We start from the raw sequence: 288,358 nt of genomic DNA on the forward strand, positions 1-288,358 counted from the left end.
TCTGGGAAAGTTTACCCTGAAACTTTTTGTTCTTTCTTCTGGTTCTGATTTAAAGATTTGCTCAGTAAGGATAGGGTCACTGTGACCTGTTTTCCTTTACTGTAGAAGAATGGAGAGGGTCTCCCCCTCCCCTTATCCTATTCTCCTTCTTTAGATTTATAGATATCACTTCAGTTGCAATCATTAACTAAGGGAATGGGAATTGGAGCTTCTGTGCCTCGATTTCCCGGTTCTTTGTCTAGCTTTCATGCTCAGATTGTAAGCCCGCCTCCCAGCCAATAGTGAGAAAGGTCAGAGGTAGGCAGGAATTCTCTTATATTAGGTATAATTATGGGTGCTTTGCCCCTTGTAAAGCACCTCCTTTGCTGGTTCTGCTCTGTGCTAGCAGAGGACGCCCAATTCTCGAGAATTGAATAAAATTTATTTCTGTTCCCACCCTGAGATGGCTCCTTATTAACTTTTAATTGGTGAGGATCTTTCATCCCACACACCCCTTTTAAAAAAAAAATCTCTTTAGGAAACAGACCTAGTAGTGGTACTCCTGGATCAAAGGATATGCACAGTTTTATAGCCCTTTGGGCATCCCCATTACATTTTAAAACTCTCTTCATCTTCACTCATCCTCTTCCTTCCCCCAAGTCTCAAGACTACGAGATGGACATCTTCCTTCCCACCGTTAACCACTTTACCTGTATTATCCTTGGTCTCATCCACTCCCCCTCATTGATCTTTAATCTCTTCCTATTGGCTTTTTTATCCCTCTAACTACAAATGTGTGCAGATCTCCCCATCCCCCCGCGCCCCCCCACCCCTTTGCTTGACCTTGCTTACCTGCATTTCTACAACTGCAATATGTAGCTTATTCTTCTTTCTTTCTCTTTTAACAAACCACTGCTAGTCCATTTTAAAAGTTTTTTCTATATAAAAGGTATAACTTTATAAAGTATTATTTCCCTGTCTGCAAAAGAAACTTTATTAAAACAACAATAACAAAAATAAGAAAACACTTAACTGTACACATGATGTGACCAAATCTTCTTAAAAGTATTCCTCTTACTAGGAACCCTTTGTTTTTAACTCTTGGTATGGTAAGAATTTAGTATGACCACAACTTAAAAGTTCTTTTGAGATTTTGTGGCTGTGATGGCTTTTTTGAATGGAAGTTTATGTTTCCATCCTGTTCCCAAGGACCACAATAATTTCTGAAAGGAAATGATAGTGAAGATTTCTGCAGTATAATCGTAGCTCTTTTTTTTTTCAAACTTATGATTTGCTATAGGATATATCCTCCTATATTTCCCCTCCCTTTCATTACCATACCTTAAGGAGTCTATAACTTTTGACTCTCCATCATTCACTCCTCAACATCCTATTTGTCTCCTCTTCCCACTACTACACTGAAGCTATTTGTTCTACTTACCAATGACCCCCAATGCACTAAGTTTTTCTTCTTATTAATTTCTGTAACATTTGACACTGTTGATCCCATGTTCTTCATATTCTTTCCTAGCTCAGATTCCAAGAAACTGATTACTCACTCTTGGTCCCTTTTCCAGATTCTTCTTCCTTCTTCCTCTTGAATGTAGATACTCCCCAAGAATGGCTTTCCTCCATTGTTTCCTTTTCTATCTCCAGAATCTCTCTTTTGACAATCAAATCTGCTCTCTCCTATAGGTTCAGTTATTACTCCTCTACAGATAACTTTTTTCTTTTAAATTTATTCATTTTTAGTTTATAACATTCAGTTCCACAAGTTTTTGAGTTCCAGATTTCCTCCCCTTCCTCTCCTTCCCCCTCCCCAGCCAAGATGGCAAGTAATCCGATATAGGTTCTATATATACCTTCACATTAAACATATTTCACAATAGTCAAGTTGTAAAGAATTATAACCAATGGAATGAATCACGAGAAAGAAGAAACAAGAAAGAAAGAAAGGAAGAAAGAAAGAGAGAAAGGAGGAAGGAAGGTTCTATCATAGGTTCTACATATACCTTCACATTAAACGTATTTTCACAATAGTCAAATGTAACAATGTTGCTCGCCGCTACTGTGGCTGTGTAAGGCCAATAACACCAGTACACAAGAGGGCTGCTAGCACAAGTTCTTTGATCTGCTTTCTAAGGAAAGCACTTTAAAGGGTTTACAATCTCACTTTAATCAAACATACACACATCATTCACTTAGTTCAGGGGAAAAAGCCAGCACCCTGAACTTCAGAGCAAATACAAATAGAAATTAGATACAGAAAATATCAACAGATGAAATAACACAAACCGATAGACAGGCTTCTAGCTTTCTGTCCAATATCTCAGTACATAGTTACCAAGGAAGCACCAACATCTGGGTTTTCAAGCTGGGGGCTCCCTAACAGCAGCTACCCAGAATCTCAGTTGGTCAAATCACAGGACACTCTTCCAGTGAGTGACAGCCCCCAGCAAAACGTTAACCTCTGAGTTTATATACCCTGTTCACGGTCAAAGGGTGTTACAACCATGCAACTCAAACTTACGCGAACTAGGCTTTCCCTTGAATAAGCAGGTCATCAAAGACTCTTGATTTATCAAAGAAACAAAGGCCAGACCTGAGGGCTCCAAAAGAGAAAACAGTAAAAAAGTCCCACCTTGATTACCACAAGAAAGAAGAAAGAAGGAAGGAAGGAAGGGAGGGAGGGAGGGAGGGAGTGGAGAAGGAAGGAAAGAAAGATCAAAAGAAAGAAAGGAAGGAAAGAAGAAAGAAAAAAGAGAGCAAATAGTTTGCCTCAATCTGCATTCAGACTCCATAATTCTTTCTCTGGATGTGCATAGGTTTTTCCATCACGAGTCTTTTGGAGTTGTCTTAGAACCTTGCATTGACGAGAGGAGCCAAGTCTATCAAAGTTAAGTCATCACAGATATAATGTGTTCATAATTGTGTAGTGTTCTCCTGGTTCTGCTCCCCTCACTCAGCATCAATTCATAGAAGTCTTTCCAGGTTATTATAAAGTCCATCTGTTCCTCATATCTTACAGCACAATAGTATTCCATTATATTCATATACCACAACTTGTTTAGCCATTCTCCAATTGATGAGTATCCCCCTGTTTTCCAATTCTTTGCTACCACAAAAAGAGCTGCTACAAATATTTTTATGTATTTGGTTCCTTTTCCCATTTGTATGATCTCTTTGGGATACAGCCCTAGCAGTGGTATTGCTGGGTCAAAGGGTATGCACATTTTTATAGCCCTTTGGGCATAGTTCCAAATTATTCTCCAGAATGGTTGGATCAATTCACAACTCCACCAACAATGCAATAGTGTTCCAATTTTCCCACATCTTCTCCAGCATTTATAATTTTCTGACAGATAACTCCTTAAATTAATATTGCCAGATGTTACCTCGCCCCAGATCTCCAGATTCACATTTCCAACAGTTTATTGAAAATCTCCTCTTAGATGTCCCATTGACAGCTCAAATACAAGTCCAAAACAATTCTTTATTTCCCCCAGAAAACTCAATTCCCTAAATCCATGTTATTTATGTTTGAGGTACTGTGAGGTACTTGAGTCACAGACAAAACAAAGACCAGTCCCTGCTCTCAAGGAGTTTGTGTTGTACTAGAGATATATACAAGCATTTAAATAGATAAATGCATTTATGATAATTTGAGAAGATAGTGAGCCCTAAGATCTAGGTGCATGGGGAAGAGCTTGCCATAGGAAATGGCCCATGAAGGAAGCTAGGGACTTGTATTCATAAATTACTCAACTAAGTTGGAGGAAATCCCACAATTGTCCCGACTGAGCACTTGTTGCTGCTGCTCAGAAGTTTTAGTCATGCCCTCCTCTTTGTGACCTCTTTAGGGGTTTTCTTGGCAAAGGGCAAAGACACTAGAATGGCTTGCCACTTCCTTCTCTAGCTCATTTTACAGATGAAGAAATGGAGGCAAACAAGATTAAGTGACTTGCCCTCTTCACAGAGCTAGTAAGTGCCTGAGGTCAAATTTGAACTCATGTCTTCCTGATTCCAGGTCTAGCACTCTCACATTGCTGTCCAATTTGGTATATATTACATAATTATATTATCCAATATTAACTATGTCTTCACTGAAGTAAGGCAGTCCTTTTATTCCTCCTTAAATTTATTTCTAATCTCCTTCCCCCATAGAGTCTATTATGATCCTTTTCTTTCCTCAAGTCCCCTATACTTCCTACTTCCTCTCTCAGTTGAAGACCTTGTTCCTCTATTGAAGTGTAACCCCAGTCCCAAAGCCCATTGGTATGGGACTGTTTCCTTGTTGGTGGAGATGAATGACCTAGTCTGGGTGAGGGGTGGGGCAGACTCCAGCCTTCCTCATTCCCCTCTGGGACTCTTCAAGCTTTTATTTCTCTTTACAACCCCTCAAAAGCTTCAGGTCTTTTTTGAACATTGAGTCATTTCTGGCATTTCTGGCTTCCAACTTTGAGAGGGAAGGTGGAAGAGGCCAGCCTCACTTCAAGTTACTGAAGAAAATGACTCTGGGAAGACATGGAAGGAACTCGCAGTCTCCATTATATCCCTATTCCATGCTGGCTACTCTAGAGACTGGGGAGTTTCCCCTTGAGTGAGATCAAGGACTCTCTTGGTTGAGCTAATTTATCTAGTTCCCAATGACAGAGCTCCTTCACTCTGTATTTCCTGGTAAATATTCTCCTACTTACACCTTCTCTGGTTTCTGTTTTACTATAACATGAATGAATGTGTTTCTTTACTATTTGTCTTCTCTTCCCACTACCACACTGAAGCTATTTATTCTAGTTACCAATGACCCCCAATGTACAAAACTTTTTCTTCTTATTAACTTCTGTAACATTCGACACTGTCAATCCCACATAATTCTAGCCCAGTAGGCCCTGTCCTTTAGGAGAGTAAAACAGCCTTTGGTCCCAATTTTCTGCTTCCCTTCCTGGAAGGAATGAAAGTTTCCCTTGGAGAAAGGTGTGGGAAGAAGAGGCTAGAGATGTCTGTTTTACCTCCTTTTGGGCCACATAATGATAGTCCTTGCCCCTGGTATGCTTCTCTACACTAGGAGTCCTTTCCCTACAGGAAAAAAAATTGGGATCATTTCCTCATCTGTAAAATGAGAGGGTTAGACTGGATGGTCCCTAAGTCTTTTCCCGATCTCCTCTTCCCATTCTCTTCATCTTAAAATCCCCTGACATCCTCTCCCACTCTCCTTTTCCTAAGTCTCTAACAAAAAGGTATTACTACTTCTTACCAAAGCCAATCTGTCTACATTGGATGCACTGGATCCGATCCCCTCCTTCTAATCTTCAACTTCTCCCTAAGAACTGATTCCTTTCCTTCTACCTCCAAGTATGCCCAAGTTTCCCCAATCATTAAAAAACCTTCACTAGATGCTACCATCCCTTCAAATTATAATTCTTTATCTCTCCTCCTCCTCAGCCTACCTGCTTGAAAAAGTTTGTCTACACTTTCTCTCCTCTCACTCAATCTTGTGAAATATGGTTTGTGAACTCATGACTCAACTAGAACTGCTCCTTTCTAAAGTTTCCGATAATTTCTTAATTTCCCAATATGGTGATCTTTGGTTAGTTCTAATTCTTTTTGACCTTTCAGCTGTTTGACACTGGTGACCACCATTTTCTCCTGAATACTTTCTCCTCTCTACTATTTTGTTACATTATACTCTCCAGTTTTATATTCTAGCTATCTGATTGCTCCTTCTCAGTCTTCTTGTTGGTTCATCACCCACACAATGTCCCCTAAAAATGGATGTTCTGAACCCTCTTCTGTTTTCCTTCTATAGTCTTGGTAATTTTATCAGCTCGCATCAGTTTAAATATCATTTACATGCAGATGACTCCCAGATCTATATATCCAGCCTCAGTCACTCTCCCAAACTTAAGTCCCAAATCACCAATTGCCTAGTAGACGTTTCAAACTAGATGTTCCAGACACATCTTGAACTCAGCATATATTAAACTAAACTGATCACCTTTCCCCACTAAATCCTGCCATCCTCCCAAACTTAGCTATTTCTTTCAAAAGCATCATCATTCTTCCAAAATCTCAGTTTTGTTACGTCAGCATGTCCTGGACTCCTCACTCTCCCTCACCCCACATATCCACTTAGTTGCCAAATCTAGTTTCAAAACATTTCTCACATCCAACCTCTTCTCACCATTTACTCAGCAACCACCCTAATTCAGGCCCTTGTCACCTCTCACCTAGATTCTTACAATAGCTTCTTAAACTGGCCATCTTGTCTTAAGTCCCTCTCCACTTTAATCCATCACTGTTTCCAAAAGTAATTTTCCTTAAGTGCAAGTTTGACCATGTGACTATCCTCAACTAACTCCAGTGGCTTTCTATTGCCTCTAGGATAAAAAAGAAACTCTTCTTTTTAGTTTTTTCTTTGATTTTTTTTTTCCTCAATTACATGTAAACAAAATTAATTCTTTTTTTAAAAAATTTTGAATTCCAAATTCTCTCTCTCCCACCCTCTCTGATATAGATCATACACACTTGTAATCATGCAAAAAATATTTCCATATTAGCCATATTGCAAAAAGAAAATGTAGACCAAAACAAAACAAAAACAAAAACAAGCTAAGAGTAATAAAGCAAAAAAGTATGCTTCGATCTGCATTCAGACTCCATCAGTTCTTTCTCTGGAGGTGAATAGCATTTTTCATCAGAAATCCTCTTGTATTGTCTTGGGTCATTGCATTGGTGAGAACAGAAGCTAAAGATTCTAAGAGGTAACACTGAGGTAGAAGTATGTTCCATAAATGGGGGACAGTCTGTTAAGCAAGCAGGACAGAGATAGAAAAGAGACAGAGAGAGACAGAGACAGAACTCTCTAATCACATCTTTCTCCACAGGGAAAACTAACTATATCAATTTAGAAAAAAAGATGGAGAGGGTAAGTGAAGAACCATAGTCCATAGATACCAAGCATTAGATTCTGTAAACTTTAAAGTGATACATAAATGTGAGTTATAATAAACTGCCCTCTCATTCTTTTTCAGAAATAAATTATATACTAAGCTCACATATGTCTTCAAACTAGTTAGTGACTGAAGACAGCTCTAATTTTTGCTTTTTTACACCAGAGGAGATGAGAAATTGACTTAGGATCATAGATTTAGAACTGTGGCTTAGAGGTCATCTGAGGAAACTGAGGCTTGGACAAATACATAATAACTAAAAGAGGCAGATTGACTATATAGTATGATCTCTGATGTCAAATCCTAATGTTCTTTCCATTGCATCATATATTTCTCAAATCCTTCAAGTATTTCTTTTCTCCATGGCTTGTAAATTTTGTTAACACCTTTAAAACTATGGGGAAGTGTGGGGCTCTGCCTAGTGTCAGGTAGGTTTTTCAAGTTTTTTTTTTTCACTTTTTCCTTCCTAAGGGTTTGGTACTTGGTATGTCATTAGGGTGGGTAGGTAGGGTGTGAATACTGTTTGTTTAGGTGTGTTTGCCACACCTTAGGGCTTTCATCTTATGATTAAAACTAAACTACTCTTGCTCACAACCCCTACTTGGTTTTCCTCCTTTATTAGGGTGACTTCATAATGCAATTATATCCCAGTCTGTCAATTTAGGTGGATTTAAACAGGTAAGGGAGAGAGGAATGTAGGCTCCTAACCCTCTGATTACTGGGAGATCCCAGAATTACCTTCAGACCTAGGCAAAGGAAGATTCTGAATAGCAAATCTCAACTGGGTGAATCAGGCTGTATGGTTGCTCACTCAGCCTTAATCTCTGACTAAGCTGCTCGGTTGAAGGTAAGTGGGATCCACCCCTTCGCTGTAATTTGTGCACCATATCTGAAAGTTGGGTATGGAAGACAAACTCCGCTAAGGAATCAGAACACACCTTTCCGGTTCTCTCCAAATTCCATCCCTTTTTTTTTTCTTGCTGGTTAGATCCCACGTTCTCTAGTGGCTTTGCTGAATGGTACCGGCCACAATAAGGTTTTAATTTCTGGACCTGCCTTCAGTTCCGCCAACTCACAGCTAACTGGACAAATATGTCCCATGTGGGAGCTCTTTCTTATCTACTCAAAAGCTCAAAGAGGATTTGCTGCCCTCTTTGAGGGAAACTAACAGCAATTACTGGAAAGACCAACTTCACGGCTTTAGCAATTCAGGCAGTTGATCTTTCACTGATCCATTTCTCTGTCCAATACTTTTTTTTATGTCTGAGTTTCTCTCTCACCCCAACTCCTGGGTCCTGGACTTAGGTAGGCACTGGAGATGAAGTTCTGTTCAATTCATCATATGCCTCAGAATAATTTTCTCCTTTCAAAGAATAATAGACATTCTCTAGACTAGAGGTTCTTAACCTTTTTTGTATCATGGACCCCTCTGGCAGTCTGGCGAAGCCTAAGAACTCCTACTCGGAATGTTTTTAAATGCAGAAAATGAAACATATAAGATTACAAAGGAAACCACTATTTTGACATTTATTTTAAAAAAAAAACAAGTTCAGGTAAGAAACCCCAAGTTGAGAACACTTGATAGTACAATCCCCTTTCCCATTCCTGGTTTACCATTGAAGAAACTGAATCCCAATTCAATTTAATCTAACAATCATTTATCAAATATATATTATGTGTCAGGTACTATGCTATAGCACCTCTAAGGCTAACATGAAAATGTAAACAGTCCCTGCACTCAAAGAGCTTTTGGACTACTGGGATACTCCAGAAAAAATCAAATTTCCCAAGCGTCAGAGCTAGATTTCAAACCCAGAGTTTCTGACACCAAGTCTCATGTTCTTTCCACTATGCAGCACAACACAGAAGAATGAACATTCCATTGAGTCAGAAAGCCTGAGTTATTTAAAATCTGTTTCTACCATGTCCCACCTGTGTGACTCTGGGCAGTTCATTTAACCTCTCTGAGCCTCAGTTTCCTCATCCGTAAATTGAGAGGAATTTGGGTTAGGCTGTCCAAATATTTCTAGGTAGAAACTAGATTTTAAGATGCCTTCCAGCTCTAGGATGATTTCATAAGAACCTGGAGAGACTTACATGAACTGATAAAAAGTGAAATGAGAAGAACCAGGAGAAGCTTGTACACAGTAACAGCAATATTGTATGAACAACTGTGAGTGACTTAGCTATTCTGTGCAATACAATGATCCAAGACAATGCCAAAGGATTCATGATGAAAAATCCTATCCATCTCCAAAGAAAGAATTGATGGTGTCTGAATACAGACCGAAGCATGCTATTTTTCACTTTTTTTTTTTTGGTTTGAGTATTCTTCCACAAAGTGACTAATATGCAAATGTTTTACATGACTGCACATGTATAACCTCTATCAGATTGCTTACCATCTCAGAGAAAGGGAGGGGGGGAAATGAGAGAGGGATAGAATTTGAAACTCAAAACAAAAAAAAAAACCCAAATGTTAAACATCGTTTTCACATATAATTGGGGAAAAAAATTTAAAAAAGATTTCTTCCAGCTCTAAGTCTATGATCCTTCAGCATCCAATGTCCTCCAATATTATTTGTTTTCCCATGGAAAAAGCAGCATTTAAGCACCTACTATGTGCCAGAAACCATGCTAAGCACTTTACAAATATTGAGTCATTGGATTCTAACAGCAATCCTACAAAGTAGGTGCTGTTATTACCTCTATTTTACAGCTGAGGAAACTGAGGCAAAGAGGTTAGAAGGCTTTCCCAGAGTCACAGAGCTAGTTAAGTGAACCAGGAATGGGAGAGAGGATTGTACTATCAAGTGCTCTTAACTTGGGGTTTCTGACCTGAACTTTTTTTTTAAAAGATAAATGTCAATAACTATTTCAAATTTCAAATTTCAGGCCCAGAGCTCCATGCACTGCACCACCAAACTGCCTTGGCTTTCAAGGCCCTGAGCTTTCACTGGTTTAAGTGCTCTGTCCACTTTTTACTAATGATAGACAGCTATCCAGAGTTGTGGAGAAAAAAAAATCCATTATCCTGTGGTCTGTTATTTCTGAACTTAGCTGGATCATCTGAGGACACAGAGTCAGTCACCAGCATCTGTGTCAAAGCACTTCCAAGCTGGTAAAATCTAACAGAACCTGGGCTCTGCTACTATAGCCTTCCCTTTGGGAACTAGGGTCACCTCTACAACAGGAGGCCTTAAGTGGAGAGGCACACAATCTATATATAGTTTATATATTTTGCCTTTTTATTCTGAGCACGTAGCATAGTGCAAGGCACCTAGTAGTTGCTTAATAAATAAATACCTGTCGAATTTATAATAAATATATATAATTTATATTAAATATATAGTATATTTTTCTAGAGTTGGGGCAGGGCACACTCGCATTCCAGACCTATGATTTCATTGGCAGAGGGAACTCTCAGTAAGGCCATCTACCAATGCAACTCTGCCACTTACAGTTTTAAAAAACTGGCTGAGGTAATTAAGTGACTGGTCGAGGAGCACACACCTAGTTTGTGTGAAAGGCTGAACTTGAACTCAAGCCTGTCATGATTCTAAAGTCAATCTCACATACACTAGGCTATCCTTCCCTCTCATAAGCCCATTCAGTTAACAAGCATTTATTAGGCACCTCCTGTGTACCAAGCATTGTGCTGAACACTGGGGATACAAAGAAAGGCGAAAAGACTGTCTCTGCTCTCAAGGAGCTCATTCTAATGAGAAAGACAACAGGCAAGCAACTACATACAAACAAGACAGAGGTAGAATAGATTGGAGACAAATTTCAAAAAGAAGATACTAGCATGAAGACATACACTTCTTGAGATACTATTATATATTTGCGCGCTGTACTCACCTGTGCCCCTCCCCCAAGATACGGAGCTCATAATATCCAGGTTTTGTACAAAACTCAGGACTAACCTTGGGGCCCACCCCCACCCCAGGTCTCTGTCACTCTCTCAGTCTCTCCCTCCCACCCGCAATGGCTGCGCAACGATAAGACACCCAAGAAAGAAAGATAAGGTCGGGAAAGAGGACCAATAAAACTTCAGATGAAGTTTCCCCGGAAGTTCAGCAGCACAGAGGTTTCTCATCTTTCGGGCTGGCCAAAGATCTCTCCTCCGCAGCCGCTCCCCCAGCCTGGCTGGGGCTGGCAGGTACCTCTTCCTCCTCCTCCTCCCCCTCCTTTTGTTTTAGTGTCCAGCGTGTGGGTTTCCTGTTGACCCCGGAAAGTTGGGAAAAGGCAGAAAATGCCGACGCCAACCCCCTCCTTCTCTCTGCCCCTCCCCCCAAGTCCCAGCTCCGGGGTTTTTGGTTTGTTGTGTCTGTCCCGGCCAGTGGTCCGCTTATCCGGTCCTGTGGCCTTGGGTCCCGGGCTGGCTAGCGGGGGCAGGCAGGCAGCTGCTAGTCCCTCCCAGAGGAGGGCGAGGCCGGGACAGACCCGCCTCATCCCGGGCTCCCAATGTGGAAGGCGGGGAAGGAAGAAGAGGGAAGGGGCTAAGCTAAGGGGAGAGGAGCAAGAAAGGAAAAGAGAGAAGGAGGCTGTCTCTGCGCGGAGGAGGGCGGAGGAAAGTCGGGAGGCTGCCCTTTTCTGGCCGCCTCAAGCTGCCCCCGCCTCCAGCCCCCTCCCTCTCTTCCCCCACTGTCCGGGCAGGTGGAGTCTGGCGGAGAAGTTGCGGTTTCTCTTCCGTCTGCTCCGGGCACCGAATTCCCTCCGGCCCCGGCAGGGTCGCGGCTCGAGGGAACGAGTCCGGGCAGGGCTGGGCAGGCGGGGAGAGAACTGCTCGTCCGATGGGGGCTCCCGGCTGGTAGGGTCTGGCCCTCTCACCACCTCCGTCCTGTTCCCAGTGCGTGCCCCAGCTTAGCCGATGGCTGAAGCCCGACGGCTGGAAGAAGAAGAGGAAGAGCTGCGGGAGCGCAGAGAGCTCGGAGCCTCCAGGAGAGTCCGGGGCCGAGCTCACTCCAGTCACTCTGCGGCAGGTAAGGGGCAGGGGGTGGGGTGTGAGCTGGAGAAGAGACGCCAAGGAGGGAAGGTGCGGGCCGGCAGCCTCAGGTCGGGCGGTCCTCTGCTGCCGGTGCGTGCGTGCGCGATCCGACGGGGCTCCTCTGCCCCTCGGACTACTCTGGCTGGCGTGCGCTCCTGGGCACCCACGCCGGGGCGGCGGGGCTGGGGGCTTTTAACTCTGGCCTGGGAGTGGCTGGAGGTGAACGGGGGGGGGGGGGAGGGGGAAATAGTCAGCTCCCCACCCCCTTTGTAAACAACAACCACCCGAACACTTCATTTTATGTGTTAGTGTTTGGGAAGGATCAGCCCACCCCTTTTCAGAGAGGTCAGCCTTGCCTTTAATAAGTGATGGTTCTGGAGTCGAAAATCTCCAATCCCGTTCGCCCACAAGGTAGCCGGGCTATCTTGATTCATCTCCTCCCTTATCGTTCTCATCCCCTATCTCTCCTGTCCTAGCAGATGGTTAGTATCAGTTCAACTTAATTTGCCTGACCAGATCTGTAAAAATGTTGTTTCTTTCCCTTTGAGTGTATTAGAATTTAAATTGGTTCGCTCCATTAAAAGAAAATGGGTGAGCATACATAGAAAAAATGGCCCAGTGGGTTTCGGTGGAAAACAACACAAAGTTTGGAGTCAGAGGACTTGGCTTCAATCACTCAGCTGTGTTTACTGTGTGAATTGAACCTTGGCCATGGCCAAGGCATTTAGAACACTCTGGACCTGAGAGGCATAGATATAGACATGGAAGGGATCTTTGAGATCCTTTAGTCCAGCCAATTCATTTTACATTTGAGGAAACCGAGGCCCAAAGGTTAAGTGACTGGTCCTAGGTTACATATTTGTTTCCTCACGTATAATAAGTCAAGATTCAAAAAGGGATCCCCGCAGGCCATATATTGACTTAGAAAAGCACAAATTAACATTATCTACATTTCTCAATTACATTTGAATCTAGTTGGGGCTGTGCTCTGGAATTTTGAAGGCCAAAGTCAGTTTTGACACCTCTGGCCCTCCAGGACCTGAAAGTTCTCTTCCATTCCTAAATTGGAAGAGCTAGGATTCAAGCCGTCGTCTTCTTCCTCCAAATCCACGTCTCTTTGCACATCACCATACAGCTTCTGTTTTCTTCATCTACAAAACGAGGGAATTTTTTCTAAGGATCCTTCTAGTTCTGCATCATGTATATTTTATGGACTGAGAATCTTACAAAGGTCAACTTTCAGGTCACGTATTTGGAGTACTGCATGGATCAAATACTTTAGCTTCTAAGTGGATGAGTAAATAAATCGGGATCCCCATCCCTTCCCCCAGCCCTAAGACTTTTCTTAATGATATATAATGAAATCTCACCAGGTAGGCTGAATTTATTAAAAAAAAAAAAAAAAACAACCACCACCAACAAAATAAAGCAGCCAGGGAAAAGTAAGGGAACAAAAGAGGGATAAGGAAGAGGAACCAATTCAATAATACATCAAAGGCTCATATTGTAAGTGAGAAAGCAGAATGTAGTAAACATTCCATAACCCAGGGAGCCAGCCTGAAGTCTTTTCATTCCTGTTGGCTATACAGAAAAAAAAGGATTGTGGACCTTTTCTAAGAGCTCAAAAAGTTATAATTGTGGGGGGGGGGGGGAGTAGGAGGGGAGAATGAGTGCAGAAAAATAATGTGGCAAATGAAAGGGAAGATCTTGGAATCTGAGTGTGTTCTCCATCTATATAATACGATTCTGCTTCCCCTTGGAACTAAACACTTCTTCAAATCTGACCTTATTAAGAGTTATGCCTATACAGATCATTACACCTTTTTCCTAACTGCCATGACTATATTTGATTATTCAAACTAATTTTAAAAAATAATTGGTAGTATAAGCTTATGTACAGTAAACAAGTGTGTAGAGAAGTGTGTGTGTGTGTATGTGTGTGTATGTGAGTGAATATTTCAGGGAACAATGATACAATAAAAATGCTTAAGTCTTGAAGAATATGTTTCTCATATGCATTACTGATTAAAACCATGGATAATTGAATTTTTGCAACCTTCTACAAACTGCTTTACTTCCTTGAAAGGAACTATACTCTGAATATCCCTGTTTGGGATAAGACTAAAAGTGATTTTATCTACTTGTGTATATGTATATATGTGTGTATATGTCTATACACAAACACACTTACACAGATTCATACATACTCTGTGTCTCTGTGCATTTAACCACCTACTAGCAACATGTGTAACTATTTCAAGGCTTCGGGCAGTGATATTTTTTATCTTATTTCTCCCAACTCCTTTAATTTCTGAAGGCTGCTGGTTGTTTATCTTGGTTTGGCGAGCTTTTTGTTTAAGAGATGTGTTACAATACTTGTCCTTTGTGAATTCAGAAATCTTGCTTTATAGAGTTTTAAAATCTTACTGTGTTGGACATTATAAAGAGGAGAGGATTTAGACAGGATAGAAAGAGGGGCAAACTGGACGTCTTTGATTTTTATCCCCCTTAGAATCACTAATTTGTTATTAATTTCATCTCTTTAGTCCTCCCTCCAAGAGGTCTTTATCCTCCTTTACACTTACTGGCTAATGTGTTGCACAGACATTCTCACATTCCTTACCGAGCTTGGACGTTTGTTGGTTGTGTCTGAGTTAGAGTCCACATTCTCACAAAGAGGCAGTGCGAAGGATGTGGTGTGTGCCAAAGTCTTTTGGGATTTAAATTTAATCATCTCTTCTCACTATTTCTCTCTCTGTAGCTTCCCCAACTATACCAGTCTTCATCAGTTTATACCTTCTTTTTTGAGCTGCTCCAGTTCAGAATATACAGTTTAGCACCTTATTATTACAGGCTACTCTAATTTCTCTCCAATGAGATTATAACCTCTTAGAAGGGCAGAACTCTCTCTAGGCTTCCTTTGTATCTCCTAAACATCCAGAACAGTGCTGTACAAATGGGGAGGGATTCACTAAGGGCTAATGGGTTAATCAGTCCCAATAGCTAACAGAGTAGATGCCTATCAGTTGGGGAATGGATAAACAGGATATGGTCTGTGAATGTACTGGAATCTCACTGTGCTGTAAAACAATGAATATAGAGAAGCATGGAAAGATTTATATGAACTGATACAAAGTGAAGTAAGAAGAACCATGAAAACAATATATATATATATATATATATATATACACACATTCACTACAACGATGTAAATTAAAAGAACAACAGCAACAAAACAATCATAACTGAATCCTGGGAAATTATAATGACTAAGCTTGACCCTCAAGAAGAGACATGAGAAGGCACCTTCCTCTTTGTAAGGGAGGGGGACCATGGGCACGGAGTACCGAGTGTGTTAGACTTATTCGATATGTGGCTTAGTTTTACTGAACTGTTTTCTCCCTCTTTTTTATGCTTTGGGGCTACATTGGGAAATGTAGGTGAGGTAAAATGAAAAGATAATAGTAAACATTATTTTTAAAAAATCTATTAATATTTTAGTGGACATATGTGAAAACCACTGGCGTAATAAGTACAACTTCTCTGAGTTGTATCTTATAAAACTTAACATTATTTAAGCAGTAAATATTAGTTCACTAATATTAATACTACATATCATGTGCATGCATTGATGTTTACTTTTTTTTACTCAGTAATTTTCAGAATCCTTTTCTCCTAAATGCAGTTATAAGACCATAAGTAAGATTTTTATAATATTAGTGCTTGACTTGCTTTTAAAAATCTGAATCCAAACGTTGTCTTGACAACCTCCAGTTTTTCTCTGAAATGTGTTAAGAATCATACAATGACAGAACAATAAACATTTAGTAAACACTTATTGTGCAAAATACTTTGCTAGGATTTCAATTAGCTACAAAATGTAGCTAAGGACCATAGATTGAGATATGGAAAGAACCATTTAGAGTCTCTTATTTTCTTCAAACTGAAGCTCAAGTATCTTTATTTGTGATATCTTTCTTGATCCTCCCCAGCTGCCAGTGCCCTCCTGAACAGCAAATTACTTTGTATTTATTTTGTGTTACTTATTTTTATATACGTTGTTTCTCTTAATAGAATGTAAGCTTCTGGAGGGCAGGGACTATTTTATTTGTCTTTGTATCCTTAGTACCTAGTGCAGTGCCTAGGTACCGAGCAGACAATCAATAATTGGTGATTGATTTGGTCCAACTCCATTTTACAGATGAGGAAACTGAGGCCCAGGGAGGTTAAGTGAGTTGTCCAAGGTCACACTGGTAGGAAGTGGCAAAGCTTAGACATGGATCTGGATCCCCTGATTCTAGACGCAATGTTCTTGTTTACTGCTCTTGGCTGGACACTGTCTAGAGCAGAGGTGTCAAACAGCTGCCTGGACCAGATTTAAATGTAACTGAGAAATACTTAACAAAATAAATGAAAATACAATAGAACATAGATGATATTAATATGTGGCTTTCTGAATCAATATGAAGCTCATCAGGATCCTTATGTATATCTTAATCATTCTGGTTCTATTTGAGTTTGACATCAATGGTTTAGAGTCTACCATCTAACACAATTAAAAACAAAAACAAATTTGCAAACCTCAGGTTAAGAATAGAAAAATAAGACAATAATAATTAGAAGAATTTTCTTTTTGTCTGATACTATAAATTCATCTGTGTTGAGAACTCTAGACATAGAGGTTCTCTCCACCATTGCAGATAAAACTCCTCTGAAATTTACAGTCTGAGTTGCTTTTGGACATCGAAAGAGTTAAGTGACTTGTCCAAGGTCTCATAGCTAGACTGTGTCAGAAGCAATACTTGAACCTAGGTTTTTCTGACTCCAAGATTGCTTCTCTATTCATTATACTATATACTCCCTCTCCATCTGTAATTCTTCTACATTTTGTGTGTGTGTGTGTGTGTGTGTGTGTGTGTGTGTGTGTGTGTATATGTGCATGTGCATGCATTTAGTTGTATCCAGTGTGTTTCAGGTAGTGCTGACCCCATTGTGTTTGTGTTTCCCTTTAGGTCAAGGATATTTAACCTGGATCCATGAACTTGTTTTTCGAAATATTTTTAAAACTGCATTTCAATATAATTGGTTTCCTTTGCACTCCTATGTATTTTATTTTATGCATTTGAGAACATTATTCTGAGAAGGAGTTGATAGTTTCACCAGCCTGCCAAAGGGGTCAATGCAAAAAAGACTACGAACTCTTGATTTAGATTTTTTCCCTATTTCCATGTATGTTTCTATGATTTTTAAAAGAAAGCATTCCAAGGTAGTGAGTTATGAGGAGCCAGATGCTGTTTTCTGAGAACTGACCTTCCACTCAGTGGGAAAAGCTTGGGGGCTTAATTTTTAATTTTCTTCGTATTAAGATTTGCAAATAACAAATATTCCTTTGAACCTCATGCTGGATTAATAATCTAGAACCAGTAGGACATACAAGCATGCTGCTATTCTATGGTTTAATTCAAATTTAAGTGGGTCACAGGTGTGATAGAGGGCCATGGTTCTCAAGCCTTCCTTCTCAGGGGTCATTTAAACACAGCTGCCATTGTGTGTGAGCATAAGAGAAGTAACCAGCCATTGAAAGGGGTGCTGAGTGTGATGTTGTGGTAGTCAATGTGAAGCAAATGAAGAATTACCGGCTGCTGTCACTGTGCCACTAGAACTAAACCATTTCCTTCCTCTCTACCCTCTTGTCACAAACATCGAGTAAGCCCCTGCTGTGTGCAAGACACTGGAGTAGGGCTTGGAGATCTAAAAATGATATAAGAGGCAATCTCAAAGAACCTTAAAGTCCAGCAGGGGAGATAATGTGTCAAGGCTTTATGATTTCATTGGTGTGAACACACTCTGCATTAGTGCAGATTACAATCATTCTCATCCTCTCTTCTTTTAATTATCATGTATTATATTTATGTGTTTAATGTATTTACCCCTCTGCTCTCGCCCATAGAATGTAAGCTCTTCAAGGCAGTGAATATTTTGTGTTTTTTCTGTAACTCCAACCTTGGGAATCAGAAAGACCCAGGTTCAAGTTCTGTTTTGGACCCAGAGTAGCTGTGGAATGCTGGGCAATTTACTTAAAGCAGGTAATGTCCCCAAGCAGCTTTGTGAGATTGTAAATTAGTCTTTATGAATTAAGGCCGTCAAAGCCAACAAATCTTATTAGCCTCTTTGGAGTGCCAAACTAGAACCATCATAGTCTGGCTCATTATTACTTCCTTCATGTACTGGACATTCTAGCTGTATTTTTCTGTATGTGTTGAATTCGGCTTTCTGTTTCCCATTTCCCTACATTTTCTCTTGCATGCCTAGAATACACTCCCTCTTCACCTCAGGCTTTTAGAATATTTCACTTTTTTTGAGGCTCAGTTCATCTTCCATCTCCTGGGGAAAGCTTTTTCTGATCCATGCAATCCTTAGCTTTTTCTCCCTCTTCCTCTAATTGTCTCGCATATATTGATCTGTTTATAGGTGGGATCCTCTTAATAGAATGTAAACTCTTGAGGGCAGTCATTTTAAAAAAAAAATTTTGTCTGTATCTCCAGGGCCTAGCCCAGTGCTGTGAATGAAATTGGTCCTTGATACAAATCTGGTTAGATTGGATGGCGTATGATGGGTTCTCAGATGAGAGACACACACAAATTTTGCTAGGAACATGAAATATGTGTTGGTTTATGTTGGAATTAGTGGGATGGAAATGATCTTAGTGAGCATTTGGTTCAAACCAGATAAAGAAGGAATTCCCATGATCACAAAAGGACAAGCAATTATCTAGCTTCTTCTTGAAGACTTCCCCCTTAGAAGTCTTTAACTAGAGGCTAGCTAATCATTTGTCAGGAATGTTATTATGGGGATTCTGGTTGGAATAGGTAGCTGCTGAGGTCCCTTCCCAATTTTTCCTGTACTTCTTATATTTGATTTTTAAAATCCTTTTTTGAGCTCTTCCATGAATTCTTTTTGGGCCTGGAACCAATTCACTCTTTTCTTTGAGGCTTTGCATGTAGCTGTTTTGATGTTGTTACAGTCTTCTGAGTTTGTGTTTTGAGTTTCCCTGTCACCATAGTAACTTTCTATGGTCAGGTGCTTTTTTTGTTGCCTGCTCATTTTTCCAGCCTATTTCTTGACTTAACTTTAGGATAAAGTTGGGCTGTGTTCCTCGGGTGGGGGTAAGGGGTGGCACTATCTGAAACTCAGGTTTTTTATTCTCTTGTTTTGGAGCTGGTTCTGGAGTCTGTAAGTTTTCAGTTCTTCCAGGGTAATACAATCTAAGGAGAGATGTGGTCACTACTTTCCTGGCCTACACTATGATCTCTGAGTGACCATGAGTACTATTTTCTGCCCTGGAACTGTGTTCAGGGTCTCCACTGTGCTGTGACTGGGAGCTCTAGTATGTAATACTCCTCCTTGTCTTAGGAACTGAGACCCTGAATTGAATATAGGCAGTGCAACAGAGTCCTGCACCTACAGCCAGCAACAGATGCCTTGTACTTGCATGAACTGAGGCTGAGTGAAATGAGCAAAAACAAGAGAATATTGTAGACAGTAACAGCCACATTGTGTGATGACTAACTTTGATAGACTTAGCTGTTCTCAGCAATGGAAGGATCTAAGGCAACTCCAAAAGACTCATGATGGAAAATGCCATCCACATCCAGAGAAAGAACTATGGAGTATAAATGCAGATTGAAACATATTATTTGCTCTTTTTGTTTGTTTTGCTTTTTTCTTTCTTGTGGTTTCTCCCATTCATTCTAATTCTTTTTTACAACATGACCAATGTAAAAATACGTTTAATAAGAATGTACATGTAGAGCCTTTATCAGATTGCATGCTGTCTTAGAGACAGGGGAGAGGAGGGAGGCGGAGAAAATTTAAAACTCAAAACCTTATGGAAGTGAATGTTGAAAACTGAAATTAAATAAATTATTTTAAAGGAAAAAAAAATCCCTTGTAATCTCCTTCTGACCAGTTTTCTGATTGTCTGTGGACCGAGAACTCCAGAAGTTACTGCCAAAGATTCAGCTGCCCGCAAGGCCTGCTGCTGGTTTGCCTGGCTGGCATGTACTGAACTGAGCTCCCTCTTACCCCAGGGAGACAGATTTTTCCTGCTCACCTTCTAAATTCTGTAGGGCTAGAATATTGCTTTACCTCATCCTTTTGTTAATTTTGCTGCTCCAGAATTCATTCTGAGGCATCATTTTAAAGTTGTTTGGAAGAGGTTGGGTGAGTCTGTCCCTTTACCCTGCCATCTTGGCTCCACCTCACTTGAGATCCCTTCCAAAGCTTAAATTCTGTGATTCTATGATTCTGGTTCTTTGATTAATGGTACATAAATCCACTGCAAGCCCAGTAGTCAAAACCTTCCACAGCTTTTACCACTCTGTTAGAGACTTGGAAAATTTGTCATCAAAGCCATGCAATGATGAAGCATCAAAGTAGGACATTAACTGAAAGGCAGAAATAATAATATTTGCAAGCAAATATTCAGAATACTAATTGGCATATGGTGAGTCCATTCAAAAATTCCAAAGTGTTGTGAGAAATTTGAAGAGGGAGAGAAATTGCTTGTAGTTGGGGCAATTGCACTGAAGCTCCTTGGTGTCAGTCACTGAGTCAGGAAGGGGAATATACTTAATTAGTGCTTTAGAGGCGGGTTAGTGTGATGGATATAGATTGAGCCTCAAAGCCAGAAAGACCTGGGTTCAAGTGCAGCTTCTGAGCATGTTGATTGTGTAACCCTGGGCAAGTCACTTAACTTCTCATTGCTCTAGAAAGCTCTCTAAGACTGTAAGTTGCAAAGAAGGTGACAGCTTGCATAGGGAAGAAGGTATTCCTCATCTTTCCTTTACCAATGAAATCACAGGTTCAGTCTCTGTTCCCTTATTCTTTGGACATCGTATAGTTGCAAAGTAAAGTGTTATTTGAGATCTGAGAACAAAAGTCTTTCTTTACCAGCCTTTTGATGATCAAACTATATAATATATTTAAAGTACTTGACAAATCCCAAAGTGCTGTATAAATACTATCTATTATTAGGAGGCCTTACCCCATTATACAGGTGGAAATGTGTTGGGAGTATGCATTGGTGCTTAAGAAGAGAGGAAAAGGTTTGTAATTGTCACTATGGGGCACGTTACTCTTGAAGTGTCCCTTCTGACCTATTTTTCTGACAGAAGGTGTGGGGTAAATCATATTAAAAAGCAACAAGAATGTTATTTAATATAGAGGATGTTTCTCTGGGAGGGGGAGGAGAAGAAGGGGTAACAGAGGAAATTTTGATGATATTAATAAAGCAACAACTATAAAATTTTATTTAAAAAGTAGTAAAATATGTTTAAGCAAAATTCTTCCAAACAGTAAATATTCACTTATTTCGAAACCATGAAAGCCCTCTTGTATTAAAATGACAACATTCAACCCTGGGTGTCACATCCTTTTTTCCCTTCTTTTCCTCACTCTCATTCCAATTGTGTTTGCCACTCAGATAGGAAGATCACTAGACATGGAATCAGGAAACCCAGTCTCGGTCACTAAGCAGCTGGTTGACCCTTGGACAAGCGCTTCAACCTTCATGGCTCCCAGTTTCCTCATTTGTAAAATGAGCTCAGTCTAGCACGGATTTCCAGGGTCCCTTTGTGCTCTGATATTCTCTTTTCCATATTCAAGTTTTATTACTTCCTTTCCTTAGGGCAATTTCACTGAATCTCCTAGGTGTCTATCACTGAGTCAGGGAGGGCAAAAATACAAATCTATCAAATGCTGCTACTTGTTACCAAGAAAAGTTTAATGGTGGGAAGATAGAGGAAGCTAAAACAAAGGATGACTAATTGTGTTTGGGGATTTTCCATGCATTTAGTTTCCTCATGCACTCGTTTTTTTGTCACTCACTTGAATAACTAGGAAGTTGACAGTACCGAGCTTATAGAGTATGCTCCAGTGATTGTATTTGGCTTACAATTTTAATAAATGGTCATCTGAGAATAGAACATTGTAGATGACTTTGAATTTCTTCTACCCAGGGCAGGGCATCTCTTTGAATTCAGATTCCGTAATCTAAATGTTTCTATTGGACATAAAATATTTGGGACCAAAAGACACTGTGGTGCACTGGAAAGAACACTGCTTTTGTAACCAGAAGACTTATACTCAAAATCTGATTTTCCCACTTACTGCTCATCTTGGGCGAGTCACAACCTCTTTCTGGGTCTTGGTTTTCTTATCTGTAAAATAAGGGGTTTAGATTAGATTGCCTCCAAGGCCCCTTCCAGTTCTAAAACCTATAGTCCTCTGGCAATTTTTTTCCTCATATATCTACATAAAATTATTTAGCACTGTGAAAGTTGGCTATTGACGTCTGTCATTTACTAATGTACCATTCTGTAATAGTTTACAACCAAGAGCATGTATAAGGAAAACATAATCAGAAGTCTGACTTAATCAGCCAGCATTTATTAAACGCGGACTATGTGCTATATCTTATGAGTTTATTGACCTTCATTTCACCTTGAAAGAAGAAAGCTGCTGTTGATAGTGTTTTAAAGTTTTTAAAGCACTTTGACCAAATCATCTCATTTGAAATGTCACAGTAACCATGGAGTAGGTACTATAGGTATTAAGCCCATTTTACAGATAAAGAAAGTAAGACTTCAAGAGGTTAAGATGACTTGACTATGGTCACAGAATACTAATACTGCCCCTAAAGGCAGAATTTGAACCTTGGTTTTCCTAGGTTCTTTTTCTCTTAATTAATAATTTAGCTACCAAAAAGGCAAGACTATCAAAGTACTCAAATAATACTCAATACTTACATCCTAGATAAAGGAATATCAAGCTGTTTTAATTCCATACATTAGAAATTATTAGATTTGGGTAGTTTCCTTCTTTCAAACATCTCTTGCCTCTGGTGTTGTAGAAAGGTTTGAAGGTAGAAAGTCTGAAGGGATCATTCTTATCATCAACAAGCCTTTATTAATCACTTATGTGATGATAATTTTGATTACCCTACTCAAATTAGTCAGTATTTATTCAGTTCATTGTGATTTGATGGGTATCAATTATCATGTAAGTTTTATATATATATATATATATATTTATGTGTGTGTATGTATATAATATATAAAATATACATATACATATGCATATGTGTGTGTGTGTGTGTGTGTGTGTGTGTGTGTGTGTGTGTATGCCAAATAGGATTAAGTTTAAGTTGGATATCAATGCTAGTTCTGGGAATCTGTAAGTTTTCAGTTCTTCCAAGGTGGTATCATCTAAGGAGAGGTGTGGTCACTGCTCTCCTGGCTTACGCTCTTGTCTGAATGCCCACAAGCACTCTTTTCTAACCTGGAACTGTGACCAGGATTCCAGTTCCCCTGCAGCTGAACTCTTTAGTGTGCTAGTGCTCTTCCTCACCCTGAGACTATTACCCAGAACTGTGTATGGGCGATGCAACCAAGCCTTGCACCCAGTGCCAGCAAACGATCCACTGTAATCTCCTTCTAACCAGTTGTCTGACTGCCTTATCATGTGTGGGCTAAGAGCTCTGGAAGTGGCAGCCACCAATTCAGTCACCTCCAAAGGCTGCTGCTACCTTGCTGGGACAGGCTTCTCTGGACTGTGCTCCACTCTCATCCCAGTGAGACAGACCTTTCCTGCCAACCTTGTAAGTTATCTTGGGCTGGAAAATTGTTTCACCCCATCCTATGGTTGGTTCTGCCACTCCAAAATTTGTTTTGAGACATTTTTTAAAGTTGTTTGGAGGAGGATTTGGGAGAGCTCAGGAAACCCTTCCTTTACTCCCTCATCTTGGCTCCCCGTCATCTTTATTAATCACTTTGTAGTGATTAACAGATACTGTGCAAAGCTCTTGTGATACAAAAATAAAAGGCAAAAATATAGTCCTTTCTTTCAAGAAGCTCACATTCTAATAGGGGAGACAATATGCAACCCACCATGTGTGTACAAATTGCAGGTGATCCCAGAGGGAAGGTACTAGCTGTTGGAGGTAGGGAGTGGACATCAGGAAAGGCTTCTTCCTTGAAGATGGGCTGACTCAGAATTTGAAGGAAACTAGAGAAGTCAGTAAGTAGAGGTGAGGGTGGAGAGCATTCCAGGCATTGGGTGCAGCCAGTGAAAAGACACAAAAGTTAGAGATGGAATGTCATGTGCTGGTACCAGCAAGGTGACCAGTGTCACAGGATCATAGAGTATATGGAGAGGTGTAAAGTACAAAGTGATCAGAAAGGTAGAAAAGGGACCAGGTTGTGATGGGCTTTAAAGGCTAAACAAAGGATTTTACATTTGATCCTGGATGTCTTAGGGAGGTATTGGAGCTTATTGATCAGAAGTGGGTGGCATCATCAGACCTGTGCTTTAGGAAAATCACAGGTGAATGGAGGTTGGATTAGGGTGGCGAGAGACTAATTAGAGGGCTTTTACAATAGTCTAGATGAGAGGTGATGAGGGCCTGTCTTAGGCTGTTAGTGGATAAAAGAGAGATGGTGCAAAGGAAGAAACAAGACTTTTGGAAACAGGTTGGATGTGTGGGGTGAGGATGCGGAGTCGAGGAAGACACCAAGACTGTGATCCTGGGTGACGGGGAAGATGGTGGTATTTTCAGCTCTAATAATAACATACAAAATTTAGGGCGAGTCCTTTGTTTTGCAGAGTAGTCACTAGGAGGAAGCCCTTAGGATTTCAGTTCAGCAAATGGTTCCCAAGGATCAGTCCATCAACTACAATCCTTAGCCCAGGGCCATGTACTTTGAGTGCTCCTGACTTGTCAAATGGAAAATTTCAAGTGATAACCTGTCTACCTTCTAAAAAAATAAAACTCCAAATGCACAAACTAGAAGAAAAAAAGAATGAGTGTTACTGATGCATTGTGGGTCATTGAAATGAAGAGACTAATCTGATTGTAAGGTCAGCAGGAGTTATCCAGAGGTTCAGGGGTTCCCCTCATTTTTATTAATCATTTTCTAGTGATTAACTATAGTGATTAAGTAATTCACAAGTCTCCTTTGGATACTATCTAGGTGGCCAAATGAATAGAGTGCTGGACTTGGAGTTGGGAAACCTGACATCCTGCCTCAAATCTGACTATATACCAAGATGTGACCCTAGGTAAATCACTTACCCATTCACAGCCTCAGGTTCCTCATCTATAAAATGGGGGCAGCTAAGTGGCACAGTGGATAGAGCACCGGGCTTGGAATCAGGAAGATATGAGTTCAAATCCAGCCTCAGACACTAGTTGTGTGACCTTGGGCAAGTCACTTAACCCTGTTTGCCTCAGTTTTCTCATCTGTAAAATGAGCTGGAGAAGGAAATGGCAAACCCCTCCAGTATCTCTGCTAGGAAAACCCCAAATGGAGTCAAGAAGAGTCAGACACAGCTGAACAACACTGGGCGCTAAGGCTGTCCTTGTTATGGTAGGCATTGTCGACTTCCTTCTCCTTCTTCAGGAAGAAACACACCAAGGCAATGTGGCGTAATGGATAGGAAACTCGTTTTAAGACCAGGAAGACCTAGGTTCATATCTGGCCTCTTACTCCCCTGATAGACTAGGCAAGTCCCTCAATTTCTCAGGGCTCAAGGCAACTTTCTAAGACTATAGAGTGCAGAGAAGGTGCCTGCCTGCATTGGTAGAGAGTCTTTCCTCATCCATGAATTTCTCATGTCAATGAAATCATAGATCTCGTACTTACTCCTTAATCTGCAAAAACAAAGAGCTTGGACTGGGTAACATCCAAGGTCCTTTCCAGCTTGGAGTCTTTGGTTCTTTGATCCGTATAATCTGTGTGACTTTGGACAGGTCCCTTAACCTCCATTTCTTCATCTATAAAAATAGAAAAGGGAGGTGGATATTGGACTCTTGAGGTACCCTCAGCTATAAAAATTCTTTTTTTCCTGTGGCTGTGGTTCAGGCATATGCTAATTCTTCTCTGGTTATCATAACAAGCTAATGGATTTTTGAATGTCATCATCATCTTTGCATCTGTCAGGCCAGAGAGCAAATGAAGCTGTAGCATACTTCTTTGAGGGAGTTATCTCCTGGAGGCTTTTCATGATGGCCCTCCATACATGAAATTGTATTCATTGATCTGCATTGGGGAATAGGAGACTACTCTCAAAAATCCAAGCTCTTGCCTTTGAAGATTTTCCAGTGATTTAAATTTTTAAGACCAAAATATTTTTATTATTTAAAATTCATTGACACAAAGTTCCTTTGATCAACCAACTGTAGCCCTTTCCTTTTATCTAGTCTGGTAATCTAGAATTTATAATAAAGTTGGATGAATGCCTTCAGACTCTGAAGCCATGGATGCAGTTATGACTGACTACTGATCTGCCTTTTAGCCTACATTTAACTGGTTTCAAAAGTAGTAGTAATGGTTTTTTAAAGCAACAAACCGAAGGAATCACACTATCTGATTTATTCCTTTTGGGGTAAACATCTTTATTGATTTTTTTTTCTCCACAGTATATCATAAGATTGGTTTGTTTTTTTTATAATTTAATTGATGCCTTTTCCTATTACACTTTACTTTCTTGCCTTTCTTCACCCCCATTAAACTCTTGCTCATAATAAAGAAAAACAAACAAGCCAAACTGATCCACACAGTGGTCATGTCTGATGGCCTTTAGTTGCTCACCTCTCCACTGACATGAAAGAGTTACCACTGACATTCACTCTGAGCCAGGAAGGCACAAAATATAGCCATTAAGTGGAGCTTGGGCAGCCTGAGGGTCTTCTCTTCCCAGTTTGATTTTTTTCCTTTTTTCTAATTAAAGGGTCTATCCCTTGACTCACTTCTTAAAGAGGCCTTTTCACTGAATGAGTGTTGCCTCATTCGAAGTGAGAACCTGAAAAGACCTTAGCCTGAAAGTGCCAGGGTCTCCCATTGCATCCTAGGCCATCTCCAGTTGTCCTGATGAATATCAGGCTACTGGGCCCAAATGGCCGTGGAGGAGAAAGTGAGGCTGGTGACTTTGTACAGCCCTGCCTCACTCAAATCCAAGTCAACTGCAAGTCATGTCATCATTTTTCTGATGCCATGATCCTCTTCAAAAAACAAAGGACAAATAGAATGGACATGAAGGGAGTAGATTTTATTGTCTGTCTCAGGACCAGTATTGCCAAAGTGGATATGAGTTCAGCTGCTTTTGAGTGCTGTTTTCACTTATGTTACTGCAAACAGTGGGTATATTTTTCTCCTATTTCAGTTTACTTTATTACATGTTCATTAATTCATGAAAATCTTACGATGTTTCTCTGAATTCCTGATATTTGTTACTTCTTATAGGAAAATAAGTAGCACCATCCTCCCAGTTCCTGAGGCGTACAACCTAGGAGTCATCCTGGACTCCTCACTATCTCTCATACCCCATATCCAAGCTTAGCCAAGGCCTGCCCATTCTACCTTTGCAGTATGTCTCGAATGTGCCCCCTTCTCTCCTCTGACCCTGCCACCACTCCGGTGCAGGTCCTCATTACCTCATGCCTGGACTATTGCAGTAGTCTGCTGGTGGATCTGCTTGCTTCAATTCTCCCCCCACTCCAATCCATTCTCCATTCAGCCACTAAAATGATTTTCCTAAAATGCAGGTCTGACCACGTTAACCTCGTACTCAATAAATTCCAACGGCTCCCTATTGCCTCTAGGATCTAATACAAAATGTTCTGTTTGTCTCAAGGCCCTTCTTACGTAGCCACCCTCCCTTTCTAGTCTTCTTTCACCTTATTGCCTGATATGTACTCTTTGCTCCAGTGACACTGGCCTCCTGACTGTTCCACAAACAAAACACTCCATCTTTTGGCCGTGGACATTTCCCCTGACTGTCCTCTATGCCTGTGCTCTCTTCCAGTTTAATTACTGACCTCCCTGGCTTCCTTTAAGTCCTAACTAAAATCCCACCTCCTACAGGAAGCCTTCCCCAGCTCCTTTTAATTTTAGCAGTTTCTCTTTTTAAATTATTTCCTATTTATCCTGCATATAGCTTGCTTTGTATATATTTGTTTACATGTCGTCTCTCCAATTAGATTGTAAGCTCCTTGAGGTCAGGGATTGTCTTTTGCCTCTTTTTATATCCCCAGTGGTTAGCACAGTGCCTGGCATACAGTAGGTGCTTAATAAATGTTTATTTAATAGAATGGTATTCCGTTAAATTCATATACTACAAACCATTCCCCGATCATTAGGTACTTGTTTTTTTTCTAATCATTTAACACAACAACAAAAAATGCCACTGGATATTTTGATGTGTATGAGACTCTTCTTTTTGCTGGTTTCTAAGGGGTAAATGGTCATACAGAAAATGGAACAGTTGCCCACTAAAGCCCATTAGAGCTGACTCCAGCACACTCTTGGTTAGGGGTATCTTCTCGTGCCTCCTCTCTGGGCCATCTTTGTTCATTGTAATTTTGCAACATTCACTTTTGCTTGCTTTTTGGCAGTTATTTTTTCATCTACATTGTAGTAGTCATTGTGAACATTGTTTCCTTGTCTCTGCTTCCTTCACTTTGCATCAGTACATATAAATTTTTCCATGCTTCTCTGTATTTGTCATATTTGTTATTTCTTTTCTTTAAAAAACATTTATTTCGTTTTAGTTTTCAGCATTCACTTTTATAAGATTTTGAGTTTTAAATCTTCTCTCCCTCTTTCCCCTTCTCCCTCCCCAAGATAGTGTGCAATCTGTTTTAGGCTATACATGTACAGTCATATTAAACATATTTCCACATTAGTCATGTTGTAAAGAAAAATTAGAACCAAAGGGGAAAACTGTGAGAAAGAAAAAAAGAGAGAGAAAAAAATATGCTTTAATCCGCATTCAGACTCTGTAGTTCTTTCTCTTGGTTTGGATAGCATTTTCCATCATGAGTCTTTTGGAACTGCGGAGAAGAGCTAAGTCTATCAAAGTTGGCCATCGCACAATGTTGCTGTTACTGTGTACAATATTTTGCTGGTTCTGCTCATTTCACTCAGCATCAGTTCATGCAAGTCTTTCCAGGTTTTTCTGAATTCCCTCTGCATATCATTTCTTATGGAACAGTAGTATTCCATTACATTCATATACCATAGTTTGTTCAGCCATTCCCCAGTTGATGGGCATCCCCTCAATTTCTAATTCTTGGCCACCACAAAAAGAGGTGCTATAAATATTTTTTGTACACGTGATTCTTTTTCCCCTTTTTTAATGTTCTCTTTGGGATACAGACCTAGAAGTGGTGTTGCTGGATCAAAGGGTATGCACAATTTTATAGCCCTTTGGATATAGTTCCAAATTGCTCTCCAGGATGGTAGGATCAATTCACAACTCCACCAACAATGCATTAGTGTTCCAGTTTTCCCACATCTTCTCCAACATTTATCATTTTCCTGTTTTGTCATGTTAGCTAATCATATTTGTTGTTTCTTATAGCACAGTGATAATCTATTATATTCATGTACCACCATTTGTTTAGCCAGTCCCCAAATCTAAATCTTGACTCTCTTCTAAAGCCTTTTTAGATGCAACCATCACCCTGTAACCTTCCTTGATTTTTACTACCTCCAAGTTGCTTATATATACTTTTATATGTTCATCACGTAATATGTGTATTATTATTGTTGTTGTTGAGTTGCTCAGTCATATCTGACTCTTTGTAACGCCATGTAGGTTTTTTTTTTTTTTTAGCAAAAAGCAGGAGTGGCTTGCCATTTCCTCCTCCAGTGGGTTAAGGCAAACAGATAGTGACTTGCCCAGGGTCACAAGGCTAGTGAGTATCTGAGGTTGGATTTGAACTCAGGACTTCCTGATTCCAGGCCCAGTGCTCCATGGAATCTTCTAGCTGCCTCCAATATGTATAATATGCTTGTATGGATGTGTATCTTATCACCTACCAGATTAGAAGAAGCTCATTGAAGGCAGGAACTATATCTAATTAAACTTGGAATACCCACCAACTTCTGGCACAAAATTCTACACATAGTAGGTTCTTAATGAAGATTTCTGGAAAAATTAAAATTTTATCAAATTACATTGTAATTATAATTAAATTACATTAAAATTATTCAGCAGAAGTTTTGTCTGCGAATGGATTGAGACTCTTCTGTCCTTTATGTTCTATAGTTAAGGGGAATGATATTAATATTTCTTGGATGACTGAGTTACTGATAGTGCCTAAGGGCCATGATTATGAACAAAGTATTACAGCTATGGATATTAAAGGTGTTGGAATTGAGCTGAACCTATATTAAATCCAGAACATGCTTTGTGAGTGACTTTTTGGTCAAAAATTCCTGATATTAGTTCATATAAGGAAAGCACGACATAACCCTGTTGAAAACTGTATTATTGAAATTAGTTTTATGATATTTAGAGAAAAAAGACTAGGCCCTTGTAATAGTAATTAAGGTGGGACTTTTTGCTGTTGACCTTTAATGATTCTGGCCTTTGTTTGAATGGGGCAGATAAAGTGGAATGTTTTTGTATTTCTCAGCACTGATACAGCTGGGAGCCATTGATTTGTATCTGGTGTGATATTAGGGGTGGGGAACTTCTCCACACCCAGCCTGGGTGAGGTTGCAGCCCTGTACAGGATATATAAGTGAGAGATTAGCATTCTCTCTAGGAGCTCTGAGCCACAGCAGGAGTGGCACGTGACTCTGGACCAGCCCTTATAATGAGCTCCCTAGCTGAACATCCAGATGTTGATAACTACAAATTGTATTTGGTCTATAATTCAGGGTGCTGGTTTTTTTCCCTGAACTAAGTAAATGATATTTGTATGATGGATTAAAGTAAGATTGTTAACCCCTAACGTTGCTTTCCTTAATAAAGCAGATGAAAAGGACCTGGGTTTGTAGCATTCTGTGAGCTGGTTGTTGTTGGCTTTACACCCTCACAGCAGCTGCTAGCCAGATTGTTGATACAGCCCTTTATAGTCCCTCGAAGCAGGGTACTTATTAATGGGTAGAGTATTTTTTAAAGAGTGTTAAAAATTATGAAGGTTTTATTAATCCCTTTCATTAGTTTATGGTTGTTGGGGAAGCAGGTGCTGGACCTGGACTCAACAGGACCTGAGTCCAAGTCCAGCCTAAGGTAATAGCCATATGACCAGCAAGTCATCTAACCTCTATTTGCTTCAGCTTCCTCAACTGCAAAGTGGGGAGAATAACAGTATCTCCTTCCTAAGGTACTTGTGCAGATCAAATGAGATATTGGTAAAAGTGTTTAGCACGTGCTTATTGTCTCCCTCCCTGCCCCTGTAGCCACTCATGGTTAGTGTATTATTTTTTTATCTCTGGAATTAAAAATGGCATAAGCAGAATTCTGGTATCCTGGCAGACATCCAACATTAAGTTACAGAACCTCAGTTCCAAGGACTCTGGATTGGAAGGAACCTCAGACATCATTGGGTGTGGTCTAGTTCTACCGGAATGGCTGTCCCTTCTACCACATCCCTGGCCTGATTATCAGCAGTTCATACTTCTCTTGGCCCTTTTTGCTTCCTCTTAAAGTTATTCTGCAAGTCTTCTCTACTAGATTGCAAACTACTGGAGGGCCAGAGTCCATGTGTTTTTGACTTTCAGTAGTCCTCACTGGGCCTTAGAGGGAGTTGGGTGCTTGGTTGAAAGGCATGGTGAGAGGGGGAAAGGAGTATGCTTGGAATGATTAGTAGATAAGAGCTATACTTTGCCCACCAAATTGTTTAGGAAAGAAGGGAGTTTTAATGAGCTTCAAGCTAGCTATCAGAAAAACCCTAGTTTGGAAAGAGACCAACATTGGAAAGAGACCAGCATTCATGTGACCTGATTTTTTTCCCCTGTTTTTTCTGTTTCTGCCCTGGAAGAGAAAGGATGAAGTTCAGGGAGAGTTAGCTTGATGTTGAGGCTGAGCTGGGATAGACCATGAGGAGCAGCTCAAGTCAGCAGGGACAAAGGCCGAGGGAAGCAGTAATGAAGCTTTGATTTACTGCCTCATATGGGCTCACAACTGAAGCAATCCAGTTCCCTGGAAAACTCCATTGGAGAAAAGATGCTTTGCTGAAGTTTGAAGTACGACTTTTCTCCTTTTGGCCTTACAAGTGATCCAATTGGTCCCAGCCATTAGATCTGGGGGCCAAATCAAGCCTGCTGCCTGCATTTGTAGGGTCTTCAAGCTGAGAATGGTTTTTACATTTTAAATACAATAAAATTATACTTCAAATTGTAAAAACCTTTCTCAGCTCAAAGGCCCTACAGATGCAGGCTGCTGCTCATAGTCTGCCCACCCCTGTACCGGAGCAGCGGTTCACAAAGTGTGGTCTGCAAACCCTCAGGGCTCCCCCAGTCCCTTTCAGTGGGTCCTGGGTCAAAACTATTGTTACACGAATACATTATTTGCCTATTAAAATACGCCTCCCTTTTCCAACTTCATATCTGTGTGAGGCTGGATTTTCGTATATACCTCAACCAAAACAAAATCTCACAACAGATCGAATGTAGAAACATGTATGAGAAACCAGCTGTCTTCTATTAAGCCACATATTAAAGAGATTTACCAAAAAAAAAAGGGCCACGCTTCTTATTAAATCTTTTTTGTTTTGGGAAATACAGTTTTATTTATATTAACATGTAATAGGTTTATTGTTCTTTTACATGACAATACATATTCTAAAAATTTATCAAATTTAATCTCTAATATGGTAAATATCAATAGCTATACCCCACATAAACAAAAGCATTTTATGAGCTGCAGTAATTTTCAAAAGTATAAAGGGGTCCAGAGACTAAAAAGTTTGAGAACTGCTTTTCTAGATGGTTATTAAAGGGACTTAATTATGACAGGCTTAGTCCCTTGGAGTCACAGAGCTGTCCTTCCTCCCCTACTTCCCCTTCCTCTCCCCTAACATCTATAGGTAGAAGGTTCATGTCTTTAAGAAGTGTGCTAAGCTGGCTGAGGGAAGCACCTTCAATTTTCTTCAATGGATGGTTTATCAGCTGAGGCCCTTCTCTTATATTAGGGTCTGAGGCTTCCTGAGTCCTGAGATTAGCAGAAAGCAAATGAGAGAGAAAGAGAGGGAGAAGAAAGGAGAGGAGAGGAGAAAAGAGGGAAGAGAAGGGGAAAGGAGAGAGGAAGGGAAAGGAGGAAGGAGAGGAAAAGAGAGAAGAGGGGAGAGGAGAGAAGAAAGGGGAGAGGAGAGGGGAGGAAAAGGAAGGCACAGGAAGGGAAGAGAAGGAAAGGGGAGGGGAGAGGAGGGGCTAATTAGTGAGATCTGAGTTTCATCTAGCAGTGTGTGCTAATAAGTCCATACAATCAAAGGACCTGTAATTGATGCTAGTAGCAGAACAGTAAGTACCAGTAAAGCAAGAAGTGTCACATACTTTCAGGTACTTGAGATGACTGGAATCTCTGAACGAGGCCTTGTGTTGCAGCTTAGACTTGTCCCTCTTTTAAGAAACAGAAGTGGGGGACAGGGCCATCAAGGCAGCACTGTCTCTTTAAACCTCTGCTGCAATTACAGAGATTTTGTCAGTCAGTTGGCTCTGACTGCTTTTGCTTCATCATCAGATTCCATGCTTTCCGTTTGTCCTCCATATGAATGTCTCCCAGCTATTTATCTTCAACCTTGACCTCTCTTCTAAACTCCAGACCCACATTTCCAACTGCCTACTAGACACAGGATCGTAGATCTTATTGATGAGGGACTAAAAAGGATAAATTAATTGACTAAGGTCATATAGAGAGGAAGATCCAGAGTCAACATTTGAACCCAGTTCCAAATCCAGTGCACGATCTGTCTCCACGTAGATGTTCCATTGGAAATTTAAACATAGTGTAATGAATCTATTCTTTCCCAGAAATCTTCTCCCTGACGTCTCTGTTTCTTTCATTGTTCATTGAATGGATGAAAGATCTAGCTTGGAGAGCACGCCAACAATAGGTGGTGTTCAGTTATAGTGAATGCTATTGTATTCTTAAAAAAAAAAAACCTCTCTCCAACCCTTACTTTCTACCTCTTATTTTGTGGATGGTACAGAGATATGGCAAGTTTGGTTCCAGACCACTGCAATAAAGCAAATATCGTAGTAAAGCGAATCAAGCACATTTTTTGGTTTCCCAGCACGTATAAAAGTTATGTTTACACTATACTGTAGTGTATTAAATGTACGATAGTATTGTTTTTAAAAAATTTTACATATATTAATCAAAAAATTCTTTATTGCTAAAAAATGCTCACCTGAGCATCCTCTGGGCCTTCAATGAGTCATAATCTTTTTGCTGGTGGAAGGTCTTGCCTCAGTGTTGATGGCTGCCGACTGATTAAGGCGGTGGTTGCTGGTGGTTGGGGTGGCTGTCCAATTTGCTCATTGATTAACTCTTCCTTTCACTTGAGCACTTAAGAGGCTATTGTAGGGTTACTGATTGGGCTAACTTCAGTATTGTTGTATCTCAGGGAACAGGGAAGCGGGAAGAGAGGGAGAGAGATGGGAACAGCTGGTCAGTGGAGCAGTCAGAACACACACAACGTTTATCCATTATATAGGCGTGGATTGTGGCACCCACAAACAATTATAATAGTAACACAAAGATAACTGATCATAGATCACTAAGACAGATACAATAATAATAAAAAGTCTGAAATATCGTGAGAATTACCAAAATGTGATATGGAGACACTGTATGAGCACGTGCTGTTGGAGAAATGTTGCCAACAGACTTGCTTGACACAGGGTTGCCACAAACCTTCAATTGGTAAAAGTGCAGTATCTGTGAAGTACAATAAAGTAAAGCAGAGTAAAATGAGTAAATTTGGAATCAGTAAAATTGAATCATTTCTACCATGGCTGCTGGGAAGAGCATGACTTCACTCACCATTCCTGTGACTCCCAGGACCAAAAGCCTCTACCCTAGATAATACTCGATTACATGCATTGTCTCCCTCATTAGAGTGTAAGCTCCAAGTGGGAAGGAACTATAATGCTAGTGCTTCAGACTGGTACCTGCCATATAGTAGGTGTTTTAAAAATTGCTTATTCCTTCATTCATTTGGCACTAGTTAAGAAATAGAGAGGCTGATAAATGGAGTAGAATTAGATATACCATATACAGAAGAAAGAAGCCCATGTAGCTTAGTGTTTGATAAACCCAAAGACCTCAGCTATGGGGCAAGAACTCACCATTTGACGAACAGTCTGGTCAAAAGTAGGTATGGACCAACATCTCACACTGTTTACCAAGATAAGCTCCAAATGGGCACATAATGATGATAATGAAAGAGGGAAAGAAGGTAGGTCCTTGCACTCAGTGAGCTCCCACTTTACTGAATGGGGAAGATAAGATGTTAAAAAATGTACCTACAAGACATATACAGTGTAAGTGGAAGGTAAGCTCAGAGGGAAGACACGAGCAGATTGGGAAAAGCTTCTGGCACATGGTAGGATTTCAGCTGAATCTTGAAGGAGGCTAAGAACACCAATGGGAAACGTTCAATAGAAAGTTTATGCTGTAAGATCTGGAAATCATCTGCATATAAATAATAGTTGAATTCATGGCAGCTGATAAGACCACTGAGAATGTAGAAAGAGGAGAAAGATCCAAAGCTGGTCATGGAGTATACCCACATATAGAGATGGAGTAGGGCTGATGATAACCCAGCAAAGGAGAATGGGAAGGAGTATCTAGACAAGTAGGAGGAGAACCAGAAGAGACTTGTGTAAAAAATCCCTGGGAGTATTAGGGGTGGGGTGGGTAGCATCCAGGCAAAGGGAGTGGTCAACATATCAGATATGGCAGAAAAGGCCATTAAACTTGGCAACTAAAAGATCACTGGTAACCTTGGAGAAAGCAGGTTTTAGTTGAGTAAGAAGGTCAAATACCAGATTGCAACAGTTGAGAAGTGAGTGAAGAGATAAAAGTGAAGGCAAAGTGTGTAAACTACTTTTTTTTTTAAAGGCCGTTGGTTATGAAAGTAAAGAGAGATAGACAGTGATAGCTTGAGGGGGTGACAGAATTGAGTTGCTGTTGGTATGGAGGTCAGGCCAGTTTTGAAGTCTATTAGTGCTTACCAGTTGGCCACCAGACTTAGTTTAGTTCATATACCTACTTCATGGGATTGTTGTGAGGCAAGTTCTCTGCAAGCCTTTACAAACCATATAAATCTGAGTTATTGTTGAACTGAGTAATTTGGATGGAATGATCTTCAAAGTCCTCTCTGGCCCAAAAACTATGTGATTTCCAGGGGTGTGTGAGACACCCATCCTTGGGAAGAAGAAGATAGTGTTAGCTGAATAAAACAGTCCCCATGGCTCTGCCCAGCTTATCTCAGTCATTCAGGCTTATAATATTAGAATCACCTTAACTCTTCTGTCTCCCTCTTCCTACGTATCCAGCCTGGTTCTTAGTCCTATTGTTTCTAACTCTATAATATCACTGCCCTAGTTCAGGTTGGTATCTCTTCTCATCTAGACTATTATAATAGCCTCTTTTTTTTTTCTTTTTCAGTATTTTATTTTCCCCAATTACATGTAAAAACAAACTTGCAACATTCATTTTTTAAAATTGATTTCCCAGTTCTCTATAATAATCTCTTAACAGGCCCCTTTCCTTGTTTTATTCCCCCTCTCCAATACACCATCCACGTAGTTGCCTTGAAACTTTTACTGTTTAACTTGTGATTGAGGTATTCAAGACCTTCTACAATCTGGTCCCAACCTACATGTCAGCCTAACCTCAAGAACCTTCCTCTTTACACCCTAGATCCTAGCCAGATTGGGCTAGCTACATCTCCAATTTCTTGACCTACGGCCTCCATGTCTTTTTGCCTTTGCTGTCCCCCATGCCTACAATGGCTTTCCTGTCTACGTCCAACTATTGAAATCCCTCCCTTTCTTTAAGGTCCAATTTAGATGTCATCTCCTTCACGAAGCCTTCTCTAGCCAGTTGACTGAGATCTCTCCCTCTTATTTGTCATAACGTTTTGCTTGGCTCTCTTTTGCCCCTCTCTTACTTTGCTTTGTATCAGACTTATATGTATAATTTGTATCCCTCCCGTTAAACTAAAAGCTCCTTGAAGGCAGGGACTATTTTTTTTTTATCTTTGTATCCCTAATAGCTAGTAGAGAATAGACTAATAAATATTGTTGACTCAAATTAGGGAAGAGGGATATTTCAGTGGCATTCATTAGAATAATAGACTCTAATAATATATTAATTAATAATAATAATAATATATAATAATAATAGGCTCAATCATATTTTAAAAGATTTGAGGATAGAGATTCTTAACCTGGGGTCTGTGAACTGGCTCTTAAAACTATTTTGGTAACTGTATTTCAGTATGATTGCTGTCCGTTGTCATCCTATGTATTTTATTTTATGCACTTAAAAACATTATTCTGAGGCTTCACCAGACTGCCAAAGGGTCCATGATACAAAGGCCTATAATTTGTCTTTTCTCCAGGCCTCAAGGCCAGCTTCCTCCAGCCCCACTATCTTTAGTTACACTATGGCCACCAACCTTACCTTTGGCCCATTGTCTTGGAATAGCACCTTCAAGGCCTTCTGGCTGCCATCCTAGATTTCTCCTACCAGACAGAGGTTCCCAAACTTATTTGGCCTACCGCCCCCTTTAAAAAAAAAATTGCTTAGTGCTCCCTGGAAGTCTACTTTGTTTAACCCTTTAAGTTTTTTTGAAATTTGTGTCACTTCAAAAAATATAAATTTTTTAAAATGACATATTAAATTTAATAATTTATGGTTTTTTTCCTGCATTGAAATTTTGATGATGTAATATTGCATCATGTAACTATATAGTGTCATATTGTAAACAAGTGATCACACACACATATTCCTGCTGGTGCATGCTGGACTTCCCCGCAATGCACTACATGCTCACCTGCCAACACTTGCTCGTTAAGACCTGTTGGCAGTTGACCACTAATCAGTTATAACTTGTTATTTGTGTGTCTATTTGGAAAATAATGTAATCACCATGACTTTAACTCTGTTACACAATAGATGAAACATGGTATGAATGGTTTTTCGAAATTTTCTTCTCTTCTTTCCTTATTCTTCCACTACCCCCTTATTTTCATTCAATGCCCCTCAATTGTACCTGAGGCTACTACCAACCCCCTGGATAATTCCAGTGCCCACCAGAGTGTGGTATCACCCACTTTGGGAATATCTCAGAGCTACCTTAACAGATACCATATCCCTAAATCTAGGGGGGCAGTGATATGTCTTATATGCCTTTGGACTCCATCACCTGTCCTCCTCCTTAGTGCCTTCCCCCCTGCATTCTATGACTCTCAGGCTCCTTCAACAGCCTCTTCCCAAGAATAAACCTCAAAAAGCCTATTAGATTATAATGTCCTTAAGGGCAAGGACTATCTTTTGTCTCCTTTTGTATCCCTAGTACTTAGCACAGTGCCTGGCACATAGTAGGTACTTAATAAAGGTTTATTGATTGAAAATAGTCCTAACCATCAAAAATTATTTATTCACATAATACAGATTTCCCGTCAGGATTGTCTGGCAAAAAGGCAGACAAGGACAAAAACTGTTGTGCCTAGAAGTAGTTACACTATGTTTCTGTTACCACCCCATCTCTACCCAGCATTTAGTGGTTTTTGTTCCTGGTTCTTTAAAACAACTTCAGATCTTGAGTCCTCGTGAATCAAATGAGAGTTCCAGATGAATACTTGTGATGGCTGCCAGTCCTAGGCTTTCTTTCCAGACCTGGGGTTTTTTCTCCAGCCTGGCATACTTTTGATGGTTGTAAACAAGCTGGCCATACCTTTAGCATGGCCCCAGAAGGAAGATGTCCGATGGGGGGCTTAGGAGAGCCAGGGGCAGTAGCAAGATGGGTAGGAAAGATCCAGAAACACTTAGGTGGGCAGTTTCTGTGAAAGCCATTTTCTAGATCCACTTGGAAGAAAAGCCCCCGTTTGTAAAGATTACTGTTTATGCAGGTATGGTGCAGCCTGTTTGCCAGCTCACCATTCCAGTCTTGACCTAGATGTTTCCAAGTCTGCATATGACAGGATTTCCCTCATCACCCTGCAAAAGAAAAAAAAAATGTTAAGCTGGGCAGGGATGGAGAAAGATGGGTAGAGGAGGAAAGAATTGACTACAAGGGATAGAGTTTGTGTTCAGATGGGCAGGGTATCAGGATGTCTGAATATTCCTAGGTCCAATTTTGAAATGGTTTGGGGTCAAATGGAAATGCTGGGGCACACACTAGACCTTGAGCATATACAGCGATTCTTAGGCTAAAAAAAAGAAGCTTAAAGGTTTGTTTCTTACCGTGAAGAAACCTCTTATGTCAGTAGCAAATGTAGCACAGAAAATATCTGGAGAATAGATACCACTAGACGGTCGATAATATCGACAACATGTAGTCTGGTCAACGAAGGGTGTCTCTACCTCCTGTAGGGTGAAAGTGGGATGGAGAGTTGCAGAGGCAAGACAGAAAAGTTGAGTTAGAACTGGCGAGATGGATCGCGGCTGCCACAGCAGCAGACAAAAGGCAGACATGGATCTGGGGCTGTAGTGAGAGGAGAAACCATTGAACAGTTTATTTCCAGGCACCTGTGCTAGGAAAGGTCTACAATTGTTCAGAAAAGCCCAAACTTTGGATAATCCCAAATTAATTCCTGTTTGACTTTGAAATGTTGTCCTTACCGCATCTAAATATGAAGTACTGAGAAAACATGTTTCTGACAAAATAATGCAGTTCTACTTTAAAGACCTGCCTCATACGGTGCTGTAAGACTGTTTCCCTTCCCTTTCTGTCTCCATGGATAGATTCCTCTCCAGTCCATCCTGGGGATGCAGGGAATTACTTCTCAGACTAATGCAAAGCACAGGAATAGCTCACTATCTTTCATATTTATAATTTCCTTCGGGAGGTCAGTTTGACCTAAGGATTTTCTTTTCTAAATAAATACTAATGCTAATAATAGCTGGCATTTGTATAGTGCTTTAAGGTTTGCGAAGTGCTTTTACATATGACTCATTTCATCCCGTGATTTTTTTTGTCTGTTTTCTTTTGCAACATGGCTAATATGGAAATATGTTTTGCATGGTTGTATGTCTGTTAGCTATGGCAAATTGCTCGGGAGAGGGGAGGGAGAGAATTTGGAGCTCAAAATTTTAAAAATTGTTTTTACATGTAATTGAGAAAAAAACCCCAACAAATAAACCTGTGAGTAGGTGCTCTTATTATCCCCATTTTTTACGATGGTGAAACTGAGGTCTGTGGAGGTTTAGTGACTTTGTCCATGGACACACAGCTGGTAAACTTCAGAGGCAGAATTTGAACTCAGCTCTTCCTGATTCCAAGAGTTGAATTCTATTGTAGGATTGTAGAGTAGGAGCAAGAGTAAATGGTATCCACAAAAGGGGGGAAAAAGGACTAAATAAGTGAAAATAACATTTCAAGTTAACAAGAAACTAGAAATTGGATTTACGCAGATGAATGGCTAATCTAGACTTCGTTTCTTCATCTGTAAAAGGAAGGCGGTGAGACTTGATATGGTTAGAACCTTACTCGTTTGAATAAGGAGCCCCCTGATGAGGTCACATGTATTAGGATTGCTGCTCTTTGAAATTAGAATTATGTAACATGTATTTTTGTTGTATTTATATTTTTGTGTATGTATATATTACATATACATGTGCATATATATCTATATATCTCTATTATCTATCTGTCTATATATCTATCTATTCATTTATATCTGTGTTCACCTTGTATTCCTCTCAGTAGAATGTAAGCATCTTGAGGTCAGGGATGTTTTCATTTTTGTGTTTGTGTGTCTAGCACCTGGCACAGTGCCTGGTATATACATAGTCACTTAATAAATGCTTATTGATCAATTGAAGCAGAGTCCCAGGACTGTAAAATGGGGGTATTTCTGTTTGCACTCCCTGCCTCCCAGGTGAGAATTCAGCTTGAAATTATGCTTCATCCACAGACTGGAAGCGATGGGCCTGGTGGGCATAGAACTCTCTTGCCTTGGTTCCCCATCCCACAGAGCCAGCAGACTCCTCTCCAGTTCTAGCAGCTTACCTTCCCTTTCCTCTCTCCATTCCACCCCAGTTCTAATTCTAGAACCTGACTCTCCTGGGCCCCTTTTAGGTCTCCTCCCATCCCTCCATTTTGCTGTGTTTCCACATAGGACCAGCCTTACCTGACTGCAGATTATTCTTGACACCTGAGGAAGTCAGAAGAGGTGAAACATGAGACACAGAAGGGTTCTCATTACAGTAACATGGCAGTCCTCTGACATCGCTGTGTAAGGAAGAGCTTGGAGAGAGTGAATTTTCCTGCTAACTGAAGCTTATCAATTTAAAGGTCCCCATTTTTCTTCCAACCACTTTGATAAAATCATAGCTAAACTCTGTATACCTGCCTGTGCCTTTCTAACTAGAGTTTTTCCCATAAAACTGTACTGAGATAAAGCTCATGATATGTTCAGGAACTATTGAGGGATGTAGGGGTTGACAACTCATGTCCTCTGTGTTCTCATGCCTGCTTTTAATAGTTTTTCTGTCTCTTTCCTCCTTTTCTCCTTCCTGAGCTGACAGTTTTCACCTCTTCCTGCTTTCAGAGTGCCTTCAGAGCTTAATCATGTTCCCTCACCTTCTACTTTGTTATAGTCTGGAAAAGCAGGTAACTCATCTTGTTAGAAGGAGGTATAAGCAACCCTGCCACAAAGTCATGAAACCTTGGAGACAAAAACAATTCGGATGTTTCCACGCTAAAGTCAATATACTCATCCATTTGAGTTTCAGTTAACGGTCAGTATATATGACAAGTTTATAGCTATGTGGACAATCAGATGGAACAGATTAGCACAGAGGGAGGCCTGGAATCAAGAAGCCCTGAGTTCAAATCTAGCCTCTGACACTTAACTAGTTGTGTGACTCCTGGGCAAGGCACTTAACTTCAGTTTGTCTCAGGCCCCTCATCTGTAAAGTGGTGATAATAATAATAATACCCCATACCTCCCAGGGTTCTTATGAGGATCAAGTGAGGTAATTGTAAAGCACTTTGCAAACCTTAAAGCACTATCTAAATTTTAGTTATTATAGTATTAGTGTAATAGTATATACTTATTATCATCTCTCCCCTCCATAGACTGGGCTTCCCTATCTGTAGCATGATCCAGTAGGAAGAAAGCATCATTTAGAGTCAGAGGACCTGGGTTGAAATCCTAGCTCTAATACTCACCAGTTGTGTGACCGTGGGCAAGTCACTTAACCCTGTTTGCCTCGATCTTCTCATCTGTAAAGCAGTGATAATAATAGCAGCAGCCTCCCAGGGTGGATGTGATGATAAAATGAGATAGTAATTGTGAAGGGCTTTGCAAACCTTAAACTGCTATCTAAATGCTAGTTATTACGCTACTAGTATATTATTATATACTTACGATTTATCTTAGTTTTCATCTTATCATTATTGCTCTGGGCAAGTCACTTAACTTCTGTCTGTCTCAGTCTTCCCCCTCCGTAAATGAAGGGACCGGCTCTATACAGACAGCGTCATCCATCCTGGGATGCCTGTTGGGGGGTCCATCTTGTTCCCCTCTGCCCTGTGCAGCTCACCCAGCAGCCCTGGCAGGAGGGGCAGCAGGAAGATGCAGATGATGAGCCCCATGATCCAGGCTTTCCTTCCCAGTGATGCAGGCTCCTTCAGAGCAGGGAGAGCACAGGGGAATGGACAGAAAGAAGATGGAGCCTCTCTCCCTAAGCCTTTTCTGCTCCCCCTTTCCCTTTCTTTTGCAGCACATTAATGGTTAAAGGGATCAGATTTCAGACATAAACTGGGAGAATCTTGTACCTCCTGCTGTTGTAGGGAAGAGGTGAGTCTTCCTAATGCCTTCCTGAGGGTGGGAACAGAGGTGAAGCTCTCCCACTCCCCACCAAGAAACCAAACTTGCTCAGGGAGCAGATGTCCATTGGGTGAAATTAGTAACCTTGCCCATCAGGCTGGGGGTTCCTGGTGATGCACAGAATAGAGAAACAGCTGAAGTCCCTATCTGTGCATTGTTCCAGATAACCCCTGATGGATATTAATTCAATATAATTTTATGTCAATTTGAAAATCCATCTCGATCTTCTCAAATAGTCTCTTACATATTGCTATATCACTGGATGCAGGGGATCAATTATTTCACTTGTGTTCCTAGATGCAAATAAGTTTTCCATTTTTGTAAGAGAAAGGTATCTACATATAATCTTCCCTAGGTCCCATCATACTGTATTAAACTTAATCTTTTCTTTTCTTTTTTTACTTAATAGTATTTTTTGTCAAATTGCATGTAAAGTTAGTTTTCCACATTCACTTTTATAAGATTTTGAGTTCCAAATTCTTCCCCCCCCCTCCTTCCCCAAGATGGCAAGCAATCTAATATAGGCTATGTGTGTACAGTCATATTAAACATATTTCCACATTAGTCTTGTTGTGAAAGAAGAATCGGAACAAAAGGGAAAAACCATGAGAAAGAAAAAAAAATAAGAGAAAATAGTATGCTTTGATCTGCATTCAGACTCCATAGTTCTTTCTCTGGATGGGGACAGCATGACTTAATCTTTTCTAAAAGAGAGAAAAGGACCCAAACACATACCAACAATCAGGCAGGGAACAGTGGAATGAGAAAGGGAAAGAAAGATGGCAGGAAGAAACAGCTATTTGGTTCCCACAAATGCAGAGCAACAGTTCCTGAATGAAAGTATTTTGAAAGAGACTCTGCCAAATGAGAGGCAAGCAAAGCTCTGGGGACAGGAGAGTCACTGGGGAGCTGTTTCTCCTGGGAACTCTTTGCCTCTGGAAAGAAGAGGAAAAAAGAACAGGAAAGTCCAGAGTGTGGAAAATGGATCAGAGAAAAGCCAAGCAATTACTAGGCCGGTTCTTTATCTCTGCCTGTGTCTCTGCATTTTCCACCTTTCTCTCCTCTTCCCTAAATCTCTTTTTCCCTGGATGGGATACAGAGCAAGACTAGCAGAATCTGTATTGAATTCCTGTTAGCTATAATTATATAGAAAGGAAGCTTGATGTAGCGTAGCCATTTTCAAACTTTTTGGTGTCAGGACTGCTTTATGTCCTTAAAAATCATATTGACATATAATATGTAATATACATATGTAATATGTAATATCTATTGATATTTACTGTATCCAAAATTAAAATGCTTTAGATTATTATGAAAATGGTTTTAACCTCTTAGACCAGATCACCTGAAAGGATCTATTTTGAGAACTGCTGGTATAGTGAGTATGGTATAGTGAGAAAAATGTCAGACCTGAAGTCAGGAGAGATTTGGGTTTAAATTCCACCTTTAACACTTAATCCCACAATATAGTTATGGGTAATTCTGCCCCACTAATTCTGTATATGTATACTGTTTTTTGTTGTTATTATTCAGTCACTTCTGACTCTTGGTGACCCCATTTGGGATTTTCTTGGCAAAGATACTGGAGTGGTTTGCCATTTCCTTCTCTAGCCCATTTTACAGATGAGGAAACTGAGGCAAACAGTCCTAAATGACTTACCTAGGGTCACACAACTAGTAAGTATCTGAGGCCAGATTTGAACTCAGGAAAATGAGTCTTCCTGACTCTAAGCCCAAACACTCTATCCACCGTGCTACCTAACTGCCCCGTATATGTATATACTTATATATGTATGTATATGTATAATTCTATGAAGTAGGAGTTCTTTATCTGCAATATGTGGATGGATTTTGAGGGATGTGTAAACATTTTAAAAATATTTTGATAGATATATTTCAATATAATTGGTTTCCTTTGTAATCCAATGTGTTTTTATTTTATGCATTAGAAACGTTATTCTGAGAAGGGTTTCATAGGTTTCATCAGACTGCCAAAGAAGTCTCCGACTCACCAAAAAAGGCTAAGAGCTCTTGTTCTAAAGTCTACTCTGAAACAGTTTTGCAAAGCTCTTCCAGGAAAACTTCACCATGTATGGTAAAACAATTAACATATCCAAATGCCAAATTTAGATTTATACTTAAATTTTTGAAAAATTTATAAACTTAATAATTATAAAAGTAATCAAATATACAAAATAAGGACTAGAACCTTATTTTTTACATACAAACAACTTTTAGCTTTATAAGGTAGTGCCAAGTGAACCAACAAATAAACTTTTGTTCTCTGAACATTTCCAGGTCTGCCTGAAGTTATTCTATCTCTCTGGCTTTGTTTCATCCTTCCTTCCAATAGCAATAGCTGACATTTCTAGAGGACTTTAAAGTTTGCAAAGTACTTTACATATGTTTTCCCTTTTGGTTCTCACAGCACCCCTAGGATGGAGGTGCAGCTATTATCCTCATTTTAGAGATGAAATTGGAACTCAGAGAAATTAAGTAATTTGCCCATGGTTGGGTAAAAATGTGAGAGGTGGGTTTCAAACCCACTTTCCTGATTCTAAGTCCAATACTCTTTCCACTAGCCCATGCTTCCTTTTTCTGTCATTATTAGCAAGTATGTATAAAGTTCTGGTTTTGCTGATCCTGCTTTTTCTCACTTTGCATAGATCTTTATTTCTTTGTATGCTTCATATTTATGGTTTTTATAGCACCATAATATTCAACTATATCTACTAACTTATAAAGAATATGCCTGGTTATTCATTTAACAAACAGAAAATTGCTAAAGTGTAGAGTTGAATGTACTGACAGCCACAATTACTCCTTTTTGTTGCTTTACTTAACTGTTTTCAGGGATTATATTATCGTGGAGGAGTCAACTGTTGAGACAAAATTTATTAATGAGAATTTTTTTTTTTAAAGAAAAAAAGTAAAGCTTGGTTTATAAATGCTTGTTTGAAGCAGTGATCTCACTTTTACTTGAGACTCGGTCTGAGTAGAACAAGGAAAAGCAGTCAGGCATGAAGAGGGAAGAATCCAGGAGACCTTTCAAAGAAAGAAATGACAGCGCTTGGTAACAGACTGAGTGGAGAATAAGGGAAAGAGAGTCAAAGATGGTTATACACAAGGCAGACTTGTAATCAGGGAATATTGGCTTTGCTCACTCTGTGAAACAGACATGTTTCTGAGAAGTTGTTTGCAAAATCAATTTTTATTTTAAAAAATTCAGTGGTCAAAAATGACCTCTAAGTTCCCTTCCAAACCCTGATGTTATAAAGTCTTTTTTTTTTCTTCCTTGATCATTTTAGTGTTGTGTTCCTGGGGAAGTAATTTTGGCCCTAAGAAGGAAAACGTTTTTAATTATTTGATGCCCGGAGGTTCCTTGAACTCTGACAGGTAGCATGAATCTTGCCTCTGGGGAAGACAATGTCTAGTAAGTGGAAGAAGAGCAGTAGCAACAATGGTAAAAAACAGTAACAGCCAACACTTTGTGCTTTAAAGTGTACAGTCGAGGGACAGAACTGAAAGGGAGCATTGCATATTAATTCTAGACACCATATGAAAGGAGACCTAATACAAGGACAGACTTAAATGAGGAGTGAGCACCTCCTAAGCGTGGTGCCCTTCTCATATTTAGATTATGTGAGCAAGCATTTTGTGTAGTACTTGGGATAGTTTTTCCATTTTTAGCCTTCATCTCAAATCTTTCGTCACTACTACATTTAAAGAAATATCTATTTGTTTAAAAACGCACTTTGTTATTGAATAACCCATGAATTGGGGAATGGCTGAAGAAGTTATGGTATGCCAATGTGATGGAATACTGTTGTGCTGTAAGATACAATGAAAGGAAAGGTTTCAGAAAAATCTGGGAAGACTCCTATGAACTTTGGCCAAGCCAGCAGAACCAGGAGAACAATATGCACAGTAACAATACTATTGTAAAGATAATCAACTGTGAAAGACTTATTAACTCTGATTAATGCAATACAATACAATGATCCACCACAGCTCTAAAGGACTCATGATGAAAAATGCTATCCACTTCCAGATAGAGAAGTGATGGACTTTAGAGTGCACATTGAAGCATTTTTTCCTCTTTATTTTTCTTCCTTTTCTTTTCTTTTTAAAATTTATTTATTTATTTATTTATTTTTAGTTTTCAGCATTCACTTCCATAAGATTTTGGGTTTCACATTTTCTCCCCCTCTCCAAGATGGCGTGTAATTTGATGCATGCTCTACTTGTGCATTCATATTAAACATATTTTCACATTAATCATGATGTAAAGAAGAATTAGAACTAATGGGAGGAACTATGAGAAAGAAGAAACAAAACAACAAAAGAAAAAGAGAGCAAATAGTGTGCTTCTATCTGCATTCACACTCCAAAGTTCTTTCTTTGGATGTAGATGGCATTTTCCATCGTGAGTCTTTTGGAGTTCCTTTTCTTTTCTTTTTTTAAAATATTTATTTATTTTTTATTTTTTTTGAATTCCATACTTTTATTTTTTAATATTTTTAGTTTTTGGCATTGATTTCCACAAGATTTTGAGTTACAGATTTTCTCCCCATTTCTGTCCTCCCCCTACTCCAAGATGGCGTATATTCTGATTGCCCTGTTCCCCAGTCAGCCCTGTCTTCTCCCCCCCCCTCCTCCCCCCATCCCTTTTCCCCTTACTTTCTTGAAGGGCAAGATCCCTTTTCTTTTTTTTTTAGAACATGGTAAGTTTGAAAATGCATTTTGCCTGAGTTCATATGTATAATGGATAATGTATTTCTTCCCTTCTCCATGAGTGGGGTGGGGAGGGAGTGGAGGGAGAGAGAGAATTTAGAATTTAAAATAAAATTATAAAAATAATAAAAGTAAAAACTAGGTAACATCAGATTATTTGTTCTGACAGAGTACCTTTCAATTACAAGAGAAAAGTAGAAAAAAATAACAAACAACAATTTACTTTTCAAGACACACAGGTTAGCCACTACTTCTCTTCCATCTTATGTTCCTTATAGATAGATATTGGTTGATTCTTGTTCTCCTTCTTTCTGCTCTTCTCTTCCTTCCCACCTTCTTCTCCCAGTTAATAATCTAGTGATCCAGATTTAGAGAATGAAATTGGGTGAAAAAGTTAACAGAAGACTCAGACATGGCCTGAACCAGACTGACTTAAATCCATGCAATTCATTCTGAAGCTTGAGAAATCTCATTTTAGCTGGAGTTAATCTCCTGCCTCTCTATCCTGCCACAATGAGCTCCCTTCCCTAGGCTCCTTTTCTCATACCATTCTCGAGAACTCTGGGTAATTTTTACAGTCCATGTAAAGTAAGAGCATTGGACTAGAGGACTCCCTTGCAGCTCTAAATCCCAAGATCCTGAGAATTTCTCTGATGTAAGGTGCCATTCACTTTAGTAAAGCAGTGCTGATAGGAACGTCTTGTTTTGTCTGATGTGGACCCTATGGGTGAGTAGGTAAGGGGTCACTTTGTGTATTGTGGCACAGTTTAGAGAATACTGGAATTTGTAATCAAAGAACCTGGATTGGAATCCCGACTCTGCCCATGTGACTCTGGAAAAGTCATTTAACTTCACAATGGGTGGAGGAAGGATAGGAGGGAGGGAGAGAATTCAGAACTCAAATTTTTTTTTAAATGAATTTTAAAATTTTTCAGAAGTGTTTAGCACGAAAAAATGTCACTTCACTTCTCTAGGTCTCAATTTCCTCATCTCTAAAATGAAAATGTTGGATCTCTAAGGCCCCATTCCATCCCTCAGACTGTGATTCTGCACCGGCAGATTTCATTGCTTTTTTCTGGGTCAGAGACCCAGAGAGACTAAGTAACCCTCCTAAGAGTACTTTGATTGGAAAAGATATAGATGGGATTCAAATGCCCCAGGTCTCATGTTTCCAAATCCAGCCTATCTCTGCAATTTCTCTGTTTTAATCCTCTCCCACTCTCTTCCCAATCAAGGCTTTAATTAACTTCTTAAAAGTTTCTAAGTGTTGATCAAATCAAATCACTAATTCACTCACAATCTTTTGAAAGCTCTGGGGTCCAGTAAATGCTTTCAAAAGACTTGATTCATAGTAGTAAAAGATTTAAGTCCTATCCTTAAACCAAGGGTAACCTGGGCTTCAGGCTAAGATTCTATCTGCATTCCCTCCCCATTCTGGTGACTTGTTTAAATTCCACCTTAAAAACCATTTCTGCCTCCTACTGGCTTTTGAGTTTACACAAATTACTTAACTTTTCAAGACTATCATTTTCTTATCTGTCAAATGAGAAGACTGGCCTCTAGAATCTCCAAGATTCCTTCTAGCTCTGACCTTTACATTCTGAGATTTTCCTCCCTTCCCCGTGGTAAGGAACGCCTTTATGTCTGCATATGTTCAAGGAGGATTAGCATTCCTAGAGTAAGGGCTTGTAAGCTGCTCATCCGTCTTTGGTGGCCACTCTTACGCATGGCTTCAAGAAGCTATAGCATGTTCAGTGGCCACACCTTGGTAAACCATCTTGGCAGATGGGCTAAACCAGGTTGAGAGTAACCTACAGGGCCTCAAACCCTTCGATGAGTTGGGGGTGTATCTACCCCAAGCATGTCAAGATTTCCCCTGCTGAAAAATGGACAGATGAGAACAATTTGTTCTAATGGCTATGAATGCGGCAGGGCTATGGACACTAAGGTTGTCCACTGCATCCCAGGCTGTCACCAGTTGTCTTGACTTTTGTTTCGCCGCTGGACTTTAATGACTCTGAGAGGGAGGCTGAGGACTTTGTGCAACTCTGCATCTCTAAGATCCAATTCATGCATGAGTCAAGGCACCATCCTCATGATGTCATTGGTTCTCTTAGAAATTGAAGGAAAACAACTACCACCACATACCTAGACTAAATCAGACCTCTTACCTGGGCTTTCATTCTGGTTCTCCAGATCTGGGCATAGCTATATCTGAAAAAGAATTAATTGGGAGTGAAGTGGGCCTAGAAAGGCAAAGGATATGAGGGGGCAAGATGACACAATGACAGACTTCAAGTTACTTGATGGTGCTGAGGTTGGAGGGAGAGGCAGATTTAGCTCAATATAATTCAGCCAGCTTCCTGAATTCAAATCTGGCCTCAGATACGTCCTAGCTGTGTGACCCTGGGCAAGTCACTTCACTCTGTTTGCCTTAGTTTCCTCAAACCACTCCAATATCTTTGCCAAGAAAACCCCGAATGGGGTCACAAAGAGTCAGACACAACTGAAAACAACTGAACAACAACAAATATAGATAATGTCTAGATATCTATCTATATATAGATATCTAGATCTGTCTTCCTATCTATCTACCTATCTACCTGGTTAGTCATAAAGCATTTATTAAGCACTCACAGCCTCTGCCCCATAGGGGTCACAGTCTAATAAGGGAGGTAGCATACCTTACAACGCAATGCCTTGCAGAGTGCTAAGCATTGGGGAGACATATAAGAAAAGATAGTCCCTGCCCTCAAGGAGCTTACAGTCTAGTGCAGGGAAGACAGCACACAAAGGAAGCTGAAAATGGGGGAGGGACTGACTGAGGTTACCCAGGAGTTATAAGGAACATGATGGTGGAGTCAAAACCAAGCAGAGCAGATGTTGGCAAATGAAGAGATGGCTAGTGTTTTGAGGCCTCTGTAAAGGAAGGTTTTTTGCTCTGACTTACAGTTCTCCAGTCAGACAGAGGCAACTATGGGTATTGATGAGGTATGAATTGCTAAGCTGAAGCAATCTGCAAGATGATGAGTTTCCTGGTGATGAGTTTATAAACATGATGAAGATGGTGTTGGAGTTGAGACCAAGCGAAAAAGGTGGTTGCAAGTGAACAGTATGGAAAAACTGTGTACAAACAAGCTATGTACTAGATAAATAGGGAATAATCAACAGAGGGAAGGAACTAAAATTAAGAGGGATTGGGAAAGGCTTCCTATGGAAGGCAGGACATTTGTCTTTCTATCTCCAATCTAATAAACATTTATTAAGTACCTACAATGTGTCAGGCACCATGCTAAGTGCTGGGGATACAATTAATTAAAAGAAAGATAGTCTCTGCCTCCGAGGACCTTACAGTCTAAAGGGGGAGACCACACAAAAGGAGGCAGGAGAGACAGTGGAGAGATAGGATACTAAGGAGTACCTGGCATGGGGATATCTTGTTCCTGTGAAGTTAAAACTGGGCAGGATAATAGATGAAAAGTCAAGTGATCTGAGAGTAGAGTTTCTGCTCTTTATAAAGGAAGGCATTGGGAGGAGTTTGGTACTTTACCCTCCAAAGAGAGGGGAGAAGAAGCTAAGAGAGGTGGAGTCAATCAAGGCTTGAGTTAGCAGCATGGTAGTGGATTAAGAAATGAAGAGTATATCCTGTAAGGGGTATATTTTGGGGGGGAGTTGAAACCAGGCAGGGCATCTCGCTCCCTCTCCCTCTCTCTCCCCTTCCTCATCCCTTTCCCTTCTCCCTCTCCTTCTTCCCTCCTCCTCACTCCTCCTCTCTCTTCCCTTCCCCTTCCTTCTGACTGTCCCAAAAGTTTTAAGCTTTAACAATTTTAGAAGTATAAATGCTACAAGCTTAAGAAAAAATACATTTAAAAGGTTAATTAATTATTTAAACTTTTAAAATATTGACAGGTTTCTTATTAAAATCCAACAAAACCACTGTCTTGTGGTGATTGCTGTAGTCAATTTTCAGACTTTGTTAAAAACTTTCATTAGTTGCTGTGCAGTGACCAAAAGGAATACATTTGTAACCCTAACCGTAAAAGCATCCGGTGAACAAAGTTTTGATTGCATACATGATAGTTTTGACACGACCCCATAAGAAAAAGGAATGGAATGATTGATATCCAAGCGAGAGGACCTCTGTTATGGTTCTACTGGTCTGAGAAACTGTTATCCTGTTCACAAGTAATGCATAATGACAGGGTGCCCTCATCTTGTTAAAATGGAAAATTTGTCATTCAAAATTCATACTAAAAATACAAAAGAAATTTGAATAATTAAACTTTTGAAAAGTTTTTGTAAGTGTATAGCATTTATACTTATGAAATCATTAAAGCTTAAAACTTCACTTAGACTTTTGGGATACCCTGTATATGTTGGATATTTTTATTGTCCTGTTCAGTATTTCTGGTGTAAAAGTAGGCACAGATTCGGGGGGGGGGCGGGGAGAGTAGGTATAGGGAAAAATGGCAAAAAAAAAAGTTGGAAAATAAGCTTTGAGATCAAGAAATGAAAGAGGCCAAATCCTTGAAGTCTGTTCACTGGCAGTCTGTGTGACCCTGGGCAAATCACTTCTCTGTGAGCCTCAACTTTCTCATCCATAAAATGAAGATAATGATAACACCTCACAGGATTGTTGTGAAGGTCCACCGAGGTAATACATGTAAAGCAATTTACAAACCTTAAATGTTAGTTATTATTATTACTTAATATTAATACCTAATATGATATAATAATATGATATCGTGTATTATAACTTAAATGTTAGTTATTATCGTCATCGCTACTATTGCTTACATCTCTGTATCATGAATACTTTCTTCGAAGTAAAAATAGAAAGGTACTAGATACGACAAGGAACAAAGGACGCAATAGAAAATAGATTTAATTGTATCTTAGACAAGAAATAACTTGTTATAATTGTAACAGTCATTTACAAATCAGCTTTTTGCATATAAGCAAATCAGTGACTGTTTAGACTAGTAAACATCATAGTAAATACCAAATTAGAAGAAAGGCTAAATGAAGAAGGCACTGTGAACAGCGTAGCAGTTCCAACTGGATGGGTTTGGACAAGCTGTTGAATCCCAAAAATGTGACTTGACAGAGTAAAGACATTGTCTCTCTTACCAATTCTTAGAGAATGTTGACTGATATTATGAGTTCTCCATAATGAAGAGGACCAATAGAGGCCAAAAGCTGTTTTAGCTTTGCCAGGATGAAAGATAGGGCAGTTAAGGGACACTCTGTCTTATAGAGTAAGTTTATCTGTAAAATATTATGGGGGCATCTAGGTGATGTAGTGGGTAGAGTGCCATCCCTGGAGTCAGGAGGACCTGAGGTCAAATCCACAGACTCTTGACCATGGGCAAATCACTTAACCCCAATTGCCTCAAAAACAAACAAACAAACACACACACACCAATTTGGAGGAGGATGAAGAAGACTTTGAGTTAAAGAAAGAGAAAGATGGGGGTGAAGAGAGAGGAAGGGAAAGAGGAAGGAAGAAAAAGTTAGAAAGAAAGGGAAAGGGGAGAGGGAGAAGAGACAGAAAGAGAGCTAGAGGAGGAAGGAAGGGGGGAAGGGAGAAAAGGAAAGAAAGAGAAAGGGAGAGAGGAAGGAAGAAGGGGAGGAAGGAGAGAAAGAAATAGGGAGGGAGCAGGGAGAGAGGAAGGAAGGAAGAGAAAAAAGGGGAGGGAGAAGGAAGGAATGAGAAAGGGAGAGAGGGGGCTAAACCGGATTATCCCAAGAGCATTTATAGATAAATGCCTTGAGGTGAAACAAATATGTAGTATTTTTATTGTGATCTGTTTTCATCAGTGATGATAGAGACATCTCTGAATAAAAGGATCATTCCATGTTCTTCAGATTCAGGCAGGGATAGTCACACTGCAGCAATTGCAGTGTAATCACTTTATGTGGACTGCTATTCTACAGCCTCAGGACTGATGTGGCATTTGGGAAAAATCACTGTCGTGCTTTAGGAAGACGTTTCAAAGGGCAACTGGACCTGACCGAGTACATATAGAAGAAACCTGTGAAAGAGGTTTAAAGCCTCTTGGAAATCAGTGCTCAAAATAATAGTAACTGAAGTGGAACGCTCCACAGTTGGAGAGTTCCCATACATTATCTTATTGGAACCTCCCAACCACACCTTAAGGTAGTTCACTACAGGCATGATTGTCAGTTCCATTTTACAGATGAGGAAACAGAAGCTTAGGGAGATCCACATTTGTCTAGGAGAGAGAGGATTTGAATTCAGGCCTTCCTGACTTCAACCCTGGCAGTGTATCCCCATGGCACGCTGCCTCCCAAAAAGAAGAAAATTCTAAAAACTGAAGTCTCAGGATTTGGAGATCTGGCTGAGCCACAGGGAGCAGCAGGTCTTTGGGCAGATCATTTTCCTGCTCTGGGTCTCAGTTATCTCATCTGTAAAGTGAAGGGCTTGGTCTTTATAATAATTCCTAAGACCCTTTTCAGTTCTAAATCTATAATCCTGTGACCTCAGACAACCAAAAACAGGTGACTGAAAAAGCATTAGCAACTACCGGTCCACAGGTGGGCATTTTTATGCACACATAATTTATGCACACATTCTTTCACAGATAATTTTCTACCGCAGTCCACACAATTTCCAGTGGTATTGACAATATAAAATCCTACACTAGACATTTTTAATTGTGTTTATTTTTAAAAAAGATATATTAAACAAAAATTCAGACTTGAAGGCAGAATTCCAACAAGGTGTTTCCCATGCATCTCAAACATGATGATTGTAACTATGGAAATAACTTTGCTGAATGAACTTCTGAGGCAGCTAGGTGGTTCAGTGGAGAGTGCTGGTCCTGGAGAAGGCAAGACCCAAATCTCAGACATTGACTAGCTTATGTGACCTTGAGCAAGTCACTTAACCCTGTTTGCCTCAGTTTCCTCATCTGTCAAATGAACTGAAGAAGGAAATGGCAGACCACTGCAGTATTAACTCCTTTTTGCCTAGGAGGCAGGTAGGTGACTTAGTGGATACAGTCTTGGGGCTGAAGTCAGGGAGATCTGAGTTCAGATGCAGCCTCAGAGATTTACTACCTGTGTGACCTGTTTGCATTAACCTGCTGGAGAAGGAAATGGCAAACCATTCCAGCATCTTTGCCAAAAAAACCTCATGGACACTATGGACCATAGGATAACAAAGAGTCAGACACAGCTGAATGATTGCACAACAACTACAAACTAGCATGGATTTTCACAAGTCACAAAATGCTGACACCAACTGATACTCCTGTCTGGTTTTTTAAGTTGCTTGGTTGAGAAGCCTAGAAACTGAATGACTAGCACTTCATAGGGACTCAAGGCAGGTGATGCACATTGTAGGGAAGTCACAAAGAGTTGGACAGACTGAACAAAATGAGCTTCTGAATATTGACATCAAGTGGATTAGAGGGTAAGGAAACATATATTCCCTTAAGGTGTCAAGGTAGTTTACCATTGTAAGAAATCTCCCTGTTCTACCCTCTCCTCTGTCCCAGAAAAAGGATTCCCTGTCAATGCAGGTGACATAGTATCAGATGGAGGAGAAGCAGTTGAATGTGGTAGAAAGAGCACTGGATTTAAAGCTGGCACACCTGGATTGAAATTCTAGCTCTGCCACTGACCTGTATGCCTTTGGACAAGTCACCTGACCTCTCCCAGTTTAGATTTCCTTCTTATCTGAAAAGTGAGGGATCTGGCTCAGAAGATCAGTCTCTAAGGTCTCTTCGAGCTCTAAATCCTAGATTCCATTTGGGTCTACAGGATTCACATCATTTTAAAAAAAATGGAATCATACTTAATAATACAGTTCCCTCTTCTGTCTGTTGAGAGATACTGCACCATTTGAAGTATTTGAAATTCAGTATAACATAGCTATAGAGAAGCACCGTAAAGTTTAGGCAATAAAAAGCTAAGTTGCTCTGTGGATTCCTAAAGCTATTCTCTAGAGGGGACCCAGTATCTCCTCCCTGAGTCTGTAGGTTTCCATTTTAAAATTATGATGACTCTATTTTGTGTTATCATCTGGAATTTGGGGGTATGCTTCTGACTGGCAATTGATTCCACCTGAGTGGTTGAAATCTCAGTTTTAATCATGTCCATTGTGGCTCATCCCTCCCAGATCTGACCAATGCCTTAAACCAGAGATCATACCTCGGAAGTTTTAATTTTTTCACCCCCAGAACATCTGCTTTGCCCTCCCCTCACCCATTGGAGATTTCCTCTCTGGGCCTTCCTTTACAGGCAGCATTACCTTTGCTTCATTCCCCACCCACATCTTCTCCACAGCCTCTCTTTCCATACCCCACTCCCTCTACTTCTGGATCCATGATCAAATCAATTCCACCATTGTTGCTGAAAGCCTGTGGCCCACTCATGAGCCCCATAACTTTACCAGGCCACAATTCCTCTATGTGCATTGTTTCTCTCTCTCTGTTGTTTAATAATTTTCAGTTGTGTCAGACTCTTCATGACCCCATTTGGGGTTTTCTTGGCAAAGATACTGGAGTGGTTTGCCATTTCCTTCTCCAGCTCATTTTACAAATGAGGAAACGGAGGCAAACTGGGTTAAATTTTTTCAGGTTTCATATAACAGTATCAAAACATCAGCAGTGTTAAACCAAACATCATTAGCCCCGTACAGTTTTAAAACTAAACATTCTGTTAGAACAGAGTAGATAGGGAAGGGAGACAGAGAGAGAGCAAACATTTATTAAGCATTTAGTGTATACCAGGCACTGGAGATACAGAATCAAAAACAAATAAAAAAACTAAACAGGATGGTCCCTACTCTAAAGTAGCTTACATTCTAATAGGGAAGAGATATATAAAGAAGAACTGGAAAAGGCATGGGATGGAAAGTTATCCTTAAGGGATATCCTCGGGATATCCTGAGGGGGTGAGGAAGTAGCTTATTTAGAAGCATTTAGAATACTGGTGGTGGAAGAGTTTGCTGTAAAACTTTCAGTAACTGCTGTGGCCAACTACAGGCCACAGTGGCATTTGTCAGGTGGTCAGTTGTTTTTGATATTACCCCTGAGCTAGTAATTTCTCAGCAGGCCGTATCTCTTCAAGGAATAACTTCTGAACAGCTTGAGCATTGTTAAAGGTCAGAAAACTCAGAAAGCCTATCTGTCTCTTTAGCAAGGTTCTGTTTCTTCACTCTAGGAACTTATTCTTGAAGTTGGTGGTTGAAGTAAATGTAGCACTAGATTAGGAGCTCCTCTTCTCCCACCCGCCCTCACACATGCTGGGGAGGATAGCACTACTCAGACCCACTGTATTTCCAGCTGCTGTTCTTGATGGAGGTGGCAGCAACAGTGCTGTCCCCACCAACTTTCAGCCTAGGGGTTCATTTCACTCCTCACCCCAAGTTATCTTTTTTTAAAAAAAATTAAAATCTATTATTTGTTTATTTTTAACGTTTTCTTCTTAAATTTTGAATTCTAAATTCTTTATCTCCCTCCCTCACCCACTGAGAAGGCAAGCAATATCAATTATACATGTGAAATCATTAGCCATAGCCATATTCCCAAAAGAAAGCAATAAAAATAATGAAAGTGAGGAAATTATACTTCAATTTGCATTCAGAGTTCATCATTTCCCTCTCACTGAAGGTGAACAGCATTTTTTCATCATGAGTCTTTTGGGTTGTCTTGGGTCATTGTATTGATCAGATTAGCCAAGGCTTTCACAGTTGGTCATCATTACGGTATTGCTGTGACAGTGCACAGTGATCTCCCAGTCCTTCTTGCTTCTCTTTGCATCAGTTCACATAGGTCTTGCCGTCTTTTTCTGAAACCATCCCCTTCGCCATTGCTTGTAGCACAATAATATGCCATCCCAATCATATGCCATAACTTGTTCCGCCATTGCCCAATTAAGGAGCATCCCTTCGATTTCCAATTCTTTGCCACCTCAAAAAGTGCTGCTTTAAAAAATATTTTTGTACATTTGTACATGTATATTTTTCCTTCTTTGATCTCTTTGGAGTATGGTGGTATTTCTTGGTCAAAGGGTGTGCGCAGTTTCGTAGCCCTTTGGGCATGGTTCCAAATTGTTCTCCAGAATGGTTGGATCAGTTCACCACTCCACCAAAAGAGCATCAGTGTCCCAGTTTCTCCATATCTACTCTAGCATTTGTCATTTCTGATAGATGCGAGGTGGTACCTCGAGGTGTTTTAATTTACATTTCTCTGATCGGTAGTGATTTAGAGCATTTTTTCTTATGACTATAGATCGCTTTGATTTCTTCTTCTAAAAACTTACAGGCTATCTCTTCTCACCTAGTCCATGCCCACACCTAGCGATGACTGGGCTTGGACAGTGGGGCAGTCATCTGCTTTTGAATGTATTCACCCAGGCTTATAGGTCTGGGCATCTAGTCAGTGCTTAATAAGTGTTTATTCATTCATTCATTCATTCATCCATTTCATTCCTTGATCCTATATGGAACCAGAGGAACATGAATAAGAAACATAGCCAGAGACTAATTTGTACCAGTGGAGATAGTGCCTGCTATAATGAAACCATATTTCCTTTCGTGAGCTTCATAATGTGAACTTATACTGTTTGACTTGCAGAGGCAGAGGTTCAGTGAAAAGAAGATTGCTTATTGAATTCAGATTTCAAAAAATCCCCACAGCCAAGCATTTATTAAGTGCCTACTATGTGCTGGGCACTTTACAAATATTATCTCATTTGATACTCATAACAGCCCTGGGAGATAGGTGCTATTATTTCCCTGTTTTACAGTTCAGGAAACAGAGATAGAGAGAGGTTAAGTGACTTGGCTAGGGTCACACAGCTAGTAAGTATTTGAAGCCAGATTTGAACTTGGGTCTTCCTGACTCCAGGCCCAGCTCTTCATCTTCTGCATCACCTAGCCCAGAAAACCCAGGCTCTATCATTTATTCCTTTAGCCCCTGCCAGTCTCAGTTCCTTTATCTATAAAGTGGAGATTTTGGTCTTTATATTACCTACCACACAGGATTGGGTTGGGAAGAAAGAATTCTAAGTTTTCAGTTGGAAAGAACCTTAGAGAATCTCTAATTCAACTCTCCCGTCCACTCCCTTCTCTCCTGGCGTTCTGACTTGTATGTATAAACCTCCTTGCTGTTCTGCAACAAGGTGCTGCATCATACTGTTTCTCCTCATCTCCTCTTCTGGCTTCCTTCAGGTCCCAGCTAAAATCCAACCTGCTACGAGAAGCCTTTCCCAGTCCCTCTTCCCTCTAGTACCTTTTTTTCTGTCGATTATTACTTATTTATCCCATATATAGCTTGTCCTTACATAATTTTTGTTGTCTCCCCAGTTAGCTTGTGAGCCCCTTGAGAGCGGGGGCTCATTCAAGCCTTTCTTTGTATCCCCAGAGCCTAACACATTGCCACTACTTATTAGCTGACATTCACAGGAACCCATTTTACAGAAGAAGAAAGCAGGATCCAGAATGAGAGGTTCAATGACTTTCCAGAGGTCATAGGGAGTAGAAAGCAGCAGATCTCGAATTTGAACCCAGCCCCAACTCCCAAATCCAACACTCCACTCTACTAGGTTGCCTCTTGACTTACTCACACTTTGAAGAGATAACCATATGATGGTGGTTTGGGAGGTCTGTCTTCTCTGTTGTATTTTCAAGAAGAGGAGGAAATGGTTGAGGATTGTCACATTAAATACTTGACAATTAGCTTTCCCCATAGAATTATAATTATGCCATTGTGGGTGTTTATCTGGAAATAACCACGTGTTTATTTCACTTTTCTCTGCCTTTCTCATCGCCTAGTGTGGGGTGTTCATTTTCAGTGATAAACCCACCTTTTGTGCTACATCATTCTTATCTAGGAAAATTATCCTATCTTTAATAACAGCGTTGTCTCTTCTGTATTCAATTTGTTAGACAAAATTTCCTATGAAAAATTAATTTATCTTATCTTCTGTGTCTACCTGCAAGTTGGGGGCTTTATTGCTCTGACTGAGAAACAGCCTTTTCTATTATTGAAGCTGTTACAACAGAGGCTCCATGCCCAGAATATTATTGTTAATTTCCTTATAGGCTTTTTCCCAAGGGTCTAAAAAAAATCATAGAGAGCAATTTAGGTGTTATACTTCTGAATTCATCTTTTCCTTTTGATTCCCTTGTTGTGTTTGTTATAAGCAGAAGTTTGACTTACTAATTAATAGAAACAAGCTCTTTCAGTCCCTTTCATTATTTGTGCTAAATTACATACCACAAAACAGGAGAGATGTCCACAGGGCCATCCAGAGCAATTACTTCTATTACTTCCCAGTTTGGCATGGATCTAGGAGATGATGCCAAGATGGGAAAATACATAAAAATCCTCTTTTAGATTAAAGGACCAGAGTTCCCTTTTTATCATAGCACTCTCTATCTGGAATCTGACGGCATTTCATTTAGATAGATACCTTAAGAACTCAGACTAATTTGCTAAATGTACATGTTTTGAGATTTCAGGTTGACCTGAAATCATGCATTTGGAAAAAGGAAATAACTCAGCCGTTTGGAATCTCTCAGAAAGGAAAACTAATACTCTTTTTTAAAGTTGCTTTTATTTATGCTACTTCCCACAAATGGAGTAGAATCAAGCAAAACAAAAGAGCTCACTGACAGTGTCTGAAAGTATCTGCCCCATTCCACACCTGTAGTCCACCACTGCTCTGTTAAGAGGCAGGAAGGAGGCACGCTTCACCAACACTCCCCTGAAATCATTATTGGACACTGAATTGATCAGAGTTTTGAGTATATATGGAACTTTTCCCTCTGTCTTTGACCTCCTTGGGCTAACATGCTTACTGGTGATATTCACTGGATAAAATGGTAATACAGCTTAATTACTTTATAAATATAACTCAGAATTCTTTTCCAGAATGATAGCAGTCCGTTAGTGTTTAAGGCTACTACTACCAACAGCTAGTTCCAGATGAACAGGAAGTCCTGCTAAATCCAAGGTAAATGATAATGCTTTTGGGACCTTTTGGCCAGTTGAAAAGTCAAAACTCTTTACACTTAAGCACTATACTGGTGAAGAGCCACAGTGGACTGAATAACCATCTTGAAGCTTCAGGACCTGCAGAACAACTCATGCCACAGAACCGTCAGCCCTCTTCTGATGGTCTGTTACCTCAGATCTATTTCTAGACCTAATATATGTGGCTTGATGACTGACCTTCACTTGGCTACTCTCACCCCAGCCATGATACCCTTACTCTGTTTCCTCAAGGGTAAGAGATCTCCAGGAAATCCCAACCTCAAACCTTGTGAATTGTCCATTATACCCAGGTGCTATTTGGAATCCAGTGAATGAGTCTCTGTCAATTCATTGTTATCTGGTGCACTGGGCAAATGAACTGTCTTTGGCTCCAGTGGTTCTTGGTTACCCCGCCATCAGTGCACTCTGCAGTCTGTATTGTAAAAGACTTAGGGACAGCGTTCCCTAATCAATACTGAGGCATTGTAGATAGATTTAGATGTAGACATATTAGATTCATATTCATATCTAAATTGGACTTTGTAGGCATATTTGGAGTCTATATTTAAATTCCAAAAAGCAGAGATTCTGCCTCTCTATCACATCTATGGCTGTACCCTAGAGATAGAGCTTAGGATGCAGATCTGTGCTTATCAGTTAGGCCAGAAACTCAAGTCATGCTGGAATTCCTCACCACTAGAGAGAAGTCATTGCTGCCTTATTTTGGACTTCTTCGTCACACCCACAGGAACTTCATCATCCTGCATGATCAAGTCAACCACTCATCCCTCATCGGTATACTCTATCCCTGGGACCTCCATTTCAGGAGAGCTCCTAGGTCTAGGCCACTCAACACTTCATTTTCCACTTGGTGCACAGCTTGGGACTTCAAGATCAAATCAGCCTTGATACTCACACCTCATCATTTTCCTTTACCTATAGGGGGTATACTTATATCTATATTTATATGTGCATCTGTATGATATCATTCAGTATTCATTTGTTAAGCTTTCAGTATGTGCCAGTTACTATGCTAGGCACTAGGGCAGTTGATGTAAGTATTAACTTAGACAATCTCCACTCACATGGAGCCTAGAGTCCAGTAGGGGGCAATAAAACACACAAAGAAATATAGTTTAAGTGGGCAATATCTATAATAGTGAATGAAGATGTGAGGCACAAAATGCTTGCTATATTAGGTCTGAGAGAAGAAAGGTCGTCTCCAACTGGAGGGACGAGAGAAGGCATTATTGAGTAGCAAATGAGTTGGATCTTGAAAGATGGGCCAAATGGTGGGGGGAGGGAGAATTGGATATTCCAAATTAAAGGAATTTTTTGAGCAAAGACTTGAAAGTAGGAGTGTTTTAGGCCTTGAAGGGTGGCAGGATTTCAGGAGGCAGAGGTAGACAGAAAGAGGATATTTCCAGTGCAGAAAAGACACAGAAGTGAGAAAGTGTTAGATCTTTATCTGTTCCATCATATCCCTTCTCACCGCTGCCACACTAGATTCATAGGGTTCAGAGCTAGCCTTGAGATATTCGAGAACATCTCATAAAATCATTTCATTTTACAGATGAGTCAGCTGAGGCCCTAAAGTAAAGGGAAATGTTTTGCCAAATATCTCACGGGGAATAAGAAGCAGGGGAGGGATTTGAACCCATACTCTATAATTTTAAATCTAGCCCTTTACCCACTATGCAATGCTTTCTCCAGTGAAGGTCCTGGAGAATAGAAAATGAAACATTCTTCCTTCTGCACAATAGAGAGGTAGGGGACTATTAAGGGAAAATATTGCTTGTATTATCAGAAATGGTCTTTGTCTTGAGTGTTTGACTTAATTGTTTTTTCTTTGAATCTGCCTCCTCTGACTTCAGATACAGAATGTTTTGTACTGCGTCATACTGCCTACACAGGACCAAACCATTAGACCATTTCCTGGTAATCCAAGAAATCAAAATTCCCCAAGTGTGGGTTGACTCTGTGTTTTATCAGTCATTGTTTTGGAAGGCCCATTAAAAACACAGACTTCCATCCTTCTGTTCTATAATTCCCTTCTCCTCTCCCATTGTCCTTAAATCCCAGATGCCTAGGAGAAATTTATGGTCGAAGACAGGAGTGGGGAACCTGCGGCCTCGAGGCCATGTGTGGCCTTCTAGGTCCTCGATGCAGCCTTCTGACTGAGTCCAAGTTTTACAGAACTAATCCTTTTTTTAAGAGGATTCGTTCTGTGAAATTTGGATTCAGTCAAAGGGCCACACTTGAGGACCTAGAGGGCCTCAAGTGGCCTCAAGGCCACAAGTTCCCTACCCCTGGTCCGAGAGATACTTAGGGGTAGCTAGGTAGAGTAGGAGTCCGGAAGATTTTACTTCAAATCTGGCTTTAGACACTTACTTGCTGTGTGACCTTAGGCAAATCACTTAACCTCTATTTGCCTCAGTTTCCTCATCTGTAAAATGGAGATAATTGGCATCTACCTCCCGGGGTTGTCGTGAGGATCAGATGAGATGTTTATTTGCAGCACATAGTAAGCGGTATATGAACGTTAGCTATGACTATTAGTATTATTACTTGATTTATAGTGGCAGTATTGGCAGCAGTACCATCTGTTGGTACTCTTGCCTAGGAACCTGCCCAGAACCTTCATGCCCTAAGGGCCTGTTGTGGGCCTTTATGTGGCAGTATCCACACAAACCCGGCCCACTATGGTCCTCCCAGAGGCTCCCTAAGCATTTTAGGGAGACCCGTGTAGGGGGAATGTTTTTACAAGCAGACATTGGCTCAGAGGCTGCTGAGTGACCGCAAGCTCTGCCAGCGTCTTTTCTTCAACCCTTCCAGACTCTCCCCTTGTTTACTTAACCTCCATTTGATTATGTGGCGGATGATTCCTGTCTGCGTCCCAAACCAGATCTCTCTCCTCCTTCCCCCTGTCTGACCCCCTTGATGAGAAGCACAGCTGCTCCCCAGGCCGTGACAGAGCTGGCCCCAGCACATGACAGAGCCCATGGCTGAAGGGCTGTATCAGCACCACTTCTGTTTAGCAATTGGAGATGACTCATCCTCCTCTCTGATGTAGTTCCCAAGGGAGTTTCTGGGAATAGTCCCAAAACGAGCTTCTTTTTGTGCATTACTAGAGTGACGTTTCTCCGGGCACGACTTCTCGGGGCCCCACACTGAGGAGTCCTCTACGCTGGCAAATTCCACTTAACCCTTTGGCCTTGTCCAGGTTCTCATTTCAACTTAAGAGCTCATAAGAAGAACAATAATATAGAAAGAGCTGCCTTGGAAGGTAGTGAGGTTCTTGTCCCTGGAGATGTTCATATGATGCTTTAAAAGTTTTCAATGCACTTGACATCTTATTTTATCTGACCTTCACAATATCTCACAGGGTTATAAGATAGATGCTATTATCATCCCCATTTTATAGATGGAGAAACTGAGACCCAGAGAGGTTTAAGTGATTTTTCTTAGGGTTTCATAGCTAGTAAGTATCTAAGGCAAGATTTGAACTCAGGCCTTCTTGACTCCAAGTCAAGAATTCTATCCACTGGCCCACCTGTCTGCCCTCAGCGTTTAAAATATACTTTCTTTAAATCAGACCAAGTGAACATGGAACACTTCTACTCTCAAATTCTTTACCTTCTTATCCCCTTTTAATTTTCTTTGCCTCCCCCTCTCCCTCCCCCGGAATAAAAAGCAGAAATAAACCCAAAAGCAAATGAGAAGCTTGAGGTTGTCCTGTAGAATGTCCTATCTTTACATTATAAAGACTAGATAGTATTTCATTGCTCCCGAGATTCCAAAGGAAGGTCTAGTATATATATAGCCTCATGATTAACTCCCTAGGATAATCCCAACTGTCCAGCAGGGATACAGAGCTTAAAATTACTTGCATTGGCTTTTATACACCTGAGAAGTACTGACATCATAAGACCTTTTGAGCCATTGCAGCGACCGAGAAAGAGGTAATAGATGCAGCACTTGGGAGATGAGAAGACCTGCGTTTAAATCTTACCTCTGACGCTATTTGTGTTACTTCATCTCTCTGAGCCTCAGTTTCTTCATCTGTAAAATGGCCCCAATCATCTCTCCCACGATCGTTGTGAAGTTCCCATGAGATAATGTATGCAAAGCACCCCGTACACCTTAAAGCACTGCATAAATATCAATTATTATTTTTAAAGCGCTTTCCAAACCTGGGAAAGCGATATAAATACCAGCTGTTATTAAGTAAATGCAGTCTGATCTCCCTCTAATCAAAGCTCTGGGAAAAACAAAACAAACCAAAAAATGCCTCTTTCTTTGATTTCTGTTAATGACAAATGAGGCCTTAAGTCTTCATGGCTGCAGAATCTCTGCCTCATTTGAATGGCCGCTTTGCTGCTGCCCAGTCTAATCTTAAATTACCGGTGGTGAATGGGGAACAACTTATTTCCTTTAGAGACAGATAATAAACACAATTCATGGAACCCTAGAACTTTTGGACCAGAAAGGACCTTTGGGATCATCTAATCTAATGCCCTTATCTAGAGATAAAGAACATGAGGCATGCTCAGAAGTTAACGTGCAGCGAATCAGAATTTTGGCTTCTCATTGACTTTTATCTTGAAGGTGGACTTTTCACCTCTTTTGTTAATGTTAACTGCTTACTCTATTTCCTCCTTCCTCTGATGCCTGGTCTAACTTACAGGGCATAATAGCACAACTCAGAGGATCTCGGTTTGAATCCCAACTCTGCTTTTTTCTTACTATGTGACTTGAGGCAAATCACCATTCTATATCTTAGTTTCCTCATGTGAAGAAATGAGAAGGGCTAAAGAGACCATCTGAATCTCTAAGGTCCCTTAGAGCTATAAATCCTTTTTTGGGGGGGAGTGGCGTTTGAGGTTAAGTGACTTGCCCAGGGTCACACACAACTAGTAAATGTCTGAGGTCACATTTGGACTCAGGTCTTCTTGACTCCAGGGCCGGTCGCTTAATGACTTCCTAAGTTGTAATAAGTAAGAGAGACAAGTATTAGTATGGTGTAGTGGAAAGAATACTCAATCTGGAGTCTGGGTCCCTGGGTACAAGTTATTTTCTTGGTGACTCTCGGCAGTTTGCATTTTTTAACCTCTTTGGGCATCACATTCCTCATTTGTAAAATGAGGAGGTCAGGCTCAATGATCTTGTTGTCAGCAATGGAGTTGAAAGGCTAAGTTGGGGATAAAGTGACTTTCAACCACAATTCCTATGATCCCAGGTTTAGACCATATGAAAGCCCAGTTGGGTGTGGATGGCTAATGGAAATCTTCATAGATGTTGATGACAGATCTTTTGACATATGAAAGGGTGGTGAACAGAAATGACACACAGATGGTCTTAGAATCAGTTCTAGCAGCTGGTTATTATCTCATGCAGTCTGTCTTCATATACCACTGGCAAAGGTTCCTCTCCCCACCCTGCCTCCTGGGCCCCAACCTTTTCACCTCTTCACCCTAAATACTGTGGAAGGGTTCAATGCTGTTGTATTATCATCCAGGAAATACTTTTAGGAGGGAGGAGCTGCTAGATAGGAGTGCTGGTCTTGGTGTGTGTCACAGTCAGTTGCCAGAACTGAAAGGGATTTCAGCTAGGAAATAGGGCCTTTTATTTGGTGTTTTTAAAGGATTTTAAAGGTTTTTTAAAAGAAGACTATCTGGCCTAACTGGAAACATCGAAGAGAGTGCCAAGCAGGAACAACAAGGCAGCTAGGTTCTGCTGTGAATAGTGTTGGACCTGAAGTCAGTAGGACCTGAGTTCAAATCCAATCTCAGACTCTACTGGCTGTGTGACCCTGGGTGAGTCACTTAGCCTCTGTCTGCCTCAATTTCCTCATCTTTAAAATGAAGATAATAATAACATCCACCTCATGGGGTTGTTGTGAGGGGAAAAAATGGGACAATATTTATAAAGCTTTATATTCTAAAGGTACTAAGGAGTCCAACTAATTCTCCTTTTTATTCCCTCTTAAAAGTACATAATAAATTCCACGTTACTTTCAAAACTTCCCTGTTTATGTTGTACAATGGTCAACTATAAATGACTTACTCCATTCTTGTATTTTATTCTTTTAGCAATGCAAAGATCCAAGACAGTTCCAAAGGACTTATGATGAAAAATGCTCTCCACCTCCACAGAAAGAACAGTTTGGTTGCATATGGAAGCATGCTTTCTGAACTTTCTTTGTTTTTCTTGTTTTGTTTGGTTTTTGGTTTTGTTTTGTTTTGTAGAGGGGGAAGTGTTTTCTTTTGCAACATGGCTAATATGGAAATGTGTTTTATATGATGGCATGTGATAATCTATACCAAATTGTCTCTAGCTCATCTCAAGTTACTCTGGGAGACTGCTAGCTTGTTTGTACGCTGGCTTTGCTAGCACCCTCCTTTTCTAATGCTTGTGGGCTTCTGGCTGACTTTTTGTGTGGTTCTAGAGTGGAAGAAGGCATTTAGTGTAGTTTCACATGGGATTTCTCTATCATTATTTGGTCTTGTGCAAATTTCAGGTTTTTCCTGGAGTAGGGATTTGGGATTTAGTCAGACTGTCTCTCTTCAGGCAGACATAGTCTCCTGATTCCTTCTTTCTGTTGGTACCAGGACTGATACCTTTAAATTAAGCTCCTCATGCTGGGGCTGGCGCTGGGGCTGGGGCTGGAGCTAACACATTCTACATGAAACTGGGAAAGGGCAAGGAAAGACAGAGTCCCCAGTGTTTAGCAGGGGGCTGCTCCCAGGACCTGATATATGCTTACATCAAGTGCTTACTGGGACTTCTGTGTCTGTTTTTAAGGGAAGCTTAGGCAGTTTATTCAGCTTGGGGATCATAAACAGTTGCTCAAGTGGAAGGGCATGGAATTCAAGTATTTTATCAGAAGGGGGAGGATCCTCCCTAAGTAGATTTGGTTGGTTTCCTACCTAGAGAATCATCTAGAGAATTAGAAGATTCCAGCTTGAAATATTGATTACTGTATGGGAGATGGGGGTGGGGAGGAAGGGAAACCCCAGAGAAGGGACAGAGCTATAAATAGGAGGCTTCAGGTAGAAGAGGTAACCACTAGGTTACCACCTTTTGGATAAATGCTAGACCATGAAAATTGTAGGTTTTTCTGAATCACAACAATTTGTGTTATATCTTTAAATTTCCTTTTCAGAGTGGATTTTCTGCATTCGACAAAATAAAATGTTGGTGGTCATGCTTGACATAAAGCCAGCAAAGTCATATCTTTCCTTGTGTTGGTTTTAGGATTCTGTTCAGATAAAATTATTCTTTTCTTCTTTGTTTTGAAATTCAGCTTTTTATTTCTAAGACTCAACTACATTTTACTACGAGTGTCAGGTCAAATTGTTAGACTTGGTCAACAATCTGGTAACTCTGAAGTAAATGAGCCTCTCTGTCTTCTTTTCTTTCTCTTCATCTCATTCTCATTCTCTCTCTGTGTCTCTCTCTCACACACACACATGCACACGCATGCACATGCATGCACATGTGTGTGCACAGATGTATACACGTGTGTTTATGTCTCAGCCACCAGAAATACATAAACATCTGTGAACTGAACTGTTTGCTTCAATAATTCAACTCCTCAGTTGCCAAAATAAATTTTTTTGGTTTTATGGTGTATACAGTACAAGTGAATTGGGTGTGTGTGTGAGTGAGTGTGTGTGTGTTGTTTTTCTCAGATTAGCAATGAAAGCCTTTTTAGTTTTAGAGGCAGTATGCCATAGTGAATAGAGTGGAGTCAGGAAGACTTGGGCTAAAATTCTACCCCCAACACTTCATCTCATGGTTTCTCAGTTTCCTCATTTGTCACATGAGATTAATGGTACCCTCAGAACTTTTATCACTGTAAGAATCAGATGGGATAATGTGTATTAAACACCTTGCAAGGTTAAAAACCTTCTACGAGTGGCCAGCTCTTATTCTTGTATTCAAATAAAGTGTTAAATGAGATTCTACATAAAACCACAAACTTCACATTATTTACAATCGAACAGTAAGTTATGAACTGGAACAAAGTAGTAACAACAAGGGTCTGTCTGAGTCTGTGTTGCCTTCTGGGCTCTTTCTCTTCCCATGTACTTGCTTTTGTTTTCTTGCTGGTATTATTATAATTATTTTAACGTAGTTGTCAGTAGGCATATTATTTTTCTGACTTTGCTTTCTTTCTGCATCACTTCACATAAGTCTTTGCATATTTCTTTGTAGTCTTCATAGTTATTATTTCTTAGGGTGCAGGAGTATTCCATTATGTTGTCATATCACAGTCTATTCAGCTACTGCCTCAGTTGTTAGACGTGTGGGTTGTTTTCAGTTTTTTTGCTATTATGAATATAGCTGCTATGAATAATTTTGTGTAGCTTGTTCTCTGCTCCCTCCTCCCCCCTTTCATAATATCTTTAGGTTATAGTCCCTTTTTTAGTGGCACTTTGGGTCACAGCATATGCTCACTTTTGGACTTCATTATATTTTGCCATAGAATTTAGGGTTGAAAGGGACCTAGAAATCATATAGTTCAACCCTCTCGTTTTATGATTGAGAAGCACTTGATCAGGGTCACCTAGGTAATAAATAATGGAAATTGTATTTTCTGAATCCATTGTGGGGATTATAAAAATTGCAGAGGCAGAGCTCTGAGCCAATGGAACTTTAATAAATAGAGTCCATAGTTCCCTCTAATGAAGTGGACCTCAGATCTTTTTCATGATCTGAGATGCCTCTAGTTCCCCTTGTTTTAATAGGATTTGATACCCAGATATGCAAAAGAGGCATGGTAAAATACAGAATCTGATTGGTTGATGCACCTTGCCCTTGAGGGCCAAAAATTATGTATTTGGGATGGGGGAGGGTCACAGGTTGGGTGAAGCACAAGGCATCTCCACTGACTAAGGGGTCCTAAGATGGTCACCTGCTTATGCTGGACAAGAGAAAATGGTCTGGAAGTATTTCCAAAGAATCAAGTCATCCCACTCGTGCTGGATTTGGACACGGAATTTGAGTAAAACAGGATGGAGCTATCTTTGTCAGCATTCTTGTGATTGCACAAGTGAGCCTCATAATTGGTAAACAAGTAGTGAACATTAAACTAAAGGCCTACTATAAGAACCTATCTTGTTTAGTTATCCCTATAAGGTTTATGCAAAATATCAAACTGATTAATACTGATTGGAGTAGAGTAGGGGTCCAAATGAATCATTTCTCACCCCACATCCACTTCCAGTGTACTTTCCACCATAACACCCAGACTCTAATACAATTTCCCTTAATATATCTTATCTTCATTTCAGAAGTCATTAAATTTTGAGGATGTGAGGGATTCTAGTTTCACTGTTTTCCAGAAAGATTAAGTCTAGACAGCTGGGGTGCCATAGTGGATAGAGTGCTGGACTTTGAATTAGGAGATCATGTGTTCCAGTCCTACCTCAGACACTTAACTGGGAGCCAGCGTGACTCTGGGAAGGTCATTTAACCCTTCACAGCCTCAGCGTCCTCCTTTCTAAAATGGAGAAAATAATATTCCCTGCTTTGCAGAGTGGTGATGAGGATGAAATGAAATGACATTGCAACTTTAAAGTGCCATAAAGCTGTAGCTATTATTAGTATTTCCACTAACGATATAATAGTCTTTCCAATAACAATGTAATGCCTTTCTCTGTAGGCATGACAACACTAAGTTTTATTATTTTTTAACTGTCTTTGTCAATTTATAAGGAATTATCAGCTTCACAAAAGCCCATCCACATGGTGGTTACCCTGGGCTCTTAAAGGCTGGGCCGGCGGAGTACAACTGTATAAAGTCCCATCAGGCTTTGGAGAATAGACCGGGAAATTCACTGTATGTCTGTTATCCCAAGGACCAACTTCGCTAAGTTTAGAGAACGTTACCGTTGGTTTGGTCCCATAGGGATTAATTTTTCAGACATAGTAACTCTTGAAAACTATTCAGTAATTAAAGGGCATTGATCAGCATTGGAGAATCAAGTCATGACCCAGATGAAATCATGAATCTTTAAAGTATTGAGTAAAGTAGGATCATAGAATTACAAGAATTGAAAGTGACCTCAGCGGACATCTAGGCTGACCCACACCTGAAAAAAGAATTCTTTCTACAGCTGATCATACAACTTTTGCTTGAAGACTTCCAGGAGGGGTGGTAGAAACCTACCACCTCCCGAGGCTGCCTGTTCACTTTTGTGTAGCTTTGATTGTTAGAAAGTTGTTCTGTATCTCAAGCCTTAATTGTTTTGTTTCTATTGATGACTTGTTTCTTCTAAATTGTTTTTTTAAATGTTTTATTGATTCCTTTTTGTTTTTATATTAAACTTATTCTGAATATACTCTTTCTTCCCTTGTAATAAAAAATAAAAAAACATTTCAAGAAAAAACATTCTACTCTAGTTGTCCCGTATTTACTCTGTTGAAAGGAGGGCAGTTTCTTTCATTATCTTTTCCTTGAGATTATTACAAGTAAAATTCCTCTTCCACATAGAGCCCTTCGAAGGCTTGAAGACAACTATCTTGTCACCCCATGTCTTCTCTCTGAGTGGTTTTAATTTGCATTTCACTGATCATGAGTACTTAATTTTCTGAGTGATTATTAACAATTTGTATTTTTTTCCTTTGACAAGTCCCTCTTTAACTCAAGTAAAAATATATTCCTTTTAGAATATGAAAAATATCTTTGAGAACAGCGCTGGGTACCAAATTAACTTTGAGATAATGGGTCATTTGTTCTATCATCTGCTACTTTCTCAGTGGTTACTGCTTTGTCTTGTTTTTTTGTGAGATTAAAGTCCTCTAATTTTTCTCAGATGTTAGAATTTGGGTGTAAGAATATATGGTAGGGAAAAGAGAGGAAGAAAAGTCAACACCAAGTCAACAAGCATTTATTAAGCCCTCACTGAGTCCTTTACCTTAAAATGAATCTGGGAGGAACCAGCCAGGTAGAGGAAGGGGCCCCAGGGATAGAGAATACTTCCAATGTGAGGAATTCAGAGATAGAGTGAACTTCCAGGGAGAAGAGGCTTCTGTGGCCTGGTAGAGAAAGTCCAGAGAATTTGGAGAGGACCCCAGAGAGCAAAGAATTCAAGACCTGGGATATACCATATTTCACTGCATAATCATCGCCATCATGTAATTGTCACACCCAGTTTGTTTTTTCAGTCCAAAAACTGGACTAGCCTTTCATCACATAATCATTTCATGGTATAATTCTGTTTATCATGCCTCTTAAAAGGTAAACAGAGCAGCAATGTATTCACCAGTGGCATATGGATATGCATTTATCTCCTTGGGTACTGCGAGCTGAGAGCCTAGAATTCTTGGTGCCTGTGTGTTATGAGTATTCAGTTTTAACATATATTCATGAGAGTATTCTGTGCATCCTAAATCTTTCACCAAAGGCAGTTTAGTAATCAATTATTTTTAAGTCACACTGGCACAAATTTTTTTTTCTCCAAAAATGCTTCACATAATGGTCGTACCCCACCTTTTTGCAAAAAACTTGGCATAAAATCTGCAGCAATTATGTGGTGAAATATGGTAATCTCAAACAATACACAGTATGGACTTGACATAAAAGTATAGCACACAGTGTGGCAGGTTTTCTGTGTGTCCACCACGTGGTTTAGCAAACAAACAGCACCTAACTGTTTTAAAAGACAAGGAATATGTTATTTGGGGGGAATTGGGTGACTTTGTATGGTGGATTATTCATTATTATATCTTTCCTCTTTCTTCTGGCTTGGCCCACCTCTTCAGGGCTCATTAGTATCTGCTTTCAGAAACCTGGGTAGGAACCATGGAGAAGGAAGTCTATAGAGTCAAGAAGAGGTGGCTTTGGAAATAAGATGAGGTGGCTTCAATATGACCATGGGCAAGTCCCTCAATTTTTCAGTACCACAGTCAACTATCTAGGATTATAAATTTCATTTGAGTTGCTAAGCTACATCAGAACCCTATACCTATGAAATCGCAAGTGTAAACTCAAAAATGAAATTTTAAAAAAAAGTGACATTGAGATGCATCTGTTTAAGGTGTGCATTTATGATGATATACTGAATTGTTGAGATACTTTTCTGTGTACTAGGAATAGTCAATCAACAAGCATTTTTTCAGCATCTAATTATGTGCCAGGCTCTGTGCCAAGTACTAGGGATACAAAAGATGGTAAAAAAAAAAAATGGTCCCTCTCCTTGAGGAGCTGACATTGCAGTCAAGGAGGCCTCTTTTCAGTTAGCTATGTCTTTAAAAAAAATAGAATGCTATTTAAAACAATCCTTTTTTTCTTCTTTGAAAATTTATTGTCTTTCAACACATAAGTCATTTCCCAATAAATCCTCCTGTCCCACCACCAACCACGAACTATTCCCATTAAAAAAAAAAGAGTTAAGCAAAACCGCCTAATAAAGCACTTGTTATTGACAACTTATATGTTTTTCTGTCGTGGTTTACCATACTGAAGAAGTTTGTTTTAACCTCAGGCATTTGGAACTGTCATTGGACATATTTGACCTGAAGTGTTGGTGTTGTTCGGTCTGGTCCAGCTGTTCATGACCCCAGAGACCATAGCACACCAGGCCCTTCTGCCCTACACTATCTGTCCACCACATTTGCTGTCCTCTTTTCCTTTTGCCTTCAGTCTTTTCCAGTTAGTCCTCTCTTCTCATTTATGTGGCCAAAATATTTAAGTTTCATTGTCTTTTATTGTGGACTTCATTATTATAGTCGAATCTTCCATTTATATGCGTGTGTGTGTGTGTGTGTGTGTGTGTGTGTCTATGTATGTATGTATACATAGACACACACATATACGCTAATGGTTCTTCCCAAATTTTTCTGGTTGCTTCATATTCATTGTTCCTTATAGTATGATAATAATTATCACATTGACATACCACAGTTTGTTCGGCTGCTTGTTCAGCCCCTATAGTGCCCGTCCTCTGTTGGTGAATTTGTCTCAAAACCTCCATTTTGAGGGAGGGCCCAGACCGACTACACTTCTTTCTTTGGATTTTGGACACTCTACCCCTTCATAGGGACATCCTCCCTCCCACCTTTTCAGTTTGGTTTTGTGGCTCTTCTTCCATTAGAATAATATAAGCTCACTGAAGGCAGGGACTTTCTTTTTGTTTTTATTTACATCCCCAGTGCTTAAGACTTTGCCTGTTACATAATAAACACTTAATAAATGTTTGTTTACTAGAACATTCCCTAATCATCAGGCACATGGTTTGTTTCCAGTTTTCTGCTGATACAAGTAGTATTGTGCTGAACATTTGGGTAGAAATGGCACCTTTTTTTCTAATATTGGAGTATATATGTACAATGATGATCTCTCAGCTATGATTCTTTTCTATATTGTCATTTAATTTTTTTGTTTGTTTTTAAACAATGTATATGTTTTTTAAAAAGCAATAACAGTATATATTCTGTTGCAGGATCATAAATATGCCTTTGTTATTTTAGTCTCGGAATTCTGAAATAACATTATAAATTTGCCTTTTCTAAAAACGAAAATAAGTAAGGCCTACCAGCCATTGCTGGCTTCATCTACCTCAAGATTGTGAGGAGGATGAAACAAGACAAAATATAGGACAGTACTTTGAAAACTTCTATACTAATGTCGATGGTGGTTTTATCATTAATTATCCTTGTCACCTTTTTTGAACCTCACCAGTTTTGTACAGGTGGCCTTTCTCCTCCCTCTGCCCCCCCCCCCCCCATCTATAACCTAGACAAATTCATCAATAGCAGAAAGGCACTATAGGGGCTGAATTGAGTGGGTTTGTGGTATCAGTGGGTACAGAGATTTTGTAATCTTTATTGTTCAATTCCACTAGAGTCGATTCACAGCTTTGACAATGGTGAATTAGCGTTCATTTAAATTTCCATATAATTTTTGTTTCTTTTTTTTTATTTAGTGGAAAAAGTGGCATGTCGGTGGGAGTAGGAGGTAGTAAGGGGTCACAGTCCTCTTTCTAGTGTTTTAGATACCTCTGAACCTAGGCAAAATTGTGAAGGAGTTGCTTTAGTGAAAAGGCCCTTTTCAGAGCCCTTCTTTACCCTCATTGTTCCTATTGCTCACTATTTCAGCCACCTTTTCTCCATACAAATTTATTAGTTCTAGTCTTAGGAATCATCATGCCTTAAGCTAACTAAAATTCATAACTCCCTTAGTAAGGTATCACATGAATATGGGAGTTTGGGGTACCACAGGTACAGATAGGTGAGGGTGGGTCTTAAGGTCAAGAAAGCCTTCCATTTTCATTCTCCACCCCCATCCCCATCCTTACAAAAGGAAAGAAAAGTCACAAGGTCCCTGCTTGAGGTGCTTGAGGTCAAAGAAACAAGGATTTACAACAAAAATTGACATAGTTGAGAATTGTTAATTAGAGCTAAATAGTGGGGTGATTGGGGCAGAAATTGATCCTGAAGTGAAGAAGATGGGGACAAAAGATGATTTGGAGCATTAAGCCTGGACCTTCAAGGTTTAATTCAAATCCCACCAAATTCATGGAATCTCAGAACTTTCTCCAGCTTTTGCTCAGTGGTAGGATCTCAGGTCTTGCTCCCACTGTTCTTCTCACCATTCTGACAAGGTAGGCATTTCCTCATTATTCTAGTGCTCTGTTTTTCTAAGACCGCTCCATACTAAGCTTAGGTTTTAAAGAGTCATTTATTCGTTCAACAAGCATTTGTTAAGCATCTACTCTATGCTAGGAACCGAGGGATTCAACATTCTGAGGTTCTTTGTTCAAATCTCTTGATGTTTAATGTTCCCTCTTACTACAAGACCAAGCACTGTCTTTTCCAGACATTCTAGTGATACCCTTTATGCTGCTTTTCCTTTGCAACTCTTGGTAGAGTTATAGCAAACCCAGTGACCACCATATACTTCTTTATTGCCTTTTGAGCGACACACAACTAACTCTTCAGACATCGTGGCATTTTATTATTCATAGCCCCATACAGCATCACTGAAAAAATATGGGTAAAAATATGGGCCTTTGTTAACAGGGAAGAGCTTGGACTAGGTTCAAAATGGGGATACAGAGAGTTTTGGGAAATGTCCTCTCACTAAAGATGGTAGAGTTGGTGAGAAAAGAATTTACATCATGAGACAATTAACAAGACTAGTAGGCAACAGATGCTAAGGGACTCATAAATGGAGGAGTTGGTGAAAAATAAGAGAAGGGAGTGATCCTCAAGAGCTCAAACAGCTGGCAAAGGTTCCATGGGATTCCATGAATTTGGTAGGATTGGAATTAAACCTTGAAAAGTTCAAGCTCAGTTCCCCTGTCTCCTTACTACCGGTTGGTTATTTTGAAGCTATGTATCTCATAATGTTATTAGCACTTGAGTCAAAAAAGCATTGGCTTTAGAGTCAGAGGACCTGGCTTCAGAGTCTGCCTCTTGTGACCTTGGGCAATTGTAACCCAACAGATCTGGAATTTTCTTGAGTATGGCATGGAGGAACTGGAGTTTGAAAACTTAGCTTAAAATCCTGGCTCTAACACTTACTACCTGGTTCACCTTTGGCTAATCTCTCTGGGCCTCTGTAAAATGAGAGATTGGGACTAGATGGTGTCCGAGGTCCCTTTGAGCTATAAATCTATGATATTGTGATTCATGAAATCATAGAGTTGGGACGGACCTCAGAGGTCATCTACTGCAACTTCTTACCCCATGCAAGAATCCCTTCATAACATCTCCAACAGACATTCATCCAGCTTTTTCTTGAATATCTCTAGTGACAAGAACCTCACTGCCTTCCAAGGCAGCTCTTTCTATATTTGAATAGCTTTAATTTTCAGGAAGTTCTTCTTCTTCACTTTGAACTGAAATCTGCCTTCCCATGATTGTTAATTCTTTCCTTAGGAGTTGGGCAGAATAAGTCTCATCCCTCTTAGAAGGATTATACCATAATAGAGAGACTTAGAACTCAAAGACCTGGATCCTAGTCCTGTCCCTACTCCTAATTGGCCATATGATCTTAAGCAATTTACTTTACTTCTTTTTTTAAGAAAAAATGTTATTTTATTTTTTTCCAATTACATGTAAAGACAATTTTTAACATTCTTTTTTTTTAAATAAAATTTCGATTTCTAAATTTTCTCCCTCCTTTCCTTCCCTCCCCCCTCCCTAAGATGGTAAGTAATTTTAATTTTTTTTTAGAGCGGGGGGGGGGGGAAGGCAGGACAATTGGGGTTAAGTGATTTGCCCAAGGTCACGTAGCTACTAAGTGTGTCAAGTGTCTGAGGTCGAATTTGAGCTCAGGTCCTCCTGACTCCAGGGCCAGTGCTCCTAGCTGCCCCAGATAGTAAGTAATTTGATACAGGTTATATATGTGCAATCATGTAAAATGTGTTTCCACATTAATCTTGTTGAATTCACTTAACTTCTCTGGACTCCTGTGTCTCTCTCTGTAAATGAAGAAGCTAGATCTTCTGTTGATTTCAATTCTAAATTCTTTGAGTCCCAAGAACAATCTACTTTACAGTTCTCTATTTTATAGAGAGGCCTGACCAGAAAAGTACATGGTTCATCCAGCCTGACCACCAACCTCTTTTGAAATGACTTCTCACAGCATCCTCTTCATTGTGTTTTGTCAGATCTGTTTTTGGTCGATGGGAGCCACATGGCAGGAGTCAGAAAACACGGGCAAATACTAAATGAGTAAGCTTTCTCCTTAGATAAGAGAAGAGCCCATCCAGGGGCAGTTTGACAGGTAGCACCTTAATGATTGAATGTTTCAGCATTTGCCCCATTGCATTTCCTTTATGTAATTCTGAAGAGAAAGAGGGAAGTTAATGTGAAGGAAATAGAATTCCAGTTAGAAAATTACAGTTATCCAATGTCATCAAGCTATCTCATTTTACAGATAAGGAAACTGAACCCATGAGAGATTAAGTGACTTGACTAAATCTGCCCAGCTAGTGAGTGACCTGCACACATCTCAAATATATTGATCTTCTGCCTGTAAGACCAGGGCTTTTCCCAGTATTCCCTGGCGCCTCCATGGCTATAGGGAAATATTTACGTAAAAGAGATCAAAAAGATTTATCCCCCCAAAAATTAATAACTAGGAAGAAAACTAAGTTCCCTCTATACTCTGTCATGACAGATGAAACTTATGTGATGTATCTTGGTTAATTTCTTTCTTTAGTGACCTCAGTTCCTCTGCTGGAAATGGAAGAGAACTGCTAAAGATTCCTTCCAGCTCAAAATCTGCCATCTAATGAAATGTGAAACCTTTGACTATGCTATGTGGAAAGCACTGGGCTAGGTACTAGGGATACAAAAATAAAAATGAAACTGCCCCATACCTCAAGGTGTTTTATCCCTCAAAAGAATGTAATGACCATTAAATAGATTAATAAAAATAAATATATTAATTGAATTAATATAAATAAAATAGAGAAATACAAAAGAACATAGAGTAAATTTAAAGCAATGGGGGTTGGGAGGATCCTGTATTAAAAAGTTCATTCTCAGCTTAAATAACTGGTACATATTTGGAACTAACGAAAGGTATGATTTTTGACAGTGCTAGAAGTTTCTACACTTACTTAGAGAAGAATGGACAGCAGAGCTGGAAACTTCCCTAGAATGTGCTTCATCTGCCTTGAGTCCTTATATTAGTCATTCATCCTAGGCTTCTCAACTGAGCAATTTAAAAAAAACAGACAGGAGTATTAGTTGGTGCCTGCTTCTCATGACTTGTGAAAATCCACATGCTAGTTTGTGGCTGTCGAGTCATTCATTCGTGTCCAGCTCTTTGTGACCTTATGGACTGTACTGGCAAAGATACTGCAGTGGTTTGCCATTTCCTTCTTCAGTGGATTAAGGCAAGTAAATGGTAAGTGACTTGCCCAGGGTCACATGGCTAGCAAGTATCTGAGGATGGATTTAAATTCAGGTCTTCCTCACTCTGGGCCCAGCACACTGTTTGCTATGGTGCCCCTCACTGCCTCCTAGGTAATCAGGAGTAAGTGACTTGCCCAGGGTCACACCGATAGTAAGTGTCTGAGGCTAGATTTGAGCTCAGGTCTTCCTGACTCCAGGCCTGGCACTCTATCCACTGTGCCACCTAGCTGCTCTTCTAAATTTGGTCAAAGGATACTCATTTAAACACAGCAAAGTCCCATTTCATTTCTTTTCCTTTCTAATTTACCAATATAGGCTCTCAAAGCATGAATATCTCATAATTACTTTATCATAGTATGATCAATTTTAACATCCTTATTTTACAAATGAATGAATTGTAAAATGACTTGGTCTGGGTCTTACAGCTAGTAAGTGGCAAAGTCAGAATTCGAACCAAACTCCTTTGATTTCAATTCTAAGTACTCTTTCTACTGTCTAATGGGTTTATTGTTCTGTTTGTTCTGCTTCTCTGGTCAGAAGAAATCTTATTTGCCCTTGGCACTAACAACAGGCCTATTTGTTTGTTTATTCATTCATTTATTCAGTTATTTATTTATCTTTCTAAGTATCTGCCTGTTTATCTGTTTGTTTGTAGATTTCTTATTTCTCCTTGGCTGGACAAGAAGTAGTCACTCCTGGCTTGTCCAATCCTGATTGACACAGAAGCTTTAACTTGTTCTGTTTTTCCAACCAGAGAGAATTCTCATCTCTCTTGGCAGCTCTTGGCCCTGAGCTCCCAGGAGTTCACTGTGTTGCTGCTGAACTTGGTGTAGGCATCTGATCAGCATTAGCTCCAAATTCCTGAACCCAAGTGATCACCAGCCTTGGCATCCCTTCGTAGCCAGGATTAGAGGCCTGAGCCACCACACCAGATCCAAGGGACCTCTTAAAAACATGTTAAAACCAATTTGTCCAGCCCTTCATTAGATGGACAGTGTTTATACAAGAAAATCTCATTTATTTGTTTCCACAACCTGGTTTGTCAAGCCAGGATCTGAGACAGTTTTCTGTTACATGATCCAGACATGGACCCTGAACTTCTACGTAAGGCTTAGAGTCCATGCCATGAGACAATTCTAGTCCAGATAAATTAGATTCCAAAGGACTAAAAAAAAAACTTGTACATGTGATTATTGAGCAAACTTTAGGTTGGTGAGCTTCCCTATGGTTCTGGGGAAATTCTAGAACAGGTATTAAACAAGAAGATTGTGCACATAGAGAGGGCAGAGCTAATTGCTATTAGCTAGCATGTGTTCATTAGGGATGCCAGACTAATCTCACCTCCTCTTTTGACAGTTACCCAGTAGTAATGATAATAATAAACAATAACAATAGTCCACGTTTATATATCACTTTAAGGTTTTCAAAGCACTTTAAATACATTAGATCTCACTGCATCCTCATATATGAGGTAGGTGCTATTATTATCCCCATTTCACAGATAAAGATGGAAACGGCAAGCCACTGCAGTATCCTTGCTGGTTGGTTGGTTGTTGTCCTTCGTTCTTGAAGAGGACCAAAATGACATCACTGTTAGAGTCAAGTTTCAGTGTGTCTGACTGGCTGATCAGACCAATACAAGCTCAGAATGCTCTACCACTGGTGGGTCACAGTCCATGTGAACATTTGGGGTGGATTCTCTAAATTTGTGCATCCTGTGTTTCCTTTGAGCTACTTCAATTCTGCTTTGCTTATAGAGCACAGCACCTTCTCTGAAGTGGGCATGTCATGCTTGAGCGGTCCTGTGCCAGTGTCTCCCATGTCACACAATCAAAGTTCTTAAAAGAGACCTTGAAATTGTCCTTCTATTGCTTCCTCTGACCGCCATGTGAGGGCTTGCCCTGTGTAAGTTCTTCATAAAATAGGCTTTTTGGCAAGCGTATGTTTTACATTCAAACAACGTGGCCAGCCCATCAGAGTTGCGCTCTCAGAAGCACAGTTTGAATGCCTGGCAGTTTAGTTCAAGGAAGGACCTCAGTGTCCAGTACCTTATCCTGCCAGGTGATCTTCAAAATCTTCCGAAGACAGTTCAAATGGAAGCAATGAAGAAACTGAGTCTCAGGGAGGTTAAATGACTTGCCTATGTGTTCCTAGTTAATATGTCTGAGACAGGATTCAAACCTAGGACTTTTTGACTCCATTCTGGTCCACAGCTTCTCCATCCACACTGCCTCTCTAGCTTTAATATACCTGGATTTTAGCAAAATATTTCATAAAATCTCTTACCACACCTTCATGGACAAGATGGACAGTGATGGAAGGTACAGTTAGGGAAATTTGGAAGAGGTTGAGTCACTGTACCCAAAGGGTATTGATCACTATCACCCTGGAAGGAGATCTCTAGTGCTATGCCCACATGCTTTGATGAAGAGCCATGTTCTGTGTGAACATTTTAATCAATGACTTAGAGGTATTAGATGGCTTATCAAATTTATTGATAATTTAATGTTGTATGATAAAATCAAGATCCAGAAAGCTCTTAGTGGAATTATTAGGCCTTGGGGAAATGTTCCAACCTGGGGAAAGACTGATTGTTTCCAAATCAGGGTCCAAATGAGAGTGTAAACCAGAAGGCTGGGCTGGGTAAGAGCCCAGAATTGAGAAATGGCCAAGATTCAAGGGGCCTGAGGTGGAAGCTGGGGGCCAGAGCAGTGATTTCGAGCCAGAGATGTATGCTGGATATCAGGATGGAAGCTACAAGTAGTGTTGGCAAAAATGACTGTCTGTTGCAATCTGGCTTCTGGAACCTTCACCCTTTCACTGGTAGCTGAATACCCCACCCCTTTGTTGCACTGATTTAATCCCAGGACTTTATACCCTGCACTGCCCTTTGCCCTACAACATTTTGATGTCGTGTGAATTGATACTTGGTAGCCTGGAATTATGGTCTGGGATAAGCATAAATTCCTACATTTAGATTTTTAAAAAATTAGCTGTGAAAGTACAAGGTGAGGAAGATGAAGATAGAAAATTGTACATATGAAAAAGTCCTGAAGCACAAATCAACCATGTAAAGTATGGCAGCCAAAAAAGATAAACCAAGCTTATATTAATAATGTTATAATAGTAATGTATACTACTAGTAATATTGTTGTCTGGATTCTAAGATATCAATAAAAATGAATTTTTGGAAGATAGCAATATGCTATTTTCATATAATATTAGTATGCAATATTAATGTCACTAATATACAATATAATACATAATATGACAATACTATTATATTAATATAACTATTATCTTATCATTTTGTTGTTGTTGAGATTTCATTGGAGTGGACAGTTCTTCATAAAAAACTCTCTCTCTACCAGTGGAGAGGGGCTACTACTTTCCAATTTATAGCCTTAGAAAACTGCCTTGGGCACTGAGAGATTAAGCCTTTTCCAGGATGGAATAGCCAGGATGTGTCAAAACTGAACATGACCCTATGGCTTCTTCACTGTGAGACCAGCCCCACAGTGCCTCTCTCTACATATATGGATATTGAAAAATTGGAGGAGAGCCATAGGATGATGTGAGCTAGTAGAGAGTGCATTGGACGTGGAGTCAGAAGACCAGAGATTAAATCCTGGTTTGGACACTTACTGGATGTGTGACTATGAACAAGTCATGCTCTCTGAACCTGTTTCCTCAAATATATAATAAAGGGGTTGAACTATATGAACTCCAAGGGGTGGGGTGGCATGACATAAGGCATGATAGCAATCATAAATAATTAATGATTCACAGAATCATAGAATTGGAAAGGACCTGAGAGGTCACGTAGTCCTGTCTCTGAACAGGCATTCGCTCTACAGTGTTTCCTTAAGTGCTCACCGTGACTCCAGTGAAAGAGAACCTACCATCTTCCTAGTCAACTCATTCTATTTTTGGATAGTTCAGTTAAGAATTTTGCCCTTATATTCAGTTGAAGCTAGCCTCTCTGCAGTTTCTCTCTTGCTTCTAGTTCTATCCTCTGGGACAAAGCAGAACTGGCCTTATTCTTCAGATGCTGAAAGATCATTATCATGTCCTCAGGAGTCTTCAGTTCTACAGACATTAATCAACATCCCACTTCCTTCAGTTGATGAGCCTTGTAAGGCCTGACACTCAGTCCTCTCACACCATCCACAAAAATCACAGAATCTTAGAGGGACCTTAAAAGTCACTTCATCCAACCCACACCTCCTCAGGAATATGGACTACCAACCAGCAGTCATTTGGCCTTGGCTTAGAGAACTCTAGTGAGGTTTTCCATTTGCTTTAGATGCTGTAGTTTACTTTCTGACACAGATGCACGTAACTTCTCAGAGACATCCTTTCAAGTGACCTCAGAGACTTACAGCCAAGATCTCATTGTATATCACTTACATGCTAAGAATAGGATTGCAGATTGTCGCGTAAAAGCTGTATTAAACTTATTTTGCTTGACCCTGCAAAGAAGCATTAGAGCAGATGGGCAGAAGTTACAAGGAGGAAGATTTTCACTCATTTTTTTTCGTTGTTGAGTCATTTCAGTCATGTCTGACTCTGTGACCCTCCTTTGGGGTTTTCTTGACAAAGATACTGGAGTGGTTTGCTATTTCTTTCTACAGCACATTTTACAGATGAGAAAACTGAGGGAAACAGGGTTAAGTGACTTGCCCAGGGTCACCCAGTTAGTAAGTATCCGAGGTCACATTTGAACTCAGGTCTTCCTGACTCCAAGCCCAGTGTTCCACCCACTATACCACCTAGCTACCCAGACTTTTTTTAAGAGCCTACCGTGTGCCACGACCTGTGCTGAGTACAAGAGATACAAATAGGAAAAAGAAAGTCCTTGTCCTCAAAGAGCTTACAATTTAATGAGAGAAGTCAACACACCAAAGAAAACTAAAAAAGAGGGGGAGGGGAAGGTACCCAAGCCTGGGGCATGATGGAGAAGTCTAGCGATTCCAAACCTAGTGTCCTTTTCACTTCTAGCACCATGCCGCGTCCCAAAATTAAAGAAGCTATGTTGCATTTGAGACTCTGGTGAGACATCAAGGTGGAGTCATCCAGTAGACAGAAGTTCTAGTCTAGTTCTCTGGGGAGAGATTGGGATTGGAGATATAGATTGAGGAGTCATCTTCATAGAGACTTTTATTATCATTGAATCTATGGGAGTATAAGAGATTACCAAGGTAGAGAGGAAGGCCAAAAACATAACTCCAGGGAGCACTTCCACTTAGGGTGTGGAAGGAGAATGAGACATCAGGGAACGAGACCCCAAATAGCAATCAGAAAGGTCAGAGAGCAACCAAGAGAGAACAGTTTCAAGCCAAGGAAAGGGATTATATTCAGAAGAAAGGGGGGTCAGGAGTCTCAAGTGCCTTGGAATACGAAGGAGAATGAGGACTGAGAGAGAAGACCACTGTAATTGACAAGTTATTGTTGTCCTTTAAGACAGAGTAATGTCAGGAGTGATGGCTATGTAAAGCAGTTGATGAAGGATTTGCCATTAGGGAAATAAGTTGTGAGGAAGCTGACACAGTCTGTGTAATCTATGCTTTGGTAGCAAAAGGGAAAAGAGACAAAGCTATCTTGAGGCCAAGGGAAAGGGCTTGTTTTTGTTTTTTGGGATACAGGAGACTTGAGCATGTACAGAGACTAAGGGGAAGGAGCCAGTGAGGGAGAGGCTGAAGGTGGAAAATCAGTAATAATAAATGAAATTTATGTAATAGTAGCAAGCATTTATTAAGCACCTGTTAGTGTCAGGCCCTGTGTTTACTCATACAAAGAAATGCAAAAAATAGTCCTTGCTGTTAAGAAGCTTGCAGTCTAATGAGAGAGACAACATGCAAACAACTATGTACAAATAGGATATATACAGAAAAAAAAAAATTGGAGATAATCAACAGTGGAAAGGACCTAGCCTTAAGGGATATCAGGAAAAGCCTATAAAAGGTTGAATTTTAGCTGAAACCTGAAGGAGTTCAGGGAAGCCAAGTCAGAGCTGAAGTGGCAAAGACTTTCAGGTATTGGGCAGCCAGTGAAAATGCAGATGAAGTGTCTTGTGCCAGGAAGTGTAGGGAGGCTAGTGTCACTGGATTACAGGGTACTTAGAGAAGAGTAAGGTGTAAGAAGACTGGAAGGAGGGCACAGGGGCAGTTTATGAAGGGACTTTTATGTCAGAGAATTGTATCTTTGATCCTGGAGATGATAGGGAATCAGTCATTGGAGTTTATTGAACTTCAGTGATCAGACATGTGCTTCAAGAAGATCAGTCTGAAAGCTGAGTGGGTGATGGACTGAAGTGGGGAGAAGCTTTAATTTTGCAAAGTACTTACAACAAAGCCTTACAACAACCCTGAGTAATAGCTACCACAGATATTATTGTATGCATTTACAACTGAGGCTTAGAACAATTAAACGACCCCTACATGGTCAGACAGCTATGAAATGTCTGGCACAGGGTTTGAACTCAGGTCTTTTGGACTCTCTACACTATACCACATTGCATCTCTCTCTATAGGATTAGAATACTAGAGTCAAACTAAAATCATTGTATGTTCTCATATTCATTTCTTATGCTGCTTTTGGGTGTTTATGTCCAGATTTTTTTTTTCTGTCTTTGTTGGCAAGAAATAAGTATCTAAAATCTGCTGTCTATGCTTGGTTTTGTTCTCTTTCTGCTTCTGGAATTAATCATGGCGACTCCATGTTTCATCAGAAATAGAGTTTTCACATAGCGCCCAGCACTTCTTGCCTTTTGCAGTGGGAAAAAGAAAAAAAAGAGAAAGAAAAAAGAAAAGGATATTGTTCCCAAACAGGGCTTTCAATAATCACTTAGTACAAGAGAGAAAGGGAGAGGTCTGTGGACATTCAGCAAGATGAAGCCAAAACATGTATTTCAGTTTTGTTTTCAGTGGTCAGGGGTGGGGTTTATTCTGCAATATATTTAATTAGCAAGCCCTTAAACCCAAATTGTTAAAACTTACATGGGATCTGAGTTATATGTACAGAGTTTGTGCATATGTGCGTGTGGTAAGGATGTGAGTACATATGAATGGACTTTAGAGAAAATGTGACATTTATATAGATTACAAAATCAACCTCCTGGATAAAACAAAACAAAACAACAAAAACCCCAGCTCCACACAAGAGTAAAGCCTCCATTTATTTTGAGAGTAGAAAGATACAGAAAGTCCAGAGATCATGTTTTGCCAGAGAGAACGAAAAGGAAAAGTGAACTCCATTACATTAACTTCCCGAATGACAGCCTTCCAGTTGTTCAGCCTGGTCATAGCCCATCTGCCAATCAGAAGTGAGCCCTGGAGGGAAGCTCTCTGATGCTGCCTGTTGTTTACATGGACTGTGACTCTGTTTCTCCCCCTCTCACTGGTGCCTTCATGTTCACCGACTACCACAAAGAAGATCCTGCCACAGCAGGAAACTAGGACCCTAGCAGCCAGCGACATCCCTTCCAGATGAGTAGAAACTTCTTTCAGGTCATTATTAGCCACGGGTAAGAGCGGTTGGCTGGGTAAAAGCTAAGGGTGGATGAGAAGGGTTGTCTCCGTGAATAAATAGAAGCATAAGGTGTGAGACCTGGCAAGTAAGATGAGGGGGGAAAAGTTGGTACAGAACTTACTGTTTCGGGAGTGGCTGAGGTATGGGCTGGATAGATATGTTAGTAACTGATAGGTAAGGAAGCAGGTTCTGTTTTCTTGAAGGGACGGGGATAGCCTGACTTATTTCAAGGAGCTGCAGGAATATCAGATTAAATGCAAATGGGAAGCAAATTAGAACCAGCAACATATTTCCATGGCGTATTAGGTTCAGAAATACCCTGAATGAACCAAGTAGTCCCTAGCTTTTTCACGAAGATCACTAATTCTTAATCACACGCATGCCAAATCCTTGGCTAAGAAAAAGATGTTTACTTAGGAGTTCCACCGTCAGGTTTGAGGATTGCTATCACACTAAACTGAACTGAATAAACGATTCCTTTCTCCCATTTGCATACTTCCAGCCCTAGCTCTACCTTGTCTCCAAATGGGGAAAAGGAGAGGAAAGCCTGCGGGTACAAGCTGTTTTATTGCCGCGAATTTCAGGCTGTAATATAGGAACATTGTTGCCTATAATGGTTTCCTGGAGTTGTTACTTTCAAAGGCAGTGGGTGATGGGGAAGGTCCTTTTTTATTTTATTTTAATTTTTTTTTTTTTACTTTTCCAGATATTTATCGTGGTGGGCTAATTCTCAGTGGGAAGGAATAGATAACTTGTGGATTTTATGTAAAGTTTCACTGAGCAACTTATTTGCATGTACTGGGATATCTTAGTTAATTCTTTTTCTTGATTGCTTAGGCTCGTTGGATTTAGAGGCGGAAAAAATTTTAAAATCCATTTAGTCTAACCCTTTTGTTTTAAATAGGAGAAAACTCAGGATCTCGGAAGTTAAGTAATTCGTTACTTAAGTGTGTAGGCTGGAGCTGTGCGGATTTGAGCCCAGGGCTTTCGACTCCAAATCCAGCTGTTTTTCAGCTTCAGAAATGTTAAGCAGGCACTCTTTGTCGTCTTTGTAAAACTTACCTCTCAGTAGTTGGCATTCAAATTAAAGTCTAAAACTTTCTGGGAGCTGGGGAGTTAATAAAGAAGTTTCTCCAGCCACTCTGCATTTGCAGATGTTAATTTAGCAGACTGCTACATTTTCCCCTCCCTACCCTTTTGGGGACTTCTGCCAGCCATGATTCATGGAATGATTTTTTTGGACTGAGTAATCTGTGGTTTTCTGGTTTCCTCACTTTTCCCCCCTTAGCTAAAGTCTTTTGTGGATTTGGCAAGGGAGTTAAAACAGCTAAAGCTGAAAAAATAAATAAATAAATAAATAAATAAATAAATAAATAAATAAATACACAGAATGCTGCTTTTTCTGAGCAGATGATTTTTAATAAGTAATAAACTTTATGAGCTATGTCATCATACCATCATCTCTTCAGCTAGACAAACCCTCTCAGCTCAGATAATGAATCCTATAAAGGGCAGGACACAGCATTTGTTTTGAATTGCCTTTTTTTTTTCTTAAAGAAAGTTAAGCCATGTAGAATCACAGCTACCAAAAAAAAAATCTTTTTAAAGCACGGCTTGACTATGCCACTTCTCTGCTCAAAAATTTTCAGTAGCTCCCTACTTCTCTAGGGTAAAATATAAAGCTTAGCCTGGCTTTTATTTTTATTTTTTTGGAGGGGAGAAGGGAAGGCAGTTAGGGTTAAGTGACTTGCCCAAGGTCACACAGCTTGTAAGCCTGTCAAGTGTCTGAGGTTGGATTTGAACTCAGGTCCTCCTGACTCCAGGGCCAGTGCTCTACTCACTGTGCCACCCATCTGCTCCCATTAGCCTGTTTTTTGTTTGTTTGTTTTTTTTAAGTTTTTATTGATGCCTTTTCTTTGGACATCACAGTCATTTCTGGATATATCATCATCACTACCATCCACCCAGCCAGTGAGCCTTCCCTGGTTATACAGAAAAATAGATAAGCAAAAACAACCTGTGCAGCAACCTCATCTGACAGTATATGCAACGTTCTGCACACATAGTTCCCCACCTTGCTATGGAAAAGGAGATTTGGTCTGTCCTTTAAGATCTTCCGAAGTCTAGCCCCAACCTGCCTTTTTGGTCTTATTGCCCACTGTCACCCTCTATACAGTCTACATTCCAGCCAAACTGAATTATTTAACTGGCATTCCCCAAACTCAGCATCCCAGCTTCAATTTCTGTGCATTGATAGAATGTCAGTTCCTTGAGAGCAGGGATTGTTCCATTCTTTGTATTTGTATCCACAATGCCCAGCATGGTGCCTGGCATATAGCAGGAGCTTAATAAGTGCTTGTTCAAGCTATCCTTCCCTTATGTCTGGCAGGAGTGTTCTCCTTTTTCTTCTCTATTCCTCAGAATCCTTATCTTCTTTCAAGGTTTAATTTGGATGGTGCCATCTCCTTCAAGATACCTCCCATAATCACCCCAATTATTAGTGCTTTCTCCCCTCCCTCCCCCTCAGATTACTTTGCATTTACTTAACAGTGTACCTGTTTTTATTCTCCTGGCGAAGTCTAACCTTCAATAATTTTGTTTTTGTTTTTATATCTCCAGTACCAATAACGTGTCTTGCACATAGTAGGCACTTAAAAAGTATGAATTAAATTGAATGGAGGGACAATATTTGAAAAATTCAAGTTTTCCTCTACTGCTAAGGAGAATTTTAACCTGTAAATATTTTTTTTCTTTACAGATCGCAGTGAAAGAAATAAACCAGAACACCGTTCTTCAAGGTATGTAATTTTAAGAAATTTGACTACAGCTATATCAAAACTTAGGATTTTCCTCATCTTTTTAAAATTATTCTGAAATAAGTGGTACTCCAGTTGTTTTCATTGTATCTGAAATGCTGGACAAGGACAATCTTGGTCATTACTTGACTTCAAAGATAAGAAAGGGGGATGTGGCTAGATACTGATAAAATAGGAAGCCTAGGGGACATAGTAGATAGAGTACTGGACTTGGAGTAAGGAAGACCTGAGTTCAAATTCTGCCTCATACTCTTACCTGTTCTGTAGGACCTTGGGCGAGTCACTTAATTTCTCTCAGCGTCAGTTTCCTCATCTGTAAAAAGGAGATGATCATAAATAGCACCCACCTCCAGGGTAGTTGTGAAGATCATAGGACAAAACATATGTGAAGTGCTTTGCAAACTTTAAGGGGCGCTATATAAATGTTAGCTATTATTATTTTCATTTCAAGATTCCATTTAGTGGTAATTAAATCTCCAAAAAGAGTCAGGGTACTGTACTGAAATTTGGAAATTTGTTTTCAAGCTCCGTCCTGTTCACTGTCTTTTCTGTAGTATATTTCTCTCCTCATTTCACTAAGAATCTCATTTCCAGATAGACTCTTCTGATGTCTTAGGCAAGATTAGATGCTTTTAGCTCAAGGTTTTGAAGGTTTATGCTGCCCCTACCATATGTCATCACTTTGTGTGCTGGACATCTTTATTTTAGAAGTCTTTTTTTTCAGTCATGTCCAACTCTTTGTAAGGGGTTTTCTTGGCAAAGATACTAGAGTGGGTTTCCATTTCCTTCTCCTGCTTATTTTACAGTTCAAGAAATAGAGGCAAACTGGGTTAAGTGACTTACCCAGGGTCAACCAGCTAGTAAGTGTCTGAGGTGGTATTTGAATTCATGAAGATGGAGTCTTCCTGACTCCAGGCATGATACTCTATCCACTGTGCCACTTAGCTGCCACCTGTAGTAAATCCAGTAGGAATTACCTTCTGTGAGGGCAGGGACTTTTTCACTTTTATGTTTTATCTTTGCACTCCTAATGCCTAACAGATTTCCTGACATATTTTTTTTCTCCAGACCTGTGATTTCATCAGTATAGGGATGAATTCTCACAACTGTTTGCTAGATGATAGACTCAATTGACTGGGGCAATGTTAAGGAGGTAAAATGATGTGGTCGGGATAACCCAACTAGTGTATATGTGAACCAAGACTTGAACCCACGTCCTACTATCAAGGCAGGGTTTTTATTCATCATACCCTACTGCCTCTTACCTGGCACACAGTAAGCACTTAATAAATGCTTGTTGAATTGAAATGAATGTTTCATTTCTTCCTCCTTATATTTCTTGGGGATTGACTGACCTACTAAGCTATCCAGCGCTTCTTAAACTTTTTCTGCTGGCATTCCTTGGCATTGTGTGGCCTGAGGACATGCACAGTGTGTATGCTTTGTGTTCAGAACCAAGGCTGCGGTGAAGCTGCTTGATGTAAGACAAGCAAGCCCTACCAGAAACATCTGAAATCATTACGCATTTGATTCTTAATTAATTTTTGGTCATTGCACATTCAGAAGCTTTTAACTGTTGCCAAATTTTTGCAGCCCCGTGTGGGGTCTTGACTCAGTTTAAGAAGCAGTGGCCATCAGTGCTGTGAAATTTTGCCCATCACTGGGACTCCGGAGAATAATGATAACCATCAATGAATGCACGAAGAACTCATTGTAATCATAGCCTCTTTTGGTGTGCTAATTATCTGGTCTACTATAGCAGCATGATATGGTTCTGGAATTGTAGTGTGCAGAACTAACGAGGTGATAGATCTAATCTACGCTAACATTTCTTAGGCGTCTACTATATGCCAGGTGGTGCGGTAGATAGAGCCTGGGCCTGGACTCAGGAAGATTCACCTTCAAGAGTCCAAATCCAACCTCAGACACTTACTAGCTGGGTGACCCTGGACAAGTCAATTAACTCTGCCTCAGTTTCTTCGTCTGTAAAATGGCAAACCACTCCAGTATCTCTGCCAAGAAAACCCAAAAATAGGGTCACAAAGAATCAGAAATGACTGAACCACAACAATAATTATATTCCAGGAACTGTGCGTAAGCACCTTTTTGTGCCACATATCTCATTTGATCCTCATAACAACTCCGTGAAGTAGATGCTATTAAGCTCCCCATTTTACAGTAGAAGAGACTTTGAAGTTAAGTGACTTGCCTAGGATCATACAGCCAGTCAGTGTGTAAGGTCGGATTTGAACTCTGGTCTTCCTGACTCCAGGCCCAGTGCTCTCTCAACACTTTGTCATCTAACTGTCTGTCCATTGGAGTTGTAGCAAAGTAGAATGAGCCGCTCCGTTTTGGATCTGTTGAGTTTGACTAGCTATTGGAATATCTAGGTAGAAATATCTATTCAAGATGCAGGTCTAGAGAAGTGAGGTCCATCTGAATCTTTCAGGGTCTGAGCCACGAATTTAGGAGTTATTTGAACAGAGATAAGGGTTGATACTTTAAGAGTGAATGAGATTGTCAAGTGACTGAATGTAGAGACCCAAAGAGAAGGGGGCTAAGGACTTTAGAGAAACACAGACTTTAAGGGGTCACCTAGAGTCAAAGGAGGAGACTGAAAAGGAGTGCCTTAGAAGGGGAGAACTAGGAGAGTATTGATTAAGTGGTGAGTATCCATTAAGTGTGCTCACTTTGGCCTGGTATTTTGCTATACCTAAGGCTATAAATACAAATAAAAGACATTTCCTGCCTATGTTTTAATGGAGGAGACTATGCACTGGAGAACTGAGCCTGGGTAGAATATTTTGATCTGAGAAATCCCCTGGAATTAAAATGAAACAGTAGGACATTTGACACTTTCCAGAAGAAAAAGTCATGTTGATTTGCTTATAATTCCAATAGCAAAAAGTGAACAAGGGAGTGAGGGGGAAAGAAGGAGAGGAAATGGCTGGGATGAACATAGTTGTGGGTTGGGAATTCAGAGCTGAATGGTTTAAGGTCCCAGGAAGTCTAAAAAGCCAAGGTGTTTTGTACTCCTTCCTCTCATTGTGTATCTCCTCCCTGGGAGATTGTGGGTAAAGTCAGCTGGTATAATTCAGATTGACACCTCTAGGTCATATCTGGACCATGAGGACAGCATTACTTCTTCACAAGCTACACCAAGACTCCCTGCAATGATGATATAAATGGAGGAAGACCAAAGACTCCACAATTCTGTAGTGCAAAAACAAGGTCCAGAGGCTAGAGAGACAGGATGTGGTCAAGGTGTGACCTTCTACCTCATCTTTCCCCTGCCACTCTCACACTGCATAGTGGGGCAGTGCAGGGCAGATTTTTGCCTTTACACACCGGGACAGGCCCAGACTAGCTTGTTGCTGCTGAATCAATAAAGGAAGGAGAAGGAAATATAAATGAAAAGTTATTTAAATTGTATTTTGTTTCTTTTCCTAGAGCAAGGGTAGAGCCAGCAGTCAGGAGAGATTGCTTTTGTTCTAGGCCAAGGCTAAGCAAGCCTACAGTTTCCTGGTGAGAAGTAGATTAACCTCTAGACCGCTTTGTGCCCTCCTTTCAGGACTGGTCAAGGACAAAAGAACACAGTTTGGGTCAAATTTCAGAAAAGTTTTTTAAACTGATTTTTATTGATATCTTTTGCCTTGGTTTTCTCTCTTGTATCTTCCCTTCTCTCTTCCAGAAAGCAATCTTTGATAACAATGGATTGTTTTTAAAGAAAAAAAAGGAGAAGAAAACATTTAGCGATATCGATCGATACATAACTGACATTATTTGCACTGCCCCACACTTGCGGGAGAGGGGCTGTGTGGGAGGGTGGTATCTTCTCGTATCTTCTTTATGGCCAAACTTACTCTTTGTAACTTGGCAACATTCATTTTCCATTGGTTTGTGCTGGTTGTGCTTTCCATTTACACTGTTGTAATCATTGTTTTCTTGGCTCTGCTTGCTTCACTTTGCATCAGTTCATTTAAGTTTTTCAGAAAAGGTTTAGTCAGATATGGGGTGACTCCAAAGGTCCAACCTAGGAAATAATACTCGGATTTTTTTTTTTAGTTTATTGGTAATGGTTTTATGTTGTTATTGCTTTATATTACTGTTATTGTTGCTTTAAAGGATCCTTTTATATCTGGCTGGAGAAGCTGGAGCTAAATAATGTGGATACTTTAAAGAGTTTGAATATGTCCTGACTCATCTTCCACAAAAAATGTGGCAGGAGAGTAAGGAAGGAAGGTAGGTGGGAACAGGAGAGCTGTTCTTGGCTGGGGCTGACTCAGGCCAATCCCCTGGTATTTCAGTCCAATATTGGAATGAAAAAAGAAACTCATAGATATTTCACTATTTAACAAAAAGAAATTTACTTAGCTATAGGAGGGAAAGGATATTCAGTGAGGGTATGCATCCAGAACACCAGTTAATTCAGTTGAGCAAGCCTTTTCTGTTTCTTGGATTGCATCATGGTCAACCAGCCAGTCATCAGAGCACAGATAGAAATCCTTATGATTCTTTTTGTACTTATATAACTAGGAAGTGATGTCGGCAGATGGATCCTTTGTTCCCTGAGCCAATCCAATTTCAAGGACTGTTTCAATACCTTGTAAGAGAAAACTAGCCCAGTCTACATTGGGCAGTTAGGATATTGCTCTTATTATAGGAAGGAGAGACAGAACAAAGAGAGAAAAAATGAAAATATAGAAAAGCAAGGGAAAATAAAATTAAGAAGAGAGAATAGAATAAAAAGAGGAGAGAAAACACAGGAAAGGGATGAAAAAAATAAGAGGAAAAAAAAGCAATGCAAGAAGAGATCAAAGAGAACTCTTTCTGTATTGGTTGGGTCAGATAAGTTTCTCCCAAGTTGTCTGGCTGTGATTTACTCTGAGGCAAGGTAGTCAGTCTATTAAAAAACATTTCTGAAAAGATCTGTGCCTAATAGCTTGCACCTACTTGATGCTTAATAAATGATTCTTAGATTGGATTAACAATTATCTCAAAATAAATAGAATAGCTAAATTCCTATATCAAAGGAGGCTCCCTCTTACTGTTAATTGTTGCTGTTGTGGTCTGGTATGGCATAACATTCTTCATCCCAGCCTACATTCTCTCCCAGAAAGAGGCCATAGCCATGTTGCTACAACTCACTTTCTCTATTTTGAGGGTCTTCTGAGGTGTGTGTTATAGTTATAATTACTGAGCCTCCACCAGTGTGTTTCTCATTTACACAAGATCATGATATATGTTAACTTTTTTTCATCATTAACAACTCCTAAACAGAAAATAATTTATTAAATAAAGCAAATGCAAAAACAGTCACAACGTTTGCTCAATTGAAGACCAAAAAAAAAAAATAAAGATAATCATAACATTTATTCAGTAGAAGACCAGAGCAGAAATAATCATAAATCTGGGTCGCACCAATATACGCAATACCTTTGGGGGAGAGTCAACAGAAACCTAACAAAGAGGAGCATGAGTGGGAAAATTCACATGCCTGAGGCAACTCACAACTCTTGACTGCAGACCTTGATGTCCTAGTTCCCTTCTAGGAGCAGTCTACACTTTAGAGAGCCACTTCTCTGCTAGCTGCACCTTTCCTGATCCTTACCATGCTTCTGTTAGGCAAGGCCATTCCTCTTTTGCTTTCAAGCCTATGAAGCAATCACAAGCTCTTTTCACTGACAACCAGTGGTCCCCTTGAGCTGAAGAACTGCCAATCTCCTCTTACCAATCTCAGAGGATTCTTTGTTGACTTAGCTCCTAACCTATCCTGATAGAAAAAGCTCAGCTCATAGTAAAATAGAGGCAAAACCTGTCTTCCCCTCCTATTTCTCCCTCTCAAACCAGAGAAGTCAGTAGAGCGCAATACAGGTACCGCAAAAGGTTTCCTTTATTTCATCTGTAGAGAGCACTAAAGGGCAATAGCCCTAGTAGACCTGCACACAGCCAGTAGGATTCAACTAACTATAAGCTTTTCCCCAGCCAACCAGCAGAGCAATAAATAAGCAAGCAACCAAAGAATCAGTTGTCTCTGTTCAAAGCCTTCCCTGTCTACTTTCCCCAGCTTCTCATGACTCCTTCTGTGCTTAGTTCATTCTCTTGCTTTTCCAGCTATCTCATCTTACAGCTTCTCCTGTTGGTTTCTTTATCCCTCTGAGGGCTCAGATCAGATCCCCCAGTGGTCAGTGATTCATCATTCTTTATCTTATGAAGGAGGCAAAACTCAAGACATCTTTCTGTCACTTAGGAACTCAACAGTCCTTATATAATCTTCCCATGTTTCAAATAGTTGTTTCATTTATAATTTTGTCAGTTATAAGCTTCAAAATTCTAAAAATAATCACATGCAAATAATGGTGGAAGCCAATCATTATCTCATTTATTGTTCTGCCCACAAATAGGTTCTGTCATAAAATTGAACTGAGTGGCAGTTCTCTCTCTGGTCCCCAGAATATTGCGTCTCTTCTCAACATTTTGTCTGAGAAACTATTCCTTCACAGATTGGTTTTATCAGTTTTCCTTACGCAAATATTCTTTTTGTTTTTCACTTTTTTGGCCCTTTTGGCAAATAAATACATGAAAGAGACAATGTCTTATAATATTTTCAAATGAGGTAATTTTTTAAAAAGTACTTAGTATAGTGCCTAGCACACAGTAGGCACTATATAAGTATTTATTCCTTCCCCTTCTACTTTTCTTTTATAAATTACATTTCAGTTAAGCATTTTTTCTTTCCTTTCTACATCCCCTCCACTGAAAAAGGGAAAAAAAAAGAAATAAAAAACAAAGCCTTTGTTACAGATGTGCATAGTTAAGCAAAACAAATTTCCATCTTGGCCACATCCAAAAATGTGTATCTCCTTCTGCACCCTGAGTCCATTCCCTGTTTGTCGTGAAGTGGGCAGCATTTCTCATCATCATTCCTCTGGAATTGTGGTTGGTCTTTGCATTGATCAGAATTCTCAAGTGTTTCAAAGGTTATCTTCATAATGTTGTTACTGTAGAAGTTATTCTTCTGACTCTGTACCTTACACATTTTTCTAAAGATAGTAAACAAGTATGGACACTTGTATAACATGTATCTTTGTAGTTATTAATGTATATCTCTCCAGTGTTGTTAGGTAAGCACTACCCTGAGATCCTTCTTCACCCCAGATAGGGACAAGAATATTTTTTTAGATGTATTTGTTGATTCAATGATAATGTATCTACATCAGAATATAAACTCCTTAAAGGCAAGGACTATCCTTAAAACATGTTTTTCCTCCATTGATTCATTCATTCATTCCAAGCTTTTATGCTCTATAAAGCTTCATTTGTTTTTCTTTTCTTTTGAAAAAATGAATGTTTTATTAAAAACTTGACATGGAACATGGAATAACAATACAACTAGCTAAACTTGCTCAGTAACTATTGCATCTAAATTAATTTTGGCATATAAAATGTCATAACTTTTTCCCCGTCATTCCCTTTAATTACTCTGTACTTTTAAAAATTGCTATTTTTTGTCTTTTCATTGCCTCAATTCACCCCTGTATCTCTCTCCCTTGCCTCTCTCAGAGAGTCATCCTCTATAACAAAGAATTTATTTTTAAAAAGAAAAAAAAGGAGAAAGAGAAAAATCAACAAAACTGGTTAATATATTAAAAAAAAAACAGCTGGTCAGATGTGCAGTGTTCCACACTTATGGACCCCTTCCCCTTCTACTTTTATCTCTGTAAAGGAGTGTATCTCTTCATATATCTTCTTTGGGCCCAAACTTATTCATTGTAATTTTGCAGTGTCCGTTTTGTGATGTTTGTCCTTTACATTTACATTGCTGTAGATTCATGTATGTTTTCTGTATTCATCATGTTCCTCATTTCTTAGAACACAATAATATTCTATTACATTTGTATACCACAGTTAGTTTGACCATTCTTCAATCAGTGGACATCTACTTTGTTTCCTGGTCTTTGCTACCACGAAAAGTGATGATATAAATATTTGGGTATATGTGGAGACTTCTCCTCTGTATTCTTATATATACATACACACATATATGTATAATATATATGTATGTGTATGTACATAGCTATATATACCTATGCATAAATATATACTAGTGTATGGGTGTGTATAATACAATGTTTGTATAATATATGTATATGGTGTGTGTGTGTGTGTGTGTGTGTGTAAAATCTGTTGGGGTTTTTTTCATGTGCTGGATTAGTCTCTGGAGTTCTGAGGAGCTTGTCTGGTGATCATGGAGGACAGGGCATCTCCATTGTCCTCCCACAAAGTGGTGTATGAGGCATCTTTTTCACACCATTATACTAGTATCTTTTCCTGCAGACAAGGAGACATAGAGACTTAATGAGCAGGGTACATATTAGCAGCCAGTTCAGTGTGCCCAGCAGGCAAGCAACACTCAATAAATATTTATGTTGATAAAGCTCATGGCTGCTCTTGTGACTTTTTCCATGTTTGGCTTCTTTTAAGTGCTACTCCGTTGACCCTAATAAAGATGTTGTCAATTTTTGTTTATAAAACCTCACTCTTAAGCATTCTACTCAGAAGGATGAAGCTTGAAGTGAAAAAATATAAATTGTTTATGTTTTTCTCTGTTTGAAATATGTCTATTAAAATGCCATGCTCTGCTGGGCTTGGTTTACTATAATTCTGGAGCCTTTCCCCATCCATATGTTTTGAGTCCTCTGCCTCTATAAACTATAGCTGATATGTAATTACATTTTGGCATTATGTTTCCTGAGCATTAAGAGAAACATTACTGCTGCTCTGGCATCCATAACACTGTAAATGAGGTGAAAAATTAAAATGTATATAGGCATTTCAAAGAATTACCTTAGAGTAGGAGCTATGAAAGGGTTATTTACATTTGATGGCCTCCTATGGAGGATATAAGTTGTGTTGTCATGCAATGGTTTGAAAAAATGTGGCTTTATCACCTCCCCCTGTGTGGTGGGAATGACAAGGAAGCATTGATATGGTGGATCATTTTGGTAATTGAAAAGTTTGGGCAGCCATAACCTTTGATATCACAGCCTTCCCATTTAGGGGCTGCTTTGCAGTTGTTAATGATGGTATCCCTACTCTCAGGCATATAGTTAAACCTGGGGCAGAGATACAAGTTCAGCCTGTTCTTCTTCCCAAGACAGGGTGGAAGATCACCCTTGTTTTCAACACATCAGGAAGTGATAATCCCTAACCCCCTAACAAACAGGTGAAACTTGGCTAGTAGAGGCTACAGCCAGTGGCAGTTTAAAAAAAAATCACCCTCTGCCCCTTCTAATACTCTGGAATTCTGAAAGGAGATGTAGCCAACTTGGCATTGAGAGAATGAGCTGGTGAGTGCCATGTTACTCTCATAGCAACTGATTTTTATTTGTTTCAGTTTCATTCTTTTCCTCCCTTTGTGTAGAACAGTGTTTTCCAAATTTCCATGCACCAGGCTATAGGAATAGGCCTTCCATGAAAAATGGTTGATGATGGCCATATTTTCCCCTCCATCTTATAAAATATTAAAGATGAACCATAAATACTTATTTTGTGTAGCTGTCTTTTCCAGTATGAAAATAGGATGACTTTATTTTATTTGAGGGCAGAATTTCTCTAATCTACCCTCTTTACCCAGTGGGATATTCCATGCTCCCAAGCCATCCTAGCTTGATAGAACAAAACTCATGAAACTCCTCAGTCAGTCAGTCAGTAAGTATTTATTAAATGTCTGCTATGTGCCTAGCATTGTGCTAGGTACTGGGGATAGAAGTAAAAAGAATGAATTTGGGATGTTCCAAGTGTTCCATGTTCAATTTCATTTGAGAAATTCTGGCTTAAAGATTCTGTTCTGTTTCTGTTTAGAAACAACTACTTGTAGCTCTAGTCAGAGGACATTATTAAGCACAGATGTCTAAGTCCCCATTCACTGAGGTTAGATGCGATTCATTCAGCGCTCAGCAAACATTTTAAGGACCTATTGTGTACGAGGAGCAATGCGGGGATACAAAAATTTTAAAATGATGCAATCCCTGCTTTCAAGAAACTTACATTCCTTTTTTTTCTTGAACATTTACTTCTTTATTTTTTAATTGATGCCTTTTATTTTTGCATTAAATAAATTTCCCAATATAACCCTTCCCAACACCTCAGCAAACCATCTCATATAATAAAATAAATGTAAGGAATTAACACACACATGTATAAGAACAAGAACTATTTCCCAACAATTAAGTGGACAAAGGATATGAACAAAGAGTTGTCAAATGAATTGCCAGTTGTTAGCTATTATATGAAAGACTGCTTCAGATCATTAATAGTAAGAGAAATGCAACTCAGAACTACTCTGAGGTTTTAGTTTATATCCAATGGTTTGACAAAGATGACTGGAAATTAGAATAATTATTGTTGGAGGTATTGCAAGAAAACACCAATATCCAGTTGGTGCAGCTATGAATTGAAGCAACTATTCTGGAAAATAACTTGGAATTATGTTAGAAAAGTGACTAATATGTCCATACCCACACTCAGAGATCCTACTACTAAGCATATATACCCAAGGAGGTGAGAATATAGGAAGAAATAGCAACATGTACTGTGATAGCAAGAAAACTAGAAACTGCAAACAGGGAGATTGTTTAGAAGGTTACTACAGATTATTATAGAGAAGTTATGAGTTCCTAGAGAGAAGGGGACAGATCATTTGTATCTGTGGAATCTCAGATCACCTTTAGATTATGGACTCACCTCCGCTAAGGAGCACTCTAGGCATCCTGTCATAACATCTCAAGCTGAAAGGAGTGAGAATTCTTTAGCCCCAACTCCTTCATTTTATGGTAGAACAAACGGAAGTCCAAAGAGTGACTTGCTGGAGGTCATACCAGGTAGTAAGTGGCAAAACCAGAGTATGACTTGACTTTTTAATTTAGTTTATAAAACTTATTTTCAATGATAAGACACATTCTCCAGAAGTGAGTATATTACCTGTGACAGCCTAGTGACAAGAGCACATTATGAGTTTCCTGGAAGAATATTCATCTGGACAAAACTCTCTTTTCCTCTGAAGTAGATACTGCATAGCAATGTGGGTGTCCTAGCATCCAGATCATGTGCAGTTGTGTCATGAGGATGTTGCAGCCATATGGCATGACAGCTACAAAACTCTTGCTCACAGAATCATAGCATCTGAGGGGTCATCTAGTGTTGTACCTAAACAGAAACTAACAGCATCCCCAACTGGCCTGTTCTAGAAGACTCCCAGAGATAAGGAACCCATTAGCTACTGATGTAGCACACTCCACTTTTGGATAGCTCTAATTGTTAGGGGATTTGGAACCAAAATCTGTATGTCTGAAACTCTATTCATCGCTTCTAGTTCTGTCACATTGGGTCAAATAGAAAGGGCCTAATCTTTGAAGACAGTTCTCCTTACCCACTCCTCCACCCTGTAAGCCTTCTCTTCTCCCTGCTAAATATTCCTTCCCAGTTCTTTCTTTTGATCATCAGGTATCATTATCTCCAGTTCTGTCCTTCCCCTGCTCACCCTCCTTTGCACATGTTCCAGCTTATTAATATTCTCCCTAAAACATGGTGGCCAGAACTGAATGCAAGGCTCCAGACGTCTGATGAGGGCAGAGTACAATGATACGACCACCTCCCTCAGTCTGAATACTCTGCCTTTCTTGTTGTAGTGAAAGATAAAATTCTTGGATTCAAACCCATGTTTTCTGACCTCGAGACCATTTTGCCTCTTTCCATTTCACCCCACAGGTGTGTAAATTTGCTAGGATGGATACTTTCCAGAGAAGGAGGGCCTTGTCTAGGGCTATAGATTTGCTATATCCACAACAAATTTGAAATTCTAGACCATCTTTTCCTTGGCATTCAACATGCCTCTTGACTGTCCATCGGCAAACCCCCATACACACATGTCTTCAGGCCGTGGTTACTGCCTCGATGTCTTTCAAGGCTAGACACAAATTGGCTTGGCTTGTTGAGCACCCTATAATGTTATTTTGCTCATTGTCCTTTTTTCATGGAACCAATTAACAACACTGGATGGTTTCTATCTGAGCTGTTTTAACTGCTTTTGGATCTGAATATCTCATTAAAACCTTTTCCAAAGGTTTATAAAATGAAAAAATTGCTCTGACCCTCAGACTGCAATTTCTACATTGCTGGCCTTCCTTTGTTGCTGTCCAATTAGTGACCTCTCTAGATAATGAACCGTAGAATCAACTTTCAATAAATGAACCTAATATTTGAGCTACTGATCACTTTTGATCTTGGTCTAGTTGAAGGGTAACTATCTAATGATACAATATGGCATCCCTCCTCTTGGTAGAGAGGTAGGGGTGTACAGGAATGGAATATTGCATAAGCTGTCAGATGTGACAGTTAATTGGCTTGGCTTGACTATTTTTTTCTTAGTTATAAATGGAGGGTTCAGTGAGGTGTATTGGAAAACAACTGTGATGTTAAAAACAATGCATTATTTTTTTTAATTGGGGAAGACTGGAAACAGAACAAGAAAAAAAAAATCACAGTTTTGTGCACAGCGATAAACACCTGAAATTCCATTGAAGGCTTGGGTGTCCAAGAGAATGACTATTCCTTGAGGGCAGGGAACTACTACCCAGTACATAGTACAGTGCTATTTAATTAGCAGGAACTAAATAATTGCTTATTGAATTAAAGAATAAAAAAGATGCAGTGTGGACTAACTGGACCTCCCTCATGTGATACTTGGCTTTGTGACTCTGTTTATGGGCATCAGAACTTTGGAGCAGCACTGCATAGGATTTTTTTTGAGGGGGGAAGGCAGGGCAGTTGGGGTTCAGTGACTGGCCCAGCTAGTACGTGGGTTGAGTGTCTGAGACTGGGATTTTTTTTTTTAAGCCTAAAAGGGAAGAGTAGATTCCCCAAAGCCTTGGATAGTAAGTACAGCAGTATCATGTCTCTTATACTCAATTAGAAAAGGCTCTTGTTTCTTAGAAGAAACCTTGCATAGGTTGGTACTTCCTAAGTTCTACCTGATGGCACTAACAGATATCAAAAAGTTCCATCCTTTCTTTATAACCCAAAGGTCACCCATGTGCTCTGATCTCAGACTAGAGGATTGCGGCAAAATAATAACTTCTAAAACAGTAGTGTCACGGTCAACGTTCACTAAACTGTGTGCTGCATATTGACTTAATTTTAAAATGTAATATTATCTTTGTATTATTGTGTTTTCATTTTTAAGTATTAAGTATTTATTAAGTTTTAAGTATTAAGTATTTCTCAAGTATTTCCCAATTATATTTTGGTCTGGGTATGTTGTGGGCTGCATGCAGCCCGCTGGTGGTGTTTGACACTTTTGTTCTAAAGGGTCCTTTTCTTGTTCAAGACATTTATTCACTATCAGTAGCACTATGTGGTCCTCCACCTTGGTCAGAGCTGATCTGCATGGGCCAGAACACATGCATGATTTCTCTAGCACAGGCCTTTTATAGTGTGTGTCATAACAGTTTGCCTTGACTTTGATCAACATATCTGTAGTATAGCCCTCAGTCCTGCTCTCCTGACTGATGCCTCCCTTCCTTGTCTGGACCACCATTTTATGAGGGTTCCTGGCTATGTTCCCTTCACACCCTTTCTATATTCCTTTACTTTTCTGGGTGTTTTCTTTCTCATTAAAATGTAAGCTCTTTGAGGGCAGGGATTATTTTGTTTGTTTGTCTTTGTGTCCCCTGCACAGTTCTTGGCACAGAGCAAGTACTTTCTAAGTGCTGTATCTATCCGTGTATGTCTGACTGTCTCTGGCTCTGTCTCTGTCTCTCCATCTCTGCCTCTCTCTGTCTTTTTCTTTCTCTCTCTCACTCATATTTGCTCACCACTGTGCACAGTGAGGCATCGTGTATGTAGACTCTGACTGCCGCCTAGAGCTATAGCATGACTTGGTCAATCAGGAGCATAATTATAGGAAATTGTTGCTTGCTATAGATGCGGTCCTCCACTGTTAGTCTTCATTGTAGCTTTCTGATCTTTTATTATTTTTCAGCCACACATGAACACCACATTCCAGCCAGACTGGACTCCTTGCCAGCTGTTACTTGAATTCAGCATTCCATATCTTGCTTTTGTACAGTCATCTGTCCCACACTCCAAGCCCTAGAGGGCATGTTCCTGCTAAGGCTCAGCTCAGTCTACATTTCCTCCATGCATGAGGCTTTACTTCTATCCCCTATTGTTAGTGTTCTCCACTTTTTCAAACTGTGATAGGTTTACTTATCTCTGTACATCATGTGTCATCCATGGAGAATAAAAGTTCCTTGAAGGCAGTGGCTGTAAATTATTTGGAAGCTTGGTTTTGTGATCTAGGATTTTGAGCTTCTGATCAAGATGAAGTGGAAGAAGGAGCACTCAATTTGGAGTTAAGACCTGGGTTCATATCCTGACTCTGCTACTTACGGCCTGTATTACCTTGAGTGAAACATTTAATGGCCCTCAGTTTATTTCTCAGTAAAGTGGGGGAGTTGGACTGGGAGGCCTCTAAGGACCCTTCTAGCTCTAAATCTATGATTCTAAGCAGTCTTGGTTAACGTAAATCAAGGTCAGCAACTCTGTCTCTTGCCCTGACTTATATGTTCCCCCAGGCTTCCATCTTTGCTCAATAAGTTGATAATACAGTTCTAATAGTCCCTACTTCACAAAATAATTTGGGAATGGTTTGAAGGAGTAATAATAATAATCGAATTTAGAAATGGAAATTACTTATGTTCACATCTCCATTGGCCTTAGGCTCATCCCCTGCTGTAGTCCTGATTCTGAAATGTATTTCTAAGTTTGGGTGCCATGAATATATTAAGGAAATAGGGCAGTGCAGCATTTAAAGCATTTATGTGCAAACCAAGTCTCTGCTGCAGAATCTATTCTGCAAGAAGTGGGATTTATGTCTCCTCTCATGAGGGCCGACACCAGGCCACTGCTTTAGTGAGTAATGGAGCCCTTTATTGCTTGTCTTCAACCAACAGCAAAAGGCGAGAGAGAGAGAGCAGTCTCCTAAAACAACAAAAATTACAACGAGCTTCATGAATTCTCAAACACTTGCACACATTCTCCTACATGCTGTGGTTAATGAATAAATCCTAGAAATGATGGAATTCTTAAATCGCTGTTCCTCATGTCCTTCAACCCAGGCTCTCTTTCTTCCTCCTCTTAGTGGATATTCTACACATTAGGATCAGAATCCCTTAGTAATTAGTTCCCACTTATTTAAACTGGTCACAGATGAGTTTATTTTTATTTCTGCATAAAATTCCAACTAAGCAAAGAGTTGTTAAGATTGGGTTGGGGTAAGTATAATTCAATTCCAAAGTCTGACCTCATTTTTCCCCTGGGAAAGAGAGTCATTTTATTTATTCATAAAAAATTCACTGTCAAAATTGGCAACATAAAAATGGGATTTTAGAGCTGATAAAGACCTCAGCAATTACCTAGTGATTATGGGCTAAGCCCATTATTTTGCAAATGATAAAATTGTCCTACCAGAGTCACCTGGGTTGTTAGAGGCCATGTGAATACTTTTCGTTGTTAATTGGGTGGTCTTTCCTCCTCTGGCTCTTCTTATTTCTGCTTTTTTGCAAGCAAGGCTTGCTCCCAGTGCTCTGCAAATGGTCATAATTCCATTTTGACAACAATAATAAGCATTCATAGATTGCATTTTAATTCTGATCGTTCCGTACCTTTCTTCTTCTCCCTTGACCTCTGCTCAGAATTTAGATGTTATCGATTCTTTCTTGGCCTTCGTCCCCAATCTTATTCGTCCCCTATTCATCACTATGAGCCACTTATTGAACCTTTCTTAGAAATGTCTCTGAAAGTACTATTCCTCTTGCCACCCCCAACAAGATTCTCTGGTGTGGTATTGGTGGCAACAGTAATAATGCTTTACATAAATAGGGCACTTTGCTATTTCCAAAGCATTTTCATATGCTCACAGCAATCCTAGAATGTTTTAATATCTGCAGAGCAGATATTATTCACCACCAGTTTACATTTGAAGAAACCGAGGCTTAGAGAGGCAAGCAGCTTGCTCAGGGTTATATGACTAAAAATAACTGGCAGACCTTGGATTGATAATTAACAGATTGATAATCTGTAAGGACTAATTTTGGTAGACTTGGCTCCTCTCATCAATGGAAGGTTCAAAGACAGCTCCAAAAGACTCATGATGGAAAAAGCTATCCACATCCAGGGAAAGACTTATGGAGTCTGGATGCAGATTGTGGCAAACTATTTGCTCTCCTTTCTTTTCCTTCTTTTTTGGTTTCATTTCTTCTTTCTCATGATTCATTCTGTTGGTTATAATTCTTCTGTACAACTGGACTATTATGTAAATAAGTTCAATGTGAAGGTATATGTAGAACCTACATTGGATTACCTGCTGTCTTGGGGGATTGAGGGGAGGACTGGGAGGGAGAGAAAATTTGGAACCCAAAAACTTGTGGAACTGAGTGTTATGAACTAAAAATAAAAAATAAATTTATAATTAAAAAAAAGAATTATAGATTTACTGATCATTTCCCTCACTACCTATTATGAGGTAGGTACTACAAATCTCATTATCCTAGATTTATCCTAGATCGTAATGAAGAAATCAGAGAGGTTCAGTGACTTTGTCATCATCACCTGGCTACCAAGGATCAGCCCTGGGATTTGAACCCAGATCTCCTCATTATAGGTCCAACACTAAGAATTCAGACTAGATAAAAGAGATACAGGAGAGGGAAAATGCAACTCTAATACTGAGTTTTCTAATATGAGCTGGTGAGTGGTGTTGTCACTGTGTGAATGATGAATAAAAGAAAGAAAAAGCATTTATTAAGCACTTAAATGTGCCAGACACCATATTAAGTGCTGGGGAATACAAGTGCAGGTTAGTGAGACGCAGTGTCGGCTTTCAAGGAGTTTACATTCTAACGAGGAAGACTACACGTAAAGGGGAGCTAGAAAGGAGAGAGGGCAGCCAGGTGGTGCCATAGTGCATAGAGTACCAGCCTGGAGTCAGGAAGCCTCATCTTCCTGAGTTCAAATGTGGCCTCAGACATTTACTAGCTGTGTGACCCTGGGCAAGTCACTTAATCCTGTTTGTCTCAGGTTTTTCATCTGTAAAATGAGCTGGAGAAGGAAATGGCGAACTAATCTAGTATTTTTTGCCAAGAAAACCCCAAATGAGGCCACGAAGAGTTGGGCACTGCTGAAAAATGACTCAACAGCAAAAGAAAGAAAAGAGGGAGGCATGGTCTAGAAACAGCTAGGAATCTTGGTTCCATCCAAGATAAAGCAAAACTCATCTGTTAGAACCCAGGGTCACAGGGGCAGGATCCAGGTGGTTCTGGTGGAGGGAGGGTAAGGAATATGGCTGGAGTAGAGGTGGCATGGTCTAAAAATTACCAAGAAGGCAGAGACATGAAGAAGTATTGATTGAGATAGAAAAAGAGTGTGTATTGGGGCGAGGGAGCAGATGGGAGTGGGGAGGGAGAATGGTGGAATAAGCCGAATCAGGGAGAGAGCAATTTCTGAAGCCACAGGAGAAGTCAGCACCTAATGGGATTGTATAGTCAAAAGTGTCAAATGCCACAAAGAGGTCAAGGAAAGTGAATACTGGAAAAAAAGACCATTGAATTCGGGTATTAGGAGGTAATTGGTGACCTTTGATAGAGAAGTTTCAGTAGAGTTGTGAAGATAGGCTGGGAGAATTAAGGACCAAAGGTTATGATAAAGGCAGGATAGATTTAGTATGAACGTGATAGAGTTCGAGAGGGGGAAGGACGAGAAGTTGTGCTCAGAAAACAGAATTTAAAAGTCTGAGATCTTGGAGTTAAGACAATTCTCGGAAATGATAAGGCAGCTAAATAGCAAAGTAAATAGAGCCCTGGGCTTAGAATCAGGAAGACTACTCTTTCTGAGTTCAAATCCAGCCTGAGACACTTACTACCTGTGTGACCCTGGGCAAGTCACTTCACCCTGTTTGCCTCGGTTTCCTTATCTGTAAAATGAGCTGGAGAAGAAAATGGTACATTACTCCAGTAATATTGCCAAGAGAACCCCCAGAGGTATCATGAAGAGTTGGACACGACTGAACACAACAAAGGAGATGATAAAGTCCAAGGTTGTGCATGTCTGACCTAGGCTAGAGAAGTATTAGAGTTGAGGTTGAGAAATTAGATAATCAGGTCATTAAAAAGACTATCAACAAGAATATTGAAGTGACTGAGGATGATAAAGGATGAAAAAGAGAGGTAGAGGATAAGCCAGATGTAAAAGTCATCAACAGGGATGAACCAACAGCAGCACAAATAGATCATCCAGTCTTCAAAAGAGGAGTTTTTGGTTTTGTTTTGTTTTAAGGACAAAGGTAGAGAGATGGTCTGAAAATAGAGATAATACCTTCCCTGTCCAACATTGTAGGGCTATACGAGATAGATCTCTTGAGTTTTCTTCCATCACTAAGATCTGTAATTCTACAGTACTATTTCTGAGTCTAAAGCTTAACAGAAGAGGTATTTTTTTATGAGACCAAAGATTTTGAGCTGTAAGGAACCTTAGAGGTCAGTTAGTCCAATCTTCTCATTTTACGTATGAGGAAATGGAGACCCCAAAAAGTCAACCAGCAGCCAAGTGTACAAGCATTTATTAGGTGCCTGCTATGTGCCAGACCTTTGGCTAAGAAAGGTTAAGTAATTTATCCGAGGTCACACAAGTATGCAGTAGACAAGCAGTGACTCAAACCTAGGCCTTCCGATTCCAAATCCAGCATTGTCTCCATGATACTGCACTTTGTTAGTGTATCCTGCACTATTGTCACTTGCAGAAACAAAGTAACCATGCTCAGAAACAGCTTCGAGATAAAAAAAAAAAACAATATAATAGGGAAAAAAAGAATTACAACTCCATAAAATACATGGAGCAAATTTTATTCTGCTTCACCAGATGGAGTTGGAAAAAAATAATGTGGAAAACATTATTCCATTGTTATCCTGGAACCTGTTGGGAAAACGAGTACCTTTGCTCTCAATTAAAATTCTACAAAATTGCAAAAATCAGTAATTATGACTGCAGTGTATTAAGATCAAGACAATAAAGCTGGGGGGTTCTTGTCCCTATTTTCAAAAGCATGTAAAATCTTAACCTATTCATTTCAGCCTAGTAAAATGAGTGAGGGGCTAATCTGAGTTCTGCTACTGCCACATTCAGTTCAATTTAATAAGCATTTGGAGGTCACCTACTGTGTGCCAGGCACTATCTAAGATACTGGGATTGCAAAGACAAAAAATTGAAACATCCCTTGCTCTTAGGTAGCTTATACCCTATTCTGTTAATTGTTCACTTTTGGTGGGTACTTCAGGTTGACCCTTTTCTAATATGGTTCTCTTGTAATTGTCACTTAACTTAGAAACCTTCCCCAGATCGTTTCTGCCTCACTCAAGCAAAAGCCATCCTTTCTCAACTGTATGAAGATGGATTTTTCTCTCTAGATTATTTACCCTTTGTTTATTTCTGTTTGGTTCGATTTAGCAAACATTTATTAAATGTCTAATGTTTAAGACAGTGGAGTGGGTACTAGAAATATGAAGATGAAAAACAAGCTGGCATCAAGGAATGTATAATTTAATGGAGAAAAGTCAGATTCTTCCTGCTTGGATATATCATTTCCCCAGTTTGACTGACTATGGCATTACTGGTGACACTGGTCATTTATTCATTCATTCATTCAACAAACATTAATTTAGGGCCTACAAGCCATGGAGGAGGGGGAAGGGAGTTTGGATTGGAAGGAAGATACAAATTTTGGCAGACAGGGCCACTTCCTGCTCTGAAGATAGAAAAAAGAGCATTAAATTAGGAGTCAGAAAAACTGAGTTCAAATCTCAGCTCTGTTTGACCTTTGGCAACCTTATTTCAACTCTGAGTATATTCCATTTTATAAAATTTAAATTGGCAAGCTGTTCTTGAATCGTTGGGGATATATTAAAATGTTTACTGGGTGAATGAACATTTGTGAACTTTGGATCTTTGGAGAACTGTGTACTCCCTAGTACTTTGTTATAATTCCCCTCATACTTTTTCCCTTCCAGAACCCCCTTGCATGACATCTAAGAAATTATGTTAGAACAGCATCTTACATTTGTGGAAACCTATACATGATCTGTATTTAACTTTATAAAATTCTGTTAACAGATTTCAAGACAACTCATGCTAAGCCCTTGATGCCCATTCCAGTGCCTTTCCCTTATTGGTGGGATAAAGTTCAGACTCCTTTATGCTGGCATTCAAGGCAATTTACAATCTGGCTTCTACTTAATCCTCCAAATTAGTCTCCTGCTAATCCTCTACATGAGTTCTTTGCTTTAACAACAAACTGGGATACTCAAGTCTTTCCCACCAATTCCTCATTCATTTCTCACTCTGAGCGCATGTTTATATGATCTTCCTCTCCCTCCCCTCCCGAGATCTCAACCCTTCCAAGCAGCCTTCCCTCACGCCTTCCTTTCTATGCCTGAAGCATTTACGGCCTGCACCCCGTGCATTGGGCGCTCACCACATGAGAGAGACAGCTAGGTGGCTCTGTGGATAGCACTGGACTTGGAGGCAGAAAAATAAGCCACTTAACCGTTGTCTGCCTCCGTCTCCTCATCTGCAAAGTGGGGATGATAACAGGTTATTGTAAGGATAAAATGAGATGATTTTTGCAAATCTCTTTGCCGGCCTAAGACTCTATAAAACGCTAGCTGTTATTATTGCTTTGTATTGTGATTCGCAATCTGATGAGCCTGCCTCCTTAGACAGTAAGCTCCTCAAGGTCAGAGGCCATGTCTTTTACCTTGTTAGATCTTTAGCTTCTAACACAGTTTCCCATATACACACACAATAGGCATTCAGGAAATGTTGGCTGATCATATTTTATTTTTCCTAAACATCCAAAAGTCTTTTTTTTTAATAGCAAATAAAACTAATATCTTCATGAAAACTGGAAATAATCCATTATTAATCCAACAAAGGCTTATATCCTGGGCCTGGCCCAGCAAGGCTTCCAGAAACCCATACCTTTATCCTCATGGCAAAGAGGATTTTCTTCCTACTTCACTGTAAATTTTACTGTTTTCTAATCTCTAACAAGGCACTTCCTGACTTTCTTGGTTCCCTAGGTGCAAAAATTTGTCACATACATTCCTGATTAACTTTCTCCTTTCTCCTACTGACTCTTACAATGCCTTGCACATAGTAGACACTTAAATAAATGTTTATGCAATTAAATTGAATTGAATTAATTCCCAGTTCTAATGTCTACTCCGTCTTTCCCTTCAGAGAGGCAGCATGTTATGCTGCATTGAGCACTGGACCTGGAGGCGGGGAGATCTGGGTTCAAAACCTTCCTCTGATTCTTATTGGCTATGTTGCTTAACCTCCGTGAGTCTCAGTTTCCTTATCTGTACAATGGGGCCAATGATACCAATAATACCTATCCCAAAAGAATATCATGAGGCTCAAATATTAAATTGTGCATTTTAAATGCTTTGCAGTCTTTAAAATTGTTTCGTAGCTGTCTTTATTTTCATCTCTGCTGCCCAAGAGTTCATAGCACGTATGCATTTTCTAGGACTTTAGTCATAGGACTTGTGACCAGTAAGGAGCCACGAGCAACCAAGTCTCTTATGCTGTGAAGCTGTGTGAGAGGTCCTGCGTGGAATCCTGCACCAATACAGGAAGTTTTTGGAACCTGAAGCTTTAGTTCAGTCTGAAAAACTGTGATCTCCATAAGGACAAATGTTTCTCTGGCACTGTCAGGCTTAAAATCCATACCCTTACCCAAATTTTCTCTGTGCGTGCCAAGAGACCAACAGCTCTGTGATGGGGTCAAGGCTTTAGAGATCCCTGAAGAACAGGCCCTGAAGTAGATGAACAAGTCCAAGAGGTTGGTCAAGAAGCTGACTAAAAAAGTGTGATGTGTGTTTGGCCTCTGATTCCTTGACTGAGCAAATCCCTCACATACTGGGCCCTGGTCTGAACAAAGCTGGCAAATTTCCAGTTGTGCTCACCCACAATGAGAATGGATATGATGTGGCGAAAGTAGACGAGGTGAAATCTCCTATCACGTTCCAGATTAAGAAGATGCTATGTCTGTCAGGGACTGCTGGCTACAAGCCGCTGAGGAGTTAATGAATGGAGGAGATGCTAATTAAAAAAAAAAAGATTTGTGCATGGAAATGTCAAGAATAAGATTGTGGGTTAACAAAAATTTGCATAAAAGAGAACTACTTGCTACAGATAAAATAGTGTATGAGCTCCCAAATCTTACTGAGCCCTCAATCCCCTGAGTCAGGAGTTCATGTTCAGATGAGAGCTTCACAGGGCTAGAACCAGAAGGGACAGTCCTACTCATTTTATAGACAAGGAAACTGAGACCATAAAAAGTGAAGTGATTTGTGGAAAGTCACACAGCTATTAAATTGCAGGGCTAGGGATCCACACTTAAGTCAGGCATGTTTTCCTCTGTACCAGGCTGACCCACCTTGGGTGTGCTTGGGTCCCAAGTGAATCGGTTCCTTCCAAACAGACCTTTCTTGAGAACGTTTGTGAATAGACCACCTGGAAGTCCTGGACTAAGTTTATTCATCTATTTGCAATCCCCAAATTACTCTCAGACAATCATAAAGCCTCCTGATGGTTGGTCAACTTTCATTGCCCTGCCCACAGTTATTTAACTATCTAAGTAATGACTTTTTTTCTCCCAGGGTAAGAGGAAGACTTCATAAAAGATATTACCATTGCACTCATCACTTAATTAAAAAAATAAAACCATTCAGCTAAATACCCAGTTCACTCCAGGGTTCGTAAAAGACACTCCATTTACTCCAGAGACTCCCTGGGCTTTTCTTTGAAGTTTCTTAGAAAAAGACAGGCTATAAGTCTGGGTAACAGTGACATTTCTAACAATAGCTACCATTTATGTAGCACATTAAGGTTAGCAAAGCACTATGTGTGTATGTATAAAACTATTATATATATTTTATATATGTACGTATATGTGTGTGTGCATGTGTGTATATATAGTATAGTGATATGTATGTACAATGTATATATAAAATATGCATAGTATATGTATATAATTTGACCCTCATAACAACCTTGTGAAGTAGATGCTGTATTATCTCCTTTATACAGATAAACCAAGGCTATGACAGGGTAGGTGATTTGACCAAGGGTACACGTACTCTAATAAGTATCTGCGGTGAGCTTTGAACTTGGGTTGTCTTGACTCTTGAGTCATCGAACACTCCAAGTCACCTAGATGCCTATTCATACTTAATTTCAGCTAGGATTTCCTAGGAGGAGTTTTAGGGGAAAAGCATTTGGTGTTTGTACCTTTGCTGATTTCTGTCCATCCTGGTCTTGAGATCCTCAGTTTCTAACTCTAAGCTCTTATTGGTTTTCTTACCTATTCCACCCATCCTTTCTGGTGGTGGGTGGTGATGGTCCTGCTGTCACCTATTTCTTCTCTTTTATTCTCCCCTTTTTGTGATTTTCACTGATGTTCATAGGATTTAGAGCTGAAAGAAATGTGTGAGGTCACCTAGTTCTAGGGTCCTTAATGTTAGGTGCATGAACTTGGACAGAAAAAAAATTCCATTTTAATTTTCATTAACCTCCAGCTGAAGTTTGGCATTTCCTTTGGTTATGAATTTAAAAAAAATAATTATACTGAGGACTTAATAGGCTTTAGCAGACTGTCCGCAGCACAAAAAAAAACAAACAAACCCCAAAAAAAGGTTTGAGTCCCTGATCTAGATTAATCTCTTCATTTTACACCTGATGTGACTGAGCCCCAGGTAAATGAAGTGACTTGCCCAAAGGCACACACAAGGGATTAAGTGGCAGAGCAAGGATTTCTTTTTTTTTTAAATGTATTTATTATTTTATTTTCCCCCAGTTACATATAAAAACAATTTTTAACAATTTGTTTTTAAAACTTTGAGTTCCACATTCTCTCCCTTCCTCCCTCCCCACACCCCAACCCCATTGAGAATGGAAAGCAATTTGATAAAGATTATACATGTGTAGTCATGTGAAACATTTCCATGTTAGGCATGTTATGAAAGAAAATATAGACCCCGCCCTCAAAAAAAACCTCAAGAAAAATAAAGTAAAAAAAGTATGCTTCAATCTGTATTCAGACACCATTAGTTCTTTCTCTGGGGATGGATAGCATTTTTCATCATAAGTCCTTCAGAGTTACCTTGGATCATTATATTGCTGAGTATAGCTAAGTTGTTCACAGCTGATCATCTTACAATATTGCTGTTACTTTGTACAAGTACATTTCACTTTGCTGCAGCTCATGTAAGTCTTTCCAGGTTTTTCTGAGAGCTTTCTGCTCATCATTTCTTACAGCACAGTAGTATTCCATCATAATCACATGGCACAATTTATTCAGGCTTTCCTCAATTGATGGGCATCCCCTCAATTTCCAATTCTTTGCCCCCAGAAAAGAACTGCTATAAATATTTTTGCATATATAAGTCCTTCTCCATTTTATCTGTTTTTGTTTTTTAAATTTCTTTTGGGATACAGACCATGTAGTGGTATTGCTAGGTCAAAGGGCATGCATGGTTTTATAGCCCTTTGGGGTTATACAGAATGGTTGAATCAGTTCACAGTTCCACCAACAGGGCATTAATGTCTCGTTTTTCCCACATCCTCTCCAACATTTGTCATTTTCTTTTTCTGTCCTATTAGCCAGTAATAGGTGTGAGGCAGTACCTGAGAATTGTTTTAATTTTCATTTCTCCAATTAGTAGTGAGTTAGAACATTTTTCGTATGTCTGTAGGTATCTTTGATTACTTCATCTGGAAACTGTTCATATCTTTTGATCATTTTATCAATTGGGAAATGGCTCTTATTTTTATAAATTTGACTTCAGTTCTCTCTGTTTGAGAAATGAGGACTTTATCAGAGAAACTTGCTTTAAAATTTTTTTCACAGTTACTATTGCTAACTGTATTTCCTTCCATCCTATTTCTCCTCCTATTTATTCTATTCTCTCTCTCATTTCAGCCTGTCCCTCCTTAAAAGTGTTTTTTGCTTCTAAGTACCCCCTCCCCCAATCTGCCTTAAGTTCTATCAGCACCCTCTTGTCTTATGCTCTTCCTCTCCTGCTTTCCTTCAGGGTGAGATAGGTTTCTATACCCAGTTGAGCCAGTTCTGTTGAAAGTAAGGTTCACTCACTCCTCCCCTCATCACCTCCATTGTAACAACTTCTCTTGACTCTTTTATGTGGAGTAATTTACCTCATTTTGCCTCTCCCTTTTCCTTTCTCCCAGTACATTCCTCTTTCCCACTCCTTAATTTTATTTTTTTGATATCATCCCTTCCTATTCAACTCACACCTGGGCCCTCTGTCTAAATATACTCCTTCTAACTACCCTAATATTGAGAAAGTTCTTATGAGTTACAAGTATCAATCATCTTCCCATGTAGAAATGTAAACAGTTTAAGCTTATTAAGTCCCTTTTGATTTCCCTTTCCTGCTTATCTTTTTATGTTTCTCTTAAATCTTGTATTTGAAGGTCAGATTTTCTGTTCAACTCTAGTCTTTTCATCAGGAATGCTTGAAAGTCCTCTATTTCATTGAATATCCCTTTTTCCCCTTGAAGGATTATACTCAGTTTTGTTGGGTAGGTGATTCTTGGTTGTAATCCTAGCTCCTTTGCCCTCTGGAATATCATATTCCAAGACCTCCAATACTTTAATGTATAAAAATTGTTTAATCTTGTGTTATCCTGACTGTGGCTCCATGATAACTTGAATTGTTTGTTTCTGGCTGCTTGCAATATTTTCTCCTTGACCATCTCCTGGATATATTTTCCAGGTCAATTATTGTTCCAGTGAGATATTTCACATTGTCTTCTATTCTTTTCCCATTCTTTTGGTTTTGTTTTATTGTTTCTTGATTTCTCATAAAGTCATTAGCTTTCATTTGCTCAATTCTAATTTTTAAGGAATAATTTTCTTCAGTGAGCTTTTGTACCTGCTTTTCCATTTGGCCAATTCTACTTTTTAAGGAGTTTTTTTCCTTCAGTGAATTTTTGTGCATCTTTTTCCATTTGGCAAATTTTGTTTTTTTAAGGCATTCTTTTCCTCATTGGCTTTTTGTACCTCTTTTACCATTTGTCCTGGTATGTTTTTTAAGGTGTATTTTCTTCAGTATTTTTTTGTGTCTTCTTTACCAAGCTGTTGACTCATTTTTCATGATTTTCTTGCATCACTCTCATTTCTCTTCCCATTTTTTCCCTCTACCTCTCTTACTTGATTTTCAGAATCCTTTCTAAGCTATTTCATGGCCTGAGACCAAATTGTATTTTTCTCAGAGGCTTTGGATGTAGGAGCTTTTGACTTTATCTTCTTGTGAGTGTGTGTTTTGATCTTCCTTGTCACCATAGTAACTTTCTATGGTCAGAATTTTTTTTCTGTTTTTTGCTCATTTTCCCAGTCTATTTCTTGACTCTTAACTCTTTATTAAAGTAGGGCTCTGCTTCCATGGTAGAAGCTCACTGTTTCAAGCTTCAGGGGTTTTGTGCACCTGTTTTCAGAGATACTTCTAGTGACCTGTAAGTTTTCAATTTTTCCAAGGTGGTGTGATCTTAGGAGAGATGTGTTCACTCCTCTCCTGGCCTCTGCTCTGGCCTGTGAGTGACCACAAGCACTCTTTGCTGCCCTGGAACTGTGGAAAGGGTCCCTGCTCTACTATGGCTGCAAGGCTAGTGTGCTAGTGCTTCTCCTCACCCTGGGACTGCCACCCAGGACTACAACCTGGATCTTAGTATGAGCAAAGCAGCAGAGTCGTTCCTCAGCGCTAGCAAAGAGATCCCTGTGATCTTCTGACCAGTTGTTAGACCCGCTTACCATCTGTGGGCTGAGAGCTCTGGAAGCAGCCACTGCCACTGCTGATTGAGTGGCTCCCAAGGCCTGGGTCTGTGCTGGCACAGCCTGCACCAGACTGTGCTCCATTCTCACCTTGGTGCAACAGACTTCTCCTGTTGACCTTCCAAGTTGTTTTTGGCTGGAAAATTATTTCACCCAATTGTGAGTTGTAATGCTTCAGGGATTGTTTTACAGCATTGTTTAAAGGTGTTCAGAGCGTTTTGGCGAAAAACTTGGTTGAGTCACTGCCTTTTCTCTGCCATCTTGGCTCTGCCATAAAGCCAGAGCCAGGATTTCAACCCAATTCTCTGACTAGAAATCCAGTACTTTTTCCCCTGTCCCAAACCAACCAGTACATTTCAGATTGCCCTCCTTTTTACTAGGGAGTGGCCAAAGAGAATTTATCTCATTTATTATCAAAAGGGTGGAGCAGGCCCAGAGCATAGCAATGGGTCACATTTTTCTAACAACATCATTATTCAGCAGCAGCAGCAGCAGGCTTCTTCCTCCTGGCCCTCTTCTACCAACCACCCTTGTAGATCTTCTGGGAAAGTGACCAATGACAGTCTGAAACTTTCCTGAAAAAATATTGTCCTGGGTTTAGTGGTGACAGCATTGAGTCGGACATCAGAGTGTCTGACATTGACGGACCAAATTGAGGATGACTGGTACATCCCTCACCTTGCCCTGTACATAAGGAGAGGGTATTGTATTTAGGATTTGAGGGAGTCACTGGAAAGCAATGAAAATGAGCATTCCTAATGTTCCTGAAATAAAAGGCTGTTCTGTTTTATAGCCAACATTTCCACTGATTCTTGAGCAGAGGTCCATTGGAGAGTCTCACCACAAGGCCTGGCATTAGCATAGCTCAGACATTTTCAGGGTGAGACGCAGTGGCTACAGAGGAAATTAATAGGTCTTGGATCATAGTATACTCCAAGTGATGGAGTCCAGCACCCCTAATTAAGACTCAATCGTCGTGTTAAGCTAGTTCTAAAAATGCCTCTCTTGGAATAGCTAGGACCTTAGGAATGACCTGTTTGATTTCCCCCAGGGCAGTGTGCACACAAGGAGGATTGACATTTAAGGTCTGTGCTTTTGTTTAAGAAGGATTCTAAATGTTCCATCTGCACATGTTTTCATTAGCTTAAATCTTACTGACTTCTACATTTATCTCCTGTAAGAGCAGTGGACAAGAGACAGTGTAGCATCATGGCGGGAGAGAGTCAGAGCCAGGAATACTTGTCTTTAGATCACACTTCTGACACCTGTGCTTAGTGGTGTCCGATTCTGTGTGTGACCCATTTTGGGGTTTTCTTGGAAAGATACTGAAGTGGTTTGCCATTTCCTTCTCCAGTCCATTTTACAGATGAGGAAACCAAGGCCAAAAGGGTTAAGTGAATGGCCCAGGGTGACACAGCTAGAAAGTGCCTGAGGCTGGATTTGAACTCTGGGAGAGGAGTCTTCCTGACTCATGCGCTGCACTCTGTGCACTATGGCGCCACCTAGCTGTGTGTCTTAGGACAAAACCTCTCTGAGGCACAGCACACTCCGTAACACTCATGCTTTGGGGGAGGGAATTCCTACACCAATGAAATCACAAATCCTCAAGATATTGATGTGAGAGGAACACTACAGATAATATTTCAGCCTTGTGCTGTTTTGTCACATGCTAGTGCCTGTCCTCTATTATCTCCAACTTATCCTGCATGTAGCTTGTTCGTACATAGTTGTTAGCATGTTGTCTCTTCCATTAAACAGTGAGCTTCTTGAGAACAGGGACCTTTCTGGTTACACTTTAGGGTGCACTTTTGTACAGTGCTTAGCACATAATAGGCATTTAATAAATTGTTATTTGACTGATCACTCAGGACCCCCGGGGACTAATGATGATGTCACTTCTCATCAGAGAGATGATGGAATAGGGGGATGGATTGAGACATATGTTTTCAAACATGGCGAGTGTGTGATTTTGTTTTGTTTGTCTGTACTTACTTGTTACAAAGAAGGTCTTTTATTTTTGGTAGGGGACAGTTATGGAGAGGAGGTGGTGATAGCGATGCCAAAAAAAGAAGAAAGTAAAGAAAATGTTGTGAAAAGAACGTTAAAAGTATGCAAAAGAGCAATGAATATACAAAAAGTATAAAAAGTATGCAAAAGAGTTCAGAAAAGGTCATAGACAAGCAGAGCAGTGTTGGTACTATCGTGTTAAGTTTCATATATACTTCAAAAACTAAGCTCTATACGTTGGAGATTCATAGCTGCATATATAACCTTTTCTCTCTTTTGTATATTAAAATGTTCAAGTTTGGTAATTATTTTAGTTCATTATTTAAAAAAGAAAACCAAAAAATACATTATTATTATTATATTATATTATATAAATTCATGTGTTAGTTTCAGCATCCTTAGTGGGTTTTTTCCAGTACAGACAATGTCCTGGAATAGTTGTTGGAGAGATCCTCATTTAGTAACACTATGTCTCCAAGGTATGAATTGACATAGTTGTAATTTTCATTCATACTTTGAATGACAGTGTCTTCAAAATTATATTGGGCTATCCTGATACTCACACTTCTGGTTGGTCCCTAGATCTCAAAAGGTAACCATGACCCATAAACATTTTTTGTAAACAACTTCCTGAGAGCATCATTTTAAAAAATATCACATAAGTTCCAGCCACCAAATATATATCATTGTCCAATCTAAACTCTATTGCATCACTTTAAGCAGATTTTAGATATGTAGAAGGAGGGCTGGAGCTGCTTGTGGAATGGTTGAGTACTATAATCATTTTGTGTTCCATTTCACAAAGAAAAAAATAAATCCACAGAATGGGAATGTTCCCTCTGAGGGCTGTCTAGTAATTCCTCTACAATGCCTCCAATTAGAGATTATCCAGCCTCCACTGAAAGCCCTCTATTAGAGACATCATTGCCTTCTACAGAAACCTGCTCCACGTTGGGTCAGCTCTGTTGGTAGGTTTTTCATTATATCCAGCAAAAATTAATCTCTTTCCAATTTCTGCCCATTGGTCATAGCTTGGTTCTCTGGGGCCAAGGAGAATTCCTCTTCTACGTGACAGTCCTTGGGGTACTTGAGGATAGCTGTCATGTGCTTCCCTGTGTCCTCTTCTCCAAGCTAAAGATACTCAAGTGTGTGGACATAATTTGTCCTGTCCTGGTTATTGGAACTCATTGAAACCAGCTAGATGGCTCCTTACTGTCACTTTTCTTGTCCTGAAATTATTAAATTTGGAGCTGGAATTTGGAGATTGCGCCAGTAACAACAGTGCTTGAAATCTAAGCTCCTTAAGGGTAGGTAAAGACTGTCTTAGTTGTATACTTGTATTCTCACTGCCTTGCACAAAGAGGTACGTTGGAAATGCTTATGGATTGATTGAAGACATGTCCAGGGCCACATAGATAAGATGTTAAGATTATAGATTTAGGGCTGGGAAAGGACCTTAGGAGCCATATGGTTCAGCCCCCTTTTTTTGTACATAATGAAACTAAGGCTCATAAAAGTTGAATGACTTACCCAGGGTCCCAGAGATAATAAACATCAGAGGCAGTATTTGAACTCAGGTGTTTGGACCACCGTATCCCAGTGTTTACTCATAGGTAATAAGTAGCATAGTCAAGATTCTAAGTTATGTCCTTTGGTTCCAAAACTGGTCTTCTTGGGTTTCAATTCCCCATTGATCATTTTCCCCCTTCCGTACTCTCTTTTCCGAAGTTCATTCTTCTTTGTAGAGGAGAGAGGAGAAAAGGAGTTTATTAGTTCATCCTTTCCTCCACAGCATCATTGTCCCAGAGGCTGGACCAGTTTTAGAGCTTCCTTTTGCCTCCAATGGTGCTAAAAATAAGAGCCCTTTTGTTATTCTGCACACTCACTGTTAGCTTCCTGAGTTCTAATGCTCCTGACATTCTTCTTAGAGAACCTTGACACTTTTGCTTTCATCTTCTGTTAACCTGCTTTTTCTCCCGTCTTATTCTCTCTGTTGGGAGAAATTCATTGGTAGTCAAATTGTTGGTAGTGTTCCTAGAATTCCACCTAAGTTTTTTGAAAGAGCCATCAGTTGTCAGTTGATTCTGTAAAGTTCACTGGGCAGGAAGTCTGTAAGCCCTGGACCACCTACTTGTAAAAGGATTCACTTAAATGAGATTATTTTGGGGAAATATATTCTTTAATATTTCACTGCTTTAAGAAATGCCCCTCAGACATAAAAGTGCATGGATTAATTCAGTTTGGGAGCTTTTGTATGTTTGTTTCTTTGTTGCTAATTTGCTTTGTTCAGAGGCAGGTAGGTGGAAAAGTGTGTAGAGTACTCCTTGGAGTCAGGAAGACCTGAGTTGTAATCTTTCCAAAGATATTTACCAGCTGTGTGACCTTGGGCAAGTCACTTAGTCTGTCTTTGCCTCAGTTTCCTCATCTGTAAAATGGGAAAATAAAATCTCCCAGGGTTCTTGTGAGGATCTTGATATAATATATGGGAAACACTTCGCAAAACTGTAGAAACAATGACATTCAATTGTACTGTAATGACTAAGCATGGTCCTGAAAAAGAGATGAAGATGAGAATATACACTTCCTCCCTTCTTTGAAAAGGTGGGCGACTATGGCCGTAGAATAGTACATATACTGTGAGACACTGATGATGACGATGACAATGACGAATTAGGGTTACTGAACTGCTTTTTCCTTCTCTTTTCCTTTTTATTCTTTATTGTTACAAGGGATAGCCTGCTTTGGAGAGGAAGGGAGAGGAAAGCATATTCAGAAATAAAAACAATATAAAAACAAAAGGTGAATTTTGAAAAATTAATTGAAGCTTCCTTTTAAAATGCACATTTTGTGTGAGTTGGTTTTACTGAACAATTTTCTTTGTAATAACATAGGATTCTGTGGGTAAAGAGTCATTGGAAGTCGACTAATAATGAAAAACAGAAAGTACTAATAAAATATCAAAATGCATATTTTAAGTAGCTCTTTAAGGAAGCTAAAGATTACTAAAATATTTCCAATAAAATTTTTAAAAATGTCTTTTTGCGCATCAAAGACCTAACAACTAATTTCTCAGCTTGTAACAATTTTTATAATCAAGTAGCATTCAGTTTGGGGTTTTTGTTGTGTTTTCATTTACATTGTTGTAGTAAATGTGCGCGTCATTTTTCTGATGTTGCTAACTTCACTCTACACTGGCTTGTGTCTTCCTATGCTTCTCTAAATTCTTCATATTCATTGTTTTTTGTGGCACCGTGATATTCTGTTATATTCCTGTACCGCAATTTGTTTAGCCATTTCCTAATTGATTGATATCTATTTTGTTTCCCCTCTCTTTTTTTTTTGCTGCTACAAATAGTTTGGTGTTGAAAAAATAACTTTTACAAAAACTTGTTCCACTGTTTTAAATCATACAGAATAGATCTGACATTTTAATATCATAGGTCAATAAAATATCTCTTTGCACACTTAAAAATTGTTTCATACTGACTGTCTTGAGGTGCTTCTGTCTTGTGAAGAGGATCAGTTACTTACTGTCATGATCAATTTCAGATGCATAAAACATACTAGTTTTGCTTCATCCTTTTTCCTTCTTTCTTTTTTCTTTCAATAAAGGAGAGCAATTAAACAATTACCCATCATTTTGGTTTTCTTTCAACTCCATAAAGAACAGAGCAATGTGGAATAATTGTCTCATAATGCTCCTTTCCTTGATGTGTCTTTTGATTTTGACTGTACTTTTTTTAAATAAATGCACAACTAAAGAGTTATATAAAGTAAAACATCATACATGATGCCTTTACATATAAGAATTTTAATATAATATTGTACTGATTAATTAAAGTGTGTTTGATTTCATTTGGAAGATACCATGTACAGGAGTTAAGGATGCTTCTGCTTAAACACACACACACACACACACACACACACACACACACACACACACACACACTTCTTTTTGTCTTCTTCCAGGGGCAAAAGTGTTTTTAAAATTTATTAGTGTCATTGTTATTCAGTTGTGTCCAACTCTTTGTGACCCCATGCACCATAGCACACCAGTACTGTCCATGGGTTTGTTTTTTGCTGTTTTTTTGTTTGTTTGTTTGTTTGTTTTGTCAAAGATACTAGACTGGTTTGCCATTTCCTTCTCTAGCTCATTTTACATAGAAGGAAACAGAGGCAGAGTTAGGTGACTTGCCCAGGTTCACACAGCTAGTAAGTGTCTGAGGCTGGATTTGAACTCAGGTCTTTCTGATTCCAGACTTGTCACTCTATCCACTGTACCAGCTAGCTGCTTTAGTATGGTACCTAGTAAGCATTATGTAAGTGTTAGCTGGTAGTAGTAGTAGAAGTAGTAATAGGAAGAGGAGGAAGAAATAGGCATTAAGTGCTTACTCTGTGCCAAGCAATGGCCTGGGTCCTGGGGATAAAAACAGAATAAATCAATCCCCACTTACAAGGATCTTATGTTCCAGTAAGGTATAGATCTGATTTAAATATAGATAGGTAAGACAGACAGAGGGCCAAACTGTTTGAGTCCATACTATGCTTATTTGACATTCTCATTTTCTGTGTGTAAGAACAATAGAAGAGGCAGCAACTTATTTGTGGGGAGAGGTAGATGGAATAGGATGATCCAAATCTCCACACTTCACTGCCCCTCTGTCCCCTTCTCTAGCCCTTGGACCTCAGAAAACCTGTTTGCCCAAAAAGGCATATTCCCTGAGTACTTTTTCTTATGGTTCTTAGTATCATAGGTCAAGTCATTATGGGGCATAGTATTTCTTTTGTTTATTTCTCGCCTTCTAGGAATTACACAAACAAGACCCCTGTTGGGCCTGACCAACTCTGAGGTCTTATGATCCTATGAAATCCCCAAAGAAATAAAGTCAACAATGGAGCCACTTTAAAAAAGCACGACTTTGGCCATCTTTGTTTATACACTGAGAAACTAAACTGCCTAAGTGCAGTCCTCCTGGTTGCTAGAAGGGAGAGGAGGCCAGAATGATTTCAGTCAAGATCTCTATCTTCTGTGACCCTGGGGTCCTGAACTGAGCACAGACCCGTCTCTGAGTTAAAAGAAAACCCAAGTTGGGTAGTATAATCATTGCCACCTTTATCCATCCTCTCCCAGGGTTCTAGAACCTCAGAAGCTGTCTACCTTACCATCTGTTTTCTCACTTCTCTTTTCAAGGCTGCCAACCTTTGCTAGAGAACAAAAAAATCCCAGGCTTCTGCTTGTTTTTGGTCCATTATATTTTCGTAGTATTGAATGTCAGCAGAGCCCTTGCTGATGCTTAACAATCCTTTTATTTAAAAATTTTTTCATCTTATTTCTGTTGATGCCTTTTGTTTTTATATCACATTCATTTATGAATATGTCTCTTCTCCTCCCCAGCAAGCCAGTCCTTGTAAGAAAGATTAAAAAAGAAGGAGGGGGAAAAATAGTTGGGAAAACTAACAAAGACATTGACTATTTCTGATAGTACATGAAATATTCCATACTCATAGTGCAGACACACTTCTTCTGTTGAGGGAGGAAGGTGTATTTTTCTCAACTCTTTTCTAGGGTCAAACTTAGTCATTGTAATTACCAGGTAGAACCAGGAAAAAATTTTGTACAATGACCATAACAATCTAAATAGAAAGAACCAAATGCGAAACTGAACACTGGATCATTAGTCATCCTATTGCATTTTTCATAACAACCAATCTCTTCAAACCCCAACCCCTCTCTTCACTCTGAGAAGACATTTGTATACCAAGGGCTGTGATCTCCTCTGGTGGATATCCCCACTCAGATGGAATCACACATCCTTAAAGTGTTGAAGTTAGATGTTGCTGCATAACAGTTATGTCCAGCCATGAGGAAATATATGCTGTTTCTTTTTCCCCACCGGATGTATGTATACTGCCTATTAAGAACTAAGAATCTCTTCCCCCCCACCTAGAGAGCTCTCTATATCTTCTTTCTTCTCCTCTTTCCCTCCAAGCTTAGAGGAAGAGGTATCTTTCCTAAGACTAACACATGTCTGTCTTTGATCACACCTCTTCCTACCTCCCCTGGGGTCTTCGTTCCATCATTCAGTCATCCATACTCATCTCCTCACACTGCCTTTCTCTTGTTCTGGTCTTCCTTATCTTTAAAATAAAACAAAATACTTTGCTTGATCCTACTAGCCCCTTAAACTTTTGTTTTATATTCTTTCCCATCACCAACAAACTTTTAGATGAGGGGCAGGGGGAGCAGGAAGGGGTCAGAGTCATCTATTTTTTTTCCTACTTCCTTTGTCTAAGCCCTTTGTCATCTGACTTCTTTCCCAACCATTCCACCGCCACTAGTTTCTAGAAGGATATTGATAGCCTCATCGTCACAGTACAGTGGGAAGAACTGGAGCTTTGAATCGGAACACTTGGATTGGAGTCTCGGCTCCTACGTGAACTAGAGGTTTGACCTTTCTGAACTTCATTCATATTTATTTTAAAAGTGTGTATTAAACCCCTGCTTTGTGCCAAGCACTGTGCTAGTTCCTGATGATACAGAGACAGAAACAAAAAAATAGAACAATCCCTGCCCTCAAGGAGCTCACAGCCTCCTGGGGGAAAACAATACATATGCAGATAAGTCAATTTGAAATTTTTACCAAATAATTTATGATTGGGAGGAAAGCACTAACAATTGAGGAAATCAGAAAGGACCATAATGGAAAAGGGGTGAGAGGGTCTTACCGTTGAGCTGAGCCATGAAGGGAACTAGGGGCAGAGGTGTGAAGGCAGAACATTCAGTTTCTCCATTTAGAATAGGGATTCTTAATCTTTTATGTGTGTATGGACCCCTTTGGCAACCTGGTGAAGCCTATGGATCCCTTCACAGCATAATGTTTTTAAATAATTTAAGACCGTGCTAAGTTTCAGTTAGAAGTTAATGAAAATGTCATTTTTTTTCACCATTCAAGTTCACAGACACATCTTAAAATCTAGCCACAGACTCCTTACTCCAGGTTCAGTACCCCTGATTTATATTAGCTATCTTCTCAGGTTATTATATCAAATAAAATGGCATAAAGTACACCATAATCATAGAGCATTATATAACTATAAGTATATATCATGTAATCATATATAGTAATATATAAATATAAACTAACAGTGTTTATATTATTAAGTGTTAATGATAATTGTTAAAGCCAGTGGCCTTTTCTCAGACTTCTGTTCTCCTTGATCCCTATGCTGCATTTGACACTGGTGAGAAACCCATCTCCCGTGGCTCTTGCAGTAATTTTCCTCCTCTAAAGTATTCTCCTACCAGTTTTGACTCCTCTTCCTGCTTTGTCATCTTCATGGTGTTTCTTCCTTCTTCTACTCTTTAAGCATAGGTACTTCCTAAGGCTTTGTCCTTGGCCCTCTTTTTATTTTGATCCCTTTTTGGGGAGGCAGTTAAGTGACTTGCCCAAGTTCACACAACTAGTAAGTGTCTGAGGCTGGATTTGAACTCATGTCCTCCTGACTTCAGGGCCAGTGCCCTATCCACTGTGCCACCTAGCTGTCCCTTGATCCCTTTTTTAATGGCTTCATCCATTCCCATAATTTTAACTGTCAACTCTAGGTACATGGTATTCAGGTTTTTGTCTTCATCTCCCAGTTCTCTGAATTCTATCCTCCATGCCTAGAATGTTCTTCCTCTTTCCTTCTGCCTCCTAGCTTCCCATCTGACTGCCTTCCATTCTCAGCTCAAATCCCTGTTTCTCCAAGAAATATTTTTTTGCTGGTCCCCCTCAACGTTAATGCCTTCCCTCTGAGATTTTCTCCAGTTCACCCTTGTATATCTCTTGTATGGACATAGTTGTTTGCAGGTTGTCTGCCACATTGCAATGTGAGCTTCTTGAGGACAGGGACTGTCTTTTGCATTTCTCTGTATCCCCAGCTCTTAGCACGGTACCTGACATGCTGTCAAGACTTAATAGATGCTTGTTGACTCTTTAGCTTCCAGTCTTTTCTTTCCATATGCCTACTAGATCTTGCCACCTAGATTTTCTGAATATCACTATAGCAGGAAAATGGGGCAGTGGAGGGATTAGAAGCAGAAGACAATCAAGAGGTTTTTCATCTTTAACCTCATCAATGCCCAATCGTGCCTTACTCAAGAAATGTTTGCTGAGTAAGTGAATGAATAAACAGAAAATAAAAGGAAAGAAATATTTGGGAATGCAAGCTGACCATGTTTTTGTAACCAATACCTTGCATACTGAAATACTCAATGTGTTTTTTAATTTTTTAAAATGAGAAAGAGAAGGAACCACTTTGGTGAGGTAACAGGCTGCACATAGTGAGAAACTATTTTTTGTACCTTTCCCATTTTTCCCTCCCAGTCTTTCTTCCTTACTTAGCAAACACAGACCTCTGTCTTTCTCTCATTTGATATTTCTAGATGCTTGTGGAGGCCTCTTTTTTCCAGAGTTTGAAGAATGACTTAGGCAGCATCTGCTTTTAATTCTTATTAATCACATGGAACTGAGTGGATTTCTCCATGGATTTTCCATGGGTCTTCCATATTCTCGGTTCTTCTGCCAAGCCCATCTTGGTTCTTACTGAAGCCAAAGTCAGAGTTGATGCTAGGATGGGAAGGGGAGGATGTTGCTTGGCTTCCATAGGGAAAAAAAAATAACTTGGTTTCGTCCAAAGGGATATGTTGTCACCCTTTGGGGGGAGAGGGAAAAATTCTTTGCTTACGGTTTAAAAACTGCCAGGACAGGTTTTGGGGTAGGGTGTGTCTTTTTATTCCTTTTCATAGAACTTCTGTTTACATTCTGCAAAAGTCAGTGTTACAGCAGGGTGTAACTGAGTGAGTCAGCCCTTCCTTGCAAGAATCATTTTTTCAACGACTCATGATGGACAATGCTATCCACATCCAGAGAAAGAACTATGGAGTCTGAATGCAGAACTAAACATACTGTTTTCACTTTTCTTTTGTTTTTTCTTTCTTGTGCTTTTTCTCTTTTGTTCTGATTCTTCTTTCACAACATGACTAATATGGAAATATGTTTAACATGATTGTAGATGTATAGCCTATATCAGATTGCTTCCTGCCTTGGGGAGTATGGGAGAAAAATTTGGAAGTCAAAATCTTGTAAAAATGAATGCTGAAAACTATTTTTATATGTAATTGGAAAAAATAAAATACTATTAAGCAGGAAAAGAAGAATAATTTTTTCATAGGGAAGGGAATTCAGAAATATTTTATGAAGTGGGCCTATTTAGATGGCTTTTGCAAATTAATTTCATTAATACTATAATGATTTCTTCTTTAAGGTTTTATTGATGTCTTTTGTTTTTTATATATTTCCCTCAATTAGTCTTCCCTTTACACACACACACACACACACACACACACACACACACGATTTGTAGGACATTTGTTATGGATCATTTTTTTAAAAAGCAGAAAAACAAACTTTGTAATATATGGATTTGGAAATGAGAGTTCGGGGGCGGGGAGAGAGAGAGAGAGAGAGAGAGATGTCTTTTTATAAAAAATATGGTCATTACCTGGCTAAAGAACAGAAGTGGATGAACAATCAGTTTCCAAGTACTGTGATCAGACCAAATATATGCATACGTGATTATTGGCCCTCCTGTTTTGTTCCCTTAATTTGCAATACACAACTTTTTCAACTAAGATTTTCATTTATGTTTAATAAGTTTTAGATGTAAAATTCATAGAATTGCAGAATCACAGATGCCAGATTTGTTCACTTGTTGTTTCACTTGTGTGTGACTCCTTGTGACCCCATTTGGGGTTTTCTTGGTGAAGATACTGGAGTGGTTTGCCGTTTCCTTTGCCAGCTCACTTTACAGATACTGAGGCAAACAGGGTTAAGTGACTTGCCCAGAATCACACAGTTGGTAAATGTCTGTGAGACTGGATTTGAACTCAGGGCTTTACCACCTAGCTGCCAGATTAGTCCAACCTTTTTACTTGAATAAGAATCCCTTCTACAGCATCCCCCAAAAGTGGCCTTCTAGCCTCAGCCAGAAGACATCCAGGGTTCAGGAGCTCACTACCTGTTGAGGAAGCTCATTCCAGTTTTGCATAGCTCTGATTGAGCATTTTTCTTTATATCAACCTTATTTGTCTCATTGTAATTATAGTTTCAGCGCTCTCAATATTGGTTTCTGGCATCAAATAGAAAAGACTATTCATGGTAGCCCTTCAAATGCTTGAAGAAAACTATCATGGCTTCAGTTCTCCAGGATACATACATCCCCACGTCCTTCGGCCACTCATCATATTTTATGGTCTTTAGGCCTGTCACTATCCCAGCTATAATTAAGTCTTTTTTTATTTTTTTTTTAATTTTTGGAGGGGGAATGCAGGGCAATTGGGGTTAAGTGACTTGCCCATGGTCACACAGCTAGTGAATGTGTCAAGTGTCTGAGACCAGATTTGAACTCAGGTCCTCCTGACTTCAGGGCTGGTGCTCTAGTCACTGCCTCACCTAGCTGCCCCTGTAATTAAGTCTTAAACACAAAAACTAATCCTCCAAAATTGTTGTACACAAGTGAGAGGAAGATCGAGGAACCCTGATACAAGATAGTAGGAAAATGGTCTGGAAAGGTAGGCTGCATCTGATTGGCAGACATTTGTTAACTTAGGATTTCTATATGAATCATAGAATTTTTTATCATTAATTTCTTTGTGTGCGAAAATTGGTGGGAAATTATCATTTCCTTCACCAAAGCCCTCCATACCTTTCCATCCTATGCAACTTTTGCCTATGTCAGATAAAAATTACTCTAGTCACTTCCTTCAAAAAGCGTTTATGAGCACAGATGTTCTCTTGGTGTTATAAGGAGGGATATTTTATAAAAAGAGAGTGAAAAAGGAGGAAAGAATTCCTTCCATGGAGGAGATGACTATAATTGGAAGGCAGTGCATGCATTGAAAAGGTTGGAAAATATGAGGAAATGCAAAATAATATAGTACCATTATCAATGGACTGTTGGGAAAAATCCCTCTTTTCAAGTCATCTTCTCATTCCTCAATGTGGCATAGAGGTGATCCTGGCATTATAAAGTCTCTGATCACAGAGCTGACCGGCTTTGGTATGTACTACCAAACTAGGAAGATTTCAAGCACAGAGGTGGACACCCACCTGTATGTCTGTTATCTGAGGATCAGCCTAGGTAAATGCAGAGAATTTCATCCTTAGAAGCTTGGCCATCAAGTGATGATTTTTTTTTTTTTGCCCCAGTAACTTATGAAAATTGTCTGCTAAGACAGGTGTGTGAGGTAGTGAGAGAATAAAGTGTGAAGACTTCACAGGGTATATGTGTGTGTGTATATGTGTATATATATATATATATATATATATATATATATATATATATGTATTATTAATGTTTGAGAATCAATATTTAGAGAAAAGGGAAATGGGATACATTTGAGTCTGTGGGAATCTGATTATTTAGCCTTTAGGAATGTCTTTCTCCCCCTTCTTCTTTAGATTTGTAGATGTCACCTCAGTTGTGAATGGAATACAAGATTGTGAAAGCTTCCCTATGAATAACTCAGGCAAGGTGATACTCAAATAGTACAAATTTAGTTAGGATATGGACCTCACTAGGCCTGTTTCGTTTTCCTGTAAATCATATGATTTCGGGGAAATCAGGTGGTATTCCCCTCTCCCGCTCCCCTAGCCTACTCACAAACTGCCATCTTAACATTAAAGTTTCCTTATAAGGTAATTATGTAGTTTCTGTGCTGGTATTGGGTAAAACTTATTCTTGGTTAGATTGTGAGGCCACCTGTCCCCGCAAATGGGGACAGAGATCCAGCCTCTGGGGTGGGATTTCTTAGAATTGTTTGTACAAGAATATATATCCCCTTGCTTGCCTTCACCCCCTTCCCCCTCTTTACTACCTTCTCTGCCCTGGTAGTGGGAGATGCCCAATTCTCACGAGACTTGCTCAAATAAAGCTTCTGTTTTGTTTCTACCTTGAGAAAGTCGAGTCACCTCTGTTTTTTTTATTTGAGTCAGTGGTCTGTTGTCCCACACACAGGGAAGGGTTACCTCTGTAACAAGTGAGGAAGTACCTGCACCGGTGAAATCACAGATCTTTTGAAGTAATGAAATAAGTGATGATTAAAGCTCTGGTGTTGAAAAGTACTATGTAAATGTATTATAAATTATCATAGTTATATGTGACACATGTCAGAGACTTCCTCCTAAAATGAAGAGTCTGGGTACATTTTGTAAATCTCTTACCACTTCTCTTGCTTCTCTCCCCCATCCCTCAAGTGAAACCTGGAAATATATGTAATTGGCACTTCCTAAAGGGTGACTATGAGTTCTCCTTATAAGTACTCAGGCTCACAAGGCTTCAAAAACAAAAAATGGGTTTTATCTACACAGTTAAGAACATAAAAATGATTCACATCTGGATCCATAGACAGTAAACTTTCCTTCCTTTTCTAATAGGCTTCTTCCTACAGGTAATATTGACATATGGATAAACTTGTTCTACCCTGGTCACAGGGTCTTGCCAGTGGAAAGAACTCAGTTTTCTGGAGAGTCAAATAATGCTCCTCTCTGGTTGAGCTCTACTTTTTCAAGTGACTCATACAGTGCTCTTAACTCATAATACTTCCCTGGATAGTGCTTATCTTACAGAGGGAAAGAGCTTATGATTAGTTAGAAAGTCAAACAACCCCCCTTTTGAAGTCCTCTGCCTTCCCACAGTGTAATGGCAAGCAAGATGGGACTTTTTGCTGGGTTTTTTTTTTTTTTGGAGTGCTTCTCAGCACTAAGGCAACCAAGTGCCTTTGATTGAGCCTTGCCTTTGTTTGAATCAAGAATGTTTAATTGAATCAAGAGTCTTTGATGACCTGCTTAAGTCACAAGAAAGCCTAAGTGACATGAGTTTGAGTCACATGGTTGTGATGCACCCTGTGGGCTGATACTGAAGAAATGCATATATGCTCTGAGGTTAGCATTTTGCTTTTGGGGCTCACTCATTGGAAAAGTGTTTGTGTGATTTGAACAGACCAGACTCTGGGTAGCCATTAAAGGAGCCCCCGGCTTTGAAAACCCAGATGTCGGTGTTTCTCTCTCTGGTTAACTGTGTATGTATTGCTGTGGACAAACAGTTAGAAGCCCTGTCTGCTGATTTGTGTTATTTGCTCTGTTTATATAATTCCTGCTTGTAATTTCTGTTTGTGTTTTCTCTGAAGTTCAGGGTGCTGACTTTTCCCCCTGAACTAAGTGAATCACATATGTATGTTTAATTGAAGTGAGATTATAAACCCCTTAAAGTCTCTTTCCTTAGAAAAGCAGATCAAAGAACCTGTGCTAGAAGCCCTACTGTGTGCTGGTATTGTTGGTCTTATACCTCCACAGCAGCTGCTAGTGACATTGTTGTTACACACAGAGACCTATATAATCCTCTAGACTTACATTTCTGCTCTTATGTTATCTCGTGCTTTTCCTGCTCCTCATATGGAAGAAATTTGGACATAGGTAGCACGTCAAGAAATCATCTTTTAGTACCCCTACTTTCCTCAAAGGGATGCACAGTTCTCTCTTGCATGGGACCCCAGTGAGGGTCTGAGCCTTCATGCTGGGTCCTGTGCTTCCTGGTTGCCCTCTCCTCTAATTACTATTACATCACTCCACCATCTCATTAGTGTTCCATCACTGTGTTGCTACAATTTTCATTTCAGCTGGAGCCTTCCTGCTCCAGGCCTGGCAAAATGTTAATCAGTAGCTTTTTCTTGCTTCTCTTTATGACATAATGTATTACTGAAGCCTAGCAGTTAATATTGGGTGATAAGAATTTTATGTTTGATAGACTTATAAGATAAAAAGCAGAGGTATTTGTTTTATTCCAATACACTTTATTACTTTCTGTCACCTGTTTCAGGAAACAAGTCAGAATTAGCCCCAAGACATGGTTAATAACAGTAAATTTAATGATATTTCTTAGAAGATAATAAATCTAGGGTTTCAGTTTTATGTGAAATAACTCTGTATGAGAATAATCAACACCATCAGAAAGAAAGTCAGTCCCAACTTATAAAGTTTGTTTTAGGAACTTTCCTTGAAGAAAAATGGCCGTCCAAGCTTGTAGACTCATCTTCCCAACTGGTTCATCTACACAAATGCCTTTTCACTCCCTATAGTCGCTGTGTCTCTACCACCTGTGTTGGATGCTGTAGTCATTATATATCAGTTACATTGTGGGTTCGGTAGAATTTTGTGGGCTAGCTTTACAACCTAACCATCATTAATAATATTTGCTCTAGATAAATATTTTAGCTCAGCTAGTTAACATAAACATTAAAAAATAGGCTAAGCATACTAATAAAAACCATTTAAGCAATAACATCCCAAAGACTCATAGCATATGAGTTGGGGCACTGCAGTGGACTTCATGAGGAATGTGGGCATGAGGCTTCACAGGGTGAGAATGCCTGGATGAGTTGCATGCCCCACTCTGCAAGGAATATGTACCTTTATCCGTGAAATCATGGGTCATTTGTGGTGTTGATATATACCAGACCTGCACAACTTGGCAGTAGGTAGGGACCAAAATTAAAATAGGCTTAACTTCTTTGGGCCATAGGTAGGTTAGACTATAGGCAGCCTGACATTGGTTAGTTGCTGCGAGTCACATAACATAGAGAGTGAGCAGTCCTCTGGCAGGCTGTATGTTGTGCAGGGCTGATATATATATGAATATATGTAACTACATTTTAAAAATAGTTTACCATTTGTTAAAAGAAGAAAGGCTTTGTGTTTTAATGGTAACAAATAGTACCTGAGGTCTCCTATTTATTCTGAGTCTTACTGCCCTTTAGTGTTGTTTTCATAGTCATAGTTAACAATAACATTTATTTAATGCTGCCATTTGTGCAGCACCTTACAAACTCCATGCCATTTGATCCTCACAACAGCCCTATGAACGAGGTTACTACTATTATAATAGTCCCATTTTACAGATGAGGACACAGAGGCTTAGACACATTAACTAATTTGACCAGCTAGCTAATAAGTGTCTGGATCTTCCTGACTCCTAGTAGGTCATTTTATCCACCGCAGCCTCCTGTCTCTTCTGTAAAGAGCGTGAATATTATTGGATTCTTCAAATAATAAGCTTCTATTAACACCAGAAGGACCAGAAATTGACATAAAAATTTTTTACTTTGAAATAAAAAAATTTTCATCCTGCCAGGAGCATCAGTTGATACAAAAATATGGGCTTATATGTCATGTCAGACAATATGCTAAATGCCAGGATGCAAAAAAGACAAAAACTTCACTCTGTAATATTTGGGGGAAGGGGAAGGTCCCAATTCTCAAATATCTAAATTTTAAATTAAATTTGAAACCCAAACCCTTAACAGGTTGGGGCTTACCTGTACTTGGTCTCCTCCCAGAATGGCAGCATACTGGGGATTAGAACAGAGTAAATTTAAAAGGCAGTTCAGCACAATGGAGCGATTTCACTTATAATGAAAAAGAAATAGCTTCTGTTGTTTGAACAAAAACACTTTTATGCAGGTTTAGTTTCTGCTGTTGGAATTGTGTGTCATTGGTCTTAGAAGGTAAACCTTATTAAGTACTGAAAGTTCAGCTTCTCAGGTGACTCTACATACAGTTGCCAATGGATACAGCTTGAGAACACAATAAATGTACAAGAGCAGGGTCGCACACTGTGCCCATTCTATGTTGTGGACAAAAGAGGCCTGTATAGATAATGAAAATAAATGAACTTTACTATTTTGCCAAAGGAATCCTGTTCTTATTTGAAATGTATGGAGCTGGAGAGTGTTTTCATCTATGCCTTTCAATGTGTGATACTTTGAAAATTGTGTAAATATTGAAAAAAGCAGTTTTATCCCTATCAACAAAGCATGACCTATTCCCAACCTGAACTAGAAAAGAAGTTTGGCTTCTTTGGGATGGATTCAGAATTAGTCATTTTTTTTGTTTATTAAAAATAAGTCACACCCGGCAACTTTCTGATCCTTATTATTATTCTTGTTTTCAAAGCATCTGGCAGAAAATTCAGCCATAAAAGCTATCAGGCCTGGCCTTTATCAGGCTTTTATGTCTGGATGGAGAAGGTCACAGCCTATCCTCTGCATTTCATTTGAGGACCACTTTAGGAAGGCCCTTTTGTTCAAAAATATCTTTGCTGAAATTACACTATGACCGATTAATTGCTTTTAGCTAACAATCTACTCTTTTAATGCTGGGAAGGTTAAAAAGTTAAGCTTTGTGTAATTTGATTTAAACACTTAATTGGTTTAGATGTTTTTCTCTTATAGGCAGCAGAGTATTGTGTACTGAGGAAATGGGAACTTTCAAGGAATGGAGTGAGGAAGGAAGGATGCTGTTCAGATGGGGAGTGGAAATGGGGCAGCCAAAGAGTGGTTCTGGACCCCTGAAAGGCAAGGGAAGGCACCATGAGGCACAAAGGGGATACCGAAGAGAACATGGGAGCTTGCTTTTTCTCCACAATTTGGCCTGAGCCTGGTCCTGTCTCCCAATTTATTTAATTGAGCTATTTCTTCCTATCTGCTTCCCTCCTAGAAGGATTTTCCAATGCCTGGTTTGATGATAGAATGTCCTTCAGTGAGTGTCTTTATCTTTCAACAGTGGCCGCAAGCAATGTTTGCTCCTGCTCAGGAAGGGTGGTAATAGTATCAGGGCAACTGTGGAAAGGGAGACATTTTACCAACCTGAGTAATGGACCCTGCCACGGCTTAGAGCACGCAGACGTTGGTTGTGTCAACCCCCAACAGAGTTTGTTCTAAGAAAAACAAACGAAATTAGGCTGTGTGTCCGTGTTTTTATTTCTCTCAAGCAGGCTTGACATGCATTGCATGGGAGTACAGTCCAGAACTGGACCCCCCTAAGGGGGCCAGTCCAGACCTGGCTCAATTTGGGATTTGGGGATACGGGGTTATTTATATAGCTTTTCCACAGGGGCTGATATCATCCCGCCATCATTCTGCCTTCAGAGGAAATGTTTGTTCTATCAGACCACCCCCAGTCTTGGGCTGTCCAGGCAAAAGAATCAAACTCCACCCATGCCTGAGTAAGATAAAATCAATTCAGGCTTGGGTCAGGTTCCACTGGGACCAGAAGATTCAATGCAGTCTCATCATCAGTAGTGTCCTTCTAAAGGAGAGACTGAATTTGTAAGGCGGAAGGAGCTGGGTGGAAACTCTGAGTCTCCAAGACACTGGTCACTGAGATTTAAAATCATTTTTCACAGTTGCGATATTAAATCATTTTATTGTGAGGAAGGAAGGCCATTAACAAGATAATTGGATCTAGGCTTGGGATCCTCAGTGGTCAGGAAAAGGGGGAAATGGTAACTATCAAAGAGAAAATCTTCCCAGTTGACTAAGCCACCATAATTATCATGATCATTGATCAATGATCAAAGGATTCTGGCTTTAGAGCTAGAAGAGAACTCAGAAGCCGTAAATCCAACATCTCCATTTGTCAAAAAAGGAAACTGAGGCCCAGAGAGGTAAAGCCACTTGTTCAATGTCATATCAGTAGCAGGTGGTCAGGGTAAGATTTGAACCCAGGCCCTCTGATTTTAAGTCCAGTGACTTAAAGTCCTGTGACTTAGGTCACTACATTACACCAGTCAGTAACTCTTTTTGGTCACAGCAACTCCAAAAGACCACTTACCAAGTCGTAGAAGGGTTTACAATCTTTTTTGGTTCTCAGTTTGTATTGGAGGAAGGAGGCACCCAAACTGATAAAACCAAAGAAGGTTGAAGTATTAAAAGTTTGCTGTCATGGCCAAAAATGTCATGAGTCCTGTCATTACAATGATTTTTTTTAAAGCTACCATTTATACATAGTGTCCCAAAAATCTTAGTGCAGTGTTAAGCTATTCTTAAGCTTTATGCTATTTCAGCTTAAGATTGAACTTCTGGGACACTGTATAATGCTTCATGATAACTCACTGGAGTAAGTAGTTCAGATAGTCTTAGGAAAATTAAGACTCAGAAACTTGCCTAAGTCACATAGATAATTTTTTTTAAAGTAACCCAGTTTGGTTATAAAATCTAGTTTGACCTCCGTCATTTAGAATTGTACCTCATGCTAAATTTGTTTTAGAAATCTTTGAGGACATGAGCTCCAGTGATCCTCTCCCTAAGGCAGGAGGATGCTTAATATGGGTAACTGCCAAATTAGAAGACCCTCTAGGATGGAAACGAATTCAGCCAGAGCTTGGATGGGTCTACAGCAAGGGGGAGGAACTTGTGGCCTCAAGGCCACATGCGGCCCTTTGACTGAATCCACTTGAGGACATAGAGGGCTGCAGGTGGCCTTGAGGCTGCAGGTTCCCTACCCCGGGTCTATACTGTATACCTATTGTCCCAATCCAAGCCAAGAATTTTAGGAGGAGGAGACAAGGGAGAAGATGGGAGTCCACATTTTGGTTCTTCCTGTAAATGGGAGGTAGAGAGGAATTTTAGGAAAACCAGCCTGGAAGGTAAAAGAGAACTACAAACTTTGTCCTGGCTGTCTGAGCAGATGGGGTAATAGGCAAGCATAGAAGAACAGGCAGTCAGACAAAAGTAGAGGAATAAAGCAGGAATAAGGCCTGGTTTTACTGCATGCTTGAAGGAGGCAGGGTAGTATATTGGAAATGTGTGCTAGGTTTGATGTAAGAGGAACTGGGTTCAAGTCCTAGCTGTGTGACCCTGGGGAAGTCACCTAACCTTTGGGTCTCTGTTTTCTTATCTGTAAAATGAAGGTTTTGGATTAGCTGACCTCCACGATCTCTTCTAGTCTGTAACGCTGTGATCCGAGGATCTTTAGAAGCAAATCATTTTTGTGCCTCTGTAGGTGTTTTGTTGATATGGGGGGGGAGGGCAGTGATGAGTGTGGATGTCAGACTTTTAAAATATTTATTGTATTTTTAATGTATGAAATAAAGCAAGCATAGTAGAATTTTTAAATTTTTTTAAAAAATTTTTTAAAAAGATAATTGCACATGAAACTGAAAATCTATTATGAACTTTTTAAAAGAAATAAAGCCTTTCTAAATAAAGCCTGGGGCAGCTAGGTATAGATGGCACAGTGGCTAGAATGATGGTCCTGGAGTCAGGAAGACCTGAGTTCAAATGTGGCCTCAGATACTTACTAGCTGTGTGACCCAGGGCAAATCACTTAAACCTCTCTTTGCCTCAGTCTCCTCAAATACAAAATGAACTGGAGAAGGAAATGGCAAACGACTCCAGCATCTTTGCCAAGAAAACCCCAAATGGAGTCACGAAGAATCGTACATGACTGAAAACAACTGAACAACAAAAAATAAAGCCTGGAGAAGGGCTCTGTGCTCTTTCTGAGAATCCCAGGGCAGAGAAAAGAAGCCTAGTTCTTCACTGTAGCAAACTGGCAATGATAAAACTAGGGACTAGAAGGTGGGCATTGTTAAATGGAACCCTGAAGGTAACACTTGTGAGCCAAGCCCTGGGCTTTCTAGGGACTAAAAAGGTGGCATCATGTAAAGCTACAAAACCATCCTGAGTCCAGCTCTGGTATTGATGAAAACTTCCAGCAGAAATAGCCCTGGATCCCAGCTCAGGGCCTCAGCCTCAGAAACTAACACACTTTGGGAAATGGAACCCCATCATTTATTCAACAAATTTCCATTTTGATCCGTGTATCCTCATTACCAAAAACAGTACACTGAATGAACTCGTCTAACAAATATTTGTTAATTTGGACTGGATTGGTTGGACTGGGTCACTCCACCCAGGAGGTAAACCTGAAAAGAACCCACAAGTATGTAGATGTTCTCATCTATTGCTTCTTAGGGTAGGTTTTTTTTTTTAATCTAGCAAGGATCTCAGTTGTAGAGATTTTTCTCTTTTTTGATGAACACAAATTATTGTTGTCTATTGTGCTAGCTGAGTTAAGCTTGGTTATTTATCTCTCATTTATTTAAGAAAAAAGTTTGTGACTTTTTTTTTCTTAAAAAGTATCAGTCACTGCATACAGTGGGTTCTCCAAGGAATCTGGTAACAATTCTATTGAAAACAGTTATGATTTCAGACTAAGGTTCTTGCTTCATGATATCTGAGACTTCCTGCCGCCTAAATCTCCTGCAGATTTAGAATATTTGTTTGGAGAAATTACCCAGCCTTAGAATAAATGTTGTTGGATGCCATCTTCCTGAGTTTTTCACCTAAGAAGCAGCAGGCAGGATTTGTGCAGATTAACCCAAACATAAGCCAATAAAAATTCAGCCCTCCTGAAGATGCTGATTCAGTTCTCTTTGTCCTTACGCATGTCAACAAAATTTCAGGACTGTATCTTTTGCTAAAATATTGATGAAAACTATCCACTGAGCTGGTTGGGGAGAAGACAAAATACACATTGTATGAACTAGCAACTAAAAAAAACAACAAAACTTACAAGCAAATTACGCTAGAGGCAGGGAGGAAGGGGAAAGGACAATGTTTTTAAACATAAATTTCAGAAAATAATGCTTAGGGCTCTTTAGCTATAGAATCGTAGGCCTAGAGTAGGAAGGGATGTCAGGCTGTCTAATCCAACGCCCTCATTTTACAAATTAATTAAAAATAAGATAAGTTCAAAAAAAAAAACCAAATGAGGATCCTGAGGCCCAGGGGAATTAAATGGCTTGTTCAAAGTCACACAGATAGTAAGCATCATCAAAAGTAAGATTTGAATCCCAGTTCTCTAAGCTTCTAAGCAAGGGGGTTTTCCATTGTACCATAGTCAGATTGATTCTTGAGTTGATCTATATTTTAATCAAGCATAGGAGGACAGATGCGTGAATGCCAAATATAAAAGCAACACAGTGGTAATAAAGAGCCCTTAACAGTGTGTAGTCTCTGCCTGATTTTTCATATTTTCCCAATTCACTGATAGCAGCCACTGTTCAATTCAGCAAGCATTAATTAAGCACCTGCTGTGTTTAAGGCATTGTTCTAGATGCTGGAGATACAAAGGCAAAAGGGATTTCCTAAACAATTTTAAGGCCAAGTTTTGCAGCACTGAAGATATACTGCCACCATGCTTTCCAATTTCCACAGAGGTTTTTAGACTCTGAATTCAGTCTTTTATATGTTTCCTTTTTGTTATGTAGACAGGACAAGGAAGGTGGCTAATGGCTTCTTGAAATGACAGGATTCTAAAGTTGAAAGACTCTTAGTTGTCATCTAATCCTCTTTAATTGAAATCTCCATCTTCATAATTTCCACCTAGCTGTCCTAACTGCACCTTCATAGGCAATACAGGACGTAGTTACTCCCTCTGCCACATGAAAACCCTTGAAATATTTAAAGACTGTGGTCATATACCTCTTGAGCCTTCTCTAGGTTCTTGGTTCCTTCTCTTGCTTTTCATGTTATACAGTGTTTAATTCTTCACTATCCTGGTTGCCAATGGAGATGTTACAGTTTGTCGATGCCCTTCATAAGCTATGTTGTCCAATATAATTTGGGACAATTGGAATGAATCAGATAGAAGCATTAAAAACTATGCATTAGGCGTGAGGGAAGGGGAGACCAAGTGGAATACTTCGTATCCCACTGGCATTCCATTAACCATAAATTTATGGTTTCAGAGGCAGCATGATTTGTCTCTATAAGGAGAACAGCTGTGAATTTTGACAAAAGCTATGTTACAGTGGTCTATAATGTCAGGTAAATAGATCAATTAATGGAATCTAGAGAAGAAAGAAACAGCTCAGTGTGATACAATGGGAAGAGCTCTCTCTCGCTACAGTTAAGAGGACATAGGTTCATATCCCACCTCTAACACGTGACCTTGGACGAGTCACTTATCTGCCCGTACCTCAGTTTCCTTGTCTGTAACATGAGAGTTGGATCAAATGGCTCTGAGGTCACTTTTAGCTCTAGATTTATAATCTTATAAAGAATAAAAGCTCTAGGAGTGAAAGGGGTACAAGGAAATTAGGAAATAATGTAACTGAGGAAGGCTACTTCTCCCTGGTGCTAGAAGATGTCATCCTCAAGGCCCTCCAGACCCTAAACTTGGCTTTATGGCACAAAAGGCATGACCACTTCACTTGGTTTTATCCTGATGGAAGCTATAAATAAGCCACACCGAGAGTTTTAGTCTTTCCATCTCATTTGTTCTTCTGTGAATAAATTGTTTCTTAAACATCGTAGGCCCTCCAGACTCTGAAATACAAATTAATCTGTGATCTAATGGATGTGGACTTCACTCTGGGATGCAGATTGCAGCCCATTCCGTGTGTCTCTTGCTAGCTGGCTTTCCATAAGCTTGTCACAGGGGCTCCACCCAATGGGTTATAGGGCTTCACTCAGTTTCTCTTGACATCATGAGAATACTAGTGAGCAGCCAGGCTCCATTGGTTACTCATTATTCTCACTTTATGACCCATCCACCATGTTTTTTGATCATATAACAAATCAATTATTTGTTAAAATTGTTAAGAGTACTGAGAGAAAAATAAAATAGTACCCGACCTCAAGAAGCTTATCTTCTTTAGGGAGAGATGACATGAACTCATGTAAATATACACAAAATAAGCATATACAACATAAATACAGGGTTATTTTGGAGGGGAAGACACTAGCAGCTGGGAAGACCAGGCCTTGTGTAGGATGTAGTGTTTGAGCTTTGAAGGATGCTAGGGGTTCCAAGAGACAGAGGTGAGGAGGGAGAGTACATTCTAGGCATTGGATGATGGCCTTTGCCAATTTATAAAGGCAGGAGATTAAATGGATCAGCAAGGCCAGTTTGCTCGAACTGAAGAGTGCGTGAAAGAAAGCAACATATAATACTGTCTGGAAAGGGGGGCTGAAACCAACTTGCAAGGGCTTGAAGTACAAACCTAAAGGGTTTGTATTTGAGCCTGAAGGTGATAGGGTGCATTTGGGTTTTATTGATCAGGAGAAGGCTATGGTTAGACCTTGCTTTAGGAATTCACTTTGGTGGCAGGATGGATGCGGGATGAATTGGAAACAAGATTCAGAGGACATCTTTTGCTCCGGGTTATCTCTGTAGTTCCTGATTTTTTATGTATTGCAGCCTTCTCGTATCCATCATGCTCGTCTCCAGTGCCTCTGTGTGATTTTTAATCCTTTGTAGACGGCAGCATCCTATGACCTGGGACTGTCTAATAACACTAGTAGAATATAGTTATTAAAAAGATGGCAGTTGGGTGTCATCTGAGGTTGATGTGAATTATTGCTGTCATTATTAGATAAATGAATTATTTTATTGTTATTATTATTATGACTGCTATCATCATTGTTATTGTCTGCAGGTAACTTACCTATGTCTGTGGTAGTGCTGAATACTGCAAATGAATTTGAGAGAATAGAATGAATTGGGTTTTGTCAAAAGGATTACTACGATGCTTACCCGCTGTTTTCTTTTTCTTCCAGTCAAGGACCCTTGTCATCCATTAGAGCTGTAATCAAGAGAAGTAAGTTCATTTTATTTTCCCCTCTGTGTTTTGTACTGTTCTAATTTCAGATGCTCACTCAGATTTCCAACAAGTGTTTCTGTTTTATAAGCGGTCTAAGTGACCCAACTGAGAAACATAAAGAATAATAAACCACCAGACGATCATAGTGGTGATTCCTTTTCTTTGTTTTAGACTTTCTTCCTTAGGAATCAGGTTCTTTGGAACAAGAATATTTTCTTGCTTGAACTCATAGTACTAAGCTAGGGTCATTTTTTTTTGGATCGTTAGGTTCTAGGGTATCTGTCTACCATGTGGGACAGTGGGTACAAAGCTGACTGGGAAGCAGAGGACCAAGATTCTAATGCTCTCTGTGACCTTGACCTTTTGGGGTCTTAAGTTTCCTCATCTGTAAAATGAGGCGGTGGGACTGGATGGACTCCAAGGCCTTCTAACTCTAAATCCTTGATCCTACTTAATTCATTAATTAATGATAACTAACATTTATATCATATTGACTATGTACCAGGCACTGAACTGAGGCCTTTACAAATATCATCTCATTTGATCCTCATAATAACCCTAGGAGGTAAATGCTGTTGTTATCTCCACTTTATAGATGAGGAAACTGAGGCAAGCAGAGATTATGTGACTTTCCCAGAATCACAGAGCTAGGAAGCATCTGGGGCTGGATTTGACCTCACGTCCTCCTGACTCTAGGTCTGGTGCTCTATCCTCTGCACCACTTCAATGCGTCAGAAGGGTGGGGGTGTGTGTGTGTGTGTGTGTGTGTGTGTGTGCGCGCGCGCACACGTGTGCACACCATTTATTTCTCTCTGCTTCTACTCTATAATATCATTCTATATATGGAAGAGATAGAGACTAATGACGTTTTAATGATTATTTTTAAAATGTCCCACCCTGTCCGTTGACACATTCTAGTTATCTGTGTATATTCTTCTTTGGGAGTTATCGTGATGCAGTGGAAATATCATAGGATGTGGAGTTAGGACACTGGGTTTGAATCCCAACTTTGCCACTTATTACCAGGATGTGACCTTGGACAAATCACTGGCCTTCCAATGGGAGATCCTTCAGATCCTCATGTCTAAAATGAGGAAGTTGGAGCAGATGAATTCTGATGTCTCTTCAACTCTAAATCTAGGACCCCTGTGACCTTTTGATGCTACATTTACAACTGCACACAAATGCATGCTTTTGCATGGAGATCATAAAAAAGAGGGCGACATGGTGTAATTGAAAGAAAAATGAATTTAGAATCAGAATACTTGGCTTTAAATTTCAGCTCTTCTATTTGCTAAATCTTTGACCTCGGCTAAAACTTTGCAGGTAGTGTAGTGGATAGAGTGCTAAACTTGGAGTCAGAAGTCATGAATTCAAATCCTGCCTCAGATACTAGCTGTATGACCCTGGGCAAGTCCCTTAAAAGAGAATTCTGCTTCAGTTTCCTCATCTGTAAAATGGATATCCCAATAGCACCTGCCTCCCAGGTTTGTTGTAAATATCGATTGAGATAACATGTGAAACACTTTGCAAACTCAAAAGCACTGTACAAATGCTAGCCAGTATTAAATCGTTTGCCCAGCTCTAATTTTTCTCATCTGTAAAAAGAAGAGGTTAGACTAGATGGCTTCAGAAACCCCTTCTAGCTTTAAATCTTTGATCCTGTGATCCTGTAATTACATTTGACAACAGCAAAGAGTTTTACATAGCATTTTGAAGCATTAATTAAAGGTGGTAGAAATTCATGAACATAATTCTGAAGGGAGAGGAAAAACTCTTATTTGGAGGAATTCTTAAAGGCATTGGAACAGAGGGTTTTAATTCAGCAAAACAACAAATACTTATCAAGTATCTGCCGTGTATAACATACTGAGCTGGGATCTGGAGAGAAGAAAAGAAAGATGTGTGAGTTGGTGAGTGGAAGGAACTCTTGGTATGGGAACTATCCCCTTTAAAATGTAGTTCTGGAACCTATCCATGACTTAGTAGGTAAGTCCTAGAGAGTCACTCGATATACACAGATGTAAACTGACTTGCCCAGGATCACACAGCAAATAAGTGTCTGAGACTGAATTTGAACTCTGGTCTTCTCGACTCTGAGTCCAATGCTCTAAACACTGCAGTAGGTCCAGGGAAAAGAGCAGTGCACTAAAAGACCTAAGTTCAGAACCTTTCCTTCCTACTTCCTTCCTATGTTAACTTTCACAAGCCTCTTCATCTCTCTGATCTCCAGTTTCTTCACCTGTAGGGTCCCTTGCAACTCTAAATCCTAGAGAACCAGGGTTCCATTTGAGAATGTTTTGTTACATAGCCAGCCTACGTAGCATTCCTTGCCATGGGCAAAAGGATGGAGACAGAAAAGAGTTTCATGAAATACACTTATATTTATTGCATTGAAGGTGGCGCACTAGCCATTCCCAAACCTCTCATTTATTTGCATCAGTCAAAAACTATTCTTCCCACCTGGGTGGGATGCATTATCTCTTCATCTCTGTGTCTTAGAATTCTTATCATCCTTCAAGGCTCCCTCAGCTCAGGCTTCACCTCTTCCAAGAAGGTTTTCTTTCCCATGTCCCATTTGGTAGTGGTCTCTTCTTTTTTACATCACCTTGTATTTGCTTCTCTGGGTTCCTCTGGTATTGCACCCTCCCCACCCTAGGGTCTCCTTCTTTGAGTCAGGGGCTGTTTTTTGTTTTGTTTTTCTATTCCCAGCACCTAGCACAATGCCTTGCTCACAATAAATGTTTGTCGGGTTAAGGTGAAATCCATCTTATTAGCTTTGGCCCTTCATCTTAGCCAGTTGAGATCTTTTACTTTTCTCACAGGGTTGTAAAGATAGTGCTTCCTAAAACTCAGCGTTTTCTAGGAGAAAGTTTTACATATTGATATTATTATTATTATTAAAAAAGGATTGTGATAAACTTCTGTGTGCAGAGTACAAGATGCCTACCAGCTACTGAATGTACCCAGATCTGATAACTATTAGTCCTCTATAGAGACTGAGAAGGACAGCTAGGTGGTGTACTTCTGGGCCTGGAGTCCAGAAGATTCATCTTCCCGAGTTCAAATCTGACTGTGTGGCCCTGGGCAAGTCACTTAACCTTGTTTGCCTCAGTTTTCTCATCTGTAAAATGAGCTAGAGAAGGAAATGGCAAATCATTCTAGTATCTTTGCCAACAAAACCCCAAATGGGGTCACAAAGAGTTGTCCACAGCTGAAACGACCAAATAACAACAACACATTTCAATGTCTGTTCAAACATAGAATTCTGGAGGTAGAGTTTAAAGGAACCCCAGAGACCATCCTGTCCAGCTCCTTCGTTTTACAGCTGAGGAAACAGATGCCCAAGGAATTTAAGTGACTTATCAAGGTCACACAGGTAGTAAGTATCAGAGACGGGATTCGAAACCAGGATCTCTGACTCTAAAGCCAGTGCAGATATTTTCCCGAGACTCTTTCTATGATAATTCAGCAGACCTTTGGAACCTTGGTTAACTTTTTTCCTCCTTGTGGGAACAAACATTGGTTAAAAATCACAGGTGTTCTTGGTGCTAATTCTTTTCAGAGTGTAGGCAACCTGGTTCCCTCTTTTTCTCTCTTTCCTCTTCTGTAACCCCTTCTTTTTTTCCTTTAGCACTCATGAATAGTGCACAGAAAAAATGCCCCGTGGAAGAGGTATGTCTACAATGATAACGTGATGTCTTTTTAAAGTGTTATTTGTACCTGGTGCCTGTGGAGAGATGATTGTGGCACACTTGGGGTGAGCTTTTCTATTAACAGAATTCCATTGTGAATCAGGTTTGCTATTGAATGAGTCAGCCTCACTCTATGCTTTTAAGAAATATAACTAAATGAACCCTGAAACTGGTCTAGCTCTTCAACAGCGGGAAACAGTCAGACCAATTCAAATGGTGAATCTGGGAGAGCCTCTGGATTGGAGGATTCAGAATTGGCATTTACAAATACTCACAGTATGTCCTACCAACCAGCTATAAATTCAGGTCTCTTCTCCCTGCTCCCTGGGTTGATTCTGGCCCAAGCCCTATCTACCTTTGCTGTCACACTGCCTGTCCCAAGGCATGCTTTCCTTATTTAGAGGAAGATTTGCTGGAGACAGTCAGAAGCTACTAAGTGATTTTCAAAATGAGAAAGAGAATAAACCCTTAGTGAGGCTCTTTCTGAGTATTATAGAAAGAAGAATTGAAAGACTATTGAAAAAGAGGGTGCTTCGGAGAGAAGCGTGGGCAGCCCTTAGAAGGGTTTGGAATGGGATCTGAATTCCTGTTTTGTTCATAAGGTTTTATTATTGGAATGGTACAGTATTTGTGGATTTTCCTACCTGTGAAAACCTACAGAGCACATATCCCAATCAAGATGAACTTCATGTGACAAATTTTAAATAGTCTCATTAAGAGTAGGTTTGATTTACCTACCCTGCCACCAAAAAAAAAAAATATGAAGAGTTAGACTATGTTACTCTCTTTTGAGTTTGAGATTTCAGTGCAGGGGAAGAGGGAAAGTATAAATAACTGAGAGTTTACATTAAGCAGTACTTGCTGAATATGTAAAGATTTCTTAATTACACATTTAGCAAACTGATTTGAATCATTTTAGGTTTAATCATTTACTTTTTAACCACCTCATTTTAAAATAATAATAACAATTTTAAGGCTATGAAATTTCAGAGAGTGAGTAAATAACAACTCATTGATTTATCGCACTTACTCTGTTTATAGTGGAGTTGTAAAGGAATTCTTGTAGTTTATTCTTTCTCATTCAACCCCCAAAATGAGGAATATTACCTTTTTCTGATCATCATAAAAATTACTTTGGTTTATTTTTTGCATTTAAAAATTACATTTTTTTAACATTAGGAGCAAACTAATCATTATTCTTTCAGTGATTCACTCAATGATGATTCAAAGATTTATAGAATGTAATTTTGTGACTGTATTATAAATTGTGTCATTTTTTCCCCCTCCATAGCTTCTAGGACTTCTGTTCATGGTGATCCACATCGAGATAGGAGGTACATGAAAATTATATATCCTTTGAAAATAATGTGTAGTATTTATTACATAGTTTTAAAAAGGTAAAGAGTGTGAAATGGAAATTCATGTTTTCATATTGAACTCTCCTTTTGTGTTGTGTTATGTACATGGAAATGATTTTTTTTGCCTTTTTGTATTAAAGTTCAAAATTAATTTTAAACTTTTAAAAATTCTATCTTGTTAATAATTAAAATTAAAATTTTCATTTAGTTAGCATTAGCATCTTCCACAGGGAAGATATTACTGTATTAATTCATTCATTCCACATTGAGTGTCTATTTTATGCAAGACTCTACAGTAGGCACCATGGAAAATACATGGTCCCTGCCCTCACGGAGTTTACAATCTAGCAAACAACCTGATCAGTGCATTCTCTAGGTTAGTCTGTGATGATGATTAGAGATCAGCCCCATAGGGGCCCCATATTTTTCATGTACGGAAGCTGAGGTTCAGAGACACTTAAGTGACTTGCTCGGTATCATACAACTAGTATGGGAGGACCTGAGCCTGTGTATTCCTGACTCTGAGTACTGCACTCTGTTATTCCAAATTGGGAGTACAGTGATGAAAATTTTACATGAATGAAAAGGGCCAAGAAAGACCTTAAAGCTGGCACATGGAAAACAACCAAGTAGGTATAGTATTTAAGCTGTTTACAGAACTGTTTTTGCACATGCCAGTGACTCCCTACTTCACAGGGGTCATTCATTACTCACACAACAAGGATTTGTTAAGTGCATGCTATGCTTGGGTTACAAAGAACCAAAACCGTACCTGCCCTCAAAGATGGCAGGTGCGTGGATGCCTTTCCATGTTGCCTTCATTTACATTATAGTGGTCATTTTGTATGTTGTTCATACATACTCTATTTTCTTCATTCTGCATCACTTCATATCAATCTCCCATTGCTTCTCTGAATGTTTCCCTTTCATCATTACTTTACTTAGGTCCTAGTCACATTTCATGGGGCAGCTAGGTGGCACTATACTGCATAGAGTGCTGGGCCTGGAGTCAGGAAGATCTGAGTTCAGATAATGATCTCAGTTCAGATGAGACCCTGGGCAAGTCGCATAACTCCATTTGCCTCAGTTTCCTCATCCGTAAAGTGAGCTGGAGAAGGAAATGGCAAACTACTCCATTGTCTTTGCCAAGAAGATCCCAAATGGAGTCATGAAGTGTCAGATGTGACTGAACAACTAAACAACACATTTCAGAGGACTGCCCCAGCAAGAGCTTTGCACATAGATGTGCTCAATAAATATTTGGTGAATTATTCTTTTGGCTCACAGACTCAGAGATCCTTTGAGTTTTTAGGTACTTTGGAATTTATCTGGTCCAGCTGTCTCTTTAAACAGTTGAGGAAACAGACTCAGAGAGGAATAAATGACTTACTCAAAGACACAAAGCTAGTTAATGTTAAAACAAAGATTCAAACCCTGGCTTTTGTACTCCTGATCCCATTTTTAAATTGAATGAAGTTGCTGTTCTCTGGATAATTTGTATTTCCTCAAAAGAACACCTGAGGTGAATTGCTAAGTTAAGGTAAACCAGTATTAAATGTCAGGAAGGACCTGATCAATATTCTTAAAATTAAAATTCCAGTTTGATCAAAGGTCAGAGTCTGTTAAAAAGTATTACAGAGCCTGCAAGTTGTGTGTGTGTGCGCGTGTGTGTGTGTGTGCTCACACACGCTTTTGAAAGACATTCTTTAGTTAATTTGGTTAAATTCAATTCCACCAACATTTATTAAGCCTGTACTATGTGCCAAAGTAAGCCAGCGGAACCCAGACATTCTGGAACGGTTCCTTGCTTTTCCAGAATCTTTCCAGAAAACCAGCCCTTGCAACAGTCTTGAGTGCTTTCTGAGGATCAGTCTAGCCAGTTATGGTCACTAAGTGATGGATTCTTTGGCTATTGCAACACAGGAAGCAAAGAAAAATTTAATATGGCATTTAGTCCTGTGCATTCCCTTCTACTTCTGCAGTGTGTAGTTGGAAAGGAGGTAGAGGGTGCATTGAAACACTTTTTAGATGGTATATAAACATTAAAGGCAGTGTGATGGACTGAAGAGAAAACTGACCTTGGGTTCAGGACAACCACAGTTAACATCCCACCTCTTACGTGGCTGAAGGTTACCTGGTAGCTATGACATTTGAGCCTCAACTTCAGCCTTGCCAATCAACTCCTTTTATGGGAAAACTGGCCTAACCTATGCTGGGGGATATCGAGGGATATCTGCTTAATATTGGTCCTATCACAGTATGGTAAGGATATCAGCCCATTCTTTCCTACAAAGTGTGCCTTGGTGCTGTGGAGGGAGACTTTAGCCAGAGCTGGTTGGGCCCTTGAGTTGATCTAATGAACCATTCATGATGTCTGTCTATTCCTTGAGCGTAAAAGGCATGATAACAATTCTGTAGATAATGACAATCTTCCGTTTTAAACCTGCAAAATCCTAACATGGCTTTTGTCTACTAGGCGCCCTGAGATCACCATTGTGGCCGCTGAGCCCCTCAGACCAGCTTCTTGGTTCCCAGGGGCCTCTCCGGCGTTAGGATTCCCACCTTCTCCTGCTGCGAGTCCATGGCGAACGAGTGAGCTTATCCCTTCTGAGGTCAGTTTGCATTTTCTTTTAAAAAACAATTTCTTAAAAATTAAACTGAACGATGTGACTGAAATGAAAGACTGAATCCGGCCCCAGAGAAGAGAGAAAAAAATATACCTCCCTCCCTTCTTTGTAGAGGTGAGGGACTATGGGCATGGAACACTGGATACACTTGTCAGAGTTAGCAGTAAATGTGTTGGTTAGTTTTTGCTGAACCTCTCTTTATTTTCTTTTTTATTCATTGTTACAGGGGGGTGACTTGTTGGATATGGGGCGGGGGGAGGGACATATTTGAAAATAGTACAGATGATATAAAAACAAGTTATCAGTTTAAAAAAATTTTAAGTAAAGTTTTAAAGCTTTTTAAAAGTAAAGTTAAAGGTAAAGAAAAGACTCAGAGTACTGATTGAGTTAAGATTTGCCTGCAAATGTACCAGCATGAAGGGATTAAACTATTTTGAGCTGAATTCTTTATTTCACAGCTTCCACCATCTTATGAGCAAGTGATAAAAGAAATCAACCAAGTCCAAGTCAGTACCGGGAGTAATAGCAATGCCCCCACGACGCCAAGGCAAACCATCACATCTGCAACTCAGACAGACTTTCCAGAGGAGATAGACAACTCCCTGTCTGGAAGTAATGCAAATAAGCCACCTGCCCCTGGAAAATCCAGTCCTGCTCTAGGTAAGGAGTTGGGATTTGGGGGGAGCAAGGGGGAGGTGGTGAGGGGAGTCCGGAGCTGTGATGTTTGTCAGTGTAGAAGACTCTCAGTATAGAAATTCCCTCCACCAAAGCAAATCACAAACTTACCTCTAAATGATAAGTTTAGAAGTTTGCTTGGGGCATGAGAGGTTGAGTGACTTGCCCCAGGTCACACACGCACACTGTATGTATAAGTGACAGTATTTGAACACAGGTCTTTCTTTCTTAAGTGTGCCCTTTATCCAAAAGGCTTGAGAAAATTGAAAATTAGGGCTGATTTTATTGAATCTTGCTTCCTAACCAGTATAATCCTAGCTTGCATTATTCATTTGGCCAGGCCTTGATGGCATTCATAAGTCATTCTCTCTTAAGATGTGACAGCGCTGTCTCAGCCTGCTGCCCACACGTCAGTTCATAGCAGCATCATTGCTTTCTACCCTGATTTCCCTTGTGAAAATATATTACATTTTAGCCACTGGGTGGGATTCTGATCAATTCAGTGGTGGGAAGTATGATCTTCATCCTGAATTTCTTTAAAAAAAAATTCATTAGTGTAGCGGAGGTGAATGGTGTTTATCCTGAAAAGTTTAAAAAAAAAAACCAGCATCACAGCATTTCAGAACCAAGAATGGTGCTCGCACAAAAAAAGAAATGTTGGAGGTGTATCACCTGCAGGGAAATGATTTATATGATAAGTTTAAGTATAGTGGGGCAATTTAATGTTTTTTTTTAAATGTAAATAGCTATCTCTTTATAATCAGGAAGCTGAGCATGAATGTTGTGGGTTTTTGCCAGTGATCCTAAAATTACTTTTTGCTAATTAAGGAAATTAAAACTTGATGGTATTCCGTGTCTATTAAGCAAAGAACTGCTTCTCTTCTATTAAAAGCCGATATGTGTTTTGAAGTACCAATGTTATAACTTCCTTTTGGTTTGGTATCTTCTTTTTAGCAGTTCAGCCACCTCCCAAGCCTTTACAGCCGTCTTCGCTGTCCTCAGCCGGTAATGTTTTGAAAGATGTGGCTCCTCTAATTGTCTTTGATGCCGTTGAGGAACAGACTTGCCAAGACAACCCCAATGTTGGGGCATGTCCAGTGCCCAAGCCAAGATCAAAAATCAATCTCAAACCTATAGTCAGAGATACTCCAAGCAACATAAAAGACCAACAGGAAACTAGTCAACCAGCTGTAAAACGGGAAGCATCACCAAGTCAGTCCCTGTCCTTGTTAGATGGGAGCAGCTTAGAAAGTCAAGCAGTGATAAACAGCATGAGCACAGAAAGAAACCAAGCTAGTATGGTTTCACGGATCAAAGCTTTTGAGTCCCAACCAAATGCTGAAACCTCAGGATTATCTAAGAAACCAGAAATTGCTCCCCGGACATTTCCCCCAAGGCCTGCTGTTCCTATAGGAAAACCTACAGTGGCCCCAAAGCCATCCATTCATAGAGCTTCTGGAGAGTGGGACTCATCGACTGAAAACAAACTCAAGACTGCCTCCAAGGAAGGGCCCTCTCCACACTTGCACCCTCAAGAAGTGGGAGGCATCCCAGTAACCAAACCTGAATTGCCAAAGAAACCAAAGGCTGGCCTTGTACAGAGTATTAGCAATGGCCCATTAGACATTCTAGGAAGCAAGTTATCAGTAGAGATCCCTGAGAAGGAGAAGAGAATTCCAACTCCGGCCCCACGGCCTTTACCACCGAAGAAATTACCTTCCTTAGAAGACCCTGCCTTTCCTGCACCTGCATTGAAACCTGTCAGTGCTTCTCCTAGGCTGTCTGTGGCAGCACAAACCAGAGCTTTCCGGTCCCTGGGAGAAGGGCCAACAGTAAGCCCACCTCCCCCTTCGTCTCAGTGCCCACCAGTGGTAGAAGCCGATCTCATCAGTTTTGATGATGATGTTCTGCCTGCTCCATCAGCTAACCTGGCTGAAGAACACATGGGTTCAGAGATGGACCTGGGTAAGTGGGGGAGGAACAGGACATCAGCATGGGATGTTTTCATGGGGGCATTTTGCATCTTAGATTTTGAGAGTTTTGAGAATTCTGAGTTAGTATCACAGAGGGAGAGGGAAAGAGATCGGAAAGGGAGGAAGGGAGAGAGAGAATTGATTGATGAAACAAAATAAAGACCTGGCAGGAGAGGTAGTTGAGGGGAGGGATGAAGACAGGAAGAGGAAGGTGGTAAATTCTATTTTAAGACATGTTGAGTCTGAGATGATGGAAAGAAACGATGAAAGAGGTGCATTTCAAGTAAATTGAATTAGTTTGGCTGCCCGCACGAGACTTAATAAATTTTAAGTCCAAATTACCAAAATTATATCTGCAGGTATATGGCAAAGGGAAGGGGGTTATTTGATCGGGTCTTTTGGGGCAGAAGGGGGAATCTGGGTCTGTAATTTCATCAATGTAAGAAACATCTTACCACCTCCTAGCCCCCCTGCCTGCTCCCTAATACAGATCAGCAGTTGTGCTGTAACTGTTAGTCTTAGCTTAGCGTCTACTTAGATACTCACATGCCACACTGGGATAGGTACATAATTTGTTTGTATATGAATGTATGAATGTGTGTGTGTATAAATGCGTATGTGTGTATGCACACACATAGCTAGTATGTGTTGGAGGAGGGAGATGAATCAAGGTCTGGAGAGAGGTGACTTGGTGTAGTGGAGAGGACACCAACCTTGGAATCAGGAATACTTGGGTTCGAGTCCTGATTCTTACGTGCAACAACTGTGATGATCATGAGCAGGTCTCTTAATTTCACAGTCCCCAGGCAGTTCTTTGAGGCTATAAATTGAGCTGCTGATCTATTTGGGTGAATGAGGCTTCCATGTTGGAAGTTCCCTATCCAGGTGAAATCACAGATAGAGATTTTTAAAAAATAATATTTGTAGGAAAAGAAATAAAATGGGGCGTTCGACCCTTAAATCGGATCCCAGTGCAAAAAAAAAAAAGCCCACCTACTCCCATAAGGAAGTTTACCTTTTTTATTGGATGCTATTCAAATTGTTCAGATTAGGCATACCAGTGCATTCATTTGTTCTTCTGTACCCAGAGAATTCAAGGCTTTTTCGCATTCAGTTCCATTAAATTCATCAAATATTGAGAGCTAGGGAAACAAAAGACAAAAATGAAACCTTTCTTTAAATCTCGTTTACATTCTACTGGAGGAAACAATCTGCACATAGATGAGTATATAGTGGTAGTAATGATAATGATGAGCTGACATTTATAGAGTGCTTTTACATTTGAAAAATGCATTATATACGTTCACTCGTTTGTTTCTCACAACAATCCTGTGAAATAGGTTCTCTCACTAAACTGAGGCTTTGAGAAGTTAAGTGACTTTTCCAAGGTTACATGGCTCTATGTATCTATGGCAGTATTAGAAACAAGGTCTTTGTTGTTGTTCAGTCGTTTTGGTTGTGTCCGACTCTTTGTGACCCCATTTTGGGGGTTCTCTTGGCAAGGATACTAGAGTGGTTTGCCATTTCCTTCTCCAGCTCATTTGACATATGAGGAAACTAAGGCAAACAGTGTTATATGACTTGCCTGGGTCACACAGTTAGTAAGTGTCTGAGGCTGGATTTGAACTCATGAAGATGAGCCTTCCAGATTTCAAACTGTGCCACCTTGCTACCCCAGAAACAAGGTCTTCCTGACTTCAAATTCAGTGTTCTATCCACTATGCCACATGCCTCTGTGTGTATAGTTTATTTGGGTATGTGTATGTTTGTGTATTATTTATTCATATATTAATTATCTTCATATTCATAAATTTCTATATCAATATATACAAATTCAGTATGAAGCGATTTTGTTGGGAGGAGGGCGTTAACACCTGAGGGATTTGGAAAGTCCTCGTATAGAGGGTAGAACCTGAGCTGTGCATCAGTTCCCCTGGTTTGAATGATTATTTTTATATTGATGATTTTCAAATCTATTTATCCGGCCCAAACCTCTCTTCTGACCCTCCAGCCTCACATCTCTAATTGCCTGTTAGACATTTCAGACTGGATATCCTGTAGATATCCTAAATTCAGCATGTTTGAAACTTAACTCAATTATCTTTTCCCCTAAACCCTCCCCCTTCCAACCTACATGTCATCCTTGCCTCCTTCCTCTCTCTCACTCCCTACATCCAAACTGTTGCCAAGGCCTGTAGATTTTATCTTCAAAACATCTCTTTCACGTATGCTGCCTTCCCTGACCACCATCACTGTCACAGTACAGGCCCTCATCATCTCATGCCCAGACAACCACAATAACCTGCTGGTTGGTCTGTCTACCCCAAGTCTCTCTTCATTCCAGTCTAATCACTCCACTCCATTGTCAAATTAATCTTCTTAAAGCATAGATCTGACCAGGTCACCCCTTTATTCAATAGACTCCACTGACTCCCTCTCACCTTCAGGATCAAATAGAAAATCCTGTTTGACATTCAAAGCCCTTCTCCCTTTCCAGTCTTCTTGCACGGTGCTCTTCCCGCCACCCCATACTCTTCGATCCAGGATAGTGGTGTCCTTGGCCGTTCTTCACACGAGGCATACTATCTCCATTTTCACTTCTTTATGCTTAGAATACTCCTTCTCCTCATCGCCACCTCGTGGCCTGACTTCTTTGAGTCCCTGATAAAATCCTATCTTCTATAAGAAGCCTATCTTGGTCTCCCTTTATACTAGTGCCTTGATTATAATTTATAATTTGTTATTAATTATCTAAAATTGATCGTGTATATATCTTGCTCCTACATAGTTATGTTGGCTCCATCATTAGACTGTTAATTCCCTGGGAGCTAAGCACATAGTGCTAGGCACATAGTAGGCGCTTAATAAATATTTATTGATTGATTAAAGGGAAACAATTTGTGCAAAGTCACATGCACAAAATTTGGGTAGGTTAACTATCAGAGGCCTAATCTTTTTTTAATGTTGTACTGACAGTTATTTTTATCATGACAAATAAGTACATTCAGACAAAACACATCAAGGAATCGGTCATGTCTTAAAATGTATATCTCATTCTATAACTCAGTCCACTTCCTCTTTGCCAAGAGATTAATTGTCACCAGTCTTCCCTGAAGAATCTAAGATTTTTTTAAGTAAAAGGTGGATGATATGGGTTTTGAGCCTAGAGAAAGAATAATTATATTAGACAGAGGCAGAAGATGTCATCCTTTATGCATGATAAGGAGGAAGTTGTGACAGTCCAGGATGTTTTAATCACGTTTATCTGTGATTTATTAAACAAAGTGCTACTATGCTGAGCCTTGATAAGCTTCCTTTTCCTATTGTTTATATGTTGACTTCTTTGAAGGAAGTTTCCAAAGGGTATTATTTTGAGGCCATGTAAGCCTAATGGTTTACTCCAAGAGCTGCTATCAGTCTTTTATAAACAGCAACATTTATCCAAGAAACACAGTCTTCCTGATTTCACAACCACAGTCTCCATATTGTAGTTGTTTGTTATTTTTGTACCAGCCCCTAAATATTTATTAAATCTCCATTGTACACATGACATGGTAACTAATTACATTACAATATTAAAAGACGCGATCCTTGCCCAGGAAAAATGGACAACTTAGCACGAAAGACAACACCAACAAAACAAATGTCTCCATGGATACACAATACTTAAAAAATTATGTTGTGATGCTTTATTTTCTTTGGAATTCTTTTTGGATGGTTCAAGTTCCAGCTAGGGCAGGAAGACAGAGTGGGAACAGAGAGCCTGAATCCTAGTATTTTAGAGATAAAATCTAGTCCAGTGCCTTTATTTTACAGATGAGAAAACTGAGGTCCAGAGAGAGAATGGAAAATGCCCAGGGTCGCACAAGTTATTTTGTTAGTGATAAAGGCTGAGTCACATCTTTCGCAGTCTTTGAAGCAGCCCAGGGATGAGAGTCGGCCTTTTTGGTGGAGAGTGCTGATTCAGCAAGGGAAGAAGGACTTATGTAATTTTGGAGGCTTTCTTTGGTGGTGTCGTCGTTGTTCAGTCATTTCAGTTGTGTCTAACTCCATTTCCTTCTCCAGATCATATGACAGATGAGGAAGCCAACAGGGTTAAGTGACTTGTCCAGGGTCACACAGCTACTAAGTGTCTGAGGCCAGATTTGAATTTAGGAAGATGGGTCTTGCTGACTCCAGGCCCTCCACTCTATCTGCTGTGCCACCTAGCTGCTTCAGTGCCCTAAACAATTCTCTTAACGACTTTACATTTCAGAATGTCTTCTAATCTGCACAAATGGAAGGATATTCTACAGTGAAAATTCCTTACATTGATGAAATTGCTGGTCTAGCCCTAGATCAAATTAAAAGAAAAATGAAATGATCTTCCCACAGAAAACTAAATAGTAGGCATGGTCATGCAAGGGGTTGAGAGGGTGAGCTGAAGCCCATTCTTGTCTCTAGTACCTCCCTTCCACATCACTTGACCATGGTAGTTTCTTCCATTCCTAGGGACGCACTTACTCCACATTTGCTCCTCCAAGAAATCCCAATCCACCTTTCATCCAATATTTACAATATTTGATAGAGGAAGGTGCAACTATCGCCATCTACGCATGATATATTTTAGCCTTCTCATTGTTTAACTTCAAAACTTTGTGTTATATGAAAGGAATCTGTGCCTGACTTAATTCTGTAAAATGAATTACTTGGAACATAGAAGGAATTGTGCCTGCGTTTGTATCAGTTCTTGAAACTATAGATCAATGTGGTAGGTATTGTATGGCTTGAAATCCTGCTTTGGTGAAATGGAAAGAGTGCTGAACTTGAAGTCAGAAGATCTGAGTTTGTATCTGGAAACTGCTACTTTTCTCCCCTGTGATCCTGGGCAAGTAACATAACTTCTCTGGGCCTCGGTTCCTCATCTATAAAATAAGAGGGTCAAACTAGATAACCTCTAAGATCCTATCTAGTTTCAGATTGATGATCCTATGATAAATTTTTACATCCTCACAACTATAGCCTGTGGCAATGCAATACTTCTAAAAAATATGATCTGAGAAGAAAAAAAAAAGATTTCCAAGAAATAGAAAAGAGATTTGCAGACTACATTGATTTTCACTGAAATTTCTTGCTGAGGAACAAAATGGTGATGGATTCTTCTTTGAAAATGGCTGAAATTAATCCAAGAGATAATTGGAGATAAATTTCCTTGAGAAAATATCTTTCATTGAATCTGGCCCTGTCATCACACATCGAAGGGGCTTTGAAAAGACAAAATGGAATCTAGTATATGTTGAAGGCCGTGGTTGGCTTTAATTGTGATTTTAAAAAATTGCCTTTTCTCTTCTCCCCATTCACTCACTGCTTTTAAACAGGAATAGTATACACTATGCCAGTCTTTGAATTCTTTGTTTTCTGTCTGAGTCCCTCCAGGTAAAAGGTAGGAGTACCTCCATTTCATGTCTGTCCTGATGATTATATCTTCCTCTTTACCTAATTAGAATCATGTTATTGGACTGTGTTTTTGTAGTATAATCTACAAATATACATGCCTTTGCTTATAATTGTTGTCGTTGTTCAGGTATTTCTGTTGTGTCCAGCTCTTCGTGACCTCATTTGTGGTTTTCTTGGCAAAGATACTAGAGTGGTTTGCCATTTCCTCTTCCACCTCATTTTTACAGATGAGGAAACTGAGGCAAACAGGGTTAAATGACTTGCCCAAGGTCATACAGCTAGTGTCTGAGTCCAGATTTGAATTCATGAAGATGAGTTTTCTCTATGTACTGTGCCACTTAGCTGCCTACTTATAATAACTTATAATAACCAAGTATACACCGCAGTCTAGAGATAACCCAATGGAGTTGTTGATAGAAGAGCTGCGCCTCAAATAAGGGACTTGAATATGTTCTTTCATTTAAGGACTAGAAGGCCAGAGAACATTCCTGGAATTAACAAACATTTTAGCGTCTGCTCTGCAAAGAAATGCAGAATTTAGAGAACATATCGCCTTCGTGAAGATTACTGCTTAGTAAGACACAAACACAAATAGCTATAGTAGATGGCAAATGCATTAGATTTGTAACATGTTAGCAACCTCTGGTGGATAGGTTAGCCTCGAAATCAAAAGACCCGGGTTCACGTGCTGACTGATACATACTAGATGTATGACCCTGGACAAATGACTCCCTCAGTGCTCTCAAGCTACTCTTTAAGACTGTAAATTGCAGAACAAATGCTAATATACATTGGGAGAAAGAAATCACTCACACAATTTGATCACCGTAAAGTATTGTATAGGTATGAATTAAATCACTGTGTGAGATTGAAGGAAAGAAAACCATTACCAATAGCTGGGATCTGGGAAGGTAATGACATTTAAACTGGCATTTTAAAAGATGGATAGGAAATCAACAGGTAAAGAAGGCAGAGGAGGAAATTCTGGGCTTTGGGAACAGCCATAGCAAAAGCATGGAGTTAAGAGATCTGAGGGATGTTCAAAAGGCAGAGAAGGTAAGTGGACAGTGGTGGGATGGCCGAATAGGATTTGAAGCTGACTTAGAGAGCTAGTTCATAGATATAAAGAGCTAACTAAACAGGTCAGTTCACTTATTCACCAATCTTCTTGACTTGACCCTCAACAGAATGGATTGGAAGAAGGGGAGAAAAGGTAAGAATATTTATTAGACAGCTATCTTTAATAATCTTAATAATAAACTTTAGTAATCAAAGCGATGGAGACCTGTACTAAGAGAGAAGCAATAAGAATAGAGAAGATGGCATGAATGTGGGAAATGTTACAGAATTAGAATCAACAGGGCTTGGTAGCTGATTGAGGTAAGAGGTGAAGGAAAGGGGAGAGTCAAGATTTCAAAGCTGGGAGAGTGGGTGAATGGTTCCCCTGACAGAAATAGGGAAGTAGAAGGAGGACCAGGTTTAAGGGGAAAGATGATCAGCTCTGTTTGAGACATGTTGTTTGAAGAATTAGTGGAACATCCAGGGAGAAATACCCAGTAGGCAGTTTGATATATGGGTCTGGAGCCCAGAGAGATAAAATTTTGGAAGATGAAGCCAGAGGGGAAAATGAAGGACACCACTTTGGAGATAGTATATGTAAGAACAAGGGACATATCTTAGCTTCACAAGACTGTAGATTTAGAGCTAAAAGGGATCGTGGAGTTTATTCAGTCAAGTCCAAAAGCATTTATTAGGCACCTACTATGGGCCTGACCAACCCCTTCCTTTTACAGATGAGGAAACTGAGTTCCAGAAAGGTTAAGGGACTTGACAGGGTAACACACATAGAAAGTGGAAATGTCAGAATCTGAACCCAGATCCTCTGACTTCCAATCTAGCCCCCTTTACACCCCACTTCACATTCTTCTTTTACTTGAATTAGATTTTTATGTCTGAGCTGCTAAGTGGGTATTTTATTGTATCATTAGACTCGAATAAGTACCTAATTAGGAAAATGAGAGAAAATGCAATGAGCTCTCAAAGCGATGAGCTCAATGTTTCTATGTCCATATGCTGTTTATAGAATGTGTCCCTTTACTTTATAGTCACAGCTGCATAAGACAAGATGACAAGATGCAGGCTAGTCAAAGAATCTGTGACTTGGTCACCTTGGAGAATTCCTGGTATGGGAACTGCCTGGGCAAATGAGTCAGTTACTTCCTAGATAAGTCCTAGGGAATTGGCCGTCCCAAATCGCACAGCTAGTATATATCAGAAGCGGCATTTGAACCCAGATCTTCTTGACCTTTCTCTTTTCAGTTTCCACAAAGAAAACCTAGACTTCACGGCCAACCCCAGTGGGCTGTGTTACAATGGATGTCACTGGTCACAAGGGATCACTGCATGTTAGATCTCAAACTGAAAGGGATTTGAGAGATCAAGGGTTGAGAATATAGATGATTAAGGACACGTTTATCACCAATAAAAGAAACAGCTTGGTAGGTCAGTAGTAGTATGTACACAAGGACCATTTTTCTAATATTTGGAATGAATTTTTAAATACTAGCCATCCACACATTCAACAAGCACGGTGTGTGTGTGTGTGTGTGTGTGTGTGTGTGTGTGAGTGAGAGAGAGAGAGAGTGACATACTTGCTAGGTGCTGTACATATCAAGACAAAACAAAAAATGTTTTTGTCCTTAAGGAGCTTACAATATGCTAGACACTGGAAGAGACAAAGGAGAACGTGAACTCAGAAGTATCTTTCTTTCCTTTCTTTCCTCATCTGTCCTAAACAGAGAAGAGTTAATGAGTTACTCCTAAAGTGATGTGGCCTTATTATTCTCAGAAGAAGAGACATAAGGAAAAATTAAAGCTATGAAAACATAGCCAAGATTAGAATATTATTAAAGAAAACCTCATAAAACAGACAATTTAGTACCGGATTGATTTTTTTTGTCTGTAGAATGCCTTCTAGGTTAATGTAATGAAGCTGAGGAATATTAGCAATTCCCCTTCACACTTTTACCAGTCATACAACGTTGTCAAAACATAAGCACATATCTTCTGTCATCCATATTACACAAACCAGCATCATAGGTTAGCAGCCAGTTTCTGCCATTAAATAGATCAAAGGGGAGAGAAGTGACACAAACGAGAGCGGAACTAACTATGAGATGGCAAGAATATCATTCAAGACAGATGATGGGTGGAAAACGAGCTTTATCAGTAGTACTTGTCTTAAACTCAGTAATGATGAATAGTTTGGATCTAGGAAGGAAAACAAGCTTGGGTTCAGGTTGCAGCTGATGTGTTGGTGTGAAAGGAAAAGGAAGAGGCAGTCAGTTAAGTCGATTAAGTATTTATTAAGCGCTTACTATGTCAAGTAACACATAATAAGCGCTTAATAAATGCTTATTGCTAAGTGATGGGGGTACAAAGCAAAGGAAAAAACATAGTCACAGTTCTCATGAGGCTCACATTCTAATGGCAGAGAAAACATCAGAATAACTATGTACATAGAAGAACTATACAGAGAAGATGAAATGTGATCTCAGAGAGAAGGCACAAAGAGAATAAACATTTTCAATAGATGTGGTAAGAAAGGCCAGGGGCTCTCTCAGCCTCAGATCTGAGACTCTTCTGGAGACCCTTTATAAATTTTTTCTGGAAGGAAGAATCAGACAGTCTGTGTGAAAAACAACTGTAGGGGAACTCTATGCATGAATATTAGTAACATGTTAGTAGATTTTGTTCCATATGCATTTTAAAATATATTTTGGGGTTTTTTTCATTAATTTATTTATTTTTAGTTTTCAACGTTTAGTTCCATAAGTTTTAAATTTTCTCTGCCTCCGTCCCCTTCCCCCTCCCCACGATAGTGTGCAATCTGATATAAGCACTATATATACATTCTTATTCAACATTAAAAAATAGGGTTTTTTTGCTGACTTCTGTTTTTACATCACAGTACTTCTGGATATACTCCTTCTAATTAATGGCCCTTCCCTTTTAAAACAAAAAAAATAATCAAAGCCAACTAATACAATGTCCAGGCCTAACACTTTAAACAATCTCCTGCCATGTATAAGTCCTCACCTCCCTGTGAAAGGCAGGAAGTGCATTTCATAATCTGTTCTCTGGGGGTTAGATTGATCATTATAATTACTCAGTCTCCCTTTTGTATTTTTCTTTTTGCTTATATTATTGTTGGTTCTGCGTACTTCACTGTGCATCAATTTGTATAAGTCTTCTCATGTTTCTTTAAATGCCTCATATTTATTTCTTGTAGAGTAGTATTTGTTTGTTCCCCCATTCCCCAGCTGATAGATCTTCATTTTGTTTCTAGGGTTTGGTTTTTTTTTTTGGCTGCCACAAAAAGTGCTGCTAGGAATATTTTGGTACTATGAGGCTTGTCTTTCTGTTTTGGACCTCCTTAGAGTATATGCCCAGTAGGGATGTCTCTGGATCAAAGGCAATGAATATTTTACTGACTTCTCAATTCCAAGTTGTTTCCTGCAGCTCCTCTAACAGTCTTCCCACATAACCTCCAACATTGACAATTTCTACCTTTTATCATCTTTACTAATTTCATAGGTGTTAGTTGCACCTCAGAGGTGTTTAAATTTGCATTCCTCTTATTGGTGATTTGGAATGATCTTTCATATAGCTATTGATAGTATGTAGTGTTTATACTTCTTTTAATATCAGGTACTTAAATTCTCAGAAGTGTTGGCAGGACATTTTACCACAAAACTTCCATAAAATAAATTAAAATTGCTGTAATTAAGAGAATTTTTTAAGAATGTGGCATAGAACCAGTTAGAAGGCTCCTTAAAAGTGTTCCATGTTTAGGTGGCACAGTGGATAGAATCAGGAAGACCTGACTTTAGAGCCTGTCTCAGACATTTACTAGCTCTATAACCATAGGCAAGTCACTTAATTGTCCTGTTCCTCAGTTTCCACATCTGTAAAATGGGGATAATAATATCACCTACCTCAGGGAGGTTGTAAAGATCGAATGAGATAACATGCAAAGCGATTTGAAAACCTGAATGTGCTATTCTATAAAAGCTAGCTGTCATTACCATTATTATTAGCTGTAAGTATCCATATCAGATGATCTCCAAGATGCCTTTCATAGGATTATGGGTATAGAGCTGGAAAGGAGTCATTGATTTCAACCCCATCATTTTACAGGTGAGGAAAGAGAGGTGGAGAGATGGAATGGATCGCCTGTGGTCATACAGGTAGTAATTAGCAGAGGTGAGGGTCACGTTGAGTCAGTCTTTTCTAGTGTACTGTACCCATCTTCCTCCCTTGAAACTGAAGTGATGGCGAAATGCATTATTGTGAGGATGAATTTTTTTTAAACAGAGTAATAATACAGAAGGGCAGAGGTGGCGTCTTGCTGGCAGAGCATTCCTCCCCTGATAACCGAGCTCTCTCTAGCCAGAGCATGTCACAAAGCTTTCCCTCTCCTCTCTTTGGTCCCACCCAAGCTTTCTCTGCTCTCCCACTCTGGAGCCTTTGTATGAACCCATCGCTGGACAAAGAAGTGTGATCATCTCAAACTTAGTTGGAAGACCTCCACTCAGGGTGGATCCATTAGTTCCCAAGCCAGCCCATTCCACTTTGAGATAGCTCAATAATTAGGACATTTTTCCTTACATCAAGCCTAAATCTGCCTCTCTGCAGTCTCCACCCATTACTCTTGGCTCTATCCTATGGAGCCAAGCAGGACTAAAGTCTAATGCCTTTTCCACATGACAGCCTTTCAGATAAAGACAGCTGTCATGGCTTGCCCCCACCTCCCACCTGGGTCTTCCCTTTTTTAGACTAATATACATTCTAATGGAGGAGAAAATAGCCAAATAGCTAGATATATACAGAGTAGATGAAAAGCGATATCAGAAAAACAACATAAGGAGAATAAACATTTTCAGTGGATGTGAAAAGAAAGAAATTCAGTTTAATTCAGTAAGCATTTATTAAATACCTACTTTGTTCCAGGCACTGTGCTAAGTCAGGGAGATACTAAAAAGTCCCTTCCCTCAAGGGACTTACATTCTTTGTGGTGGGAGTGGGGGGAAGGGCAACAAAATGTTTGTAGATAGATGAGTGCAGAGTAATCCTAGGGCTGAGAAGAAGGCTGCCACTGGAGAGATCCAAAAAGGCTTCCTGTAGAACAGCAGTTGAGTGGAGGTGGGCATTCCAAGAGGAAGAGCAGGGCTATGGAATATTAGCCTCCAGACACTTTGCCTGCTTGTTCATTAGTTCTTATATGAAAAGAAAAAATCCTGTCTCATGCAAAGAGGTTTGAGATGAACTTTATACAGAGCACTTAGAGCAGAATCTATGTACCGTAAGCATCATGAAAAATTCCAGGGGTACATAGGCCTCCCTATCAAATGAGTATTATTTTCTCCTCCCAGTAATTCTGAGTTTCTGGCCTTGATTGCAGGCTAAGGGGTACCATGCAGACAGGGAAACAGATGTAGCAATCACTTTGCTCAGTGAGCACAGCTGGGGTAGATAATTAAACAGGCCCACTCCCGCCAGGAGGCCCGCAGTGGTGCAACACTGAGACTCATTCGCCTGGCTGGACTTAGATGGGAAATTCATATTAAACATGCTCATTCCTAAAAGATGTGTCGCATAATAACTGTGCATGGCCTCAGTGCAAATTATTAGAGACCAGCTAAGGGCCCACATGGTAATGAGGTAGGTAACTAAAAACTAACGGGTTTTTAGTTATAAAATCAAGATACTTCTGCCACTAGACTGTACAGTTAGAGCCTTCCAATTTGGGGAAAACAATTGTAAAAACTGCTTCTTCACATAATTGCTGAAAGTTGTACCAGCCTTACACACGTACAGAATTGAAATCACACTTAACGCATAGATGTATGGGTACCTGTCTAGAAATCCCCATTGTCTAAGCATGGTGGCCTAAATTCCCATATTACTCCTTTGGGTCAATCCTTTTCTTTAATGGTATTGAGGGCAGCTGTAAAAATGCAAATACTTTCCCAAAGGCAGAGTACACAGAGCGGTTATCAGTCTTTTGAATTAGTTGCTCCATTCCCAGCTGAGAACATGGCCCTGAAGGAATGGGATGCAGGATGAGTAAGAGTTGAGGGAGGAAGAAGTAGAAGAGGAAAGAGATATTGAAATTGAGGGCTGCCTATCCTGGGAGGGCTCTGCACCAGAGACTCATAGGCAACGTGACTTGGTGATGAATTGGCAAAGCAGACAGCGTCGAAAGAAAGGTGATCGAAGAGAGCTGAAAACAAATTGCATTTAGTTTACAATAATGTATGAGGTGAAGTCCGCTAAGGCAGAAAGATTCCTGTCTTTTCTGAAGGAGGGAATAGTTTGTAGAGTGCCTAAGATGTGCCAGGCACTGTGCTGAGCACTGAACAGATATCTTTTTTGATCCTGGGAGGTAGTTGCTATCATTATTCCTATTTTACAGATGAAGAAACTGAGGCAAACAGAGGTTAAGCGACTTGCCCAGGGTCACACAGCTAGTGTCTGCAGTCACACTTGAACTCAGGTCTTCCTAACTCCAGGCCTAATGCTCTGTGCACTATGGCGCCACCTAGCAGCCCGTATCTCTATTTTGGAAGGGACCATGTTGTTATTGCTGAGTCTGTTCAGTCGTGGCTGGCTCTTCATGAGCCCATTTTGGGGGTTTCTTGCAAAAGATACTGAGCATTATTAGCAAATGGGAATAAGTACTCAGAAAGCAAATATGAGGTGAGTTCAGACTCTATCTAAATCTAATAGACAAAACAGTAAAGTGATTAATAGTTTAGGTAGGATTCAGGCCTTCTAGAACTAAGGTGATAGAAACAGTAAGTCACATTTTTATTGTGTTTTAAGGTTTACCTTCCTCCATGTTTGGTCCATACTGAAAGTATTATGGCTGTGTTAAAGATGAGGAATTTGAAGGCTGGGATCACAGTGTGATGCAACTTGTGCATTTGAATTCTTTTCCTTCTGATTTAAAGTCTAGGCTTCTTTCCCCTATGTCATCTTTCGACTTTGCATAGCCAGTGGTAAGCCATAGGTACATTATTATTATGAATCTTCTTTCAGACTCATGGCATTAGATTCCTTTAACTCTATATCTGACCCTTCTGCAAATGGCCAGGTTTCTATGCCTGGAACTTAATACGGTCTTTATCTGTAAAATGATATTAGGCTAGATGATCTCTTAGACCTCTTCCAGCTCTAAGACTATGTGGTTGTAGTGTTCGAATTACCATAACCCAGCCTGACTATTCCTATGGATGGAAACTTGTGCCAGGCATCTCAAACTTGAGTCATGGCCTAGCCAAGAAGTTTCCTGTGAAGTCAGTAGGGGCAAGGAACACGAGCTGTATCATAGGATTTTCCAGGTTCAGATCAAAGAACTGCAGGGAGAACAATGAAATCATAGCAACAGTGATAGAGTGACAGAAAGAGCTCTTATTTCTCTAAGGACTGCCAAGCGTCCCGTCACCCACACTGGCATTGACACAAACAAATTGTGTTTTTTTTTTTTTTAAAGCACAGGTGATTCACAGTTCTTTAGTAGTGGTTAAGTCAAGTTCCAGGTAACTTAGAGGAGCTTCTAAGGAAGAAGAAGTCAAACTGAGAATGTGTGGCCCAAGGAATTCTGAACAATTATGAGCAGAATTAGAGTCGGGGAAAGCTGGGTGGAAGGGAGTTATGGATTTGCTACTGACTGGGGACTTCAGATGGCACTGGAGGCTTTTCTTCTCATCCATGGTGCTTCCTAATTTCACCCCACTAAAGACTCAAGCTTAAGGTGTTTATTAAATAGAAGCTCATAACAAATAATTGAGTCCTGTTCATACAAACAAGTTTTGGTGTATTTGGCTTTGTTTTTGGTGGAGTGAAAGCTGTATCTCACCTTGTGGTTAGATCAAGCAGAGAATTACAGTAAAGATTTGTTTTGCTTATTTTACGTATCCTCCATGAGACCAAATAACAATTGTTCCTTGGTCACTTATTGGCCCCTTTTTGAGTTGGTATCCTTGCTTTGGAACTGCAGAGTCAAGCTTACCTCCTGATGCTCCTTCACACCCTCACATCCCATGCCAGGTGTTATTGATTCTACCTCCATGAGACTCACTGTCCCCTTCTCTATGTTTACACGAACACTGCCCTAAATGAAGCCCTCATCATCTGACACATGAACTATTGCAAAACTTCCCTTACTGATCTCCCTGCTTCAGGTCTTCCTCATTCCTGGGCCATCCTCCAAAACAGATTCTAAAGTCACATCCCAAAAAGCACAAGGCTCACCAGAAAGTTCCAGTGGATTCTTGTTGCCACTATGACAAAATACGAAAGTCTCTAATTGGCATCACAGTCTGTCTCCAACCTACCTTTTGAGGCTTTTTTGCCTCTTCATGTTTTCTACATTCCAGCCACACTGACCCACTTACTGTTCCTCATACATTCTTCATACCCCTCTCTATGCCTTTGCACAAACTATATCCCATGTCTAGAATGTCCCCCTGGAATCTATATGTTTCTTCAGGACTTAGCTCAAGTGCCACCCTGTACGTTAGTTTTCCCAGTCCCCTCCCCAAGCTCCCTGTGCCATCCCCAAATTACTTTGTATTTACTTTGAATATAAAGAGTATCCCTTAAATCTTGGTGCAGTTTAGCACTGTGGTCAGCATTTTAATAAACATTTATTGATCAATTAGCCCCTGAGTATATTCTCAATCCTGTTCTCTCATCCGTCAAATTTGATTGGTTCTAGTACTGGATGCAAGCCTTAAGTAAGTCACTTAATGTCTCTGAGCCTCAGTGTCTTGTTTAGAGAATGAAGGATTGTAGATTATTAGATTAACTTCAAGGCTACTTCCTAGCTCCAGCATTCCATGATGCTTAAACATTCATTGAAGATATGTCACAGGATTTGCTATGTGACTCAATGCTGGAAGAGCTTTAAAGACCAACTGGTCTGTCCCTCTCATTTTACAGATAAGAAACCCAGAGAGGTTTGATGATGTGCCCAAGGTGATACAGACTGTACGTAGCCCATCTAGAATTCAAACTCAGATCCCCGACTCGAAATCCATTTTCTTTCCACTGTACAACACTGCCTTCCCTTTGCTTCTCATCTGTTTACACTTATTTTGTAGACATCTAGGTACATGATGTGCACTTTCTCAAATTGTTTTCTATTTTTCAATCAGTCCTTTATAAATCATTTGAGTTGGGAGAAGTAGACTAGAGTGAAAGAGGAGAATGAGTGGGAAGGGGGTGCTAAGGAGTTGGCACATCTGCCAAGTATGACTCCTTGCAGTGGTATCTCTTAGCCCTGTTCTATACTGGAAAATCTCTCCATTCTCTTTCACTAAGATTCTAGGAATTCTCAGCCTTGTTATTGAGTGAGAGAATCCACTTGGAGTACAGAGTAATGTTTTTAGTCACTTACCGCTGGGTTCCAGAGGGGCACTTGCTAATTGACTGAATGGTGCTGGAAGGCATCTGGTACACGATTCAAGCTCTCATAATCTTGGATCCTTCCTCTCATCGTGGAGACAAAAAAAAAATTGTATGAATTATTTACAGTGCACTGAGTTGTTTTCTTTCATGAGCTCCAACTTTGTTTTTTGTCCATGCAAACTGAGATTGTGTTTATCCATGAACAGCTTCCCCTGGGGCATGAAAAATATAACTCTTTAATTATGAATGAGGTTTTTGTTTGAGGCCTGTGTTAACTAAAACATGCAAAATAAATTGTATTTTTCATTAGATCCCTTTCAGCTCCCCACAAAAGCCGAACCGCCAAAGGAACGAGTTGTCCAACCAGCGCCCACGCGAAAGCCCACTGTGATTCGGATCCCAGCCAAACCAGGGAAATGTAAGCTCTCTGCCATCTTCTTTTGCTTTGCTCCTCTTCCATTCTTCTGAGGGGAATTTATAGCAAGAAGCCAGTATGTCATACTCGTGCGGTCGTTACCTGCCTCTCATTTTACCAGTAATCAAAATATAAAATAATTCTTCTTTTTTTCTTTTTTTAAAAAAAAGTACAAAGTAGCTTTTGAAATTAGAGAATGTTTATGCCTTAGGTAGTGGTTGAACTAGATTACTTCTGAGAGGCTACAGTGGTCTCAGTTTCTTCATCTATAAAACAAAGGAGTTGGATTAGGTGCCTCTAAAAACTCTTCCATGTCTTACTCCTATGATATTCCTATAAGATCCCTAACAATTCTGTTACTTTTTCGTAGCTTTTTTTTCCTTCAAAAAGCTGTTATAGGAGCATCATAAACATATTCTCAATTTTAAAAAATAAGGACCTGTGAGTTCATCAGTGTAGGGAGCTCCTAATATGGAAATTCCTTTCTTTGGATAAGCAACTTGACTGCAGTTTATAGCTCTAGCTCCCTGAAGCCTTGAAAGATTAAGTGGTATGCGTAAGATCGCACCGCTGTTATATGTCCGTTGCAGGACTTGAACCCAGGTCTTTCTGACTCCAGAGCTGGCCTTCTCACTAATCTTCTGCCTGCCTTGATATGCAACATCAACCTGGTGAACTAAAAAATATTTCACAGCTGATTAAAAAGTCCATAGCTCTTCCTTCCTTTTCACCATTTTTCTCTTGATAAATCCAGCCTACCCTGAATCATTTATTTGGAAAGGAGAAAAAGGCCGTGAGAAGAAAAATAATCTTATTGTTGCTTTTCTGGCATCTATGATAAAGATCTCATTAAAAGGGAGAAATGTTGAAGTTAATGAATGAAAAAGTTCATAACCAATATCTGGCTGTAGATACCATAAGGAACAATAGAATTAAGAACTTCAAGGTACCTCAGTATAAAAGGCTGCATTTTAATGGAGCTTTGCAGCAATTTTTTACCTTCCCTTGACTTTTTTTTTATTATCATAACTAATAAATTTCCTATGAGTTCTGATAAGTTTTAACAGGAGTGAAAGAGAGGTTTTGACACATTCCTTCATCTTAAACAACATACACGATTAGGTGACCCCATTTGGCATTTCCTCGGCAAAGACACTGGAGTGGTTTGCCATTTCCTTCTTCAGTTCATTTTATAGATGAGGAAAATGAGGCAAACAGGGTTAAGTGATTTGCCCAGGATCACACAGCTAGGAAGTATCTGAGACCAGATTTGAACTCGTGGAGATGAGGTTCCTGATTCCAAGCCCAATGGATAGACTGCTGGCTCTGGAGTGCTTATGCCCGTGGTAGGATGATAATGAAATGTTTGTGTCCTAGGGGTATACCTTAGATATCCATCTCCACCATCTCCAGCCTTTCCTTAAAGCAGTAACGCTTCCACCCATTTTCACTGGAATCTCTTCAGCCAGTCCATACCTGCCAGCTCCTCTTCATTTCCCTGGTACCTCTCTACCTTTCAAGCCTTCTTGAGCACCTACTTAGAGCTTTGGCTTCCTTAATGCTCACGGGACTAGAATGTCGTCTTCTCTCTAGAGTTAAAGTTAGCAGGGCTTTCTTCTAGCTCCCCCAAATCACCCCTTTAAATTAGTGTTTTGATTCTTCAAGAAAAAGCAGTATTCAGAATGAAGGTGTGGGTTGTAATCTGTTGATGCTTTGCTGTTAAAAAGTGAGGACCAGGAGAAGAGGAAGATTTAGAGAATGAGCCAGAGAAAATGTCCGAGGAACCAAATGTTTGGGAGCTCTCTTGTTAGGTTTGGAGCTCTTAACTACACCCTGAGGCTGACAGGGCAGAAGAAATGCAACCTCAAGTGTCTCATTTAAGAAGGTCTCATTATCATAATCTGACTCATACCAGCAGACCTTGTCAATGGGAAGTTACCAAGCGCAGCCATAACCCACAGGACACCCAAAGAGAAGATGGACGTAGCTTTCTTGGGCACCTTCCCAAAGGTTGTTTTACTAGGAGACACACACAGAGAAATACTCTGTGCCAAGGAAGAATCCCAAGGCTTCCAAACAATTTAGCCATACCCTTCCCAAACCCTGGAGGTTTACTGGAGTCTGACTCACTCTTCACAAGCAACTGAAACTACCATGAGGCTCCACTGTAGCAGCCAGTCTGTCGATACCAGTGGTGAACTGAATTCTTCCAGCTGCTTAGATCTCCCATTACATGCTTTCCTGTTACACCTATAGAGATAACACAGAACAATTAGTGCCTTGGTGTTCTCTTTCATGGTCATGCTGAATCAGCTTTTTGTTCCTCTGTTTAAACCACTCCCTCTAGCCTTGGTGCTGTTATTTATGGGTGGGACATAGTGGGATGTAGCCCAGAGCAGCCACTGATAATGCCCATTTGTATTTCTGGTTATGATAAGCTTGAGGTTTTGTTTGTTTTATCTTGAATTCTAGATATTTGCAGACAAAATACGATTTAGTTGACAACATACAACAACATAACTCAAACATGAGTTACCCTAGGGGTGATGGGGAGGTACATGGTGGGCGTGAACACACCAGCTCATTGTCAGTCAAGAATTGGGCAAAAAAAGACAGGCCAATCTGATCTGATCTAATATTACTGTGCCTTAGCTTACCGAGCAGTGCTTCTTCTCAGCCTAGGAAACCCCCTGGCTTTCTCTGAAGGATTTTCTTCGTGGTCACTGACCTTGATATTACCTTCCTTTGGGGGAGTGGGAGGAGAAATGCCTTCCTGTCTATGGGTCAGACAGGAAGCACCAAATAAATTGTCTCCCTGTTTTGGATTTTTTCATATGAAGTAGAAGCAAGGAATAATCCCTTGAAGAAATGGGAAACTGTCTTTTCACAACCTTCCTCTAATTCTTATCCGTTTCTTTCTATATTTTCCAGTAAATATTCTCCTCAGGGTGTAATTGTGACTCTGGGTTCCAGAATGGTCATGCCAATTGAGCATGAGCTCTGACAAGTCCTACTGAGCTATCTAGGCTCCCAGTATGAACCTGGTGGCTCTCTGTGTAGCTCATTCAAAATTCAGCCTGGCTACATTTGAAAACCCTGGACAAGCTGACAACAGCAACATGTTGAAGAATTATAAGCCTGTGTACTTAGAGTTAAACATTAAAAACCACCTGGTCCAACCCTCTAATTTTATATATGAGGAAACTGAGGTCCAGTGTTAAAGGAACTTGCCCAAAGTCACAAGGAGAAGAGGTGGGATTTGAATTCCAGTCCTTTGGCTCCAAACACCCAGCTTTTTCCCACTGTACCACATCCACCTGTATCTGCCAAATCATGAATGCAATGTGCCTCATGAAGTTGGGTGTTGATATTACTGTTTGTTCAGTGCATTGATGTGAATAATTAGGCTTGGAAACCTTGAGGCATTTATATTAGGGAATAAATATCCAACTTGGGAGAGGGTGTCAAATATCTGTTCAACATAGTGTTCTTGAATGTTAATTGCCGCTGACAATATGCTTTTGACATATTTTATGTTTAACTGTCTTTGTATGTGTTACTTCCCACCCCCATCTTCATTACAATGTAAACTTCTTGAGGTCAGGGACTGTGTAGTTTTTAACATTGCATTCTCAGGACCTAGCATAGTGTTTTGTGTATAGCATATGCTTAACATATATTTATTGAACTTAACATGCTTTTCCTGCTTACTTGCCCAAGTCTAGACTTTGTGTATCTTCTTAGCCATTTCCTCAGGTAAAAGGCTTATAATGGTATTCACATTCTTTTTGAATCTCACAAAGACCTGGAATCATTTTGATGAAATAAAATATTGATGTTTCTCCAGTGTTGCAAGATGACCCACAGACCCCACCCCCTCTACCTGCTGAAAAGCCCATTGGAAACACTTCTGGCACAAGTTCTGGAAAACTCAATAATGTTGAAAGAACCAGATGCTTGGTAAGTAGTCTTTGTGGTTATCTTAATATGAATGTTGAGGTATGACCTACCTAATTTTGAATACTTAGTTTATTGTTAGATTTATACTTTTATTATTTTAGCACTAGCACAATCAACATTGTCCTCAGGATATCAAAAGGATGAAGTGTCTGAAGGATATAACAAAGATTGAAGTAAATAAAATTACAATGAAAATTTCATATTTTTAAAATAATTTTTTATTGATGTCTTTTATTCATTTATATCACCAAAATTTCCCACAGTATCCCTCTCACACTAGCCTTCTAAGGATCCATCCCATATAACAAGTTGCAGTTTTAGGAAAAAAAAAGAAATAAGTAAAACTGATTAATACATCAAAAATAAGTCTACAACTATATCCAGTGCCCCATGCCGATGGTCCTTTCACCTCCACAAATGGTAGGGATGGAGATGTCTTCTCATATATCTTCTTTTAAGCTTTGCTTGCTCTATTGATTTTTCGTATTCAGAAAAAGAACGAGAATGTTTTATTTCATTTAATATACAACATAAAAAACCATGTACAGCAACGGAATTTGACTTTCTCATTCAAGTCCATTATACCAAGGTTTAGCTTATACAAACTTAATGAAATTGACTTTTCAATACTTTTGCTGATACACATGACAATCAGGAGGCTTTTGACATTTAAGTTTTCTAATTCATTGACTTAAAATTTGGGAATATGGTTCATGTAGTGATTTTCTTACCCAAATAGAAAACAAGATAGTTATTTACAGGTTTTATTAGCCCACTGTTACGGATAAGGACACTGAGACTGAAAGAGGTGACTTCCCCATGGCCAGACAACTAGTAAATGTCAGAGGCGAGATTTAAAGCTAATCTTCCCAAACCCAAGATTAGTATTCTTTACCTCATACCTTGCAGATTACGCAAAAGTTAGTCCAAACTCACCCGTCTGGGGTGGTTGCTGATTCATTGCATTAGTTATAACTAACCTGAATTAACTGAGAAAAATCTGCTTCAGAATTGTACTGAGGACCTTTACCTCAGTTTTTAGAAGAGCAAGTGAGAGCTCCCCACACCCCTGCTAGGTCATTGATATTCTTTGAGTGGTCAGATTTTTAAATGAGATTTCCAAATCTCACAGCAGTATTTATCAGAGGGCAGAAATGGCCAGAAGAGTGTTCACAAGGCATGGATTATTTCTGGGACATCAAAGAGTTTATGAGCTGCTGGTTTGCTTCAGTACATTAACTGAGTCCATTAGTGAAGCCAAGTTTTAAGACAGGCTTAATTCACTTTTTAAAAGGGAAATTTCAAAAATTGAAACATGCTTACATGATTGAAGCTAATGGGAATTCACTATTTGATATTTAAAAGAAAGATGTAAATATTCAATAGGAACTTCAAAACACAGAAGTGAATTTGCTTTAAGTTGATAAAAGGGAAATAATCCAGGAGTTCAGTAACACAGGTTCCCGGACAGTATTTAAATACACAGTACAGTTGAGCTTCTATTGGGACCAGCATCGCTTTTCCTTATGGTGGCTTGGAGTTTATCTACTTGAATATGCAGTGGTTGCTCTCTTATCTAAGTGTCTCTGTTGGCGATAATTGTCCCAAAAAACAATGTGAAATGGGATTCAGTAAATCAGGAAGAATGTATTCTCAACTTTTTCTGGTTTTCAGAATTAGATGGAGGTAGTTGGGGAATCCAAAGCGTGACCCCTCTGTTTGACCTCCTCACATGCAGAGCTAAGGCTTATCCAGATGCTCATTCTTTTTTCCCCTTTAGGCTTAATTTCTAAGAAAGTCAATTCCAAAGTATGAAAAAAAAGCTACAAAAGGCTAGCTTTGAGATTCTATCAGTCTATTCAATAAAAGACTTGAAAATATTTTCCAGTAATGCAGTTATGATAATGGATGCCTTCTATGATAATGTGCGCTGAAAACCTGTTAACATAATACAGTTTATATCCCTTGGTCTAACGATCTCTGTTTTTTTCCTCTGGAAAAACTTATTTCTTATGTTGGATTGTACATTTCCAGTTTCTCTCTACTTCAGTTTGCCCGAAAACATGCCACAATTTTTTTTGTCTTACATGCCAGCCACATCTTTCTCTTTGTATAGGAAGTCTGTCCTTCCTTTCATTATCGCTCCTCTCCCACTCCTTTCCTTTCAGCCCAACCTTTGCCCTGGCCAAGCAAGCTTTTCTTCCACTCTTTTTGCCCCTTTAATTCTATTTCCTACTTAAGTGCCTTCTTTCATTCCTTCTCTTCTCCCTGGAATAGCCTTTTGTCAATCCACCTACCTATGTCCTTCTTGGTTATGCGTCGAAGAAGTTGATTTTGGCACAGCCTCTTAAGTTAGCCAATGAATGACATTGAGAGTTAGGGGACCCTAACTTATAGGGAGCAGATATCAGTCTCCTCAAGGCAAAACCATCTTTCATGATCATTTAAATCTTAGATGTCAAGCATGATCCATTGGTACTTTTTAGATCCACGGGGTTCATAATAATATAGTAGGTTTTGTGATCTAAAGGTATTGTGGTCTCTGCCTCCAGGAACTTTCAATCTAGTTTTTAAACATTTGGGGCTAGTTTTTAAACATTTAAGGCTGGTATGAAACTGAGGTACAAATCAATCAGTAATTTAGTAAGCTCCTATTAAGATCAGAAATTATGCTAAGTCTTGGGGGATAAAAAGACAAAAGTGAAATACTCTCTGCCTTCAGGGTACTTACACTCTAATGGGGGAGACAGACATTATATACATACACACACACACACACATATGTATGTATATATACATATATGTGTGTGTATATATATATGTATATACATATATGTATGTATATATATAAAGGCATAATGTATGAAAAATGAATTCAAGATAATTTGGGAAGGAGGGCACCAGCAGCTAGGAGGCAAGGTTTCAGTGACTGATTGGTGACTATTCTCAGACTGACTGTGCTGTACTCTGGACATCATCCTGCTTTGCCAACATCTCTCTTTCCCTTCCATCCTCATCATCCTTTCCCCAGAGTTTCAATCTCTTGCTTTGGGAACAGTAATCAAATCAATGCAACCATTCTTGGAACTCCACTTAGCATCCTGTGATTTCCTAGACTAAAATACTCTTCCATAGTCATCACTCTCCTGTATGTTACCTTCCCTATTTAGAATGTAAGCCATTTAAGGGCAGAAACTGTCTTGATTTTGCACAGCTAGGTCCCAATTAGTGTGAATAATGAATCCCCTAAAGTAGTGACATTATTCGAATTTGCATAGCATATTTCCATTGGGATAGAACCACTTTAGTGGATTCATTATTTGAACTAATTGGGAGCTAGCTATATTTTGTATCCCCAGCACTTAGCACATTGTCTGGCACATAATAAGTTTTTAATGAGTGCTGAATGCTTTTTCAATCATTCGTGTAGGAGGTAGCACTTGAACTGAGTTCAAGAGGAAATCAGAGATTCCAAAAGGTGGAAGTGAGAAGGGTGAGCATTTCTGGGCGTCGAGCATAGCCAGTGCAGTAGAGATGGTTTAAGTGGACCTTCCTACATTGTTAAAGACTTTAAAACCTCAGCTGTGTTTACCTTTATAGATCCACCCTAAAGGTTTTAAGCAAAAAATCTTCCCCTCGTGGAAATTAATGTTCTAAATTAAGAAATGCCCTAATAGTAATAACACATGCCTAACATGGATTCTCCAACACTTGTAGGATTCTGAGCCCTCACTTCAAACAGGAAGTTCTTCTAAAGGACCTGTACTGCCCCCAAGGTAAGTTCAGGAACCCAATGGTTACTTGCCCAAAGGCTGCTTCTTTTTTTAAAATAAAATTACTTTTTATTATGAACTTAATAATCATCAACAAACAAAATAGTTCAGTATGCAAAGAAGATTGCATATGAAACCAGGAGTTCTTGTTATATACAATTAGTTTTTTTCAAGTCTATTAAATTGAACAAGGTAGTAACAAAATTGCTCCATTTAAGAAGCTTTCTGAACATCTTTTCGCTTTCTTCTATTTTTAATGTCTTATTAATTTTCTTTTTTTTTCCATATCTGGAACTACCCGCTAATTTAAACCTCCTCTTCCCCAACCGAGTTCTTCCTTATAGCAAATAAGCCTAGTCAAGCAGAAAAGACCAATACATTGGCCATGTCTAAAAACATGTCTTTGTCTCTAGGTCACCGCCTCTTTGCCAAGAGGCAGAGGAAGCATGCTTCATCATCATTCTTCTGACATTAAATTGATAAGCGTTCTTAAGTCTTTCATTCATATTACTATGTTCATCGTGCAAATTTTTCTCCATCATCATTCTTCTGACATTAAATTGATAAGCGTTCTTAAGTCTTTCATTCATATTACTATGTTCATCGTGCAAATTTTTCTCCTGGTTTCTCTCAGTACCAGTTCATCCAAATGTTCCCAAGGTTCTACAAATTCTTCATATTCATTATTTTTTACATCATAATATTACTCTATATACCACACAATTTCTTTAGCCATTCCTCCATGGAGACTCATAGATGGAAAACTCACTTTATTTCTAGTTCTTCGCTACAACAAAAAGCACTGCTATTAATAATTTTTGCATATCGATATCATATCAATTTTTTGCACTCCATCTTGACCTCCTTGGAGTATGTGATTACTACTAGTAGTACTGCTGGGTTAAAAGACAGTTTAGTGACTTTGGAAGTATAGTTCCAAATTGTTTGCCAAAATAGTTGGATCATCAAAGGCTGATTCAGCTCCAAAGTTGGTAAGTGTCTTCTTATCAATGAGCTTTGGTCTCTAATCTTATTATAGAGTCATTTGGAAATTGATTTCTTTCTACAATTTGAGTCTTGGAATTTCTTCACTGAAATAAAAGACAAACTTGAGCTCTTGAGTAGTTATAATGGGAGACCTTCTCACTGATCATCTTTCCAACAGTGTCTCAGAAGGGGTGAATGGAAGATAAGCCTATTAAAGATAATCTGTGGTATCAAAAAATGTTTAAATAGTAAATGCCATAATAATAAAAAAGTGATTATGCAAGATCTCATTTCTATTAAAAGAGCCAAGGAAAGCCTTTCATACTAATAAGGATCATCCATGTTTGGTTTCTAGAACCATCTTGTTTTTAATTAATCTAAATTAAGGATTTAATGACACTCTTATACTGTAAAAAACAAAACACTTATTTTAAACTCTAGCACAGGTACCTTATATCTTATTATAGATTTTCCATCTTGGACTTTGGGAGAAAATGCTTAGTTTCCTGAAATAGTCTCGGTGTGTTTAAGAGCAAATGAGGCCTTAGAGAGCTCATGATAGTAAATGCTAGTTTGTCTTGAACTAATGATTCTCTAGTGCCAGATAAGAAGAAGCTGGAATATCGTGGCATTTCTCTAATACAGTCTAATACTGCCTTCGTTTGCATAAAAGTTACATATCCTGCATGTTTCAATGCCTCAAGTGCACTGACTTTGTGGATATGTGTGTGGCTTGTGAAAAAAAAAAAGTTCAAAAATCTAATAGAGGACAAAAGCTGATTCTTAATTTTGACCTTGATGTTCAGACCCATAGATGGAAAAGTCATACCAGCTCGACCTCCTCCACCAAAGGGGGCCCCTGGGAGGCCACCTCCACCCAAACTCTCTAGATCCAAGGCATCATCTCAGAAACAAGTTGTTTGTCGCTCTCCATCAGATGTGGATCTCCAGAATAAACAAAGTGCCTTAACAATGGGACTCACAAGAGCCAAGAGCCAGATCTTACGGAAACAAGAACCTGTGTTGCCTCCTCGACCCAAACCAGGCCATCCCCTCTACAGGAAATACATGGTAAATTACTCTTATTTCTTACTTTAGATCAGAAATCACTTAATTAAAGAGTTTTCTCAGAAACAAATACAGGGTACAATATTCTTTAGGAAAATAGGCTGGACAATTAGAGAATTGCTCTTGTGTTCCCCTAGGTGAAACGTGACTTATTATTTAAATCAGGGTATAGCTCTTATTAGAGACATAGAGAAAGAAATCTTAGGAGAGGGTGACCACAAATTGCTATCACTCATGATCAGACAGAAAGAATGAGGAATCAGCAGATCATGGAAATAACCTTGCGTCCATCACATGTGTGACCTTGGGCCAGTCACAAACTCTCTGGGCCTCCATTTTTTCATCGATAAAGTGAGAAGGTCGAACCAGAAGGTAGGGGGTCTCTAACATCCCTTTCTACCTCTAAATGTATGATCCTGTGACCATAGTAGTATAGGACTATGGTTAACTGTTATCATTTGTCACCCCTAAGTAAATTCTGAGGTAAAGTTGACAAACTTTAAAAAAGAAATTAAACTGACTCAGTTGAAAGCATTTTCTCATTAAGAAGAAAGAGGAATGATCTTATATAAGTTCCCTTTTTTTCCACCCCTCCAAAAGTCTAACATTAATGGTCTATTTAATTTCGGTGTTTTCATATATTAACGCATTTAAGAATCTGAGTTTTTGTTCCTGTTAATAAGCTTAAAACTTTGCCTCAGTTTCGCTGTCACTTAAGCACTTATTTTATGCCATGTCATGCATAAAATAAATCCTGGAGATATGAAGAAAAGCAAAAATAATCCTTGCCCTCAATAAGCTTACCTTCAGAAAGGGAAACAAGCATGAAAATAACTGGATACATAAAAGATATTGATCAGTAAATTAGCCTACTATTTTCAGGTGCCCAGTACATTCCAGCTAGGTACTGTAAATCTGTGTATAAGAATGAAAAATTCCTATTCACAAGAAATTTAGTTTCTAATGGGAGAGCCAAAAAGTAAATATATAAACATATACAGCACAAATAAAAGTGAATAAATACAAATAAATTCAAAGTAGTTAAATACAAGATAGTTTAGTAGAAAGGGCACTAGCAGTTGGGGGAATCAGGAAAAATGTAATATGGAAGATTGTGATTGAGCTGCATTGCATGGAAGAAGGGGACTCCATAAGGTAGCAGTAAGGAGAAAATGCATTCATATCAAAGGACGCTAGAAATATAGGTGGAATCCAAGTTCTGAAGGGCTTTAAAAGCTAAACAGAGAAGAGTCTCAGAGCCTTGAAAAGGCCTCCTGCATCAAGTGACATTTGAGCCTAGTTTTGAAGGAAGCCAGAAAACTTAAGAGAGGAAGGTGAGGAGGGAATATATTCTAGGCATAGGTCATATCAAGTACAAAGGCATAGACACATGAATTGGTGTTTGTATGAGAAACAAGTAGCTATCCCTTCCTCATCGCGGGGGTTAGGGGCACAGAGCCCCTGCAATCTGGAAGATTCACGTAAAATTGCGTATCATCTGTTGGCTTTTGTGTTCTTTTTGCAAACTTTAACTTTTTACTTATTTTAACTTTAAAAAAGAATTGTATATATTTATGATATTAAAAGATAAAATATTATACTATTCATATATTTTATGCATTTCTTAGTTTCTAAACTTTTTCTGTAATGTCTGCTGGCCTTCATGTGTCGTCTGTGGCTTCCACAAAACTTCCCCCAAATTCCCATTTAATTTCTTATGGTGACCCACAGTATATCAGAACTATGATAAGGAAAGTCACGATGTGGAAGGGGTAACTGTAGCAGAGTGGGATCCTAGAGTGAGTAAAAGGGAATGAAGTACTAGAAGACAGGAAAGGGAGGAATGAGTTAGGTTGTAGGGAGGATGCAATTGTTTTAGCCCAGCAATTATTAAGCTTTTTGGTCTCTGGACCCCTTTTAATGAATATTATTGAAGCCCCCAAAGAGCTTTTATTTATGTGGGCTGTAACTATTGCTATTTACCATATTACAAATTAAAACTGATACATTTTAATGTATTAATTCATTTTAATTTAACAATAATAAACTCATTATACTTTAACAATTTTATGAAAAATAACTTTATTTTCTCCCCAAAAAAAGACTTTGGTGAGGAGAGTGACATTGTTTTACATATTTTTGCAAGTCTTTTTAATGTCTAGCTTAATATAAGACAGCTGAACTCTCGTATCTGCTTCTATACACAATCTGTCAAAATAAGTGAAGCTTTTGGTTGAAGTATATGAAGAAAGTCCAGCTTCACATAGCTGTGTGGTTGGAAAAGGCAGGAGTATTTTAGTCAAATGACATCTTACTATTATTATGAAAATAGTTTTGACCCCAAGGATCTTCTGAAAGGATCTCAGGGTTGCCCAGGGGTCCCAAGACTACACTTTGAGCAACATTGTTCTAGGCTCTGCCTCTTCCCTGCTCAGATTGGGCTACACTGGAATAGTCTGGGATAAAGATTAACTTTATGAATGGTGTCATTGTTTTCACTTCCCCAGTAGCTATGTGACGATTGATAAAAGCATTAAGAGACAACTGTGTTTTTGATTGTAAACCTTTAACATTAAATTTGGTGATTGTTGTCACTTCCAGCCTTTTTCCTCTTAGTAAAGGGAGCACAAATTTAATTTTGAGGGCTGGTAACAACTTACATGTCACTATAAAATTTAAAACCTCTTTTCTTATAAGGTTAGTATGTCTCAATATTTAAGGAGCTGCAGTTTCCTCGGGATTGGTGCTCCCTCCCTTCCTTGCTAGACAGCCTTCATGGGTTGTGGTTTCAATCATTTTCAGTCATGTCTGACTCTTCATGACTCCATTTGGGATTTTCTTGGCAGAGATACTGGAGTGGTTTGCCATTTCCTTCTCCAGCTCATTTTACATATGAGGAAACTGAGGCAAACAGAGTTAAGTGACTTGCCCAGGGTCACACAACTAGTAAATGTCTGAGGCCAGATAGTAATTTGTCCGAGGTTACTCAGTCAAAAATCTGTCCTTGAAAAGAGATCTTTCTATTCTAACACTAGCTTTCTTTCCATTCTATCATACTCTTGGAAACTGGTAGTAGATTTAATTGTTGCTCTTATCAAATGCATGATTTTTTGCATATTTTCACGTTAGTGAAAATAACGCTTCTCACTCGTCACAAGGTTCCTACTTTTTCCTGCCTTTTTCTAACCTGTTTCTTATCCAAAAGAACCATCACCATCAGGCATGGCCCATGAATACAGTGACCATATTTTTCAGAACCAAAAATTGGGGCATTATCTGACAAAAGGAATGGCTTTAGGTTTGGCAAAAGACATTTTATTTTCTTGAAATCAGGACAGTCTCAGAAAAATATGGACTGTTATGGTTACTATAACTTATAACCTGTTTGCCAAAATAGAGAAAGGAGGATTTATTTATAAAGTTAATTCTGTATTTTGGACAATTAAAAGAAATTCATGAGTACAGAATGGTGCTGTCTTTACAGTAGTATGTTTCATTACACTATTCATTAGCAGTTACTAATGCTCTCCATGGTGTAATGGATGGAGGACTAGCTTTGGAGTCTAGAAGACCTAGGTTCGAATGTGATACATACTAGCTACGTGTGCAAGTCACTTAATTCCTCGGAGTACCAAGTCTCTCTCAGACAAAAAACTCAAGATTTGCTGATTATATCAATGAAGGCAATTCTCTCTGCTGGTGAAATCAGGTCCAAATTTTTTTTAAAAAAATCTTTCTAAATTATATATATATATATTTAATTGTTCCTGCTCTACCATTATTATTAGCCACTAAAGCTAGAATTATGGGGATATTTTACCCAGGAACCTAAGCAGAAATATAGGCCAAATAAAGGGATCCTGATGCTGCAATACTGACCCAGTTTTCCCCCCTATACAGAAAATAACTATCTGTTTAGCTATCACTTCACCAGCCCCAGAATTATGACAGTGCCACATCCGTGTCTCCTGTATTCATTGTGCTAATTTCCTGGGTTTCTTTCTGGGTTTCCGCTAGTTTAAAATTAGCTTGTCTCTTCCTGAGAATCTCTTCCTGAGATTCCAACAAGTAACATCTGAATTTCTCTAATTTAATGTCACATAATTTAAACATATTATTGAGAACCAAACCAAGGAACTGGACTATTCAGCCAGACCATGGCCAGAGCAAGGAGTTGGCAGAGGGGGGAGCATTTAAAATCAGGCTAGGCACAGATCAGGGCAGGTGAAGAGCATAGGTAGGAGGAGAGAACAGGCAGGAACATGAATCACAACAGGTGTTTGGCATCAGGAAGAGTCAGAATTGAGAGAACATGGCCTAAGGCAGTAGGTAGAGAGAGAGAGAGAGAGAGAGAGAGAGAGAGAGAGAGAGAGAGAGAGAGATGAGAGAGAGGGTCAGAAAGGGCTTCAAGTAAAAGCAGTCCAGAACCTTGGATAGCTCTGGGGGTGGGGAGAGCCATTCTGAAAGTGCCTGAGTTTAGATTGAATTCTTTTATTCTCAGAATTCTGAATGTACTCAATTAGTTCCGCTCTGTACATGAAATTCTCCAGTTCCAGTCAATTCATTTCAATAAACATTTATTAAGTATTTATTACATACAAAGGCATTTTGCTAGGATTGGAAATGCAAAGACAAAACTATTCCCTTCCTTTAAGGAATTTATATTTGACTGGTTATTGAAGACTTCTCACCATTTATACAGGCGTAATCCTTACAGGACTGGGAAATCATCCTCATACCCTTAAGAGCTTTCCATGTTAGTTCTATATGCATAGAAAAAAACATGTTAAGTACCTCCTATATGCTTAACCCTGTGGTAGGCACTGAAGAATATTCAAAGATGAAAAAGTCCGTGCCTATGATGAGAAGACTAGGAGATGAGAGGACCACATCGTCTGGGCTCTTTGAGGGTTCCATAGCTATCACCATATCCATGATAACTTCATCAGGTTACTTAGAAGTACATTCATCTTGCTGTTCATTCAGTGACTCATTCTATGGGAGGTCCCGGCTCAGCTCTAGGCAGAGGATCTGATACCTGTAGAGTCACAAAATACCCTACATGAATCATAACCAAAAAGCCAAGTGTTCGGTGTTCTGAGGAAGCTAAAGAGAGAACTCATCTAGAGGAAGCTGTATTTTGAGCATACACAATGAATCCCAAAAGGTTCTGCAGTTTATATGGAGCTTATTTGATCATGAGTAATCCTTTTATTGGCTTCTATTTAAGCTGCCTGTGCCTCATGGAGTTGCCAATGAAGACACTGTCTCTCAAAACCCTGGAGAGCTCTCTTGTAAGGTACAGTGATGTTCTTACTTTTTACCAGCTAATGTCAAAAATTCCCAGGCTCCTATCACTGTTCTTACATGTTATTAAATGCTTTAGGCTCTGAAGATTCAAATTTGGGGGAGAGGGGAGTAATCATGTTTTATTCACTACTAATTGCATCTGAGAGTATATTATACCTTACAGCGTGGAGAGGTGCTGGTGCTGCTGAACCAGACTGAAGACAGTTATTTGCAATGCCAAAAGGGAGAAGAAATGGGCAGAGTTCACCTGTCACAGATAAAGATTATCACCCCACTTGATGAGCCTCTTAAAAGCAGATCAAAAGTAAGAAATTAATTTGGACAACACTGTACATTGCATGTGGCAGTTACATTTGATGGAACTATTAATTACGTCTCCGCTTCCATTTTTATTAGCACATTTATGTAACAGAAGAATAAATTATAGTAGCATTTTATTCCGTTTTAAGAGTAAATCACTTACAGCAAGCTTGCAATAGCCATCCTCATCACCTTGGTCGCATAGATTGACTGTGGTTTATGCTAGACACATTTCATATTTCAGTGACTTACAGCAACCCCAAAATTGAGTCATTAATTTGCAATTGTAAAAATTGCTTTTTCGAAATAATGCAAATATGTTTAGCAAAATGGCAGCAATTTGATGCAGTCAGAACAGATCTTGATGAAAAGAACCAAATTCACCTTCTTCCCTTCAGAGATTAAAACTTTGAGTGGCCATAATCTCAGTGATTTTAGCTGCAGAAATAATAGAACTGAGTCCCACCCCCAAAGCAGCCAATCCTAGCTGGTACCTAACAAATCAGGGAACCCCAGAGAGTACCATCGTGGTAATGAAGGCCATTTGTAAGCAGCACAAATGTCCTTGAGATGTCTGCTAAATGTCTAGTTAAGAAGCTGTTTCATAAGCTTGCTAATTAAATAAATATCTGTTCCAACCAAGAGGGAGGATCCAAACAAATTTAAGCTAATCATTTCAGTTACAAGGGACATGGTTAGTGACAGAGTAGTCTCATCTGAAAGCAGTGACGTTTAATTTCTTTTTACTCTGGAAACAATGCTAAGATTTTGCAACATGTATTATTTCACAGAGTTTTAAATGCTGAGTCCCCTTGGAATGTGTGAAGCATTCAAAGGAAACTAAAAAGCAGCTCTTCAGCTCTTTAACGCTGGCTGGCATGTTTCCTTAGGTTGGCTGTCATAAAAGCTGCTTGAGGGCAGGAACTAGGTCAGTCTTGTCTTTGTACCCCAGTACCTAGCACAGTACCTTGCTTATTATAGATATTTTCAAAAAAAATGCTTTTTGGGGACAGCTACAGTGGCTACAGCACTGGCCCTGGAGTCAGGAGGACTTGAGTTCAAATCCAGCCTTAGATACTTCCTAGCTGTGTGACCCTGGGCAAGTCACTTACCCCTGTTTCCCTCAGTTTCCTCATCCGTAAAATGAGCTGGAGGAGGAAATGGCAAATAACTGCAGTATCTTTGCCAAGAAAATCCTACAAGGGACCACAGAGAGTTGCACACAACTGAAAACAACTCAACAACATAAAGAAAGGATGAAATTTAGATGGCATCTGAGGTTCCTTATTGCCCTAGATCCATGATCCTATGATCATAAATTACAAAGAAGTCACTGATCCGAACTGATGGAGGGAATTGCCATGCTGGGAACTCTTACACCAATGATATAATGCACCTGGACCCTCACGCAAGGCGGGGCGGAAATCACATACATCTTTAAAAAAAAAAAAAGTCAAAACAGCCACAGTAAACCAAGAACAGGAAAAACTGGTTGCCATTCATTCTAGTTTCATGGTCTCCTTTATGTTAATATAGTTTCAGTGCTGGGCACATAGTAGGTGCTTGATAAATGCTTATTGAATAGATTTCTTCAGAGGAATGAATCTTGAAAACAAAGTGTAGTTTTGAAGCAAATTACTGTTGGAAGACAAAAAGCTCCAGAATTTATTGAAAAGCAAGGAAATTTATCTTTGGTCCTGTCACTTCTGTGTTTTGACATACAATCATTTGGTCATAACATCTGTTGTTCTGCTCTCAGAGCACAGATGAGTATAACAGTGGAAATGATACTGCCAAAAGCTGTATTTTATGAGAAGAAAAATGAGCTAGAAATATCAAAAGAGAAATGGAGGATTTTTTTTAACAACCTTCCAAATTTTATCGAACTTCAATTTTGCCTGACTTGTCTTGCATTGTAGACACAATTACTTCTCAAGCTGTGGTGGTGTCCAGAGGTTACTATAAAAGTGATGATGATGGTGCACAGTAACTCCATCCATCCGGCATCCATGGGCAATTCGGTCTTCTGCATTAAAGGATTTTCCAAATTATGGAAGCTTTCCTGACTTAAGTGCCTACACTATTTGGGGGTTTTTATAGGACTGTTTGCCCAAGACTTCAGGGCTCTGTTTTTCTTTTGTCTCATTAGATTTAGAGCTCCAAGAGACCTTAGGAATCATGTAATTTTTTTGTTTTTTGAAAAATTATTGCTTTATTTATATATGTGATACTTCATATTGATATTTTTTTTTGTTTTTTTTGGTTTTTTTTTTAGGTGAGAAATATTTAAATTTATTTATTTAACATATTTGGTTTTCAACATTGATTTTCACAACAGTTTGGATTACAAATTTTCTCCCCATTTCTACCCTCCCCCCCACTCCAAGATGGCATATATTCTGGTTGCCCTGTTCCCCAGTCTATCTATCTATCTATCCCCAGTCTCCCCACTATCACCCCCCTCCCCTCTCATCCCCTTTTCCCTTCCTTTCTTGTAGGGCAAGATAAATTTCTACGCCCCATTGCCTGTGTATCTTATTTTTTAGTTGCATGCAAAAACTTTTTTTTTTAAACATCTGTTTTTAAAACTTTGAGTTCCAAATTCTCTCCCCTCTTCCCTTCCCACCCACCCTCCTTAAGAAGTCGAGCAATTCAACCTAGGCCACACGTGTATCATTATGTATAACCCTTCCACAATACTCATGTTGTGAAAGGCTAACTACATTTTGCTCCTTCCCAACCCATCCCGCTTTATTGAATTTTCTCCCTTGACCCTGTCCCCTTTCCAAAGTGTTTGTTTTGATTACCTCCACCCCCATCTGCCCTCCCCTCCATCATCCCCCCCCCCTTTTATTTTTTTTTATCTTCCTCCCTCTTCTTTCCTGTGGGGTAAGATACCCAACTGAGTATGTATGGTATTCCCTCTTCAGGCCAAATCTGATGAGAGCAAGGTTCACTCAGGAATCATGTAATTTAATCACTTCATTTTACAGATGAGGAAAATGAGACACAGGATGGAACTTGACTTGCCCAGAGTCATACAGGTAGTAAGTGGCAAAGTGAAGATTGGAACCTAGGTCTTCTGACTCCAGGTCTAGGGAGGCTTTCCGCTGTGCCTCACTTCCTTTCTCCTGATAGTCCTCTCTCCCGTAGATGGCACTTATTAATGGTGGCAGTCTCCTACAGCCCCACCCCAAAATTTTCGTTTCTTGTAACCCAAGAATAGCCAAGGATTGCTCAATGTCCTTATTTTTACACATAATTCCAAGTCAGTAAGTTCTAGGTGCGGGTCTCAGCAGCACTCATAGTCTACTATTCTGGGTTCTTATGTTCCAGATGGTTGGGTTCAATAAGTCTGATCCCCAGAGAAATGAGGCATCGCCATACCAGCATGGTAGTTAGCAAGTACAGCCATTTTAGAAAGATTTTTTTGGTGTTTGGCTCTTTTTTGGAGTGCCAGGAGTCTGTGTCCATAAGATTTGTGATGATTTGAGCTGTTCTGATCCCTTGCAGAAATAGCACTCTGCCTACATCCCTATCCTGCTCCTCTCCATCAAAGACAGAGCTGGCCAGCATTAGCAGGGGTAGCCTTAGTGCAGGCAGAATAGGACCACTCTGTGGTACAATTTTTAAGGTCATTGAAAGATCTCCCTGCCCTAAAATACTCCTGTTGTACCTTGCTACCTTAAATTCTCACACTCCTCTCCCCTTAATTAGGCACTGAAAGTTCCCACCAAATTGCGAATATTATTCACTAGAATGGTAACTTTTTAAAAGTCACTGTTAGTCAGGAACACTTTAGCTTGAATCTTTAGTATCCCAAATTCGCCAACCATTTACTCAGTAAAGCCCTGAGTAAGACATGAGGAAAATTATTTTTTCCAGTATATTAATAACCAATTATTAAATTAGGATTAAGACTTTTTATCTTTGTTTCCTCATTCAGGGACCAGCCCCTGTATGTCAGAATGATAGTCTCTGAAGGACAAAGCTGATAGATAAGATTACCCAAATCTCCAGGAATGCACTGCTCCTCTATCTTGGGCAGGACCCCACCCAATTAGGAGACCTTACTTCTGTCTAGAGTGTAAACAGAATTGAATCTAGATGAATTCCAGCCCTGATGCATTAAGCTTATGTACTTGCACCCCTCCATTAGAATTTAGGGTGACCCAACTCATGAAAGAGAAAACCAACCAGAGTGGTCTGGGTAGAGATGGATTCCTCTGTCCAGTATGCTGGAAATGGCTGAATCTCATGATCAATCCGAATTCTCAGCAGGAGGAGCTGAAGACTTTTAGCCCACTCTCTTCCCCCTCCCCCCCCTCCCCCCGCCATTAATTGTTCATAGTCAAGGGCATTCCTTTAAAAAAAAATAAGGCATGTCTCCATTAGGTATCTTTGGTTACAGAGAGAAACCACTGACTATCAGTTTATGGATTATTAGCCTAATTAATAAATGATTATTAATTACTCGGAAACTCTATTTCAAGATTTTTATTTGTCACAGACACAAGATATGTAGGTTGTATTTCCTTGGGAGGTAAAGGAGGAACAAAAAAGTTTCAAGCATGAGGCATTACCTAGAATGGCAGGTCTAAATGAGGCTGCTTCATCATGAGAGAGCACATGAAGGCTCTAGATTTCACCATGGTGGATACAAGGAGGATAGGGTGCCATGTAAACAGGAAGCATGATGATTATAATAGACAATTGTCAGTAGTCTAAAGAAAAATATATTTCGTTTCCAAGTCCTACTTCTTCCTGCTGATAAACAGTGAGGGTTTTCGTTTCCCTCAATCCACTTGCTTGAAATCAACCAATTAGTTCCTGAAAGCACCTTGGGTACCCGATTTCCTTTTCCCATATAAGCCTTGGCATTAACTTAACCATCCCAATTATATAGGAAAACCCAAGCCAGACAGCTGGGGCACAGCATTTGCTCCTAATCAGAAACAGTATTGAATTAACCCATAGCAAATTAACTGGAATTGACGGTTATCCCTGTTGTGAGTTTGTGGCAAATCATGGGCTTCTTTCCTCATCATGAAAGTCATGAGTGGAATTCTCAGGGATTCTCACTATTCCTACCGAATGGAGGTACCAGGTCTGAAGCCTGCAAGATCTAAGTCTAAGCCCTGGTTGCAAGCTTGAAATAGTAAAAGAGCCAGATTCATCATTGTGGATAGGAATAAAGGACTGCAGAAGATGAGATTAAGTGATCTCTCTCTCTCGGTCTCTGTCTCTGTCTCTCTCTCTCTCTTCCCCCCTCTCTCCACCCCCCCTCTTTCCACCCCCACTCCCTCTCCCTACCTCCCTCCCTTGTTTCTTTTCTCTCTCTTCCTCCCTTCTCTTGCTTACCTTTCTGATATCTCTTATTCCCCTCATCTCTTCCTCAGATAAAATTCCCAAAAGTGAATGGGCTTAATCAGTGAGAGTTAGCTTATCCACCCTTTGGCAAGGACATTCCTAACCTGGTAATGATTTGCTTGTTTGACTCAGCTGTGTGGCTTATATTATATGCAGATAATATGTGTGTCAATAGAACTATAGCAAGAAAAAAAAAAGATCTCGAAGTCAATAATAAATGGTAACTTCATTTATGATTCCATTGTTTTTCCCTTGCAAGGATACAGCTAATGCACGGAAGTCTGTCGACAGCAACGTCCCTCATGCACTTGTGCTACACGATTTTCCAGCAGGTAAGGACAAAAGTCAGAGGCACCATGGTTTAGTGGATAGAGTGCTAGGCTTGGAATCAGGAAGATATGGTTTCGTATCTGGCTTCTGACACTTTACTTGCTGTGTGATCCAGGGCAGGTCACTTCACCTCCCTCTGCTTCACTAGGACTTATTAGTTGAATCATAGATGGGTTGCAGTCTGCCTTGGGGGAGGGCATTCCCACAGTTCTTCACACTGACAAAATCACAAATACTTAAAGTGTGGGGACTATGATAAAAAAAAAATTATGTTCCAGAACATAACACTTTCAAACTATTAACCTCTTGGTTACAGATAAAGGAAAATTCATTTTGACCTACATTCTCTGAATATACAGAACTCTGGGCCTGGAAGGGACCCTAAGAAGTCACCTTGTCTATCCCCCTTTCCTCTGAGCAGAATTACATTCAAATGGTCCCCCAAAATAGACACTTAACTTTTTGTTTAACTCCTTGTTTCAATAATTTGGCTAGCAGCTGCCATGGGGGTGAAAGACCAACACAAGCCCAACAACAAGAAGGCTGCCAGCACAGGTTCTTTTGATTTGCTTTACTAAGGAAAGTAACGTTAGGGGGTTAACAATCTTATTTCAATCCAACATACAAATATCGTTCACTTAGTTCAGGGGAAAAAGCCAGCACCCTGAACTTCAGAGCAATTACATACATTATAAACAGACCAAATACAATTCATAGTTACCAAGAAACCATCAACATCTGGGTGAGCTGGGAGGCTCTTAGAGCGGCTGCCCAGAGTCCCATGCCAACACTTCTCCAGGAGTGAGAGCCTTTTTATACAGTCTTTGGACATCATCAAACTTCATCTGAGCAACCAGAACTGAGGCACCTACTATTGGCTCTGGTCTTAGCAATTCCCCTTGGGACACTGAGGGCTTCACACCCACATAGGCTTAGCACCTAGTAATTAGGGGTTTGGGCCTGGGGCTTTGCACCTAGTCGTACGAGGATGTGGGTCTGGGGTTTAGCACCTAGTAAGACTCAATCAAAGAGACTTAATTTATCATTCTAGAACAGTAAGAAATTTCCAACTTAATTACCAATACACTCCTCAAAAGATGATTCCACAAATTATTTATAAACAATGAATGCCATCTGCCAGTGGGATACCAGTTACTAATTGGAATAAAATGGTACTCAAAAGTATCATATTGACCTGGGTTCAAATTTCACCTCATAAAACTTACTAACAGTGTACTGTGGGCAAGTCACTTAACTATTTAAAGCCCTTCACAATCTGACTCCAAGATACCTTTCCAGGTTTATTGTATATTACCACCCTTTACCTATTCTCTTTTCCAATAAAAATGGTCTCCTTTCTGCACCACATACATTTCCTATCCTCTTGCCTCCATGCCTCTGGCAAGGCTGTCCCCCATTCATGGAATGCTCCCCCTCTTCACCTCTGCCTCTTAGCATCTCAAGCTTCCTTCGAGGCCTTTTCAGATTTCCCCTAGCTGCTAGTCCCCGTCCCCCCAACCAGTCCCCAACTCAGTGTTACTGCATGTGTACTTGTTATATGTTTTGAGTGTGTTTATATGCACACATGTTATTTAACCTAATAGAAGTTAAGTTCTTTGAGGGCAGCGACTGTTCCACTTTGGTCTTTGTATCACCACCAACAAGCACAGTGCCTGGCACATAGTCAATGCTTAATAAATGATTGTAGCATGATTGAATGATTGATCTCTTTAAAAATGCAACATCTGTTCTGTGCTGACAATGGCAATTATAGGGTGGCAGACCCTCCTAGAGGATACTGAGATACTGAAGAAATTTAGGCACTCCATACCAGCATGGGTTATATGTGTATGTTTATTAGGGTGTATTAGGTTAAGGGGTGGGGGGGTTACTGGGAGGCCAGTCCTGGGCAACAACAGGACAATACATGGTGGATCCCTGTACCTCCCTTAGGCTGGGTCAGATATTATATAGAAACAGACAAAGAAGGCAGAGTGCCAGGGATGGCCTAGGATCACTTGCAAGTTTTCCCATGAGATAGTTGGAGCTTCTTTCACTGTTTACATTTCCTCAAGGTAGTTTCCATTAACTATGGTGTCAGAGGTCATGTTCTCACACTCTGGCTACCACCTTACATCTCTCTGAGCCAGTTCCTTTGGCTGTAGAAGGAAGTAGTACAATACGTGTGGTACTTACTACCCAGGATTGTTGTAAGGCTCAAGTAAGATGAATGGAAAGTACTTTGCAGTGAATGTCAGGTAGTGGTGGTGGTATTAGAGAGGCATGTGACATAATGGATAGGGAGCCAACCTCAAAGTCAAGGGTTCAAGTCCCACCTCTGACAAAGAGTGATGTTAGACACTGGGTGAATCACTTAAAGTCTTAATGAACCAGACAGCTCACTAAAACTGTGAGTTGCAAAACAGTTGCTGATCCACACTATTTGAAGGAGTTTTCTATAACAATTAAATCAAAGGTTCAAAACTTTGCAAAATGATGCTTTCTAAATTTAATAAATGGAATCCTGATGGCTAAGAAAGTTGAGGATTTTTGTACAGATATATCCCTTCAAATTCCTCTATAAGTTTAAAGTCCAAAGATTTTAAAGGAGGTTTTTGGAAATTTTTTTCAGTGCTTTAAAAATCTAATGATGCCACATTGTGATTTACAAATACAATAAGCTCCTGATTATCTGCATCCCAATTATCTTCTTTGTAGAAACTAGACTTTGTTTTAGTATGGCTTAAATCTGCTTGTTGAAAAGCTATGTTAATCTGATTTCTTCAGTTATTTCAGATTAGTATTTACCAATTAAATGCTTTAAAAAGTAAGTGAATGATTGACAATAGTGATGTTGCCATTTTACCACTGTAAAATGCTTTTAATTTTTTAATAGTACTATTTGCCTGGAGTCAGGAAAACCTAAGTTCAAATCCGGCCTCAGACACTTGCTAGCTGTGTGATACTGGACGAATCACTTAACCTCCATTGGCCTCACTTTCCTTATCTATAAGATGGGGATAATATTAGTACCTACCTCCCAGGGTTGTTGTGAAGATCAAATGAGACAATAATTTTAAACATTTAGCACATTAATTAATTGAGCATTAATTAAATGTTAGCTGTTAGATTTATTATTTTCACATTAGAAATATATGATCAGAAAAAAACAACAAGAGGGGGCTGGTCACAGAGGGAAAGAGAAATAACCACTAGGCTAGTGTCCTTCACATGCCCGTACAATGCGAGGAGAATTTAAGGAAGGTTTTTATACATTAGGTGGACCTTTTGCAGTGGTTTATAGGAGGAAATGCACAAGGGTAATAAACAGAGGACACATAGATATGGATGGGCTGCAATTTTCAGGAAGTACCCACATCTGTGAGATCATAGACCCGTTGGAGTGTTCTAGGGACAGTGATTAGAGGGAGCCAGGAATGCCTGGGTTCTAAAGCTACCCCTGACACTTATTAGCTAGGTGACTCTGGACACCTCTGCATGCCTCGGGCAGCATCCCAGGGATTAACAGTCTACTGAGTCATAGATGGATTTTGGCAATTTGTTATCCGCATTGGTAGAAGGTGTTCTCACTCACTGGACTTTTCCACAATGAAATTACTGTTCTGATATTTCAGTAGTATGGATAGAAAGTACAAGCATGGAATAATAAATAGATGATATTTTACCTTATCCCCAGACATCAGTACATCATGAACCCATCTGAATTTATCTTGGAGGGGGAGCTTATTTTGAGATGTACTGAAAAAGGACTGAGTTTTGTTTTTTGAAAAAAACAACTTAATTGATTGTGAAGTTAAGTCGGTTCACCAAATCAACACAATATGCAACCCAAATGGACAAAATTAAATGTTACTCTGTGGTAGCTGTCCTTTTATTAATTGCATTTGCAACTGAGATAATTTGCTGACCATAATTGTAATTTTCTTTTACAGAGCAAGCTGATGACTTGAACCTAACTTCTGGAGAGACTGTTTATCTTCTGGAAAAAATAGATAGTGATTGGTACCGGGGAAAATGTAGAAACCAGACCGGCATATTTCCTGCTAACTATGTCAAAGTAATTGTAAGTGCTCCATTTGCATTTTAACTGGTCTGATGTTCATCTAAGCAAGAATGTGGATGCCACTTGGCTGGCAGATTAAATTCAAAAGCTGGAAAAAGACCAGGGTACAGGGCTCTAAGGTTCTGGTTTCATTTCTTCCATTGGCTTACTTGGGATCTTTGAATAATGTATTATTTGTTTCGGGGCAGCTAGGTGGCGCAGTGAGTAGAACGTTGGCCCTGGAGTCAGGAGGACCTGAGTTCAAATGTGGCCTCAGGTACTTGACATACTTACTAGCTGCGTGACCTTGGGCAAGTCACTTAACCCCGATTGCCCTGCCTTCCCCCCTCCAAAAAAACAAACAAATAATGTATTATTTGTTTCAGCTTATTCAGCTAGAGAGAGAATGACTACAGCCCAATGCAGCATAATGCCTAAAATCCTCAGAAGGGGTAAAAAAAAAAATTCCAGCCTAAATGGTGAACAACTTTTACTTGACTAGTGATTACCTACTTTAGGATATGTGTTCATTTTTAAAAAAATGTTTTTATTGATTTTTTTTAAAATGTGGCAATAAAGCCTGGATTCATACTCTCCCTCTAGCTTCACTCCATCACCCCTTAAGGATTCTAGGGGTACCCCTGAGGGGTTGAGTGGGTCTCTTCTCTAATGCTATTGGCTCAAACCTCCCTTCCAGTGTGGTCACTGTTAATAACCCGTGACAGACTCCCTAGTTCCACATAACCAAGAAACATCAATTAGCTTTTACTGAGGGGAATTTACTTGAAAGACATAACAGGAACAGAACTATAAACACTTCCACCTAATACCAGGGTGGGGGAGCGTATCAGTAAGGCAGTAACAACAATGTGGATGATGATTGTCAAAATAACTATGCTGGGACAGCTAGATGGCGCAGTGAGTAGACCACCGGCCTGGGGGTCAGGAGGACCTGAGTTCAAATCCAGCCTCAGATACTTGACACACTTACTAGCTGTGTGACCTTGGGCAAGTCACTTAACCCCAATTGCCCTGCCAGAAAACAAACAAAAAAAACAAACAAACGAACGAAATGCCTACGTGGTTCTGTACCTCAAACTATACGAGACTCTCCACATAGAAGGTAGAAGAAGTAAACCATTTATTCAGACACCAGAGAACCAGATCCCACAAGCCATTTATCCAGTCTATCACAGCAGTAAAACATTCCACACACAATATTACAACCTGGGGCCTCTCCATCCCAAAGCTCTCCAACCCCTTGCATTTCTGGGGATACCTCTCGCCTGATAGCACTATGTCCCTCCTCTCGCCAGACTTCAGCCAGGCAGGAAAGAGTCAGGAGCGTTCTCTAGTACCAGCTCCATTGTCGATCAAAGAGACTGCCCTTCACCACGTGGTTATCAGATCGGAACCTGTTAGAGAAAGTCTAACACCAGCTGAGCTTTCAGCACTTGCTCGTGAGGCCTGGGTTCATTGTCCAGTCCTCCTGCCAAATTACCATGACCATCCTTTTCTTATATCTTTCTCCTCGTAAGAAAGAAATAGAGCAAGACAAAGCAAACCAACACGTTGGCCATATTGGACAGATGATTATACCTCTCTAGCTCATTCTCTCCCTGCCAAGAGAAGGAAAACAAGTTAGGCTCTCAGTCCTCAGAAACCCAGAGAGGCTGCTAAATTGATCAGAGTTTCCAATGTGCCTCTTATTTCTTCAATGTATTGAATTAAATGATAATCGGTTATCCAGAAAGAATTTTCCTCTAGAAGACTTTCCCTTTCCCAAAGTCCTTTTCTTTTGCCCGTCTTTGCAATGTTTAGTTTTCCCTTCTTTACTCACTCCCTCTCCCCCCTCCCCCCATAAATAAATAAATAATTTCCCTCAGGTGGGTGAGATCACTATTGACTGGTTCGGTGAGGTATTATTCCGCTTACTGGGAGATTCTCACACAATAATTGTAAATTGGATAAAGCAAGATTATCTTTAACCATTGCAATTTTATTAAATAGCACAGCCTGCCTTGTGAAGGAAGCCAAAACAGGGTAACTATTAGGGAACAGTTAGTGATAAGCTCGGGAATGTTGTGATATCTGGGATAAAGCCAAACGACTTTTATTTATTTTCTCCTTATGCTTTCTTTTTTTAAAAATCGACACATTTTATTTTGACACAACAAACACCAGTTTCCCACAAATATCCAAACATCTCCCCCAATACATTACTCCCTGCACACACACACACACACACACACGCGCACACACTTGTACAAAGCAGTCTCTGAAAACAATTATGCAAAGCTGGCTTAATGGCACGATTATGACTGCTGGTACATGTCAGGCAGCCTTTAGGATCTCTATGATAACAGGAGCATGATTCATCCCTGGATAAAACTTACTGATATTGGGAAATGCCAATAAAAACGTATAATAAAGAGTTTTGATCATTAACAGCCTCTCTGGGAAAAGGAAAAAGCATTTTCTATTACTTCTGCATGTCAGAGGGAGATGGGGAATGGAGCCTCAATTTTTCAAATATAAATTAATTTAAATCCCTTGGATAATTGAAAACATGGTTATTGAAAATTGAACATTTTACACTGAGCCAGGCTCCCTTAGAGAAACCTAGCTACATCCTTTGAACTAATATTAATGATAAAAAGATCATGAAGGCTGGGGCACTATCTTCCCAGGTGTTTAATACAGGGCATTTGCACACAGTAGGTGCTTAATAAATGTTTATTGTATGGTTGAATTGAATTATTAAAGTTAGCCCATAGGATCCTAGAATTCCTGAGATGGAAGGAAGGCTAGATGTCCTGTAGTCTAACCCCTATGTTATAGACGAACCCCAAACAAGTGAAGTAGCTAGCTCAAATTCACAATTATCTTTAGCCTGACTGTCTTCTGCTTGGCATAGGATCATTTTGAAAAAGAATGTCCTTACTGCAGTGAAATCAGTCAGACTGAACAGTCAATGCCTTACATGTTTATAGGGCCTTTAGGAAGGAAGGATGGAAACAAGCATTTATTAAATGGCTACTGTGTGCCTGGCGCTGTCCTAAGTGCTCTATAAATATTCTCTCCTTTGATCCTCATGATAACCCTGGGAATTAGTTGCTATTATTATCCACATTTTATAGAGAAGGAAACTGAGTCAGACAGGTTAAGTGACTTGCCCAGGGTCACACAGCTACTAAGTATCTGAGACAGGATTTGAACTCAGGTCTTCCTGACTCCAGGCCCAGCACCCTATCCACTGCACCACCTAGCTGCCCAGGTGCCTTTATATTTAAAAAAATACTCTCCTCAAAACCACTCCATGAGAACAATGGTTTTTATAAATGTTTTTGATCACTATTATGCAGATGAAGAAACTGAAGTGAGGTGACTTAGCCAGCTTCACATAGTAAGGTACAGATACACACTGTGAACTCAGGTGTGCTAAGGCCAGGTCCAGGACTCTTCCCACTGTGCCCTGTGGCCTCTAGCGGTCACCTCATGATGACAGGTAGCACTTCACTTCACAACATCTCAGTGAGGTGTCTGTTCCAAATATTACTATCCCTGGGTCACATGGAGAAGCTGACATTCAGAGAAGTTAAGGAACTTTCCTATAGTTAGAGGCAGAAATTTAGCCCGAGTTTCCTCTGAGTCCAGCACCCTGTAAGCCACACCAGGCTAATCCCAGGTTTCTACGTAAAATTTTCTAAAGGATTCATTTGTTCACGATTACCTTCAACAGAGAGATCGCCTCTCCTTTTAAAGGTCAGACTACAAAACAGGACAGTAATTACGCCAGCATAGCACATTCTGAGCAGCTCTCATCTAAAATAAATGCATTTTACACACTTTTAGAATTCTATAATGAATCATGTAAGGCATTAGTTACTTAAACTGAACTACACCAGGGGTAAGGAACCTGTGGCCTCGAGGCCACATATGGCCCTCTAGGTCCTCAAGTGTGGCCCTTCGACTGAATCTGAACTTCACAGAACAAATCCCCTTAGTAAAAGGATTTGTTCTGTAAAACTTGGACTCAGCCCAAAGGATGCAACCAAGGATCTTAGAAGGCCACAGGTTCCCTACTCCCGTGGGGCCGCCTAAACCATTTTGGGGCAGCGGTACATTCTGCCACCAGATGGTCAAGTGTAATATTGCAACCTAATTCTAGTACACAATATTTTGTTGTTATTCAGTTGTTTCAATCATGTCTGACTCTTCACAACCCCAGGCAAAGAGGCTGGAATGGCTCGCCAGCTGATTTTACAGATGAGGAAACTGAGGCAAACAGGGTTAAGTGACTGACCCAGGATCACATATCTAGTGTTTGAGGCCAGATTTGAACTCAGGAAGGTGAGTCTTCCTGACTTAAAGCCTGGCATTCTATGCAATGCAGCCTAGTAGACAATATAAATACCCTCAAAAATAAGAAGTGAAAAAATCTTCCAAACTTGTAGATGTGGAGTCAGAGAATTCCGCAAGTATGAGGGGTGAGCTGGGAAGACTAACAGCTCGCTAATGGTAGTAGAAAGAGCCCTGGCCTTAGAATCAGAAGGCCTGAATTCAGATCCTCATTCTGATACTTCCCAACTGTGGGAGCACAGTCTCTGTCAAATAGGAATACTACTTCTCTTCATGTCTGCCTCATAGGGTGATTGTGTAAAAAGTGCTTTTGTAACTGAGAAGTGCTGGAGGAAAGTGAGATGTTATAAAATAGCATATCATATATATTATATGATATTTAAATATAAATTATCTCAGCAGACAGCATTATTACTCCACTGCAGTGCACAGAATCCCATGCAGCTGGTAACCCTTCCTCCCCAAGCATTTTTAACTAAAACCATTGTTTATATTCAAATACACCTCTAATTACAAAATGATCATCGGAGGAAAATGGGGATAATATTGTGGAAAATTCCTTTTTGGCAAATTTTGATTGATGCTTTTGTCTCATTGAGCAGCATTTTATAGATGTGTTTTTAAAATAAAATGGGGAAATCCACAAGCTTTTTTTTTTTTTGGTCATATAAGCAAAGCCACCAAAGCAGTCTGTGCAAAACACAGGGTCCAAAAGCTGAGGAGAACCACCAAGAGACACACAGCAGACCCTTAAGCCACTGCAGCAGTGCGTCCTCCAAGCTTCTGTAAACTAGAACATTACTCTGATGTAGCACATCCACTATTACCTAAGTCTTTATAACTTTCAAGAAAACTGAAGACATAACTAAGGATCATTTATTAAGCTTCTTACAGGCTAATTATATCTATAACTATTCAATTGATTTTGTTTTGGGGAGGCAATCGAGGTTATAAGTGACTTGCCCAGGGTCATATGGCTAGTAAGTGTCTGAGGCCACATTTGAACTCTGGTCCTCCTGACTCCAGGGCTGGTGCTCTGTCCACTGTGCCACCTAGCTACCCCTATTCAATTCCATTGAACAAATATTTATTGAGAACCTACTTTGTGCAATTCTGCTGTGTCCTGTACCAAGTCTACAAAGTCAAAAATGAAAAAGTCCCTGTCCTTGGGAGCTTACCTTCTTTTTGAGAAGTATACAGAGAATAATAGAAAATTATAGAGAAAAGCAAAATAAAGAAACCTTTACTGCTTCCTTTTCCTATAGCCATTAGTATAAACAGCACCCAAATGGTCCCTGCACTGCAGATAACAGTTTGGCAGCCCCAAATTTCTAGCTGAACCACTGATGGGTCGTTATCAGTCTATCCATAAATTGGAACTGATTTCAAAATCTAAGAAAGAAGAATGTCATAGACACAACTTTTCTTTCATTTTCCCTCTTTTTGAGGTATTTTTTTTTGTTTTTTTTTTTTTTTTGCATAAGACAATCATTTGGGAATTTGTGTCATCAGCCTTTGCATTAAGTGACACCCAGGAAAGAAAATAGGAGTAGCGTAAACTTTGAGCATCCCAGAGATGAGATGGTCTGACTCTGTTTTTACATGCTCTTAAATCACTAAGTGAACAAAGCCCAACTAATTATCCTCTAAGTCACTGTATTATAATCCAAGAAAACTTTTCAGACTTCGTAGAATCATGAAGTGAATCATGAAGTGATAAGGAACCTCAGTGGCCATTCAGGTGAATTCATATTCAGTTAGGAGTCTCTCCTCCTGACTCCAGGGCTGGTGCTCTGTCCACTGTGCCACCTAGCTGCCCTTATTCAATTCAATTGAACAAACATTTATTGAGAACCTACTTTGTGCAATTCCACTGTGTCCTGTTCCAAGATAGTATAGTTTCCCTAACAGGTGGTCATCAAGCCCCTGCCATTAACCTTCTGGGGAGGAGAAAGTCATTACTGCCTGAGACCTATTTACTTTTTGGAATTAGCTCTAATTGTTTGAATTTTCAGTGCTAAATCTGCTTCTAAGTTCTAGACATTACTCCTAGTTCTGCTGTTTTGGACCTAGTAAAACAGGTCCAAATGTTCTTCCAAGTGACAGCCTTTTAAATACTTGAGAACAGCTATAACTATCACCTCTGACCTTCCAAGTTTCCTCCACAGGGTGAGAATCCTTATTTCATTCAGTCAGTCTTCAGGTGGCATGATCTAGCGCCGTCTTGGTTGCTGTCTTCTGGCTATTCTCACCAGTATCTTTTCTAAACTGTAGCACCCATGAGTGCAATGCATCATTCTAGATATAGTCTGAGCAGATGTGTTTGCTGTAGAACCTGGCAAAAGTGTCACTTGATATTGCCATCAGCACAACAGAAAAACCTTTAAAACAACTAGATGCGGGCTAGGTGGTGCAATGGTTGGAGCACCAGCCCTGGAGTCAGGAAGACCTGAGTTCAAATGCGTCCACAGATACTTGACACTTAACTAGCTGTGTGACCCTGGGCAAGTCACAACCCCAATTGCCTCACCAAAAAAACTAGATGGAAAATAGAATAAATAGATAACAAATGTGAACCCATTCTCCACTGATTGGATAGCTTGTCCAGTCTGACCAAATATTTGTTACTGGACAAAGATGGCTAGAGATCTGGAACATTAAAGGGTTCTCTGAGGCAATGCACCTTACCATTCTCAACAAAACAAAAAAGGCTTACAACAATAAGTAATTTTCTGTAACTAGTATGTATTTTGGAGTGTTTTGACAGTGCTAAGTTGTTGGCTTTGGGGGCGTGGGGATGGGTAGGGGGTGGTCATTTCCCCTGATAGAAGTTATCATTTAGTAAAAAGCCAGAAATATCTATAGATTTTGTTTGAACACAATAAACCTATTAATACCAACTACCCATCACTATCTTCCCCTAAAAAATAACCCTTATAACAACACCACAGGCAGTTCTTGTGTAGAATAGAATTAAAAACACAGAATCTGCTAGAAAAGAAGAATTTTCTAAGCTCTTAGCTTCAGCATGTAGACATTTCCATGGCTAACACCTGAAGATGTATGACTTGTTCTGTTGATTTTGTCTCTGCCAGATTGATGTTCCTGAAGGAGGTAATGGGAAAAAGGGATCCATTTCATCCCACTGTGTTACGTGAGTTATGCAATTACTTCTTAAAGATGGTGAAAGCTAGGAGAGGATGCCAAGTTATTAAGCTTGGGCCCCTTCAGACAATCATTTGAATAGTCAATGTGAATTTTAGTTATGAGGGAAACTTACTTAAATATCCTCAGCGTATTAAAATTGTAACAGAAACAACAAGTGTGGATGAATTCTGATCTTTGTTCTATAACTATATAGAACTGCTCCAATTGGTCATTTGGGGCTGGGCCTCCAACTATGATTTTGATGGATGTGTATGATTTCATTTTTCATTTTCGTTTTGATGTGTTAGAATAATTGAACTTTAGAGTTGGGAAACTGAAGAGAGAGCATCTTGGAGATCATTATATAGATGAGGCAACTGTGGTCCAAAGTTTTAGTAAGTTGGCCAAGGGTATGAAGCTGGATCATAGAATCATAGGTATAGAAACTAGAAGAGTTTCTATTTTAAAACTTTATTGATGCCTTTTTTAAACACCAGCATCTTTTCCCAGTATGTTCTCCACCTCTGCCACCAAACCCTTCCCTTGTAACAAAGAAAAAGCTAAGCAAAACCCGTCAATATGTTGGCCATATATGATAGTGTACCCACTTCAGCTTATAGGTGAGGGAACCGAGATTCAGAGAAGTTGAGAAGCATATTCACACACACACAAAAAGAGCATATTCACTGCTTTTGAAAAGGTCTGGGGTAAGCTAATTACTTCCTTTATGACCTTGGGTTAATCACTTCACTTCTCTAGGCCTCAGTCTCCTCATCTGTAAAATGTGGGTGTTGCTAGATCATAGGACTGAATTTAGAAGTAGAGGTGACCTTAAAGGTATTCCAATCCAGTCTTCTATTCCATTTAAGGAAATTGAACCTTAAAGAGATTGTGATAATCTCTAAGGTTCTTTCTTCCTCTAAATCCCATGATACCATTTACCACATAGAAAACTTTAAAGCTTAAGAGACATGTGACTCCTACAAAAATTTCTGGACTTTTTGTGTATGGCTATGTTGAAGGTAGCTCATTTTTCTAAGTACAAGTTAAAACTATGTGGGAAGATCCTTTAACATTAGAGATGGTTTTCTTTCTTGGTGTCGCTGGGCCTTTTCTGTGAATTTATATGCCCTCTTCTGATATTGTGTGGTCTAGTAAAATGAACAAATAAATGAAATTCACTGTCGAAGACTGTAAACCAGACTTTGACTAGGTCAGGCATAAGGAAATGTTCCCTGAGGGTATAAGGAAATAAATGCAGAGGTTGCCACAAACAATGAACCTTCTGACACCAAATACATGGGTGTGATTTCAGATTTGTTTGGGCTTTGGGTGGAGAGAGGGTTGTAAGCAGCATTTACTGCAGATGCAGGTTGAACTTAGAGCTGTGTTTCCTGGCAGTTGCCCCATGACCTAACTAAATAAGGATTTGATTGGAGCTATGTCTAACCTCTTTCTTTTGCTTCAGGCAATCTCTTTGCCTGGGCCATGTTGTAATTGAAACTTCCTTTCTAAAACCAGCAAGTGTAGGCTTTGGATATTAAGCTATACTGACCCTAAGAAAAATGGGGACTTTTTCTGTCTCCATTCTCATTTTCTTTTGAGTCAAGATTGCACCTCACGTAGAGATAAATAAGACTTCATTCCACTTCTTGGAAAGCAAGCATTTGAAAAGGACAAAACTGAGGTTGTTCTGGTGTAGGACTTAGGGATCCAAGGTGTTGTGTGAGATTCTTGTATGTCTTCTTCATGATGACTGAGTCTCTCGTTTTACCTCTCATCCCCTGCCACTGACACTTGTCTGCTCACCACTAGTAGACCCTGTTATTCAGTGCTTTTAGGGTGGCTGTGGCCTCAGTTGAACTATTGGCCTCCTCTGCCCTTTGTCCCAAGGATACCAAGAAGGCCTAATAGTGGTGCATTATAATAAACACTGGATTTGGAACCAGAGAATAGGAGTTCAGATTCCTGTTCTGACCTTGTAGGACCTGATAAATGAGAAGGTCAGAGTAGATGACCTCAGTGTTCTCTTCCAGGCATAAATCATGAGTCTGTAGTGTACTGTGCAGTCTAAAAGATCATAGTGTGAATGGCAGATATATCCAGGGGTGTGACTACATGAATTAGTTATCTCCCATAAACTTATTTTGTGACCATGGGCATATATATCATTTATTCTGAGGAGTGATTGTAAACTGAAATGACATAGACCCTCCGAAGAGGTAGCTGATTCTTCAGACATTTTTATAGGTTCTGTTTCTTGTTGAAGAGAAAGCACATCATAGTGAATAGAGAGACTGGTCTTGGAGTCAAGAAGACACGGGTTCAAGCCTTCCTTTTGACCTGTACTGGCTATGTGACCACAGCCTCATAGGTCCCCAGACCACTCTATAAAATTTTAAGTTGCCATTGAGCTTCTGATCTCATTGGAGAGAATTTCCTACACCAGTGCAATAACAAGTCTGGAAAAATGTATTATATTATATTTTATTATGATTTTATTACATTTTAAAATTATGTTTTACCCAGCATAGTCTGTTGAATGTAGCAGGCCCTGAATGAACACATGTTGAAAAAATGGTTTTATTGAAGCATTTTGAGTCAGATTCACTTTAGATTTACATTTAGATTCTTTTACTTTGTTCAGAGGTCCCAGATGCGTGGCTCGGTTTGAATACATAGGAGACCAAAAAGATGAGTTAAGTTTCTCAGAAGGAGAGACGATTCTTCTTAAAGAGTATATCAATGATGAATGGGCCCGAGGAGAACGGAATGGCAAAACAGGGATTTTCCCACTTAACTTTGTTGAAATCATTGAGGATCTCTCTGACCAGAGCACCAACGTAGCTGCAGTTTCAAGTGAGTATCAAAAATACTTTGTTTTGAGTAAGTTATGTGCAAGTGCATACAAAGAAAGACAAAATATGAAAAGCCAAAGATGAGGATACTGCTTGAGTTTTCATGAAGAAAAAAAAGGAAGAATGGGGTTCCAAGTGAATGAAAGAAAAATTTTAAGTGTATCTTTGTATGAGACATGAATCATGTTACAAAAGAAAGTTTATCCTCAAAGAAATGAGTGAATGACAAAGAAGAAGAGCGGTGATGTAGTAAGAGTGAGGAATAATAACTCATAAACAGCCCTGCACTAATTTGGTATCTTTCTAATGTTGAGAAATCAGGAAAGGCTCGTAGCACATTAGGTGGTGAACTTAGGAGCGGCCATGGACAAGAGTTGTACAGAATGAAAACAGGCATGGATGCATTACAGTCTGCATCACTGGAGGGAATACCACGTTGATGAAGTCTATTTGTGTGTATATGCATACACACAGACATATATTAAAGATAGCACGCCATAGTGGATCAAGGAGCAGCCTTGGAGACAGGAAGACCTAGGTTCAAATTCTGACCCCAATATGTATTATCAGGGTGACCCTGGGCAAGTGACTTAGCCTTACCCCCCAGGTAACTCTCTTAAGAGTAAGTTATAGGGAAGTTCCTGAATTGATGATCAGTGAAGGGAGTTTCCTAGACTGATTGCAGTCACCAGGCCACACGCCCAATACCCATCCCACCTGAAAAAACAGAGCACTGAACTTGAAGTAGACAGACCCTCAGTTCAAGGCAGGGCTTGTACACTTACTAGTCGTGTGACCTTGGACAGGTCACTTAGCTTCTTTAACCATCTGTTTCTTCTTGATACTCATAGTATTATTTTGAGGAGAGTACTTTGTGAACCAAAAAGAACTACATAAATATGTTGTTAATATTGTTTTTTCCAGAGAATATTATTGTATGTGTCTTAGAAATTTGGCCCAAAACTGTGCCCAGAGGGCTATAAAAGTGTGCATACCCTTTGATCCAGCAATACCACTGCTAGGTCTTTATCCCAGAGACATACAAAAAAGGGGAAAAGACCTATGTATACAAAAATATTTCTAGCAGCTCTTTTTGTGGTGGCTAAGAATTGGAAATCAAAGGGATGCCCATCAATTGGGGAACGGCTAAACAAGCTGGGGTATATGATTGGAATGGAATGTCATTATGCTATAAGAAATGGCAAGCAGGATGATCTCAGAAAACTTGGAAAGATTTACATGAACTGATTGAAAGTGAAATGAACAGAACCAGGAGACTGTTGCACACAGTAACAGCAATATTGTTTGATGAAGAATTGTGAATGACTTAGCCATTCTCAGGAATGCAATGATCCAAGAAAATTTCAAAGAACTCATAACGAAGCATGCCATCTGCCTCCAGAGAAAGAACTGACATTGTTTGAATACAGACTGAAGGATGCAATTTTTCACTTTCTTTCCATCGTTCTTTTTTATTCGAGTCTTGTACAAAATGACTAATATGAAAATGTTTTGCATTATTGCACATGTGTAACCTATATCTGACTGCTCACTATCTCAGGGAGGGGGGATGAGAAGGAGCAAGGGATAGAATTTGGAACGTAAGACTTCAAAAAATGTTTAAAAATTGTTTTAACATGTAATTGGGGGGAAAATAAAATATTTTTTTTAAAAAGGAAGTTGTGCTAAAGTATAAATGTCAAACTAAATAATCGTTTAAATTTATATGGGATTTTAAAATAGTTTTGTTTTAATATAGGTAAAAGAACTCCACTGAATACAAGGAGAAATGCTTCTGGTTCACACTCACAGGTAGGCTGCCTGGGTTAGGTAACTGTACAAACATAAAGCCTTAGGTTTAAGAATATTCATTGTAATGAACAGAAAGAAATTGGCTCTGTGTATTACACAAAGGTGAACAAAAATGAAATGTTACTTCTTAACTATTGTACTTGGGAACTAAATTAATTAATATGATAGATTGAATTTTTAAAAAATGGACACTGCTTACTAACTTGACTTTTAGAAGTGTTTAAACTGAATACTGAAAGTGGATGATTTATTGTTTTGTTTGACGTGTTTTGGAAAGCTTGGCCTGACAGAACTATTATGTTTGTCAAAATTTCACTGGCAATTAGGCAGGTCCTTCTATTGCTTTCATTCCTGTCTTCTGCTCCATTGGGTCTCTCACTCTCATGCTGATTATGGGGCAGGGAAGTTACACATCCTTCTTAGGGATTACACGAGTTCTTCAGAGCAGGAGAGAGGAGTCCCATGAGTGAGAGGCCACAGCTGCTCTCAGTAGTAGGTGAGTTCCTTTTTCAGTCATTGAATCTCAGAGTTAGGAAGGAGATCAGTGGTGCGTATAGTACAACCAGGACTGGAACAAGAATACCCTCTCCAGCATTGCCTCACAAGTAGTGATGTAGCCTTCCGCTCGAACACTTCCAGTGACGGGAAACCTACTACCTTCCAAGGCAGCCCATTTCACTTCGGGATGGTTAAGACATTTTTCCTTACAGCACACCTGAATTTGCCATTTTCACCAGTTGCTTCTACTTCTGCTGTCTGGGGCAAAGTCTTTTTTTAAACGAAGTTCATTTCCAGCACCACTGATCCCGATTACATATTTGGGGCAAGAGGATCGTTATTAGAAACAAGTGCTCTCCATGGCACGTTACTTTCCCTGTTACTTAGAGTTTAATTCAACAGATATTCATCAAGTGCCTATATGTGATAGCTCTATGCTAGGCTGTGGGAGAAATAGAGTGTTTAGGTAAACGCCGACCACCTTTTAGAGGAGAAAAATGTGGGTAATGGCCCCTCCCCACTTAAAGCAAATTTAGAGGCAGTTGTAGTGAGGTCTTATATCACAGGCCACACATAAAACTTGCACATATTTTTTAGACATGGCCAATGCAAGATTTTGTTGTGCTTCATGGTAATTAATAACACTGACAGCAATAACAAAACAATAGCTAACGTTTATGTAGAGCTGACTATGCGCCAGACGCCATGCTAAGTGCTTTACCATTATTATCTCATTTGACCTTCACAACAACCACAGGAGGTAGGTGCTATTTTTACAGATGAGGAAACTGAGTCAATCCAGAGGTAAAGCTTGAAAGTGTCTGAGGCCCGATTTGAACTTGGGCCTTCTGACTGCAGGCCTGGCTCTGTATCCTCTGTGCCACCAGCTCATATCCATTGCAAGGATTTTGGCATAGGGAGAAAAAGTGGATTTTGATTAAAAGAAAAAATAAAATTTAATTTTAAAAATAAAAATAAATAAAAAACCATGTTTCCACTTACAAAAAGGTGAATGCAACAAATGGGGGAAGACATATAGAACTTGGACTTTCATTGTTCTCCTGGTATCAAAATCTCTATCCTGATGCAAGATCATTCTTCTGCTTTACCTTGCCCCCTCCTTTGGAATATTTAAACTTGAGATTGGCCCTGCTTCCAATCAAGGCTGTCCTTTTATGTCCCCTGGCTTTATTCCCCTAGCTCATTGCCCCCTCCCCATGGTGACCGACTTGGGCTTATTAGGTGATACTTTGCTTTACCCACTGCCTCCTACATGGGAACCTTATATTTGTAAACTTTCCTTGCTTCCTAACCAGAAGGGCTTCCTTGTGCACTGTGGAATATTTTCAGCCCCAGCCCCAAAGTACAATTGATATAGTCTCTGCCCTCCTGAAGCTTACAGTCTAGTAGAGGTATAGAATACATACACGAGTAACTGTAATACTGTCATGTGATCTCTCAGGGGGAAGAAAATCATTAGCAGCTAAGGCAGTGAAGGAAAGTGTCCTATAAGGAGTAGCATTTGAAGGGCAGCTAAGAGGAATTCAACAGATACAGAGGGATAGAAACAGCATCCCAAAATATGAGAAAAGGCATCCCCGTGGCAAGAAATATATGCTGTCTGGGAGCCTGCATGTAAATAATCCAATGTGTCTGGAGGCCAGAATATGAGTTAAGTTAGGAAAGTTATGAAAGATTTGAAAGCCAAGCTAAGGAACGTAAAATTTACTCAATGAAGACTGAAGAACCAGTGATGCGTATAAGGAACGTTAGACAAAGAAAAGTAATTTGGAGTGGGGGAAGAGTGGAGTCAGGAAGGCCTACTTGGAGACTGTTGTGGTGGTCCAGGCTGATTGTAATGAGGGCACATGTGGTAGCAGAGAGGGGACCAATAGGAGAGATATGGGGAGTGGGGGTAGAGAACTAGCAAGATGGGTGGGGAGTCAAAGAGAACCCCAAGGTTGCGAACATGGGAGAAAAAATGAACAGTGATGACACTGGTAAAAATAGTTAAGTCAGTGATCCAAGGCAATTCCAAAAGACTCATGTTAGAAAATACTAACCACATGCAAAGAAAGAGCTATGGAGTTTGAATGCAGATTGGAGCATGCTGTTCTAACTTCTTTGTTTTTGGTTTTTTCTTTCCCTGATTTTTCCCATTTGTTCTGATTCTTCTTTCACAACATGACTAATGTGGAAATATGTTTAACATAATTGTACATCTATAACCTATGCCAGAGTTCTTGCTCTCTGGGGAAGGGGGGAGAAGAGGGAAGGAGAGAAAAAAAATTTGAAACTCAAAATTTTACAAACATGAATGTTAAAAACCATCTTTACATGTAATTGGAAAAAAATACTATTTAAGGAAAAAATAAGTAAATAAAAAGCTAGCCTAAAGATTGCTAAGGAACTTGGGAAAAATAAAAGAAATAGTTAAGTCAGAATGAAAAGCAGGTTTAGAGAAAAAGATAATCCTTAAAATGGGGATACTTATAGCATCTCTCTCCCAGGATTGTTATGAGTTAACATGAGGATAAAGAAGTAATATAGCAAATGTACTTTCAAACGTTACAGCAATGTGTAACTATTCTTGTGTTTGTCCTTCGTTCTCCAAGGGGACCATGACATCAGGGAAATGATGACATGACTTGCAGTTGACTTTATTTGAGTGAGGGAGGGCCATGCAAGGTTATCAGCCTCACTTTCTCCTCCAGAGCCATCTGGATCCAGTGACCTGGTATTCATCAGGATGACTGGAAATAGCCCAGGATTAGGAGACCTTGGCCCTTTCAGGCTAAGGTCTTTTCAGGTTCTCACTTTGAGTGAAGTAAGGCCCATTCAGTGAATAGACCTCTTTAAGAAGTTAATCAAGGGATGGCCCCTTTCATCAAAACTCCCAGTTTGATAACTGTTCTTATTAAAAGCACATATAAACTCTGTCATGACATAAACTGTTTTGCTATTTGAAAAAATCTTTAGGCTTTGAAATTTCATGGCCCCTTCACTTTCCTTCCACCTTCCAAGCCAAATGCCCTCTGTGACGGTAGAGATTATTTCATTTTTCTCTTTGTATCACCAGTACATAGTATAATGGCTGGCACAATTAGGCATTTTAATTAACACTTGTTAAATTTCATTCCAGGTGGGTGTGTTAGCTTTTTAGCTTTGTGGAAACCAACTTGGAATTAGATTTTACATTTTCTACCACCCAACTTCTACTTTGTTTTCTTTGACAGAAGGATCGTCGTTCTGGAGAATGGTGTGAAGCCCTCCATGATTTTACAGCAGAAACTAATGAAGACTTGCCCTTTAAAAAGGGAGACCGTATCCTAATCATTGAGCATCTGGACTCTGATTGGTACAGGGGCAGATTGAACAACATTGAAGGAATCTTCCCAGCAGTATTTGTTCAGCCCTGCCTTGGTATGATGCTTCCCTGAAAGAGATAGAGATTTTTCGTCTCTTATAATTTTTATGTCTGCTTTTAACATCAATGAAGGAGTATTTTACTGAGCAGAGAGGCAGAGGACTTCAAAACTCCAAGCAAGTCCTTTTCCTATCACTACACTGAACTTTTAAAAAGTTGTTTCTCTACCTATCATATTTAAAATAATAAAGTAAGATTTGTGTATTTTGTGTTTAAACCAATTTAAATGGTTTTTTTAATGGAGGCATCATATTTAAAATTCCTACCCTTATTCCTTCCTCTGATTTAGATTTTGCCTAAGTTTTCCACTATTAAGAGAAATCCTTTCTTCCCTTTGCAAGTGGAAAACCTTTGTGGTTACTTTGAAACAATAAATCCTACAGGGATGGAGTATTTACCAAGATGGGTGTTTTAACAGTATTACACTTTTGCCCAATAGCTTCTAAATCTGTGCATTTATTGGTCAGGTTCCATAGCTGAGGCAAAGTTGGTATCTGCTTCAGGACGGAAGAAAGAAAAGGCCAAGGCTTTATATGATTTCCATGGAGAGAACGAGGATGAGCTTTCCTTCAAGGTCAGCTTTCTGCAATTCTTTCAACAGCTATAAAATCTGAAATGTCTCTTTAGCCTTGACAAATGGATTAGGGCGAAGGAGTATTGATCCCTAAGCCAAGAATGGGCACAACATCACAAATCTTGGTCTCTAAATTTCTAGAAGCAATTACATTCATAGTTAAAAATTTAGAGGATGGTGATAATTTGCAGAAGCAATTAAAGCAGTTGATTTGGGGCTTACCATCCGAGTGATCCAAATGCTCAGACCTCGGCCTTGTCATTTTTGTTCTGGAAAATACCAAAATATTTGTAGTTAGAACTTGTAAAGGATAAGCCTTCTGCATCCATGCTAAAGGGGCTTTCACTAACATGGTATTGAATGGCACATGGATCTGGGCCATCTGGTTTCTGTTGAATTTTTCATGCAGTAAACTTTTAGCCAAAGAGACTAATCATTGAATACATCTATTTGGCTGCTTTTACACAGAAAGTAGTGCCAAGCAACCTGTATTCTCTAGTATTTTGCCATTATCATCTAGTTGGCATACCAGATGGAGAATATAAAAATTAAAGCATATGTGGAATGAATTTTTTAAGTAACTAAAAACTTAACCAATCAATAAGCATTTATTAAATACTTACTATGTGCAGGACCTGTGCTATGTCCTAGGGATACAAAGACATAAAGAAGTCCCTGTTCTCAGAGATCTTACATTCTCTATGGCAAGACAACTTGTACACATACAAGTATGTTTAAAATAAGCATATGCAAAATGTGTAGAAAATAAATACAGGATAATTTGGTGGGGAGAAATCTCAGCAGATGAAAGGATCAGGAAGGAAAGTTTTCATGTAGGAATAGGGGAACATGTGAACTTTAAAGGAAACTAGTCAAGTTGAATGTTGTGGCTGTTTCTGTGTTGGTGTTAGCTCCTATACAAACAGCTGTCCATGGGGTCCTGGGGTCTACGAATACCCTCTCCCTCATCCTCACTCACTCACTTTTCTTCAGTCTCTCCGTATCTACTGACTGCTTCCCTGCTGATTACAAACATACTCTTCTTCCTCTGTTTTACTGTACTTGGTGATTTCATCAGCTCCCATGGATTCAATTATCATCTCTGTGCCAGTGACTTGGTAATCTACTTATTCGGCCCTAACCTTTGACCTCTCCAACTGTAACTGCCTGTCAGGTATCTTGAACTAGATGTCTTGTACATATCTTAAATTGAACGTACCCAAAACTGAGTTCATTATCTTTGTCTCCCCTAACCCCCTCCCCCTTCCAAACTCCTCCATCCAAGACCAGCAGGCTCAAAACCCAAGTATCATCCTCAGCTCCTTGTTATCTCTTAGCACTCATCTTCAATCTGTTGCCAAGATCTGTTGATTTCACCTTTGCAGCCTCTCTCAAATATACCTCCTTCTCTCCTCTGATACGGCCACCACTCTGGTACAGGCCCTGATCTCCTGCCTGGACTACTGTAGTAGCCTGCTGGCTGGTCTGCCTAACCCTCCAGTCCATCCCCTACTCAGGCACCAAAGTGAATTTTCCTAAAGTGTAGGGTCAGCCATGTCAAACCCCAACTCAGTAAATTCTAATGGCTCCCTGTCACCTATATAATCAAACATAAAATCCTCTGTTTGACATTAAAATTGCTTCACAAACCTAGCCTCCCCCACCTTTCTAGTCTTCTATCTTACACACACACACACACACGCACACAATCTTTTAGGCTAAAATAAACATCAGAATTACTGGCTATACTGTTTATGGTATGGCAAGCAAAAATACAAGTTATAAATAATTATTTACAATACCGCATTTGTGAGAAAGATCACCACCAACGTCACCTTTAACTATCACTAAAAAACTGAGGACTTCTCAATTTTTGAAACAGTCCCACCATTCAGTTCTCAGAATACTAAAGTCTTTTCTTAAAAATTATGTTCTTGTTTCTTTGTAAGATACAACTTGAAACAGTTCTCTAAGAAAGGAAGTTTTCTTCATCCTCCCTCTTGCTCTAGTTCACTCCGACTTCCCATAGAATGAGTGATACTTACATTGTTTCTAGCAATATTCCAGTAACAGTATCTATAGTTTCCATGGGAGAATCTATTGACGCTGGTGTTACAGTTATAATCCATGGACCTGAAGTAGCTTAACTCTTTATATCCTGAATTATTTCATAATTACTTTGCCTCGCTGGGCTTATATAGGTTCCAGACAGGCACTAAGAGTTAATGGCAGTTGGCAGCCAATAGTCTTCCTCCCCATTTTCTACAAAGGAAAACCAAAGTCCTAACCCAACATATACAGCTTTTTCCAAGAAGCACCACAAGAACCAGAAATAAAGTCCATTCTTTCTTACTCTTTTGAAGGATTTTTTAAAATCAGATAGCCGCATCAGTACCAAAAGCACTTGAATGTTGTATTGCCTTAAAGTTAGAATCCAAGAAATGGTTCGAAACTGTAGAACAGGAACCAAAAGTACATTATATAATGTTATGAAGCCTTTGTGAGACTTTGGGGAAGTCGTTTAATCTCTTTAGGGCACAGCTTCCTTGTCTTTTAAGTTAAGATATCAGACGAGACGGTATCTAGGATCTTTAATTCCTGTTATTCTAGCTTCAAAAATTATCACCTAGTCGGCATACCAGGTGGAGAATATAAAAATTAAAGTGTATCTGGAATGAATTTGTTTAAGTAAATAAAAACTTAACCAAGCATTTATTAAACATTTACTGCGTGCCAGGACTTTTTATCTTTTGAAGGCTAAAGTAAAGGAGAATTAGAATAGACAAAAAATAATGAAGATAGAGCCAATTTCTACAATAAGTAGAAATTGTGAAGAAAGAGATTTAGGCTTTATGTGAGGAAAAACCTCTTCACTCTTAGAGCTATCCAAGGCGAAACACTTGGGAGGTAGTAGCTTCCCCATCACTGGAGTGTTACAAGCAGAAACAGGATGTCATGGTCATTGTAGGTGGGATTCATGTTGAGGTATAGGTTAAACCAGGTGGTCTCTAAAAGCCTTGCAAATTCTGAAAGTCTGATTCAGTAATGTTGAGCTAGGAAAAATCCTTTAGGGTTTTGTGTGTGAGAGATGCTTTAGAACTTGGAAGAATAAAAACTTAAGAGAACCGTGATCTATGGGGGGAATGAAAGTAAGGAGTCTGTCATTCCATGGGAGTGTGACTGAAAATTGAAAAATGTTTCTTCTTTTTTTTTTAATGATGAAAGCTAATGCAACAAGAGCCCTTTGAAGACAAGATTAGTTTTGAGAGGATTTTTATTTGTGGGGAGGGGCATAATAGTGAATAAAAGGAGGGGAAAACTGAACAGAGTAGGAAACTCCTAAATGCAAGAACTGGAGAAAAGGGAACATCAAAGCAAATGGCATTGTTAGATGCCCTTTTAAGGTTGTGTTTTGTCATCTTTTTTCTAAGTATACTAAGATTGTTGTTTTGCATAGAGAAAGGGGTGCTAATTCATAGGCTCTCTCCGGATAGTCCTGTTCTCAAGAGAAGCTGGTCACCATTTCAAAACCATCTCTTTCTGCAGGCTGGTGATATAATAACAGAGCTGGAATCTGTAGATGAAGACTGGATGAGTGGAGAACGAGCAGGAAAATCTGGAATTTTTCCCAAAAACTTCGTTCAGGTTCTACAAGCATCCTAAGAGTGAACCTTGTTTGTGCAATGGGAAGAAGCATGTGACTCAGCCAGCACAAAATGTTCTTTGCCTTTGGTATCACTTGAACTATTACTTTGACTATCAAATATATGTTTTTGCACTATTATTTTTTACTATAAGCAAAATGTATAACATGGTACCCTAGAATTTCCTGAAAGTGAAAAAGTTCTGGGTTTTGTTTTACATTTTCATTCATTATAGAAGCATATACATTTTAATCCACACACTGTGGATGCTCTCAAAGAACCCAGGCAGAATTAGCAGGGTCATTTCTAGTCTCCAGCAGGGAAAATTGACAGAGTGGGAAAGGCTCTCAAGCAGACCACTGCTTGCATAGTTGGGACGTTAACAGTACAAGCAAATTAACCTTGCTTATTAATTTTTTCCTTTAAAAAGACATTTATGCTTTCTACATATCTTAACTATCATGATATGATTGGTAACAAACTACATTTTTGATATTCAGGTGTAATTATAACAGCTTGGGTACATAGCCTTTATTTTAAGTGCAAGTCCCTGCTTTATGACGGGCAGGCTCATGAAAACTTTCCCATCACAAGGTGTAATAATGCCCTGTAATGGCTCCTTTCAAAGGCTGCAGCCTCTAACCGGGATTGGGAGGGAAGAAAGAAAGAATGGTACATTTTAATCCTTGTAACTTCTTGTGAAACCTCCAACCAACCTTGAAATATGCCTCACTAAAGCCCCCAACACTTAGCTGCCTGCCATAGCTCTTTCTGCCCCCTCAACATATGCTTTACTTTATTAGGGCTATCACCTACCACAGTTCCTGCATCTGAGAACACTCCTGTGACAATTACTGGTATCCAGAGAAAAATTCATTTTCTTCGAATTACCTCAGTAATATATAAGCTGTGGCTGCTTCTGTTGCTGCGTAATGAATCATATGCAGAAGTCTTGGACTGCAGAGCAACTGTCAAAACAGCAAGCAGATCCCCAAAGCAGATTTTTTCACAGAGGTGACGTAAATCAGCCCTGTAGATAGTTTCACCCCGGTACTTTTTTGTTTATCTTTTCCCTCCTTATCCTTGTATGGAGATTAAAATAAGTAAAGCCACTGTGCCACTAGCAGTCATGATGGATTCTAAGCACCTGGTCAAAGCAGTTAATTTATAAGACGAAATCAATTATAATTTATGAGCCTAAACCAAGGAAGTTGAAGACAATCTTCCAAACACATTGGCAGAAGAGAAATATGTTTAGAAATATAAAACTTTCCAAAGTATGTTGGAAGGGTTGAATTTGGCTGGAAAAAAATTATATAAATCTGATGCCATGTGCCAAGTCCCCTTTAGCTTTTATAGCCTTCCATCAAAAACAACAAAAAATCAGTCAGTCAATAGTCCATTATGTGCCCAACACTGTATGTGCAATCCTCAACTTACTAATAGTTTAGAAATAATTTTTTTGTTGTTCTTGTGCTTTGTGGTAGGGACTATCTAGCCACGTTCTGGTAGGTGGGGTATTAGGAGTGATGGGAGCTCTGGTGAAGATTTAAGAGACCCAGAGTTAAGCAGCTGAAGGGTCTGGATCTCCTGCGGGTTATATTTAACACTTGGCGTGTTTTACCAACAAAACTTCTTTTGCCTGGAATTTCCTTTTAAGTATTTTTAAATTAAGATTCTCTGTAATTTGTGTGAAAATCCACCTTTGGGGGCGAAATCCCTTTTAAAATTTGGGCTTTCAGAAGGGAGTAAAAAAGAAAATGTAATAGCTATAAACCTAATTGTAGTAGTAGTAACCTTAACTGAAAAAGCCTTCTGCAAGTCTCTTTGCTCCAATAACAGTTTTTTTAAATCTATGAATACTTTGAATTTGTAGATAACTTTCTTTTCAAGTTAGTTCACAAAGTTCCCTGGAAAACAATAAAGCTGTCCTTATTATCAGATGCCAGATCCAGGGATAGAGCTGCCATACATTGTCACCCATCCTATCCATGGGAAGCCAAAATGTGGCTTGTGGGTTTTCACAGGTCCCACCACCATGTGGTCTGGCCTTCTAATTTAAGGCAAAATTCACCTAGGTTCAAGATGATTGCTGTATGATAAAGCCAGTAATGTTCACTGGCTCCACCTCCATGCTAAAACTGTGGATCTTATCAGGCCGCTCAAAAATTTGGGAGAAAATTTAGAGGAAGCCTACTTCCTGATACAGTATGTTGCCAATCCGTGCCTTCCTTCAAGAATTGCTTTTCTTTAATGGGTGAGAAGCAGTTCAGTGAAGTGTCTCCAGCCAAGGTTACTAAATATGACATTTAGGGAAATGTTTACAGAGTTGAATTATGTGATGATAAAAAGACCCTTCTGTACAATGTTTGGCATACTGGGCCCAAGTTAAAAAGCTACATTTTAAATGGGAATTTGAGAGGTAGTAAGATTACTGCTGTACCGTATGACTTACTCTCTCTTTTAACTCCAAAGTGCATTTTTCCCTCTAAGAATTAGAGGCCACCGGTGCAGCTAGATGGTGCGGTGAGTAGAGCACCGGCCCTGGAGTCAGGAGGACCTGAGTTCAAATGTGGCCTCACACACTTGACACACTAGCTATGTGACCTTAGGCAAGTAACTTAACCCCAATTGCCCCCTTCAAAAACAAAATAACAACAAAAAGAATTAGAAGCCGCTATAAAAAATGTCCCATTTTATGTGGCCCAGTGGGACAAGGTCATGCCTGAAGGGCTGAACAAGCCCTTCGCTTAAACTCTGTGGAGGAAAGGCAATGATTCTGAAAAATCAGTAGTCAGTACATTTGCCAAAAGTTATGGCCAGAAAAGTCATGGGGGGAAAAGAACTCCCAAAAGGCATTACAAGCCAGAGACAGAGCCGGGCTGTTAGTATGTCTTAATTAACTTTATTGCCATAAAGCTTCCTCAAGTTAAGGTGAACTGATCTTAAGCAAATGTTGCTGAATAGATCAAGTTTTGAATATGTTCACTCTGGTAAATATTAACACACTTTGTGTCTTCTGTCAAATCAGCAGGTGCCACATCAGTTACATTGAACACCCACCATTCTAAGTAAACACGGTAGTCCAACTAAGTATGTCAAAACTAATAGGAAGTCAGAGATCCTAACTCATACTTTTGCACTTGTAGTTGGAAAAAGGATTGGGTAAATTGCTAGTTCAGTGCAATATTGCCATCTAAAGACCATTTGGGAGATTGCAACACCATCAGGACCCTTTTAAGCACCCTGAAATTCTCCTTGATGCCAAGTAACAAATAGAATTGATCTATTTTATTGGGTTATTAAGATTGACATTTTCTTTGCAACGTTTGTAATCAGCCAGAGTTTCACCAAGAATAACTCAAGAACCTTGAATTGTGTCATTAAAGGAAGAAAGAAGACAAGTTCCAACTCAGGTCCTCAATCTCATTTTAGACAATTTATATTAAAGTGTTTGCAGCTACCTAGAAATTCAGATATGTACTCTAATGCATTATTATAATATGGACAGATTCTCCTTAATGGGTTAGGTTATTTGGGTATCTGGAAAATCCACCATTGTAAAGACGTCTGAAGAATCTTCACATGACCACAAAGTGTTACAAAGAACTTGTCTCCAAACAAAAGCAACAAACACAAAAGAATGTTCTTAATATTTTGCAAATTCATAGATTAACTCAGGCATTGTGGTATTTGTGTAAATTAAATACGCATTTAGCCAATCATTGTCTGGATCATACATTCTGAATTTTTTACAGAATCCTAATTGGGCAGAAAGCATTGTTTACACCTGTTATCTTCAAGTACTGCACTTTAGGGAGTATTTCTTTTGGCATAGTATTGAAAGAAACTTCACATGTTAGAGTAACATTCCAGCTAAATGTTGAGTTTTAATAAAGAAATTAGCCACAATTTCCGTTCTTCTTTCTCTTTGGGGAAAGAAGCTGATGATGAGCCCTTTTGGTAGAAAACTATCAACAAATGTACAAAAACTAGCACATTTCGCACTTTCTTTCCTCTGGCTTCCATGAAGGAAATGAACCACATATACCCTTTGTTTTTATTGTACTGTTGCTAATAAGTTGATACTGTAATTCTTAATTTGAGGTTTTATAAAATCATGCACATACTTAAATTTGCCCATTTACCACCCCATCTCTGACCTACTCCTTAAAACCGATATTATATACAGTAAGTGCTGGGACCCAGTCCCTGGCAATTCTACTGTAAGGCAGCATTCAGGGAATGAGAAATCTCAGATCCATCTTGCGTTTGCAAATTTTCTTGACGTTGACTGGTGGGTAAAATGTCCGTTGGTTGGGAATTTTGAGTTTGTTCTGTTCTCTGCACCAACATTTAATTTGTTTCCACAAAGTGAAATAATCCCTTTCTCACTTTGTTACTGAAGTGTTAGGATTAATGAATCTTTGATCCTGAGGGGGAAAAAAGGAAGAATCTCCTTTTGGGGAGAAATGGTATTCTCTTTAATAACATTTAGATTTAGATTTAGAGGACCCTACAGAGGTTAAGAGGCTTAACCAGATCTTGACAAGTTTTGTTCTTTATATTACCTATCACGTGATGTGTTATTGAAAGATACTACCATGTAAGTTAAGAATAATTTTACTTTTAAAAAACTGGGTGGTTAGATGCAGAAATGGAACGGGGAAGGGCAATATTGCCTTCCACTTTCTGTAATAGCTTCAAAGTTTTTTAAATAACACCAAGAATGCTTTGACCATAATTACTTTACAGGTAACCATTCTCACAAAAAAAAAGAACATTTCCCCATTTTTTACAATTTTCCAGTTGAGCTTATCTTGAATTCATATTTTCTTAATCTTTTAGAATAAAGGATTCTTGTTTTCAGACTTCAAACATTTCCCCATATTTGAGCCATGGTTGTTTTCTAACAGGTGGTTTTCTCTCGCAGAATTGCTATTTGATGGCCACAGATTATTGAATTCACAAGTACTAAGAATCTGAAATAGGGTGGTGGGGTTAATTCTATGATTCTGTGGTCTTCAATCACCCATTTTGATCCTCAATCACCCTGAGATCCTTAATTACTAAAACCCAAAATCCTGATTGCCTTTAACCTGTTAAAGGTTTTTTAAACTTATTTCAGCTGTACCATAGTAGTATCAAACTCAAAAAGAAACATCCTTGCCATATTTTGACTTTTCATTTTGTTAAACACATACTACATTTTAATCTGGTTTGGACTATACCCAAGAGATGTCTGTTAATTAGTTAATATATAATAGTATCACTATTGCTAGTAATTTTTCAGGTAGTTAGGTGGCTTCAGTAGTGTGCGCCAGGCCTAAAATAAGGAAGACTTCTCTTCCTAAGTTCAAATCCAACCTCAGATATTGGCTGTGTGTGACCCTGGGCATCCTGTTTGCCTCGGTTTCCTCATCTGGAAAAGTAAATAGCAAAACACTCCAGTATCTTCGCCAAGAAAACACTAAAGGGGTCAGGAACAAAATTTTAAGGCTTTTCTGGAGATGTTTTGCCTCTTTTCTATTGTGAAATCAAGATCAAAAATCTCACCCCATCAAAGGTGAGGAAAAAAAGCTACCAAAAAGATTGTGGCTGAAATCATTGTCTCAGGCAGCAGTAACTGACAGTCTGTTTTGTTTATTTAAACCTATCCAAAACATCCCACTTCTTGACATGCGGGTTGTGAGAATTACTAAGCTTTTGTCTGCTCTGATGTACAAACAAACCTATAGTCATTTTACATTTTTGTATCTACTTCGTTTATAAAATGAGACTATACTCTGGCCCAAGTCCTGGTGAACCCACGGTTGTATCTTGCATGACAATCCTGATGGTTTTATAACAAGTTTATTTACAGAGCAATTATACAATTTCATTGGGTAATATTAAGCCATGTACTTGTCACATTTATGAGAAAACTTATCCAAGCAGCAAATATTCCTGCCATTTTTATTTATAAACCTTAAAAAAAAAAACCAAAACCATCACAATGATAAATTTTTATTTCTCAACTTTTAAAAAGTTCTTATTTAGACAGATTCTTGAACTGGTGGTTCATAGCCATCAGCCCTTTCTACTTTTGTGCCCGTTTCATCTCCTGAAGGTTTTCCAGAGCCACCACCTTCACCATGCAGTTCCATTAGCTTTCCCACTGAAAAGAAAAAGAAAAGCACAGCAACTTTAGAGTTTATTTTATAGTTCAGAACCAAACAGGTATGAATAGCAATCAAGAATCTCAGGTCTAGATTTGGGAATGTCAGTAAATGGGTATAAGCATGGAACATCATTTGAGACCAAAACTGTATTCATTCCCCTCCCTCTTAAATACTGCAATTAAGAAATTCATTATTTCAGTTTTACTTACATTCAAATTTGGGCTTCTTAAGCATCTTGACTTTTCGGACAAATACATCATGGAGAGGGTAAATGGACTGGCAAGCCTTCTCTATGTCTTTTCCAATGCTATCTGGAATTCTAAAAAGAAATCCTAACATTAGAGTCCATTTCACTAATGATTTAGAAACGCTTCTAAAATCTCCATGCTGCATGAGAATATCAGAATAGTGTATTATCATTATTTATCAATTGGGACCGAAACAGTTTTCATCATTTATTCCCATGAGAAGCAGCATTTACTTCAGTCCTATCTTTTACGGCAGCTTGCGTAAGAGACATAGGCCAAGAAGGCTAAATTGTGATCTTTTTTCATTGGAGGAAATAGATAAAAGATGAAAAGTAGTATGCTCTACACTACCAACTGGTTTAGAACACGGGAGAAGGTGCAAAGTATCCATTTAAGAGCAAAAGAAACCACTTGGACTATAACAGGTTAGTAAATGTCTAGAGAACTGAAAAACAAAGCTGTTATTTTCTTGGTTATTTCTGAAGTATTCTTACATTGTAACTCGTGTTTACAAGGTTCCAGAATAACTTTCTGTGAAGGCCTGGATACTTACAGTTTATTGACAACTTCTTTCAAGTCATTTGTCTGCACCTCTCGGGTCATGATTTCCATCATTTTCTTACGAATCTGACGAACCTGTTGGTGCTGGGCATAAGAGGTCTTACGGATCTGGTTGTTGCGCTTTTTGGTAAAACCAACACAAAAGAGGCGGAGCAAGTACCCATCAGTAGTTTTAACATCAACATGGGCTTCAATCATGGTCTAGAAAATTAGAAGATACTCTCATTTCAGTTGCAGGAAAAGTGGTAATTTAATCACTTCCTACCTCTAACATCAAGTTGAGACATGCATAGTGCTCTTTTAAATCACTCCAAACTTCATTTTAAGAACAATTATCTGAGCTGTCCAAAGCCCTCTAGATATAAATTTTGGGTAGCCAACTTTCCCCTATAGCTGGACCACAAAACCTGAATGTTTTTGCATGGCAATTTGCCTGTATGATTTCCCTATCTTCTTAAACAGTATCGTGAACTTTATTATAATCATAATAAAACCATAACCTCAGAAACTAGGAATCTGTATAGAATTATATTTGTAATTACACTAAATAGTATTGAGCTTATAAGTTCTTGTGTTTTTATTGGCTTTCCAATCTTTTGCCCATGCTAGACACCTTCAAAATCTCTATTTTCAAATTATGTATGCCAAAATGCAGGCAACTGTGCTTTATAAATTTTGACAAAAGCCAAATTTCCATCCTTCTAAATAAGTTCAAAGTATAGAATTTGAATAAAGGCACCAAATCATTTTACTGAAACAGATGCCTTAAACAGAAGGAATGTTCAACCTGGAGGACATCATATGGTGGATGACAGCCCAAGGCAGAGATGTGTTTAATGTTATTCCCAGCTCTACTAGACACCATTAACAAACAGCCCAATCAATGAGGAAAGAGAATTCCAGAAGCCAGGAGGATGAAATCTGAATCCCCAGGCATGAGGGAAAAGTGTTGGTCAAGGGTTCGTGTGTGCGGTCAGGAGACGAAGGGAGACCCAGTGGTCAACAAGAGTAGCAAGGAGGCTGACTTGTCAGAACTCTAAGTAAAATTAGGAGTAAGGCAATCTGAATCTACACAAAAAAGGAAGGAGATCCAAGAAAAAGACACAAGAATGCACCTATCAGCCTAAGACCACTTGTATACAGATTTTATGGCTTCTCTTTTGGTTGCTCAGGTACCTTTAAAAATTTATTCCCTAATGTTCTTTGGAGTTCCAAAATATTAAATGTAATTATAGAGATGTTATTTTCCATTTTTATCACTACCTAAAAATTCCCTATCTTCACTCAAATTCAATTATCCTTTAAAAACTGGAACATGTTAAATATAGCAAAATGTAAACAGGATCTCTCTCTGTTCTAAATAAGCTTTTTAAGATTCTCTTAGTCCATATTCAAGCTCTTCCATCACTATTAAATCTAAGCTAAAAGGCTTTTTTAACAGTGAGAGAAATTCTGAAAAATACAAATAACACTAATATCAAGTTACTTTAAGACACAATATACTGTAATGACAATTACACTGAAAATAAATGTACAATCCCTCTTAGGATCTGCAAGACAAATTCTCTATGAAACAAAGAATCACTAAAAGAAAGGAGTCTGAGACTTCCCAGAAACCTTATCTGCTTTATAGGGGAATGTCAGAAAAAATGCAACAGTGTAATCATTACATGTCATTTGGGCCCGAAACATTTTGTCATCATTCATTCCCACAGCCATCATTTCAAAAATGATGCTAACTGCTTCTTGTGGCATGCATTAGGTAAAAGACTGAGCAAATGGTCTGTCTCGATTGGACTTACAGAAACACCAGAATACAATCACATACTCCTAAAAGTCTTTGCAGTTTCAGATCTTATCAGATGCAACAACTTTGCTATGCTAACAAGACTATTATTATCATTCCCGTTTGATTAAAGAGTACACAGGCTCAGAGATTGCCACTTGTCCCAACAGAGAACTGAGATGAAGCTTCAAAACTTCTAATTCCAGTGCCATTCACATTAAACTATGTTTCCTCCCTAGTATTACCGATACTAACAAAGCAAATACCAGTTTTTATTTAAGGGCCAGTTAGGAAAATAACTTTTTTATCCTAGAAAATAAAATTCCTATGTTATTAAACTATAGTTCCATAAATAAGTTTTTATCAATGCTCTCTTCAACCACATTGGCCAACTCCTACCACACACAAAAGCTGGTCCAGAACCCAGCTCTAGATGTTTTACATACACTGCCTACATATTTAATTGAAAAACCTAACAACTCTCCTAAATGACCTGCCCCTATAACCTTTCATTGTAAATTAAAGTGCTGCAAGGAATGCTATACCTATCTAGTCATGCAGCATACAAGGCTTACCTGCCACTTTTTGACCATGGAGCACATCTTGTCCCGGGTAAGGTCCATTCCATGGAAATTAGTCAAACAATTTTTACCCTGAACATCTTCAGTAATTAACTTGAACTTACGGAAAGCAACCTCATCATTCTGCAAATCAGCAAGACTCACTTCAAAAACTCGACCTTTGAGGCCATCAGAGGCAATTTCTATAAAACAAAATCAGGTTTCTTATTACTATCACAAAACACAACAGCAAACCTGCTTCACAAAAAAGGGCTGTGACAAAGCCCCTTGGCTTAGATGTTAAAGCTAGCATCATTTAGGCAATAAGGTAAAGACAATTTAAAAACTCACAGAAACAATGCAGCATCCACCTCAGGGAGTTATTGTGAAGAAAGCATTTTATAAACTCCAATAGGGTTTATGATTATTAAATGTCTTAAGTTGTGCGCAGCTGCACTAAATCCTTTTGCTACTCTTATCACAGCTATCAACTGTTTTCCCCAAATCTTATTCCTGACATCACCACCTTTACTTCTCTGTAACCAGCATCCTGGGGAAAAAGGTGGTTTGAGATACAAACTATTTCAAGTCCCACAGACAAACCAAAGGCAAGAAAGATATTTACTTGTTCCTTGAGTCCTTGTTACCAGTGTTTTGCCAATATTGCGAATGTTGAACATAGCTGGTGCTTTTACATCATACCAATCCTTCTTCGAAAATGGATCAACCCTTTATGAATGGGGGGAAAAAAACCACCAGAAGTTAGCTACTTTTTATTTGTACACGAGGCAGCCTGGTTTACTGGAAAGAAAGTTGGTCTTAAGACTCAGTTAAGATCCTAATTCAAGCCCTCTCTCAAACACAACAACCTGAGACCACTGAAAACTTTCTTGACTTTTCACTGCCACTGGCAGCAGTGGAGTTCTCTCCCTAAGGGAATCCAGGAATATGGCCACCGAGCACAAGCTGTGTCATAACAAAGCGTGAACTTCTTAATAACTTCTTAGGCAGTTACATAGCACAGCTGATAGAGTACTGCACTTGGGAGCTCCAATCAGGCCTCTGATCCTTAACAAACACAGCAAACCAATTCACTGAACCTGCAGGCCTCAGTTTCCTCATCTTTTAAAGTGGAGGTGATCACAACAGGAAATTTCCCAGGGTGTTGTGAAGATCAACTTAGGAAATATTTGTAAAGCGCTGTGCAAACTTTAACGGGCTCGAAAAATGCTTTTTATTACTAGGAGAATACTGTGCCATACAGGGTGTTTAAGTAGCAAAGTGTGCATAGATTGCAAGCACCTCCCCCTCCCACCCCACCCCCACTCCTAGAAGGATCTCATTTAAGCTCATTTATTCCTTGCAGGTTTTGCAACTTAAACACAAATGCAGTTTCGCACACAGTTTCTCCAGTGCACGGAGTTCAACTCGAATGCACACTTTTCTTCACTTTCCCAGGGCTTAACTATGGAAGCTAACTACGGTAACACGCCCCCACCCCTCCGCCCGGCCCTGTCGGGGTCCGGGAGAATCGAGGCAGTCACCCGGGAAGCACAGAGAGGAAAGCGGCCCCTCGTGGGGTCCGGGCCTGGGCGCGACGATAGAGCCACGCAGCTCCGCAGACTGGCACGCGGGCTCGGGGCTCCACGCCCCGCGCGCAGCGGGGCCGGCGCCTTCCTCCTCCAGCTACTCAGACTCGTGGCTGCGTGCCTGCCGGCCCCAGGCCGCGGCCCCGGCTCTTGTCGGCCTGGGCCGAGCCCAATCCACCCGTCATCCTGGCCATCCCGCCTGGACTGCGGCCGGAGGCCCATCCGCCCGCCTCGGGGGACCCCCACCATGGGACCCCCGGCGCCAATCACCACTTACACTTTCTTCTTGGCTCCTTTTTTGCCGCCTTTGGTGAGGCGCTTATTCTTGCCCACCGCCATGATCCCGCTCTGAAAGCCAAAAGGCCGAAAAAGCAGCTCGCGCGAGACTTTAGGAAGCTGGGGCGGGGCTCGTCTCTGGCGTTTCCTCCGGCGTGCGCGCCGCGCGTTTTTTCCCCCCCGCCCTGACCCAAAACGTCGCGAGATCTGGGAGAGAGTAGACGCTTCCACAGAAGTGGCTTCAGCGCCCCCTGGCGCTCGGAGGCTACACAGGTTTCAGGGCTGCCGGAAGGAGCCACGGAAGCGGAAGTGGTCCCAGCGGTCATGATGACGCCGACAGGAACGCCGGCGCCAGAGTTTGGCACTGACACGCCGAGAAGCCGTCTGTGGAGTTCTAGGTACCTCCGAGGTCGTCTGTTCCTGCCCCCTCTTTTTACAGTTGAGATTATAGAGAGAGTTTCCAAAAGTCATGTAGGCAGTTAGGGGCCGAGCCGGAACTCAAACTCGGTTTTGACTTTGTGGACGTTCCCCCCTCCCCCCACGACCTCATCGCCGCTCGTCCACGCTATTACTGCAAAAGAAATCTTTGTTTCCCTGACTGCAGCCTCCCCATTCGAATCCATCCAACAAACTGCTGTCAAATTGAAATGACTAAAACGAGGTCTTACTTTGCTGCCCTGGACTGGAGCCTCCACACTGGCTCTCTGTTGCCTCTCCTGGGGCTTAACCTGGGCTGGGCCCCATGACCTTGTTTTTTATATGTACTCTAGATGAGTATTTCAGTGAAACCGGCTTCCCTTGTAATCTATGTATTTTATTTTGTATAAAAAACTATTAAAGTGAAACTGGCTTCCTTTATAATGTATGTATTTTATTTTGTATATATACTCTTTAAATAACTATTAAAGTGAAACTGGCTTCCTTTATAATGTATGTATTTTATTTTGTATATATACTCTTTAAATAACTATTAAAGTGAAACTGGCTTCCTTGGTAATCCTGTGTATTTTAATTTGGACATTTAAAAATATGACAAAAGTTAAGGATCCCTACTCTAGCCTTTCTCAATCTCCCCCACAACTTATCTATCCACGTGACTAGACATCCCATCTCATGTACTCAAGGAATCACCGGTTGGCCTACTTCCTGTTCCTTATGTAAAGCATATACAAGGAGTCATCACATTTAGAGTATTACTATTCCTGTTCATAAAGAGCTCTAACGATTGCAAAATGTTTTATGTACATTCTCCTTTGATCATTGCAAGAATCCTACAGTGTACCTCTCTAGAGTCCATCTACATTTTGCAAATCAAGAAACAGACCAAACTTGCTCAAATTACCTAAATCGCTCTCACAGTGAGAAGGTGGGAAAGTCGGTTTATTTATTTTTAAATCATAAGACTGCAACTTATAATTGCTCTAGGAGCTGGATTTGAACCCAGGGCCACAGACCCAGCCATCATGGTCTTATGCTATATGCTTCCTTCACTACACTACTCAGTTACACTTCCTTTCAAGCCTGTCTTCGGTCACCTCCCCTACCCCCTCCCAGTTCTTAGTGCCCTGGCTTCTCCAGTTCCTTTGTAATTGCCCTGTATGTACTTTCCATACTTCCCCATGTTTGTTGTTTCCCTGTAGTAGAATAGAAGTTTCTTTAAGGCAAGAAGTATTTCATTTTTATCACTGTATCCCCAGCACAGTGTTGTTAGGGGCTCAAAAAATGCTTGATGACTTGAATCTGAGAAAGGGGAAGAAAAGAGAATTAGGATGGAGATGGAAGAAAAAACAGTAACACCGAAGTAAAAGTTCCCTATTTCGCTACTGGCCAAGCACTAACCCTGAATTATTGAATAACTAGTGTTACCTTTCTCAAATAGCACTTGCATTTTAACAAGGGCCCTCTGACAGCAGTGAAGTGCCTCAAACCTCTAGAATTTCAGACACCAGTGATATGGCTAATGAGGTATCTATTTTTAGATATAGAAGAGGATTGGCTTTAAAAGCAGCCTGTTTTGCTTACCTACAGAGAAACTCCTAATGGAAACTATTCTTTATACAGTTCTAATGTTAAGCAACCTCAGAACACACTTGAAGGCTATGCCCAATTTTTTCAAATTAAAAAAAGTTAATGATAGAAAACACCGTGGGTTTTCAAGCCATTTTATTTTAATGGTAGTAGATATTTTGAGCTTCAGACTCAATTTTAAGTAGTAATGCTGAATTGAACTAAGCCACCTACATTTTATCGATGGTTACAAATGGCACACATTTATGAAATAAATAAAGAATGCTGTTTGTAGCAAAGAAACAGCATCAAATCTAAGGGGAAATTGGTCTCATTAGTATCATATTCTAATCAACTAAGCTACCCAGCCCATACTATAATTGTGATATAATTGTGTGTGCTTATAGGATGATCTGGCTTAACTGGCTCTCATGCTAATCTTCCTACAAACTGATTATTTCCTTCATGCTCTTCCCTGTTTAACAGACAATACTCTTCATAAGTTTCTATCATACTCTCTCACATTTTTAAAATGGCAAAAGGAGAACAAGTGTTGGATAGCCAAGTGGTTTCTAGCCTCTCCTGTTCTTTTTGTGACTGCTTTATTTTCTGTAGAACAGGCAGACAGTCCTTGCTGTCACTTCCTTGATCCACTTCCCAATTTTCAGCATCAGCGGTTTATTTCGTCTTGTCAGGTTGAATCTATTTTAATTGCGTATCATATTGTTTCGTCTTCATGCTTCTAACTTAATGTTGATTTGACTGTGTGGGTATGCAAGTAAATCTGCTGATATTGTTAGAGTATATGAGTATATATAGATTATATTAAGTTAGACATACAGTATAGTGAAAAGAGCACGGAACTAAGATTCAGCATGCCTGATTTCTGCCACTTTACTACATAGGAGTGAAAACAGAGGGCAGAGGTGGTGACTTGCTCATTATCAATAGGGAGCTTGAAACTGGACGTGAACCCAGGTCTTCTGACCTGTATTCTTTTCACTGTCTAAACCTGTTTTCTCTTCAGTAATATTTCTTGTCCTGTTTACCTCACAGAGCTGTTGTGAAAAACGAGTGAAATGTGCAGGTAGCACATTTAAAATGAAAGTTCTCCCTGAACTTAAGGTATATTCTTTTACAAAGCTTGCTTAATGATGGAACAACTGCATTGTATATTCCTTGTAAATTTGTTACAGCATAAAATCCTCATAATTTATCTTTAACTTGTCAGTAAGTAAAATCATAGAACGTTAGAATTGGACAGAACTTTAAAGATCCTCTACTCATAGATGAGATTCTAGAGTTTAGATCAGAAAGGAACCTCAGAGATCATTCTTGTTTTATAGATAAGGAAATAAAGTTTTCCAGATAAGAAAATAAAGTCTGAAAAGCTTAAACCTTTCATGACTTTGACAAGATAACATCTCTGGTAAGTGAAAGAGCTAGAAGAATCCAGTTAATTAGCTACTATGTGGTATCATGGTCTCCTTAATCATAATAAACAAATATAATTTACCATTTTATGTAATACCATTACCTAGTTGGTCAACTAATTGTCCATAGTAAGACACTCATTTCAACCAATCTAAAATTAGCCAAGTCTGGCAGACCAAGCCCCTTGTACAGTATATCCAATCCAATCTAATTCAACAAGCATTTATTGACCACCTACTAAATGCACTGTGCTAAATAGTAGGGATACAAAAAACAAAATGCAGTTTCTCAAGATTATATTCTACAATACATAAAGAGATAAGCATATACCACAATAAGTTGAGGAATAGAGATGGAGCAGTAACAGACTAATGGTTCAGAAAAGATATTCTGTAGAAGATGGCACATTCCAAAGCCTGAGAAAAATTATTTTGTTGCTCCAAAATTGCATGATTTCTTTCATCTGCCAGTTTCATTCTAACTCATAAGAGAATATTATCATTCTAAAAGGATAGTGTTTCAAGCTTAGGATATCATAAACCTGGTGTTAGCAAAGACTACCATGTTCTTTGTCTAATTCCTTTTTTTCCCCATGAGTGAGAGAGCCACAGGGGAGCATTTAATGAGGCCAGGTGCTTCTAGTTTACTCATTAAGATACTCAGGCACCTAAGGGATTTGTCAAGGACCATTATTCCCATCCTGCCTTTGTTTTGTACTAAAAGTTTCCTTATGAGGTTTAGATTTAGATCTATGTTTGCTTAGGTAATTTTTTCCATTTCAATGCATGTTTTATCATTGCTTATTTTTAAATAATACAAGTATCAGCTTTCTAATTATACAGGATGGAAGGCATTGTTCATAAGTTTTGTTTCAGAGTTTAGATGTTACCGGTAGATCATCTATTTAACAGCATCAGACTTTCTTACATAAAATTTACAATTTTGAGAAAATAATGCATTTTGAAATATCAATTTTTAAGGGCATATTCTTTAAAGTTTGCTAAGTGGTAGTAATTTAAATGAAAGTTTAATGGATTTTTACTTATAAGGCAAGTAAGTAAGTAACAAGGGGTTAGAAAGCAAATGTCAAATTTAAGATTCCTGAGTACAAAAAAAAAAAAAAGAAACAACTAGCTTTATGACAGACATTTTCTCTTTAGATACTTAGCTTCTCTCTTTAACTTCCCATCTATAAAGTGAGAATGGTAATAGAGCATTGGAAATGTTCAGAGTTCTTCACGATGAAATTACTGTAATATATTCTAGGGCCTATCCTAGATCACCTGTAGGCCTCAGCTTCTGCACAATTCTGCCCTTAATAAGCCCTCCAAACATATTACAGGGATGGAAAACTTATGATCCTGCAAGACAGTACTGCAGAGTTTGAGATTCAAGACAAATACATGCAAATAACGTTTTATATGAAAGTACTTTGAAAAGGACTATGCCAATGTCAGAAACTATTTTTATTGCTTTTTGCTACTCAGCCATTCAGGCTCTTCTGCTGCTCCAGAACAGCTTCTTCTGTTCCTTACATCTTGCTGCTCAAACTCCTGGAGGTGCTCCTGCCAATCCACGCGTACTGTCTGCCTCAGACTCCTGGGGATGGTGTGACTAAGCAGAAAGCAGGATTGATTTTGGAGCTGGGCCAGGAAGCCAAACAAGGAAGTTGACAAATTGGGCTGGTACTACATCTGACCGTGGCAGCAGGGGTATAACAAGGATAGTATAAATGACAGAATCATACCAAGTTCATCTCAGAAAGGGCTTCACAGGGACAAGGTGAGGAAATGCTAGGATGGCCCTCCTAACCCAGAAGCCAGAAGGTATGTTTTATGTTGAAAGGCACCTGCTCCCTGGCTTCTTTACTTCTACATACTCATAATCACACTTTGTTTTTTTCTGAACTAGAATTTTGAATGCCAAAGGACCTCTTAGAGATCATGTGATCCAGTCTCTTATTTTACAGGTGCCGATACTAAGGCTCAAAGAATTCAAGTGACTTGTCCAAAGTTGCACAACTAGATAATGGCAGAGCTGAGAATCAGACTTCTGAATTCAGCTATGAATTTCCAACAATTCATAATAATAACATCTTTATATTAAATGGCCTTTTGTTTTAAGCTGGCTAGTCAGAAACTTTATGCGTCTTTCAGTCTGTTGAGTGGAAGAACTGGGAGTAGGAAGTTTTTAGAGGGCTTGAAGTTTCAGGGAAAGAGAAGAAAGGGGGACTGAGGAGAGTCTAAGGTGTGCTGATTAAGGATGTAGATATAGTCCAGGCCATCTGAGTACTCAGAATAAACGAACAACTAAGAGATTTCTAAGGGCAGAGTCCTTTTTTCACACAGAGACCAAATGTAATATTGCTAGTACCCAAAATTAAAGAGCCCCATTCCACAAACCCAGTGAGCTGAAGGGACCAAAGAGAACTTTAGAAAGGCATATTAATATTTCAAACAGGCCACTTTAAATAATGTACTCTGTGCCGCTCTTAGGGCACATAGTTCTTTCTAGTTGTGTTACAATTATTTATGTTTAGGCTTCGTCTTCCTAGTATATGAGGTAAGCCCCCTGAGGGAAGGAACCGTGTCTTCATCATTTCTGTACCTGTAGAAGGCCTCCCAATATAATAGTCCTTAGACCCTTTCTAGCTGTGTGACCCTGGGCATTTAACTTCTCTCAGCCTCAGTTTCCTCACCTGAAAAATGGGGGAAATGATAGCACCTACTTCACAGGGTTGTAATGAGGATCAAATGAGATAATGTATGTAAAACTCTTTGTAAACCTTAAATAACTATATAATCATTGGCTATTAATATTACTATTAGACATTCAATAGATTTTTGTTAAATTCAGTGGAAAATTTGTTGTACTCTCCACACTGTGGTAAAGAATAAAATAAAATAGGTATGTACGACAATAGGATGTACACAGTGATTTCAGGGGCATGATTTTTTTTTTATGAAACCTTTGTCCAGTTTTTAAGCTCAAAGACAACACAAAAGCTCAGCTTAACTCTTCTAAACCTACAGTAGGATAAGCAGAATTTGAGTTTTCTTGTTTCTGTTGTTGTTAAAAAGAAGGTACAACTGATACCGAATCATTTCTTGACTAGAATTAATTTTAACTAAGTAAACAAGTCACTGATGGTCATTCACTCCAGCTTTGTTATACAGAACGTTTCTTTGTAAAACATTTCCCATATGTTTGATCGGAATGTATAGAGCCTGTATCAGATTGCAGGTCATCTTGGGGAGGGAGGGGAAGAAAATTTAAAACTTATAGAAGTGAATGATGAAAACTAAAAATAAATAAACTAACTAATGGTAAAGCATTTCCCTATACACATTTGCTGGTGCATTCGTTGAGCAAGTATCTATTGAACCCCTGCTATTTGTACGAGACCTTAAGAGCCCTTGCCTACCTTCTCTAAGTGTGTGCTCTTTAAGTAAACCAAATCTCCAAGAGGTTTTTCATGAAAAGTCCCAGTTTGTTTGATAACTTTAAAATATAGCACAGATCAAGTTCCTTCTCTCTCTGGTGAGGTAAAAACCTATTGTTTGCTATTCTTATCTCAAGCTCTTCCCGATTCCCTTCCCAGCCACTAATAAAATGAGAAGTGGTTTAGATCTCTAATCATGCTAAGCATGCAAGCAGGGGTGAGTTTTATTTTCCAGGTATTTTCTGTACCTGAATGTTGGCAGATCTGGACTCTGTCCAGCCCCGTCCTTTTTTGAGTTCCATTGACGATCACTGTACAAAGGATGCCAGATACGAATACACCATGGTTTTGTATAAGGACAAGATAAGGTTTCTGGTTCTGTTCTGTTTCCATTTTTCTTCCTAATAATGTCCAAGATTTTGTTGGCTTTTTTGGCTGCAGTAATAACACACACTAGATCAGTGTCTTCACAGAACAATCTGCCATGATTTCCAGAACGCTGTTGATATACTGGCAGTATAATATAGAGAAAAGATTGGATTAGGGTCCGAAGACCTGAATTCAAATTCTGGCTCTACTACTTGTGTGGCTGAGCAAATCCTTTCACCTCTCTAGGTCTCATTTTCCTCATCTTTAATATGAGGGAAAGACCACTAAGGTCTTTCTATCTCTAAATACCTAGTTCTATAATCATTCATTTAACAAACTTATTGAGTGCCATTGTGTAAAAAAAAAAAAACAAACTGCTAGGCATTGTGGGAAATCCCAACATAAATGGTACATGAAATATGAGGGCTAATAAGGGAGTTAGGATGCATATGAGCAATTTTAGTACAAGTTTAAGGTCATATCTGAAAATTAATGCCTGTTTTTCATAGATTATAGTTTGAATTGTTACTCCCCAAATTCTTTCACTAAACTTGTTCATGATGTTCTTTATTTTTTTTATCAATGGGGCATTTATTAATTTGAAATTTTATATGGCTAAAATCTAAAGCAACTATTATTTACAAAGGAGAAATTCTTGAATTTTCCCAATAAATTCAGGGAAAGCAAAGATATTTCTTTTACCGCTATTATCTGACATAGTTCTACAATTTCTAGCCATCACAATATGACTCCAAAAAAAGGGCATAAGTACTGAAAAAGATGAGACAAAATCATTCCTATTTGCTGGTGATATAATACCTTAGAGAATCAGGAAAGAAACTAATTGAGAGGATAATTTCTGTAAGACAAAGGACAAAAAATGCCTTCACATCAACAATTCTTCTATGTAGCAATAACAAAATTCAGGAGGAAATGGCAGAAAAAAAATTCCTCTTCAAAATACCTCTTGAGAATGGGGGGGGGGGCACGGGAGAATGGGGGTGCGGCTGGGAAGCAGGGACTCGCTTAAGCTCCTCACCAGGTCCTTCCAAACACCTATAAAAATGGCTCTGAACAAAGTCTAGAGCTGCAGAACCCACGAAATAGCAAAGGGAAGCGTGGCTCCAGCCCAGGACAGCCTGGATGGTCACTGGGAAGGGTCTATAGCAGAGTGCTGGAAGCGGAATGCAGCCTAGTGTGGGGCACCAGGACCAATCAAGACTAGGAGCCAGACAGAACAAGCCATAGGGTCCTGAATCATTGAGCTGTGGCAGTTGCCAGACTTCTCAACCCACAAACACCGAAGGCAACAGAGCAAGTTAGTGGAAAAACTGCTGGAACAGAGTGAGAGGAGTGTGTGGTGGGAGCCAGTCCCAGGGGCAGTGGACGTGGTGCAGCTCTGTAGCTGCTTCCAGAGCTCCAGTTGTGGTTGCTTCTGGCCCCAGGTCCACCCAGTGGGAGGAATTAAGCTGAGAATCAGAGTGGGAGTGCAGAGCCTGCTTTGCCCTGCTTGGATCTGGCTCACAGTCCTGGTTGGCAGTTCTTGGGGGAGGAGGAGTGGTGCTGTGGCAGAGCTTGCTGTGTAGAAGTAGCTCTGAAAACAGCAGCACAGCCCCTAAAGCTTGGGACAAAGTACTCTCTACTCTACAAGTAGTTACCCTGACAAAAAACTCAAAGGTCAAGTAGTTGGCTGGAAACATGGGCAGGCAGTTAAAAAGGACGCAGACTCAAACTCAGACTCAGAATCTTTTTTTGGTGACAAAGAAGATCAAAACATGCAGCCAGAAGGAGTCAACAAAGTCAAAGAGCCTACATCAAAAAGCTCCAAGAAAAATATGAATTGGTCTTAGGCCATGGAAGAGCTAAAAAGAATTTGGAAAAGCAAGTAAGAGAAGTAGAGTAAAAATTGGGAAGAGAAATGAGAGAGATGCAAGAAAATCATGAAAAACAAGTCAATGACTTGCTAAAGGAGACCCCAAAAAATACTGAAGAAAATAACACCTTAAAAAATAGACTAACTCAAATGGCAAAAGAGCTCCAAAAAGCCAACGAGGAGAAGAATGCCTTAAAAGGCAGAATTAGCCAAATGGAAAAGGAGGTCCAAAAGAACACTGAAGAAAATACCACCTTAAAAATTAGATTGGAGCAAGTAGAAGCTAGTGACTTCATGAGAAATCAAGATATAAAACAGAACCAAAGGAATGAAAAAATGGAAGACAATGTGAAATATTGTGAAATGACATGGAGAATAGATGCAGGAGAGATAATTTAAAAATTATTGGACTACCTGAAAGCCATGATCAAAAAAAGAGCCTAGACATCATCTTTCAAGAAATTATCAAAGAAAACTCCCTGATATTCTAGAACCAGCAGGTAAAATAGAAATTGAAAGAATCTGCCCATTACCTTCTTGAAAAAGATCCCAAAAAGAAAACTCCTAGGAATATTGTCACCAAATTCCAGAGCTCCCAGATCAAGGAGAAAATACTGCAAGCAGCCAGAAAGAAACAATTTGAGTATTGTGGAAACACAATCAGGATAATACAAGATCTAACAGCTTCTACATTAAGGGATCAAAGGGCTTGGAATATGATATTCTGGAAGTCAAAGGAGCTAGGATTAAAACCAAGAATCACCTACCCAGCAAAACTGAGGATCATGCTCCAAGGCAAAATATGGATTTTCAATAAAATAGAGAATTTTCAAGCTTTCTCAGTGGAAAGATCAGAGCTGAATAGAAAATTTGACTTTCAAATACAAGAATCAAAAGAAGCATGAAAAGGTGTTGAGCTGTTTTGTTTACATTTCTACATGGAAAGATGATGTGTGGGTAGTTGAAGGGAATACACACACACACACACACACACACACACACACACACATATATATATATATATATATACATATATATATATATATATACACACACACAGAGGGCACAGGGTGAGTTGAATATGAAGGAGTGATATCTAAAAGAATAAAATAAAATTAAGGGGTGAGAGAGGAATATATTGAGAAAGGGAGAAAGGGAGAGATAGAATGGGGTTAATTATGTCACATAAAAGTGACAAGAAAAAGCAGTTCTGTTGGAAAGGAAGAGAGGGCAGGTGAAAGGGAATGAATGAATCTTGCTCTCATCAGATTTGACTTGAGAAAGGAATAACATACACACTCAACTGGGTATCTTACCCCACAGGAAAGTAGGGGGAAGGGGATAAAAAAGCAGGGATGATAGAAGGGAGCGCAGATGGGGGAGGAGGTAATCAAAAGCAAACACTTTTGCAAAGGGACAGGGTCAAGGGAGAAAACTGAGTAAAGGGGGACAGGATTGGATGGAGGGAAATATAGTTAGTCTTTCACGACAAGACTATTATGGAAGTGTTTTGCATAATGATACATGTGTGGCCTATGTTGAACTGCTTGCCTTCTTAGAGAGGGTGGGTGGGAAGGGAGGAGGGGAGACAATTTGGAACTCAAAGTTTTAAAAGCAGATGCTCAAAAAAAAAAGTTGTTTTTGCATGCAACTGGGAAATAAGATATACAAGCAATGGGGCATAGAAATCTATCTTGCCCTACAAGAAAGTAAGGGGAAAGGGGAATGGCGGGGGAAGTGGGGTGACAGAAGGGAGGTCTGACTGCGGAATGGAGCAATCAGAATATATGCCATCTTGGAGTGGGGGGAGGGTAGAAATGAGGAGAAATTTTGTAACTCAAAATCTTGTGGAAATCAATGCTGAAAACTAAAAAATATTAAATAATAAAATGTGGAATTAAAAAAAGTCTCCAAGCTGCGCTTCACTATGTGAACCAGGAATTACAGGAAGATCAGGCTGATTTTCAAAGAGGCAGAGGGAGATCAAATTGCCAACATTCACTGGATTATGGAAGTAGCAAGGGAGTTCCAGAAAAAAAAAAAACACATCTACTTCTGCTTTGTTGACTACTCTAAAACCTTTGACTGTGTGGATCATAATAAAATATGGCAAGTCCTCAAAGAAATGAGGGTACCAGATCATCTTACTTGTCTCCTGAGGAACCTGTATGCAGGCCAAGAAGCAACAGTTCAAACTCAACATGGAACAACTGGTTGGTTTAAGATTAGAAAAGGAGTACAAGAAGGCTACATGTTGTCACCTTATTTAACTTATTCGCTGAGTACATCATGTGAAATACCAGACTAGACAAATCAAAAGCCAGAATTAAGGCTGCTGGGAAAAATAGCAACAATCTTAGATGTGCAGATGATGTCACTCTGACGGCAGAAAGTGAAGAATAATTAAGAAGCTTCTTGATGAGAGTGAAAGAGGAGAGTATAAAGGCTGGCTTGAAACCTAACATAAAAAAACCCTAAGATCTTGTCAACTGATTCCATCACTTCCTGGCAAATAGAGGGAAAAGAAATGGAAATAGTGTCAGATGTTATATTTTGGGTGCAAAGATCAATGCAGATGGTGACTGCAGCCATGAAATTAAAAGATGTTTGTTCCTTGACAAGAAAACTGTGGCAAATCTGGCCTGCATACTAAAAAGCAAAGACATCACCTTGCTGACAAAGATCCATACAGTCAAAGCTATAGTTTTTCCAGTAGCAATGTATAGCCCTGAGAGTTTGACTATAAGGAAAGCCGAGTGCTGCAGAATTGATACTTTCAAAGTATGGAGCTGGAGAAGACTTTTGAGAGTCCCTTGGACAACATGGAGATCAAACCAGTCAATACTTAAAGACTATTCACTGGAAGGTCAAATACATTTAAGCTGTAGCTTAAATGCTTTGGGCATATATTAAGAAGATGGGATGCCTTGGAAAAGACCCTGATGTTGGGAAAGACTGAAGACAAAAGAAGGAAATGGCAGATGAGATGGATAGATCATGTCATGGAAGCAAGGAACATGAACTTGGGCAGACTTTGGGAGATAATGAAGAACAGAGGTACCTGGCATATCCATGGGGTCACAAAGAGTCAGACAGGGTTGAACAACTCAACAACAACAAAAACAGCTTTATATTTTTGTTCTTTTAGCTTCTGTTAGAATTTTCTAGCTCTCAAAAAGCAATATTAAAGTGTCCTGCACTCTAAAAAACAAAGAAATGTTAGAATGGATTATTTGAGGAATGAGTAGAGAACAGACATATAAGGAAGCACTGATCACAGGGAAGTATAAGGGATTCATTGGAAACAGATCAAGCCAGACTAACCTAATTTCTTTATTGTCAGGGTTATTAAACTGGCAAATCTGGTGAGTGTGGTACATGTAGGTCATCTAAGGTTAAGTAAAGCATTTGTCAAATCTTTTATGATGTAAAGAATTCAGATCTTATGAAGAATTGTGTGATTTGAAGCAATAAAGTAATCATAACAATTTACTGGGTGAACACAACAATAAAAAAGAAAATAAAAGTGAAAGACTTTGGAATGGTGAGCATTCATGACTTGAGAAAACTCACAGTGAAAAAATCCTCCTGATTCTTGGAAGAAAGATAGTGGTCTATAGAAATGGGTTGAAACATGCTTTTTTAGACATATTTTTGACTATGAGAGCAGGAGAGTTATCATTAGGAAACAACTATATAAAGAATAAAATCCCATCAATAAAACATTAAAAGAAAAATTCAGAGAAAAAAAATACCTTTCAATACATGAAACACTTGGGAGCCAATCCACCAAGACATACTCCAGACTGGCATTGATAAAATTAAAAATACTTTTAACAGAGATAAAAGACAAATAACAAGAATACAACTTCATAGTTGAACAATACAATACAATGAGCACACCACATTTAGTTTCTTACTATTAAAATAATCAAAATAAACAAAATAAAAAAATTCATTTGGAGGAACAAAAGGTCCAATATCCCAAAGTAAATAGTGGCAATAGTTAGGAATGAGGGGGAATAGTACTGCTAAACCTTAAAATACATTATGAAATAGTAAGTCACATTTTTTATGTCATTTAAAAAATTGGAAGATAAATTAGCATACCAGATTATATATGTTAAAATCAGAAACAATCAAACTTAATTATCCCACTGATTAATAAACCTAAGAACACATCTTGCTTTTGGAAGGATTCCTTATTTAATAAGACTGGTAAGAAAATGAAATCAGCCTGGCAGAAAATAAGTGCAGACCAGCGATTTACACCATATATTACAGTAAGTTCCAAATGGATACATAACCTAGACATAAATGGATTCATCATTATAAAAAGTAAGGGACTATAGAAATGATACTTTTCCTCAGTTTTGAGTACGCTGAGGATTCTTATCCAAACAAGAAATAGCTGCAACCATTAAAGAGAAAGTAGACAATTTTGCCTACACAAAATTTAAAAGTTTGGCCCAAACAAAGTCAATATAACTAGGGTATAAAGGAAATCTGTCAATTGGGGGAAAAATACCTTAAATATCAGATAAAAATATAATAGACTTCTTTAGGTGATGCCAGGTTTCCTTTCTCTGGAAGTTGAAGTTCTTTAGAATACAAATTCCTTCTGAGTAGGAATTGTTTCAGTCTTCGTGGCCACAAAAGGGCTAACAGACGGAAATTACAGATAAACTGAAAGGAAGGAAAAACTTTTTAATCAAGTCAACAAGCATTTTTTTTCCGGCTTACTATATACCAGACATTGTACTAGGTACTAAAGACACACACAAAAAAAAAAAATGAAAAAAAAATAGTCTCTGTCCTCAAGGAGCTCACCTTCTCATGGGATCATGGAGAGACAACAAGGAAACAACTATGTCTGAGCAAGATATACACAGGCTAAATGAGAGGTAACCTGAGAAGGAAGATTCTAGCCTTCAGGGGGGACTGGGAAAGGCTTGCTGAAAGAGCTAAGACCTGAAGGAAGCCAGGAGGTGGCAGTAAGGAGGGATACCTTATAGACATGAGGAGCAGCCAGTGAAGATGCAATCAGGAGATGGAGTGTCTTGTGCAAAGAACAGCAAGGAGGCCAGAATGAATCATAGAATAAATAGAAGAGAGTAAGATTTAAGACTAGAAAGCCAGGAAAGGGCCAGGTTATGAAGGTCTTTAAAGGCCAAACAGAGGATTTTACATTTGATCCTGGAAGCAATTGGGAGCCATTGGAATTTACTGACTAGAGGAGTAACACAGTCTGACACGTACTTTGGGGAAATTACTCCAATAGCTGAGTGGAGGATTGGATTCAATCAGAAAGAGACTTGAAGCAAGGAGGCCAACCAGAAAGTTCCTACAATAGTTAGGGCATGATTAGATGAGGATCTGTACCAGGGGGTGGTGTGTCAGAGGAGAAGAAGGGGAATATATATGAGGTGTTAGAGATATTAAAAAGGTAATTGACTGGACTTGGCAATCAACCTAATACAGGGTAAGAGAATCAGGAGTTTAGGATGACCAGTAGGTTGTGAGCCTGGGTAACTGAGTTTACTGGTGTCCTTAACAGTAATAGGGGAGAATGTGGGGGGGAAGATGAGTTCAGTTTTGAACGTGTTGAATTTAAAAATATCTATTAGAAGGGCTTTACAAGGAAAGGCCCATAGCTAGCTACAAATGGCAAAGAGAAAATGAGAACAGACTCTTAGTATCTTTATATCTCCAGCACTTAATATACTGCCTAGCCCAGGGGTGTGGAATCTGTAGCCTCAAGGCCACATGTGGCCCCCTAGGTCCTAAAGTGCAGCCCTTTGACTGAATCCAAACTTGATAGAACAAATGCCCTTAATAAAGGGAGTCAAAAAGACATACCCAAGGACCTAGAGGGTCACATGTGTGGCCTCAAGGCCACAAGTTCCCCACCCCTGGCCTAGCATACAGCAGGCACTTATTAAATGGTTGCTAACTTGACCATAGAGCTAGTTTGGCACTTAACCTGGGTTATGTGAACCTGATTGGTCCCTGTTTCCCAACTTCTTTCCCCTCCATCCTCAACCTGGGGTAGGCCAAGGTCCCTCTTCTTTCCCTCCCAAGACTGGGATTAACTTTCTCTAAAAGCTTTCTCTAAAAGCTGTACCAGGGCTTTCCTGAATCATCATCTTGGTTATCTAAGGGCATAAAAAGTCCCACCCATATGGAGTCTGGGCCCCTCTGGTTTCTGAAGACTACTGAGTTACCATGTCCTTAATCATATACTGCCCTGATGACCAAATGTGTCTCCATGTGGAGACAAGGGGACTCTCACCTAGAGAAGCTAAGTGCTACAGAATCATTATGGCATGTCCTTGCTGTGTTAGGGCAAAACAAACTTTTTGTTAGCTGCTCAGTGATTTTCTAGTGCCTCATTTCACCCCAACATTGAATCTGAACTGAGAGTGCTGTCTTTAGGGTGAGCCATGTTGGTCATGCCCAACACCATGACCAGGAAGAAGGGAGGGGACCTTTCCCAAGTGGAGTCAAATAGCGAAGGGGTTCAATGAGGATGTTCATTTAAGAGATATGCTTTTTAGCAGTACTGAAAGGTTTTCCTGACCAATGCTAGTGACCCAGATCTCTCAGTGGGCGGAAGCCTTCTGTCCTGGAACTTTAAAAGCCAGTTTGACTCCCATCACCCTGCTGCCCCCTTATATCCTGCATATATCCTAGGATAGCTAGAACTATGGGTGTTTCTTGCCCTTTGGATTCCATTTTTTGAAGGGAGAAGTTGTTGTGGAAGCATATTTTTAAAACCCTTTTCAGTTTCTCTAGGAATATTCAGAAATAATATTTCTGTAGTATACCAAGGGCAATCTTCTCTGTCCATCCCCCAAAGAGAAAGGATTAAGATACTGATTGTAAAGAGGAAACCCTTTTCATTCCTTGAAGAGAGTGGTACAAGAGGGAAAAGAGTAGCGACTTGTTTAGGAATGTTTACACAAAACTTTATCACATTCTGACTTTTCCATGTCTAAGATTCTTATCACCTCAAGTCAGCTTGAGGTAGTGCCTGAGGACATGGGGAGGACTACGGGCCAATTTGGACTTTATCTCTCTGGGATCAAAATCTCTTGGCTTTAGAATAATGATAAATACAATTTTATCTAGCAGAGCCACCTTAAATTCATAGTACAATACTAATATTTTCTTTGATGGAAAGAGCAGGGAAGGAGAAATGACCAGGAACATTGTCTTTGGTATCATCCAAGCTTTCTTCCTGATACTCTCCGTCAGCTTTCCCATTCCCCACTCACAATGCTTGTTACCCTTATTTTGGCTAAAGCCCACCACTCCACAGTCCCCCACTCAATGGAACCCCCAACCTCCAATATTACCATTCCCTTGCATCCAAACACTATCTAAACTTCTATTACCTTAATGTAAAAATTTGTTGGGCATTAGAAGAAAAGCCTAAACAGATTCACACTCAGATGTGAATGACTCATGGCTTCCTTTAAGCCCTAAAAGGGATATTGGCATTTTACTTAAGAGCAGCCTCAGTCCCACCAAGCTTTTACCCAGCCTTTAATCCTGACTACCCCGAACCTCTATTATCCCTGTAGATTGGCATCAGTGGATGATATTGGCCTCATGTCTCTACTTTCAAATCTATTCCTCAAATTAAAGGAGAGAATTTCTCTTTAGGACCTAACCTAAAAAGCGGAGTGTCCAGCCGAGGTCCTATCAACTAGAGAATTTAACTCTTGTTGAGCTATGAGGAACCAGAGAAGCTGGACTGAACATTTAGCTAAGACTTTCTCAGACCACTAACAAAAGCTGTTCCCATATTCTCTGTCTTCAGTAGCAAGCAATGCTGGGCACGTAGTACCCACTTAATAAATGTTTGCTGCCAACTAGATAGACTGATAGATAAACCGTTTATTAAGAGCTTACTGTGAGCCAGGCACTGTGCTAAATACTGGAAATGTAAATAGTCAGATCTGCTATAGCAGGATATTTTCATTACTGTTGTTCAGCTGTGACCCCATTTGGGGTTTTCTTGTCAGAGATACTGGAATGGTTTGCTATTTCCTTCTCTCATTCATTTTCCACATGAGGAAACTGAGGCAAACAGAGTGAAATGACTTGTCCAGGGTCACACAGCTAGCAAGTGTCTGAGGCCAGATTTGAATTGAGGTCTTCCCAACTCCAGGCCCTGCCACTCTACCCACTGTACTGCCTAGCTGCCAACAGGACATATGCACTCCTAAAAGGCAGCTGGGTGGCACAGTGGATAGAGCACTAGGCATGAAGTCAGGAAGACATGAATTGAAATCCAGCCTCAGACTCTAGCTATGCAACCCTAGGTAAGTCACTTAACTTGTCTTCTCAGTTGTTAAGTGGGGATAATAGCATTTACCTCAAGGATCAAGTGAGATAATATTTGTAAAGTACTTCACACCAAGCCAGGCACAGAGTAGACATATAATAATGCTAATTCTCTTCCTCCCTAAAAATCAGCAGACTACAAAATTGCACAGTAAAAACCAAAGGGCTTATGGGAAAAAAAAGGAGTTAGGAACCTAATAAAAATAGTAACACCATTTTTATATGTCAAATGGTTAAGAAATACATAAAAACTCCAATTAATAGTGGCAGCATCTATGGCCTTGGGTTGTTTGCTCCACAGGAGAACTAGTTCCCACAGGGTTCAAGCTGGCAAAGTTGGCGGACAGCTCCAGGTGAGAGGTCAGCCTACACGGACCACAGCTCTGGGAAAAGTCTAGGGCTGAGCCATGACAGAAGGTAGGGACAGGGAGTAAGTGCATGGGTTTAGCCTAGCCCCTATTGTACCAGAAGACATACAATAAATATGGTTTAGTATGACACTTTACCTTGAAGAAGACCTGAAATTGGCTTATGAGTTATTGTGAAATGGTAGAAGGAAGGTTACGTGAAATCAAAAGGAGGGTTGATAACTCCAGATGTGGATGGGTGGGGCTCATTGTCCTCTTGGTCTTTTCTGCAGCTGAGGGCAACTTTCCGTGTTCTTGCTGTTTCTCGTGGGTGAAATTCTTCAGAAACAAATCAAAATTAGTGTTATGCTCAAATTGCCCCCTAGTATGTCAACTGAGTTAGAACACATTTGCGTTTTCAAAACATACTTTATAGCTTTATGGAACTGACATTATAAGTGAAAAGAAAGGAGCTGGAAAAGGGAGTAGGGAAGAGGTTGGGAGGTAACCAATCTATGAAAGGTGAAGTGCTGAGAGTCTGGAGTGAAGGTGTGAACATGTGAGCATGTCTAGTTCAGTCATTTCCTCAAATGAAGATTCTGAGGAGGAACCCACCAATCTAAGAAAGAAGCTATAAGATTGGAGGGATCTTCCAAGCTGAGAAGACTATTGGAGAATGGTGGAGAAATATGGAAAGTTAGGAGTGGAGCCAGGAGAGAAGTGAAAAAGTGACAAGATTGTTCATGTAAGAGGTTTGTCTGCTCAAGATCACCAAAAGACCCACCCCTTGGCTACCACTGGGTAGTTTTCCATTGAGGGGATATTAAGTTCAGCAAATGTTTGCCTTAGGCTGAATTTCTAAGAAATATCGCCTCCTATCTCTTGTTTTTACTTTTTTAAATTCAATTTTATTTTGTTCAATCAGCAAAAATCCACAATTCCCTCAGCTCACCCCACCCCCACTCCACCTCTCAATTGAGAAGGAAAGAATGTAGAACAACACCAGCCCGGAGCAACAGACCACAGAGACACCTGGAGGAACAGAGACATGCCACAGGAGCTCCTGCCTGCCTTCTGCGGAAGTACAACAACACCAAGAAGAATGGGAGGGGAAAACCCAGGCCACCACAGCAACTTTCTGAGAGCCCTGCCTGTTTACTACCCTACTGTCTCCCCTAAGTACCACTGTGGTTCTCCCAAGAGATAGGCTGGTCAGACCAGGGTACATAAATGCTGATGAAAACTGACTCAAATACCTACATCTTCCCTCAAGGTATTTTCAGTCATTTCTTCAGTCGTGTCTGACTCTTCATGATCCCATTTGGGGTTTTCTTGGAAAAGATCCTTGAATGGTTGCCATTTCCTTCTCCAGCTCATTTTTCCAGATAAGGAAACTGAGGCAAACAGGATTAAGTGACTTGTCCAGGGTCACCCAGCTAGTACGTGTCTGAGGACAGATTTGAGCTCAGGAAGATGAGTCTTCCTGATTCCAAACCCTATGCTCTATCCTCTGTGCCACCTAGCTGCTCCTAAGTAGGGTATGGAGGAGCCCTAATGCTCACATCCAATATGTAGCCACAGCTTTGTGTCTCCTTTCTCACACTTTAACAGTCTCAATTCATTAATCAATCAGGAATTTGTTAAGCACCTACTTAGTGCTGGACATTTTACTAAGAGTTATACGTATATTATACATTTAATGTTACATGTCATTATATAATTATGTGTTATATTACAAGATAATTGGGGGAGGGAGGGAGAGGAAAGCAGCAGTAGCTGGGGTGAATCAGGAAAGGCTTCATGTAGTAGGTAGTTCTCTGATTGAGCTTTGAAGAAGAGTACGGATTCTAAGAGGCTCACATCTTAAAAGTCATCTGTGATTAAGAACCCCATGGAATCAGAGGGAGACAGCTCTGTAGAAAGGGGCAATTTTGGCAGCTATTGAGAGGAAGGGAAAGGTGAGTGGGGATGCTGTATTGACTCGGAGCTTTTTTCAAGACTTGAGGTTTGGTGTGACATGTTTGTGATAGAATGTGGATCAATTATTGAATGAGTGTAATAAAACATGGGTGTGTTTGGATAAAATGGAATCTGAATAATCAGTTAACATGATTGTCTGGAAGTAGAGTGATTGATGGGTGTGTTAGAGGAAAAGTAACTAAGGTTCAAGGTGAGTGTAGAATGTGTAAGTTTGGAAGACTCTACAATAGAGAGGCTGTTCTACTTGAGGTAAGAAGGAATATGAAATTTGGACAGTTTGGGAAACAGTTGTTTCCTGTCTCGATTAGAGAGTGAATAATTGGGGGTATTGCTCTAGGTCTTAGCACCCTCCCACACAGTTTTCCAGGTGGGGAACAGTCTTCAAAAAGTGCCTGCAACCTGTTTTTTGAAGCAGTGTAAGCTCTTGCCCTTACAATTTCCTGAATCCTTTAGACACTTAGGCAAGGGTGAAAAATGTAGAGGGCCTGGAGATTAATTGTCTAGAACTGTAAAGTAAAGGGAATTGTGTAAGGAAGATGTCATGCTGAGAGGGACTTTTAAGAGCAGACATGTGCCTACTTTACAGTAACTGCCGAAGACATGTTAGAGAGAAATGCAAAATGAACACTGAGACCTTCTGAGGGTGCTAAGTAGAGGTCATTCCGCCTATGAAACAGGGGAACCCTCCCCAAGCATTTCTAGGTTGGAGATGGCAGTTTTTGAGCTGCTAGTGAGACTAGGACTCGAGACCGCAAACATTCTAGGGCAGCCCGGCAAAAGCAGAAGCAAAGAGTTCGGGCATGTGCTAAGCAGCTATTCCTGTTTGGCAAAGACGTGTATGGCAGTGGATAACACTGGGCTTGGAATCAGGAAGACTCATCTTCCTGAGTTCAAATCTGATGTCAGAAACTTACTAGCTGAGTGACTCTGGGCAAGTCATTTAACCCTGTTTGCCTCAGTTTCCTCATCTGGAAAAATGAGTTGGAAAAGGAAGTGGCAACCACTCCCGTATCTTTGCCAAGCAAACCCCCGAAAATGGGGTCACGAAGAATTGGATGAGACTGAACAGTGACAAGTAGTGGCTACCCATGACAGAAGTCCAAGTTGGCTCCTGACCTTGAATCCCTGCTTAATAAAACACCAGGAACAAATAGAAGTGTATTAAAAACCTCCTTGAAAAATATCAAGAAATCAATGTTTCTCTACTCTAAAACCCTTTCTAAACTAAGTAGGTAGAAAAAAACCCAAGTAAAGTCTTTCTCAGGGAAATGAATTAAGGTTGATCACCCAACTTAAATCATTAAGATAGGATCATGGCCCCTCCCCACTCATTTGATTTTATCAGTATCGTGACCCACCTATTGAGTGTGTCCTCTAGTGATTTCAAGGTTCTAATATTGATCACCAGGAGTAAACCTATCTTACTAGTGTAAGTGAGTAGGCCTGGAAAGAACTGAGCAGTAACTCATCTAGAACATAACCTCAAACTGCATTTCACGATAGGATCTTTCCCTTGCTCCAGATTCTTATAAGTATTCCCCTGAGGTAATTATGTTGGGGTAGAAGGATGTCCAAGTCCTCAGTGTGGAGAATTATTGCCGTTTGGACATTTCTCTCTCCAGGATACAAACGTGTGTAGTTGGAGTATTGTTGAATTAAATAAAAATTGCTTCTAGCAGATTTGTGCCTATAATGCAGAACGCAGTATTAATGTTTCTCTTTGACAGGCAGAAATGTTAAGATTGGTGATATGATTCTTCCTCTTTCACTTTGAATTATGCTCCTGAGAACCTGGGCTCTGATAACCTGCACCTTTGCTTTCTCCTCCAGAACCAAGCCTCCATGTCACTTCCCAGGCATTTCTAGTCTCTGCTACCCACTGTATGTCCTTTCCCCCTTTCCCTTTTATACGTTATCTTCTCCTATTAGAACATAAACTCATTGAGGTCAGGGTCTCTCTTGTCTGCTTGCATTTATACCCATAACACTTAGGATAGTGCCTGGTGCATAGTAAGTTTTATTAATAAATGCTTTTTCATTCATTCATTCAAAGGGTTTCTATTGAGAGGAATGAAATTGAAATTTCAGACCTCTATTTGATCAATGGTACCATTTAGAATTTTAACTTTGTATTTTTTTATTTCTTAATCCATTTAGTAAATGCGTTTTAAACTATAACGTGAGTGTGTTTCCCTTTGAATTATACGAAGCTGAGAAGGGGCTAAGAATCTTAGTAAGACAGAGGCAGTTGAACCAATTTTGCTCAATTTGTGCATTATTGAATGAGCCCAAACGGCAGCTTGAACCTATAGTCCTTGCTACTAGGAAAGCTGGGGATGGTGAATCTCTTGAGTTGGACAGTTTTGAGCTGCAGTATGGCTAAAGTTGATTGGGGTGCCTGTACTAAGTCCAGCACCAATATGGTAAGCCCCAGGAGCATAGTGGGAGAGTTTGGGGTGTCACGAAGCTACCCAACAAGGGCAAACTGCCCTGTGTCAGAAACAGAGCAAGTCAAAGCTTCCAGGCCATTCAGCAGTGGGCTTAGCCAATGAATGGCCACTACAATGCCAGCCTGGTCAAGATAAGGAGACAAGAAAGAGAAAGAAAGAGGGGAGGAAGAAAAGGAGAAGGGAGGGGAGGAAGGAGAAACAAAGCAAGTACTAGGAGGCTGGGAACACCTTGCAGTGTACTTACAGAGATCCAGAGAGATGGTCTAAGTGTATGTGTGTAGGATGCTGTTGGGGAATTCCTCAACTCAGACATTCTAAGAGAGTAATTCTTCCCACCGTTGTCCCTTTGACTGGAGGTCAATAAACCAGAAGGCAAGGCTTGAGATTTTAATTAGAATCAGAACCTGGTAGATAGCAAGGGCTGGAACAAAGGGAGATGTAGACACACAAAAGGGTTTTGCACAGCCTTGCAGAGACTACTTGGGGCAAAGGCTCTTATCAGGTGATAGCCACTTTCCTTATTGTGGAGGTTGAGTAATAGGTACAGGATGTTAGGTGATTCAAGGAAGAAGTGTTAATCCTGGGGGTCCCAGGAGTTGCCAAAGAATTCCAGTGCAATGTTTTCTCTGTAATCAAACATCCTAGTAAGGCAGGATATCTCTAAGATAGTAGAGAGTTTATCTCGTTGCCATTATGGGGGAGAATAGAATACAATCTCAGGTTCAGTCACCATTCCAACAACTCTGCCATTCTGCTTCCTTGATCTAAGAGGCCACTTTTCTGGAGGGCAGAAATTTGCCCCCAAACTCCCAGGACACAGCTTGTATATTTCTACAATGCCTAGGCTCTTACCTCAAGCTCAGTCTGTGGTCACCTGGTGCTTTATGCAGAGATTGCAATCATTAACTAATCCATCCCCATCCATGGGAGACCAGGGGCATGGTCTGTTTGCCTTTCTGCCTCCCGCCCACATAAAGGCAAGTGCTTCTATGTAGAAGAAAACTCCCTGTACCTATATATTTACAGATCATTTACCTAAATTGAGCATTTTCTGAGTCCCTCTACTTTCTCAGAGGAAAAAGATAGCATCAAAGAGGCTCAAGATGTGAGCTTGAGACCAGGAACATCAAAGGTGAGTGCCTATCATCCTGTTTCCCTTGTCACAGTCCAATCAGCTGGCAAGTCCTACGCATTCCACATCTACAATAGCACATCTCTCATTCTCATCCCTGCTCTAGGCTGGGCCCAAGTCAGGCCAGGGCCCAGGTAGTTGGATATTTGAACAAAAGGAGGCAATCATAGGTCCTTCAATAGTTAACCAGTTAACAAAAGGAGATTGAATTAGTCAGAGCTGAAAGATGTTCAGAAAAGATAGGCATTGGGAACCCCTTGAAGTGATCCAGTTCAGCAAGACTCCAGCTGTGATTCACCAGCCAATCATCTAAGAGACCCCCATCTGCTGCTTGTTTTGTACTCAGCCAGTGAGGAAGTGAGGACAGCAGTCGGAGTTCTTGGTCCCCTGTGCCAACCAAATCTGGAGGAATGGCTCCATTCCTTTTAAGAAAAAACTAGCCTAAGGAGAGGAGTTAAGATAGTGCTCCTGGTACAATCAGTCCCTTCCTTTCTACTTACGGTGCTAACTACTTTGCTTCGACCCTTTCTTCAAGGCTCAGCTGAGTTGCTGTCTTCTCTATGAAGTCTTTCTAATTCACTCCCCCGATACTCAAGTGTTCTCTCCTTCAGATTTCTCTCAGCGAACTGTGTCTGCATCTCTCCTTTGACAATATTACGTTTCGTATGATACAGAATGTCCCCAAAATCTTAGTGCAGTTTAAGCATCCATCTCCCAATAGATACAAGTTCCTTGAGGGTAGGGACTGTTTTGTCTTGGTCTTTATATGTCCAGCCTCTACCTAGTGCCTTGCACAATGTAGATACTTAATAAGCTGGATTTTCAAATTTAATTGATTTAAGTTCCATGAGAGTAGGGATTGAATAATTTTTCATTTTTGTGTCCCCAGGATGTAGCAGTGTCTTTCACATAATAAAACCTTAATAAATGTTGAATCAAAAGTAATTGAACTAAACTGAATGAAATTGAATTGAGCAGTAGGGTGAATTAAATTGTATTAAATTGTAGGATGCCACTGCTGCTCGTTTGTGACAGCTGTCCTTTCATCCTTTTATTTTCCAGTTAGAAGAAAATAATATCAAAGGAGAGCCTCTCCCTGCCTATTGGACTGTAGTCATCTCTACCAATCCGGATCAGCTCCTTCTCTGCCCCTTATACTCTTAGAGAAATGCCCAGGGCACTGAGAGTTTGCTCTGGGTTACCAAATAGTCAGAAGCTGAGCTAGCAAGTATAGACTGAGTGCTGCCCTTCCCTTTGACAGCAACTAAGGAAATAGATTTCATTTTGAACCTGGACTCATACCCCCATGGCTGGATGTGATCTGAGTTGTGGCCCACCTTTACAGAGAGTAGGAGGTGGGCCATGCATGTACTATCAGCACACCTGGAGAGGATGGGAAGAAGCGCAGGGTCCAACACTACAGAGACTGGACAAGCTCTCCTGCTTTTTCCAAGAGGGGTTTGGGACCAGACTTGTATTTATCTGCCACCCCACAGGTATCTATAGGGATGTTTCCTTCATCTCTCAGAGAGAGACCTTGTAGCTTACATTTGCTATCTTAACCCTTTCCCACCAAATACTGTTTATACAAAAGGCCATCACAAATAGCTAGTAAACTTCTTTATCAAATTAGCCACTCAAAAAGCATTTATTGAATACATACTATGTGCCAGGCACTGTGTTAAGTTCTGTAGATATAAGGAAAGGCAAAAGATAGTCCTCTGACATCAAGGAGTTCATCATTTAGTGGATAGGAAGAAAACACATGAAAGGAAGCTGAAAAACCAGAGTGGTAGTAAGGGTGTCCCGTTCCCATTCCCCCACCCCCACCCATCTCCTTCATGCCAGGAACTATGGAGTCCAGAAGAGTACAGCCAAGAGAGAAATGATGAGATAGTTGCCTTGAGCACCCATGGAAGATCTGGGAGGAGCTCACCATTATTCACCCTCCACCCTCTCCAATCTAGGAGGGAAAGAAGGGCCCCAGGATCAGGGGATGCTAAGGAGGGGTGTTGATGTGATCATGCAGGACCACAAGATTCCAGAGAGCATAGATCAAGTCCAGAGGAGTATAGGGCATTCAGAGAAGTTCTATGGATTAGAATATGCCAAAGAATACACAAAAGTAAATGAACTTCAACTGGGAGTAAGACAAAGTTGCTTCTCAAACCAGGAGAAAGAGAATAATCTCACTAAGGGGAATCTGGAAGTCAAAGGACATGATGTGGGGTCGCTCCCCTGACATGGCTTTGACTCCAAGGATCCTAGTAACCACTCAAAAGTTAGTAGCTTTCCTGACCTCTGTCTTGGTGCCTGATCAACTGAATTGGGGTCCTTCTTTACTCATGCACCATTAGTGCTAATTCTCTCAGTCATTCAGGGGTCACATCCCCATATTCATCATGTTCAGGGCTATCGCTCATAGAAACTATCCCAGGTGTGGATGGAAGCATAGTTATATAGACAAATATAAGTTGGGTTTTATTGGATTCCACTGGGTTGCAAGTTCCTGGAAGGTAGGAACTGGGTCTTTTTATGTATCCAAATGGTATAGATTGAGATAAACAACTCAGGTCAAGTCTGTGAGAGACCCTTTGATCCTCCATTGTTTATTCTGTGTAGCCACCTAGCTTTTTACTTGGATTTAGTACCTCTGAAGTAACCCTCTCCACTTTTGTGTGTCACTGTTACTCATCTTAAATTAGGGACTAGTCTTCTCAGTCATTGTACTAACCATTACAGACCTTGGATCATTCTTATTATCTTAGTGCTGTGTGGTTCAATAAGTATCTGTAGAGTTATAGGAGTTTTTGGAGGAACCTTGGGAGCCACCTGGTCCAACACAAAACTGAGCAGGAATCCCTCCTACAGCCATCCCAACAAGGCTTCTCTGAAAGACCTCTAGTGATGGGGAGATCTTTACTGCCTTCTAATGCAGTTCATTACATTTTTGGGTAGATCCTTGAATTGAAGAATTTAACATTTAAATTAAAAGACTTTCAGACTGGTGATACATATTAATGTTTTAATTTATTTCACTCAGATGTCTTTTCCTTTTGTCATAGAGATGTGGCAGCATTCTACATGTGCTTACTTAGAGTGATGTGCTACCATAGCTATAAACAAAGGGAACAGTGTCTCTGAGTGAAATTCGAGCATTGACATGTATCATCATTTTAATATTCTCCTTCTCATGATGATATATGGAGGTGGATCAACTGATGTTTACTTAACTTTTACAATACACAAAACACTCTGCTTGTGTAGCAGGCATGCAGAGGTTTTTCCTCTCCCTTCACCAGCCTTCAGGCAGAAGGATATTAATTGAAGTAGAGCAAATATTACATTTCCCAGAATGCTGTGAGCCAGAGTCATGAGGGAGAATGCATAGAGCATGGATGACTATTAGAGGAAAAATGAAGACTACTGGAAAAAGGAAGTCAAAGTACCAAACAACTGCCTGAAAAAAGCTTCTAGAAGAATGGTAAATACAAGCAATGTTTGTCTTTCCTCCAAATGCAAGTAGCCCCTCAGCAAGACTGAGCTGAAATAAAGATGGCAGCCAAATATAGAGTTCTTGCATTATGCTAAGTTCCTAGACCAAGTGCGACTAGACTACAAATGGAAGCTGGTGACAGAAAGGACCAGGACTAAGAGAAGGAACTAGGTAGTGCAGCTGATAGAGGGCTGCATTTAGAGTCAAGAAGACCTGAGTTTAAATCCACCCTTAGACACTTACTGGCTGTGCAACCTTGGGCAAGTCACTTAACCTCTGCCTCCACTTGCTCATTCATCTATAAAATGGGAATCATAGTACCTACCTCACTAGGTGGTCATGAAGATCAAATAAGATATTTGTAAAGTGCATAGCTTAGAATCTGGTACATAGTGAGCTCTATTTAAGTGCTAGCTGCCATTTCATTTATTTGAGTTTTGTTTGCCTATCTATCTATCTATCTATCTATCTATCTATCTATCTATCTATCTTCCTTTCTATCTCTATCTGCCATCTATGTATCTATCTATCTGTCTGTCTATCTTTTTTTTCAATTTCTTTTTTTTTTTTTGGAGGGGGAGGGCAGAGCAATTGGGGTTAAGTGACTTGCCCAAGGTCACACAGCTAGTGTGTCAAGTGTGTGAGGCTGGATTTGAACTCAGGTCCTCCTGACTCCAGGGCCAGTGCTCTACTCACTGTGCCACCTATCTGCCTTTCTATCTATCTGCCTTCTATCTATCTATCTATCTATCTATCTATCTATCTATCTGCCTATCTGTCTATCTATCTGTCTATCTATCTATTTATCTATCTATCTATTATCTCTATCTATATATGGATGCCAACTGTCATGACCAAAAAAAGCTCCAACCCTACCCATGTTATTAGGACCTCTCTACTGTTATTGGGAATTTGTTCTTTGCTACTAGACTCCAGTTCAAGTGTCATTTAGGTCCTTATGTGTTTTTTGGTAATAAATGTTGACATTTGAAATGTTGATGGATTGTCTTTGTTCATGACACATAGACTGACTCAAATATCCTAGAAGTGATCCTAAGTTAGATGTTCTCAGGCATTTTCTAGGTGAGGGCAAAGCACGAGCCGTATAAATGATATTATTGATAGTTCTCAATGATTGAATGAACCAAGTCTCTTGGCCCAAAATCAACTCACAGTTTATAATTGGATTAAAAGACTCAATTTGCACTCGCTAGAAGCTTCTGTTTTAAATGTTTTAACAGAAAATTTAAAGTGTCACTTGGGATCAAAAGATTTGAAAGCCAAAAGGGATTGTGGAGAGCTCTAATGCAACTCCCTCATCCTGCAGATGCGGAAATTAAGGCCCAAATAATTTTTATTTTAAACATCAACAAAATAAAGACAAAAAAATATAGCTGAAGCATAAATTCTAAGCAATTTACATTTTGTTTCAAGAAATATATACATGCATATGATCTCTAACAATAATATCTTATTTACTTCTTTTGTTCTTTGTACTTTATTTGTTGTTATTTTTTGATATAACACGTATGTAGTTCTGATACTTTCTTAACTCTTCTTCATTTCATATTTCTTTTCACATTTATTTGCGTTCTTCCTAGTTATCATTTTTTATGTAAGTTACATTCCATTATATCAATGAACCACAATTTATTCAGCTATTTCTCAGTCTTTGGACATGTAGGCTACATAGAGTTCTTTGCTATTACAAATAAAGACATCAATTTTATATAGATAAGTGTTTCCCCACCCCACCCCAACCCCAGCAAGGTATGGTGGCTAGAGTACTGGACTTAGAATCAAGAAGACCAGGACTCAAATCCTGCTCCAGATGCTCCATAGCTCTGTGACCCTGGGAGAAGGGTGTGACTTAGGAGAAGAAAAGGGAAGGAAATAAGCATTTATATAGTGCCTACTATGTGCCAGGCTGTAACAACAATGTTACTTGCAGCTACTGTGTCTGTGTAAGGCTAATAACACCAGCACACAGGAGGGCTGGTAGCACAGATTCTTTGATCTGCTTTTCTAAAGGAAAGCAATTTTAAGGGGTTAACAATCTTACTCTAATTAAACATACATATATCATTCACTTAGTTCAGGGGAAAAAGCACCCTGAACTTCAGAGCAAATATAAACAGAAATTACAAACAGAGAAAATAACACAAATCAACAGACGGGCTTCCAATTGTCTGACCCTAGCAATACATACATAGTTACCAGAGAGCGAAGTACCAACATCTGGGTTTTCAAAGTAGGGGAAGGCGCTCCTTAGCGGCTACCCAGAGTCTCATCTGGCTAAATCATATGAATACACTTCCAATGAGTGAGCCCCAAAGCAAAATGCTAACCTCAGAGTATATATACTGTTCCCAATCAACGACTCTTGATTCAATCAAAGACTCTTGATTCGAACAAAGGCAGGACTCAATCAAAGGCACTTGAGAAGCACTTCAAAAGAAAAAAACAGCAAAAAGTCCCCCTTACACAGGCACTATGCTAAACACTTTTTACAGCTATCATCTCATTTGATCCTCTCGACAACCCTGTGAGACAGTGCTATTACTATCTCCATTTTACATTCGAGGAAACTGAGGCATGAAGAGGTTAAGTGACTTGTCCAGGGTCACACAGCTAGTATCTGAAGTCACTGCTGGATATAGGATGAAGGGTGAAACCTCAGGGTTGTTTAGATTTGCATGTCTCTTATCATTAGTTATTTAGAGCATTCTTTAATATGAATGTCAACAGTTTGCAATCCTTTCGGAAATGGTTCAGATCCTTTGGCCACCCATCTATTGAGGAATGGCTTGGCCTATATATCTTGTAAACCAAGTTCTTATCTGAGAAATTTGACACACATATTTTTTTTACGCATTGACCCCTTCCCTTCCTATCGTAGATACGTTCATTTTATTTGTGCAGAAGATTCATTGAAGTACTGAAGTAAATCTATTAGATCCAGAGAAACTAAGGGACTTGATCCTTCCTTTTGATATAGATGAGGAAATTAAAGCTCAAGGAAGGTAAGTGACTTGCCCAAAGATCACCTAATAAGCAACAGAGGTTGTATTTGAATTCAAGTACCTCAACTCCAGAGTCAACGTTCTTGTACTAGTCTAGTAGGCTTTGGTGTAGGTTTTTTTTTTTTTAACTTGTCAGATATGCAAAAACTTCGGTTAGTATCTCTTTTGTTTCATAGTGAGATTTCTTCCTGGATGATGAATGCTGGCCATGCTTTCTAGAGACAGCTCATAAGTCCTCCATAAACTCTGTAGTTTTGGGACAATCTGAGAGCATCTAGAGGCTGAATTTCTCATGATATAGAGCTTTCAATGTGAGTCATGAATGGCTCTGTACAAAGCATATGTGATAGCTTGGAAAAACAGGATCACCCCCAAGGGGTAAAATAGGCATTCATTCAGTCACTTTTATGTATATGTATGTAAAGAACAATGCCAGCTACTGTGAGAGCCTCTATAAATCTAGTAAAATGTGATCAATGGGATTCCGGATGAAGTAAACCTTAACTTAACATAACTTCATCTCAGCAAATATTTATTGGGCACCCTTTCTGTCTAGTGTACTGTGGTAGGTACAAGGTATATAAAAATGAAAAATGGCTGGTTCACAAGATTATAGACTTAGATCAGGAAAGGACCTTGGAGGTCATCTAGTCCAAACCCTTCATTTTACAGATGGGGCAGCTAAGGCCCAGGGAGGTAGCCAAAGTCATGTCCTAGCAGAACCAGGATTTGAACCTAGGTCTTCTGGCTCTAAATCCAGTTCCTGCTCTTAAGTAATGTATAGTCTAATCAACGGTAAGACACATTCGCAAATAATGCCACATGAAGCTATAGATAGAATGCTACATTTGGAGTCAGAGGATCTAAATAGATTCAATGCTGGTTCTGCCCACACCTCATCTCTCTTTTCATTTTGGTTGGTCAGTAAACAAATACTTATTAAGTGCTTGCTGTTTGCCAGGCACTGAGCTACATGCTGGAGATGCAAAGAAAGATCAGAATAGACACAACCCTCAAAGAGCTCACAGTGTGATGGAGGAGACAACATGGAAATGATGATGTCTACATGCAAGATTTAGACAGAGTAGAAGGAGGTAATCTCCAGAGTAGAAGGAGGTAATCTCTGAAGGGAACACACTAGTCCATAGAGGGAAATCTGCAGGAAAGCCTCTTGCAGAAAGTGAGATATGAACTGAGACCATATGCAACGGCTATGGTCCCTTCTATCTCTAAATCTCTCAGTTAAAATATGATAAAAACACAAGAAAGGTAATGCAGAGGGAGGAGAAATCAGAGTGAGATTTTTTCTGGGAGCTAAGGTCAGAGAAGACCTGTCAGAAAAAACAACTGATCCGGGCCTTAGAAGAAAGGAAGAATTTCCAGAGGCAGAAGCGGAATAGGGAGGGAGCAGTCCCTTCCAGGACAAAAGACATTCTGCTCAAATATATGGAGGTGAAAGAGAGCCTGACAAGTTATAGATTGCTAAAGCTGAAAGGAACATTAAAGAACATTTGGTTTTTATTTTACCAATGGGAAAAGTAAGACTCACAGAGGTGATCTAACTTGGCAAAGTTCACACAATCAGTTAGTAGCCAAACTAAGATTAAAAAGTAGACCTATTAACTCCTCGTCTAATGCTTTTTTGTGGCACTGTGCTGCCTCTGAAGTCAGGTAATTGCTAATAGTCTAATTTGACTGGAATATAATGTACAAAAATGAATATTATGAAATAAAGCTGGAAAATTAGGTTGGAGGCAAATTAGGAAGGGTCTAGAATGCCAGGCTAAGGGGTTTAGTGGAAAGGAAATGGAAATAAGCATTTACATTGTGAGCTCTTTTAGGGTAGGGACTGTCTTTTACCTCTTCTATCCCTAGTGCCTAGCACAGTGCCTGGCACATAATAGGCACTATTAATTGGCAGAATTGTTTATATAGTACTTACTATGTGTCAGGCACTATGCCAGTCCCTCTTTTTACAAACATCATCTCATTTGACTTTGAAGACACTGAAAATTTTTGAGCAGGGAAGGGATATAATCAGACAGACCTATGCAATGAGAAAATTCCTTTGGCAAGCCTTAGGAAGGATGAATTAGAGTCTGGTGAGGGTGCATGCAGGAAAACTATTTGGAAGGTAATGAGGCCTAAATTAGGATTGCAATAGTCAGTCTGTATGGGTTTGGGAGAGATTGTGGCTTGACAACTAATTGGAGGGGAGAGAAGCAGGCATTTCCAAAATTTTGAGGTTAGTGATTGGAAGAATAGTGTTGCCATCATCAAAGATAGGAAAATTAAGAGAAAAGATAGATTTTGAAAAGGAATAAAACGAGTATGACTTTTAACATGTTGAATCTGAGGTGCTTAGGCGGACATCTAGGAGGACATATCTAGCAAGCACATGTGTGTAGAGGAGGGCTAGTTGTGTTGAAAGATCTTAGGTGAGTGTTCCCATTGGCTCTTACCATGAAGGGAAGGAGAAAAGCTAATGGGAATGCTTTATGTGTACCATCACACAGGGCCTCTTCTCCATGCATGTTTATGCCAGCAAATATTTGGGATGTCAGTAACAGAGATCAGGTAGGAGGCTGGCAAGAGATTTACATTTGAAATCATCAACCAGGTGATCATTGAGACCACGGAAAAGGTTGAACATGGCTGAACTAAAAATTTCAAGCAAGAAACTACTTAAAAGAAGAAATTTATGAGCATCAAATACACTGGAGAAATGTCTTAAGACAGGTCACTATAACGACAACTTTCTTAGAATTTTTATTTTATTTTAATGGCTTTTAAACATTTATTTAAACATTCATTTTAAACAGCTATTACACTTTAGCTATTTTTGGAGTTTCAAATAAAAGTTTAGATTTAGTTGTTGACTATTACACTTCTTTTTAAACTAACAAAGATATTGAAGACAAGAAAGAGGAAATTTAAAATTTCCAGACAGTTTTAAAAAAGAAACTTTTTGTTAATTAAAATACTATTTGCAATATTTCCACATATAAAAAGTGAGCAATTTTCTTTTTAATATGGCTATCTGTCATTTTTAGCCTGCCTAATTAACTTCCATTCCTCTCTAAAGGTACTTAGGCAAGTTTATGGATAAGCACAGATTTTTCTCTTAAGTCTCTTATAAAACAGCCACTTGTGCTCTGCTTTATGTCCTTTAACATACATAAAAGAAAAAGTCTTATTACACCACTAAACCTAAGCTTTCTATATTGTACTATGTGAAATTTTATTTCTTGCCTGTCAAAATAAAATCACTTTCCTTTTGGATTAATTGCCAGAATTAACTAATTCCATTGTACTCATTATTAAAAATTTCAGTGTCTTTATAATAGTCTATTAATGTGACATATTAACTTTTTAGAATAATGATTGCTTTTAAATACTTCACATCATGTAATTATAATAAATGATCTCCAAGGTTGCTCCCTCCTTTAAAATTCTATGAAACATTTCTTTACAACATTTAGTATATACTGGTGGCTGGTGCTTAAACTTCATCAAAATATAAAGCAGTTTTCAGAATTGCTAATTAGACATTTTATATTCCACCTTGGTTCTATATTATCTCATCATTCCTCTGAACTTCATGCTTGGCTGCTTCTGCAGTCAATTGCTCCTTTATCTGCCAGCTAAATGCTCCAATGGTCATCTCTTCTCATAGGATACAGGACCTTCAGATCCTTCAAACTCGAAAGATTGCTTGCAATCCTGGATTCATTTCACCTTGAGGTTGATGCTCGGTCAGGAAAGGAAACGTAAAGCAGAAAAGGTCAGCAGAAGCCCAGGTGAAAGTTCACCTATTTGAGTCTAGGGTGTGGTTGAGGGATGAGGGAACAAGAAGTGTCTGTTCCCCCCTCCACCTCCCACCCCCAGTTAAAGCAGATAGTAGCACTGATTGCCATGTGGGAAAGTTACTGCCAAGAGATAAATTGAAAACTCTTCTTCTAACAGACGATGCACCCTACCACGGTACCCTCTTCTCCCCACAATGGGGAGGATCAAGAGACAACTCATGTCATTCTAAAACAGAAGTCCTTTCAGTGCTAGGCCACCACATGACTAGAAGCAGCCACTTGGTCATCCCTAAGAGGCTCAAAAATGTATCACCATGTCCATAGGATCTTTAACCTTTAGGCTTTAAAGACAATTTCATTTTATCATGGTGTAAATGTCTGTTTGGGTCATATTTTGATTAGTTTTGACCGGGCTTGTGATTTCATTGGCATAGGGAGCTCCAGTGACATACTTTCTCTACCAATGACGATGTGAAACTTAATGTTTTATAGAGTTGCCTGGGGTACTGTGAAATTGCCCAAGGTCACAAAGGTGAGATTTAAAAACCTTAAAAACCTAGGTCTTTTTTACTCAAGATTAGTATATTGGTCGGTTTTGCTGATATTTTTTCCTAGCATTGAGACACCCTTTGGCTGAGCCCACAGGGACTGGGGCCCTTTGCCTCTCCCCATCCTGTACCCAGTCATATGCTTTTGATGAGATTAATCCTTAGAAGCTTGACCTCTGTTGAAAGGTGGTCTCCCATTTCACATATCATTGGCTCAGTAAGCACCACAACTAATCTCTATAGGGGACAATTTTAATTATAGAAAATTATATAATGATGTGTCTAGGTCTCCCCGAAAGAGGTGTGAGAGGTACTCAAAGCATAGGTTATGAAACAGGTAATTTATTCCTGCACACAAAGGAATGCTAAGCATAAAAGAATCACAGAACACATGCTAAAAGAATGATCAGAACAGAATATAGTCACAATTTATAACTACTTTTACCATCTTCTGGGAAGCTAATATGTAAACTTCATCAAAATATAAAGCAGTTTGCAGAACTGCTAATTAAACATTTTACCTTTCACCTCCGTTGGGCATTGTCCTTACAACTCTCTTACTAAAACAGCAGCAAGCTTGTCCCAGTCCTATTGTCAGTGGCTAACCTCTCCAAAAGAGAGGCTTTCTTACACTTTTTGAATTCGTAAGAACACTTACAGAACAAGATACTCATTCACGTAAGGAAAGAACACACACACAGTAAAGGCATCCAGAGACACCAGCCTAGGAAGGACATTTGATTATGGATGCATACGAATCAAGGGGGAGATAGGGACTATTGCCCCTCCCCCCACAGGGCTCTCAGGATGCATGCTGAAATAGTTGACATACTTCTTGGCCAGAAAGGAAGATAAAGGGGTAGGGGCTGGCAGCTTCCTTTTGTTCATCCACTCAGTCATCAGCTCTTCCAGCTCAGCAGCCAATTAGGGGACTCTGTCAGCTCAAACAGCCAGCCCTTTGAGATGATAACCTGAATCTTATTTGACTGGAGACAACCCTCCTTCTCCCCAGCCCCAAGCTTCAACAGGGTAACCTAGAACCAGGAATGGTGACTGAGCATGCTCCACAGAGGGAGGGGGACTTTCCTATTACATTTGAAAATCTTTGTTAAAAGTGATAGCTGACTGTTTAAGGGAAGGAAAGTAGTATATTCCAAAATGCTTATAATGTGAAACAAAAGGCATCAACAAAATGTTTCTTTTAATTTAACAAGATATTTATAAAGCATTGCTTCCTGATCAATCTGATAAACTTATAATGAATGTTTTATAAGCTTGCAAAGCTTTTTGGGGAGACTTTAGAGAGCATCTCCCAATGAATGGTGGGGGCACACCTATTAGTTGGGAAGACTAAATATGTCTAACCAAATCTCAGTTACTTGGCCTGCTCCCAAGATGAGTTAGTTAGTTTGAAGCCACTTTTACTTCTCTTGGAAGATGAGTTTCACTGATAGAGCTGCCCCCAACATGAAGTGATATGTGGCTAAGCAGTAGTTCACCTGAAAAAAGAAATGGGAATTTTAGTAGCAAGTCATCTTAATATAAGTCAAAAATGTGGTAGAGTTGCCAAAAAGATTATTGTAATCACGTGTTGTATGATAGGAAGCATAGAGAGTTCACTCCTGAAGTGGTTATAATCCTACTACATTCTGGTCACATCTGGAGTTTTGTTTTTGGATCTGAGTGCCAATTTTTAATAACATCATTGATAAGCTGAAGAGCTTCTAGAGGAGGGAAACCAACATGGTAAAGAGGCCCACAATCAGGTCATCTGAGAATCAGTTTAGCCTTGGAAGATAAGACTTGGAGGTAGAGTGGGAGGAAATGATAGCAGTGTTCAAGTATTTGTACAGCTATCATGTCCAAGGGAGATTGGACTTGTTCTTCTTGGCCCTGGAGGGCAAAACTAGGGCTGGTAGGTGGAAGTTACAAAACGAAGACTTGATATGATGAAAAACTTTCCAACAATCAGAACTATTGAAAAGTAGCATGGACTAACTTTGGAACTAGTGGGTTCCCCTTCACTAGAGGTGTGACAGGACCAATGTCTACCTGTTCCCTTCCTCCTACCCAAATCACAACAGGGATTAGTTTTCCCTAAAAGCAGTGACAAAGCTGCCCTGAGACCTGATTGGATTCTGCCTCCCTGATCCAGATTTCTGGTGACCTCAGAGCATAAAAGTCCTGCATGGAGCTCAGGCTCCTCTGACTTAGTGGATGTCTAAAGACTTAAGTAAGGTTAACTCTATCCAGCAACAGCTCTGTTTATTCTTCATCAATTGGCAATGACCCTGATGTCCCAGCACCCACAATTGGCATTGATCTTGGCACCACTTATTCCTGTGTGAGAGTCTTCCCACACAGGAAAGTGGAGACCACCCCTAGCCAGGTTGCCTTCACCAACACAGAACATTTAAGCAATGATGCTGTAAAGCATCAAGTTGCAACGAACCCTATCAACACAATCTTTGATGCCAAACATCTGATTGGCTGCAGATTAAGTAATACAGTTGTATAGTCAGATATGAAGCATTGGCCTCTTTCAGGCAGGCCTAAGTTCCAAGGGGTACACGGGGGAAACCAAAAGCTTCTGTCCAGAAGTCTCTTCTATAGTTTTGACCAATATGAAAGAAATTGCCATAGCTTACCTTGGGAAGACTATTACAAATGTTGTGGTCACAGCACCAGCCTATTTCAATGATCTCCAACATTAAACCATCATAGATGCTGGAACCATCAATGATCTCAATGTGTGCCAGATCATCACTAAGCCAACTGCTGCCACTATTGCTTATGGCATGGACCAAAAGGTTGGTGCTGAGAGAAATGAGTTGACCTTTGATCTTGGAGGTGGCATTTTTAATATCTCCATTCTTACCATTGCAGATGGCATATTTCAAGTCAAGTCCACAGCTGGGGACACCTACTTGGGTGGGGAGAACTTTGACAATTCCATAATCAGCTATTTCATTGCTGAGTTCAAGCAAAAACACAAGAAGGACCTGTTAGAACAAGAAGACTATTTGCCAAAGTGCCATATATCACTTTTGGCATCTGGTAAAATACCAAAGCCTACCCTCTCTTCTAGTACCTCAGGCCACTATTGAGATTGACTCCTTCTGTGAAGGACTTCTATACATCTATTACCCATGTGCATTGCAAAGAGCTGAATGCTGACTTTTTGTGGCACACTGGACTCTATAGAAAAAGACTTAAGTGATGTCAAACTAGACAAGTTACAGATTCATGACATCATCTTGGCGGGTAGGTACACTCTTATCTCTAAGATCAAGAAACTTCGGTGGAGTGGCAAACTTCAGTGGCAAGGAAGTAAACAAGAATATCATTCCTGTTGAGGTTGTTGCTTATGGTCCAAGTTGTTGTCTTATTTAGGAAATAAATCTGGGAATGTTCAGGATTTGCTGCTTTTGAATGTCATTCTGTGTTTACTCGGTATTGAAACTGCCAGTGGAGCGATGATAGTTCTGATCAAATGTAATAGCACCATTCCTACCAAGCTGACTTTTACCACCTACTCAGAAAACCAGCCTGGTGTGCTGATTTAGGTTTATGAAAGTGAGAAAACAATGATGAAGGATAACAACCTGCTTGGCAAGTTTGAGCTCACAGGAATTTCCCCTGTCCCTAAGGGTGTTCCTCAGATTGAAGTAACCTTTGCAATTCATGTGAATGGCATCCTCAGTGTACCTACTGTGGATAAAAGCACAGGCAAAGAGGATGAGATCACCATCACCAATGACAAAGGTTGCTTGAGCAAAGAAGACTAGGAGCATGTGGTCCAGGAAGCTGCGAATTAAAAAAGATCAAGATGAGAAGAGAGAGACAAGTGAGTTCCAAGAACTCACTTGAATCTTGTGCTTTCAACATGAAGGCAACGGTGGAGGATGAGAAATTCCAAGACAAAATTGGTGAAGACAAAAAGACCATCCTTGACAAATGTAACAAAATAATCAACTGACCGGATAAGAACCAGACTGCTGAGAAGGAAGAATGTGAGAGCATCCACAAAAATAACTGGAGAAGGTCTGCAACATGATCTTTACTAAGCATACCGGAGTACAGGAGGCACCCGGGGGATTCCCGAGTGGTGAAGCGGCCTCTTCCAGATGAGCTTCTCCTGGACTTAGCATTGAAAAGGTTGACAAAACACACCAAAAGAAAGAGCATTCAGCTTTTCAAAAACTGAAGGGCTCCAATTTGTAGCCAAAGCAGTAGCAGTTCAAAAGTAACAATTCGGCTACTGCGGAAATCTGTGCAATCTTAATACTTGAATGTGTGCAGAGGGAGAGAAGTGAACATTGTATTTTATCAGAATTGTAAACAAGTGAAAATACAATTCTTGTCCTAGACAATAAAATCTATTTTAAAACGGCATCATAAAAGGAAAAGTACCACGAGCCACCATATCCTACCCTGCTTACCGGGCACATTTCCATACAGAGATTGGAGGATAAGTGCCACTGTATCCCAGTTGCCTATCCTTGCTACGTCAGGGCTAAGTAACCTCCTTTTATTAGCTTTTCAATGATTTACAAGTGGCTCATTTCATCCTGAAATTGAACCTGAACTAATTGGGTGACGCCATCAGGCCCTTCCCTAACAAGAGGTTTCTGAGCAAAGGCTGCATGACCACTTCTCAAGTGTTTAGTAGACAGAACACTTGTTCAGGTTTGGATTGAACTAGACGGCCTTTTTTTGTACCTTCTCCAACTAGAGATTGTGTATGATTCTGTGAATAATTTTAGAAGACCTAGGTTCTAATTAAATTTGGTACTGACTAAGTTTTGTCACTGTTAATTTTATTGAAAGTGACCACCTTAAAGATTAATGGACCAGGACTCAGATGCTAGTCCCCTCTTCTACTCCTCCCCCATTTAAAAGTTAAAATATCCAGGAAAAGTGAAAGCAGAGGGAAGAAATTCATAAAATTGTGAAACTATGGAGCTGATCAGAACTGCCAGGATCATATTTGTTCAACTATCTCATGATACAACTGAAGAAAACAAAGTACATTCTCCATGTACATTCACTCCTATGCCTCAGCTGTCTTCTCTCTCTACCCCTTCTCCCACTGGTGTGCTCTTCCCATAACCTCCATTTGGAGGGAGGACTCAAACTAGTTATCCTTCAATGCCTGGATTTTGCTACCATGACCCCATAAGGGTGCCCCGCCACTTTTCATCTTCCTTTTATGTATCACCCCCTGCCCCAATAGAACGTAAGCTCCTTGAGGGAAGGCATAGTCTTTTTGCTTTTATTTGTATCCCCAGCAGTTAGCACAGTGCCTGGCATATAGTTAAATGCTTATTAAGTGCTTTTAGACTTGACCTGACATTTAATGATGGCTCAAGACCACAAGCTTCGTTGCTGAGCTTGTCTTAAATCTCATGATTTCCCAGTCCAGAGCTTTTTCTACCACATTGTGACTTTCTCCCTTTCTTTTTCACCTCTTCCATGGCACTATTATGCTATTTGTTACACAGGAAAACACATTAGATGCTTTAACCCATATAAACTCAAGATGGGGAGAGGAGGTCTTTACCCCATCTCCACCCTCACTGGTAAGTCAAGTTCCTAAATGGAGACAACATCCTTAAGGTTCACCCTTGTTGTTGTTGTTTGTTTGTTTGTCCTTCAGTCTCAAAAAGGACCAGGACATCAGGGAGGTGATGCCCTGACTTGCAAGTGAATTGGGTTTAAGTGAGAGAGGGCTGTGCAAAGTCACCAGGCTTACTTTCTCCTCCAGAGTCCTTTGGGTCCAGAGGCAAGATATAAATCAGGATGACTGGAGATGGCCCTGGATGCAGTTGGGAGCCATTTCTGTGATAACGAATAGGTTAGACCCACCATTAATGAACAGTATATAACCACTGAGTAATTCTGTAATTTTTTTCTAAAGATATTTACTGGTTGTAGAGCAGGAAACAATTCCTTATAATTGAGGTGCTACGCATAGTACCAGCATGGACCCTAGATACTCCTACAATAAACAAACAAGAACCTAAGTGCCTAAACTAATTGCTTTGAGACCAATCTTAGAACATTGTGCTGAATTACTAAATTATACTTTAAAATACACATAAATAGAAGTGCCTTCTCCCACATCCCCCTAGAACAATCACTGAATGCCTTTCCACAAAGTAGAATTTGCATAAATACAAAAACACACTATAATTCTGGCTTATTTAGAATTACAATTGTCTTTCATTGATTGGGAAAATCTATATAAAGACACTGACAAGAAATAAACGTACAGTCTTTGCACAGGTGAGAGATTCATGATTATTATATGATGGACAAATAATTTCAAAGGAAATTATTAAGGGATAAGCAAGGATTGTTTTTCCCCCATAGGACTTCATCAGGGATACAATGATACTTTTGATAATCTAGAATAGAGAATTACTATAAACTGTGAAAAACTTTTCATTTTAGTGTTGGAGTAATTGATTTTTTTTTCACACTTGCAGTGAATAAATGCTAGAGAAAGAAAATATCATGAGTATTTTCCAGATATAAGGACAACTGCTATCTTAGTAAGTGATGAATCAGGCAATCTCTAAGGACAAGTATAAATGAATATTTGCCTAAGGTAATGTGTCTAAGGGAGTGGAAAATCAGAATTTGCTAAACTATAGATTTAGTCAGGTCAGAAGAAAATGTGTATTTTGTGAACCTCAGCTTCCTTGGTTTGACCCAAGGAATGAGTCATTACTTGAAAAATAAAAAAAAACAAAATTCAAAACAATTGCATTAAAATACTACTGTATTTATCACCACATTTAGGATTAAGGGATAAACAACTCCTAAATGCTACATTGGTTAATTAAGAACTTTTTTTAAATGAAAGCAACGTATGACTTCATGTTTTAAAAAGAGCAAATGATGTCTGCTATTAATGAGATATTGGCAATACTGTGTCTTCTGAATTATCGTTCTTTTTATAATCATCCTGTTTGTGGTAGTTGGCTGCTGCTGTTGTGGTCACCATAGATTTTGAGCAATAAAACATTGCTCATTTTGTAGCATTTTCAAAGCATGTGCTGTTGGCCATACAGGAAATGTTGATACGCTACCCAAGCATGTTCTGACATGCCTGTATGTAGAGGAAACTGCATTCTGTTTTCTGTCTAGTGGAATAACATAATGACAATCAGGTTTTATTAACATATATGAAGTGCTTTATAAAGCTTAAAGGGCTACATAAAAGCTGACTATTATTTATTTCTGCATATGGTGGATTATTAGAGAGGCTTTTTAATTTTCTTTTTTATTATAACAATCCTCGACAAACAGAAACATTTCAATATACAAAGAACAAGAAAGAGAATTGTATAAAAAAACCTTTAGTTTAAAGCAGGAGTTCTTAACCTAGTATCTATGGACTTATTTTTAAAAATATTTTGACAATTGTATTTCAGTATGATTAATTTTCTTTGTAATATTGTGCATTTTCTTTTGTGAATTTAAATACATTATTCTGAGCGGAGGCTTCACCAGATTGTGAAAAGGGTCTATAGCACATAAAAGGTTAAGAAATCCTGGTTTAAAGCAAGAAGTACTGGTTAAAATGCAAACACCACTGGGAAAAACAATTTAAACCATTACTAGCTATTAATGTTCTGGTATGATTTTAGAAAACAGGACTGTAAGCTCAGATATTTGGGCCTACAGGTCACATTTGGAAATGTCTCCTGGGATGGGAGCCTCATGACACCCCCTTCCACCAGTGACTTACTTTTTTGTTGTTGCTCGTCCTTCATTTTGGAAGAGGACCAACGACATTATGGATAATGTCTTGACTTTGTGCATGACTTGGATTTAAGTGAGGCATTGTTGCAAAGTCCTCAGTGTCACTCTCTCTTCCTAAGCCCTTTAAGTCCAGGGGCAGGACAAAAATCAAGACCACCAGGGATAGCCCAGGATGCAGCCTATGACCAAGCTCATAGCACTCCATAGCACCTGCTTCAGCTGCCTTCATAGCTGTTGGAACAAATTGGTCTCATTTGCCCATTCAGCTAGGGGAAAATCTTCACATGTTTGGGGTAGACAACCCCATAACTCACCAATAGGTTTAAGGCCTCTCAGTTACTCTCAACACGGCTCAGCCCATCTACTAAGATAACTTACTGGGGTGTGGCCACGGCACATGCTTCTTGGAGCCACGGGTAAGAATTGGGTGAAGGTGGACACCAAAGGATGAGCAGCCCTGAAAAAGGGCTTGATAACATCCTGTTTGCAGTAGTTGGCACCAGAGGCGCTAGTCCTTCCTGAACACTCATATGCCCCAACTTACTTTTTTATATGCCCTATAAATATACATTTAGATATAGTACATCAATCATTTTTTCTTATTCTGAACTTTATCAATAAACAGAAAAAGAGAGGATTCCATATGAAACTTCAGATCTCTATTATGTAGAGCTTGTTTGTAAGCATATAAAAATTCAACTTGTTAGCTTCAAAGCTGCTATTTCTGTTCTCTTCTGCACATTGAAAAAAAAACTGTTTCAATGGTCTTTTTTTTTGCATCACTATTACTAACTTCCTTCATTATCCTCAAATCCTGCTATATTCACCCCTCCTTCCTCTAACAAAAATGCACAAACAAAGTAAGTCCACACACAGACTCATGATCAGAAATATTTGTCTTATTTTGCGCCTCTGGTCCATCGCCTCTATCAAGAGTTGCAAAGCCTAATTTATGTGGTTAGGTTTTTAAAGTTTTGAATGTAAGTGAAATTTTTGTGGTAGCAAAACATGGAAAACTAAGAATCCCTGTCTACTGGGAAATGGCTAAATAAATTGTGATTTGTTAATAAAATGAAATATTATTGAACAGAAAAAAAAGAAATGTTATAAGAAATGACATTCAGAGGTATTCAGAGAAACATAGAAAGATTTATATGAAGTGATACAGAGAACCAAAAATATATACATCTTGACTGCAGTAATGTGAATGAAAACAGCAATAAAAGACAGCTGGATTTAGATGAATTAAAATGAATAATCTTGGTTCAAGAGAATAGAGGATACAACACACATATCCCTCAGTAGAGAGGCAGAGGATTCTGAGAATAGAACATAGGTAAATACATAAATACATAAACTGTCAGACTTGTTTGCTTTCTTGAATTGGCTTAAGTAGTTTGGTTTTGGCAATGGTAGACACTAGCTAGGTCCAAAGGACTGGGGTGTGAGAGCATTCTTTCCTTCTACAGAGGCGCCCCTTTCAACTCTGGACCCATGAATATGGATTCTGGAGGAGCCTGACCATGTAAAAGAAGGGTCAGGCTCTTTTCCTCTTACTCTTTGGCTCTTTATATCCAAAGTCCTAGGGGAAATTACTTGAAGCTTAGGATTTGGCTCATGGGAATCAAAGTTACTCAGTGTATAGTATGGATGAAATACAAGAGAGCTGTTGATTCCCTTTACCTGAAAGAAATAAATAACACACACACAAAACAGAAAAACTTAAATAGTCAACAGCAGTAGCCCGTTGTTGTTGTTCAGTTGTGTCCAACTCTTCGTTACCTTATAGACCACAGAATGTCAATGTTGTCTGTGGGGTTTTCTTGGCAAAGATATTGGAGTGGTTTATCATTTCCTTCCCATTGAATTAAGGCAAACAGAGGTTAAGTGATTTGCCCAGGGTCACATAGCTGGCGAGAGGCCAGATATGAACTCAGGTCTTCCTGACTCCAGGCCCAATGCTGTACGCACTGAGCCATCTAGTTGCCTCCAAGAAGTACATAACTCTTATTATATTCTTCTGGTAAGGCTCTTAAAACATCAAAGACATAATACCCTTTGTGGGACTTTTGAATAGTTTTACATTTTCTCTCTGCTCTATGCTGTGCAAACAATATCTTCTAAGTCCATGACTTCTGGACTGGCTAGGGCTCGGTTCATCCTCCTGTTGATGGTCATCCTCTCCTCTAGGAAGCAATGTAATTGAAGCAGGGGTCATCAGCTTCCTACACCTATTGAGAAATCCAGGAACTCTGAAGGTTGCCTCCAACGTTGGACACATTCATTTCATGATTGCTGCTCAGGCACCTACAATCAGGCAAAGAAGCTCAAAGTGGAAAAGGCAAGCAAGGCCCCATTGCCTAAGCTTAGTTCATCTACTGAGCCCCTGCTTCAGCTACCACATGGAAGCACTGACCAAGAAGCCAGGATGGAGAAAGCACTCCTCTAAGAGTCCCAGAATAATACCATACCACTCAGAAACTCGAAAGAAAAGAGGGATGTGGGCAATTACTCCCTTTTTAAGGTCTACTGAGTCAGCATCATTTGCTGCTCATTTGTCCTGCCCTCTACTAGGGGACTTCAACATAAATGTTGATACTCCCCCAAACACCATAACCTCACAGTTGCTCAACTTGCCCATTTCACCTTGCCTACTCTAGTCACACGCAAATATCTTCATACACTTGATCTTGCAGTCACCCACAAATGTACCACATCCGTGTTCATGAACTCTGAAATTCCCTTATCTGATCACAGTCTATTGTCGTTTCACCTGTCCCTCTGCCTTCCAATACCAAACCCTAATTTTTGTCCACATACTCACCCCCAATCCCTCAGCCCCCCAGTTTTCTCCCAGGCAATCAATCACTCTTACACCAGCTACACTCTCCTTGGTGAACCAGTTCAACTCTACACTGGCCTCATCTCTTGAATCCTTTTGCTCCCTTATCACATCTCTGATCTTGCCTGCCAATCCTCAGCCTTGGATGACTCCCACCATTCACTGCCTTTACTCCTATACACATGATGCTGAATGAAGCTGGAGAAAATCATGAAACCATGCTGAATGGATCCCTACAAATTTATGTTACAGAAACTCAACTGAGTCTTCCTTGTGGTGAGGCAATATTTTCACACCTCAATTGACTCGTGGTCCTACATCACAGTAGCTTTTCAAAACCGCCTCACACCTCCCACAATTCTCCATCCCTCACCCTCTCAGGGTAGAAATTTGTTTCATATTTTACTGAAGAAAAAAATGTAGGTCATTTGCTGAGAGATCCCTCTTCTCTCTTCCTCCTCGTCTTATATATACTAGATGCCTTTTGCCACCTTCTCCTTCACCCCTTCTCACATGAAGATGTAATTCTCTCTTTGCCAAGACAAACCCCTCTACCTCCTCCTTGCCTCAGGATTATGGACTAACAAAGGTAAAGTAACTTCCCCACCCCCCATAAACTGAATGAGATTCATAATAATGGGCGGTCTCAATTTCTACAGATCTTTTCTTCTTGCAACTGCGCTGCCTTCCTTTGAGTTGTCATTTCTCTTTTATTCATGGAAACTCTGCTCATGTCACCTGATTTTGTGGTTGACACTGGTTATGGCGTCAGCACCTCTCCGTGTAATCACTGGTCACAGGCTGCTGTCTCAGAAAGTAGCAACAGGAAGATAGTAAATGAATAGAGAATACCACAAAGTACGTATGACACTCAGTTATTCTTTCTTATCATTTCTATCTCTTTGAAAATCAGAGATCACAAGACCCCAGATGAGGAGAGGAGGGAAGCATCATCGGAAATTGCTTTAACAGTCTTTCTTTGTGTGCCTCTGTAGTCTCTGTCTCCCTTCCATACTTTCCTCCTCCTTCCTTCCAGGCAAACAATTCGAGGAAATAAATGAGTCAAAGAGTTGGACAAGCCACACAACACCAGCGCCTCCTGCCACTGTGATATTGACCCACAGATGTTCCAAATTCATTATCTTCTGCTTGCTTCACCTGCTACCTGCAGTGGCAATATCCAAGGGGAATCCCTCTAAAGCTACACACAAAAGCACCCTTTTGTTTCCCAGCCCCATAGCACCTGAAAAAGCCAAAGTGGGCTGCCAGCCATTTTTTCCTCCATTATTATAATGCACAAGCCTGGACCAGAGTTTTCTCCCTTCAACCCATCTTTACCTTTTTAAATACTTCACTAAATAAACACATAAATAAATACTTCTCTTCAAGGTTCCTACCAAGTGTCATCTCCTTCATGAAGTTTCCTCTGATTTCTGATGACTAGAAGCAATACCTCCCTAATGTTTCTCTCTTTAAAATTTCCTGTGTATTTAATCATGTTCTAATTGATAAGATAAATATCTACCAGAGTACACACACACACACACACACACCTCCATGTATGTTAAGCTATTTCCTTCCCTGAAAAGCAAAGACACTGTCTCCAAGGCTTGATTGTCCCAAGGGGCTAAGGTTCAAGCCATATCAGAGTTGACAGGCAACTTCTGTGATTTATAGGCTTACAATCACCACCCTGCTTGCCAGAGGATTTCCCTCTAGAAATGAAGTAGGATGGTTAATCCAATCTTAATCGCTGTCTCCTCACTGACTATCATTTTTATGCTATTGCTAAATAAGTCTGTTTCCTATTGAATTAATTAGGAAGGTCTCATTTTGTTTCAAAATCAAGCCCAAACTACCAGGACACCAGCCTGTGTCAGGCCTGGCCCACAACATGGCATAACAGTTACTTATAGATATATGTCTCTTCTATAAGCTGTGTGAAGTCAGGAATTGTTTTTGCTTTTTCACTTTTACATACCTAATGCCAGGCATAGCATCTTATACACAGGTATTTAATAAATGTTTGCTGAATTTAATTCAGAGGTTTCTCCATGTCTTATTCCACCTACATTTTGACCTCCAGTAGTCCATGAACATTTTACTTTGGCATCTAATTAAAATGTGTAGCACTTATCTACTCCACTTACCTGTTATATATCCTTTTCCTTCAAGGGTGTGTTTTTACTAGTTGGCATGAGTAGTAATGAATTAACTAGATCAAATACAGTTGTTATACAAACTGGTTAATATGTTACCTCGTTCCAAATAACAACATGCCTTAACACAGTGTAGTATGATGGAAAGAACACCGACCCTGAGAATTAAGCCCTTGACTTTGCCACTCATTAGTCACGTGACTTACACAAATCACTTAACCTCTGCATTTGTGCACTGGATATTTCTAAATGATCTTCTAGTTCTAGCATTCTATGACACTGCTTAAAATGCTTATTGATATTAGGTTCTACCTTACACCCATCCAATTGGCAAATTTACCAAAAAAGGAAAATGACAAACATTGGAGGCATTGAGGGAAAACAGGCACATTGACGCGCTGTTGATGGAGGTATCATATGACTTGTCCAAGATCTTACAATATCAAGTAACAGGAAGTTCTTAGACTCTACATCAGTCCTTATTCTACGATGCCATGCTGTTGGTAGTTGATTTTGGTGAACCTTACAGAGTCTCTTAAATGTATATTTTTCCTCCCTCCCTCCCTTCTTCCCTTCTTTCCTTCTTTCCTTCATTCCTTTCTTCCCACCTGCCTGCCTGACTGCATGACACAGTGAATTTTTCTCCCCATACATGGGAACCTCTCCTCTGAATTTCATTCCATAGAATTTTATCACTTCATCCAGATCCTTGTTGTTGCCAGCCTTCAGGTTGCTGTCTCACTGTCATTGAGCTCATACCTGTTTCATATTCTTCTTCCTCATATCAACTACAGATCCTATCCTCAGTGATTTAAATATTCATGATGATAATCCTTGTAAAATCCTGGCCTTTGAATATCAAACCTTTGGCTCCCTTCACTATTCGTGTTAACTTTAGCATTTATCCTCAACCAAAACTGTTCCACCTTGAAGATCAAGAAAATCACAAAACTGAATTAAGTGATTCTACTCTAAATTCATGTTATCTAACCTCACCTGGGCCCTCATTACTGTACATCAGACCTTTTATTCACCACCGATTAGCTGTATATCACATTTTCTACAGTGCCTATTCCAAACTTTTTTCTTTCCTCAAACCTTCAGAGCCATGCTGGAGTCTCTCTCAGCAGATGATGTTAACATCAGTTTTTACTAAGAAAATGAAGATCATTTTCATGAGACCCTTCATCTCCCCTTCTTTACACCTCCAAATTCCAATATATCTTCACTCGTCCTCTAACTCTTTTGTTCTAGTTTCTAAGGATTAGCTAGTCCTTTCTCTTGCCAAGGCTAACCCATTCATTTGTACCCTTGATCCCCTACCACAGTACTTTGCCCCATTCCTATACACTCCTCATCTTCATTCTCTCCCTATCTAGTAGATCATTCCTTACTGGCTACAGACATGCTTGAGTCTCCCTATGCCTTAATAATCTTTTCCTTGGGATAGACAACCTTCAAGGGATTGCAGAAGGAAGGGCATATAAATGCTTTGCTTTTAGAGCTATGAATTGGTACAACCATTCTCAAAAGTAATCTGAAATTATGCAAAGAAAGTGGTTAAATATCCATACCCATTGACTCAGAGATTCAGGAGATCAATGCTAAAAACAAAGGCCTTATACGCCAAAATATTTCTAGCAGGCATTTTTGAGGCAGCAGGAGCATACATATCCATTGATTAGGGAATGGCTAAAAATTGTGGTACAGAAATATAATGGAATATCAGTATATTGTTGGGAATGACGAGAGTGATAAGTACAGATATGTATATGAACACATGTAAACTGATGTAAAATAAAGTAAGCAGAAAAACAATGTAAATGGAAAAAAACCAAGAAAAAAATAAAAAAAAACTAAATGCTGAGGAATGATAATGACCAAACATGGCTCCAAGGAAGAAATATAAGAAGATACCTTCCCCTGCTCCTTTGCAGAAATGGAGTACCACAGCTGTCAGATATTGCAAATGATTTCCGACTTCTTTCTCTTCTTTCTTTTTTATGCTTTATTTTCATACTTTATTATACTTTACTTTCATACTTTATTTTAGGGGTTGTCTCTCTGGAATGGGGGTGGGATGGAGAGAATTACATTGGGAAATATAGGTGATGTAAAAACAAATCGCATCAAAAATTATTTTTAAAAAAATTCTTCCTCTGGTCCTGACATCACTTCCAGCTATCATCAAAATCACCTCTCCTTAATTTTACTGGTAAATTTCTGTGAAGAGTAATTTATACCCACTGATTTACCATTCACTCTTCAACCCTTTGAAATATATTATTTTCTGCCTCCAATATTCTATTAAAATTGTTCTCTGCATGATCACCCATGACCCCCTACTTGCTAAATACATGGGACTTTTTATCAATACTCATGACTCCTTGACCTTCCTGTGGCATTTGATTCTGTCAACCACCTCCTCTTCCTGGATACTCTAACCTCCCTTGGTTTTGATGTCATTGTTTTCTCCTGGTTCTACTGCCTATATAACTGCTCCTTCTTGGTCTCTTTCTCTGGTTCATCATCATCTCTCTTTCCTGCAGCTAAGTATGGAGGTCCCCCAAGACTTTACTCAGGAACATCTTCTTTTCTCTCTCTATCCTTTTCTTTTGTGATCTCATCTGCTCCCATGAGTTCACCTGTCACAAAAGACTCCCATATCTATAAATCTACCCTTAATATTTCCTGGGAATCATCTGCTATCCCTCATCTCTAATTATCTGCTGGACATCTCCAACTGTATGTGCTGTTGGTCCCTCAACCTTAGCATCTTGAACTGATCATCTTCCTCTCACAAACACCTCACCCCTCCTCCAAATTTCCCTATTTTTGTTAAGGGCACTGCCATTCCTCTAGTCATCCAGGTCTAAAACTTTGGAGTCACTTTTAATTCTTTGTTCTTCCTCACTGCCCATATCAAATCAGTTGTAGGTCTTGCCAATTCTGCCTTCTCAGTATCTTTTTTTAAAAGTTTTGTTGATGTTTTGTTTTTATATTACATACATTTAAAAATTATTCCCACTTCATGAGAGGTCTCTTAAAACAAAGTAAATCACTTAAGAAAAGCTAGTAATATAGCAACACTTCCTATCTGTAGGATTCCCTACTTCTCTATTTTAAAAATTAATAGAAATCTGATTTCTCTCCTTCCTACCTCCACCCCATTGGAAAAAAGAAAAAGAAAAACAAATTTCTTGTAACGAATATGCAGAGTGAAGCAAAACAAATTCCTGAAATGGACATACAAAAACATACATATACATATATGCATATATATGTGTGTGTATGTATATGTACATATATACATACATATATATTCAAAAATTCTGCACCCTAATTTGTTACATCTCAGTAATAACATTTTTCATCAACAGTCCTCTATAATCATGAATGGTCATTGTATAGATCGTAGTTCTTACAGCTTTCAAATTTGTTTGTTTTTACAGTGTTATTGTATCCTCAGTATCTTACATCAGCTCCTTTCCTTCCATTCATACAGCAACTAATCTAGTTTAGGCTCTCATACCTCTTGGCTAAATCGCAGGTCTGACCCTGTCATTTCACTATTCAAAACTGTCACTCGTGCTTTATTAGCTAAATAAATACAAACTCCTTTCTCTGTTTTTAAGCCTCCCTAAACTAGCTACAACCTTCCTTCCTGCCTTCATAAATTAGCACCTCTTACTCTAGCAAATAGAAGGAAGGCCCCTTGATGTCAAGCAGTTTAAAAATGAAACTTGATTAATTTCTCTTACCCAGTTCAATTCTGTGATTTGGCAGCAAATGTCTCTTCACATTAGTGACTATATGGTAATCCTCCATCTACAATAAGAAGAGGAAAAGGAAAACCATACAAGAATCTTGATAAATTAAAAGAAAATTTATTAAAGGATATTCATGGTATAGAAATATATTTTACATGATTGCACATGTATAACCTGTATCAGATTGCTTGCCATCTTGGGGAGGGGGGAAGGAAGAAGGGAGAAAAATTTGGAATTCAAAATCTTTCAAAAAATGAATGTTGAAAACTGTCTTTACATGTAATTGGAAAAAAAAATAAAATACTATTAAATTAAAAATTTTAAAAATATATTCATGGGATGAAAATAGAAGTGAGATGTTGTAGGCTTCCAAATCTGCATGTAGATTGGGGTAATGCTATGGCAGTTCTAGAGATGGTTTCCCAGCTTTCCTTTTTCCATAAGAAAAGTCCCATCTCTGGTGCATGTTAGAGGTGTTCTCTCCTTTTGGAATGGTGATTAGTAGAAAGCAAGGTTTTACCTGTTACCTTCTCTTCCAGATCAATATTTTGGGATCTTTGAGTGCAGTAATTGGTTGAGAATGATGAGCATATGAAAGTGGAATGCTTCCTGATTTACTGAAAATTAGCTAACCAGAGGGACATGGAAGATCTTATCTACAATGCTATGGAATTGTCTGTCTCATATACTATCTAACAAATGCCAGGAGGATGACCTTGAATTATTCTTACAAGAGGAATCACAGGATTTGTAGAAGTGCTTATGGTTTTCATTTTTGCCCTCCTTGGAATTCTATGTGTGAAACACTAATTCAGATTCTATGAAAGAGGGGGAACAAGATTCTAATATACAAAGAACCTGATAGGAATAAAGACCTAATTTATTAATATAGATATGCATAAATGTATTCTTATCTATCCTATAGTAAACAATATTAATTATTTATATTCCTGAGCATGAAGGATAGCACTCAGTTTCAAAATTCTAAAGTCATATCTATAATAATAATTATGATAATCAAATGGAGATAGAAATACAGAGACCATACATTAAGAAAAATCTTACGGAAGTTAATATTTTGTTGGCCTTTCCATACCTTTTTTCACATTAGTACCATCCATGTACTTTCTCTCCCAGCAAGACTGGACTTCTAACCATACTCGGACCTCAATATTTCATCCCCTACTTTGGTGAATTCATGTAGGCCATCCTCTATGTTTGGAACGCTCTCTTTCCTCATCTCTGCCTTGCAGAATCCTTATCTTTTTTCAAGGTTAACTTTAGGTGCCACTTAATTTTTTTCCTTAGGGGTATCAATGCTATGCTGGCTGTGAAATCCAGCCTGGACTGAATTCCTGTGGTTCTATCTCCCAGTGACTGGAAACTTCTAAGGTGATCATGGTCCATTACCAGACGCCACGAGCTAAGGAGTCACCTAATGAAGCCAAAAGAGAATGAGTCTAAAGAGAAGGCATGAAGCTGACCAGCCTTTTAAGAATGCTTTCGAAACCAAAGATGCTCCTTTTTAGCATGCAGTGGTCAAAAACAAGTTACCAACTGTCTACACATGCTCTGCATTCTCAAGGCACCTCACTTACACAGCATCATGGATGTAGGCTCTTCACACAGAGAGATTCATTTGCCCCAGATGCCTATAACACTTGTATTACTTGTATTATATTTGCATTATACTTATCTGTGTACACTTTGGATCAGCTCCATTAGAATGTATTCCCTGAAGACAATGACTTTTTCCTTTATGATTTCATATCCTCAATGCACAGTATAGTGTCTTGCATATACTGGATAATTAATAAATGTTTGTTGAATTGAACAGCAATTGTCAAAATCCAACAAATTTCTCCCCCTTTAGAAGAAATTTGGGGTTTGAAGCTTGAAGTGCTGAATCAAGTTTTCTCTGGTTACATTTTATTTGTATCTTTATTATAAGTATATATACCCATTTTTCTTTCTTCACCTCAGCTAAGCTACATTTTTATTTTAATAATAAATAAATAAATAGATGTACCAAATGCCTGTCTTTCTGTCATGCTTTTACATGAAATCCTATAATTAAAGAAAAATTAAAGTTGTTAATTTCAGAAAGCTGTAATTGTGTGATCAGTAAGGAACAGTGACTAAACACAGCCACAAAGATAACTGCCATTAGAAGACATGCATCTAAATATACAACATAGTATGGTAATTAGTGATTGTACTCAGCAGACCAAGTTCCACTGAACTTTATAAGATAAAGAATTTGTACATTTTGCTTGTGAGTTTTAAGCAATGTTTTTTTTTTTTTTTGCAGGGGGGAAGCATTTAGATCAGAAGTTTCTGTGGCATTATTATAGGACTTACTATGTTTTACATGGTATTCTCCATCTTTCCTTCCAAAACACCCTGCCCCCAAAAAATTTCACCAAAAAAATTCCTAAATCAGTTTTGGAAAACATCAATGTAGTAAATTCTTAATGTTTTCCTTTCTTCCTTCCATCATTTGAAATGTTTTTCCGGGGGCAGGGGTGGGACAAAGCCAAGATGGTGGCTAGAAAACAGGGACTTACTTAAGCTCTCCCCCAAATCCCTCCAAACACCTGTAAAAATGGCTTTGAACAAAGTTTAGAGCTACAGAACCCATAGAATAACAGAGGGAAGCTGGTCTCCAGCCCATGACAGCCTGGATGGTCACTGGGAAGGGTCCATCGCATGGTGCTGGGAGCAGAGCACAGCCCAGCCAGGGCAGACCAGGCACGGAGTAAATTAGTGGAGCAGGTGTCAGGTCCATGAATCACTGAGTTGTGGCAGTTACCAGACAACAGAGCAGGTCAGTGGGAAAACTTCTGGATCTGGGTGAGAGAAGTGCACAGTCTGGCCCCAGCCCTGGGGGCAGTGGGCAGCAGCAGCAGGAAGCTCCTGTGGCTTCTTCCAGAGCTCCAGTGTCAGCTGCTTCCAGAGTCCCTGGCTCCCAAAGCAGGAGGAATCAAGTGGCTGACCAGAGCAGGAGAGCAGGGAGTGCTTTGCTGATGCAGAGGCAGGGTTCTCTTGCTTTGCCCTGCTTGGATCTGGGTTGAGGTCCTGGCTGGCAGTTCTTGGGGGAAGAGGAATGCTGGTGTGGCAGAGCTTGTAGGGACTGTGGAGAAGGAATTTTCCTGGTAGCTACACAACAGAAAGGAATGCTTGTACTTACAGACCAGAGCACAAGCCAGGAGAGAAGCATCATACCACCTCAGAATAGAAGCAGCTCTGAAAACAGCAGCAGAAAATCCCTGAAGCTTGGGACAAAACACTCTCCACTCTGAAGGCAGTCATACCCTGACCAAAAGCTCAAAAGTCAAGTAACAGTCTGGGGAGATGAGCAAGCAGCGTAGAAGACCAAAACATACAGCCAGAAGAAGTCAACAAAGTCAAAGAGGCTACATCAAAAACCTCCAAGAAAAATATGAATTGGTCTCAGGCCATGGAAAAGCTCAAAAAGGATTTGGAAAAGCAAGTAAGAGAAATAGAGGAAAAATTGGGAAGAGAAATGAGAGTGATGTGAGAAAATCATGAAAAACAAGTCAATGACTTGCTAAAGGAGACCCAAAAAAATACTGAAGAAAATAACACCTTAAAAATAGACTAACCAAATGGCAAAAGAGCTCCAAAAAGCCAATGAGGAGAAGAATGCCTTGAAAATGCAGAATTAGCCAAATGGAAAAGGAAGTCCAAAAGACCACTCAAGAAAATACTACCTTAAAAATTAGATTGGAGCAAGTTGAAGCTAGTGACTCTCATGAGAAATTATGAAATGTTTTTCCACTCAAGCTCTGCAACTTCAGACATACTACTTAATCTTCCTAGGCTGTAGTTCCCTCATCTGTGACATGGTGACTTCTAAGGTCCTTTCCATCTCTAAGTCCTATGACCTTATGATCTCAAGTAAGACAAACAGAAAAAAATTACATGAGTCAATCTTACTAAAGCATGGTTAGTGAAGATGGAAGTTGAGAATGAGGATGACATCTCAACTATAGAGCAGAAGACTGAAATAACAGACCAAGAAAGCAATAACTCTTCCTATAAGGAAGAAGATTATTAACCACAGCACTCCTTAGTGGATGGTGGAAATGGCTAAAAGAGCTGGGTCACAGCTGTAGCTCTCCCTTTGAGGAAGATGCTTACTAACTGTAGCACTCCCAGTAGAGGCCAAATAGGTATTAAGTGACCTTGAAGATAAATGGATAGCTGAAGACCTGCTAGGGCAGAAACATGAAATCTAATGGGAAGCAGAAAAAATACTCAGAGGAGCATTCTACTCCTTTACCTAGAGCAGAGGAGATACTACCTACAAGATAGCAGGTCCCAAAGAAAGGCACCTGATGGCATCACCAGAAATCATCATTTCCACTGCAGTTGCTCTTCTATGCATGTATCCCGCTCATACATGATTCTTGTATTTGCATGCCCCTGATACCTCAGGCATGCATTCATGACTTCCTTACAGAAGTGATTTTCTTTACATTCTACTGTAAAACATTTGTATAGTTTCTTCCAGCAATTTTCTTAGCCTTGTTCTTGAAAGAGGCAATGATAGCATTGTTTTTAAAGTATGGAGAAGTTTCCTACCAATTTCCATAGGTTAAGAAAGAGCTGGCTTGATTATAATGTTTGTTTTCTGTTGATGTTTCAAGCAAAATTATTTTGGTTCTTCTTCTGCAAATTACTTGTTACACTATGAATTGGAGTATCAGAGGTAATGGACTAAATGCAGAATAGAGGTTAACTCATGAACATGCTATGAGGGCAATGTCATTAGAACACTAGTGCAGAATGTTTATTTAATATTCTCTCAGACTTTTTTTTTAATTAAAGAGGTCATATGAGCAGCTTCTCAGAGCTAGTGATTAAATTAAGCATATTTTCACAAGTCCTCAATTTCAGTATTTCCAGGCATTCTAGTTTCTACATTGTCTAAGGTGGTAATCAGTTAAATGCTTGGGAAAACACATTTTAACTCAAGAATACCACTGAGCATACAATATTAATATTACTACATATAATATTACTACTGATACTGAACATACTAATGTTGGGGGAGGGGAGCAGAACACAAACTTTTGATTCATTAGCCTCATATAAAGTCAACTCGGATCATTTCTTGTGACACTGATGCAAACTTGGCTCACTATATTTCATTCTGTTTTGGTTTTGTAACTAAATTTTTGCTGATGCCTTTTGTTTTCACATCATAATCACTTCTGTACATATCTGCCACTGCCAAATGAGCCCTCCCTGGTAAAAAGAAAAACAGTTTAGTAGAATGAAACACAAGGACCTCAGCTGATAATGTATGCAATATTCCCTATTCATAGTCTCTCCTTCCCCAAAATAGGGAGGTGCTTTCACATACCTTCTCCAGGGAAAAGATTTGCCATTACATTTATTCAACATTTGAGTACATTTTAAAAACAAATTGTCATTTTGAGCACAGCAATGAGAAAATCTTAGATAATCTATGTTTCTGGCTTAGGGACAGAAAGGTCCTATATCTTGAAATAAAACCCAACAACAATTAATGAAGCTCTGGGCCCTAGGGTACTTTGGGAGTGAATGATCAGGAGGCTGTATGGAGAAGGAACCCCTCTTTTCCTTCCAAGGCCAGTAGGAGCTCAGCACAGTGTCTTCTTTCACTACCCACCCAATCCAAGACTCATGGATAGGCAAAGCAGCACAATCCAGAGAGGACACAACAAGGGAGCAATGTTTTATATTACATTTGTAAAATATATGACCGTGTGAGATAGATAGTATCTGTATGAATTACCTAAATGTATAGATGTGACTCTTGGATGGCATGGAGAGATATGATCTGATCTTAGCCCACTTATGCAGAAAGGAGCAGAGCTGAGACTCTCCAGCATGCTAGCTGGGGGAAGGGACAAGTAGGTCTTAGGAGTCCTTGAGACTGGGTGCTCTTTTCCCTGTCATTGAGTGGGATAATGGGCTAGAATTATATCTACCTGTTCACAAATTTCTCTGGCTAGTGGTACAATGTTTAAGGATTCAATAAGAAAGCCACTTCCCTGATCACTTTTTTAAAATTAAAAAAAATTTAGGTTATATATATGCAATCATGTTAAACATTTTTCCACATTAGTCATGTTGTGAAAGAAGATTCTTGATCACTCTTAAGAGAGAAGGTATTCCTTTAACATTTTAGCTCCTTCCCACTAAAGGTCATCACAAATAACAAATATGTAAACCCATTTTATCCAAGCAAAACAACCAATAGAAATCAGAGAAGTTTTACAGATTAGAATATACCAGAAAATATACAAGAGTGAATGAATTCTTTAGCTGGGTGTGATATGAGACCTTAGCTTAAAACAAGAGACTCCAGTCTTATTGAAGGAAGTCCATTCTGGTAGTCTCTAGGGAGGCAAGCTAGAAATGAGAAGATGGTTCCCTTAAAAATCTACTGCTTCTCTCACCTCCTCTCTCCCCTAAAAAAGAGGAAACCCTCTGCAAAACCCTCATGAAATTATGCAGCCTTTCAACTTTCTCTTCATCATTCTGGAGTCATGTCTCCTTCTACATATACTGTAACAGGCAAAATGTCCCACACTGGGTTGGAAACTTGGTTGCACATTTAATAAATGAATTTATTTTAAATGCCAGAAAATGTCAGTCTTCAAGGCAAATAGGTATTCATTTTATGATAAGTCAAGTTGCATGAGCTACAGTGAAGAGCTAATGCTTCTGGATGACTTGGAAGACTGCTGTTCGTCCTCTGTTTTTGAAGAGGGCCAAAGACATCATGGGTGATGTCTTGACTTGGTAGTGAATTGGATTTAAGTGAAGCAGAGCTGTGCAAAATCATCAGCCTCACTCTCGCCTCCTGAGTCACTGGAGTCCAGTGGCAAGACAAAAGGATGAAGTGGATCTTTGATGCCTGACCAAGTTCTAAGGTCTTCACAGTGCCTGCTTCAGCCACCTTCATGGCCTTTGGGAGTGGGAGTGGGAGAATAGATTGTTCTCATCCACCCATTCTGCTGGGGGAAGTCTTCACATACTTGGGGTAGCTGTCCCCCTAACTCATCAATAAGCTTGAGGCCTCTCAGTTACCCTCAACCTGGTTTATCTTGTTTGCCAAGATGGTTTTGCTGGGGTATGGCTGCTGCACATGTTACAGCTTCTCAGAGCCACAGGTGAGAGTAGGGTAATAGATGGATGAGCAGCCCTAAAAAAGGCACAACAAGCCCTAACACCAGAGCTGAAGATTAGAACAAAGGAATGGTGAAATTTTCAAATGGGGGAGAGAGCTTTACAAAAAATCTTGCCTTTGGCACGCAGATGCCTTGTCTGGGTTCTGCTACCAACAACAACAACAAAAAAAATAGGAAACCCAGCCCAGATTGATCTTTACTTAAAATATAAAATTAGAATTTCCTCATAAAATGAGAATGGATAGCAAATTAAAACTTGAACTCAATAGTATGTTGCTTTCAGGAAACATTATAAAAATGAGAAATACACTCAAAGATAAAAAAAAGGGCAGGAGTAGAACTTCTTATGTAAAAAAACAAAAGGAGGGATAGTAATCATGATCTCAGTTAAAGTTAAAATAGATTTAATTAAAAATGAAAAATAGAGAAACTACAGTATGTCAGCAATATTTTTCAATATCGCTTCAGACACAAAAGAGACATGAGAACTATACGAACATAAACATAAGATGCTTTTTATAGAAATAAAAGATCTAAAGAATCGAAGTAATATTTATTGTTCATGGGTAGGTGAAGCCAATACAATTTTTAAAATGACAGTTTTACCTAACTAATCTATTTATTCAATCTCATTCCAATCAAATTACTAAAAAAATTATTTTATTGATTTAGAAAAAATAATAACAAAGTTCATTTAGGAGAACAAAAAATCAGGAATTTCAAAGAAACCAGGAGAAAAAAGATGTAAAGGAAGCAGATCTAGTAATATAAAACCTTAAATCATATTACAAGTGAGAGCATTATTGAAGTGTAAAATGGATAATTTTTATTGTTTTAAATTAAAATTTTCTTGTATAAATAAAACCTATGCAGCCAAGAATAGAAGGAATGCAGAAAATTGGGGGAAAACTTTTATAGACAATTTTTCAGAATGGAATTGGGTTGGAATATTGCTGTGGTATAGTGATGAGCTGGTTGATTTAGAAAAATATGAAAAGAAGATGCTATTCACCTTCAGAGAAACAGATGACAAGTAGAAATCAGCATAGTACATATATGTATAAGAGTACATATATGTGTATAAGAGTATACATATGTGTATGTTTACAGATATCTAGGTATATGCATATTTTACATGCGTGTACATGTGTATATGTGTGTGTGTATGTATATCTCCATACTTAATTGTAGCTTGGGGGGGAGAACAACAACAACAGCAACAAAACAAAGTAAAAAGTGCACAGCAGAGAACAAAAGAAAGCCTACAAAGAAGCAAAGCTGGACAGCTTTGAAAACAATGTCTAGTATCTATTACATAGGTTTTCTTGAAATGGAAATTTATTGCTTTATACTGAATCCTCTCATGTTCTACTATGTACATGGTAATTTTTTTTTGTTTTCTTATTTTGTACTTAAGTTCAAAATAAATTTTAAAACTTAAAAAAAATTTTCCATTCCCATGGCTGCATGGTCTTACCTGCAACTCCAGGGCCAAGGTCATTTCCATGGCTTGAATTCCTGATCCCATGATCACCTCCAGCACCTAAAACTGAAGAGGATAAACAATACAGAACAGAAACAAACAACAGAGACAAGAGGTACCCAGGTACTTCTTGGAGCTGACGTCAAAGTAGGAGGGCAAGGGAAGGAAGTCCTTCCTCTCTCACCACTTTAGTTCCTGGCTAAATGCTGTGGGTGAACTATGATCCTCACCATGTAGATGAGGCAAATAAAAGTGGCTGAAAAGAGCACAGCTGAAAAAGAGTGACTGCCTCAGTGCACCCAGCTAATTCAAAAAGACCACTCAAGCCCACATTGTAGGTGATGCAGAGGCCTTCATGTCAGCTAATCTGGATGTGCTTTAAAGTCCCCTCAAGGGCACCTCCATGTTAGGTGAACTGGGCATGCCCAGATAAACCTGGATTCCAGGTTGCATAAATTTGTAGTAGGTCCAATTAGATATTTACAGGAAATTTAGAGAGTTCCACAGGAACCTCTCAGGGCTCACTTTATCCCATTACCAGCCCTACCCATGGCCTCTGGCTACAGCAGAAGCATTGACACTGGTCACAATAGGGTCCTTCCTAGACTAATTTAGATTTAAAACTGGAAGGAACAGCTGAGACTATGTAGTTCCAAAACATCTTTTTACAAAGAAAACTGATTCCTAGGGAAGGTAAGTGACTTGCTCAAGGTAACATAGGAGGAGCTTGGCTTTGACTCCAAATCCCCGGATTTCAGATCCAATTCCAACTATCAGTTGACTTTTTTAAAAATTAAAAAAACAATTTAAAAAATATATCTTTTAAATCTAGCAAAACTTGTTAGTTCACTTGTCATGCTTGCCTCATAGCTGTGTCAACACAGACTCAAAATGAATCCTTGCTCTATTAATAACTAATCTAGGGGGGAAGTCATATTGGGTTGATTAGTTCCCCAAAATACAGTGATTCTTTAGGCTACTATATTCATGTTCAGCATGAAACTACTCTTCTCAGGAATAAATAACTGACCCCTCAAGTAAAGTCTTAATCTATTTGGAGGATGTGGAGAGAATAATGAAAGAAGAAAACATTCTCAGTTCCCAGCTTTACAATGAAAAAGAGAGAGCACTGAACTGAATGTGCCCTATATTCTTGATGGGGGCTCAGCAGATTTATTTCCTTTCTTCGTGGGTTCTACAGTGCTCTCCTAACCATTCTCTTGCAGTAAGTTGTAGGCTTGGAGGTGTTATGTTTTCTGAGCTTCTACTGCTATGACTCATGGAAACTGGTTAGAACTGCTAAGAGTTGGTTTCCATGCTACATTCCCCCCAACCCCACAACTTCTGATAAGTAACAAGCAAAATATGATTTAAAACAACAACAAAACCCCTAATTACCAGTTTTAACCAACTGACTATACAGTTCTATCAAAAGAAGACAGATTATGTAGGATAGCAATACTCCAATCTTAACATATAAATCAAATAGTTTCTGTTAGGTGTTTCTTCCTATAGTTGCTGATCACAGAACTCTTCCATTTATCCAATTCAAAACTCAGTCAAGTTAGGGCCGGTTTTTATTTTAAATGGTAATTCCTTATTAACTAAGTGCACTCTATGCAAGAAGTAAACAAGTTTATAGCTTAGATCAGTACTGTATTTTTTTTTTAAAACAAAAATTAACTCTGGTGAAAAGTCCCCTGCTTTGTGCTTTTGTGTATATGTCTCAGTTCTTAGTCTCAGGAAACCTGTACTCTAAATCAGAAACTGGGACAGAGTTGGGTTAGAGCTAGCTCCTACAGATGAAAAGAGCCCATTGTTAAATTTTCAGTTGAGCACTTACACCTGAGCAAATGCTACAAAGTAGGACTTTATTTATTGTTTTGCTGATTGTCCAGACTTAAGAAAGTGATGGCAAAAGAACTAATAGAGCAGATATAACTTAAAAATGTGTCCTAACCCAAGTGTCCTTAGTGATAGCAATCAGGGCCATGACATTTTGTTTCTTATTTATTTAATATTTTTAGTTTTCAGCATTGATTTCCACAAGATTTTGGATTACAAAGTTTCTCCTCATTTCTACCCTCCCTCCACTCCAAGATGGCATATATTCTGATTGCCCAGTTCCCCAGTCAGCCCTCCCTTCTGTCACCCCACTCCCCCTCATCCCCTTTTCCCTTACTTTCTTATAGGGCAAGATAGATTTCTATGCCCCATTGCCTGTATATCTTATTTCCCAGTTGCATGCAAAAACAATTTTCTTTTTTGAACATCTGCTTTTAAAAACTTTGAGTTCCAAATTCTCTCCCCTCTTCCCTCCCCACCCACCCTCCCTAAGAAGGCAAGCAATTCAACATAGGCCACACGCATATCATTACGTAAAACCCTTCCACAATATTCATGTTGTGAAAGACTAACTATATTTTGCTCCCTCCTATCCTGTCCCCCTTTGTTCAATTTTCTCCCTTGACCCTGTCCCTTTTCAAAAGCGTTTGCTTTTGATTACCTCCTCCTCCTATCTGCCCTCCCTTCTATCATCCTTTTTATTTAATCCCCTTCCTCCTTCTTTCCTGTGGGGTAAGATACCCAACTGAGTATGTATGTTATTTCCTCCTCAAGTCAAATCTGATGAGAGCGAGATTCACTCATTCCCCCTCACCTTCCCTCTCTTCTCTTCCAATAGAACTGCTTTTTCTTGCCACTTTAATGTGAGATAATTTACCCCATTCTATCTCTCCCTTTCTCCCTCTCTCAATATATTCCTCTCTCATCCCTTAATTTTATTTATTTAGTTTTAGATATCATTCTTTCATGTTCAACTCACCCTGTGCCCTTGTTCCAACAATCTGTCTAGCAGCTGCTGTGGGGGGTATAAAATCAACAACAACCAGCTCACAGAACACTGCAAAAGCCCAGGTTCTTTTGATCTGCTTTACTAAGGAAAGCAATGTTAAGGTGTTGACAAATTTACTTTAATCCAGCATACAAATATCATTCACTTAGTTTGGGGGGGGGGGGGAAGCCAGCACCTGAACTTCAGAGCAAATACAAACAAATTACAAACATCAACAGACAGACCTTGCCTGATTCAAATTCCAATTGATAGTTACCAGAGTTTAACAAAGTCCCAACATCTGGTTTATAAGCTGGAGGGCTCTTAGCTACAGCTGCCTGGAATCTCCACATCAGCAAGCCACCAAGAGTGAGAGCCACAAGCAAATAGCTCTGTCTTCCCTTTTTATGCAGTTTCAGACATCTGAGTGACCAGAACTTAGGCTACTTGGATTGGCTCTGGTGTTAGCACCTCCCTTCACTGGCCCTACCTGGAGCCCCACCTTCATTACCAATTCACACCCACATAGGCTTAGCACTTAATAGGGGTTTGGGCCTGGGGCTTAGCCCCTAGTAAGGCTCAATCTAAGACACTTAATTAATCATTTTAAAACAGTAAGAAAGTCCCAACTTAATTGATATTATAGCTCTCTCTCTGTATATATATATATATGTGTGTGTGTGTGTGTGTGTGTGTGTGTGTATGTATATTCCCTTCAGCTACCCTAATACTGAGGTCTCATGAATTACACACATCATCTTTCCATGTAGGAATATAAACAAAACAGTTCAACTTTATTAAGTCCCTTATGATTTCTCTTTCTTGTTTACCTTTTCATGCTTCTCTTGATTCTTGTGTTTGAAAGTCAAATTTTCTATTCAGCTCTGGTCTTTTCACTGAGAAATCTTGAAAGTCCTCTATTTTATTGAAAATCCATATTTTGCCTTGGAGCATTATACTCAGTTTTTCTGGGTAGGTGATTCTTGGTTTTAATCTTAGCTCCTTTGACCTCTGGAATATCATATTCCAAGCCCTTTGATCCCTTAATGTAGAAGCTGCTAGGTCTTGTATTATCCTGATTGTGTTTCCACAATACTTAAATTGTTTCTTTCTGGCTGCTTGCAGTATTTTCTCCTTGATCTGGGAGCTCTGGAATTAGGGGACAATATTCCTAGGAGTTTTCTTTTTGGGATCTTTTTCAGGAGGTGATTGGTGGATTCTTTCAATTTCTATTTTACCCTCTGGCTCTAGAATATCAGGGCAGTTCTCCTTGATAATTTCTTGAAAGATGATATCTAGGCTCTTTTTTTGATCATCACTTTCAGGTAGTCCAATAATTTTTAAATTATCTCTCCTGCATCTATTTTCCAGGTCAGTGGTTTTTCCAATGAGATATTTCACATTGTCTTCCACTTTTTCATTCCTTTGGTTCTGTTTTATAGTATCTTTATTTCTCATAAAGTCACTAGCTTCCACTTGCTCCAATTTAATT

At 39.5% G+C, this 288,358-nt stretch overlaps 2 protein-coding genes and 2 non-coding genes across 8 annotated transcripts; 1 reads left to right on the forward strand and 3 right to left on the reverse strand.

Annotated features, from left to right (window-relative positions):
• The first annotated feature begins 11,592 nt into the window (after positions 1-11,592).
• Positions 11,593-218,226, forward strand: SH3D19 (SH3 domain containing 19). 5 transcript variants are annotated; one of them, XM_036765518.1, is made up of 22 exons: positions 85,758-85,934; positions 88,698-88,737; positions 141,174-141,214; positions 144,852-144,892; positions 146,204-146,246; positions 148,747-148,882; positions 149,356-149,557; positions 150,527-151,537; positions 167,768-167,875; positions 171,720-171,832; positions 175,550-175,608; positions 177,399-177,663; positions 182,891-182,959; positions 183,134-183,274; positions 188,900-188,972; positions 192,924-193,054; positions 200,491-200,549; positions 203,190-203,401; positions 205,160-205,212; positions 208,947-209,133; positions 209,605-209,711; positions 213,258-218,226. In XM_036765518.1, exons 4-22 carry the CDS (start codon positions 144,877-144,879, stop codon positions 213,372-213,374), a joined length of 3,102 nt encoding a protein of 1,033 aa, XP_036621413.1. In that variant the 5' UTR covers positions 85,758-85,934; positions 88,698-88,737; positions 141,174-141,214; positions 144,852-144,876; the 3' UTR covers positions 213,375-218,226. The 5 variants fall into 5 exon arrangements, with proteins under 5 accessions (XP_036621411.1, XP_036621412.1, XP_036621415.1 ...); XM_036765519.1 differs by having other exon boundaries at positions 85,782-85,917; positions 213,258-215,952; XM_036765516.1 differs by lacking the exons at positions 85,758-85,934; positions 144,852-144,892 and adding an exon at positions 11,593-11,914 and having other exon boundaries at positions 213,258-215,952.
• A 1,119-nt stretch (positions 218,227-219,345) lies between these two features.
• Positions 219,346-224,782, reverse strand: RPS3A (ribosomal protein S3A). Its single transcript, XM_036764117.1, has 6 exons — positions 224,538-224,782; positions 223,297-223,400; positions 222,687-222,874; positions 220,318-220,526; positions 219,726-219,835; positions 219,346-219,512 (listed from the first exon to the last, which is right to left on the reverse strand). The coding sequence occupies exons 1-6, from the start codon at positions 224,597-224,599 to the stop codon at positions 219,391-219,393; spliced, it is 795 nt and encodes a 264-aa protein (XP_036620012.1). The 5' UTR covers positions 224,600-224,782; the 3' UTR covers positions 219,346-219,390.
• LOC118855635 lies at positions 219,913-219,976 on the reverse strand. The gene has a single exon (XR_005010798.1). It is a non-coding gene; the product is annotated as a small nucleolar RNA SNORD73 (small nucleolar RNA).
• LOC118855634 lies at positions 221,962-222,033 on the reverse strand. The gene has a single exon (XR_005010797.1). It is a non-coding gene; the product is annotated as a small nucleolar RNA SNORD73 (small nucleolar RNA).
• Positions 224,783-288,358: the final 63,576 nt, after the last annotated feature.

This window comes from Trichosurus vulpecula, chromosome 6 (assembly GCF_011100635.1).
Source record: "Trichosurus vulpecula isolate mTriVul1 chromosome 6, mTriVul1.pri, whole genome shotgun sequence".
Classification (NCBI taxonomy): Eukaryota; Metazoa; Chordata; class Mammalia; order Diprotodontia; family Phalangeridae; genus Trichosurus; species Trichosurus vulpecula.

What these genes read in the sequence shown, in the direction of transcription:
- RPS3A (XM_036764117.1), bottom strand. Translation starts at nt 224,599, where the DNA reads ATGGCGGTGGGCAAGAATAAGCGCCTCACCAAAGGCGGCAAAAAAGGA. An exon ending in AAAGGAGCCAAGAAGAAAGT is followed by an intron (nt 223,401 to 224,537) that starts GTAAGTGGTGAT and finishes CCATTCATAAAG; the next exon opens with GGTTGATCCATTTTCGAAGA. An exon ending in AAAGAAGTTGTCAATAAACT is followed by an intron (nt 219,836 to 220,317) that starts GTAAGTATCCAG and finishes ATTTCTTTTTAG; the next exon opens with AATTCCAGATAGCATTGGAA.
- SH3D19 (XM_036765516.1), top strand. Translation starts at nt 11,803, where the DNA reads ATGGCTGAAGCCCGACGGCTGGAAGAAGAAGAGGAAGAGCTGCGGGAG. An exon ending in CCCAGCCAAACCAGGGAAAT is followed by an intron (nt 167,876 to 171,719) that starts GTAAGCTCTCTG and finishes ATGTTTCTCCAG; the next exon opens with TGTTGCAAGATGACCCACAG. An exon ending in CTAACTATGTCAAAGTAATT is followed by an intron (nt 193,055 to 200,490) that starts GTAAGTGCTCCA and finishes TGTCTCTGCCAG; the next exon opens with ATTGATGTTCCTGAAGGAGG.